Source organism: Camelus ferus, chromosome 7 (genome assembly GCF_009834535.1).
Source record: "Camelus ferus isolate YT-003-E chromosome 7, BCGSAC_Cfer_1.0, whole genome shotgun sequence".
Lineage (NCBI taxonomy): Eukaryota > Metazoa > Chordata > Mammalia > Artiodactyla > Camelidae > Camelus > Camelus ferus.
Genome location: NC_045702.1, coordinates 51,258,092 through 51,501,884, shown reverse-complemented (window position 1 = coordinate 51,501,884; position 243,793 = coordinate 51,258,092). Strand labels below are relative to the sequence as shown.

At 37.8% G+C, this 243,793-nt stretch overlaps 5 protein-coding genes and 1 long non-coding RNA gene across 11 annotated transcripts; 4 read left to right on the top strand and 2 right to left on the bottom strand.

The window, feature by feature from the left end:
* Positions 1–21,757: 21,757 nt before the first annotated feature.
* Positions 21,758–59,540, top strand: LRRC72 (leucine rich repeat containing 72). The gene is given in 10 exon segments (XM_006191633.2): positions 21,758–23,246; positions 23,249–23,296; positions 28,748–28,821; positions 32,110–32,179; positions 47,762–47,843; positions 48,924–49,034; positions 55,678–55,767; positions 56,763–56,915; positions 58,346–58,373; positions 59,312–59,540. Coding segments are annotated over 10 exon segments (864 nt in total). The 5' UTR covers positions 21,758–23,204; the 3' UTR covers positions 59,478–59,540.
* Positions 59,541–66,467: 6,927 nt separating this feature from the next.
* On the bottom strand, positions 66,468–99,681 carry ANKMY2 (ankyrin repeat and MYND domain containing 2). Its single transcript, XM_006191634.3, has 10 exons — positions 99,401–99,681; positions 92,501–92,565; positions 87,417–87,555; positions 85,630–85,728; positions 79,437–79,597; positions 74,797–75,011; positions 73,884–74,019; positions 70,951–71,079; positions 69,091–69,220; positions 66,468–67,641 (listed from the first exon to the last, which is right to left on the bottom strand). Exons 1-10 carry the CDS (start codon positions 99,465–99,467, stop codon positions 67,457–67,459), a joined length of 1,326 nt encoding a protein of 441 aa, XP_006191696.2. The 5' UTR covers positions 99,468–99,681; the 3' UTR covers positions 66,468–67,456.
* Positions 99,682–100,021: 340 nt separating this feature from the next.
* BZW2 (basic leucine zipper and W2 domains 2) lies at positions 100,022–151,144 on the top strand. 3 transcript variants are annotated; one of them, XM_032483898.1, is made up of 12 exons: positions 100,022–100,177; positions 116,592–116,656; positions 123,707–123,883; positions 127,697–127,800; positions 131,712–131,777; positions 135,078–135,213; positions 137,117–137,226; positions 140,035–140,205; positions 141,972–142,118; positions 143,222–143,360; positions 149,751–149,873; positions 150,684–151,144. In XM_032483898.1, exons 2-12 carry the CDS (start codon positions 116,599–116,601, stop codon positions 150,710–150,712), a joined length of 1,260 nt encoding a protein of 419 aa, XP_032339789.1. In that variant the 5' UTR covers positions 100,022–100,177; positions 116,592–116,598; the 3' UTR covers positions 150,713–151,144. The 3 variants fall into 3 exon arrangements, with proteins under 3 accessions (XP_032339789.1, XP_032339788.1, XP_006191697.1); XM_032483897.1 differs by having other exon boundaries at positions 100,056–100,193; XM_006191635.3 differs by lacking the exon at positions 100,022–100,177 and adding an exon at positions 113,543–113,614.
* LOC116664945 lies at positions 129,152–131,183 on the top strand. The gene is made up of 2 exons (XR_004321500.1): positions 129,152–130,577; positions 130,689–131,183. It is a non-coding gene; the product is annotated as an uncharacterized LOC116664945 (long non-coding RNA).
* Positions 151,145–185,763: 34,619 nt separating the features above from the next.
* Positions 185,764–217,447, top strand: TSPAN13 (tetraspanin 13). Its single transcript, XM_032483896.1, has 6 exons — positions 185,764–185,973; positions 206,221–206,388; positions 207,222–207,302; positions 207,951–208,076; positions 209,324–209,437; positions 216,332–217,447. Exons 1-6 carry the CDS (start codon positions 185,911–185,913, stop codon positions 216,404–216,406), a joined length of 627 nt encoding a protein of 208 aa, XP_032339787.1. The 5' UTR covers positions 185,764–185,910; the 3' UTR covers positions 216,407–217,447.
* Positions 217,448–223,151: 5,704 nt separating this feature from the next.
* AGR2 (anterior gradient 2, protein disulphide isomerase family member) lies at positions 223,152–234,509 on the bottom strand. Of its 4 annotated transcripts, none has more exons than XM_014565114.2 (9): positions 234,414–234,465; positions 232,121–232,179; positions 231,570–231,715; positions 231,244–231,307; positions 231,073–231,125; positions 229,629–229,702; positions 227,367–227,430; positions 225,020–225,103; positions 223,157–223,454 (listed from the first exon to the last, which is right to left on the bottom strand). In XM_014565114.2, exons 3-9 carry the CDS (start codon positions 231,706–231,708, stop codon positions 223,405–223,407), a joined length of 528 nt encoding a protein of 175 aa, XP_014420600.1. In that variant the 5' UTR covers positions 231,709–231,715; positions 232,121–232,179; positions 234,414–234,465; the 3' UTR covers positions 223,157–223,404. The 4 variants fall into 4 exon arrangements, with proteins under 4 accessions (XP_006191699.1, XP_014420600.1, XP_014420599.1 ...); XM_014565113.2 differs by having other exon boundaries at positions 234,432–234,464; XM_006191637.2 differs by lacking the exon at positions 232,121–232,179 and having other exon boundaries at positions 223,152–223,454; positions 234,432–234,509.
* Positions 234,510–243,793: the final 9,284 nt, after the last annotated feature.

Here is a 243,793-nt window from a genome sequence, read left to right as displayed (position 1 = left end):
GTGTCTCTACTCTTCTGGTAAGAACAAAATCCATTTGCAGGTACAAGCTAAGATACATGAATTGTGGTGATTTCAGTAATTTTGCATAAAAATGAAATAGTCATATTTGCATTTAAGACTGACATTGTACAACACAAAGGTGAGTGATAAAATTCATACTAAAATTTTTAAATTTTAGTTTTCCTTTACTTAGAACAACATGAAGTAAATAAACACCACGACAGGTTGAGAGAGAGACTGCAGAGAAAAGGAGAGAGCTCTATAATTTAGTGTCTTTAATGGAAAATTTCCTACTTTCTGAACAAGTGGCCCCATATTTTCATTTTGCACTGGGCTCCACAATTTATGTAGCTCCTGTGTAAGCTCCAGTGTATGTATCCCCCAGCAGCCTCTACAATCTGATTTAGTCATTGTCCTTTTTAAGTTCCTTCCAAGTCTGATTCTCTGTCCCTCATAACTCAAGGATCTAAGAGCTACCGGGTCTCCTTTAACAAATCTCTTCTCTGTTTAATCTAGCAGTCAAGCACAGAGACTGGTAATAATAATAATAACAACAACAACTAAAATTTATACATTCCTACTCTATGCCTAGTACATAGTCTCATAATAGTGAAATAAATACTATCAGCTTTATTATCCAGATGAGAAAATCTAGGTTTAAAACTCAAATAAATTGTCTGAGTTCACCAGCTAATACATCCAGGGCAAGGATTCAGACCCGAGTGTCTGATTCCAATCCTGTGTGGAGCCACATTTATTGCTGTTTGTCCTTTTAAACTTTGTTGATCCCTATGGCAAGAATTTGACTAAGTTCTAAATAGGCACTGTGCCACCTAAACAAATAGCCATTGTTAGAATTCGAGACAGTAAATGTTTGAATCATCTTGTTGCTGAAAACGTAATTCTTAGGAAAGAGCCAATAAACGGCCTTTTCTGAGAACCACGCTGGTGGTGATGAGGAACGTTCAATGGCTTTTATGTCTCTGGGATGCATTGTTTCTGGATTTTATGTTCCTGGATTTTGTGAGAGTGTACCAGTCTAGGATTACACTGATTAGGGAAGGCAGACAAAATAATGAACTTGGATGGTTTTAAATGCAAACACTCACCTCTTTTTCTGTTTATCAGAGGGGTTAAAATAGCTTTCTCAGCAGGTTGCCTTCATGTTGCTTGTGCTGTTGTTGCTCTTACTGAAGTTCACACAAACATCCTGGCAGGATACAAAATTTTGCAATTACAACAGATTCTTGGAAGGTTCTGCACAAGTAAATGAGGGACAAAAATGGTTGAGAGTGACGGAATTTAGGAGCTCGGACAATGCAAAGTTTACCATTCTGCCATGATTCCTGCAGTCTGAAAATTAAATCAGTCTAATTTAGGACACATGTCATTTCAGGTTTTAGATGGTTCCAATTTTTGCTGATACAATAGAAGAGACATGGCGCTTTAAAAAAAAAGTATGCAACTTACTATAAAAAAAAAACATGTAATGTAGGCTAAACTGTGCAAGTTAAGACACTACAAACCACAAAGGTGAGGATCATAGGACAAATATTTCTTTACCAGCTCTGGGTGGGATGGTGTCTTTATGATTTATTCTAAAATAACAAAACAATCTGAAACAATGAAGTGTTTCTCTGTGCCTCATGAATATATATGAATTCAGTTCATGATAGAACAAGTCATTGGCTGCCTCTGCCAAACAGCCAAAAGGGAATGATTGATTGTTTTATGCAGAACCTTGCACAGTCTAAAGGCACTAGAAATCTGTGGTTGACAAAATGGAAACACTGCCAAAAATGAATGTAACTCTTAAATAGTATAACAATATTTATACAGATGACCAGAAGTACTTGAGAATTAATAATCACAAAGTTCCCAAATTCACTACAGAAATGCTTACATAAACTGTTTCTGTTACTTCTTTAAATAAAACTCTTACTGACTTTAAAGCACATATACTAGAAAGTAGATTTAATTAGATTTAGTCGCTCACTTCATACATACTGGAGGGTTACTGTTTTCATGAGAAAAAAAAATTTTTTTACCGTAAGTGAATATGAGCAAGTGATTTAGTCACAGTCAAATAAGGAAAATGTCCCTTCCTGAAATATAAATTGTATAATTTTTATTTACTTAGAATCTTAAATTATATCTTCCTATAATTAAGTGATCATTACCACAAACTCATTTTTCAAATTTATGGCCACTTGAAATTATTTGGGGGAAGGAGGAAGGGATTGCTTATATTTGTTTCTATCCATAAATATGTGTCTTAATTTAGATTTCCCCAAATGTAGATCCCAAGACATGGAATTAGATTTATTTGAAGGGCAATCACAGGAAGCAGGAGTGAAGGAGCAGGGGAAAAAAGGAGAGGCCAGCACAGATGTGCATTACTGAGACTGCTGCTATAGGCAACGGGGACTTGCTCCTGCAGGGCCCTGTGAGAAGCAGAACACCCAGGCTCCACTGGAAGGACAGGTGCTGCCTCCCCATCCCCAGCCACCAGCCTCCATTGGTTGAGGGTTACTCCTGGGCACATTACCTCCCTCTCACTGCTGGGCTGCATGTGCACAGGCCGAGGGTGCTCCCTTGGCTTCTGAGAAAGCTCTGAGACAGAAAGGTGGAAACTCAGCTGCATAGAAGTTCTGGTAAAATACAAGATGCTCAGTTAGATGAGAATTTCAGAAAAAAAGTGAATATTTTTAAAATTATAAATATTTACATGAGGTAGACTTACACTAAAAGATTATTCCTTTTAATCTGAAATTCAAATATAACTATATTGGGTTTTTTTTCTTTTCTAAATCTGGCAACCCCACCATTAGCAAAGTGCTTGTGGTAGGATGCTGTTGGCATGAGTCTGAACTTACCCAGAGCTGTCTACCTCTGCTGCAGCTAAAATCAGAGGTGGGCTGAGGCCAGGTGAAGCAGGGTACCAAGTGTCTGTGACATGTGGATATTCTTTATCTTAGATAAGGAATAAATCTACCTAACTCACCAAACACAATACCACATACACTCACCCTGTATGTCTTGATTTTTCTAATCAATAATTTTGCTACAAATAGGTCTCCACTTAACCTCCTCATGAATAATCTTTTACTTGATTCTGTACAGCACCAGTTTGCTTAACCAAAATTATACTTACCTCTTGAATCTTAGGCTTGCTCGTGCCACTTTCTTGTCACATCGTGAGCATAGATGCTTCATGTGCTACCAGTAAATGTTAGTGTAGGCCTTCTGAGAAGCAGATGGCAAGACAGGACCAGCTATTCAAGAGATTTATGAGGGGTGGCAACACCTGTGAAGGAAATATGAGGAGGGATGGGGGACAGGGGTGCTGGTAAGGCCATGGTGCAAGTCTGACTGCAGCGAGTGAGAGAGGCAAGGGAAAAGGATGGGCAGAAGTGTCTTAGACTGCAGTGCAGTTATAAAAGATCTGGGCAGGGCCATCGCCAGTCTTCCTTCACAGGAGTCCTGTGTCCTGCAGGAGCAGGGCTGCATTAGTGACCCTGCCACACGCAGTCACTGACCAGTAATAGCTTCTGGGAAGTATGAGCTTGGTGTGGAGAGCGATGGACATCAGAGCACAGGGTCTACTGGCCTTGCCAGCTGGGCTCCCGGCTATCATGAGACTCACTTTCATGGGAAGTTGCTACATCGTTTCACAGGGAGAGATACAGAGCACACCTGCTGAACATGTACTCATTGACTGACTAAGTACATTGTTTAGAGATAGTCTTGAAAAATACTTACTAGCATTCATATTCATGAAACTGAAGTAACTGTGGTATCTGATTTGTAGAGATATTTTAGGGCAGTGAAATTTTGTAGCATTTGTTCTAATCACGGTTACTTAGACATCAGCTTATTTCATCAGCTCCTTAGAGTTGTCCTGTAGTAAGTTGGCGAAATATAGTAATAGTAGCTACTTGTTAAGGCTATTCTGAGGATTGTATGAATATAATTCAAATAGAAGTCTTAGCATAATGCTGCCACATGGTAAAAGTTCAATTAATATTAGCTGTTGGTGGATGATTATTAAAAAACCAATGTGCCATGGGAAAAAACTGACATGAATCTATGTAAAATTATCTTGCTTTTAATATTATTCCTAGGTCCACATTCCTAAGGAAGAACACAGTATATCCCTTCCAACTGCCAAAGAAATTGAGAAGATACGGGAGGTGATGGATATGTTAACTAACTTTGAGAATCATTTCATAGTCTATACATATATCAAATCATCACATTGTATGCCTTAATAGTACACAATGTTATATGTCAACTTATCTTGATAAAGCCGGAAAAAAAATTTTTTAAAGAAATTGAGAGGAATAGGTTACAAGAATTGACTGTTCTACTTGTTTTAAGTGATAGATGCCTGCAACTGTGGATGCACAACTCTAACCCTACCAGCTCTATTTGTTATGTCATCTATCACTGCCTAATAAATCACCACTAAAACTTGGTGGCTTCAAACAATACATAAGCATTTATTACATCACAAGTTTTGGTTGGTCAAGAACTCAGGTAGGGGTCTTACGGACATTTCTCACTTGGATTCTCTTGTCTGGTTGTAGTCAGTTATTGGCTGGTCTTGCAATCATCTGAAAGCTTGACTAGCTTTGGAGGAACCATTGCCAACATGGCTTTCATTAAACTGGCAAGATGGTGCTGGCTCTTGGTTGGAGGCCTTAGATCCTTTCCACAGGGCTGTGTGAGTGTCCTCACAAGGTGGTACTGGCTTCCTCCAGAAACAAAGGTGGAAGCTGCGATGCTTACATGACCTAGCTTCAGAATTTACACACTATCCCTTCCACACAATTGCTCACACAGGGCTAGCATACAAGGGTATGCATACTGGAGACAAGCATTACTGGGAACCATCTTGGAACTAATATGTTATATTAAAATCTCCTGCAGAATATATGTATCCAGGAAAAATTACCTTTAATGAAAGCTTCTAGTACTGGAGGATACAGACAAGAATTATCTTTCACCAGAGCTGAACTAAGTCTTGTTTTTTCATTTGTAGACACAGGTAAATGCAACCTGACCACCATGTAGGAAAGGCCTAAAGCAAGGATATAAGTGGGCAGCTTTCAAGCAGAATTCACCCCCAAAGCCATATTTGACTTGGCCTAATCAGTGCATATAATGAATATACAATTACATACCTTTAGATGAGCATTTGTTCTCCACTTTGCCACCACTGCCTGCATTCTTACATCATACAAGTTGTATATTATCTGCTCAACCCTTGAAAGGCCCCAGCAATTCCTAACTTAAAGAAATTGAAATCCTAAGCATAGAGAAAAGAGGGCTGGGTGGGGAAAGAGGAATAGACAAAGAGTTTCTGAAGCAAGCTCACTCAGCTGTCCTTCTCCCTGCAGAGGATCTTATAGGAACAAGTAAATGTCTTGGCAGGATCATGAAAGATTTAACATAGGCAAGAGAACAGTGCCCTTGAGAGTGAAGTCTGTTCAATACTAAAGTAAGGAAATGGAAACTCCTTCTCCGGAGGTCTTTAGAAATAGGAAAGATTCTAATCTGCCTGGAAGAATTTAGGTGTGGTTTTTCTTGGGGGTAAATGGGTTGGTTTATATAACTCACAAAGTTTCTTCCATGATTTTTTGACCCCCTTCTGTGACTTTAAAAAGTCATTCCCGCTCCCTCCACCCTCCCCACACACAGAGGCCCCTTAGGTGCAGGGTAAGTCATGACTGTCGTAAAGCTTAGCAATTCCATCTTCTGGGAAAGAGGAGACCACCCAGGCGAGCAGTGATAGGCTGCCACCTAACTCTGCATATCTGGCTTGCTATGAATTGTTTGTCATTTCACTCTTCTGTTTGTAGTATTATTTTCAAAGTCTGGTCATTAGCACTATTACTTTTTTTTTTTAAGTTTCTATTATTTTGTTTCTTTTGCCCAGAAAGTATTCCCCATGCAAAAATATTCTGATTTTAGTATATCCAATAATATATGCATATCTTTAAAGCACAACACTTTTAACTAAAGAACAAAGTAGTCTATAATTTATGCTTTATCCAAGCCTCAACATTTTCAATGTGTGTGTTCTCATGTGAAGAAATCCAATGCTTCCAACATATTCTTTGAATGTTATGTTTTCTTTTCTAAACAAACAATGTGATGATCAATTTCAACCTTATGCCCAGGCTTCTATACAAGTGTGTTTTTCATTAAAGTTCATAACTTTTCCGAATGTGTTTCTCAAACAAATCAAGATTCTTTTGTCCCTATATAGCTAAATAGTCTTGATTTAATTTGAGAGAAATTTCACATATCAGAGGTCAACAGAAATTGTAGATGTCTAAGTGCCACAGTTAAAAATTTAATTGCAGTAATTGAAAGATATAATATACATCACTTTTTATATTCAAAATTTAGAAACTCCTTTTTTCTCTGTGTAGTGATACAACTTTCTTTCCTTTTTTAAAATTTTTTGTTTGTTTTTTTGTTGTTTTGAGCGAGGTAATTAGGTATTTATTTATTTTGATGGAGGTATGGTGACTGAACCCAGGACCTTGTGCATTCTAGGTGCACACTCTACCACTCTGCTATACCCTCCCCCAATATAACTTCTAAACTGTTCACTGAGTGAGCTTTTTTTTCTTAACTTTATTGAGATATAATCAACAAATACAATTGTAAGATATTTAAAATGTACATGGTGTTGATTTGATATATGTATTCATTTTGAAAGGATTCTCCCCATCAAGTTAATTAACACATCTATCACCTCATATATTGACCTTTTTTGGTGAGAACATTTAAGTTCTACTGTCTTAACAAATTTTAATTATGTAATACAGTGTTATCAACTATAGTCACCATATTATACATCGTATTCTTGGACTTTATTCATCTTAGTGATGAAAGTTTGTACCCATTTTAGCAGCCTCTCCCTATTTTCCCATCTCCTATTCCAGTGTGACTACTTTTCTACTTTCTGTTTCTATAAACCTGACTTTTTTTTAGATGTCACATATATGTGGTACCGTGCAATATTTGTCTTCCTCTGTCTGCCTTATTTCACTTAACATAATGCCCTCAAATCAGTCTAAGATGTCACAAATGGCATGAGTTCCTTCTTTCCCATAGCTGAATAATATTCTATGTTTTATATATATATTTAAACATATATAATTTATATATCTATATCTATATATAAAGTGAATATGGTAATGCAGATATTCCTTTGATATCCTGTTTTTGTTTCCTTTGGCTATATACCTAGAAGTGAGATTGCTGGATCATATGGTACCTCTATTTTCAATTTTTTGAGGAAAATCCACACTTTCCCACAGTGGCTGCATCAATTTACATTCCCCAACAGTGCACAAGGGTTCCCTTTCCTCCACATCCTCACCAACACTTGCTATCTCTTGTCTTTTTGATGATAGCCATTCTAACAGATGTGAGATGAAATCTCATTGTGGTTGGATTTGCATTTTCCTGATGATTAGTGATACTGAGCATCCTATCATATACCTGTTGGTACACAATGCCATCTATAAAGTACTCCTGCCTTAAAAAAAAAATTGCACTGGAATCTAAGTCAAGCCCCTGAATAGCTCTGTCTCCTAGTTATAGGACAATACAGGTGATAGAAGCACCAGAAGCACCAGAAGCTCAAGATAAATAGTACCATGAGGAAGCAAGCAAACAAATGCAGAAAAACAGGACATTATACAGAACCAATGAACTGATTTGTTCAACAACTAAATGATATTAAAGTGAAGGAGGGTAGTAAGCAGAAGTAGATTAAAGAGACTTAAGAAACACATTAACCAAATACTAATTGTGGACCTTACTTAGGTCCTGATTGAAACAAATTAATTGTAAAAAGACATTTTTAAGACTGTTGAGGAAATTTGAATATGGAATGAATAGTAGGTGATATTAAGCAATTACTAAAATTAATAATGTTACTTTAATAACATTGTGGTTATGTTTACATTTTAAAAAAGTCCTGTATCTTAGTTATGTGCCAAAGGTGAAATGCTATGATATTTGGGATTGTTTTAAAGTACTCTAAAAAATTATGGAGAGATAGATAAAACAGAATTAACAAGATATTTTCTCTACACATATGTATGCTTGAATTTTTTTTATTAAAAGAGGTTGCAAAAGAATAGAGAAATACATCAGGGGTGGTAGTGATAAAGGAAGGCAGGTAAGGGAGAAAGAAAAAAAGTTATCCAGGGTTCATTGGCTTTAAAATATATGTTATAGTTTCAAAAATTGAGTCAATACATAGGAATATGTTAAAAAACGTTTTGAGGTCATATTGTGTACAGGGGTAGGGGGTGGGATTGTGGTAGCCCTTTAACACCACATTAATTATCTATTTTGTAATAAATGTGAGCCCAGTAAGGAATTTTGCACTGAACAGTAAGTAACCTTGCTTTGAAAAAAAATGAGTTACCTTTAAAGTTTTTTGCAGTTAACCAATACGAGGTCACTTGAGCATAAATTTTTTAAAAAGCTTTTTTTATTCCACAAATACACAGTAATCTCATAATAGTGAAACATTGTTTTTAAACTATTTCCCACCTCCTAAGATTCTGAGATATTCTGTATTCCCTCCCTCCCATCCACCCCCCCATCATTAAGTTGAGAATTTCCATTTAATGTGTGTGTGTGTGTGTGTTGGGGGCAGGAGGGATAGCAGACAGAAGGCAGAGAAGGAATAGGTCCCAGGGCATCAAAGAGTAAGAAATAGAGGCAGATTGAATGTGTGAGCCACCACCAACCTCTGCTACCTGAAACCTTGCCATTTTCCCTACTACAAGATACAGAAATGAAGCATCAAGGAAATCATGTCCAGACAGATTACTGGCAGAGTCTGCCTTCAGCTGGAACAGAAGGAGATGGTCCAAGCAAGAAGATCAAGGAGAGGAAATAATGAAACTCTCAACTGGTGTTTGCATACTTCAAGTTCAGGGAGCATGCAGCCAATCTGTCAGCTTCCTTAGGCAAGCAGGAGCTTTCCCCAAACATGGAAGTCTCAGGTGGCTCCTTCTGTGGGAATGCTAAACAGAGCTTCTCGGGTAAGTCACTGCAGAGTCCTGGAGAGATTTGGCAGCAGCTTCAGGCTTCACAAGGGTCTCGTGGAGGCAGCAGAGAAATGAGATCACACAGTTTAGGAAAAGCTTCCTGACAGAGGCAAAGATTTGAGATTTGAGAACAGGTTAAAGTTGTAAGAGAGGGTGGTATTGATGAAGGGAATAAATGAACAGGGGCTAGCGCAAACATGCCCAGTGTGTTGATCTGGTGATGGGAGTCACCCTGACAGGCTGGGGATGTAAAAAATGCAGAAAGCAAGAAAAAATGAGAAAGAAAAAGAGAGAGAATGTAGATGGAAAAAGGATATTAGGAGGAGAAAGGAAAAGCAAGCAAGCCTGAAAGTAAACACTGAACCAGCCTACAGAGTTGTCTCTATACATCTATAAGGTGTAATACATTTACCCAACACACCATGGAGGAATAATATTGAGGTAGAACATCATGGTGAACTCAGGTTAACTTCTCCCTAATAAGTGCCATTTTTATGAGATATTCAGCTGTTTGAGTTTTTCTTCTCAAATAGACAGTATTCTTTGTCTAAGTAATGTGTAAAATAGCCCTCATCTACTATTTAAGAAGAATACATATATAAACAATTTGCTAGAAGTTTGTTTTTATTACTCACTCAAGTATTGGTTTCTGTTTCAAAGTATGCCAGGTGCCATCTCCTGTTCCTTCCCCGTGCAGGCTCACCATGCACTCTGAAGGCGGCTGCCCCTGCAGAGGAGCTGGGTCTCCCCAGCTGCCTTGTACCAGAGTGTGTGCTCTTTCATCATGTCCTCTCACCTTTGCTCTTTCCTGATTCCATCCCAGTGTCTCCCGGTCTTTGATTCATTAGGCTTTGCCTCTCTATTACTGGACTCAACAATGTGATTCTATTTACCTGGCTTTGAGTTTTAAATATTTGCTAGCCTAGGAGTAGCTTTTCATGCTCTGGCTACAGCAGAAGAGAGAAGGAGAAGCTGGCACAAAAAATAGAGTTCTGTCAGTCTTCAAGTGTGTCTAAGCCCAACTTTGATGGATGCCAAGAATAACGTTTATAGCAAGGGAGTCCTGGCTGGGAGGCCCTGCAAAACCAGGCCGCATTCTCCTCTGTGTCCTCCTGCTGTTGCTTGCTTTGGTTTCCTGCCTTCACCTGACCCAGCACTAATGTCTAAGTGATTCTCAACTGCAACTGCATGTTACAGTCAATGAGGGGACTTTAGCAAATGCTGATGCCAAAGTCCTGGCCTCTGTGATTCCATTACGATCAGCTTGGGGCACTGCCTGGGCTCTGGGATCTTGCAGATCTCCTCAAGTAATTGTATCATGCAGCCAGTGTTTAAAAACACTGCCCTAGAAACACACCCCAGAGTTCTGGTTGTTTAAGTGATACTCCAACCTGATCAATCCCTACTTATTTAAATTAGGGTGGAAAGGGGATTGGACATATAACTGAAATGTCATTTACTAATAAAGTAATAATGCTGAAAATGATAGATCCAGTCTAAGTTTATTAATATAATTTGGAACACTATAGCATTACCTTAGCCCACTAAAGTAAATTAACCTGTCATCTAGACTGAATGCAAGGAAGATAATCATGTTGCACTTGGTGAAATGTGGAGTATAGAGACACTAAAAGCACAAATATGTGGTATTCGTAATAGAAGGTCGAAGTCAGATCCAATTCAAGAGGGTTACAGAAGGTATGATGAGAAGGTGCCGAGCACTGAATTTAGAAAAGGAACCAGAGCTACAGCTACGGAACATGGGGATTAATGATTAGAAAAAGGAAAATAGAAAAGGCAACAAGAGACTGATTCCATTTAATTCCAGTGGAAGGAATATTGTACAAAGCCTGGTCAGTATTTGCCTACTTGTGCTGTGCAAGTGTAATTTGACACTCGATTGCTCACAGGTCCTTATAAAAAATTATTTACTTTGTTTTCCTTTAAACATATTGTATTGGTCAGTAGAGGCTGAGCAATGCTGCAGTAACAAACAATGCCTCTTCCACAAAATGTCAGAGGATCAATTCTGCAGAATGTCTCAGTCGTGCTTCATGTCCATTGGGAGGAGGCAGTAGTCATTCAGGAGCCCAGACTGACGAAGCAGACACCCTTCAAATGTTGACATCCTCATGTCAGAGCAAAAGAAATGTCCTGGAGGATCTTGCACTGGCATGTAAAGGCTTCTGTTCAGAAATGACCCAAATTATTTCTATTTGCAACTCACTAGCAATAACTAGTCACCTGGCCCCCTGAATCAGAAGGGATCAGAGAAGTGATGGGAAGTGGAGAGGACCAGAAAATACAACAAGTGGCTCAAATTGTACCCCATCTTCATATAGAAAGAGGCAACTTTTTCTTGTTTTTCATGGAAACACCTGTGGACAAAGATATGTTGTACAACCGGGTTGTACTCACTAAAATGTAATTTTAATAAGGGTAAGAAAATTTGTCTTTTTTTTCTGATGTGTCCCTAGGGCCTAAGACAGTTCCTGTAATATAAGAGAGTTTAAACAAATATTTTGGGGTAAATAAAACTCTGGTGAGAAATAAAAATAGGCAGAAAGAGAGCTAAGAGTAATGTTATCATTTATCAGAATGTTTATGACTAACTTGCTATTATTTCAAAAATCACCAAGTAAAAAATTTCCATAGTCAAATGATTCACCAACTGTATTAAAATGATGATGTCACTGTTTTATGAAATTGCTTCAGAAGCCTTACCTAGTTAAGATCAAGTACAAATCTCATCATAGACTCTGCCCAATATCACATATTTAACCACAAATAATCAAGTTAGTCTTAATTTAAAAGGGGGTGGGGGCAAAGAAGATGGCCTTGCTCACTGAGATATTGATCTCAATAAATAGAATAACTCCTGCACCTGCATGGGAAGTCTTAATCATTTATATTGATCTGCATTTTCCATAAATTAATTTAAATTTAGATCAACCCAGTAAAAATCCAGCTGGACTTTTTTCCCTCCATAAAATTATTTCCATTTTTAATTTCATTAAGTCCCTAACTTCCAAAAATCACCAAAATTTCACCAAAACGTCTTTGACATTTGCTAAACAGATTGGTATATGAAAATGCTTAAGACCACTGAAACTCTCTGGTAAATTTGCTAAGAAATAAAACCATATGAGGATATCCATTATGTCATCTTGGGAGCAGCCCTGGGGCCCTGTCCTCTCTCACACTTGGGGCCACCCTCAGAGTTTAGCAATGGAGACTCCAAGCATGGGGACTTTCCCCCTACACCAAGCTCTGGGATTCTCCCAGCCATGCTCTGGACCTTGTGACCAGTTAGAGAGAGCTGCCCAGAGGAGCAAGACAGAGACTTCCCTCTGATCCTGGGCCCAGGGTCTGGGCTTCATGGGGACAGGATCCAACCGTTTTGCGGTTGGAGTCAAGCAGGGAAGTCCAGTGTTACTCGTATGATGACAAGTAACATTGTATGGTGACTGGTATGAAAGCAGAAGCAGCCATCCTGACACAAAGGGTTGAAGTCTCCTGGCCTTACTCAGATGGCTCTGCATTCTGGATGTTGGTCTTTACTCACAGTCAGAAAGAAAATGTGGCCTCTCAAATGTAATGACACAGGTTCAAAGGCAGCAGACTAGCAGATCAACTCTGGCTGCTTACCTTCTCAGGCCAAGAGCTGAATCTCATTCCTGTGTTCACCCCCAGAGTCAGCTGCCTTCCTAGAACATGATGGAAGTCCTTGAACTTCTGAAGGGAGTTAAATAGGAGCCAGGTCAGGATGTTCTGAGTAGACCATTTACGACTGAGGGCTGGTTAACCCCCAACAGAACTCCAAACGGGACTTCTGAGTCTTATACACCCCTTTGAGATTTTCCTTCTAGTGAGGGACCTTCCATGGACCTGAACTCTGTCCAGCATTTACCTGGGTTGGGCTGGTAGGCACAGGGTTCCTTTTAACCCTGAAAAGATGAGGGACCCAGGTGAGCATACCTGGCCTAGGTACGCCTGGCATCACCCGGGAGTTGGTCTGGGCAGCCGACCTCCTTCCATGGAGCCTCTGGCCTGTGGGAGGTAGCCATCCCCTGGGTAGCATGGATCTCCTGCATGTTCCTCTCTCTCAGCTGGCCCGTTTGACCTTCCCTTTCTGCACTGTGTTGACTTACTTATCTCCATCCCTTGAGATTCCTCTTCTCATATCCCAAATTCTGTTCTCATATTCCAAATTCATATCCCAAGTCTGCTCTCCCAGACTGACACTGTGGACAACTAATCTGGACTCTTTCCAGTTCTGCTTGGGGCATTTGTAAGTTTATTGAAACACTCTTCTTTATAATCTGTAGATGGTCCTGACTCAGTTTTTAGAGCAAACATTGTGTGATAAACTAAACATCTTTCCTCATCGGTAAATGTGACTCTATTGCATCATTCTTTTACAGCTGTTTAATCTCCATAGGAGAGATGATTCATAAATCCTTTCCCCTCTCTGTGTATTTCCTAGTTTTCTCCTGTTAAAGATAATACCACAGTCATGTATTTTTTCCCCAGATCACACACAAGGGCATGGGAGCCAGACAGCATAGGGATGGGTCCTGCCTGTCTCTCTTACCAGCTGTGTGACCCTGGACCAGTTCCTTAACTCTCTGTTCCTCAGACTTCTCATCTGTAAAATGAGCCTGCTGTGAAAATCTTGCGGTTAATACAGCAACAGAAAAGATTTCTTGCCACCGGAAGTTGCCTTCTGGCAAGAACAATGAAATTATGGTAGGGAATGATCAGACGTACCATGACATTAACTCTTTAAAAGCAGCTGTTCTATTTTAAATTAATTTCTGTCTAAACAGGATCAGGTTCTTATTTTTATATTTCCAGTTGATAAGTATCACCACATAGCTTTAAAAGAAGTTAAAATTTGGAATTGCTATTCTGTTTTTGTAACTTGAGATACCGCCGACAGGATGGGGAAATAGTTATGTATGATTTCTTAATTTAAGAAAACCACACTCATTAGCTGTACGTACCACAGCAGCAGTGTGCCTGCGCCATCACAGCTTTCTATTCTGACAACACTTTTCCCTGTGAGTGGAAAAATCTCATAGCTTTCTTTTTGTTTACATTATACATAGCTATTTACCATATCAGCTTACTTCTTTAAATAGACTGCTCTAAAAATTGCATCTGAACAAAGTTTTAACTCTTGTTGGAACAGACTACCTCCAGGTAAGCAGACAGTCTCAGTGGAGTGACAGAGGCCACAGGTGTTAGAGCCAGAGCTGGGTGAAGAACGTGTCCAAGCGTGGAGTGGGCCCACACTGAGGACTCAGAGCCTCAGCTCATTGTTGGAAAAGCCTCATTGGGTCACAGCTGGGTGCAGGGTCAGAGTTCAAGCCAGATGAGAAGCATGTCCTTGTGGAAGGAGGCAGCCCAGTGGATGGTGCAGGAGTCCCAGCAGGTGGAGGAGAGCATCCATGTGGGAGTATGGCAGCCAGGTGTGAACTGTCAGCCTCTGAACTGAGAGAGGGGACAGTCCACCAGACAGGGCAACCTGAACATCCACTTGGATCTCGTTTGTCTACCAGTGTTAGCAACACCACTTCCCTGGCCAGTGTTTAGGAGGGCACGTGATGCCATTCTGGCCAAGGACACATGAAGGGTAGTATTCAGGGAAAGAAAGTTTCCAGGCAAGGTTTTCACTCTGGCAAGGTGACAATGGAAAGTAGCCCGTCTTCTTCCTCTCAAGGTGAAACCTGCAATGCCACTGCTGTCTGTGATGGAGGAGGGCAACCTGAAAAGAAAGCCGACTAGAGGAGTGTAGAATGTAAAACCAGCAGGGATCCAGAGGTCTGGCCCTGGCTGTACAGAGCCCACCACTGCTCTCCCTTTGGATTTCTTGTTAGGGAGGCAAGACACTTCTTTACTGTTTAAATAAGTAGAGCCTAGTGTCCTGAAATTATAATGAAAAACATCGTAACTGATAACCATGCCTTTCCTCCAAAGTTCGCTCTCATCACTGCCAGTGAGTCTGCTAATGGCTCTGTGAATTATGAATCAGAGGGACTTACACTCTGAATTATTGAAAGCAACAACCAGGATCACTTATAGGTAAACAATATATGATCCAGGGCTTAAAAGCTGCCCTGGGAAAAAGCCACAGACAGACTTCATGATTTTCCAGTAGGTCTCTCTTATATGGAACTCCAGACAAGAGCCTCAGGGTCATACCACCAGTTAAATGAAGCATCTTAACTGTTCTTAATTAATACAAAGTGTGAACTTGTTGTGTTACCATAGCTACCTACAGTTTAGATGTGATTCATATCTAAGTAACAAAATTAAGTTAATAAAAATAGTTTATTCAAATAAGCATAGTATATAAAAAATGAGGAAAGAGGGAACACAATAGCTACAGGGTAAGAAGTTAAACTATGGAAGCTAGAATTTTTTTAGCAAAAAAACTGTCAAGTTTACCAGTCCGATATTGTTCTTGGTAAATTTTCTTGTCAAGGCACTTCTGACAGGAAATTCCTGAGCTTTTAGAGAAAACAACCAAAAAATACGAAGAGATCATGTCAAAGAACAGGATAATTTTGATAGTAGAAATCATATTCAGCACAGGACACACCAAGATAAACAGTTATGGGAGGGCACTTGTAATACTTTGAGTCATTAATTTGTAAATGACAAAGATCGGAAATAAGGGATTTTCTTCACCCAAAAGACATCCTAGTTACTAAAGCTATGATACAAAATATAACAAAAGTCAACAAAAAGGAAATTGAAAAGGAATGTGTGTAATCACCCCAAAGACAGGGTGCATGACATTTTTCACCAGCGAACATTACAATAGGTAGATGGATCAACTAACTATACAATCTGACTTAGAAAATATGGAAAAGATTATTTAAAATAATCTCATAAAAAAGGCTTAATTGACTTCCTTTTGTTGAATGGTATTCACACCTTAGTGACAGTGTTTGAAAAGTTTATTGGTAGAAGTAGGAATGCAGTAAAATATTTTTAGACCACCTACAGTTAGCATACATTAAATTACACAACACATTCCTTTTAGTAAATGCTCTTTTTATAACGTTCATTCCAGTGACTGATAGAAACTGCAAACAGGATTATGATATTTAATTAATTTACAAAATGCAGCTGTACTTCAGACTCTTGGCAGCTGTCCAATAATTTTAATGTAAATTTTTAGAGAAAAAAACAGAAATTATTTCAAATTTTCTTACTAGTTCTAAATTTAGGGGAGTGGGGCAGGGAGCTCAATAGACACAAGCTCTGGGCAAGTGTTAACAGTAAATATTAGAGTCAGTGTGGGCAGGATGCAGACCCAAGAAATGACATGCATACATGACGATGCCATGCTGTTATGAGGTATACCCTCAAGGTATTATTACCGCCTCGACTTGGTCACACTCTTCATTTGAAATACAGAAATCTAATGCAAACCAGCTTAAACCAAGAGGGAAGTATGTTGACTTGTATAAACAAACTGCAATGGAAGCAGATGAGGAGCTAGCTAGAACCGAGGAATCAGATGCCATCAGACTTGATTTTCTCTTGCTCCATACGTTAGTTTTATTTTCTTCTACTGTAGACCCACTGTCTACGTAGAAGAAAACATGGAAGATGGTAGTTTCTAGGCTCAGACACTAACAGCTCAATGACAAATAACGAGAAGTTTCTAGGGAAGGATTCTGATTGGCCTGGCTTGTGATTGACCATGATTGTGGCTAGGGTTGTGAACTATGGATAAGCTTAGACTCTCCACCTTCAGCCCAAAAACTGCAGCCAGGGAGGTGGGTCATGCAGATCCTATTCTAACTCACTGACTCTTTATGTCAATAAAGTAGAAAAAGGAATACTCAATAATACTGGATAGATATACTTACCCAGTGGCTTCTCAGAAAGTTAGTTTCGACTGTGGGAGGGAACAACCAGGGGCTGTGGAAGGCAGGCTTTGTAGTAATAAGAGGGTGTGGTGCCTTGGTTCCCACACAAGGATGTGATTGGATTGTTTGACTCATTCTGTGGGCTGGCAGGGAACTGAAACCTGCTACCTAGGGATAAGTGGCAATTATACTTGGTCTGAGAAGGAGGGTTGCTTGACTAGGGAACCTTATCGGTGGGAGCAGAGCGGGAAGGGGAATGTCAGTTAGGACATTTGAGTCCTCTCAGTTTCAGATATTGAGGCAGCACGTGATACTAACTCTACGTCTTGTACTGCACGGCTTCACCACAAGAAACAGACTCCTTTCCCCTCAGTTCCAACTTGAAACATCTAGGAGGAGTTACTCTGCTTAGTCTGTCTTATATCATGTGCCTGCCCTTGATGCTGGGTGTTTAGAGAGCTATGATTACCAGCCTCACTGGGCCGCAGGACTGGGAATGAACCCAGTGCCCCCAACAAAGGACATCTCTTTTCAAAAGATGAAGGTGGTCAAATGGCAGCATAATTCCTAATCACAGGATGTCCCTTCCCTTTGCTTCCCTCCCTCCTTCCTCTCTTACCTGTTTCTCTGTTTCTTTTCCCTCTTATTCTCTCCCTCCTCTGTCCCCTCTCCTCCTCTCTGTAGCTTCTCTTCTCTTCTCTTTTTCTTCCCTTTCTCCTCCTCCTCCTGTTTGTTCTGTTCTCTCTCACTCACTTGACTTATCCTCTCACCTGTTTTCAGTAGTCCATGCCTGCAAGAGCTACCCACAGCCATCACCTATAGGAGTGGTGGGACTCTGAGAGTATAAAGGAAAATTCCAGCAATTTCAGATGCTTGAGTTAGAAAGCGTCTCAGAGAAACCTATACACTGATAGAGGTGAAACTGAGCCCCAAGATAACATCTCAAATTTAACAAAATAATAATGCTTTACACTGCCTCATTGTGTTTTTTGTTAATATGTAGCACATCTGAAAACATTTTCTTGTAATAAGATGAGAAAATAGTTATTGACTTGGTAACAGTATTCATTCTGGAAGATAATGTTTTTTTTTAAAAGTCAACACTCAGAATGGAAATTTTGTCAACTTTTTACTACATATGGTGACAGAAACAAGAATTCTGGGAAAAACTGAGTTTGATCAAAGAAATGTATCTTTTTGGTCTTCTGATGATTTTAAATTTAAATTCAATTTAATTTTAAATTTAAATGGACCCACCTGGAGTTCTTGACCTTTCATTGTTTTCACACTCTATACCTAGAACCCTGATGGACATGTGCTTGCCTAAGCCCAAGGGACAGTCAAAGGGCAGCTACTTGTGGGAGTGGACAGAGCTTAGACGGGGGTTCTTGTGAGAAGATGTGAAATCACACTAAAGCAAACTCAGGTTTGGAATTAAAGATCACATTATTCCCTTAAGCTGAGGTGCTATCTAGAGGTTTCTAGCTTTTCCAGTCTAGCATGTTTCCAGACCTGAACCACTTCCTATTCCTACACAGGGAGGTATTTAGGGGACTGTGTGAATTTTGAGAGAAAACATGGCATGTAAGAAAGAAGTGAAAATGGCTGCTTTCCTGAGAAAGTTTAAGAAATACTACATGTGGGTCATATTCCTTCATAACCCTGACAACAAAGCATGCCATGGGGTTGAGGAGACTGATTCTTCCCCTGTTAGCTCAGGATCCACCCCTATTCTGATAACTCGAAAAATGAGAGCATGAGGTGATAGTATCCTGGGCATGGACCCTGGAGACCAGTGAAGGGGTACTTTTGCAGATAGAAAAAAAAAGTTTATTGAAACTGTCTGAAGGGCAACAGACATAAGCCAGGGAGAGAGAGCAAAGGAAGACAGCTCTGTAGGATGCTACAAGATGACTTGAGGCAACCCATTGATGACTTTAAGAAATCTGGAAACTCTTTACAGACCTAGCTCTAAAGCTTCAGTCACTTGCATTTGCATATTAAAAATTAAGCAATTAATATGAAACAACTATGCACAGAAAAAATACAAATGACCAGTAAGTGTTTGAAAAGATATAACTTCACTAAATAAGTACAAATAAAAACATCGAGATAATTTTTTCCTCTAGTTAGATTGGTAAGATTCAACAAGATTCATATCATTCTACAGAGAAAGGGACACTTTTTTCCTATTGAAGTACAGTCAGTTACAATATGTCAGTTTCTGGTGTACAGCACAATGTCCCAGTCATGCAGATACATACATATATTCATTTTCATATTCTTTTCCATTAAAGTTTATTACAAGATCTTGAACATAGTTCCCTGTACTATACAGAAGAAAAAATTTTTAAATCTGTTTTTTTATATAGTGGCTAACATTTGTAAATCTCAAACTTCCAAATTTATCCCTTCTGATCCTCTTTCCCCTGGTAACCATAAGATTATTTACTGTATCTGCAAGTCTGTTTCTGTTTTGTAGATGAATTCACAGTGTCATTTTTAAATTTTTTTTTTTAGATTCCACTTATGAGTGATATGATATGGTATTTTTCTTTCTCTTTCTTGCTTCACTTAGAGTGATGATCTCTAGGTCCATCCATGTTGCTGCAAATGGTATTATTTTTTATTCTTGTTTATGGCTGAGTAGTATTCTGTTGTATAAATGTATCACAACTTCTTTATCCAGTCATCTGTCAATGGGCATTTAGGTTGCTTCCATGTCTTAGCTATAGTATATAGTGCTGCTATGAACATTGGGGAGCATGTATCTTTTTGCATTAGAATTCACTTCAGATATATATGCAGAAGTATGATTGCTGGATCATATGCTAAGTCTATTTTTAGTTTTTTAAGGAATCTCCATAATGTTTTCCATAATGGCTGCACCAAACTACATTCCCACCAGCAGTGTAGGAGGATTCCGAAAGGGACACTCTTATGTGTGATTCATTAATTCCATCAAGGAATTTCAGCTAATAGAACACTAACCCAAGAGCACAAAGATTTTTTTTTTACAGCATTGTTTATCATAGCAAAAAACTGGACAACATAAATGTCCATCAATAGAGTAATGAGTAAATAAACCATAAAATACATTACAGTGGAACATGATGCAAAAATACAATTCAGTAGCTGAATGTAAAAGATGGAAGTTTCATGAGATGGTAAGGAGAAACATAAAAGCTGAAAAACACATTAGATGGATACATTGCATTAAAAACAAACAAACACCCCGCTGCCAGCCACAGTTTCATAGAAGCTGGCAGAAACTATGAGACTTTTGGATCATAGACTAAGGACAATTTATTACTCATAATAATGGCATAGCCAGAGTTTCAGCATTTGCACCAATTAACCCCAATTCCTAGTCTATGTGATATAGCCACATACAGTGGCTTGTGCTATAGAAGAGGAACCCTGAGCTTAGGGAACCCAAATTTTTTTTATATTGGGCAGTAAGCCTGCATGACCTTATCTTTGTTATAAGGGAGTGAGACATTATCTTTATTATGCTGCACAGAGACAAAATAAAGCCCCCACCCTTTGCTCTGGAGATAGACACTACCTCTCTCTTCCAAGGCTGTTCATTATACAAATATCCTTTACAGTGCTTTACGGAGTGGCTCTGAACAAAGGCAGTCAGTGCCTGTTCTCGTAAGATGTGCAGTAACATAAAAGACTCAGAGAAAATTCTGTTAATTCCCAACACCATATTGTAATTTCCATTTTGGAAAATTTGAAAACAAACAAAATTTGGAAACAGACAAGTAAAAACACTCTGGCTGTCAATTAAAATAGTATGTTATTTTACCTAAAGGTATAACAATGAAAATGTTAGTGCTCTGGTCATCATACAGTATAAAACATGTAAGAGTATGATTTGATTGCAGCTGATATTATGCTCACTTGACCCAGTAGAAATTGGTGATAATGATTATTATTTTTAATAAACATTTTTTACTCACTTAGAAAAATAACATCCAGACTGGAATTGTTCAAGACAAAATTAGGAAAAGAATTTTTCTAATTATGTAGCTTTAATGATAGCCATTACATGCATACTTTTTTTCTCACATTTTTCACTAGAAAATTGTTCTTGAAAAACTATTACATGTCAACATCTCAACAAAAATCTTTTACTCTCTGAACAATACCTACCACCTGTCTAGCAGAGTGTAATCAAATAATAGATTTTTAAAGCCAAACGTCCAGCTTCTTCATTTTACCGTTGAAGAAACTGAGGCGCAGAGACAATAAGTGACTTGAAGGTGGCTAACAACTAGTTAATGTCAGAGCTGAGACTAAATCCCACATGCCGTGACTTGGAGCACAAGGCTCTTCTCATCATAATCCACATACACGATAGGATAGAGCTTTCAAACTGGAGTATGCATAACCCTGCAGGCAATGGCGGCATGCCAGGGAGGGAAAGCCACAGGATAAACACAGGGTGTCATGATTCGGTGTAAATATTACTCAAAGATTTGAGAGTAGTTAGGGGGTATGCAGTTTATTTTTATATTAAAACAAGATTGATTATAAAGGAGAATGTAAATTTTACATGAATTTTTAAAATTTCATACTGGGTTCCTCAGGCTGGAATCCCACCATGTGAGGGTAAAAATTCTTTCTGCTCTCTCTGCTGAGGATACAATTTTTTGTTGACCACCAATGTGAGGACATCTAGGAAGAAGTTTTTATCCAAAAATTGCCTTCACTAACCTCCATCTTTCATATTCCACTTTAAACTTGCATTATTTTAGTCCTTGTGATCAATTAAATTGTAAATTTTTCTTGAAGAAGGAACGCATGAAGATCTTATTATAAATGAATTTCGGAGTTCCTTTTCTAGGAATAGAGCTGTTCTTCTTAAAATTTATTTTCCTCTTCAGTGTAAGGTAAAAAGATTTTTAAAATTTATCAAGAGTAAAAATCTTTAAATGTGATTTTAGTAGAAATTAACTGGTTAGTAGTTTACTTCTGTAAAATGCTCTCTAAAGGTATTTTGCATATGGTTCTAAAACTCACATTTGTGTGATGTACAAATTGACTAAGTAGTATGCATTTCCATTTTTCCATGTAGCATATCTGAAATACTGTAATGCATATTAACAGCAAAAATGGGAGACAAGAGGCTAGTCAATTATTTTATACCTTTCTCGGTGTGCCGTTCCTCTCATATGATTCTTATCTTTGGGATAAAAACCATTTAAATAATAGTTCTCAAATGATTACTCTCTCCACAATAACTAGGAGGACTTTTACCTACCAACTCCAACATGCTCAAATACTTTTTAGAAGTACCAAAATAGTGTGTTTGAGTTCTTCACTGAGACATTTTTTTAATACTCTGTTCTGATACCAGCATTTTTTTTTTAAATGGAAGTAGCTTGACCCATTTCAAAAAATTACATTTAATGCCTAGATTTCAAGTTCAAATTTGGAGCCAAGAAATCAACTCATTCAATGGAATCAACATTTATTGAATGCAGTGTGTTAGGTCCTCGCAGAAGACAGTGATGGCACAGACAGAATCCTGCCTCCAAAGTTTCCCAAGCTAGAAGAGAACCAAACCCATATAAATAAGATCATAAGATAGTCTATCATCTTCAAGATTGGAAGAGACTGGCTGAATAGTGGCTCAACTTAGCAAAATAAATCTTAATGTAATACTTTTTTTTTTAGAAAATCGAAATTAATGCAAAACACACATGATGAACAAAATGTCAAAATTTCAAATAAAGACAGGATCAGCAATATTGATTTTTTTTTCTTTTGCCTTAAGCTCCCCTAGGACTCTTCAAGGCACTGCTTCTCCCCTACCCGCCACATGCAGCCAGTGGTCGCCAGACACATCTCTTCAGAAATCTAAATTTTCTCATATTCAGATCTCAAATCAATAAAATTATTATTACTGCGTGACTGCATTTGGGTCCCTCTGACCCACTCATGGTCTCTGGCATAGCTCATCACCCTCTCTCCGGCATCCACCGTCGGCAGCAGCCCACGCAGGGGAAAGACTGGTGTATTGGCGGTACCACTCCGCGGGTCTTGCAGGGCACAAGCGCAAACGTCACAGAAGTCAGGGTTTGGTTTCAAATCTTCCCTGCTTTGGATTGGCTTTTAGTTGGCAAGGTTGTGGTAACTGTTGGTAACAGTCAGAACAATGAGCTAGGGGCCAGATAGGTTCATCATAGGTGCTGCTGGATGCCCCGGCGTCCTGATGACCTTGGACCCCAACCATCTGCCCCATGTCTCCCGATGCACATGAGCCTGGCGAGAGCGGCAGAATCTGCCTTGGAAATCAGCCGTACGGTAAGCGTATCCCCCTTCACCAGACGGCTGAGTCCTTGAGGGCCCTGCCAGATGCTCCAGTCCACCGGAGTCTACCCAGAGGTCCGAGATAGAGGCATCGAGCAATGGCGAACCCCAGGCAAACCCTCCCGTGGGGCTAGAGGTCTGTAATTTCCTGCACAGGGTTTGAAGACTGCCCTCTGTCCACACTAATAGATTTATGTTGACCTCTTCCCACTAAATAGCTCCTGTATATGTAATTATGATAGTTTAGCAATTGGTAATAAGGCCATGTATTTGGAATCTTGACATATATAATGTAATACATATACATAGCCCTGAAATATTGTTCCCCTAAAGTGCAAATCGACACATTGAGGAAGAAAAGTTCTTTGAGGGGACAATACAAGCAGAATTGAGGACAATTAAGGTAATGGCTAATAGAATACCTGAGTGGCAAAAAGTGTCAGAATTGTGTTGTGCCACTTAGGACCTAGCAAAGCGTTGTGCGGTTCTCACACTCCTCTAGAAAGGCTTGGGGCTATGATGATTAATCAAGGCCGAGAGTTCTGGAATAAACTGAAAGCTGCTCACACTAAGTCCTAACTAACTGGTGCATGTGTACTGCATGTAGGTGTAGGAATTTACCTGTCATTATAGTATGTAAATCGTCAAGGTGGGGGTATTTTCTTCTATAGATTTTGATACAGATTTCATTCTTCTAGGATTTAAGAATCCCACAATTTTCAAACTTTTTTTTCTCTTCTGTTTTATCTAGATCCTAAGTCATCGGCAGTGGAAAAAGCTTTTATTCTTTCTATGTTAGAACTGCCCACACTAATTCATTCATTCTTCCTTCCTTCCTTCCTGGGGGAGGTAATTAGGTTTATTTATTTGTTTATTCTTAGAGGAGGTACTGGGGATTGAACCCAGAACCTCATGCATGCTGGGCATGCACACTACCACTTGCGCTATACCCTACCCACCCCACCCCCAACTCTAATTCTATGTTGGATTTTTATTTTCTTATTTTGTCAACCCGTTAATTTGAAATCTAACTTTCCCCCCTCATCAGGTTACTGAAATTGCTCCCCAAATTGAATACCTTTTCTGAGTGATATCCTCTACCACCCTATGCAACACTACAGATTCAAATTGTACCTTCTTGAAATCTGCTCTCCTAGTTCCCACTGTCTTTTTGTTTCTTCTCCTCACTTTATAGCAATCCCTCCTTACCCAGAATGTTTCCCTCCGCTTCTTTCTAAATGTAGACACTTGACAATGACCTTACCTGGGCCCCGCTCTCTCTTTGCTGACTTTCAGGCTGTTTAGTCATCCTCACCCTGCCAGCTGATGAGATCCACTCTCCCACTTGCAGCTTTCTGGTGGACACATTGACCTGTATGTTCCAGCCGTGTCAACTTGAGCATTTCTCAGCTGCAGTCACCTTCCCTCCCAGTCACGTTTCTCATCATCATGTCATCACGTTCTCATCATCGCAGGTTGCTTCCCTTGCCCTTATTCCCTGCCTCCAGTTACTCGCAAGTTCCCATCAATTATCTCTCTGTCCTATGTCATATCTGCTCACTGCTCATTCTCACTTGCTACTTACTGTCCTGGGGGAGGCTCATCAGCTCTTGACTTAATTTTCCAGAGGCAGCCTTGCTTCCTGTCTGCAGTTCTGTGTGCACCCCAGGCCATCATACGTGGTGCTGCTAGAGTCATCTTCCTGAGGCCTACCTTTTCACATCTTTTCTCTGCATAGAAAATCCTGTAATATTTCTCTGTTGTCCCAGAAATGAGTTCAGTGCTGAATTGCCCAATAGTTATTAAGCCCATTCTTTTAAAGTCCAGCAGAGCAAGAGCACCCAAGGAGAAGAAAGAAAAGTGATTTTCAAATAACTGATATTGGATATTGCTTAAAAGCATTGATGTAGTTGTCATGGGAAAAAAATCAGAACTTTGCTGGACTTTCTTAGACTGATTTTACCATGCAGTTAATAAATGTATTTCTTATCTATTTCCATGTATATCATATGAAATTTAATTAAATTTTAATTACAGATTACATAAAATATGTGATTTTAAGTTAGTTCTTAGGACCTATAAAAGTTTTTTCGAGTACTAAGGGTATACTTCTGAGCCTAAATTTCAAAATTAGCACAAATAGTATAACCCCAATCCACCTTTCTTAATTTATTCCTTACAATTGCCTCCTGGGTGCCTTTTACTGCAGCCAAAGGCTGTACAGACCTACTGCCTCACACTTTCTTCCCCTACTTTTTCTCTTTTGTATACTTACTCCCCTCTGACTAAAACACCCATCCATCAATATCTATGTCTAATTTCTCCTCACCTTTTCAGGCCCAGCCCAACTGTCAGTCCTGTCCTAAAATCTTCCCAGTTCCCAGGGCTGACAATATTTTCTTCTTCCTCTGAATTCACCAGAGCTCGTTTTCCTGTTCTCATCACCCTTAACACTTGCAGCCTTCTTTTGCAGCATTGTGTGTCCTTCCTTCTCTTGCTAAAAGTTTGCTCATAGAGAGTAAGCAGCTTACCTGATGTATTCCTGCAGTTACTAGCCAGTCACAGACCTAGCCAGTCACAGCCTGAACTAAGACTAAGTAGTTTGTGGTTCAATAAATGACTGAAAGATCTGTTTTGGACCTACTTTAAAACTACTATATATAAAGCAGATAAACAACAAGGTCCTACCGTATAGCACAGGAACTATATTCAGTATCTTGTAATAAACTAGAGAAGAATATAAAAAGGAATATATATATATATATATGCATAACTGAATCACTTTGCTGTACACTAGAAACACAACGTTGTGAATTAACTGTACAACCACGTTCACAGCAGCATTATTCACAAAAGCCAAAAAATGGAAGCAACCTGAGTGGCCATTGATGTTTAAAGGGAAAACCAAAATGTGGTATACACATACAGTGGAATATTATTTAGCCTTAAAAAGGAAGGAAATCCAGACACACACTACAACACAGATGATTCTTGAAGACATTATGCTAAGTGAAATAAGCCAGTCACAAAAGGACAAATACCGTATGATTCCATTTATATGTAGAACTTAGAGTAGTTAGTATAGAGACAGATAATAGAAGGGTGGTTGTCAGGAGCTGGGGAGAGGGGGAAATGAGGAGTTAGTGTTTAATGGGTACAGAGTTTCATTTGAGGAAGATCAAAAACTTTTGAAAATGGATGGTGGTGATGACTGCACAACAATGTGAATGTACTTAATGCCACAGAACTGTACAGTTAAAACAGTACATCCTATATTATGTATATTTTACTACAATAAAAACAATAGTTCAGAGAAAGAATTCTTGTGCTTCTTTAGATGAAAGGAATATGCTGCTGGTGAAGTTGTGTGTTGATTGGGAACTGGAACTGCTCCACCACAGATTCACTGAAACTTGAAACTTCTTGGCAAGTTTTTGTGTTCTTTAGCACTTTGACACTTTCTTGTTGCCAGATCTGTATGAAATTTTTGGTTGGAAGAAAACACCATGATAAAAAGCTGTGTAAATAAATAATTACATCAGTGATTTATGTATTACAATAATAGTTTCAATTTCCCTTTTAACTTCTTCTTTTTCAAAATTTGCTTTAAATCCCCTAAAAATATTTATTCAATCATGGCTAAAATTTTCAAAATGTGTCCTTTCTGTTTACCTAATTAATCTGTGCTTATCTTAAATATTCATACATTATTAAAAATGGATTACTTAGAAAGTGACAGTCCCTCATGATCTCAAGTGATAACTTTTATTAAGAATTTGGAGTGTGTGCATTTTGTGTGCGTATAGATGTCACCGGTGACAAAAACATCGTTATACTTATGCATATTATGCTGCCAATGACATTTTTACTTAGAAATGTGTTTTGGATCTCTTTGTAGGTCTAGATAATCATCTCTATATTTTTAAGCTACTGCACAGTGTTCTATTGTGAAGTTACATCTTCATTTAACCCATATTCCAATTAATGGGCTTATTTCGCCACTACAGACAATGTATGTATGAAATAAGCAATGATAGTCTCATTTTGCATGTGTGTGTATGTACTGGTGTATTTCTGAGTGCTAGGTGTGGAATTGTAGGATCAGTTAAAAGCAAGTTTGTAATTTTAATAGATAGCTGCAAATTTTTAATTCTACTTTGGCTGGACTTTAGCATTCCTAACACTTTGGCAAAGTTGAGATTGACTGTGTATAGTAGAAGCGGATAGTTTAGATGTTAAAATATTTAGATGTGAATACCTAAGACTGATCGAATGGGTTTTTCCAAGCCCTGATTCATCTTGCTTATCAGGGTCACAGAAGACCCTGATGGAAATGCCTACACTTGAGTCAATAAATTCTGCAAGATTCAGCTTGTAAAATAGGATAACGAAGTTTGGGATATAAATTAGCAGCTGCTCTCCATCCTTGGGATATCTGTCTTCCTCACTTCTTTAGATATTTGTTCATCCCATTAAATCTAACTCTTCTTAAAGTCCTCCTCTAAATAACAAAATCATTGTCAAAACTTCATAAATCACTGACATTCCAACCTCACCACCCACAACAAATCCCAGCTGAAATTTGGTGATTGTTTTGACTCTGATAAGTACAGTGTTTGTCAGAATCCAGAAGCGCAGTGATTATACTTCCCACTTTTGTTGTGTCTTGTTAGCTTTACTCCTCCATTGACAAATTATAGATGAGCTTTAATTTTTACGTAACATCTTAGGCCAGGTGGCCTATAAATGCTAGTTTGTGATTTAGTAAAGGACCTTAAGAAGAAAAAGCAAAGCACCTAAAAAGCTGTTGTTGGATATATATTTTCAAAACAAATCCCTTGGGGATAAAAATTGCTTCTTCTCCACCCCAAATTCCCATGGTGCAAGTATGTTAGTAACTCTTGAAAAACAAAGACGCTATTCCTTTGCAGAGAAAAAGAAAGATGTTTATTCACTCATCCATTCATTTGTCTGACAACATTTATTGAGAACTTACAGGGAGGGTGCCACCCCCTGTATGATAATGTATATTATGTTCTACCCCCTACACCTCCAACCGTGAATGTCTTCTGTGAATATGAAAACCTACCAAATATCAATTCCTCGTGTTGGAAGGAATGTTTACAAATATTTAAAGGCTAAATTACTCTTCCTTATAGAGAATCAAAAACTTGTTTTTGGTGTACATGTACACATACATATTTTTTTCTCTTGATTAAAAATTATTTTGCACATCTGTGCCCAGGATGAAGGGTAATGAAATTCAACCACGAAAATGATTAAGTAATGTATAATTGCAGTGTTGGAATTTATCAATGTAGAGTAGTTACCTCCATATTCACCTTTCTTTTGATCTCCTTGTAGACGTTATTGTTATTGACTGCAAATGTCTCAGTATTTTTGCTCAATGGAATGTGGCTTGACAGATTAATTATATGTTATCAGGCAGTTGAAGATCAGCTAAAGATATGTGGCCACAAGAGGGATGCTGATGTCTTTGAGCTGTTTCTTTCTCAAAAGTAAGTGTACTTTATGTAAGAAATGGAAGAACATCATTCAGTAATATTCCATAGATTCAGATGTTCCTTACACTTTTTCCCCTCCTCTGTGGATAGGCAAGTAGCACATACTGTAATTACTTTAGATGCTTGTTAGTGTCCACGGTCTCTATTGGAGAAACAAGATATTGAACTGGACAAAAACAAAAGACTATGGAGTCTGGTTGAGTTTGAATCCCAGCTCTGTCTCTTCCATCTGGGTGATCTTGGGCATGTCATAAACCTCCCTTTTAGGGTTGTCAGGTTTAGCCAATAAAAATACACAGCATCCAGTTACATGTGAATTTCAGAGAAACAAATGAATATAACTTTTTTTTTAGTATAAGTATGTCCCACTACACATTGGGACATTTGCTGTTTCTCTGAAATTCATATATAACTGGATATCTTGTATTTTATCTGCCTATTGCCTGCATATAATAATACGACCTGCTTCACAGGGTTGTGGTAAAGATTAGGTGAGTTAGAAGAAGGTAGAGAAGGACCTGGTACACAGTAAACACTCAGTTAGCATTAGTACAATTAATATTATTACTATTATTAAAGAATAATGACTCATAATACCACTGTAGTATAAAATAACCCCCATTACACTGTAACTCCTACTGACAACCTTTATCCTAATTTTACTGGTAAGTAGGAAAATCTCTCCTTACATATCAACTTCCTCTGATCCCACTCCAGCTCCCCAGGGTGGCAGACAGTAGAGTGGGTTCTGCAGAGCTGTGCCTGAGGTAGAGCCCCGGTGGAAGAGGAACAGGAAGTTACGGATGGGACTGGACACTGACAGCCCAGGCTTTACTAGCCAAAAAGCAACACCTGGGCAGCCACCGTTAGCATTTTCATGACAGCGACCCTATTCCTACTCTTCTCTTTCCTTCTTCGTACTTCTTAATCATTTAAAATTACATGTATTGTTTTTAAATAGACTTAACATATTTCTACTCATGTGTAATATTTGGAACTCAGCTACTCTTTAGAGAAAATGTTCTACTTTATCGATGTAGTTAATCACTTTATCTCTGGTGATCTGAGGAAATCCTTTATTAACAAACGTATTTCTTTTGTTACGTATTAATATTTCTAGTTTACTAGTACAGAGAATAATACGTATCTTTGTAATAGCCCTGAATCTCTTGCTATAAATAGCTGACCAATTTAAGCTTCTTAAAAATACATATTTTAGAATGGAACAAGTATGGTAGGTATTCTGACAAACTTAAGGTCATGCTTTGAAACTTTCTATAGATCAGTTAGTTTTACAATAGGTATTTTATGTTGTCAAAAGATTGCCTCTCTAAGCCTTCCATGATTTTAACAACTGTACACTATTGATCACTGGGATAAGTAGATAACAGTAATAAAAGCTTGAAAACACTAGAAAAAAATTAGAAATATTGATCTTCTGACAGTGGATAATTAGCGGTCTTCTCAACTAAAGGACAATACATTTTATATCCTAAGAATACTGTTATCATTTAATCCATCTAGGTGTAAAAAATGTTTCACAGTTCAGATACCAGTAAATTGGGTAGAGTGGATTATTTGCCTAAGTCTCCGTTGCCCTTGGAAAATGAAAAGCATCTTACTAATGTTTTCCTTGAGAAATCATGGAGCAAATATACTATAACAACAATGTTGACATGTCAGCAGGAGTCACTGCCATCATTAGTAGTACAATTTCCTATCATTGTCTTCCACTGGCCTTAAAATGTAACAGCCCATTATTGATTTAGAACAAGTGCATATACAGAATCAACCCTTCTGACTTTATAAATTCCCTTTAAAAGTGAGTCACTTTATTAAATTAACTAGTAGCTGAAAATTCAGCATCAGTACTATTAAAATACAAGAAAATTACAAGTACAAGTACAAGAAAACTAATGACAGTCATTTGACACTTGATATTTTAAAACATTAACCTATTAAAGTAACTTTCCTGGGAATCCTTGGAGAAATACTCTAAGTGCGGCTTGAACTTCTCTGCTACCATATAATGATTGCTTTATTTTTTCATGGGAAGAGATGAAGCTAACATACTCTCATTATTGCCCAATGCAACAGTTTGTGTGTCAGGGTCCAATGCTTCTTCCCAGAAATAAGCGACACATCAACAGTGAATGGAGAGACTGCATTGTGTATGTGTAAATCTATTACAAGTTGCTTTGAAGGAGCCTGGAATATTTTGTTGTGCTAAGAAAGTACTCAAGATTAATGGTGCATGTCAAATGGACAAGATGATCTGCCTGAAAGTCTTTTGTTTGGGATAATTTGAGAATTAAAAAAAAAAAAAAGAGTAAGGAAAGATTGAGAAAAAACTCTACAAATCTGAGGAGGATGGAGAAGAGAGGGAATGAGAGGAAGAAAGGGAAGGGGCAGATCTTCTTTGCAGAATACCAGCTAATAAGTGTAAAAAGAGTGAAAGCAGTAGAAAAATTACCACTCTCTAAGCCCAGATCTACTGATTCAGGTGATGAGTGTGCTCTATGTTTGATATACACAGACATATATGTGACATATATGTATGTATATCCCACTGGGCTCACAGTTTCTGCCCTGAGAAATAAAGACTCCATCTCACAGCAGTCAAAGGGTCATCTCTCTGCTGAGTCTGTGTGCTCTTTGCTGCAATTCCCCCTCCACACCTCGTGCCTGTTCCCTTGCTGAGTGCATTGCATCAGCAAGACTGAGGACCACTTGGACAGCTAGAGTCCTGCACAGTTCAAGAAGGTTGGCTAATATTTTGACCCGATACTTAGTAAACAATAAAAAGAACAAAACGCTTTACCCAGTCTCTGTCTCTGGATGAAATTGCCATGTCTTAAATCTAGTTTGGGCAAGATCTGGACAACCCCCAAGTAAGTTCCCTGCAGACATTATTTCTCACGTTCATCTGTAAGTCTGACATCTTCTGCATTCACCTTTTTCCTCTGCCCTCTCTTCAGTAAAATCTTTTTCTAATTGAGGTTCCAATAAATTCAGTCATTATGACGTACACATTGCTACTAATGTGATAAATCTCTCTCCTTTTAGTATCTGCTTTAACTGGCTGTCGAAATCTTAGCTCAAGTGAGTGAAGTTTTGAAGATGGAATTTAGGAAGTTAGCACGTTAAGTGTGCCAACAGTTTTGAAAGAACAGAGGAAGCTCTTTTCAGTTCCTCGAAATTCATGCTGTGTAAGCCACTTCACCTGTGAACGAATGAATGAATGAATTGTTGCTAATGTTCACTTTTTGTTTTCCTTTCCAGGGAACTGACAGAGGTCACTGATCTTTCTAGGTTTAAAAAATTAAAATACTTATGGCTGCATCATAACAAGGTAGTATGGCTTTATACTTAAAATTCTATCTTAATTTCGTGCTTTTAATAGAGCTAATCATTAACAGTTTTAATATTTTATACTCCTAGTCTTACTTTAGGTAAGAAACTTGATATACATGTTGAATAGCATGATTTGTGAGTCATTATCAGACTGGAACTCAGTGGAGGCTGTTCCTTCCCAGGCTCCTGGAAGGAAATGTGGGCAGTCTCGTGACTTTTCTTACCACTCTTATGTAATTCAAAAGCTTACAGTCCATGTTGAGTCATAGTTATCGTCTCACCAGAAATCAGAATGGGGAGGTGAAAACATTAATCAACTTTCCAACTTCATTCCTAAATGGGACATCCCTCTGCCTCCCCTCCCTTACACAGACAGCCAGGGCTGCCTGCAGATGGCCACCTTTCTTCTTTACTGGTGAGGAAAGTGTGGTTGGTTGTTTTTCCTTCCCTCTCACCTCCACCTCAGCCTTCTCCAGGGTTGGTATGGAGTGGGGAGCTGTGGAGGCAGAGGAGAGGCAGAGGAAAGGCAAAGGAAAAACAAAGTTCTTATTGATTTACACCCTCTGGTACTAACATGTCCAAAGTTGCTTTTTTTCTCTTAATGAGAAATTAAGAAGTCCTCTGCTAAGTTTCTCCAACTCTAGTTCCTCTGATGGCCACTCCTGACCTCCCTCCACCTTGTATTCCAGTGGTGCTTAAAACTGAGTGTTTCCTGGACTTGGCAAACTGCCCGTCTGGGCAGGATCCCTTATGAAGTGCCCTAGATCAACATTCTTCCAGTGGTCCTGCATGCTCCTCCCAGGACTCACACACCTTTGTTCTGCTGTCAGATGGGTTGATTCTTCATGATTCTTCAGGAAGTGCCAGGCATTAAGCCACCATGTCCCCAACTGCAGGGAACACTCCTCAAGGTCACTGAGTGTTGCCCTTTAAGCTTCTCTTAGAGGCTAGGGTTTAGTTGACACTAAACCCTCCCACTGCCTCCTCCATTGTGGGAGCCTGAGTGGAGCTCCAAGCACTCTCCACGCCAAAGAGCAGCACTGAACTAAAATTCAAACTGAAACAATCACTATGGTTAGCTCGTCAGTCATTTCCAGCTTTCTAAAATTTGACTTTCCAACAGCTTGTATTTTGTTCATTATAAGTCTATGATCCAAACTTGGCATTTTGAATTTAAACTTTCAAAACACCAGCTGATTAAAAACAATAATAAGAGTTTTCAGTAGTAGTTTGCTTGTCAAGCAATAGTCCAACTCACAGCACTGTATCCTTAAGCAGCCACGTTTATGAAAGTATTTCCATACTATATTGCATTTTTAGTCTTCTTTTAAACCAGCTAAGTGGAAAACAGAAAATGAAGGTGTTTCTAGTATTAAGTGCAAGCATACGTTTCATAAGCTTGAAATAATTTCTAGGAGAATAAACACAAATGTCTTCGAGGCCTGGGCAGCTAACAACTGAAATGGAAAGTGCACACACTCCTTAAGGGCATGCTAGTTCAAAACTCTTTTAAACTTTTTGCCAAAAATTATCCTGGTCAGTGTATGACCTCTGGTTAGGAAAAGATGGAACTCATCAAGAATGGTACAGTGACTAATCTTTGTTTTTCACGTGTGTTCCTGGTGCTGTTTAATGTTCAGTTTTGAAGGAAAGAACATGTACAAATGTTGGCAATATGTCTAAAGGGAGAAGTATAATTAGGGATTTGTAATTGTTTTGGCTTTCGTGTAGTGGACACTGTCCCGCTTCCAATCAGTCATTGAAATTTCACATAGCTTAGGGATTGCATTCTCTGTCAACTATTTTTTGTTTTGTTTTTTGTTTTTGTTTTGTTTTATGTTTTTGTTTTTGTTTTGGGTTGATGGGGAAGGGATGCAACAGGGGGCTAATTTCTCTTCTTGTGTTTGGTTATTTATGTTCCACAAACTATATTCTTTTCAAAATCACGGTCACTTTGTCTGTTCATATATTCAATCAATAACTTTGTTGAGGTGTATGTACTGATGATTATTTGTTGTCCACTCATTGCCCATTCTCTTCTTTTGCCTGTACAGCAGAATCTGGGTTTAGTTTTCGTACATACTTCTCCATTTTACTCAGGTAGATGGCCCCATTCCCATTTTCAAGGGGTGGATTCTGAATTGTGTAAACCAATCAGGATAGTCCCATCCTCCTTGTGAGTGATCAGTGAATGCGCACATAATCCAACTGTGATAATAGAGACATTGGAGACATCTACTGGGAAACTTCTGTGATGGGTGTTCTTATTTCCAAAAGAGAGTGCTAGAAGAGAGATCCCTTGTTCCCTCTGGATGTTTTCTTGCCTGGCTAGTAAGCCAGGAATCATCCTACCAACTTGCGGACATAAACAACATTTCAAGAAAAGCAGAGTTCAGAGAATCATTGAGATACTAAGACTGAAGCTCTCACAACCTCTGGACTCCTTGATGTGTGAGATAATAAATGTTCTAATTTATGTGGCAGTTTGAGTTGAGCTCAGAAGTTACTTGAAACCAAAAGCATCCTATCTTAATATGGTTTATTCTGTACTTGCATTAGGCTACTGATAGAATACAACAATAAATGTGATGATATTTACTCTAGTGTTAAAAAAAAAGGAAGGGCAGAGGGAGTGGCTGTGCTCCTGGTGAGGGCATGGTAGTTGCAAACTGCCTGGCATGGAGTGAGAGAGAGCAATGGTTTAGGGAGACAATGAATGGACATAGTTTGGTGTGTTTGGAGTCTAGCATGCTACAAGCATGCACACTTCTCCCTGTTATTATCTAGAGGATGGTAAACTAGAGGATGATAAAACTGGAGCTTCTGGTCTGACTCTGGACGAGCAAATTAAATAAATACAAGTTGTTTCTAAGGACCTGCGATGCCCTGGCTTTCCTAGGTTTGCTCGGGCAACCCTGCCTCCTTCATCATTCTCTCTGAGGGCTTGTTTTCTCCTCATATTGCATAGATATTCACTAGTTCTGTGTCGCCTCTCTTTCTGGGTCATCTTTTTCTAATCTCTGCTGATGTAAATAGTGGGAGGCAGCTGCTCTTTGGTGCATATTAACTGAAGCTTTCTAAAGACTCCTTGCCTTGTCTCATCTTCTAGCAAGCCTATCTCGGGGAATTTTAGGTCACAGTTCATCTTTTCCAGCTTTCCTGAGTGTGGGGTCTGCAAAGTCGTGTGATCTAAGTGATTTGCATTTTACACTAAAATTTCAAATGGTATGTATGTATTTGATCTATTGGTGTTTTGACTCATTACCTCAAAAATTTTCTTTTACAATTATTTAAAAATGAGCTCATAATGTTGGTGCCACAATGTTAGTAGCCTTTTATTTCTGGAAGAACTAGCAGTACTTTGGTATATTTCATTTGTCTCAGATTAGAGTGTTTGATGAAAAGCCTGTATATAATGCCTCACCAAGCAACTGTCCAAAATGGAATCTGAGTTTCTGGCATGTAGAAAAAACTGAGTAGTTACAGATTTTACAAATTAAATAAAAATACCTCCTCTGGCAAAATCATTGTTTATAAAACTTTGTGATCTAAAAATTAATTGAAATGCTTATTTATGTAACATTTTCCACACCAAAAGAAGCAAGATCACTTTAAGAAAGATTGTGGGCTCATTTTTCTATGCTATTAAGATATGTTACTGTTTCCCTTCTCCCAAAATTCAGTACATATTGAGATTCGGGTAAATAGCACAAATTTATATATTTTAGGAAGGACTTTTGTTATACAAAATTAGCAAATCACTATTTGAATTTTGAAATAATTATTTTTAATGTGCTGTTTTAAATATTTGTAAAGAACTCTTTGAATGGCAGTACCTTTTTTAGGTAGCTTTACAATATGCTTTGTGTCATGGAATCTTAGTTGGTCAATCATGTTTGGAGATTATATATATATATGTATGTATACCTATATACACATAATACATACACACACACTTTTTTATATATATAAACTTTTTTTATTGAGTTATAGTCATTTTACAATGTTGTGTCAAATTCCAATGTAGAGCACAATTTTTCAGTTACACATGAACATACATACGTTCATTGTCACATTCTCTTTCGCTGTGAGCAGCTATAAGATCCTGTATATATTTCCCTGTGCTACACAGTACAATCTTGTTTATCTATTCTACATTTTTAAATCCCAGTCCCTTCCCACCCACCGTCCCCCAGGCAACCACAAGTTTGTATTCTATGTCTATGAGTCTGTTTCTGTTTTGTATTTCTTTTTTTTTTTTTTTTTTTAGATTCTGCATATGAGCGATCTCGTATGGTATTTTTCTTTCTCTTTCTGGCTTACTTCACTTAGAATGACATTCTCCAGGAGCATCCATGTTGCTGCAAATGGCGTTATGTTGTTGGTTTTTATGGCTGAATAGTATTCCATTGTATAAATATACCAAATCTTCTTTATCCAGTCAGCTATTGATGGACATTTAGGCTGTTTCCATGTCTTGGCTATTTTAAATAGTGCTGCTATGAACATTGGGGTGCAGGTGTCATTCTGAAGTAGGGTTCCTTCTGGATATATGCCCAGGAGTGGGATTCCTGGGTCATATGGTAAGTCTATTCCCAGTCTTTTGAGGAATCTGCATACTGTTTTCCACAGTGGCTGCACCAAACTGCATTCCCACCAGCAGTGTAGGAGGGTACCCTTTTCTCCACAGCCACTCGAGCATTTGTCATTTGTGGACTTTTGAATGATGGCCATTCTGACTGGTGTGAGGTGATACCTCATCATAGTTTTGATTTGTATTTCTCTGATAATTAGTGATATTGAGCATTTTTTCATGTGCCTATTGATCATTTGTATTTCTTCCTTGGAGAATTGCTTGTTTACGTCTTCTTCCCATTTTTGGATTGTGTTGTTTGTTTTTTTTCTTATTAAGTCGTATGAGTTGCTTATATATTCTGGAGATCAAGCCTTTGTGAGTTTCATTTGCAAAAATTTTCTCCCATTCCATAGGTTGTCTTTTTGTTTTACTTATGGTTTCCTTTGCTGTGCAGAAACTTGTAATTTTCATTAGGTCCCATTTGTTTATTCTTGCTTTTATTTCTATTGCTTGGGTAGACTGTTCTAGGAGAACATTTTTGAGATGTATGTCAGATAATGTTTTGCCTTTATTTTCTTCTAGGAGGTTTATTGTATCTTGTCTTATGTTTAAGTCTTTGATCCATTTTGAGTTTATTTTTGTGTATGGTGTAAGGGAGTGTTCTAGCTTCATTGCTTTACATGCTGCTGTCCAGTTTTCCCTACACCATTTGCTGAAGAGACTGTCTTTATTCCATTGTATATTCTTGCCTCCTTTGTCGAAGATTAGTTGACCAAAAGTTTGTAGGTTCATTTCTGGGCTCTCTATTCTGTTCCATTGGTCCATATGTCTGTTTTTGTACCAATGCCATGCTGTCTTGATGACTGTAGCTCTATAGTATTGTCTGAAGTCTGAGAGAGTTATTCCTCCAGCCTCTGTCTTTTTCTTCAGTAATGCTTTGGCAATTCTAGGTCTTTTGTGGATCCATATAAATTTTATTATGATTTGTTCTGGTTCTGTGAAATATGTCCTGGGTAATTTGATAGGGATTGCATGAAATCTGTAGATTGCTTTGGGCAGTATGACCATTTTAACAATATTGATTCTTCCAATCCAGGAGCATGGGATATCTTTCCATTTTTTTAAGTCTTCTTTAATTTCCTTCATCAGTGTTTTATAGTTTTCCATGTATAAGTCTTTCACCTCCTTGGTTAGATTTACTCTGAGGTATTTTATTACTTTGGGTGCTATTTTAAAGGAGATTGTTTCTTTACTTTTTTTTTTCTGTTGATTCATCATTAGTGTGAAGAAATACAACTGATTTTTGAATGTTAATCTTGTAACCTGCTACTTTGCTGAATTCTTCGATTATTTCTAGTAGTTTTTGTGTGGACCTTTTAGGGTTTTCTATATATAGTATCATGTCATCTGCATATAGTGACACTTTTACCTCTTCTTTTCCAATTTGGATCCTTTTTATTTCTCTCTCTTGCCTGATTGCTGTGGCTAGGACTTCCAAGACTATGTTGAGTAAGAGTGGTGATAGTGGGCAGCCTTGTTTTGTCCCAAATTTTAGTGGGAAGCTTTTGAGTTTTTCACTGTTGAGTACTATGCTGGCTGTAGGCACACACACTCTTTTAAACATACCATGCTTTCTCCAGAAAACGATTTAGAGCAGCACAAACTCTGTGGTAGGGCATAAGAGCTATTAAAATATAAAATGAACTAGCACGCATTCCATATAATTTGGGTCTTTATGTGTTTCTCTCACCTCAGGGTAATAATTAATCCCTTGTGTCAACTTTGTTGAAAGAATTATACTTTGTCAAATACTTAAAACCTCCTCAAAAAAGTAAATCAACATAAATAACCTAAATAAGACTTTGCTGCATGGTTGTGAAATTCACAGATATGTGCACTGTATATCTAGTTATGATTTAAGATGATTTAACCAAGAAATGTAATTTATTTTTGGGAAAAAGCGTATATGAAAACCTCAAGAAGATGGAATAAAGAGGGGAAAATATAAGAATGAAAGCCTGTTTATACTGTATAACAGTTATTTCTGAATATTTTTAAAGTGTATATTTTATTTCCAAGTGTTGTACATATTTTAATCTAAGATACAAATGAATGCATTGTTTTCATTTATTGAACAGGAACACCATAAAAACGAACTTAGGAATCCTGGGAATATATTGAAATTTTTCCTTCTTTTTTTCTCCTATGTAATTCAGTGTATATTATTAAAATTCTCCCCAACTAATACTTAGAGTTTTATGTAAATGTAGAGAATATTGTGATTTCAACATTCAAACATGAAATAATATGCTCTTTTAAATAACACATAATTATATAATTTTTCAGTACTTCAAATGTCATTTAGTTCCTAGGGTCTTTTCCCCCAGGTACTTGGTACTATTGACTTTTTGAACTAAGTAATTCTTGATCGTGGGGCTGTCCTGTGCATTTTGGGATGTTTCACAGCATCCACGGCCTCTACCCACTACATGCCAGGAGATATTTCCCCAGAATTAACAATGAAAAATATTTCTAGACATTGTCAAATGCTCCCGGGGGAACAACTCCACCTCCACTCCCTCACACACACATACACAACTGAGAATTACTCAAGACAGTAAACAAAGTGATCTATGGAAACCTCAGTCAAAACATATCACTCCTCTGAACAAAACTTCCAACGGCCCCGTTATTTTCAGCTGAGCTCTTAGAGTCACCTACAAGGCCCTGCACAAGTAGCCCTCCTGGTTACCTCTCTGGCATTATTACCCACCTTCTCTCCATAATTCACTCTGATCCAGCAGCAACAGGCACCACGTTGTCTCTGGACCTAAGCACTGTCCAGTCCCCAGTGCTCTTCCTACTAGATACCCTAGTGGCCCACTCCCTCCCCTTCATCAAGAATTTGTTCAGATATTACCTCCTTTGGAAGCCTACCCTGACCAGCCCATTTAAAATACAACACATCTCCCTGCTGGCCACTTACAGTCTCCATGCTTTATTTTTTCCCATAGCACTTGTCAGCTGATACCATAATATGTAACTTACTTATTGTATGTATTGTTTGTTTTCTCTTTCCCCATTAGAATAAAAAAGGGATTTTTGTCTATTTTATTCACAGCTGTACCCCCTGAATTTAGCACAATGCTGGCACATAGCAGCTGCTCAACAAGTATTTGTTGAATGGAAAAATGAGTAAATTTAAATCCTGATACTTTCTCACACATATAATGTTTCCATTTTGTCAGTGAATCACAAATGACATGTAAGTGATTATAAACTATAAGTTTGAGGAGAGCACATTAATAATATTTTGCTTAGTTTGATACTTTTTTGTTCATTCAAAAATGTCACCTTCTGTTTATTTAACATCATAGCCAGGTCTGCCAAGTTGAACCTTTCTTTGCAGAGGTGCTAGTTAAGGCAATCAGAAGTTCACTTAGCAGGAGTGTGCTTTGGCTGAGTTAAGCAGGAAAATAATATATTGAAATGATACTGTGTAAATATCAGGTAGCTTAAGAGTCAAGTCTGGAAAATTCTCAGGATCAAAGAAGCCATGGTCAAAACCACATCACAGACTGGTTTCCACATACACTGTTGACTTGCCAATCAGCAGCAGAAGCCCAGCCTGTGCTGCTGCTTTCCTTGCCACCAGTACCAGCCCCTGGACACTTCCACCGTCACCACTGCCACCACTGCCACTGCTGTAGAAAACGAATGTTGCTGTCTGCCCCTCTGCCACCACCAGAACTGACACTAAACTGTCTCCACTTCTTTGCAGTACTAGTTCTTGATTTGAAGTTAAGAGTGGATGCATCTGATAAGCTTAGCCTAGTCTTGTGTCCACACCCTACCTTCCAGAAAGTCTGAAAAAGCAAATATCTTGCCCAGTGGGGAGTAGGTTCTGTTTCCCACCCAGGATCATTAGATGAAGAATTCCTTTAATTGCAGGGAAGAGGACTTAATGCTGGGTGGCTAAAAAGTAATGACTAGTGTGTCCTATATTTCATTAGATAATGTTTAGAAAGATGAAAGTCCAAAGAATAGCACCAATATCTTCATAAATAATTCCTGGCAGAGTCTGGAACAGAATAGCTGTTTTATAAGTGGATGTTGAACTGAGAGGTCAGGTATAGTTATAATCCTGTCACTAATCAGCTGATAATATTTAGCAAATCACATAATCTGTCTAGAGTTCTGTTTCTTCTTATGTAATGTATGGGGTATTTATTCTTCATAAGTACTTCAAAGGTTGTCATGATGAAGAAATGAGATGGCCTATGTGAAGTACTGATCAAAGAAACTCACCCACAGTAAGCACAGAATGAATATCAAGGGCCTACTCTTTTTCAAAAATAATTTTCAGCAGAGCTGTGTGTATGCCTGCTATAGTGGTTCAAAGAATTAGCTAATTCTGTAAGTTAGCAGCACTTCCCCACACTCTGCCCTCATTTGTCAGACCCCAGATGCAACAACTTCCAGTTCTTTTAAATACTCTTTTGTTGTTTATTAGCATATCTCAAAGTCACATGCTGGTATTGCTGCTGCTTCTTGACTTTTCTCTGTTAGACAATTGCTGTCGAGTTTCCACTAGGATGAGGACTTAATTCTCTGTCTTTCCCGCCCCTATTTCCAAGCTTCCCATACACATGCATACTTTCCATTTCCTGTTCCCCTGATATGGCTCTATCGTAATTTTTGTTAAACCAGCATTCACTGGTTCTGTTATTACGACAATTCATGCTCTTCAGAACTAAACCATTTATTAAGCTCTACTTGTTTTCCCTTTGTTGTATTTCCTCTACTTCCCTGGATTTTATACTTGTTTGATTTTTTTAAGTAACTTTTTGTTAATGGGCTGAAGCGTTTACTTACTGAAATCCATATGTTGAAGCCCTAGCCCCCAGTACCTCAGAATGGGACTGTATTTAGAGACAGGGCCTTCACAGGGACAATGAAGTTAAAATGGGGTCATTAGGGTGGGCCTTAATCCAGTATGACTGGTGTCCTCATAAGAAGAGGAGATGAGGATGGGAGAGAGAGACCACAGAAAGAAAATCACGTTAAGACACCAGAAGACGGTTATATGCTCGCCAGGGAGAGAGGCCTCAAAATGGAACCAGTCTTGTCAACACCTTGGTCTTGGACTTCTAGCCTCCAGAGACGTGAGGAAATAAGTTTCTATTGTTTAAGCCACCCAGTCTGTGGTATTTGTTATGCAGCCCTAGCAAACTGTCATTTATTCAACCCAAACTCTCTTGTCAGTTGACCAAATCTGTTCAATGTATTCATTCAGTTACCTTCATTTTCTTGCAAAAGTCTGCCCAGAACCTTCTGACTTGTGCCACTCTTCCTGTGTGCCAGCGTGCACAACTGTAACCACCCTTCATCACCATTCTGGGGATTGCCTTGGCCTCTCTCGTTTCTTGTATTGTGTGTCTTTCATTTTTCTCAGGTATGTTCCCCAGTGGCTTCCTGAGAAGGGATTCCATGTGGTAATATTATTTTTTAAGACTCTGCATACCTGCAGTTGTCTTTATTCAGTGCTCGTATTTGTACCACTTGCGTTGGCTCGTTTGGCTGATAGAATTCTAGGTTGGACATAAGGCGTCACTCCACTGTCCTCCAGTTTTCAGTGCAGCTACTGAGGAGTGTGGAGGCATTCTCAGTACTGGTTCCTGATTCTTGAGTGTGGCTTGTGTGTGTGTGCGTGCACATGTTTTCTGTCTGGAGGACAGTGTTCTGACATTTTACAGTGATATGCCTTGGTGTGGGTCTGTTTTCCTTTGGGCCGAGCTTGGGAAATTTTCAATCTAGAAACTCATATCCTGCAGTTTGGGGAATTTTTCTTGAAGTATGTTGCTGATTTCTTTTTCTTCCGTATTCATTATTCTCTCTTTCTGGAACCCCTATGCAAATGTTGAACTACTGAACTGCTCCTCTAATTTTCTCTTATTTTCTCTCTTATTTCCTATTCTTTTGTCATTTTGTTCTACTTTCTGGAAGATTTCTTCAACATTCTCTTCCAAATCTCCTATTATATTTGAAATCTACTTTTATGTTTTAATTAACAAGGGCTTTGTTTTCCCCCTTTAAATGTTATTATTACATGACCTTTATGTATAATAAGATTATACTATAAAGACCTGGCTACCAGCTTTCTGAGAGCCAAGCTAGGGAAAGAGGGCTGGGAACTCTCAGCATTCCATGTATATACATTCCCTTAATTTTCCAGTTTTTAGTGAGAACCTCTATCTTTACCTCTGTCTAGTGTCTGCTTGTCCAGGAACTCTGTCTTTTATCCCAGCCAGGTGGTAGGAGAGGTCCGGTTGCCACGTGGTTTTACTGGGAACATTCCTGAGAAATAGAATTGCGTCTTAGAAAGCTTTCAATAGTGCTCATTTAATCCCTTCCTCTTTACCCTCACTTCAAGTCGTTGAGCCTTTTTAGAATGTTGTGGTATAAATATAAGATTGTTTTCTGGCTTAGAATTTGGCTTTCTTATTTCTGTTAATTCTATTACCACTTAGACCATATGCTTTCCAGCTTTCAAAACTATTTTGCTATTGTCTAATTTTCTGTTCTCCCTGTCCTTATAAATACATGTCTTTTTAAATAATTCTTTTATTGTCATTTTAGTTAAATTTTTGAATGGGAAAAGTTAGATATGTGTATACAATCTAAACCTTTAACCAGAAGTCATTTTCCTTACCTGCACCATCTCATGTATATAATTCTGAAATTCTCTTCCAAGTCTAGAGTTCTGTGGTCTTGTTTCACAATAATAGAAATGTTTTGAAGTCATTCTTTACATTGTTGGCATTATTTGGGTTTAGTGAGCATAGTTCCTAAAACTGATTTTGCAAACTGGTATCTTAGGAAGTTATTATGCAACATAATTTGAGGGACACTGAGAAGTCTTCTCAGACCACAATATGTATTCAAACTGACCTGAAAGTCAACAGTTAAGAGAATCATTGATCACAGTCCTCTAATGTAAAAGAAATACTCTTGGAATGACTATCATAAGCCTTATCAACCATATAACAGTTCACCTTTATGAACCTGTAGAAATGGGACTCTAGAGCATGTTGAAAGGGCATGAAGTGGCATGTTCAGGGTTAAAAGGACTCAGGCTGAGTTTGGGAATGAGCCTGACTGATAGCTCAGCTTCCTACCCTGAATGGAGTTAAGTGCAGTGGTTCCCAGCAAGGACTACTGGAGCTGGACCAGACCTCAATTCCACTATATACTAGCTGTGTAACCTTGAACAAGTTACTCAACCTCTCTGTGTCTCTGTTTCATTGCTTAAAATAGGGTAATTATACATATCTATATGTATATACATTCCAGAAGATGTTAGTACTTTGCCATATATGTATATATTTGGAGATTATTATAGTTCTATTTTTTTCATTTCATGCCAAATATTTTTGGGTGCATTTTAAACATGCTTTTTAGTTATCGCTGGAATACTAGAAAAAATTAATTTATGGAATATTTTCCATTAGTCAATATTTTCTATTGCTCAAACTACCAATATTTTCCATTACTTGAAAATACATTCAAGTTAATGTTTTCTGGATTGTTTATATAGAAGTTCCTCCAAGTTAATGAACCACATTATGATGAACTATATGCCAACTTTTGATCTGAGAGTCAGGCAGACTTGGGTTTGAATCTTTGCTCCGTTACCTTGAGAAAGTTGTTTAACTTCTCTGAGCCTCAGTTTCCTCTTAGGTATATAAGGGATAAAAGAAATAACATGGGCTATTGTAAGGATCATGTTAGATAATGTTGCTGAAAACATCTAGTTTAGTGCCTGGCTCATAAATAAGCACTTGATAACTATGACTCTCTCCTTGACTCTGAATCAGCAGTTCTCAACTAGGAGTGACTTTGCAACCCCTCCTCACACACACAAGGGGACTATTTGGCACTGTCTGGAGACATTTTTTTATTTTCACAACCAGGGTATATGTGCCACTGGCATCTAATGGATAGGGACTAGGGATGCTGCCAAACATACTACAATCCATAGGGAAGCTCCCCCAATCCCAGCAAAGAATTATCTGGTCTAAAATGTCAATAGTTGTAGAGGTTAAGAAATCCTGCTCCAAAAGAATGCCTCCATAAATTTTTCCCCACTTGTACCTCAGTGGTTACCTGTAACAGCTTTACCTTAAATGTAAGTGTTCTCAGCTCTATAAGAAATAATAGTGGTTAAATAGTAAATAATAATAGCTATCGTTTATTGAGCACTTGCTACGTGCCAAGCATGAGCTAAGATACATGATTTGTGACATGTCACATTCAATATAAATCCTATGGCAGTTCTTAGACTCAATAGCGCAAATTTTCTAAATGAATAATTATAATAACATTTTACTTTAACAATGACTTGAGTGTCAGAACAATCAGCACATCTTCCAATTCCCATTCCTAGATCTTGGCTTTATCAACTTGCTCCATTGCAGCATTAAGTCCTGTGAATTCTACCTTGGAACTCTCTCTCAGTTTCCTCTACTTCTCTCTTGTCCAACTGGTATTCTACTCTGGGACCCGTATATTCTTCTGAATTAGCATAACACCCTTTTTGTTCATCTCCTGCCATTATACTTACCATCTCTTCTAAACCATACTCTCCCCTGCCATTTTCTTTCTAAAATAAAACTGGGCAATAACATTCCTCTGCACAAAATCCCTAAGGTCTTCATTATCTGGCTTTATCTCTTTCCACTCCATTCCCCCCATTCATTTCATCCCAATAAACAGTGCAGTCTTAAAAATTCCAATAATCATGGTCCAAAGATCTTAATGCTCTTGGAAAAATTGAATTTGTTAATGCATAATGTAAGAGAAATTAAAATCTCAACTAATTAGTAATATTCTGTTAATGTGTGGTCAGGCAGGCAACTGGATAAAAAGAGAGAGAAGAAAAAGTGCTGGTTTGCACTGGTGTTCTCTTTCTATGCTGATGTTAGCTGTGGCTATCATTAGATCAGGGAGTGGTGAGAGGAAGGACGGAAGGCCATGAGTTGCTGTCAGGAAGCCAGCGGGAAGAGCAGAAAGGGATAGTAAGCCAACTGGGACCCAATCCTCACTGCGTTGAATGGCCTCTTCTACCTGGGGAAACACGGGTCTTCTCATGACTTAACAAAAGCTGGGGTGAATTACTGTTGGTTCTCCTGCACAAGTGCCGAATAATTTGGTACAGATGAGTTTGTGAGACAATGAGACGAGTGGCACATGTGCCTTTTACAGCTTCATAATTTGTGACTGTTTCAAATACAAGAAAAAAATTAAAGAAATTTATTAAAGAAACCTATTTTCAAACTTTGGATACAAATCTAACATAGCTTTTCTGAGATATGAAATGGCATGATTAAAGTTTCCAATAAATCCTCACTAAATCAGATGGGTTGGCATCTGTCTACCTTAATCAATCCATCAAAGGTCGGAACAGTTCTGTTTAACTGATGACAGTAGTTCCTGTGATGAGCTTTAATAAACATGTAAAATTAATTTACAATCATAAGTATATATTTCGGTATATATAAACTAGTAAGCACTTGATCAATAACTATTTCTTGAGATTCTTCTCCCTGCTACATCCTGTATTAAACTGTAAAGTTAGCATTGTTGCATTTAACTTAAGTGCTGCTTTTAAAATGTGCTTGCCCCACCCTATGACTCTACCATGTCTCAGCCTCATAACTCAAACAAATCTGTCAAATTTTATCAAGGCTATTAAGTCAATATCTTTAAAAAATAAATGGGATTCTCCTTGCAGGGTAACAGAAACATTTTTGAATTTAGTTTAGAGCTAAATGCTCCTATCATGTACATTTGAGGAATTTTCAAGAGTGCTTTTGACTATTTCCGATTCATATACATTGAATTTCTAATCTAATCTTAAAAATGAGATGCAATATCAGCATATTGTTAGGGAAAACGAGAGGTGGGAAGGAAAAGGTACTGAAGAAATATGGTTTCTTCCCTTAAGGAAGACACAAAACTAGTGATCAAGTGATTAACAGCACAAGTCAAAGGATGTGCTGGGGTGAGGTCAAGAAGATGAAGGTTCATGGGGATGGGGGCTGTCAGATAAGACCTTACTTAAAAATGACGAGCTGTAAGGTGACAGGGTTGTGCTGTGCCTTGTCCTCTCCTTGGGGATGGTGGCTGGTTGAGCTGGGTCTGACCTGTGTGTGTGCATATTACAGAGTCCTCAGCTAAACTGAGATCTGTTGACCTGAGGGACAGTGAGCCTGGGAAGAGGAGGTAGTTCACATAATGGGGCATAAAGAAAGAGAATTCAGAATCAGACCATCTTTCAGGAGATCTGACTCAAACTGCTGGAGCAGTTAGAGAAACAAAGAGTGGGTGGTAACTGAGCAAGAGGACAGCAGTGAGATGCAAAGAGATCAAAGAATAGTCTCAACAAATCTCTGGAGCAGTGGAAACTTCCTGTGACAGCCTGCCTGCTCGGGCATGGTCTGATAGGTCTTGTTGGCCTAGGGCAGATCCTTAAGAATAATCAGAAATGTACCAGAAAGAAAAGTCATGCAGGCAAAGAGAAATCATGACTCATACACAGATGCAGAAATGGCTCAGCATTTTCTGAGGAGAGAGCCCTTGGCACATACTAGCCACTTACTAATGTGTGATGGTGAATTAGTGGCTATCTGGAGCCAGATCCAATGAGGCTACACAGAGTGGAACTGTGAGAAACACTGTTAGAGCAAAAGAGCTAGGCCAGATCACAGAGGCTTTGCAAGCCACACAGGAGAGTTTGGTGGGGATGTGGTAAGAGAGGTTCATATTAAGTTGGCTAAAAACACTCTTTTTTATCAGACGTGTCCTCAAAGACAACCCAAATGTAAACTCACAAATAACAACAGCAAATGTTGAATTTCTGTGGTTCTTATTTAATTATTTATGTATAAGTAATTATATATCATTATTGCAGAAAGTATATTATTCTTTAACTCTCATTTTCAGCTCCATGGAATAACATTTCTAACTAGAAACTACTGTCTGACAGAGCTATATCTAAACAACAATGCAATATTTGATATAGAAGGTATGTCTTAAATTTTCTCTTTTGATTTAATTGATTTTTAATTAAATAATAACTTTCAACTATGGCATTGCTAATCACATGCAAAAATCTGTTTTAACATTTTTGTTGAAAATATATGATGCAATCTATTACTTTTAATGTTCTTACGTACATTTCATTTAAGATACACTGCTTGATTATGGTTTTAATTCAGTGTTGTTATGTGTCTTATTAAAGATGTGAAAGAATCTTTTTCTCAACACAGAAGTTTTGCCATTCTATTGCACAGTTGGACTCAAACTAGATATTGTGGAAGCAAATTATAACAATATTTGGGAGTGTTAATAAAAAATAACAGCTTTATAAATAGTCTAATATGTTTTTGCTGGCTATAATTTTTCCCAGACAAATTTCTGTTTCACTCTGCATCACTAAACTGACAATTTTAAGCCAGGTATAAAAGTACATGCATGATATACCATGATCATGAAATAAAAGGGGAATAGTACAAAACATTTTCCTTTAACATCACACATTGTAGGATTGAAATGTCACAAATTTTGAGGTACACTATGATTTCTTGCACCAGGAAGAAAGAAAAACCTTGCCAATTAAACCATGACATTGCTATTGCAAACACATAACCTACTTTCACTTACGTTAAAAATGTGGGAAATATGCAGTTTAGAATCAATAAAATGATAGGACTATTTGGCTTCCTACTGCGTAAAGAAAATATTTCGTTGAGCAATTTGGGGAGGGATATTGTCTTGAATAATTATTTCCTTGATTGGCATTATAAGCTAAGCAACATTGGGAAAACAAAACAAAGAAGGATAAGGAAAATGTCCCCTTCAAAATCAAACACACAAAATCATTTGCTACAGGGAAAAATAACAGTGGAAAGAAATTGACTCTGTACTCCCAAATCACAATAGATAATTTGAATTCTTATGCTTTGTTGTATCCTTAATGATAATTCATCAAATTATTAATAACAACTCCTCCTTTCACAAGAAGTAATGCGTTCTTTGTTTTTGTTTAGTTAGCATGTTTAATTAGCATTACAAATGTTTAAAATCTTATAAATGTTTTTTGCAGGCCTTCATTATTTGCCTTCATTGCATATACTCCTGCTACACCACAATGAGTTAACAAGCATTGATGCAACAGTGAAGGAATTAAAGGGAATGCTAAACCTGAAGACCCTAAGTATTAATTTGCACTTTTATATGGCTATAAGTTAAAGCAGTGATAACACAGTTATCACAATTCTTTTTATTTTCTGAATTTAAGTTAGATCAATGTTTATAGCTAAACTGCTTAGATAATTCTGAAAACAAGACTAGATCTTATTCTTTTTAAAGATACATTTTGAAAGAACAACAGGTAGAAAAGCATTTTTGTGAAATGATGTGGCATGCCAAATGAAAATGATGTAAGGGACAGAAGAGTCGTTACATGTTTAAATCTGTGTTTTTGGTTTTATCTCAAAAGGAAGTTTTAGCACATGCTGTATGATTCCATTTATGTGAAATGTCCGGAATAGGTAGTCTATCAAGATAGCAAAATTGAGAGGTAACAGTTTTTAAATAGATTAATGTTTGCCCAGGGCTGAGGAGATGAGGGGCTGGGGAGTGACAGCTAAAGAATAAGGGGTGTGGGGCTTCTTTTCGAAGTGATGAAAATATTCTAAAATTGACAGTGGTGATGTTTGCACAATTCTATGAATATACTAAAAACCAGGGATTATATACTTAAAATTGGTGAATCATGTGAATTATATTATTAAAGCTGACACCCACCCCCTACCCACAAAAGAGCAAGTTCAAATGCAAGCTTTTCATTGGGTGAACAGCAGACTTCATTCATATATGTACTGGATTACACCCAGCAGGGAGCTGGCCTTAGTATTGGAAGAAAGTGTGAAACGGGTTGGAAAAAATAAATAATACACAGCTTCTACTCTCAATAAGCTTATAGTGTTGAAGGGTAAATAAACCCATACACAATTGCAATTCAGGACAAATGGTTCTAGGTGAACCAATGGAAAAGACACTCAGATCAGTGAGTGAATTTTCAAAGTTGAGTTTGGAGATTTCTTTGTACGATGTCATAAAATAGATATTTTTTTTTCCTATTCATCTTCTATTCATTTCTCAGAATTGCCTGAGACAGTGATTTGAGTATGTGTAAACTGGTGTTGATGGTGGAGGTTCTGATCAGATAAATACACAGTTACTGAAGTTTTTATACATTTTCAGTGTTAATGAGTTAGATATACTGTATGCATAATTCATATGCTTATAGGTAGATCCTTTAAATCCAACTATTAAAATTACTCCAAGTTCATGGGAATTCAGTGCTCATTTTTGAGACTGATAAGGTTTGTGAAGAACTCAGGATTGGCCTGCATATTTGAATTATCTGGCGCTTCTGTGCTGAACAAATGCTTCTATGATGAAAAGTCTGGTTATGCTAGATGCTGAACTCTCCCTTACCTCCATTTTTCTGCAAAATGAACTAATAGTTACCTTTCAGAATTGCTTGAAATATTAAGCTAACTTTATAAAACATGTTTTTGAAAAGCATTTCTTCACATTACTGTAACTTTGAAGCAGCAACAACAGCAAAAAAGTTTTATTATAGATTGTGTAAATTAGGTAATAAATTGGAATGCACGTAGTCCAGAAATTCTGCTGCGTGGTAAATAGATTTTTTAAAAACTTAACATTCTAAATAATAATCATTATAATAACAGTGTGTTTGAATGTCTTTTCTATAGAGAAAATGCTTTCTTATATTCTCATTTAAATCTTCCTAGTAATCCAATGATGTGATTAGAATTACTGTTTCTTTAATGGTAGAAATGCAAGGCTCAGGGCTTTAGCCAGACTGACTATTAAGGAATGTTGAAACAAACTCATGCCTTGTTTCTTCTGTTTATCATTTATTGGTTCATTCATTCAATAAATATTTATCTTTTATTTATTAATTCAATAAATATTTATCATGCATGTACTAAGTGACACTCTACTACGTGGCGACACGACAGTAAACAAGAAAGCCCCACCTGGACCTTTATGGAGCTTACAGTTTTGTAACTCTCAGCCTAAATATTTATGAGACAGCTGAAGGGGCTTGATGCAAAGCTAATTGGACAGTTTGCTAAACGTAAGAACTGAATAATTTAAGCAAGCTTATTTTAAGTGCAAGATTTGGAGGTTAGTGATCAAAGTTGTCCCATCAGAGTCAACAGGATTATGCCCTAAACAAAGGTGCTCGGACAGGGGCAAGTGAAGTCTGAAATCCGGCCCATGCCCACCTTGTTGGGCGCATGTGTGGGCACAGAATGGTGTCAGCCCTGAAATGGGGTGTGGGAGCGCCTTTTCCAGTTCTCTGGAAGGCTAGTAGGCCAGCCTGGTAGTATAAGGTCCATATCATTGCCTGTCACCACAGACTAAGGGACCTCTACTTAAAATCATACAAAGTGATGTAATTCAAGTTACATAATTGTTTCAACTGAGAATCTTATAGTGGAATCATTATTTAATGGAGAAAATGCTGTGTCCATCTCCCCCTAAAAATCATTTTATGAAAAATATGCATGTTTTGAAACTTCCCCCCACTTTAGTTTAAAGATACTAGTTTTAAAAGTTTGCATTTACTAGCTACTAATTATATTTGTGCAGTAATGTCCTCGGATTAAGTTTCTGTGAGCCTCATTTGCAGTCACAGATTAGACTCAGCTCATTAACTAAAATAAGAAATTCATGTTTTTCCAAGTGTTAAACATTTTGTCTTTTCAAGTCGTTAAACTGTAAGTGCTAAAATATTATTATTATTATTCCACTTCGATTGCAGGTTCTTCAGAGGGTGAGAAAATAGCCTGGGTGCGGGATAAACCCCTAATCCGTTTCAGCATTGCACCCTCCACTGGCATTTATGAGAACTGCCAAGAGATTGCCCAGGAGACACAAGGCTGGGAGCTTCAGGGAGGCCTAAAACCAGCTACAGAGTGTGAGGTCCTGGAAACTGGAATTCCTGACTTTCAGGCTGATTCAGGAGGGACACACCTTTTCCCTCCAGGCAGTCTACCTTTCCACACCCTCCCTTTCCAGCTCCATTTGTCTCTTTCCTTCCCCCCTCCTCTTTCTAGATCGGGATCTCCTTGTGTCAAAGACCCACTTCGTGGCTGATGATTTTCACTAACCTTCAGTCTCCCTGTCTCCTTCCCAGCAGAGGGAAAAAATACCACCACTACCAACAAGGAAATATTTAACCCATTCTCTTGTTCCTAAATTTTTAGTCTCCTCATTTCTCTCAGATTTTCTCTATGTTTCATTAAGCTCCACTGCTGGGAAGAATAGTTGGACTCCTACATTCCATAATTGTTAAGACTTCTTTCTTAGCAGAGCTTTAAGGATTCACAGGAAGGGCCCCTTGGGCCCCTTTCAAGAGAGGATCCCCATTTTTTTTTACAGATTCTTCTCTTAAACACCTTCTGCCCTTGCTCATTTGGCCACAGTCCACTGCTGACGGCAAATAGCCAGGGAGTGGAGCGGGATGCTGGGAGGTCTCAGTGGTGTCTTTGAGCCTCTTGACCTGAATTACCTCTCAAGGTGGGACCACTCCTTCCAAACAACACAGTAGAACAGGCCGCTCAATAAAAAGAGCCCACTGGGTCTTTCATTGCTGTTTGTCCTGAAATAGCATCCCTCACTCTCTTAACTCCTACTTTAGTGTAAGTTTGCCTTTTAAAAATCAGGGATGATTTACATATTCAGTACAAACTAAGATGATGATTACAATGGAGATGCTGGCCTTACCAAGTAGCCTTGAGCCAGAACTTCTGGTTGTTGACAGTTGAACTTTCTTCCAAGGCTGTTCTGCATGGGCACAGGTGGGACCGCTTTTAGCTTCTTTTTGAACATTTATCTTATCCATTAAAATGGATATGTTGGTACATTATTAATTACATCGACTTTATTCAAAGGTGGCCTTAAAAATATCCAGGTTTATTTAAATAGTGATTTTTAATTTTGCTTTGAACGTTAAAGAACATTAACTGGAGCCAATTATTTAGATGACTGTATTTGTTTTTTCTCTTCTGTTTCAACAATAAGTAGCTTCACACACACAACTCATGTAACTGAAGATTGTGCAGTAAGGTAGTGGAGACATTTTGATATATTATTGAGTATATATAAATTGCTTAGATGCAGAATCCCAAATTAAGATAAGCAAGACAGTGCTGGCGCCACCGAGGTGTGCTCTGTAAATTGCCTGGAGGGAAAGGGGGATTAAATAGTATTAACCTATTGAAAGTGAAAGTGTAAGCTATTTCACTTCATAGTTTCTAAAGGAAGGCACCCATACATCATAGAAGGCTTTCAGAACTTTCAGATGCAGGGAACTGATTTCATATCCTAGAAACTTTATTTATGGCAATTTTAGTAGCATCCATCCAAAACTCATAAATCCAAAATATTAAATGTTTAGTAGTGTGGAAGGGCAAAAAGAGAGTTAAAAATAAGATTGCTTCCTTCTAAAATTTAACAGCGAGGAAAAAAAGCGACGAATTATGAAAACGAAATGCCTTTAAAATCATTTAATTCTATTTTTTTTAAGTTAATTTAATCAGAGACTGGGCTTGATAACCCGGTGTTCTGACTCGCTGTCACTCAGGTTTTACTTTACGATAAGCACAAGTTTTTAGCATTGACACCTTTTTAATAAGTAATATAATAGTAGTAAACCCAAATTTGGTGTTTTGTTTAGCTGAAGCTAGACATTTTAAAATTTGCATAAAGAAGTTATTTAACTAAGCACTTAGGAGGAAAAGTCAATAAAAGAAATTAAATAGTCTTTGTTCTCGGAGAGAAAAGAGAAGATGAAAGGGGATCCCAAAAGTAAACGTCACTGAAGGAGGTTGCTGCATTTCCCATTAACATCATTTGTGGGCAGACTCCACTCCCAGCTGCTATAATGTACGATAGGGTTATGAGCTGTCAGATGTGATCCTCTAAGACAGTAACCACAGAGCAGACTTCTGCACTAAAACATGACTGAATTTTTCTACCTCCTAAATTCAGTAAAAACAATTGTGTTTTATTCCTATATTTTTCAAGGGTGTCCCTTTTCCTTCTCTTTCTGGCTCAAACTACAATGCATGATCCCTGTGGATCTTTTTAAATCTGTCCTTTTTACGGGCTTAATATACATCCGTTCTATTCCCTGTCCTGTAGTTATAATAATTATTTGTTACCACTTTAAATTCCTTCTCTTATAAGATTAAAATTCAAACCAGTTTTGTCACTTAAGAAATCTTGAAAAATATCCATTTCATTCTTCCTCTCATTTTCCCCAATACGGGCATATAGCCTTTCTTTTAAATTTCCTTGTTGCTCCTGGCTCTATATTTCCTTTTATGTCTTTCCTCTTAATAACCTTAATAACCTTTGTTTATTATGCACCAGGTGTCTTCCATTGCCTGCCTAAAGTTCCTCTAAAGCTTATGTTTTCCACAGGGAATATATATATATATATATATATATATATATATATTGCGATTTTATTAGCCAGAGAAGTTGGTGTTTATACAACAAATATCAAAATATTTTATTACCTGCAGAGAAAACATTCAGATGATTAACTTCTTCAGTTTTTATCTAAATAGTCTGTTGTCTTTCAAGCATGCCCCCCCATCTTCTTTATGTTGCGAATTCTTTATACATATTAATCAGTTTTTTTCTGGGTTTCTAATGCCTAATACTTTCCTGCTTTTATCAAACATCTTGTATTTTATAAATAGTCAAATGGTACAGTACTGCTAAATTTAAATGTACATTAAATGAGCCTCATTTTGTTGAAACAGAGATGTTATTGTACATACTTGAGCTCTTTCTGCTACTGCCATCTAGTGGTTCTCCTCACTAGATGGATTTTCCAGGAGTATTTTCTAGAAATTCCATGAAGGCAGAATCCAATATCTAAAGGTATCCAATGGGAAATCATAAAAGTTTTATTTTACATTGCATTGAAATAACCCTGTTTAATAGTATCTAAGGAAGGATAGGGAAAACATTTTGCCTTTTCTGTGAAAATAAACACAACTTGTAGTTGAAGATTTTTCAAAACGTATATGTCGATGCCTAAGGGACGTGATGTCAGAAGTGCCAGGAGCACTTACACAACCACATGCCTCCCACCTCTAGCCACTGTGTTAGCGAGCACGGTTCATTCCGTACCCCAGGACCTGCACATGAGGACATCCTGTGCCTGGCCAGAGGTAGACAAGACGCAAGCCCCGCATCTGCTCACCTCTGCTCCTGCTGAGATCTGAAAGCTGCTACTGGCATTTGCATTTGAACTATGCACAATGGTGTGAGGCCGAGGAAGAAAGCTGTATTAGAACAGTATACTGCATCTCTGTCGATCTCCACGCGGGCACTCCTGTGACCTTTGGGACCAGAAGAAGAGAACCAAATGAACTTTAATAAACAGCAGCATCAGGAACCCTCTAGCGCCGATAGCGAGCTCTTCCTTTCCTGATTAATTTATGGACATTTTAAAGCTGCTTATCTGTGGCACATTGGCATCAACGACATGACCTCAGCACATAGCACGGTTCCTAGTAGACATTAAGCACTCTGAAAATATCTGTTGAATGAATGAACATAACAGATAGGAAAAGCCAGGCTTCCTCTTAATAAGTAAGTTTGGTGAGGCCGTTGGTTTGGTCCGTGAAGCCGACCTTTACGTGTTCTTATGTTTTATGTTGATCCTGCAGTTTCCCATATTTTATCAAGTGATAAATGAAACTAATTTTGAAATCTGACATCTTTCTTTGTAGGTCTCTACCAAAACCCTTTGTGCCAATATAACGTGTACCGTTTATACATAATCTACCACCTTCCAGGAGTGGAGTTTCTTGACCGAAAACGTAAGGACATCTCCTTGCAAAGAACTATTCAAGAGGCAGTCTTATAACTAACTCAGTCGCTTAAAAATGCTGAATAACTCTGAAAATAATTCTCTTTGTAAATGAGTTTTTTAGTTATTTATTTTTGAAATTTTTGCTGTGTGAAATTTGTTCATAATTTAGGAATTCATGTCATTGACCACTTTATAAGAAAGGCCATCTAACTGAACATAAGGGAAGGTCTCCTTCTGGCTCTGGTTTTGACAGTAATGTGTTGTTTCTTATTTCAAAGATAAGAGAACTGAACTAAAACTCCTAAGGCCTATTTAGGTTCTAAAAGTCATATTCTTTATATATATATATATATATATATATATATATATATATATATACACATACACACACGCACACATACATACACACACACACAATTTTTATATATATATATATAAAGTTAAGTTATATATATGTACTAAAACACATAATCAATAACTTCTTTGTGAATGCATCTTTAGACATTGTAGATAAACTAGTATGTAAACTAGTATATAAGCCACAAAAAAATCAACCTCAGTGCATTACATTTTATATTTTTGAGGTCTATTTTACCCAGAAGTGCTTTATTACCTATCTGTTTAGCTTTCTACGATTTGAACGTTCTTAATAATTTACAACTGAGTAACTTTTTAATGAGGGTATGTTAAAATCTTATATTTATTCCTCTTCTTCCTCACAGCCTTGAAGAAAAGTAGGGAAATAGCATAGTTGCAATTTCAATCATCTATGGTGAAGTGTCAGAGTTTCTGGGATGCATTAGGACTGGTTTGTGGCTTGTGATGTGAAGGACATATATTGAGCACTTACGAGATTATGGTAATAACTTGGTAGACTTTTTAGAAACTAATTTTGACACATACTACAACATAGTTCAGATAAATCCACTTTTGAAAATAATTATATGTTGAATCACTCTGTATCTATTTATATGCAATAACATTACTTTTTGCATTTATCAGAAGTTACAGAAAAAGAAAGAAGATCAATGATTACGATTTTTAACCATAAAAAGGCTCATATTGTTCAATCAATAGCATTTGGAGGAAAAGTAGATGCTTCATGGGATCCTAAATCTCCATTTAAGCAAAAACCAGCCCAGAAAGTACCTTCAGGTATTTTGGGGGGAAAAAAGAAAAAGCTGAAATTAAAACTTCTCAAACTTTTGGGTAATTTGGTTATAATAATAACTTCAATTTACAATAAACTAAGTACTTATATAGTAAAATAAACATTTTCTTATTTTATTAGCCTAATTAAATATGCAACTTCCATCTTCACTTGTATATATTTAATTAAATAAGGTAATGTGATAACAATGAGATTATACATTGAAGTCCTTTACCCCAGTATCTAGCACAGCATAAAGGCCTCAGTGAATAATCTACAATTGTTATTATTACCACTGACACTGGACAATTTCACCAATTAATGCTGTAATTGTTTTTGATAATATAGAAGAATATTAAGAAGAAATAAAAATTGTCTGTGGTTCCTCCACTCAGAAATATACACTATTTGATTGTACTGTCATGCATAGTGATCATATGCAGGTATAAGTTGAATATCTTCAAATTAGAAGAAATATGTAAATGTATATATATGCACATGGGGGCTAGAAACATGTGCAGAGCTCTTAATAGTGATACTTCTGATAAGAGGAATTGGAAAGGCCAAAGGGAGATTGCACTTTTTCCTATTTTCTTGTTTATATTCATCATGAGCAAAGTACGAGCTTTTAGTAATTGAAGATGTAGGAAAAGAGTCTGGAGGGGTCAGAGAAGACATGGAAGACTTGGGTTAGTCCTGTGAAGGGAGCAATGCCACCAGCCCTCTCCTCAGGCGGAGGCTGTGTGCTCTCTGCCGCCTGTGGGTTGGCAAGAGCTCAGACTGTGAGCTTTGGTGGCCCAACAGGTGTTCGCACGTTCCACCACCAGCCTGGCACTGGGCCTTCTGGAGAGGAATGAACTAAGCAGTAATAGTCTCTAGAAGATACCGTAAGAAATCCAAGCTTTGAGGACTAGCCTTTGAGCTCCAAAGCTGGGGAAGAGGTAGATTCTTGTGATCTAGAAGTTGTTTATTCTATTTCTTTGAAGTTAATGCCAAGAATCCAAGTGGTTTAAACTGCCTTAAATATTTTTCCCTCATTTGGTCTATTAGTGCGTTTATAGATGCATGTGCCTATCTGAAAAATAAAAAGGACCTGTTTCTGCACATAAGACTCAGTATCTGAATTATAAAAATTCCAACTTGTATTCCATTGGTAACTAAATTGAGCACTTTGTTCTCAGAGTTTTGAGATGTGTATGATATTAGAGAATTTGCCTCAAAAACCTGAGACAAACTTAAGGTACAATATTTAAGAGAAAATTTCAGTTCGGGGTTAGGTATCAAGGTAATTTTGATGGATTAGACTGTTATCTGAATGATGGCTCAGAAACCAGAGAGCTGTGCTCTAGACCTTTTCCTTTACAGCATTACTCTATTGTTTTAAAATGCTGAAAAAATTTTTGGAACATACTAATTTAGAAATGTATTTTTTTAGACTTTGCATTTGCGAATAATGTAGACAGGTAAGTGATTTTTTAACTTTACTTTTATTATCAGATTATTTCATAATTGTGTTGATTCCCTAAATTATTTTCTTTTCCCAAAACATTTCAATAAGTTAAAAAAATGACTAACTCTTCAAAAGATGGGAAAAATTGCTGGGTTTCTGTGATAAATTAGTTCAAGCTGTGTATTCATATTTGACATATTTAGGTTTTTAATATTACTATTATAACCTAAAATAAATGAAGAGGTGGGGTGAGGTAGAGGGAGAAGCTGGACAAAAACATTAAAAAAGAAAAAGGCAAAAATCTTAAAAGTAAGCATAAAAAAACTTAAGAATTATTAGATATTACAAATGAAGGTCTTTACTTCTTTGTTTACTGTTCCCCTATATCTGGTCAGTGAGAGCGATTGTTAACATTTTATATTCACTGGAATTTACATTTTCAAAAGAAATAGTTCATAAAATATGAAAAGCATCCTTAAATTTATGAATATTGATGAATTTAAAAATCATTATTTTAAAATTTTGCACTTAGGGATTTCTTCTTTGGATTCAGTCTTGAAAAATATTATCTCCAAGCACATTTATAAAATATAGTATAATGTAGAGAAAAAAATCTTCCCAATAAAAGGTACATAAGATACTAATATGCATATGATAGCTATAAATACTTAAATTGTTCATTTAACACTGATTTGAAACATGAGTGCATTAACATGTGAGACCTAAGCTATAATAGCCAGTCCCAAACATGTCCACTCTATTTTTAAAATAAACAATATGTACAATAAACATAGTGTTACCTGTCCTGAAAGTCATTTGTCAGTAGGGCCCAAAAGCTATCAGTGGTACTATACTACAACTAACAGGAAAATATAGCATTGATTCATTTAAATTAAACATTCACTTTGGTCTACTTGATGTTTTCTTCTGACATAATTGCCGTTTTTGCAGAACTATTTTTGATGACCCAGAAGATGCTGTTTTTGTAAGGTCCATGAAGCGATCGGCAATGGCCATTACATTTCTGAACTGGGACACGGTTCCAACACGAGAGGAAAAATATCTCGAAGAGAAAAGCACAGAACCTGCTCAAATGCTCACAGTTACACTGAGATAACCCCTGGGGTTTCTAGAAATCACAGTGGTTTTCAGTTAATATTAAACTTTTCTGTTATTAGCATATTATATGTTTATTGTGGTATTTGAAACATTTAAATGTAAACAGAAACACCGATGAAAAAGAATTCCTACATTTTATCTTGTTTCTGTTTAAGTAGAAGATATATATAGAAATGTACACAAATCTAAAGTGTTCATCTCTACAGATTTTCAAAAAAATGAGCATGCTCAGTGTAACTGGCATCTTAGATCAAGAAACAGAACATTATCAGCTCTCTAAAAGCCTATCCTATTACTAGTCCAATTACCTGTTACTACCACCCTTCGAAAGTAATCACTGTCCTGATTTCTAAACCAGGTATTAATTATGTCTGTTTTTGAAAGGCATATAAATGGAATCATAGAAGTTGAATTTTTTTTTCTGGTTTCTTATACTCAGCATTGTAAAATTCGCCCATGTAATTGCTAATAGCAGTAATTGTTCTCATTGCTGTTTAGAATTCCATTGTGTTACTAGACCACAATTTATTTATCCAGTCTACTGTTTTTCACTCTTACCTTTGGAGGCATCTGGAAAAAGGAGGAACTGTTGATACACACATATTGATACACACAACTTGGATAAATCTCAGTGGTGGTTATGCCGAGTGAAAGAAGCCAGTCTCAAGTTTATATACTGTAAGATTTCATTTATACAACTTTCTTGAGGACAGAACTACAGGAAAAGAGGACAGATTAGTGGTTGTCAGGGCTTATGAGTTGGGGCATGGTATGGGACAGCAAGAAAGTAGTTTGTTTTTTTGGGGGGGCTGTTGGATAATGGAACTGTTGTGTACTGATTATGGTAATAGTTACATGAATCTGTACAGATACTAAAATGCAAAGAATCATACACCTATTTATAAGTCAATTTTATTTGTAGGTTTAATTTTTCAAATAAAAACTTAAAAAGTTAAAAAAAACAAAAACAAAAACAAAAACCCTGCCAGTTCTGGGTGTGGGCTTATGGTCTCTGCTTGCCCCAGCCAGAAGCATTCAGCTAGAGAAAAAGGAAGCCAGAAAAGCTTTCAGCAGTTGCCTAGTGCTGAGACAAAAAAACTGGACATGTAAGGTAACTCAGAATGCATTGCTGGTTTTTCTCAAGCTAAGCTGAAGAGCTAGATCAAAAGCTTATAAAAAGCGGGATGACACTTTCCTCTGTCTTATAGCGCCTGCACACCATCACACCATAGACACACTATAGAAGTGGGGCTGAAATCCAAGCAGAAGAGAGGTGAAAACCCTAGAGGGAGCAGTGAACTGTCACTGAGAACCTGAGATCTCCTTTCACCTGTGGGCACCTAGGATTCTGTGCTTAGCTAGAGTCTGAAAAGTCAGGTATGGTCCCTGCTCAAATACTCAGTTACACTGAGATAACCCCTGGGGCGGGGAGGTTGGGAGGGTGGGGAGGTGGTTATCCTGGTTGAAAAACATTATATTAAATGCCAGAAGGTTGCAGCTGAGGGAGAGAGTTTGGCATTGATGTAGGTTAGTGGTTGATAATCAAGGCAAAAGTGATGGCATGTGGCTTCCAAGATTAGGTCATAGAATCAAAATGTTCTCTTGCTCTCTCTCCCTATCACTTAATCTGCAGGAAGCCAGCTGCCTTGTCATGAGGACTTTTAAGCAGTCCTCTGGAGAGGTCCACGTGGTGAGGAATTGAGGCCTCTTTCCAGAAGCAAGTAAGTAACTAAGGCCTCTGCCAACAACCATGTGAATTGCAAGCCAGCCTCCAGACCCAATTAACCATCTTGCAAGCAGATCTTCCAAATCCAGTTTAAGCCTCAGATGACGGCAGCCTGGGCTGAAAGCTTCACGGCACCCTCCTGAGAAACCCTAAGCCAGAGCCACTCCGTTAAGCTGCTTCTATTTCTGGCCCAAAGAAACTGTATGAGATAATGCTTTTTGATGCTTCAAGCTGAGAAGTTTTGGGATAATTTAAAACACAGCAAAAGAAAAGTAATATAATAACCCAGCATAATCCATGGTGCTAGAAGTATTTGTTGTAAGTAAGGATGCCTTGCTAAGTCTCTGGCAAGCTCTGAGAGGAGTCAGTGCATTCTTCATGGGTCATACCATCAGCAGCTCAGAACTAGTGATCAGTCAAATAGCAGTTCTAGGCATGGCACTGCATCCATTCTAGAACTGAGAGGCTGATCACTGATCAGCAAGTAACTGACCAGAGCTACTCATCAGGGAACTGAGTGCTATCAAACTCACCAAGCAATAACGCTGGGTGGGCGTAGCAACAATCCATTTCATAATGGAAATGGTGTATTTTGGCCCAGTTTTAAGATGGCCCATAAACTGTGTAGAAGTATTAACTTTTAATTAGACCACAGTAAATTGAGGATGGGATATCATTTCCAGGTTAACCATTGAAAGAGTAGTAAAAGAAGGTATAGTCTGGTATTTCGTTTTTAATCCCACGCTCACTGAAAATGATGAAAAATTTATTCTTCTTGTGAAAATATGGCTAAAATTTTACTTAATCTCCTTTTTAGAGAACCAATGAAAATATATCTCATCTCTATGAAGAAAAAGATTTGCTATAAATGCACTCCTCAATACTGGGTATTTTTACTCAATCATGAAGGGCTACTAGTGGCCGTGGTTGAAAAACATTATATTAAATGCCATTTGGGGAAAAGCACAAAATAGAAGACATGATCCTTACTTGAGTAACCTAAAACTTTACCAAAATGGAACACACAACTGAGAGGGTGCTTTTAATTAAGTTCTTTGTTTAAACAACAGAGATCCATTCAAGCTGGCGCAAGTGAAAGCATATTTATTTCAGGATCCATCAGGTGATCTTATAACTAGGAAACAGAAAACACTAATGTATAGATTTGCAGAGGGTAGTGGCCACAAGTGGGGGCTCTGGAATCAGGCACACCTAGCTTACCTCTTCCACCTACCAGTTATGTTACTTGGACAAGTTAGTTAACCTTTAGGCTTTAATTTCCTCTTATTTAAAATAATAGTAAGTTACTTCATAAAGTCTCAAGGATTAAGTTAGATCATGTATGTAAGTGTTAGGTAGAGTGGCTCTCTCAAAGTGCTCAATATACATCAGCTACTACAGGTGACCCTTGAACACCTTGGGTTTGAAATACGCAGGTCCACTTACACACAGATGTTTTTCAATAAATGTGTACTATGGTACTACATGCCCCACAGTGGGTTGAATCCCTGGATGTGGAACTGCAAATTGGAGGGCTGACTGTGAGGTCATACTCGGATTTTGAGGAGGGTTGGCGTCCCAGAACTGTGTTGTTCAAAGACAGTTGTGCCCCTTAGAAGTATACCTGTATTATAGGCTGAATGTCTGTGTCCCCTTAGAATTTATGTCTTTAAACCCAATCCCCAGTGTGCTGGTTCTTGGAGGTAAGGCCTTTGGGAGGTAATCAGGTCATGAGGGCGGAGCTTCATGAATGGGATTAGCAGATTTATCAGAGGCCAGAAAGCTAGCTTGCCCTCTTTCTGCCACGTGAGGACACAAGGTGGCCCTCTGTAAACTACTCACCAAGAACTTGGCCACACTTGGCACCCAGATCTCGAACTTTCAGCCTCCAGAACAGTGAGAAATAAATGTTTGCAGTTTAAGTCATCCTAATCTATAGTAATTTGTTTTAGCGACCCAAACTAGGACACCTGCTCTTTTAGTCAGGGTTCTTCAGAGGAACAGAACCAACTGGGTATATGCATAGTTATAAAGAGAGCAATTTATTTCAAGGAATTACTAGTTCATGCCATCATGGGGGCTGGCAAGTCCAAAATTTGTAGAGCAGGCAGGTGCAGACTTGAAATTCAGGTATGATTTGATGTTTGTTTTGAGCCTGAAATCCACAGAGCAAGCATTTGTTTGTTGGAGCTTATTTTTGTCTGTAGTTGTTGGTGTTTCCATGTTGCTGGCTTCTTCAGCCTCAAGTCTAGAATATACAAGGCAAAAAAGAAAACCCAGAGAAAACACGAAGTGTCATTTCATTGCCTGGATCCTAAGGATCCTAGCCAATCTGCTTTCTGTTTTTATTTATGTCTAAGGTTTTTAGTTTTACTTTGTAGGTGTAATAAGAAAAAGGATGTCTACTCTATCTTCCTAGAAGCAGAAGTGTTCAGGTTTTTTTTAAATTTTATTTTTATTTTTTGAAGAGTGATTTTATTTAGGTTTTGGGGGGGGGTAATTAGATTTATTTATTTATTTAATTTTGAAGGAGGCACTGGGGATTGAACCCAGGACCTCATGCATGCTAAGCATGTGCTCTACTACATGAGCTATAACCTCCCCCCTTTTGTTTTTTAAATATAGCTGAATTTGTTCCCTTTTGTGGCTTCTGGATTTAGTATCATATTTAGGAAAGCATCCTTCATGCCAAAGGCACTAAGAATTCTTTGATGGCTTCTTCCAGAATTGATAATTCTTTTTCACATTTAAATCTTATCCATTTGGAATCATCCTGGGATTAAGCAGTTTTATATGACTTTATAAACTGGCTAGTTATACTGCCCTGAATTGGTCAATAAATCAGCTACCTGATTTATTCTACACAAATTAAGATAACCACTTAAAAAGGTGCCTTTATCAATTTATAAAACTAAAACTTTGTCCTTAAAGGACATAGAAACTAGGCTAGAGCCACCTTTTGAGGGGGAAGAAATCTCATTTATCTACTGAAGTAATTATTAGAAGGAAGAAATTTGCTTTTTACTAAATTAAGATCTTTCTTTTCATCTATGTAAATGATGCTTTAATATTATCACCGTCTACATAAACATACATTAATCACTATACAGTATCAAGCAAATATTAGTTTTTCCAAAATAAACATTGGTAAAGAGGTACAAAAATACCTTGTACTGGTAGTTTCTTTTCCAACCAAAATGGTTAACTACAGTGTAATCAAAAACCTGAACTGCCATTGTATTTTTTCTAAAAGCATATAAATGTCAAAGATTTTAATTATATGCCTTCGTTTTCCTTTTAATTTGTATTTATTTAACTTTTGAAATTTGATTCCATGTTCTCTAGTTGTCGCAAGACGTATTAATAAGAATTCTTTGTTTCTGATTTCTAGAAAGCCAAATGAGAAATTTATTTGCTCAAGTAACCAAACCCCACAAACACAGTGTAGACGATCAGAGCCCAATGGATTCGACAGTGTTCCTCCCTCTCTCTCTCCTGTATCTGCTCAGTGGATGCACTCTCTCAGGTACGTCTATGTGTGAGCTCCAGCAGCTCTGGAATAGAATCCCTGTAATTTGTCATTGTCCCCCGGGAGAAACAAACAAAAACCCTCCCTCTTTGGCCTCAGGAGTGTAAACACCTCTGGGAAGTACTCTGACTGGCCTAGCTGTGGTCAAGGAGGTATAAAACAGCAACCATAATACCACGAGACTTGGAAGACATCTAGCTCCCACTCAGGAAGGGGGCTGACTTGCTTCCGAGGCAGGGGAGATGAGATCCTGAGAAGATAAAATCACTGCAAGAATATCTACTTCAAGAATTTCTATTAAGTGTAACATCCAATAATATTAAAACTCAAGTAAACTCACATACATGATGGATGACTAAAATCAGTCATCTTTCTGAGAGCCTAGGGAAGAGCCACCACATCCTATAAAATAATGGCTTGTCTTCAGAGCTCTATTATTATGTCTGCAGAGAAACTACAGTGACTGTAATAAATTAACAGTGTACGACGTAGTAGTCAAAACTGGAGACCTCGCTGAGTTCTAGCTCTGTACTTTCGGATAAGTTAGTTGACCTCTTTAGACTTTAACCTCCTTATCTGTGCTACGGGGATAAAAATAAAGCCTGATTCATGCGGTGTTGTGAATATTGAACAAGATAACTTCAGGGATACAGTAACTTTTGGTCTTCACTATTATTATTTGATTGTTGAATCAAAAAGCAGAATCCAATTTCCTAATAAACCCACTAGCTAATTTAATATCCTATTACATCAGCTCTAAGTACAAGACATATTGGAACAGTAAGACTATAATCTTTTAGGTCCTATTTTTATTTGAGAAATTTTCTTGATGGCATATTGAAAGTAATTCAACATGGTTAAAAAAAAAAACAGATGCCCACTGTTTTGATGATGTTATAATGGAAACATCTATTTTTGGCTATGGGAGTATAATCAGACCCAACCTCATTTCTCTTAAACCCCATTTTATGACTACCCTTCACTGAAATACATCCGTGGAAATTTTGATATTGACATGGCTTATACGTGAAGTCCTCTTTGTCCAATTGGAAAGTTACTATTCATGCCAGTGGTAGCTGCGTCAGAGTTCCAGTTCATATTGGAATTCATTTCAGTGAACGGGAAAATTCCTTCTACATCACCACATCTCTTGATTTTCCTGTTCCCTTCTGTTTTTTCCACAACCCTCCATGCTGTCCAAAGACGGAGACCATGATGACAACACCGAATGATGATAACACACCCCCCCCAAAATAATTAAAAATCACGGAACTAGGTTAAAAAACATACTTGCAGGAGAGGAAGGCCAGGGAGGCCTGTTTTTCTAGTCAAAGATAAATGTTTATCAGTGTGTAGACGAGGTACTTTGATGAGTGAAGGGAAGCTTGTTGTGACTGACAAGTTCAGGTAAAATCTGCTGGATTTCTACTCACTTAACAGTAAACTTCCTCACGTGAAGCCTCCCTAGAGCAGCCCAGTACAGGGTGTGCAGCAGGTGGATGTGTTGGGGCTGGGAGAAAAGTAGCCGAGCGTAAGTTAAGAGGAAAAGCTGGAGGACAGAAGAATGTGATCCGTGAAGTGGGGTGAGAATTCTAGTCATTTTGATTTTCAGTTGTACCTGTTAAAATAATTATTACTATGTTCTCCAGTACGTGCTAAGTTTCCTAAAATTTGTTAAGTTCCCTAATATTTGCAACCCCTTGACAGCAATAAACTATGAAACAAGACACAAGTTGGTTATATTAGTAGGCACAATTTATTTTACAGTCAGCATAAGAAACTGTGCAACACAGCCCTATCTCCAGATATCACACTCCAGCTCTATTCAGACATTGCAGACACTAAAGCCTGGTGCCAGGACAAGTCTATAAATGACAGTTATAAATCAGTGTGTGGACAGGAAGAACCATATGAAAAGCTCATAGGAAGATAAAAGTGGAATATGGCACATGAATTAGTTCTACAGTAATTGTGGACACAGTCTGTTTAGCCTTTGTTTAATCAATAACTTCATGAAACATCTTTTTTAATGCACATGCTGAGATAACCGTGGCTATGCCTTAGTTCTTCCTGGGGGATCTGACATTTCTGAAGGTACAAATGCTGCAGATAAAATGTCACTGCAGGAACTACATAAAGTTCAGGCTGCTCGGGATAAATTCTGTAGAAAACTACAGCTAGCTGAACTATGGCAAAGATTCTTTAACAAGTAGTTTTTCATTTCATTGCACCTTAATACATAGAACTTCACTACTGTAGATGTTATTTATATGCATTTTATTTACATATAAGTTATGATTTTTTTAGCTTCCCATCTCTGTGGCTATAACATTTTTCTTTCCTGAAAATCTCCTCTCTTACATCTGTTCTGCTCGCCTCTTTGTTCCCTAGAGCAGTTATTTCTTCTTTAAAAGGAAATTTATTTTCCATTGAGAACAACTGCTGGGAAGCTTGCCTCAAAAAGGGGATAGAAATGTTTCCCCTATATTTTGAAAAAAAAAAAATTTTTTTTTCCCTAGGAATATCTGTCCAATTATAGAACAGAACTCAGTAGGAAATGAGGGCATAGTAGACAGAGCTTTGCTGGAAAGCATCTATTCTATGAAATGTGGAATCCTGTCACAGCGCCATGCAGGTGTCGAGGCAAGGAAGACACGGTCACACGTGTTTTCCAGCTACCTGCCACGGTGAGGCCTGTCCGCGCTGGCACGTGCTCTGCCTCTTACTCCTCAGATACCTGTGGACTGGCAGGAGCCTCCTGTAAGCCTCCCAGCCCAGCATCGCTCTGAAGAGACTCTTTGCCCCCTTCCACAGAATCTCCAGGATTGCAATCCTCCTGGTAGGCTTCCTCTTCAGCCTCTGGCTGCTCCTCATTAACACAATTCGAATTGACGTCAAGTTTGCTATCTGATAAAAAGAAAAAAAAAGTCATTTTGTTCCTACTATGTGCCAGACACTCTTCTAAGTGCTTTATGTGTATTAATTTATTTAATCCTCATCACAACCACGAGGGAGATTATTATCTCTATTATCATTGTGATCATTATTTTACAAATGGGAAAACTGAGAAGAGAGGGGTTTGGTAACTTGCGCACCGTTCATAGCCTGTAACACAACATAACTGGCATCTGAACTCAGGCCTCTGGCTGCCAAAGCCAGGCCTTGAAATCAGGATTGCTGATTGGCAAAATCTGTGTTTGAATGCAGCTATGCCACAAATGAGCCTGGTGTCCTCTGCTGGGTTCCTGCCCGAACAAGGCTGTCTCCTTATCTGTAAACTGGAGGATAATAAAGTCTGTCCTACATTTGTGGAGAATCAAGGTGTACAATAGTGTGTGGCACATGCTGATGTATAACAACCAGGAGCTCCCATTCTACTGACAATCCTGTCCTCTCACATGGCTTCTTCAGTACGTTACCAGCTGCTATTCACCACCCTCGACCCACAGGATAATAAATGTTTGGTCCAGAAAACAGGAGAAAGCATGGCAGCCAGAAAACCTGACTATTCTCTTAACAATTTATTTATACAATCTTACTTTGCTATGAATTTAGTTTTGTACAAATCATTCATTCCCACTAATGGTGTTTCTCAACCAAGTGGTAAACGGGACATGGTCCCTTGAGGAGTAGTGGGGGAAGTCTTAGTGTCAGAATCATCAAAGGCAACCAACCTTTTCAAACTATCGTTCCCCAGAATGTGTGATACATTCTCTGGGGTAAGGAGTAGGAGTGTGGGCTGTTCTCTTGTCCAATATGCATATCATTGCTGAAGCAACTCACTGTTTCTGATGAAAATGAGTCATATACTTCATGAGGGAGAGGAAAAATAATATAGAACTCACTGCCCTGACACTTGTAGAAATTTAACCCGTGCACTAGATCTGCAAGTTAATTTGTAATCTATAAGCTTACGCTGTAATTTCACCTGCAGTTTTATAATTAAGAAATTTAAGTCTTCCAACCTTAAAATCTCTGGGTAGTCATTAGGGGAAATTTAATTATTTCCTTATTCAAAGATCTTAAAATCCTTTGTGAACAAAATATAAGTAACTACTCATTAAGAGTTGCATTGTTCCAGGGCAGTCTCATGAGGCAGAAAGCAGAATGTGGAATAAACTACAAGCCTCGGAATTTTATGACTTTTGTTTTCCAGTGATATCTAGGCTGATTATACAATATCCCAGGGACTCAAAATAGGGATACATTTGAGTTTAAGTGTGATCCTTATGTTGGTTTACCCCAAGCCCCCTTGATTCCCAGAGAAGACTCATTTCCTGTGCCCCCTGTGTTAATACCATCTATCCTTCCTCTCCCCATCGACCACTTGTATGAGCTCGGTTTTTATACACTTACTGTTTTCCTTTTCACTCTTTTCTTTGGCAGCCTCCAACTGTTGCTTCTCATAAGTGTCCTTGAGATTCTTGCAGATTTTCTTATGTGCAAACCAGTGTGTTTTCTGGCAGGTCTGATCACAATATATTACCTGAAAGCAATTGTAGGTTTCTTTTCAAGATACGTAATTGCATTAATTTTCTAATTATGACATTAAACCAAGTACAGTGCTGTAAAAATGTTAAGTTTTCTATACTTTATTTTAAAACCTTGATGTATAGATATGTGTTGATTTACAGTTGTAAGTTTTAGCTTACACTTTCTAACAATAATGAATATATAATACAGGGTCTACCAAAGACGCGAACTTGTGATTTGAGACTTCTGTGTGCCAGAATTTATACAGTACAAGGACAAAGAGGATACAACTGCTGTCCCAGAGGAAGCCAAGGATGAGAAAGAGCAGGATGGGGGAGGCAGATCCCTGACAATGTGATTTATGTCCCAGTTCAGGATGTTACAGCAATGGGAGCACAGAGGAAGCAGTGACTCACTCTAAATGGAGGGACTCAGTGGACAGAGAAATGGAAAAGAGACATTCCAAGTGGACAGAATACCGTGTACAAAAATGCAGGAACAGGGAAGACGTGTTCAAGGACAGCAGTAAGTTTGTGTAAGTGGAGCTTAGATTTTTGCAGGATTATATACCAAGCACTACATAGATGGTGTTATAGATTGTATCAGTGGCCCCAGTTCTTTCACTCTTCCCTGCATCCATACCATACACTTTCCCATGTGATTTCAAAGTTCTTTTCACTGAAGGGGAAGAAAATTGACTTTAAATATGGCCACGCAACTTGTTTTGGCCAGAGGAATGAGACCGCATGGCAATTTCAAGGCAAGAGACCTCATATGTTTCTACTTGCCTACTTCTATCTCTGCCGTCACCAAGAGAACATGCTTAGCCTGGCCTGCTGTTCCAAGGAGGATGAGAAACACATGGAACAGATGTGCCCTAGCCAACCACAAACATGGGAGAAAGAAAAAAATGGTGGTGGTTTTAAAGTACTGAATTTTGGAGTGTTTTTATTTAAAGCAATAATTAACCAACATAGATGGTCTCACTTAACTCTCACAACTCCAGCCCCATTTCACACGTAAGGAAACTGAGGCTCAGAGAAGTAAGTAATTAAAGGAAATGAAACCAGACAAGTAGGTTACAGCAGAATATGATGGGTTACAGAAGAATATGCTGAAGAATTTCAACCTTAAAAACAACAGAAAATTAACATCATCTATAAAGCGAATGTACAGATACTTGCATATGAGTAATATTTGTGAGAATATATGTGAGAAGAATCCATTCAGATATGCCCTTTATAAAGATAATTCTGGCAGAAATGGATAGGACTCCAAAAGCTTAAAGATTGGTGACAGTCAGAAAGGAGTGTAGTTTTACAAGGAAGAGTTGATAAAGAGATTGTAATTAAAGTCAACATCAGAATATTTAAGATTGCATATCTATGAACTGTTCTACTGTAGGTTTTCTTGTCTGCACCAGCCTCAGTCCCCTATGAATAATCTTTCTCTTATTTTCTCATAATGAATCATTCATTCGTTTCTTTCTTTCTTTGGGGTGGTCAGCAGAGAAGCAGGGCAGCCTGGGAGTTTGATAGAGAAGACACAGAACTAGATTTATCCTGTAGTTCTCTTCCAAAATCACTTCTAAGTATTAGGTGCAATACCTTTTTTATCTAACATATTAGAATTTATTAGAAAACTAATGTCAACCATTATATTTACAGAATATTAAAACTCAATCACCAGTGTGGGTGAAATCTAAACCGGATGTCAGTGAGCTTAAAAGAACTTCATTCTTACCATTTTGCACACTGAGCATCTTTTGCTTGCTCCCTTTTCTCCGCAGGTAGTGCAAAATTCAACATCCACGAAACCCACCTGACCAGTGATGGCTTGGGTAAGTACAGAGAATGCAGTGGGATCAGAACCCTAGAGTGGGGAAAAAGAGCAGGAAAAATAACCTCTGCAATCACCATGGGAAGACCAGAGACAACATTTTGTGAACAGGAGACAAAATTATTAAGGTTAGAGGTTACACAGACTTCATGGCAAAATAACAAATATCTTTTTCTACACAAAGTACACTTGAGGTAAATCATGGATCCAAATACTCAGAGAGAAAAAAACTGGCCCTGTTCTAGGATAAAAGTATTATTCAATAAGCACACAAAGATTTTAGAACTAGGACAAGGAACTCAGAGTAGAATTTTCTTCTGAGAATTAACATCAAGACAATGTGGGGGGAAGGATATAGCTCAAGTGCTAGATCACATGCTTAGCATACACAAAGTCCGGGTTCAATCCCAGGTATCTCCTCTATAAACAAACAAACAAACAAACAAACAAACAAAGCTAATTACCTCCCCCTTAAATAAATTAATTAAAAACTTTTTTAAAGACATATACATATTCTGAGGGTCAATTTATAGGATACATCGTAAATGTTTAACTGTCTTGATTCTTAAAAGTTTAAAGCAATTTAAGTGTTTTTAAAAACTTTGTATATTTAAAGTTATTTACTTGCTATAGGTCTGCAATTCTACTAGTTAAAAGTTATCACCTTTATCATTGAAATGTTCCAAATTCTTTAATTAAAGAGACGCACATGTGATTACATTAGGGTATTAAGAAAAACCGTAAGTGTGAAGATTATTATTATGGTTACTGCAAATCAGAATGTCTTGCTAAAGAGGATTTATAAACATTTTTTATGCAGAAAATAATAAGGGCAAATATTTATCTGCCTGAATGAGACCTATTTAGAGTAAGCAGAAATAATTACAGGGTATCTAGCTATCTTACCTATTTCTAACTTTCTTATTTTTGAGTTTTATTATTACTTATTCCCAACAAAAATTTTTATAATTTTCACAATTTAAATTTTCATGTGTATCTTATCTTTATTAATAAGCCCTTTATTGATGACTCAGGTCACTAGGATAAAACAATCATTATACACCATACACTCTAACTACATTATTCCACGAGGCAGGACTGAGATGGACTGTTGAGCCCTACAGTGACCTGCTTTGACTTTTTAAAAGAATACGCCGGGCTGCTATTTTTAGTTTTTCTGTTTTCTCCCTTGAAGGTGCAATGTCAGCGACACTTGTCAGTGCTGGAAATGCCCCACAACAGCCACTACTGACGGCTTCTCGGATAGACATTCCCTCAACTTTCTTACTAACAGAAACATACTTTTGTTCAGAGCAGCAGAGTTGAGACCAGCAAAAAAATAACTCATTTCCCCCAGAATATTCATTTCTCCAAAATACTCATTTTTCCCTGTGCTGCTAAGGGTGGTCCTGTGGTACCAGTACTGCGTTTCAGGGAGGGCTTGTGCTTTCTAGCTGCAGACTGATTTCCTTTTCTTGTCTGCCTGGGATAGGAAGGTGAGCTTGGAGAAGGAGGATAAGATGCCTTGCAATTGTAATGTCATAAGCATGTATATGATTATACGGCTAAAGAATATTGGGTAGAAAAATGGTAGTGTTTGGGTCCAAAATCCATTTTTGAACCTATGTGCAAGATCTGGTCTGCCTACTTTTGGGCTTCTGAGTATATGAGAATAAATAAATCCTTATCTATTTAATTCATAGTTGGCTGAAGTTCGATGTGAACAGCTGAAACACATTCATAGTTGATAAACCACCTTCAAACTGGCTAACTTTCATCTCCCAAAAGCTTAAATACCAAATAGCCAAGCATATTAAAGAGCAAGTGTAAAGAATCTCTGTGTGAAATCACGGAGGGCTCGCATGAATAAATCATAGCACGAACTTCATGAGTTCATTTTGTCTGCTCAGGTCTTTCTTCTTTCATGGTTCTGAATAGGTGAAGTCCTAATGTATAAAGGAGCACCTGGAACCCATTTCTAGTCCTGATTTTTCAGACCAAGAATGATATAATAGCCTAGAGAAGGAAGAGAAGGAACGAGATTGCCAGTGGGAGGGCGGAAGCCACGGATGGGAATAGTTTCAGGATCAATTTCTTGCCTAATAGACAAAGGCTGATAGATAATTTGACTGAAATGTATAAAAAGCATGACAGGTAGAGAGAAGGTGAACAGAATGGCATTCAAAATCGGGAAGGCAAGGAGTGTCTTATGAAATACTACTTAGATAAACACATGACAAAAGGGCAGTAATTTAAAGAACAGATAATAAAGTTAAAATTTACTTCCCATAACTGGCAAATATAAACAGACTTTTTTTAATGTATGGGAAATTTATAAAATCAGAGGCATTAAGGTAGAATATAAGAAGCTGGGATGTATTTTGAGACTGTTTAGCAGGATACACAATGCACCTTTCCAGGACTCATCCTTTCCATCTCCACTGACTGGGAACCATCAACCCAGACATTCAATTCCTGCTTTCATGTAGTGCAGGACTTTGTACTGGTTTTTCACAACCTACACGTGAATAAGGGTGTGTCCACACAGTGGATGCATACCCACCTTTACCGATTTCATAGAGGTAATTAAAAGCGTCAGTACCCACTATAACTAGCTATATCCCCACATAAGGAAATACTGTTCATTCAACCCATGAGCTAATATAATGTAAATGGATAAACAGACACAAGGTTAACAGGAGAACCTATCTCCATGTTTGTTCCTAAAATTTTTCTAAAATAGTATTTCTTTATTAAATGAATCATGCTAAAGAGAATGCACCTTTATGGTAATTAGGTCTCACAGATAGAATTAACTTAGTTATGAAGAGCCTTACAATTTCAACAGGAGCAATGCTTCGCACCAGCTGCTGGAGGAGAGTAGCTTCACAGTAAGGAAATTTTCTGATACTTTCTCTAATGACCTTTTCTTGATATACTGGAAAGCCATCAGAAGCTCGGCCTCTTAACAAGCTGAAAGACATTTTTTTAAACGTAACTTGAGTTGAATTATTAAGCTTGTCCTCCCAGCTGCACCTATGCAATTTTAGTAATTTCTTCTTTGCTACTTAAGATTTTCATTGTGTCTTGATGCATCGTGATGACAGACTCAGTTCAAACTGCTGTTCCATTTGCACGTTAGTCTAGACCTTATCAGATGTAGGGGCCCAAAGACGTATTTATAAAAGTGACCCCTGACACAAAACACACTAAACACTGTTATCAGACTAGCTGGTTACTCATTACCATGTCAGTTACTTGTACAAAGAAAGAAAACCCTCATTGAATCACACCCTTCTGACTTACTTCTCTTTTCTCAGTAGAACTATAGGATAATTTGACCCCAGATGGTTAGAGAAGACGGGTAACACAAAGCTCCCCCAGGTACAGGAACAGAGACACACTGAGAGCCGTTTTGAATCCAGAGCAGCAACTGTAGCATAGCCGACCTATCCTTAGATTTAGATCTGGGCTACTTTCTAGCTTTATGATCTTACATATGCTACTTCACCTCTCCAAACCTCAGATTCCTCACCTGTAACTGGGGATAACGAAAGCACTGTTGTAAAGAGTACGGAACAGAACAATCAGCCGAAGTATAATAGTGCCCTTTGTTACTTGCAGACAGAATGTGATCTCAGAAATAACAACGGCTGCTAAAATCCTTAATTTTTATGTCCACGGTGAGATTTCATAATGAAGTATTATCCAGTTGAGAGTATTTTATATATGAAATGATAAAGACAGTACCTTTTGATTAGACTCTCCAGTTTATTCTCTCCATCTTTTAAGAAGTTAATGCATTTCTGAAAGATACAGCTGATGTAATGCATTTTCATAGCCAGTACTTCATTCATGTCTCTTTGCTTCATACATTTCTCACAAATCAGATCCATCACCTTGTAGCATTTATTCAGAGCTGCTTCTTCTGCCAGCAGAGGATTTTCATTTATAAGCATCACGATCTAGAAAAAATTCCAGTGAGTTTAGAAACTCCATGAAAGATTTGCCATGTTCAACTTAGGTGGTCAGTTTTGATTACCAAATAAAGTCCTTCTTACAGTCATATATTTACCATGTTAATTCAAATTAGAATGCAAGTTGCCGCTGATCAAGTTGTAAAACTAGTACAGAAGGACTCTGACATCATGGAATCTCTTAAACTCTGTATGTCACAGTCATCACATGGTTTGCCATCCAGTTAAATCAGGCTGTTAGTTGGCCACTCGGAATCATGGTTTTACTGTCTCTGTTAAAAGCACTTTTACTAAAGATAAGTGTGGCATATTGGCACACCCTTTATATACAGAATCAGATCACCGAGCGGTCACTACTCTTAGTCAACATTACTGAGCTTTAGGATTTCATGGCTAGGAAAAACAATTCTCATTCATTCTTCTTAATTATAAGGAAATGAGATTTTTTGCAGACAGAAGTCTAAAAATAAAAGGTGTGTTACTTTCTGATTAACTACATTTCTCTGTGGAAATTTTCTAAGATGCTTCTAATCATGCATAGTAATGTAAGTAGGTCAAAAGGAAAGCAAAATAGCTTTAAAAAAAAGGATCATTAGAGAGTTATCCAAACTGATGCATTATGAGTCCCACACTTCCTATATGTGCACAGATTAAACTCAAATTTGGTGTAATAAGAAGTATTTTTTTAATTGGCTGTGGTAGTCTTGCATAGGACAGCTGTAAAAATCCACAGTGGTATAACAGTAATATAAACATGTGTATAACATGGGCACAGTTGTATTCTCAGAGCAGAAAGCCATTCAGTGTTTGTTAATCTACATGTTACAGCTAAACAGCTGTCCCAGGCAACGTAAACAGCAGGAAACAACAGGTAGCAGATTTCATGAATTTCCTTAAACATGAAGAAAGTTAATTAGTTAACTTAAGTAAAACCCATGCCTAGTCTCCTACCTGGAAACTGAAGAGAGATTAAATATTTTTCTGAAACTAAAAAAAGATTTTTACTTATTTTTGACACTACTAAATTGATACATAATCTAGAATTTTACTTAAAATACAGCACTCAATAGTAAATTATTAGACTTCATGAAATAAGTATAATCAGAATCCTTATTGGTAAATTTGCTGAAAACATCCCCTACCATAATATTAACTTGTGGCAGAGAGAAAAAAAAGACTCATTAATCACCTGTTTATAGTTTGCTGTCAGTTGCAATAATGTGAAGCTGTTTGCTCAATATTTTGTATATGGTATTTATAACCAAAGCATAGGATCTAAACTTACACATGAGAATTCTTTTAAAAAAATCCCCAATAAAACCCAGATTCATGCAGTAGACTTTATTTCATAATATACAGCGGTACATGCAGAGAAAAATGGCATATAATCACAGCTCAACTAACAATCACAGCTCACTGAAGCATTTACACAGCTGCACACAGAAGACTAATATTTGAACTAGTTTCCTTCCTTTAATCTCTGAAGCATTATAAAGTAATGTATTTATTATAAAGGGAATCATTCTTAATTAATGAGGAGGAAATATTCACGTGGGCATAAAAGTCAGATATGTCTCATCTCCCAAAGAACAGCTACTTTAGAATATGTTTATTCAGTGGCATTTTAAATGCTTTTTATTTTTTTAAATCCCATTTTAAAAAATTACTAATTCAGCAATTCTGGGCTTAAAAACCATGTTAATAATCAAAAGACAGGATCACTTGCGCACATCTGCCTCCTGACCACTTAGAGACCCTGTTCAACTCTATTGTCATTTTTCCTGTGACTGTTTTTCTCCATGATAACATCTATAGTCTGGGCATGGGCACAATTCCCCAAGTCCCTGCTGAAAACAAACATCCTTTTGCTATAGCAGCCACTCAACCTCCACGCAAATGTAGCCGTGTTAGGTAGCCTGCAGTGAAAAGGTGCACCGTTGGACTGAATGTTGTCCTGTGCTTGTTTTGAAAGGTCTTTGACTTGACAGACTGGTTGCTTTTTTTTTTTTTTTTTTTAATAATAACACACCCTATGAAGACCCATGCCAGCTTGAAAAGCGGTAAAGTAATGAAAATGGGCCACCACAAAAGCAAGTGGGCAGCTTTTATCAAAGTGTGGATAAAAGAAAGGTTTTTAAGTGAATAGACCATTTCTACCTACAACAAGCAAGGTCTGGATCTGAAGGAAAGTACTATAATCATAGAATAGTTTCTCTTATAAGACCAAGTGCTCTAAAAAATATAATACAGGCTATTTTATTTTATATACCTCTACAATTTATTGTCTGTATAAATATGCCCTTAATCTAATTTACTCAAAATATGTGCCTTTAAAGATAACTGGAGGTACAATGATTCTTAGGAAATTTAACCCTGAGAGACTTGGTTCCCTGTAAAATTCCAAAATTACTCCACAGACTCTATTATCACAATATGTGAGATTTTTGTAATCACAAAGGGCAGAAACAGATATAAGACAGTGAATCAGAAAAATATAGGAGAGTTCTTCAAATCAGTCAAGACTAGAATATCCTATAACGCTCAGGCTAGAGGAGGAATGACAAGGGCCTTGTAAAACCACACATGTTCTCCACACTGAGAAATACTGCATCCCTAGGAACAAGTCCTGTCTTCTCACCCCAGCCTGCCCCACTGCTAACAGAAAGAGTGTCATGGAGAGGGAGTCACCATTACAAGAGTTCTCCCTTTCCCTTCAGTGCTGGGAGGGAAAGAAACACCAACACAGAAGAGGCTAAACATTTTTTACAGGTTACATTCTAAGTCCTGTGTAATCTCCACAAGAGACACAAACATCTGATTCATGGCTGAATTTCTTCTTTGCCCAGTTAGGATCACAAGCGTTACCTCTAGAGGTTCTTTCAGAGTGTTGAGTAAAATATCTGAGTTTTTGAAAAATAAAAACAGAATAGATTCCACTTGTCTGTCATATGGGAAAGGATCCACTAGTTTGTCATCTCTCTTGATGGTCCAGAAAATTAATTTGGGTGAAGGGCTGCATGAAAGGCACTTTGTTGTTGATTTGTTTGTTTCTTGAGCTTTGAAGACTGTATGCAAAGGGATGCATCGATAAAGTAATAGGATCAAATACAATTTAGAACTTATATCTATTTATTTTTCAAGATTTTTTTTAATTTAAGTATAGTCGGTTTACAATATTATGTTAATTTCTGGCATACAGCATAGTGATTCAGTTATATATATATTCCTTTTCATATTCTTTTTCATTATAGGTTATTACAAGGCATTGAACATATTTCCCTGTGCTATATACAGTAGGACCTTGCTGTTCATCTATTTCTTTAAATGAGTGTTAATTTTCAAGAGTTACCTCATGAGAACCATCCACTTACTTTAATAATGTTCAGTATATTCCAAAGATTCTTCTTTTGTAATAGACTTCTAAGGAAATCTATTTCACTACCTTAGAAGTCTAAGGGAAAAGCCTCAATTGTTGACCCATCATACTGTCTTGCTCGCCAAATAACTCTGAATTACTATTAAATCTATGCAATATGAATGAAGACATAGGGCAGACACTGAAGCTTGACAAAGGGCAGCATCACTGTAGCACACATGGAGTTTTCTGGGATGACTCATTGAAAAAATTATATTCATTTGGATTGATTTCTTTTAAAAATCATTTTGTAAATAAACAAAAAAGTTATATATAAAATATGAAGGAAATAGCAGTGGAAATAGTTCAGAATAGCCCTTGAAGTTTTTTTTCCAGCTTAGTCATTTGAACTTCTGGGTTGATCTGTGAAGTTTGAAAATCTGTGTGATTTGACTGTTTATTGGAAGAACTGTATTACTTAAAGGCATCAAATACCCACTTTGCATTAAAAAGTGTGTTCATGACACACTGGAGAACACTTCCAGAGAGGAGGGGTACTGCAGTAGCTGCTGCTCATGCCCACCTGGGTCCCGCTAACCTAGCCCGTGTGCTGGGGCCTCGCTGAGGGGACGGCTGGCTGCTGTGGGCGCAGAGCGGCCTACTTCTGCAGGGAACTGCCTTCCTCCAGAGAGAGCCCACCTCCTTTTCCCTCTGGGAACAGACCTCAGCCAAGGGCTGACTGATGTGAAAGCCTGGCTCCCTTGCCTGTTGGAGCTATTGACAGTCCAGAGCGCCCCAAGACATGAGGTGGAAGCTCGGCTTCGGCTGAACCTGCCTCTCTGCTGAGCTCTTCCTTCCGCCCTAGTCTGTGTTCCTCGCTCTCCCCCGTGCTTCCAGGGAGAGCACTCCTTCGCTGTAGCAAGTGAACAGGAGAGGCCTGCACAAGCTGTACGTCTATAAAACCCAACCCAAGACAGTTATGATCCTACACTCTAAGAGCAGTTTACACTGTGACGCAGGAATTAAAATAAAAGCAAATAGGATTGACACTACAGTACCTTGACAGGATGAAGATTTGTTGTGGTGATAATTTTGTGCAGTGGGCCTGCCAACTTTGGGGGCAGTTTTGGCTCTTTATCCAGTCCCTGGGGTTTAGTGTAATAATCCAGTCTCTCTCGGGGAAAGAAATTGTTGATTATAGTCACACAATCATGTTGACCTTGTAACAGGAAAACAGGAAATGTATTATTTTATTATTTAAAATAAGACATTTTCCAATTTTTAAATTAATTATATTGCTCTGTTTTCTGAAGCAAGCATGCATCAAAATCTTTAATTTTTAGGAAAGAGAGTTGAGGAGGAAGAGGAGAGGAGAGGTAAAATGTTTTGGAGAACATATATGCATGCTTTGTGAAGTCAAGAAATAATCTCCTTTTAAAGACACAGAATCCACAGTACATATGAAGATTATGTGGATAACAAAAAAAGCAGTATTCAACTTTAGTAACTCTAAATATTTAAGTTGCTTGTAATTTAAATGCTTCTTCCATCTCTACACAAATGAGGTTCATTCTTCCTTAATCACATCTGGCTTTCTTTATACAGAATATAAATTTATCCTATATAAAGTTTTTTTTATTATTATCACAATTATTATTCATATTATTAAGTGAATCTCCCCTCCCCTTCAATTTGAGAAAAGCTTGGCCTCTTTGTGAAATGAATTAGAAAAAAAGCTTTTGCTCCCATAAGCTTGGAATCCCTGTTACTGCTTCTCACAGACCCCTGCACCACTTCTGTAAGCCAAAGCCATCTCTAGAGGTAAAGCAATGGTTCTAAGAAAGCAAAACTTCCCCTGGTGAAGCTAGTAGCCCGACTGAGTTCTTGCTGCCTCCCCCTCCACAGTTCCCTCGCCACTACTCTCTGGAGCAAGGAAATGGACACTCTGGGCAAGCATGCTGAGCATGCAGGGCACATTTGGAGGTGCAGGCTCTTCTGATCTCTGAAGACTGTTTCTTCCTCTCTGCCTGATGAGGGCTGAGGTAACAGCGGCCAAGAGTCCTGAGGAGCAATCCCAGACATTGGGGCTCCCAGAGTGTGGTCCGCCTTGGGTGGCCCACGTGGCCCCTGCCCACTTGTGCACGGTCCTGGGAGCATCTCCTTGATCTTGCCGACAACAGGTGACCTGCAGGGGGATCACACTGTGGGCCAGGTGGGCCCTGGTACTTGAGGCTGGCTGAGGGCTCAGCCTGACTGGGAGTTCCCGGAGAACTCAAGAGTGGACCAGCTTCCTGCTGTGTCTCAGCAGAGGATGAGATATCTACTGGTTTGTTGACCCTGAGCCCACAGTTATAGAGAGACTGGCACTTCCCTTCACCGCTCCACAACCCCGTCGGCTTTACCTGACTGCCTAGGGGATGCAGCTCCAAGAGGATCCAATCTGGAAAGACTAGGCAATGCCTCCAACAGAGGGCATGACATCCATAGTACAGGTACTGAGAACATCAACCACAGCCACACCACAACCAAACCATAACCATAGCCACCAAAGAACACTTAAATCAAGCAGATCAGTTACACTACATAAACAGACTTCCATGGACCAAAGATTCCAATTTTAAAAGTTAACAGACAGTCTGAGAGAGGAAATTCTAGTTACTTTAAGAACTAAAATAGTGATGTAGATGAAATAGATGAAATATCTCCAAACAGGGGAAAATTAGGATATAAAAAGCATCGTGGAAGAGATGAGAGAGCTAAAAAACAGATCCAGGAAAAAAAAGAAACGGATGAAGAATTAATAATTAAACAAATGATAGAAGAACACATCCTTGATTTGAAGGGAACTTTTAGTAATGACCACAGTATCATTCTTGGTATTCAGTGCTCTTCTTAAGTGCTGAAGCACCAGTTCTTTATTTTTTCCTAACCAGAAATTTCCATATCTATATATCTTGAGGACAAATCAAACAGTTAACAGGATAATATTAAAAACCTGAAGGGCTCCGTTTAGAAAATGATCATCTCTACCTACATCATCTTCAAGAAAGGAGAAAAATGACAGTCAATCAAGCAAGTCTCCTACTCAAGCCTGATACAAACATGACAGCATCAAAGTTAACAGAGATAACTGTGTGCGGGAACTTAAAACTATATGTGAAGAAACTAGAGAAGATGAAGACAAACTGCACTGCTTTCTTAAAACACATCTAGGTTCAAGAAAAACAGGGATGTTCCACGGAGGGGGGGAAGGTGCTCTAAAATACCCCCTAAACACGTCAAAATTGACATAGGAAGATTTGAAGGTAAAAGGATCAGAGGAAAATACGGACTTGTGACTACATCTTCTCATCAGTCCCCTAACTAGTATACTCAGAAGATGCCTTGTAAGCAGTTGGAAATATTTGTACATAAAAATACTGGCTATCTAACAATGGCACTGTCACAAACTGCACCTTTGTGAGAAGGAAAAAAATATTACTTTACTTTTTTAAAGATTAATCTTTTTTCATTTTAGGTAATGCTAGGTTTTTGTTTTGTTTTTTTTTTAACTGAAAGCAAGTTTACTTAGAGAGATACACATTCCATAAACAGAATGTGGTCATTCTCAGAGGGAGAGCAGCAGTGCTAGGTTATTTTGGTATTTTATTTTAACCAATCTGCCAATAATTTATAGCAGAGTGATACATATATTTAAAGTTTATCTTTATAAATATAAATTTTTACTTAATTTATATTTAAATTAAAAACATGAAACTATTAAATATTCAGTTTTATTTTTTTTTAATTTATGAATTCTAAATACATACAAATAAAACAGTACTATTAATATAGACCATAAATGCTGGGGATGGGGGCCAGGTGAGGACCAGTATATCACTTTGTCCCAGTATTACTTTCACTGGACTTGAGTATTCTAGACTGAATGAGCTCACTGAGTCAGCAAAATTAGTCCTAGGCAGGATTAATGACAACACACACAACTAGACACATCCATATACGTTATTTTACTTTCAAGGATAAACTGAGAATGAAACACGCTTCCAGAATGAGCAATGAAAAGTTAGCAAAGAAAAATAAATCAAATTCTCACTTGCAAAACCAGGATTTAGAAAGCTGGCAGTAAAGTTCTACGCAGTGATACAAGAATCATGAAACTAGCCAATATACAACTCGCACTTCAGAGAAAAAAATATAGCTTTGCTTATGTTGGGTTTCAAACAATATATAACCTACATACCATCTCAGAAGGTCCTGTAACCAAAACCTAAATGAGAACAGAGATCTCAAGATGGAGCAAGGAGAAAAGAGAGGAGAGTGGAGAACAGCCCTCGGCAGCAGCGATAGTTAATCCAAATGGGTGAAGACAGCATGACGGAGAAATTATACTGCTGACGGTGAGGACTGCAGGAAGGAGAAAGAACCCACCATGAATGACACTAATAACATATCGTTACTAAAAGGTCTCAACTCTCTCAGCAAAGTTCACAGCTAGTGGCAGTGGTGGAGGAGGAAAGGAAAGGCTTGTTGCCTGACAAGGGAAACAAGGAATGTGGAGAAACAGTCATAAGGATTTCATCTTATTGGAGTTGATAAATGGGCAAATACAATACCTTAAGGGTGGGGCACAGGGTATAGTTTTGTTCTTGCTTCTAGATAATAACTGAGAAATATGAGTTTATCTGAGAGCTTTGTGACTAGAAGAGTAAGTACTAGTAGAATGGAAAAGCATCCTTGATCTTTCAAGTTAATAAAAGGAGAAAGAAAATGTACTCTAACATGACCAGGCTAATCACATTAAGGAAACACAGACAGACAGACAGACAGACAGACAGACACACACACACACACACACACACACACACACACAGAGCCACCTACTGAGATGAGAGGGAGTTCCATGGTGTACTGGTAGGTGAAGAAAGCAAGCTGCAAGGGATATGTTTGAATGACCACATTTTTAAAAGATGACAAAAATCTTGCATGTGCATGTATATATGTAGACACATTGATCTGCTTGAGGGGAAAAAAAGGGGGAGAATGAGTTAATAAGTTAATAAGACTAACTATAAGGGAAATATAATGTCAACTGAAAGGGTGCCATGTAATTTTCTGCCTATGAAGTTAGTCTAAATAGATTAAAATTGGCATGAAGACATTACCCTTATTTTAGGATGGGATTGTGGACAGTTGTACTTTAGATTTTTATTAACATCATAATAGTAAGAAAAAGAGAAAAAGAAAAGCATTGTGTTTAGTGGTTGAAAGAGTGGACTCCACTTCCAGCCCTGGGGGAAGTTACACCCTCAACATGAACTTTATTTTATTACATTGTGGACATAGTGAAACTTGTTAGAGTTAAACAGAACTTCAGATCATCTAATTCCCTGGCTTCTTTGTACAGATCAGAAAACCAGGGACACAGAGGTGAAGGGATTCACCTATGATCTTGTGATAATTAGGAGTAGACATGAAATAAAATAAGTCTCATGATTCTTAGTTTAATGTTCTTTTCTCCCTACACTGGCACCCTCAAAATTAGCTTAGAGGCGAGTTGATGGCAACAAGGGAGCCCCTAACTATAGGAGATAAATATTTCTCTGATGTTTGCACAAGAAGGCCATACTTTTCGCAAATCTTTCCTGAAACTGAGTTGAAATAAAACAAGAATATTTGCTCTCACGGAGCTGTCACAGTGACTTAGTGACTGTCTGAGTTAATCAACAGTACCCCCGATTAGTTTTAAGTAATCAAATTTAACACCATGTGGTTAACATCCCCCATATCTGACTAATTCCTACTGTATCTCACCTTAAATGTAATTTATCTCTTTCTAAATTCCCTTAGAATGGGAGAAGACCCCTCTCTTTGATGTCTTTCTATGGAACTGTCATTGCTGTTAGCCTCTTAGTGCCATGGATGCATGAACACCCTCTGTCTTGCTCACCACAGTACCTAGAGTGATACTCATTAGTATTTGTTTAATGAATTGTTAGGCCCCACAAAGCCACTCACCACATTCCCAATAAATCAGATACGTCTATCTTTGCTTTTCTATCAATGGGCTCTCCTAACTGCCAACTCAGGGGGGCCAACATACCAAATGCCAAGTACTCATTCCCACTCTCTTCTAAACCCCCTGTATTATACCAAGTAACAGGATTAACACACAAAGAAATACTGGGCACACAGAATAAATGTTTGTGGTTGATTAGGATGATAAAGAAGCAGCTGTATATTGTACTATCATTAATGCTCCTTCTTAATCATTGTTGTAATTATTTTCTATTCATTTTTTAAAATTGAAATATAGTTGATTTACAATGTTCGACGTGTACAGCAAAGTGATTCAGTTTATATATATATATATATAAAATATGTATTCCTTTTCAGATTCTTTTGCATTATAGGTTATTACAAGATATTGAATATAGTTCCCTGTGCCATACAGTAGGTCCTTGTTGTTTATCTACTTTATATATAATAGTGTGTATCTGCTAATCTTAAATTCCAAATTTATCCCTCCCCCTCTTCCCACTTTGGTAACCATAAGTTTGTTTTCTGTGTCTGTGCTTCTATTTCTGTTTTGTAAATAAGTTCACTTGGATCTCCTTTTTTTTAGATTCCACATATATGTGATATCACATGACATTTGTCTTTGTCTGACTTAGTTCATGTAGTATGATAATCTCTAGGTCCTTCTATGTTGCTGCAAATGGCATTATTTCTTTTTTATGGATGAGTAATATTCCATTGCCTATATTGTTATAATTATTATTAACAGAATAACTGATAGCATTTACTGAGAGCTACATGTAAAGCTCTTTAGGGCTATCATTTCATTTAATCTTTTCAATAACCATGTAACCATTTTATAATGAGGAAACTGAAGGTCAGAATCATTAAGTAGCTTGCTATTAAGTGGCACAGCCAGAATTTCAACCCAGAATTGCTGACTCCACAGTTCTTGTTCTTAAACATCAGGTTAAACTATTTCCTTAGAGAAATACTCTCATTCAAGCATTTGACGGCAACAAAAATGGCCTCACCACTCTCCTATCTCAGAGTGGAGATTCAAACTAGCTTCTTCATTTTCTCCAAAGTGTCATTAGGTATTTCATTAAGTTAGACAAAATTGTAAACATTTGCCTTAAAAAAAATAAACAGGACAGCATTTGCACTCTGAGTGCAATTTTTTTCCATGGGGGAGATTTTGGGTATAACCAACTGTAGAACTGCCATAAAACTCACCCACAAAGGCTGCCATCTGAGCTGCTGTTCTTCCCACAGAGTTGACAACATCTGTCTCAGCACCAGCTTCCAACATCACCCACGTAATGTCCTTATTACCTAGAGTTAAAAAGAAACATTTGTTAAAATTAAGGCATCCACAATTCAAATACCCCCTTTTAAGTAATCTGTACACTTCTTTTCATTTAGTTTTAGATGTCCATTTTGTGGATAATTTCATTTTTTCCAAAATACAATTCATAACTACAGTAAAAAGTAAAAGGCCATAGAACCCACATAGAAATTAACCTTAGTTTCTACAAAACACATCAAGTAAAACAAAAATGGTATGGAATTGAGTATCACTTTTTTTTTTTTTTTAACAAGACAGAATATGTTTTTCCTATGTAACACTTAGTAGCAAGTAAGAACAAACCAAAAAAAAAAAAAAGTCAAAAGCAAAGACAAAAAAAGATAAAATGAATAAAAATTCCCACTTAATACCTACCAACTCATCCCATCCCTCACACCTACAGGCCCTGCAGTAACTACTGACAGTTGGGGGTCTATCTTTCTGCACTTTCTCCTACCTAAACATCTGTAGATCTTCTACATGCACTCTTTCACTAAAGGAGTCGTTACAGATCGCTTGCTGTTATAAGCTATACTCAGTGAGTAGCATTTTCCATTAATTTTTGCAAGTTTGAACTATGATTTCCTTAGGAACAGTTCCTGGAAAACACTGTAGGATCAAAGATAATGCATATTTTAAATGCATTTTTCCAGGCTGCCTTCCAGCAAGGTGGGGCTGATTGCCCCATATGCACTCTATGAAACAGTGCAAAAAAATCCCTATGGTAATGCTGGGCACCGTGACTTCTTAACTTTTTTCAATACAATAAGCAAAAAATTATCATTTGCTGTTCTAGTTTGCAATCCTTTGATTATTGGTGAAAGTGTTTTAAGTTTATTAGCCAGTTGTATTTCTTTCGTTCTCTGTTCAATTTTCTGTCCAATTATCTACTGTAGTATTTGTTTTCTAATAGACCTCTTCATATATAATGATATGACCCTTTAAGATATGCAGTAATTATTTTCCTTAGTTTTTATTTGTACTGTGACTCTATTTTCTACATATGCAAATGTTAAGATTTTATGTAATCAAATCAGGCAATGCTGTCCTTTTTGAATTCTATATTTTATGTTACACTTAGACATGCTCTCCTGTTCCAGGATTATAAAAATAGAGATCACTGCTCTTAAAGCTTGATACTACATCTTTGTTTTCTTAAAAAACTGCAACAAGTATAGATAATTCAACTTAATTTTAGGTGATATTTCCCAATTGTCTTTCTTTAGCAAATTATAAGCAACATGAATCACAGTAAGTTTCTAAATGGATCATCATATTTAGTACATAAATGTCAAGTGACACAAATAACTCTATCCAAGCAGCTATTTTCTCAAGGGAACAAAAAAGTTTTCATATTACTTCAAAATATAAAAATATAGAACATCAAAGGAACTAACTTAGAAGAAGAATAGATCCAGCTCCACGACTCTACCCAAAATATATTGTCAATGCAAAGAATCAAGTGATTTAAAAAACCAAGGAAACATCAACAATTATGTAACATATTTCACACACCACAGCTTTTCAAAACTAATTCTCATTAGTTCTTCCTATAAGATGTGATCTTAAAATTACCATAACAAAAATGGATTTCATTTTAAAATATACATATACTTATAACACATTTGCATAGGTGACTAATATTAATATATTAGAATAAGTATTAAAACTTCACCAGAAAGTGCGGCGAACATGAGGGCTGTGTATCCATGTTCATGTTGATGACAATTTACATCAGCTCCATGTCGTAAAAGTAATTTGCACATATCAAGTTTCCCTTTATAAGCAGCATGCATTAGAGGAGTCATTCCATTCTTTAATAAAAAGGAGGAAAAAAGTATTAATTTTACTTATTTACCTTTCCCCATCTATGAACAATTCCTGCAATTAAATTAAAACATAAAATAAACATGAATTACTAAAATCATCATTATAATCTGTATTTTCATACTCACTTCCCCACTTAGATCTTTCATAAACTGCTGAGGAAAAAAGATGGTTTTATTACCTGAGGTTTTCTACAGATTAGCAAACAGATTCAGAGAAGAATTGCCCAACCTCACATGACTAGTATAATGGCCAGGGCAAGGACCAAAACTCAAATTTACCAGGACTCTCACCTCTACTACACATACTTAGCTCCTGGGGAAACAAATGAACAAGCAGACAGAAAAGCATTACAACAAACAAATAAAAACTAAAGAAAAACCTTAAAACCAATAGAATGCTTATCAAGGGGAAAGTTGAATAAAGTATAGTATATCCATAACATGGAATATTATGAAGCTATTAACTGAATTCAGTCATATCTAATTGAATTGAAATTTCCATGAATTATCAGCAGTGAGAAAAATAAGATGTGGGAAATGTATACTAAAATGTTCTCATTTTTCAAACAAAGATTCCCCCAAATAATTTTATATTTTGATCATATATATGATTTGGTCATAGAAAAACAGTAATATTTACATCAGGCTACACTGTTTAGTCACCATACGTTTTGTCCATATTCAATGAAACATCCAACCATATATGCTGACTACCTAAGTTAGAAATTCCCTGCAAGTAAACTTTCTCAGAACCCAAGATAAACTCTCTAAGTACTGGAATTTCAAAGTTGTTTCGGATAAAAACCTTTCTAACGCATATAATCTCTTCTTTAGCAAATCTTAGCATACTAACATAATTTGAATTGTTCACGATGATTCTAGACTATTATTATGAACATAAGGTATCAATATTATCAGAGGGTTGTTGATGTGAGAATTAATTTTAGGGAGGTTGGGACCTTTCAGGTGGTTGTACAAGAGGAGTGGTCAAAGTTTTTGCAGTGTTTTGTACAAGTGTTTCAGTACAAGTAGTCAAAGTTTCTTGAGAGCAGTAATGGGGAAATGATAAGGAGATGAAAACTTTAGCAGTTTTTAAAACTTTACTGATGACCCTAAAAATAATTAAAGTTTCTTTCCTATAATTCTTAAAGAACTTATCAATATCAGTTTATTCAGTTACAACTCTGTATCATTAAATACAGTATTCATTCATTCAGCAAGTGTTTATTGACTAAGATATGTCAGACACAGATCTATGCACTGTGGGTAGCAGAGAACAAATTCCATGCCCCTCCAGTCTAAGTCCCCAGCACTTAAATTTTAGTAGGGTGACAAGGCAGATGGTGATAGTAAGTGCTGTAGAGAAATAACGTCGAGTAACAGGGAGAGGAAATGCCAGAAGGTAAGAGGAGATTATTTTAAAAGTACAAAGAAATGTCCCTCTGAGCAGGTAGCATTTGAACAAAGCCCTGGAAGGAGCAAAGGATGTAAATAACTTGAGGAAGAATGCTCCAGTAAAGGGAGAGCAAGTGTCAAACCCTTTGGGGGAGGGGAGCATTGTGTTCAAGAATCTGTGTGGAGCTCACTTCACAGAATCTCCAGGAATCTCCTAGTCTTGATCCTGGTACTTCGAAGTTTTAAACATTAAGTATGGGAGTGAGTCTAATGTTTTAACATTATGTTGGGTGCCAATACTTGTGGAAGGCTTCTGTAAATTTCATTATTATTTTAATGGAGGTACTGGGGATTGAACCCAGAACCTTGGGCATACTAAGCACACACTCTACCTCTGAGCTATACTCCTACTGTCTACAAACTTATTTTATCGAGTGACAGGACCCATTCTATCCTAATCTGTTAAGAGTTTTTACCCTCAGTAGTTGTTACAATTATCAAATGCATTATAGTATCTATTGAGATGATCATATTTGTTTCTCTTTTATTCTGTAATACAAAGAATTATACTGAAAGATTTCCTAAACTGAATCATCCTATCATTCTTACAGAAACCTTACTTGGTTATGTATTTCTATTCTTTTAATATACTACTAGATTAAGTTGCTAATATTTTATATAGTGTTTCTACATCTGCATTTACAAAGTGCACTGAACCCATAGTTTGCTTCTTCCTCTTTTGGTATCAGCATTATGCTAACTATATCAAATGAGTTGGGCATCTTCCCATCTTTTTATGAACTCATGGTACAAGCTGTGTAAAATGAGAATTAAATGGTCCTCAAAGGTTTTGTAAAGCTTACTCAGGTTTGTAGCTTTAGAAGGTAGCTGGCATTTAAATACATTTACACAAATCTTCCTTAATTATTCCAGTTTTTCTGCTTCTATATGTGATAGATGTGTTCCTTTAAATTTTTCTACAAAAATCACTGCTTTTATATGAGTTTTCAAATGAACTGGCTTAAACAAAAAAGTTATGACAATTTCTTTTATAATTGCAGTTATGCTCTTACTTTCTTGGTATTTACACATATTTTCTTGCTTATACTTTCCAAATTTTGTCTATTTTTTTGGTCTTAAATTGGTGACTTTGTTTTTTCTTTCTTTTTTAACAGCTTTATTGAGATACAATTCACTCATTTAATGTGAACACTTAAATAGTTTGTAGTAATTTGCAGAGTTGTGCAACTAGCACCACGATCAATTCTAGACTTTTTGTCCCACCCAAAAGAGACAGCATACCTATTAGCAGTCATTCTCATCCCCCATCCCATTCCTTGGCCCAGTTGTAAGCAACTACTAATCTACTTTTGGTCTCTATGATGAACTTGCCCATTTTGGACATCTCCTATAAATTGAATCATATAATATTTAGTCTTTTGTGACTGGCTTCTTTCACTTGGCAGAGTATTTTTGAGATTCATCCATGTTGAAGCATGCACCAGGACTCCATTCCTTTTCGTGACTGAATAATATTCTGTTGCATGGATATACCACATTGTGCTTATCCACTTGTCAGTTGTTGGATGTTTGGGTTGTTTCTACCTTTAGCTATTATGAATAATGTGCCTCTAAACATTCATGTTTAAGTTTTAGTGTTGATACATGTTTTTTTTTTTTAGGTATATACCTAGGATTGCTAAATCATATAGTAGCTCTAAGTTTAATCATTTGAGGGACTGCCAACCTGTTTTAAAGAGCAGCTGCACCATTTAACATTCCCATCAGTGATGTATGAGGGTTCCAATTTCTCCACATCCTCACCAATGCTTGTTATCATCTATCTTTTTTATTACAGCCATCCTACTAGGTGTAAAGTGGCATTGGGAGTTTTTTTTAAATTGTGGTTTTGATTTGCATTTCCCTGGCAGCTAATTTTGAGCATTTTTTTCACTTGCATATTAGTCACTTGTATCTCATCCTTGGAGCAATGTCTATTCAGATTCTTTGCCCATTTTTAATAGGATTATTTGTCTTTTTTTACTATTGAGTTGTAGGAGTTCTTAATATGTTCTAGCTACAAGTTCCTTACCAGACATGATTTATAAAACCACTCTGTGGGTTATCTTTTTACTTCCTGGATGGTTTGCCTTGAAGTATCAAAGGTTTTAATTTTAATTTTTTCTTTTGTTACTTGTGCTTGATGGCTTTTTAAAATGTTTATTTCCATTTTATTTTTCTTAGTTCATTTCTTATATCTTCTGAGTATACTTTACTCTTTTTTTCTAATTTCATGAGTTGAAACCTAAGAATATTACAGAAATTGAAAGCACAATATTAACTGCTACAAAATTTCCTGAATATCACTTTGGCCACATAACAGAGCTTTTGATAAACAGTAGCTTTTGATAAATGTTGTGTTTTCAGTTGTAAATAGTAGGCAATTCCTACTTCCATTTTTTTCTTTTACTCAAGAACAATTTAGAATTAAAAAAAAACATTCAGGTTATAGGTTTTATTTTTTGGATTTTTTGGTTTATTTTCAGTGTTATGTTGCATTTGGTGAGCTTGTTTAAAATTAGCTAAAAATTTCCTGTATAAAATAGTATAATACACAGACCAAGTGTTATCAATGTTACACATATAAAGGAGATGTACTGTTTTTTTTCTGTCTTATATACAGTGCCTACACTGTAGGTTATCCAAATTTTCTGTCCCCTAAATATTTTTTCAACTTAATTTGTTGGTTTCTAAAAGGTGCTATTGTGGTCTTACAGATTTCTCCTTTGAATTCTACCTTTTTATTTATGAACCTCAAAGCTTATAAGCTTATTAGTGAAGGCTTAAGGCTGGTATGTTCTTGGTGGATTATTGATTTAATCTATAAGAAAGAGTCTCCATCTTGTTTTTTCTTTGCTTTAAACTTTATATTTGATATTAATTTTGCTACCCATATATAGGTAAAGGGTTAACAACACCTCCTTTTCTGCATGAGAAACTGAAATTCAGCTAACTTTCTAGTACTAGAACTGTCCTGTATAAGGGGTAGCTACTAGCCACACATGGCCAGTGGTAGCCATACTGCACAGCTCAGAAGAGAAATTACCATCATCTCAGAAAGTCATTTTGGATAACAATTGATCTAGAAAGTTGAGTTTACGTTCAGTTATCCTTCCCTAGAAGTAGAATTGCTGTATCAAAGGTATGCCCACTTAAAAATGACAAATATTCTAAAATTCTCTCCAGAATGTGATGCCAATTTACATCTAACCCACTAGCATATAAAAAGTCCTATGTTTCCCACACTTCATAAGAAATGATATAGTTTGGTTTAACTGTCACTTACTTGACTACTAATGAAATTAAATGTGTTTTTACATGTTTATTTGTCTTTTGTAACCTGTCTGCTGACATTTGGTTTAGAGATTAGTATAACTTGAGCACAAATGCTAGAAAGCAATTCTTATTATTAGATTTTATATATTATCAATCCTTGTAGGAAATAAAACATTTGATGAAATATTTAAAATTTTACCTCATCCAGGCAGTTGACATGAACATTCTTGCTGGCTAATAGTGTCCCAGCTTCTTGGACAGTACCTTAAGAAAAAAAGAAAGAAAGAAAATGCAAAGTAAGGTTATTTATCTCTAGAATAGAAAAAAAAAATCTAACATCAAGGAAACAAACTTTAAACTTTAAACTTTATCTGTAAAGCTAAGATGATTTGGGTTAGATTGTTAAGATATAAGGCAGCGATCACATATTATTTATTCCACAAAGTAGTTATCCAGAAGAATAGATTCATAGAGACTGAAGTAGTTCCATCTTGCTTTTACTTCCACTGACCTTAGAGTATATTAAATTGGCCACATTTTCCTTTTGGCAGTAATACAATAACCACAAAGCACAAGACTTTTAATAGTGAAGCAAATCGTAAAGGGCATCTAGTCCAATCCACCATCTAAAGCTTAAACTGCAATCAATGTAAAAACTGGAGTTCAAAAATACAGTCAGTATTTATATACCTTGTCAACACTAGGCCCTGTGAATTGATGGCATGCTTATAATAGAATTCTCAGTTTGGAAATGCTGAGGTAAATACATCTTTAAAGCCTAGAACTATAAAAAAAAGTGCCTTGTGGTTTGTATTCAGGCTCTCATACTGAAATCATCTGATGTAAACCTGCAGGTCAGTCTCTGTAATTGGGCCACAACCATCAGGTTTTCCAGCCTTCTGGAAGGCATACTGACAGAAGCAAGTAGTTGCCGGAGAGAATGTAGCTATTATCATCATTAATAGAGCCAGCCACACACTTTGCCAAATAATTTCTGGTTTCACAGGGAAGGGGACAATGAAATTGCCAAGTTCTTAGGGAGAAAGGATGAGATAAGCCTCTTCTCTTTAAAGGATATCAAATAATAGATGCATCCCCCAACTAGGAGTTACTGCTTTTCTTTAAATTCAGAATTACAGTTCAAGAAGGTGCTAAACTCTGCTCACCTTCCAGAGCTAAGGGTGGAATGCATGAATCGAGTGTAGCTTGCTGCTTTCTACCCAACCTGCTTCTTAGGCATCTGAGTGCCCATCACCAACAGAGTGGGAGAGACAAAAGAATGCCTCCTAGACTAAAGGAGAAATAGCTCAGCTGGGGAAATGTCAAGTGAGTGATCTGCCAGCCCCTGGATTATGACAGCAGCTATTTTGAAAACAGTCCATTTGCCTGATTCCGTACTTCATCTGAGGGCAGATGGTATCACTGGCTGAATGGCTACAGAATGAGAGGGGAAAGCCTTCAAGCATGCAGACAAGTTCTACATGGAAGCACATCCATTCCTGGGGCTTCTCATTAAAGACTCTCAAAATCTTTAGAAAGGAATTACAGCAGAACAAACTCCTGCATCCCAGTTTCCCTTGAGGAAGATGCTTCAGTGGAATCCCTTTATTTACTGAGGAATAACTGAAGTTACTTTCCGCCTGACCAGTAAAGGGAGGAAACCGTAGGGACTGTGATCATGCCAGAGCCTACAACATGTTAGCGGAAGGAGGGGGATTACAATCGTAAACATTTGGCTCATATTAGAGAATAAGCCAATAATTCTACAAAATGCTTAGCCTGATGGCTAACAATATATGTTAAATCTGTCCAGTCAGGGGGCAGTTAAAAAAAAAACAGGTGAGGCATTGACTCACATACTACAAACTACCAGTGAGTCTTCTGAAATGCAGGGACCAGGATAAGAAAATTTTTTTGAAATAGTTTGGGCTTCTAGAGAAAGAAAACAGATTCTGGAAAATAGATGAGCAACATATCCCAAGAGGAAAAGCTTGCAATGATTTCTAATTGGGTGTTCCTAATTTAGTGATATTAGTAGGAAACTACGGAAGGTCTAGAATAGCATGGAAATGTGAAACACAGGCTCACACAGAGGGATTTTTATTTTTTGTCATTCCTTACTGTGCATAGTAGACTTTCAAACAGTATTTTGCAATTAAACTTAAAAGATTAATTGCTTTACTCTAGGAAAGAAATGTGTTAAATCTGATTTAACAAACTCTTAAGATGAGTGAGGGGATGCAGTACTATAAAGGGGATGTGAAGTGAGCCAACATTTATCTTCACTGAAGGCAAAAATTAATAGAACTACAATTGATGAAAATAACATTTAGTGATTTGTCTCCCTTGTGAGAATTTCTCAAGTTGCTCAACCAGAGAAGAAAATAACCAGCTTGCCTCATTAGGGTGGCCCTGATGACTTATGTGAATGGACCAGCATTTTAGCAAAGAAGAGATGATGTTAAGAGTGATATTCTCATTGTTACTGTCCCTTCTTTTATCCACACCATAGCCCCTTTCAGAACCACTATAAAATTGAGTAAGTCCTATAAAACCCTCAGTTTTCTTATCTATGAGGCAGATTATAATAACATCCATCCTATAGGCTTCTTGGGACTAAGGGCTTGTCCTGGTGCCAGGCACAGATTACCACCTCAGTGCATATTAGATGATCCTGTTATTCATGGATTCATAATTGGGACCATTGGTCTCTACTGAAGACAAGGAAATGTAGCCAAAAGAAACAAAATGGGATAAACAAGCAAACATGACCATTCTGTTTCCAGTAATTCATCAGATAGTCATGAAATTTGGGTATCTATGGGTTTCAGTCATTTAGTGGGATTTCCTAACATAGGGTGTTTTAAGGACTTTATATCTAAGTATTTTAAAAACTATCTGACTTATTAGTTGCTGTAATGTTTATGGATAAGTGATACCCTATATAAAATTATCCAAGTGTCTGAATTTTAAAATAATATATGGCTACAGATTTAATCATAAATAGTTATAAATGATTTTAAAAGTGGAGACTTTTAATTACAACATGTATTTTGAAATAGTGAGTCTGTTTAAGTGTAAAGTTTCTAAAATTCTCATATCTATTTTTAGACTTTGTAACAAGATGGCTTTAAATTAGATTATGAATCGCTGCATAAAAATTAGAGTATCTAAGAGACCTGTTGCTTTGTAAATGACAACAATGAAGCCCATAGAAGTTGCAAAACCTGCCCAGTCATATAGTTAATGGTAACTACATTTTTGGAGTTAAATTTTTCCTTGAACTCAATGCTGTAATCGATTATAAGCAGACCTGAATCTTTCTACATGCCAAAGATGTTAGAAAGAACATTATCATCTACAGAGGATATTAGAACAGGACCTTTTAGTAGTCCAAAATTGCAAACAACTTAAATGCCCATCAGTGTAACCAGATAAGCAAATAGCAGTATACCCACACATAAGAAATAAAAGAAGAAAATAAGAAACAAACTACTGGTACAGTATGGATGAACTTCAAAATCATGATGCTGAGTGAAAGAAGTCATGCCCCCCACAAAAGGAATATTTACTGTATAATTTCATTTATATAGAATTCTAGAACAGAGAAATCTAATCAATGGTGACAGAAACCTATCAGTGGGTGCCTGGAGACAGGGGTGGAGGGAGTGACAGATTACAAATGGACATGAAGAACCTTTTGAGGGTGAACTATTTAATATCCGGATTGTAGTGATGGTTTTATGGATGTATACTTAGGTCACAACTGATTTTTTTAAGGTGTACACTTTAAATATGCATCACTTATCAGACTTTAATTTTATTCCAATAAAATTGGTAGAATAAACTTTACTGTCCAAGCCTGTTTCACAGCTCCTTTTACACAAGTAATGAAAAAAAAAAAAAAACAGTAAGTACATTACTTTCCTGTTAAGTCAGCAACAGTGATCTCAGTGATTTCAAGTATTAAATAAGATAAGTAATGAAGGACCTTCTGGTTTATATCCTTAAAGAAGGTTTAGTTTATTTAAAAATAGTGCTTCCTCAGTGTTTAATGAAAAAGATATCAGGACTTAAAAGAAAGGGTAGATCTACAAGTAATATAAGCCAGTTAAAAGTGCTTCAGTGATTACATCTCTCTTCCGAAATGTTGTCAAATGAATGCTGTCATTGACTGTGATTTAAATGGATTTGTGGGAAACAGCTTTTCAGTTTCATCTGGAACGTCTTCTTGGCATTCTAACAAATAAACAATCTGTAGAATATCTAGCATGTGAATCCACTTAGAAGAAGAAATTATTCTAAAAGTGTCCAGTAGCATGTGGTATTCTCTGGACTGTTAAGATCCACTTATAATCTGCTTAACTTCTGGAGAGCAGTGACTGGCAGAAAAGAGACACTCAAAATTTTGCTGAGTTTATTTCAGATTGGCCAAGATGACAGGTCACACTTGGCTGAAAATTTATTGTTAGTTCCAGGTACTAGTACTGACTAATCCAGTCCTTCTCAAAATTGAGAAATGAACCAAAGGGGGAAAAAAATTTAAGAACTCTACCCACCGCCTTAAAAAAATGCTTCTTATGAGTACAAATATAAATTTTGTTTATGAGCTTTCTTCAGGTATAAACCAAAAATTATTTTACATATTAAATGCACACAAAACTACAACATCAATAACATTTGCAGTTTAACTTGACAGATGATAATGTTTTGCTAAAATTAAATTGCCCCTCAAAGTGAGTATGATGTGGTATGGATGCTATGGTGCTGGTTTCATTTTTTTCATTTTTGTTTTGTTTTGTTTAGTTTGTTTTCAAGGCCAACAGTATTTCTAGTAATAATGGCCATATGGTATCTTTGCTGGACCACTCATACCTGTGTTCCACTGGGCAAGTTACTTAACTTCTTAGTTCCTCCATTTCATGTCTATAGGAACTGCCATATTTGCAAAAACAGCCAACAGAAATAATATCTTAAACACTTAACATACACTAGCTCATTTTATTTTCGTATCAATGTTGTGAGGTGGGTACCATTTTTCAGGTAGACAACCTGAAGCTCAGAAACAGTAATTTGCCCAAGGTGACATAACATCACCAGCAAATGACTGAAGTAGGACTCTAAATCAGACCTGCAAGGTTAACCACCATCCTATGCTATCGCTCATAATGCTGGAGCTTAAAAATAATTCCTGGCTCATCAAGATTAAATGCATCAATACATGCAAAGTGTTAAGACTTATGCCAGACTCATAACAACATTCAGTAAAGGATGGCTATGGTTGATATTTTCTCTTATCTCCCACTACTTTTCTTTAAGAGTATGGTGATGTCCCACAGCCCTTCACCTGACAAGAACGTATCACATATTAAGTCTATCTCACGTCTTTTCTCATCAGCTGGACTGATTAAATTGGTGAAACACAGTGTCTATGCAACTTGATACACAATTTGGGCCCAGAAAAATCACAGCACTAACCAGGCTAGATTCCTATTGATTCCTTTATTTAATCTTTAAAAATAAAAACTGGTGGACACCTAAGAATATAACCACAGACTCCTCCACTCCACCTGCCCCTTTCAGAGAAGGGACACACTTTATAAGACTGCTCACTTGTTTACACTTTTGAGAGAAAGTGATAGCTCTGGACAGCTTAAAAACAGAATTTGCATGCATGGTGGATTGTAAGTTGATCCTTTGTCTCCTTTTTTGCCCAGCACGGTACCTGGCACAGAGCTGAGACTCACATGGTTGCTGAGTTGAATCCCAGAGCCACCAAAGGCATGGAGAAATTAACCAGAGACAGGCAGAACAAAGACTGCAGTGCCAAACAGGTCAGTGAAAACCGTGCAGAACAAACAATTTACACCAACTCCAAGTCCCACAGTTCTAGGCAAAGAACTCTTTATCATGACAAATACACTGCTGTGACTGATTTAAAACTGTTGAGTCAGATGAGGTCAGCACCTGTTGAGTTTAAATTCGCTTTTTCTCTCCTTTACGTATAGACTTTTCTTGTCAGTATGAAGGATAACTTTGCCTTACTCTCTGGGGGTCCGGATCTGAGCCTGACTACTCAGAAATAAAGAACACTGGAAACTGGGAAGCCTCTATGTTGCTCTCGGCATTTGGAGGGCAAGCTCATGCTTGAGCTTAAAACAACTGCATTAACAATGCCCGTAATTCCCACGCTCATCTCCATCGCGTGGTGACGGTGCAGAAGCCACGTTGTCACGCTGTTGTCACCTGCCAGGTAACGGGACCTTAGTAGGGAACCCTTCTGGGACGTCCGCTCGGGGACTGAGGGGGAAACATGGCTTCTGGCTCGTCCCTGGGGCCACCCTACGACCTGGAGCGGCGGAAGTGGGACTTCAGTTGGGGAAATGGAAGGGGAAGCGCGGAAGAGCGCGATTCAAAAGATCGAACCCCTGCGAAGTGCGCCTAGCTGTGTGGACGCCTCCGCAAGCTCTCGGCTTTTCTGAGAGTTCTTGGTCAGCCGGGGGCTTCTGAAAGGAAGCCAGGACGGCCCTGAACGCAGAACCCTCAATGCAGCAAAGTACAGACCTAGTTCTGTGCCCTTATAAAGAACCCTTCTCCTTAGGAGCTCTCTCCACCCCCCAAGCGGGGGCGGGGACAGCCAGGAGGGCTCCAGATCTTTCGGCTTCCGGAAGTCGAAACGGCCCTTTAGACACCCGTCTAAGAATTTGAAACTCTCAGGCCACTATCGTCAAGACAGACTGTACTCAAGATCACCTTCGGATGGTTGAAGGATGAACATCCTGAGGCCCACAGCCCGGCTCGCTCAGTATCATCTGAGGTGGTGCCTGGAAATGTGCACCCTTCCAAAAGCTGATTTAGTAGACGAACGTCTGCAGCCTCCGCTCCTGTCCCAACAGAGCCCCTCCCTCCCCACCTCTCCGCCCCCCGCAAACGACCCCAGACCAAAGGGAGAAGCGCTGTTTCCCAGTCAGAGTGCCAACCTCGCAGAATCGCCAGCAAGGGTCAGCCGGGCCTGGGGCGCCGCCCGAGCTCCGCCACGCCCCCCCTTCCCCTCTCGGGCCAGGCTGGCAGCGCCCCCGCCGCAGCCCAGCACCCACACCTTTTGCGATGACTTCCAGAAGCTCCTTTTCTTCCTGGCTCAGCTCGCCTTTCTTTATGTGAACCATAGCTCCCGCCAGCTTGAAGCTATTCTGTTTCTTTGGAAGTATTAAAAAGAAACGATGTGTCCGTATTAGGAACGCCAACCACAATGTTAGGCAACTTGAGACCAGGACACTGAGTAGCCAACCGCGGAAGCTTTCGAATTCTCGCCTCCCTCCCGCGGGCTGGCGAGCAGCAGGCGAGCTCGGGCGAGCCGAGCAGGCGGTCTGTGCAGGCCGAGCGGTAGTCTCCGCCCCCTGCGCATCATTGGCCCGACTGGGAGGAGGAGCTGCAAAAGACGGCAGCGAGACGCTCCCATTGGAGCGGCCTGGGAAGGAACAACCAAGTGGAGAAAATCTGAGTGGGGGGTGGTTAAATGCCTCTTACATGTTTTCCACCGTCTCCTTTCCGGTTCAGATATTTAGGGGCACTGAATTATTATATTTTGGGTCTGGAAGTTCCGTGTTCGGCAGTTCCTGCTTAGGGAGTGCAGAAGTCCCTGGGTCTCGCTATACACCCCCTTTCATTTCCCCAGGAATGGAGCGGCCCAGGCTGGGGGCGGGCCGAGAGGCGGGGCGGCGTGGGAGGCGGAGCTGCGCCGAGCTCCGTGTGTCGATGTCAATGTGTCTGTCCTTCACTCCTCCATTGTCTGCCGCCACCGCTGCCGCCGCTGCCACCGCTGCTGCCGGAATCGCCGCAGTCCCGTCTCGCGCGTCGCCGCTACCTCCTCGGACAGGTGAGAAGCAACTCAGGTAGGGAAGAGGGGAGCCGAGAAGCCTTCGACAACCCGGGCCAGAGCCCTACCGGGCGCTTCCCCCCGACCCGAGCGTGCCCGGGAGGAAGCATGTGCCTGCTGGGGCGGCTTCCTGCCTCTCGGTGGGGAAGACTCCCCTCCACCCCGTTACCCTCACACATAGTGCTTATCAGTGCCCCGGAGTGGAGACCCGCCACTCGCCACATTTGGCCGCCCCGGGAGACCGAGAGCGAGCAGGAGCCGGCCACGCGGTGGGAAGTGGCGGTGCACATCGGCTCATGCGTGGCACCGCCAGATGCAGCTCCCGGGGAAGCCAGGGTTGAGGCTTTGGACGTGAGGTGGAGAGGAGAACTCCCCATTGAGAGCGAGGTGAAGGCATGATGAGAGTTGTCTCGGGAGAAGGTAGTTCTCTTCCCACCCCCCAACCCCGCCAAATCACACACACTACTTGTCATCTCCTCTGGCCTCTGTAGAAGCTGTAGGAGAAAACTGGATCTGATCGCCCTGTGGTGCCTGTTAAGGATGTTTGGAATCAATTTACACTTGCATTAATACTTCGTTTAAGAGAGACCGCGGGCCGGGGTTGGGGGGCCCGGAGAGGTGGCGAGGAAGGGCCTCTTCGTTCTGCTGGAGTTCCCAGTCTCTTTGTAACTCAGATCTTGAGATTTATGGAAATAGGGAGGGGAGGGGGAGGAGCGGAGATTAAATTGATGTTGCTGTCTATATATAGCCTTAGATTAGCCACTTAATCCAACCTTCATTCAACTGTAATATGTAGCCTCAAGCTTCCACCGTAGGAAGCTAGAGGGTAAATACTAGTGGGCACCCTTCTGTGGCTCAGAAACAGGAAACTTGCTTGCTAATATGAAGTCAGTCATTCCTCCAGGGTGCCCATCCGTAACATATTTACTGCATCAATGAGAGCTTCTTTAGACGTTCCTGTTTACCTTTTACTGTTGTTTCTCTATAGACTACCAGTAGACTACTATTGATGTTTCTCCCAAGACCTTCAAAGAGAAATACTTAAATAATTATGTAGATGTTTTTGTTAATCATCCTCCCCCCCTTTCTCCCCCCAGTGCCCTATATGAAGTGAAATGTATTTTCCTCTGGTCTTACACCTTCATTCTTTGGAAGCATTCACCAACACTTTTGAAATCCTGAAAGATGATCATTATTATTTCCTGCCTTTAACAAACAAATTTCCCCAAATCCCAGCTGTTCTTGTCTAAGGCTTTATCTTTGCAGGCTGGGGCAGATTTGAGCCTGAACATCTCACATGAAAATGGTTTGAAATTACTCGTTTCAGTGTATTAACAAAGAAACTTTTGTTTGGTGATGCTTTCATAATGATGTGACTGTTCAAACAAGTAGTAAGGCTTTTGAGTGACCCATCTTTTGTAACACTTAGAATGGTGTTATTGCCACAATTACAACTGATTGAATACATCTTATCATGAAGAAGAAACCCACAAACCTATGAAAATGCTTGTAGAGTAACCTTTCCCTCACTGTGTGACTTAACATCTTACTGTGGATGTTACAGAATTGGGTACTTCATTGCCAGTATTTCCATCTCTTGTGCCAAATTGGGGCCATGGTTACTTGAAGGTCACACCTGTTTGTCTCACCAAGGTTGTCAGTTCCTCGAGGATAGCAGTTTATCTATTTTCTTGGTGCCTTATGGCTCCTGTTTGGTATTTAGTCCTCTGAGAAGAGTGACCAGTAAATCTAGAGCCAATGACTTTTAAAGTAAAAAAAAAAACTAACATCTACATGGAAGTGCAGGTAAATAATATGTTAAGTTTAAACTTCTAGAAACAGATAACGTAATGGGTAGTGTTCATCAGATGGATTACATTAATCATTTTGTACAGTGTTAATATTTAATGTAGGAGTAAGATTAGCTAGTAAGCAGAACTTAGAGTAGATCAGGGAACTTTTTTGGTACTAAAAATACATTAACATCAAAGAAGTTTTTTGATAGTAAAATAGCTTCTACTGATTGAGTATTTAGTCTGTGCCAGATATTCTACCAGATGGTTTGTATAGGATTAGTTTAATCATTGTTATAGTGACCCAGGAATTAGCCAATATTACCTCTATTTCTGAAAATCAGAGGACAAGCAAAAAGAAGTTAATTTGCCCACAGCCGTATAGGAAGTGTCAGGGCCAGAAATGGAACCTAGATCTGTCTCCAAAACCTTTTCTCTTTTCAGTATTCTCTATCTATGTGGGAGGGTGAGTGAGGGGGATATTTTATATTACTTAGCTAATAGGTAATACATTCACGTGGTTCAGCATACCAAAGGTACAGAAGACTCCTACCTCTTTCCCCAGTTTCTTCTTCATGCCTTACCACCAGTGGTGTCAATTTTTCTCATACTCTTCCTAAGAAGTTGTATGTGTTTATGGCTTATAAGTGTATTTCTACTTTTTTTTTTGTAGCAGAAATGGGAGCATACTAACACACTTCCACACTGTGCAATAGCATTTATATGATGCGTTAGTCTCTCCTCTGCTTATTTCTTCACCTTTTTAAAAATAATGATTTCTATGACGTCTGAAGTTCTTATAGGTATCCCCCTCATCTCTTTTTCTGCTGCAAACACCCTAGACCTCTCCTGGCCCGTGGCAATGGATTCATTCCTAAGTAGCCTGCTTCCCTCTCATCACCCCATCCAGCTTGTTCAAGACACCACCAGTTCAATAAACACTGAGCGCCCATCATCCGGATACCTAAGGGTGAGACTTACTTTGTAAAGACGGGACTGATTCACTGAAAACATGTCAATGGCTGTCCACCAGCCACAGAATAGAGACTCTGGTCTGGCCTTGAAGGCTCCAGCTTCTGGTCCCAGTGTTTCCAGGTGTTTCCAGTCAGCCAGCTCCTCCCACACACTCTGCTTTAAGGTCACCACACGGCTGGTTCCCTAACATGCCAGTAATTTCCAACCCTTGGTTCCTGCTTTTCTCTTCCTGGAATGACCTCCCTTCCCTCTTTACTGAATCTTTCTCTCCTTCCCAGATCTGATGAACTGCCCAACTGTCGAGATACTCATGTTACCTCTTCTCTCTAGCTTTCCTGATTCCCCCCTCCCACCCCATCCAGGGAGGAAAATACAGAGTAAACGCATTTATTCATGTCCCTCAGCAAGGATGATAAGAAAAACCCTTCCTCAGGAGTTGCTGGTACAATTGCTAACATCCTCTCATTTTCTCCTATCTTCTTATGTGCTCTGGTCCCCACCCACTACATCCCTCAATTTACAGCTTTGCTTCTTCATCCAGATCCCCATGAAAATATCCTAAAGCAGTTGCCCTTTACATGACATTCTAGTTTAGTTGTGATTAATCGACTTGATCCCCTCTCTTTCTAGATTGTAAATTAATAAGGACTAATTTACCTTTGCTTCTCAAGGTTGTAACTCAGTGTCTCACATCTAATGCAGGCGCAGTACATGCTGAGTTGAGTTCAGTTTGATCTCTAAGTTATTTTAGGTGGATTTGTTTCCCTTCTTGACTAATCCTTCCTGGCAATGGGAGGTGATGTGGCACTAAGCACACACAACCATAACCAAGGGCAGAAGGTCTTTAAATGTTTTCAGTCTCAAGCTGCCTGACATTCTGATGAATACTATCAACCAAAAAAAAAACTGTTCACATGCACATGTTTTGCAAACCATTCCTTGATTCCCCCATTAAAGCCCCCGACCTTCAGCTCGCTGCTTGAAGAGAATGCTCTTTACTTTTTATTGCAGGGGAACAGCTAATTTTTGAGTGTAGTATCTTTGAGGGTAATGTTTTTCCTTGACATTTGACTTTCTTAGGTACATTTCTTTACTGAGCAGATATTTGATGAGATTAAGGAATTTTATTTTTAGTTCTGAAAATAGTATTGTTATATTTTTAAAAGATCCCTTTTAGAGATATATACTGAAATATTTATAGAGGGAATGATATGACATCTAAGATTTGTTTCAGTATAACTTTGTGACATTGGGGATCAGGGCCTGAGTAAGACTATTAATAAGATAAAGTTGACTGTGTTATTAATGATTAAAGCCCGGCAATGAGTACGTTGACTTCATTAGACCGTTCTCTCTGCTTTTGGGTATATTTGAAATTTTCTATAATGAAACTTTTTTTTTAAAAAGTTTGAAAATATTATAGCCCGTAAGAAATTGTTGTTCTGCTTTAAACAACAACAAAAACATAAGAAAGCAGTATGAGTACAAATGCTCTCTCTCTGTACTTGGAGTTTAGCTAATGCAATTATCCATTTAATTGTCAAAAGAGTTACACTGAAATCTACAGAGGACTGTTTTGTGAACAGTCCATTTCCAAAAACTGTTCACATCACATTTTAACTTCTTCACAGAACTAAAAGGTAGGTGGCATATCTCAGTGCTTGTGTCATAGGCTAATGAATATCATACTGGCAGCCAGTCTTCATCTTTTTTGAAAACTGACAAAGTAATTTGCAGACAAGTCTGAACAAATATATTTAATTTAACTGAGAAAATCAAGATACAAATGAAGTGGAGATACTAATTTTCTTCTATGCCTCATAAACAAAGTCAGGAGGCATTTCCAAAAAAGGAGGACTTTGGTACTGTTATGAGCAGTAGCCACAGAGTTAGGATAAGTATCTCCATGCAGGAGACCTGCAAGGTCCTCCTTGTGCCTGCAAGGTCCTCCCCTGGTGTTTGCTTAACTAAACGCGTATTTTGATACCGACTTTCTGGATTCTTGAAACCTTGTAACTTGTATTTCTTGATGTTTGAGTTTCTTTTATTATGTTTTGGACTTATTAATGTTAATGTTTCCAGATGCCACCATGGAATTGTTAAAATATCATTTATGTCATGTCTTCCCAGACTTTGTTGAAAGAGTTTTCAAAGAATATTTAATTAGGCTTCAAAGCCAAGTCTTCACGATATCTAAGGACAGTGTAGCCAATCCAGGTAATGTTGAAGGACACATTAGCATATATCCAACTTCAAATCATATATTTATCTTAGCTCTGTCACTGTGGAATTTCAAACACTAGGCTGGTGCTGCTTATCTCTGAGTATAATAAAACTGTTCCAGTAATTAAAAATAGAAAGCTATTTCTGCATCAGAAGGGAAAAGGTAGCATTCGCCTTCCCAATAAATGCGTTTAAGCTAGAAAATGGGTGTATTTATCTCTGGTTATTTGGTTATCTATTGTGGGACTGTGTTAGAAAGACCCAGCGGACAAAGCAGCCTTGAAAACTACATTCATCAGCCTCTGAGTAAAATCTCTTCCTGGTCTCTTGATTGTGGAGTAAAGCAGTTCCATTAAGTAGCCTCTTCTGGCCTGGTAGGAAATGATTATGGATGGGCCCTGGGAGACAGCCAAGCGCAGCTATAGCCCTGAGAGTACGAGTGGGAAAACCAAGGCTCCAGCCTCTGCAATGAGATGCCTTTCCCAAGGCAATCCCTCTTGCTTTCACTTTCTCCATATATAAAACAGGGATGCTAACCAAACTTACAGGGTGACTTTGAGGATCTTGGAGGATACCCTGTGAACTTTAAAATGTTATATTAGAAACTAATTGTTTTCTTTACAGCCAATTCTACCTGTTATTACAGTCTAGAAATATACGAAAAGCACAATCAGAGGCCTAGTTCATAAATCATTTTAAAGTAAGATTGTATAGACAGCAGTATTTGCCCGCAGCCCCATCTTCCTACATTTTGGAAGAGAATTATTTTTAAAGACAGGCTTCCATAAAAGATACAATTCCAATAATTATATTTCAGGATTAACATTTTTTTTTTATTAATAAGATAGATCTTGGTGTGATTCATTTTCAGTGAGTCACAAAGGATAAGACATGATCTTTGTCCTCAAGAGGCTTACACTGTCCTCCTGGAGACCGGCCAGTCCCTGAAACAATAGGACTAAAGTAACCATCTTAAAGCCCTTCCCTGTCAGCCCCTGCTTTAGACCCCTTTGAGAACTTCCCTTTGCCTGTTCAGGTGGCTGTCTGGCTCTTGCATTCTTTTAGCTCTGTTCAAATTAGAGCTTTGTGTTTGTTGTTACTCCTGTCCCCACCCGCCCTGCTTCCTGCTCCTAGAATGCCCTCCTCCACCCATTTGCGCAGATCACATTTTACTCAAATCCTTCTTAGCTCAGCCCCTCCTCCACACCGCCTTCTCCAGGCCCCAGTCAGAGCAGTATAGTCACCCCTGTAGATTCCAGAATGGGTGGAGCTCAGTGGGAGGACTGGAGAAAGTGAGATATTGAACAGAGCCTGGAAGAACTGGTGAATTTGGGTAGGCGAGCCAGAAAATGGAGAACCTATCAGGGAGAACAACTCCCAAGAAAACAACTCCATAAAATATTGTAACATAAACACAAAATAAATATTGGCTATAATTTTATGGCCAACCCTGCTAGAACCAGAAATTATTTCATTCAAAGGCATATTTTCTTCAATATGTTAACTTTTTAAAATCATAGAAGTGGGAGATTTTATTTTAAAGCACACTTGGATTGTTTTTGCTCTCCAGTAATTTATAAAATGGGACATCACATGTTTTAGACTAGATTAAAAATTATAAACCAGTATCTTTGGAATTAGTGGCAGCAGGAAAGTTAATAATGGACATGAAAAGAAATAGTGGAAGAGAAGATCATATACTTACTAGGATATTTTGCCCTTGAATATAAAGTGATTTGAAATCATCCAGAATAGCTAGGATATAAATAGCAAAAACATCTAAAAAATAAAATGAGTAGGATATTCTTTGTGAAGTGTATTTTGCAAGTAAAATGTGTCTGTATATCTGATCTATGGAACCTGTTTTTATCTATACAGTGCCTTAAAGGAATTTTAGGACTTCTTATTCTCTCAGTTTGACTTTTTTCCCAGTTGGACTGTTCAGATTTTTTTTTTTCCTACTTTTATTGATGAATGGAATAAAGGCATTGTTGAAACAGTTAAACCTGAGAGGTGCAACTCAGGGATTTAGTAATGGGTTTGATGTGAATCATTTTAATGCAAGATTGTGGTTGTCATTAGGACTTTCCACAGCACTTTTCCTTTATATCTATTAGGGAAAAAACATGATGATTTAGAATAATTAAATAATTTCTAAATTTTTTAAAAATAAAAAATCTACCAATAATCAGCAATATACCCAAGAATACTTTTCATTTTTAGCTCACTCTGATCTTTATACTGGGGCCATAGGTCTCTTCAGCAAGTATCTTTTGGGCAGTTAAATGCCAGCTGGAATGATTTGGCATGTGTTGAATGAAGAGTGCCAAAAAATATTCTGATATATATCAACTTTGAAAATAAAAGGTTTAGGTAACTCCCGGAATGAACCATTCTTTCGTCAAATGCACAATGCTTTCATTATTCTTTCTTGATTTTTTTAATTTCATATATATCATTTGGTGGTTTTTGTTTTATTATATTTAATTCTCTTAACTATGGAAATAATCTATTAGCAAAACAATGATAGCTTAAATCCATGAAAATGTAGAAATATGTTTTCTCTTTTCATAGTTCAACTTATTTTTATGTTACATGAGTACTTTTAAAAAAAATCATTGTTAGAAATACTGTTATTTTGAGGACTTCTAAGTAAATCTCAAGAAAGCCACTGAGCACAGGTGAGTAATAATAAGGAGTATTAACTTAGCACCATGGAGGATATTTCGTACACCGCTGTGGGGCGAGCAGTTGTATAATGTTGTACTGTCGTCGTCTTTTTTGCATTTTCACACAAAGGACTTTAATGCTTTTTGTATTAACCTCCACGGCTTCCTGGATTTGTGATCATTTCTAAGAAAAAGAAAGAACGTGGCATATGTTTTTCTCAGTATACGAGGCAATAGGATGGGTTTATTATAAACAGGAAGGAGAACCCCAAGCTGATGGTACAGAGGAAACTGCTGGCCTGAGAAAGGGATGTCAAACACTGGTGTTGAGGAGTGTGAAGCTGGCGTTTACGTTGGGATTGAGCCTCTGTGGGAAACAATTTGACGACTGGCTTCTGGAGCACCAGAAACCATGGAGCCATAAATTTCCTACTGTTTATATGTCCCTAAGAGGCAGGATTTCTGTGAAATCTTCTCACTAAAGACAAATTTTTTTTCCTTAATAGAACTCCATAGAGAACTATTTGGCATTTTGGGGGTAACATGTGCTAATTCAGTTTGTCCAAGAGCTGCACTAGATGCAAAATTAATATTTATGCTTCACTCTATCTAACTCTAAGCCATAAAATCTATGAGGCAGATAATGAAAAAGTGGCCTTCAAGAATCACATAAATAATTACCCTACAACTGTGGCTGGCTCTTTAGAAAAGTACACTGAATGGAGACAGTGGCTGAGCTTCTGACCCTGACTGTTCCGTGTTTGTAAGGTCCCGGCTTTTCTGCTGTATCACTAGGGTTAGAATGGAATGCATGACCTCAGGCAAGTGATGTGACATCTGAGAGCCTTATCAGAGTGTGAGATGAGGGTCTGGGGGTAGTTCCTTGGTTTTCAAAGTGTTGCATGCCTCAGGGATATCAATTATAAGTTAAAATTAAAAAAAAAAACCCACACATTTAATTATTAAAGCAATAAATACAGTTGCAGCTCAAATTTATTACCTGACGTACTGTAATACACTAGAGACCATGAATTCTTGTTAACTCATACGGCTGGATTTTTCTGTGCGGTGCTTGGGTCACACTTCCATCTGCTGGAAAGTGAGTACCATGCATCTTGTCTGACTGGTCCCCACAAATCCCTGTTGACTAGTACTAGATGTGTGTTTGGCAAATTAATAAAAATGAGTGATTCTTTAAATGTTTAAGTCTTTTTAAAAAGTAGACTTGAGAATTTGTAATTCTCTGCTAGTCTTCCTCTCTCTCTCTCGCCCCCTCTCACCTGTGCAATCCACTGCTATAAAAGTGTACCAAGGAATACAGTCTCATATCATCAGTGTGCTGTGTCCCATTAAACTGGGCTGGGCTTGGACATTTCTGTCCAGTTCATGCTCTCCTCGTTGTGAAATAGGCCTGTGTATGGTACGTAACTTTGTGAGTATGTGCAACCCTTCAAATAAAGCTTCATCTGCTGGACAGGCTTGGGCAGGTCCCCTCTTGGGAGGATGAGGGCAGGAGTGGCTTGGGTGAGAGAACTCATAAGTGAGGAAACATTTGGACTCCTGCCCACCATCACCTCGGAACTTCCTGAAGGTCCATTAGCATGTTTTTTTAAGCAATTGCTCCAAAGCAAAATTCTCCCACTGGTTACCAATCTAGGGTGTTATTTTTTTCCAGAAGATTCTGTGTCCTTCTCCTCCTTGATTAAAATGCTGAGAAGAGAGGAACAGACTTCAATCCCCCTTGCCATAATAACTTATCTTCTTCTAAATTCCCATGTGTACTTAATAGTCATGAACACTCCCATCAGTTTTGGATTTGACACACAATTAGCTTTAATCAACTGAACTTGCTCTCTGGCATTTGACACCCCTCCCTGCTGATTTTTTTTAACATAATTATTTTAGAGCAGTTTTAGTTTCACAGCAAAATTAAGAGAAGTGTCCAGAGATTTCCCATACACTCTCTACCCTCATACATAGATAGCCTCTCCCATTGTCATCAGCCCCCACCAGAGCTACTGGGTGATAAATTTTTTTTTTCCTCTAAAATTATATTATTGTTTGTCAAACAGAAACAAGTCATTCAAGGAAACATCTGCCTGGTTGCTGCCCTGATATGTTTAGACCTGTGTGCACAATTGCAATTCTTGAGAGCAAAGCCCATCTCTGACTTTGCTTACCTTTACTTCCTCTTTAGTGCAGGGTTTTCCAACCTTTACGCTATTGGAATTTTGGACCAGCTAACCCTTTGTTGTAGGGGCTCTCTTCCAGCATTGTAGATAGTTCAGCAGCATCCCTGGCCTCTACCTGCTAAATGCCAGTAGCTGCCCCCTCTTCCCTGAATGACATTTAGAAACATCTCCAGACATTGCCAGATGTCCCTTGGGGAACAAAATTAACCCTGGAGTGAGACCTCTGCCGTAGTACAATGTCTGACTCGTAACGAGCACCCCCCAAATACTCGATAAATTAATAAATACATTTGAACCACAGCTAGATACTGAATCCTTGACTATTTCTCTGTTTTAAGAAATGATGATTTCTTCTAAATTCCCAAAATTTAAAACTTGAAATGTTGTAAATATGCAGTTATCGCCATCCTGTTGTCCTGTAGACAAAAATTCTACGAGTCTTAGCTTATCTAGAACAGAGATTTTAAGACATTAAAATGTCCAAAATATTTGAAGGATGAGTCTTCTGAAAGTAAAAGTATGCCACAATGTGTGTAAGTGAATGTGGGTTTCTGTTTTCTGAAGCGTTGGGACATGAGAGTGATGTCAGCAAAATCAGACCCTCTGGGAAGCTGGGTGAGCCTGGTCAGTGTCAGAGAGGGAAGGATCGGGGGAGATGCCATCTGGGGAAAGCCGAAGAGAAGGAAATGTGCTTGCCCTAGGGACTTCTTAGAGATTACACTCAGTAGATGGCTTGAAGTGATAAGTAGAGTGAAAGTAGGAGTTAATTTATGCCTCTTGAAAGTTTTTGAAAATAACTTCATTGAGATGAAATAAGTGACATATAATTAATTGTCTTAATTCATTTCAATGAAGGGGTTGTACATTGATACTTAAAGTGTAATTTCTGGTATATTTCTATTTTTAATTGAAAGGGAAGCAAAAATCAGTATTCAGAAAGATTAAGTATTCAGATAGATTATTCAGAAAGATTAATTATTCAGATAAATTAAGAAGTGAAACAATTTTGTAAATTTTATAATGAAATTTTATCATGATGCCTTTATGTCTTAAGGAAGATTTAGGTGATCAAAGTTAACTCTAAGTGCACTTTTTTTCACAATATACTTCCTTTGGGCTTTGCTCATTCTTTCCTTATAAGGTAGTTGCTTAGCACAATTTAAGTTTCCACCATTAATGACCCTGGCTGGGAACTATAGTTGTAAAAGTTTGAGGAGAGAACTATTATTAAATTTTGTGCTTTTTAAAGAGAGTTTTTTTATTCTTTTATATCATTAATTATAAGAATGAAAGGGATGTGAATGTAACAGTGATATTTTTGTATTAAAGAAATATTTGAATTAGAAACATTTTTCTTTTATAGGTAGGCTATTTGTTATCTTATATTTTTAATGTCTTTTTTTTTTTCAATTATTATAAATACTAAAGCTTACATAGAATTTGCTAGGAGATATAATGAAGCTTGTAGATGCTGGGTGATCTGGATTCCAGAGAGGCTGGTACTGAATCATGATAAGGACACTGAACAAGCTAGTGTTATTCTGAACAACAGAATTGTATAGTGTTATTATAGGTATAAATTTAGCTTATTGCTTAGAGTGTTCATAATTTAAACTTTCAGAGAGCAATTTGATTGTTTTGTTTTTCTTTCGAGAGAATGATGCTACAATGTTATCAACCCAGATGATTCCTGGATATGACTTTTTTGTACGGGATTTTATGATATTTGGTCTTGCAGTTTTAGCTTTAATAGAAAGGAGAATAGCTTATAATTATGGGCAGTTTTTAGTTCTTTTTGTGGTAAATTATTTCACCCATTTGGAATATAGAATAAAAGGTAATTCTTGAAACTTGTCCCTAAACACAGAGTACATCCTTCCTGAGAATGTTGTGGTGAAATGGCTCCATTATATTTTGAGTTTTGTGTGCTGGTGTTATTGTATCTTAATGACGCACTTTATACTTGGGGGTAACATTGTTGCCGTATAATTTTTATCATCTTAGAATTAGAAGTCTTCTTCCCTATGGTGTGTTGGGTCACAAGGAATGCTTTCCAACTGGGTTGCCCAACATGATAGCCACCGGTATGTTGGGTATTTCAATTTTAATTTTAATTAATGAAAATTAAATGAAATTAGGCATTTAGTTCCTCAGTCACACTAGCTACACTCCAAGTGCCCAATAGCCACATATGTCTAGTAGCTAGGTTAGATGGTACAGATACAAACATTTCCACCATCACAGGCAGTTCTGTTAGATACACCTGTCTAGAATGGGTGTTGGCAAACTCCAACTTGGGGGTCCATTCTGACCCACCATTTGTTTTGTAAATAAAGTTTTATTGGAATACAGCCATGGCCACTTATTTACATATTGTCTATGGCTGCTTTCAGGCTATAACAGCAGAAATGAGGAGTTGGAGCAGAAACTGTGTGGCTCACTGAGTCTGAAATACTTTCTTTCTGTCTGCTTGTAGAAAAAGATTATGACCCCAGTTCAGAGTATACATACTCATAATGTTGAGGTTGTTTGGCTAGCATAGTTATTATGTGCATGGCATTAATTAGTAGTATAAAATGCCTTCTATAAGACTACTTATCATCCTGTCAACAGTCATCCCCCAGGAGGAGCAACTAGAAGGTAAGTGCTTCTCTGATAGATCAGACACTTTACAAAATGGAGAGAATTAAAGACCAGTACTAGGCAAGACAGCATGCAGGTGTCAGTCTACTCAAGGTAGGCAGGGCAAGGGGCAGAATTAGCACACAGTGGCTGTGAGACCCTTCTGTGCTGCTGGCCCATCGTCACACTGGGGCCCAGAGTCAGGCTGGCAGTAAGGGATGGAATGTGAAAAGGGCATGAGGGAAGTTAGAAGATTAATAAAGTGAAGTGGGGTGAAATGTACATAACACGTTAGATCTAAAAAGCTTTCAGTTAAACCTTTCCATTCAGACTTAAATATAAATTGATTCAAACACATTTATTTCATTCATAGAACACTTGGTTTCTAATTGATTGGATCATTTTAGTATCTTTATGGTCTTCTTTCATCTCATAAAATAGCCAAGAAGTTTAGTCTCCTAGATGACATGTGAAATACTTAAATCATTTTGTCTTACCATTTTACATACTATTTTATTTTTAATACTGTTTTGAACTAAGGAGCTTTTCCATTTTGGTGGGACAGGAGCTTATTTTGTCTGTGAGTGTTTGGGTTATAGTTTTTTGAATGGAAGCCACAACATCATGATGTTTACTTAGTTGGTTTCAACTTGTAAATTGTAATGCAATGTGGTAAAAGTAAGCCTTTGGCACTGGCCTCATAGGACTTTCTTTGTTACTCTTTCTTCGCTCCTTTCCCAGGTTTAAGCCAGCACAGTTTCTTATTCAAAGTGCCCTTGCTCTTCTTCGGCCAGGGCTCCAGTGAGTGCCTTATAAAGGCTGACCCTCACTGGAGCAGATTATAATGTAGCACCCAGAGCTAAATTTAGAGGGAAGCCAAGCCTCTGCTCTAAATAGTAACAGCTAAACGGTAGAGACTTTTGGTGCACAGAATATCTTCATTTAGTCTTTCAATACCAGTAGGTGAGTCTCTGTGTTTGTTTGTTTGTTTTTATTTTTGGTGTTGTGTACATCAACATCTTTGCATACTTTTTTCATGTTCACCTGTTCTTATGTTATTTTCCACATCAAATATGTTGAGGTTGTGTAAAATAAGCCCACATAACTGGGCTATGAAGAAATAAACTTTTGGGTTTAGGTCTGAAGAAAGTATAAACAGAGCTAAGAATTGTTTTTTTAATTAAGGTATAGTCAGTTTACAATGTGTCAATTTCTGGTGCACAGCATAATGTTTCAGTCATACATATATATACATATATTCGTTTTCATATTCTTTTTCATAATAAGTTACTGTAAGATTGAATATAGTTCCCTGTGCTATACAGTATAAACTTGTTTATCTATTTTATATATAATAGTATCTGCAAATCTTGAACTCCCAATTTATCCCTTCCCACCCCCTTCCCCCCAACGTAAGTTTGTTTCTGTTTTTGTTTTGTTAATAAGTTCATATGTATTTTTTTTTTAAGATTCCACTTATAAGTGATATTTTTAAATAAAATAATTCTCTCATAGGTAAGCTGTGTTTGGGGGTAATTCTCCATTGGCAGGAAAATAGAAACAAAGTGTAAAGGTAGAGTTAATGAGGGAATTCTATGTGTTTATATTCTAGACCCTAAAATAAGTCTTTTAGAGAGGGCTCACACTTTAAAAATATTTTTTAATTCTAAAATGAAAAATCTTTGGCAGAGGGTAACTCCTGCCTTGCGTGTGTGCTTCCCAGAGAAGTTCCAGGCTACTCGGGCTCTAGTTTTGGTTTTGTATCTCCGTACGAGACCCATAATCTTTAACAGGTATTTTTCTTTGCTAACACAAGACAATGCGCATGTGTATTCGTTTAGTTGTGCCCCAATGAAATGTTTGCTGATCTAGAGTGAATCTGTTGAGGATGCCAACGGTGAAAATTCTGAATGAAAGAGTTTTACAGTGGGTATAAATAATGCATTAGAAACTCTATTTCCAACATCTGTCAAATGAAATGAGATTTCATGAAGTTTATTACATTTGTAGCTATTTGAGTATGTAGCTGCTGCCCCATACACACGCTGCAGTCTGTCACCTCTCAGCCTCGGTCTGGGTGTGTCCTGTTGTGTACCTATCACATCGTGCTCTAAATGTTTGGTATTCTTCTGCTGGGCTCTGCTTCTCGAGGGCACAGAATCTGGCTTAGTCATCATTATATCTCAAAGCACAATATAGTTAGTTCACTTTCCTTTGTAGGATTGATAAAAATTCTCTCTACTTAAACCATAAAATAAATTACTTTTTGGCTTTGTTACTTTATTTTTAATGAGCTTCACTTTAAAAATTGTGATTAAAGTTTTCAGTGATAAACAGATTGCTTTCCATATGAAGATAGAGGTTTCTCCTCTCATGGGGTGGGAAGGAAGTTTTTTGGCACTTACACTGAATAATAATTTTTTCATATTCTTAAGGATTTCTCTTAAATTTTGAGATATAATTCAGTAGTTTACTGGACTATTGCAAGTTTTCTTAATTGTTTAATGGGGTAATTAATGGAGAAAATCTAGACGTTTCAAATCAGTTTTAAAAATCTTTGAAAGGTCATAATTTGCTTGACATTATCTTAATTGTTCTGTCTTCATAATTTAGGCAATCTAGACATACTTTCAGATTAGAATATTTATGCTGACAAGGCTATTCTCAATTTGTAAAAGGTCTTGTAGAGCAGATTTTTCACTTTTTTAAAGAGATAATTGATGATATTTTAAAGCATATATGAAATCCAGTAGAAGAATTTAAAATACCCAAACTCTCATCCTCTGATGTAAACAACTGAGAAACCCACTAACAATTTCTTATCTTTCTGAAGTGTTTCTTACCTGGAAAAGCAAATGTTAATATGTACCCCTTTTTAACCGAAAAAATTATGCTTTACACTCCTTCATTCAACTTGCTTTTTTCCGTTAACAGTATGCCTTGAACATTTTTGCTTATCAGTGCAGCAGTTTACTTTGACAATTATTTTTTAAAGGCTTATTCTCTACTCAGTATTGTTCTAGGTGCTAAAGATAAAGTATTGAGTAAAACCTACCAAATCCTTACCCACATGGGGGTTACACTCTTATGGGGGGAATAGACTGTGGCAAACATAATAATAAAATTCAGGTGCTGCTAAGGACTATGGAGAGAAATACAGCTGGATAAGGGGAGAGGGAGAGAGAGAGAGAGAAAAAGAGGGAGGGAGAGAGGTGCAGCCTCATTAGTCAGGATGATCAGGAAAGGCCTCTGAAAAGGAGGCATTTGAGTGAGTGCAGAGAGTAAAGCCACATGAATGGCTTAGGAAAGAGCCTTCCCAGAAGAACTTAGCATTCTTGGAAATAACATGAGGGCAGTGTGGTTGGGGCAGTAAGTGACGGGAAGAGAGGTAGATGTGTGTAGGAAACATAATCAGAGAGGAAGCCAGGGCCAGAAATGTAGTACATTTGTATCTAATTTATTTTGTAAAGCTTCGTAGTTCCATTTGATGGCTTATTATAACTTACTGAACCAGAGATGGTTTTATGGGTGTTCAACTTTCATTTTTTTTTATGCATCCGACAATGTTGCAACTAAATTCTTTTATACACACGCATATATTTGCATACTTGTGTGGGTATCGCTGTAGAATAGGGATTGCTGAACCACAGGTTATGCACATGTAAATGTTTATAGATGTTCACCAAATGCTTCCCAAAAGTATTGCGTGGAGTTTATCCTCTATACCAAAGTTTATGTCTGTGGTTAGTTATTTTTCTTGTGTCTTTTTTCAACACTTGATATTATTAAACTTTAAGCGTTTTGCTAGTTCAGTAGTTAAAATACTTTCATTTTTTAAAGTATATTCAGTATGGGTGAGGCTGAACATATGCTTATTACTATATATGTTTATATGAGTTATTTATTTGAATTGGATAATCTTTTTTTTCTTTGTTTTCAGAAATTTTATGAATAAGCATCAGAAGCCAGTGCTAACAGGCCAGCGGTTCAAAACTCGGAAAAGGGGTAGGTTGTGCCGTGTGTTTGTGTGTGTGTGGCGGGGATGAGGGTGCACGTTTAAAGTTCTAACCATAATATAAGACTAGAGAATGTCAACTTTAACAACACTGTAGCCAAGTTATTTTATTAGCAAAAGCAAGTTTATTCAGGAATAGCCCAGAGGAATTGCAATTCAGGATATGCAAACTATGGGGGAGCGTGGGCAAATCAGAGAAGGAGAAGGGGAAGTCGCTATTATAGGGAAAAGGGGCAGATGAGGGGATCTGTAATAACCCAAGAGTACTTGGAGGAGGCTGGGGGTCCAAAGTAGGTAGGCTTGTCATTGGTTGGGCTGGTACAGTCTCTAATGGGCTGATAGGCTAGGCTCTGATAGGCTAGGGTGGTTGGGTGTAGAGAAGTTTTCTTCTTCCTACTGGGCAGTGAAGCAGGCATTGCCTTTATGTTGGAGACACAAGAGATGTAGGCTCTTCCAGTTTAGAGCAATTGATGATGCATGGCAGAGTGTGAGAGCTCCCCTTACAGGCCTCTCCCGACTGCAATTTTAGCTGAGGTTTCTTAATCCCACAGAAAAGGATTAGAATTATCCTTGTTTCCGCCTAACGTCACTAATTCCTGTCTCTGAGCTCTGGCTGTAAAGTCTGAAGTTCTGCATTCAAGCCTCAAAACTGCCGGTTTCTTAGGTGTTTGATTTTGGACAAGTCATTCAATTGGTCTGAGCTTTGTGTCTTTGTCTACAAAATGAAGAGCATTGTATCTGTTCAGTTTACCTGACTCTCGTGTGAGGCTGTAAAGGCAACTGATAAATTTTACAGTTTTTGACATAGCGTCTGCATTTGGTTTTTGCTTTGTGTTTTTAAGAAAATGTTCATAGCCAAGACGGTAAAACTAAGAGAAGAATAAATTAGGGAAAGAGGTATTGAAGAGTTTTAACCTTTTTAGAATTTAGGAAGTCAAATTAAATTTACCACCATAAATATCTTTAAGACTCAGGATATTTTCAAGTGTCTTTTGTTGTGGGGAGAGTAGTGGTATACCCAGTGTGATGATAGGGGTACAATTTCTATATGTGCAGGTGACTTCTTTTTATGTTATGTTCATCCTACCGTCCTTTCTGTGTAAAGAATTTTAATTTTTTAAAATATTTAATCAGTTTTGCATAACTAAGTAGAAATCCTCTTGGATTTAAGAATAGTTGAGCCAAAACTTGACAGGGATGCTTTTTAAAACAGGAAACAGTGTGAAATTTTTATGTTGACCAACACTGAGGAGAGTGGCTGAACAACATTTAAGGAAGAATCCAGTGTAAAGATAAAGGATGATTAAATGTCTTTCTGAAGGCCTCATTGCTGATTATGAAGCGTAATGCCCTGTAGTGGTCATGGAATGCTCAATTGTTGAAGTGATAAGCCAAGTCATATGCGTTTGGCATCTCCAGCATTGAGGCGGTGCCTGCAACTGACTTTTTCTTGCAATGCCCTTAAGTGGTGAGAATGGTCGTGTAGAAAGAAAAGAACTCTCAATACAATAGATCATTTGTATTAGAAAAGATAGCAAGTGTCACTAGGTAAGCAGTAAGGCTAAATTTAACTATAAATGCTGCCTGCCACAAAGCCTTACATTCCCACTAAAAAATGAAAATTAAAAATGATTTTAAAAACCAAAGCAATGGTTGTTTTGTGCAGTATTTCTGTCTTCTGCTATTCTTTTTAAACAATTTTTTTTGCATCTTTGACATCCTCATAAGCTAAATATAACCTGAACCACCTCCTTATATTTAGTCCTTTTATAAACTGTGCCCGTCACTACAGTTCCCTGCTGAAATCTGGAAGTAGATATCAATACAAGGTGTTCCAACCAGCGTGTATTCTTTGTCTCATTGTTTAAAGCCGTCTGGAAAAAATAAATGACGTGGATGATTGCAAAAGGACTGAATCAGAAACCTAATTAGAGTGAAGGTATTGTTGCTCCTAGTAATGTGATAACATTTAATGTATGACTGACGGTGAGGTGAAGAAAGGTTTGCCCCCGCCTGCCGGCCAAGGGGACGTGTTAATCTCAGACCTGGATCTCCAGCTTAGTCATCTTTATTAGTGTGACGCTGATTCACGGTAGCTGAGCTCAAGAGCCAGGAGCTGGTCCAAGGATGTATTGCACAACCACAGACACGATTCAACGAGTAAACTGGCCCTTGCGGTCAGTCTTTAGTTTGGAACTGGAAAGGTTTCCTCTGATGCTGAACTGGTTTGCCTCTCATTCATTCGGTGGGCAAGATTGTGCCTGCGTCTTATGGCTATGGGAGGACTCAAAGGGAGCTGCCCAGAAATATGTTACATATCATTTGTCAGTTGATCTAGATTTATATAACTCAGGTCTGTAGAGGATTAGAGCAGCACTTGAGCCATTTTGTGCCAAACTGCTGACTGGGGGAAAAAAAATGGAGTCAACCTGGGTTGTTTTGCTTTTCATAGTAGTGAATTGCTTCCTGACAATTTGTTGTGCTTCGGTTTTTCTTTTACTCTTATATTGGGGCTGACTGCAGATATATGGTTGGCAGTTTTGTAGGACTGAGAAAAAAAGCCTGCTGAGGACACTTCAAGGTCATTTAGATAGGCTGTCTTCTGAAGATCTGTCTGCAGTTTGAAACTATTTCCTATCAAAGCTAATGCGCTTCTGTGCCAAGTTAGTATTAAAATCTATTTCTTCTTGCTTAACATCAAAATTGAACATTATGGTAGGACACATAGTACAGAACTTCATTCAGAATCTCTTATCCTTTATGAAATATGCACATCTTATTTATGATATTTTCTCCAAAGAAGTTGTGTTTTCTAATCTGACTTGTTGGTATCTGAAAGGATGAATCCTTCTCCCCTGAGCTATGGTTATGCTTAGCTAAATGGAATATTTAATAATTGGACTGGCCTCTCTGTAAATTTTGTAGAAAAATTGGATTAAAAATAGTGAAAAAAGAAGAGAGGAAAAAAATGACCAAACTGCATTCAGAGTGACCATGTACTCAGGTTTCTTCCTGAGACTTTAGATCTGTATTGGTGATTTCAAATCACTCCTAGATTTATAATTAGTAGTCTTCATAACTAATCAAGTAAATCTTTCAATGTTGAAATATACACGTAAATCTCTGTGCATAGTTAGAAAACCCCTGATAGTTCTTATTCACTTGCTGCGCCTTAGTGACCTTCAGAACGAGATGTAGGTTATGTGAATGATCATTTAATTAACAGGTTGAACAAATGCTGTATTAACCAGTTGCCATACTTCTTAAAGAAAGCAATCTACAGGCATACCTGAGTGTCAGAAATAGGCCTGTTTCTTTATGTCAGTGCAAGAGTGATTATGACTAACTCCAGTGTCATACTTGTGATTCACCAACACAGAATAAATTTGAGACCCTAATTGTGCACTTGCCACTTCAAGGGAGGTTTGACCTGGCAAATGGAAACTCAAGAAAGTAAAGGCATATTTTTGTTAGGATTTTCTTAGTATTTCTGCCACATTGTCCTCAGATAAGATACAAATCATATATACTGTTTGTTGTTTCAGATGAAAAAGAACCTTTGGGTAAAATAGTATCTTATTTTCCCAAACCTCCATTAATGTTCTTGCCATTTTCCTGTACAGGAATTATGTATTCCTCTAGATGGACACTTATCTTAGCAGGTGGGAGCTTTGTTTTTCAGCCTGCAAAAGAATTAGTAAACTTCGCCAACCAACATGACTTTTTCAGATTCCCAAGCTATGCATGGTCATTTTGACCTAATGCGTTATTACTCACTGTTGAAATATCTCTGGCTATGATATGCTATCTTCCTCCTTTTACTCTTCTTCTTTCTTAGCAAATCTTTATGGATTTGCTACTATTTTTTTTTTCTTTTGGAAAACTATAACTGGAGGATGAAGGCCTTTTTACAAACGAAAGTTTTTCAGTTGTCTCTTACATCCAAAACAAAGCCCTCTGTGTGAATTGGTAATTTAGTCTGGATTTTCCCTTATTTACCAACTCATATTTTCCAGTGCCTTGAATTTATAATTTTCAAATCACCAGAGTCTTTTTTTTTTACCACCTGTGTCATCATCCAAGCACGTTGGGGCGCCATTGTGGAATGGCCTCAGTAAATTTTGGAAGCTGGTCACAAGGCTTAATAAACAGCTTGTGGTCTTTTTACTTCTCATGTTTTCATATTAAAGGAAAGGGAATTTTTTCTCAAGGTGGGAGGAGAGTTCCCCTTTGGCTAGACCCTGAGTAGGGAAGGAGACTTCCTCTGTTTGCCAGTGAGTTTGTCCCACGGGGCACAGTTACCCACTCCTCCCTCGCCTGGGAATCTCTTCCTCTAGAGTTCCCATTCTCTTCCTCACCCTCCACACAACAAGACCCGAATTATGTTTTTCCCGCAGTCAACATTTGCATGTTCTTGGCTGCGTAATGTTTTGCTTTTGGCATCAAAAGGACTTTTATCTCTGGTTCGTAGCAAATAGGGTTCAAGTTCATTTCCATCTGTCTTCGTGGTGTCTTCTGCTGCATGACTCTGACTGGTACTGGGGATGCCAGTCTCCTCTGGTTCTGAGGCTGTGACGTTAACCCCTTGCAACCCATCCCTTCTAGGACCACCATGAATAGGCAATCTGTACAAATCAGATAGGTGCTGTCTGGTTTTTAAATATCATTTTTAATTGTATTCAAGTTATGCACGCACATGGTTTAAACAGTCAAACAGTTCTGCAAGACATGTTATAACAAGAGCAAGTCTCTTCCCCAACAGAACTCTTTCTACTCTTTAACTTCTTCTTTCGGCATTTGCATCCGTGTCGCCAAATAACATTCCTATATGGCTATTTCTGGATTTTCCTGCTGGAGGTATTGTACATGCACTTCCTGCCGTGGACGATGAGAATGAGGCTCTCCATTGCCCCACCACCGGCAAACCTCTTACCCTTCTCTGTCCTTTCATTATATCACAGTTTTAGCAAGACCCCTATTTAGGGTTTGTATTGTTATGATTTTGCACATACTGTTCACAGCTGAACTGTTTATTTGATTTTTTTTCCTAAACACCATTTTATCTGTGGATTTAATGTTTGATTTTTTTTTTTTTTTTTTTTGGATTAGTTTTCTGTACCTTAAAACTAGTCTGCCCTAACCTTTCCCTTTGTTAGGTGAATCTCTGAATACAAACACATTAGGAATTCTAACAGTGATATTATATTGAGGACTTCTGACCATATATCGAGTATCATACCATAGCCTTGTATTAAAATACCTTCTCCCAGTAGGTTTGTTCTCTGGGCCAGCTGTACAGCTGTTAACTTGAAATGCTTGAAATGCTCGAAATGCTCCTTCACTGCGATCTGAAGGCTACTGTTGTCTGTCTGTCTCTTAGGTTTTTTTTTTTCCTGTTTTTCCTGGGACCTCATGACTTAGTAAGTTCACAAAATCATGAGTTATTCTCTCATTTTGATGGAGTGTCTGTTTCAATCACTTTTGAAAAGAGTATATGAGAAACTGTAACTTTTGAGGCCTTGAGAGTCTCAAACAATATGTTTATTCTGCTCTTATGTTGAATCAGTCGTTTGACTGAACACTGGAATTCTAGATTGAAAATTGTTTTCCCTCGGAATTCTGAAGTAATATCTTGTAGCTTCTGGTATTTCTGTTGAGCAATTCAGTGTCCTTCTGTTTCCTGAGGGTTTATATGTGATTTGGTTTTTTGCGCCTGAAACTTCAGATGGTTGCTTTATTCCCCGCGCTCTGGGATTTCACAATGTGAAGGCCCCTTGTTGTTCATCCACTTTCAGCCCTTGTGCTGGATCCTCAGACAGTCCTTTGCTGGGAAGCTCACGTCTTTTAATTCTGTAAAATTTTCTTGAAATTTTAAAGTCATTTCCTTCCCTTTTTAAAATTTTCTTTTTATTACACTTTTGTAGGCATCTGACTGGTCTGCCCTTTTTCTTCTCTTTTTGCTCCTATTTTATAGGTCTTTGACTTCTTTCCTAGTTTCTCAGCTTTCTTTTTCGAATCTTCTATGGAGTTTTTAAGTTTTTCTGTCACATTTTTCATTTCTAGGAACTCCTTGTTTCTATAGCATTCTCTCCTGCTGCTCTTTCTTTTTTGCAGTTGCAATACTTACCTCTCTTATACCACTTCTCTAAAGATATTTATGATAGTTGTTTTTTTTTGTTTGTTTTGGGTTCATCGTTTGTCCTTCTCTCCTCACATCCTGATTCATTTTCCTTAACGGGTGAAAAAGGTAAAGAGCTTTGAACTGAATCTTAGATTCTTTCCCCTTAATCTAGTCATTTTTCTTATGCTTCATCTGACCTCTAGTGGGTCATCTTCACTTTTTTTTTCAACAGTATATGATTTTAACTTTATTCATGATCTGGGTATACTGTATTGCATATTTGAAAGTTGCTAAGAAAGATTTTAAAAGCTCTCATCACAAGAAAAAAATTATAAATATGTGTCATGGTAGACGTCGACTACACTTACTGTGGTGACCATTTTGCAATACAGACAAATATTGAATCACATTATGTTGTATACTTAAACTAATATAATGTTATATGTTAATTGTATCTCAAAAAATTTAAAAAGAGATGTCCCTCTTTATTCCTCCCTCCCCATCTTTATTTTGTTCATTTATATATTCTCCCTTCTTTTTGATTCTCCTTGGATCATTTCCTCTTATATCACTGGTGAAACAAAATTTTAAGTTTTGACATTATACTTTATTTTTTTCTCAGATGGTTAGGGTTAGTAGATTACATTGGCCTACCCTGTAAGTGACACAAATGACTAGTCATTGATCTTTTATGTATTAGACAGAGTGAACATATTTTTGTGGCCCTTTTAAACAGATATGAATTGCTTGCATAAATATTTAAACCAGGGGTTTCAGAACATAGAAATCTAGTAGGAAATTTCCCTTCAACTCTTAAATGATCATACTATCGAAGAACAGTGAACAAAGGAAATGTATGTTTGCATTTGGGAATGTGGCGTATAAGTAAAGGAATAATTGTGTAATTTATTTATTTTAGATGAAAAAGAGAAATTCGAACCCACAGTCTTCAGGGATACACTTGTCCAGGGGCTTAATGAAGCTGGTGATGACCTTGAAGCTGTAGCCAAGTTTCTGGACTCAACAGGCTCAAGATTAGATTATCGTCGCTATGCAGACACGCTCTTCGACATCCTGGTGGCCGGCAGTATGCTTGGTAAACCATGTGTTAGAGCATCTTCTCGTCATATATGGACTTTCTGGTTCTGTTGAAATATTTCTTTATGAGATAGAATTTTTATAAGCCTACATTTATTATGAGAGTTGATTAAAAAAAATAGAAATAGGAGTCTCTACAACTTTTACCTAGGTTACAGTTTGGAATGGCATTAATGTGGCTGTGAAATGATTGTTGGTTAAGAGAGGCATAGTATTGAGGACTTTGGTTGACATACAGCACAGTTGGCCACTTGGTTTTAGCTAAAAGCCAACTTTCCCGCATGTCCCTGATCTTTAAATGTTTCTGGAGTGGACACAATAGAAGGTGTAATTTCTGCAGTAAAGTATAACTTTGTGTCTGTCACCTAAATCCTTCCAGTATATTTAATTAAACCCCAATTGTCATAGAACCTTTCTTTTGAACTCCACTTTTTTTTTTTTTTTTTTTTGATGCAGGGAGATGTAACTGTGTCAACCAATTTAGAAAGAACCCCCAGCATTTTGTTAAATGACATTTCATCCATAAATAATAAAATGTCTAAGAAATATTTTTAAATCTAGTTTTTAAAATAAAATCTTTGTAATTGTGAGTATGAACCTAAAAGGATCAAAGGTAGAAGTTTGGAAATTATTAACAATAAGTAAAAAGCAAAATAAAAACTGCTTTGTAACTAAGTTATAGAGCAGGGACATCAGGGAAGAAGGCTTCAGAATATGAATTAAATGGCATGGTATGTTGATCTAAATGTTTATTAGGTGTTCTAACCACCCATCTTTCTTCTCATAGTTATTCTTAGAACTTAAGTTTTCATAACTAGTTCCTGTGGTACCCTTAAATCACTAGAAGTGGTAGATCCTCTAGGCCAGTGATTTTCAACTGCCTGGGGGACATTTGCAAGTGTGTGGAAGAGTTCTGATTGCTACAAGACTTGGGAGTGGAGGCCAGGTATGCCACCTACTTTGCTATGCAAGAAACATTCAGGACAATGAAAAATTGCCCTGCCCAATGCGCTATCAGAGCCTTTCATTGAGAAACAGGGCTTAAGCCAGCCTACTTTAAGATGCTGTTTCTGTTCTTCCATTCTGGGGTGCAGCCACTCTTTGATTTGTCCCTCTGAGCTCTTAATGTCTTCGTTGGTACATGACCTCATTTATTTCCAGGTCCCCTTTTGATCTGTACTGTTGATTTTCACTATGTAGCAAGTTAACTTTGTTGTTACTGTTTATGAAAACCTCACATTATCACTGTAGATAATTCAGGTCCAAGTATAAAAGCTATTTGTAGTGTGTTCAAATCTCAATACCCAGAGATAACCATTTTAATGTTTTGGTTAATTCTTTTCTAGAATAGAAATGTCTTTACCTAAATACATAAACTTTTGAGAATGGGATGATACTATACAAACATGGTACTCTCCGTGCTGTTTTGTATTTACTCAGCAGTAAGTTGGTGCCTTTCAGGCTGGTGAGTGTTACCTTAGATGATTCCCAAAAGAATTAAAACCATAATGAATAGTGAAGTTGAACATTTCTGTGATTATTGGCTTTTTTTTTTTATTTCATTAATTATAGTATACTTTTATTAATGCACTGGTGAGCTCTATGCTAGAATAGTCGTCAGTGAGTTTTGGTTCTTGCCAAACTCCTATGTGACTTTTATTAGTTAATCCAGTGCACCCTCTTCAGTTTTTAGTGCCTCCCTGGCAGCACTGTCGGCCCTGCTGTTATTCTCGAAATGTTTTACTTTCTTGCCTTACGTGAGAGCGTTTGGACTCCCTCCTACCTCTCTAGATGCCACTTGTTACCTGACTCCTAGGTTTCCATTCTTATCCGCCCACATGTATTGTAAGTTATTGGTACACTTTGCATTGATGATCTCAAGTCTTCATTTACCATCCCTATGATGACGATCACCAAATTTATATCTGTAGCCTTGATTTCACTCCTACACGCCACGTACATCCACAACAGGGTTGGGCAGAACGTTTGGTATAACTTATGAGCACAGGCAGTACAACCCCAGATGTCTACCGAGGCCAGACCTATGCTGTTATAAATAAAGTGAGCCAAATGCGTTCTTTTTATATAAACACTGTTTACTTACGGAGTATGTAAGAATTTTCCTCACACCCACAACAATATCTACCTTCTCCCACTGTTCTTGAAACAGCAGCCATCTTGGTTTTCAGTTGTGCCCTTTGAAGAGTAGACAGAAGTACTATTTTACTTTTCTTTTACTTCTAAGGAAAAGAACAGGATCGCCAAAAATTTTAGAAATGACAGTTAATACTTGGGCCCAATATCAAGGAACAAAATTTTAAATGTGAGCTGTAAGTAATATTATTAATGTGTAACAAATGTTTTGTTTTGTGAAAGAATGCAATTTTTAAATCTTACCTCAAGAGAAAAGACTGTAATTTCAAAATCAGACTCTTTAGTTATGTAACTTCTATCAGATAGGAATCATTAGCCCAGAGTTTTTAGCAGATTATCATCTTAATAAAATTTTGTTCTAGGTGGTTGTATTCATAACAAAGGGCTAATTAAATCTTGTGCATAAATTAATTACAAGAGAATAGAGTCCTGAAGAAGTTGATTTTTCTAAAAACTAATTTACTTATAGAACTGTATGCTGGAGTCTGGAAAAAAAGTTGGCTGTGTGTAGCCCACTTCATCCAAAGATCTGAATCAGCCTTAAATCAAGGCAGTTACACACTAAAATAAATAAAGTGGCTGGTACAAGTAAATGGTATACAAATATTTGTTGAGTGTAGGATAGATATTAATCTAACTTGGCTTTCTCAAACCTTCTACCCTAATTATGATGAAGTAAAATCAGAAAACAAAAACTCGTAGTGTTCTGACCCTGCTCTTCTGATGAACCAATGAACTTTGCAGTGGACACCATTGAAACGTACAGGAGGAGCCTTTGAATGAGGAAAGTTGAGTCACAGAAGACAGGCCTTCTTTTGTTCTAATCCACTTATTCCATGCTACTGTATAAGCCACAGGGTAAAAAGATGAGAGAGAACAAAAATACATGCTTTCCTAGCCAATGTACCTGCTGGGTGATCAAATACAAATGGCAGGGAGTCAGAGTGTATGCTGTTCAACCCTGTGTGGGTAACTGGGTTGGTGGAAGAGGGACAGTTTCCACACCTACCGAAGTAGAAACCAACAAGATCTACTGTAAAAGCCAGGTCCGGTCAGCTCCTGTGTTGGTGAACTGCAGTCCAGCAAAATATTATCAAGCCTGGAAAGTGAGCCATGTCCTGATGTGGGAAACATTAGGAACTGCATTGAGGATAATTAAATTAAATTCACTGAATAAATGTTACTGTTTAGCCTCCATGGTTAAGGATGTACTTTGGAAAGAACGAGACTTACAGTGATAGGATCTTGTGAAGGCAAGTGTGTAGAACATCAGTCTCATACACGATGATAGGAGAAAATTGAACAACCAATTTGCATTATATTAGAAATGTAATCAAATCATAGGAAGACGTATGCATCTTTTATAAGTAAATTTGTTTTTAGAAGAGTCAGCTCCTCCAGGAGTCTATTTTCATGCAATTAATTTATGCACAAGATTTAATTAGTCCTTTGGAATAAATACAATCACCTGGAACAAAATTTTATTAAGATAATAATCTTCTAAAAACTCTGTGTGTCTCCACATGCACATCATTCTATGAACGTTTATCTGACGTCTGCTTTTATTGTTTTCCTTGCTGTGCAGGAATCGATCCGTTCTGCAGATGTTCTTCTGATTTTAGTATTGTCCTAATGGTAATTACCTTTCTCTTTTCAGCCCCTGGAGGAACACGCATAGATGATGGTGACAAGACAAAGATGACCAACCACTGTGTGTTTTCAGCAAATGAAGATCATGAAACCATCCGAAACTATGCTCAGGTAGAGCCTGTCCTTGAGAGATTCTTGTGCTGGAAGGGAACTGTTTGAACAGGATTTAAAAATAATATTAGGTTTAGAAATTCTACAGGCCACTTTTTAAATAGGAGTATTAGATAGCTCTTAAACATGAAAAGATACTCAATTGCATTCATAATAAGACAGTGGGCATTGAAACTTAATGAAGGTAGAGTGTTTGTTTGTTTGTTTGTTTTTGCCTCTCACGTGTAAGAGAAGCAGGGAATTGGAGCCTCACATGGTTTCTGGTGGGAGTATAAATTATTCCAACCTTTTAGGGAGAGCAGTTTGGCACAGTCTTTCAAAACTAAAACTTCACATCCCGTTTGACCCAGCAATTCTACTTTGAGGACTTCATCCTACATGCTTACACGTGTGTGAAATGACACCAACAGTGGCAGCTATTATAGTGTTGCCTGTAATGATAGCAAAGAAAGAAAACAATATATGAGTCAATCCATGGAATACTAATTAAATGAAATTTGATAACTCATATTAATAGGCTTGCATGTGGCTGTTCAAAAGAAAGAGTCAAGAAGATACTCGTAGTACATAGAACCTCTAAAGGATTCATATCTAGATTAAATGAAGAACTTTGTAAGTCAACTAGGAAAGGACAAGCAAACTATCAGGAAGAGACTTCCAGGAGTTTCAAAGAAGAGGAAACACAATTCTCTCTCCCCGCCCTCCTCACCCCGAAAAACAGAGGAAGACGTATTCAAACTCATTCGTAACTAGGGAAATTTCAATTAAATTCATGAGATACACTTTTGCATTTGTTAGATTGGTGAAAATTAAGACGTATCTAAGCCCTGGTGAAGGTCAGGAAGTGGTGGTAGTGTAACATGGACGTTACTTAGTAGTCCTAGTAGACATCGCCTTCTCTTTTTTAATTATTATTATTTTTTTAATTGAAGTACAGTCAGTTACAATGTGTCAATTTCTGGTGTACAGCACAATGTCCCAGTAATGCATTTACATACATATATTCGTTTTCATATCACCTTTTTTTTTTAATTGACATACAGTTGGGCTTACAATGTTGTGTTAGTTTCTGGTGTACAGCATAGTGATTCAGTTACTTTTCATATTCTTTTTCATTACAGGCTATTACAAGGCACTGAATGTAGTTCTCTGTGCTATACAGTAGGACCTTGTTGTTGATCTATTTTATTTTTAGTAGTTAGCGTCTGCAAATCCCAAATTCTCAATTTATCCCTCCACCCCCAGGACTCCCCTGGTAACCATAAGTTTGTTTTCTATGTCTGTGAGTCTGTCTCTCTTTTGTAAATAAGTTCATTTGTGTCCTTTTTTAAATTCCACATATAAGTGATATCATATGGTATTTTTCTCTGTCTGACTTATTTCACTTAGTATGACAATCTCCAGGTCCATCCAGGTTGCTGGAAATGGCATTATTTTACCTTCTAAAGCTGCATATATATGTGCTGTGACTAACCAGCTTAGGACTGGTGTGTTCTTATTCTGATTCTTCCACTGACTTCTTGAAAGTCAGTTGTTATTCCCAATTACACCATGAACACAAGTCCTAGGTCAACAAGTCTTCTTGTTTTACACAGTTTCATTATATACATGAAAAAGGCCATATGAATCCCTGGCAGCTCAGTGATTGAATTTCAGATGCTAGCAACTATCTTTACTTTACTAAAATGTGTAAGACATGCTAAGCTGAGTAATTTGGGATAAATGGCCATTAAGAATTTAAACTTCAAAAAATTATTTTAACCTCATGGTATTTTAGTAAAGCTATTTCTTTCCCTTTTTTTATATTTAAGATATGCATAACAGATTAAAAACTAAGGAAATATTTTTAAATGGACCAAAAGGTTAAGCACATGAGATTCAGTGGGCCATGTTCTAACCTGTCCTCTCTGAATCTCTGCTTCTACTCTGTATGTCAACGGCCATAAACATTTTTGGAAGATAAACACTGAAGCAGATATATTCAATTCAAAAGTTATTCTTTTTAAAATTCTAACTCACCTTTTGGTATATTAGATACGTGTGGTTCACTAGCAATCAGAATTTCTAAGTTCTGTTCCTGCTCTGATACTTAGTAGCACTCATTGAGTCTGCCAAATAATGAAGTTAATGCATGCCTTACCTTTGTCAGAGACTTTTTGTTAAGATTAAATTAATGCGGGGGGGTGGGGGAGTATAGCTCAGTGGTAGAGCATGTGCTTAGCATGCACGAAGTCCTGGATTCAATCCCCAGTAACTCCGTTAAAATAAATAAATAAACCTACTAAAAAAGGTTAAATTAATGCAAGAACAAGGTGTATTATTTGCTATTTGAGTCCCATTGGGAAGGAAAGATAAGAAGGCCTGGAAGAAAAGTCAGCACTCTACTCTGCAGTGCCCTTAAACTTTAAAAGATCTATATGGACTTCGCCTCTTTGTTATATCTATAAACAGGATAGTTTCTTTTTACTTACACTTTTGTTTTTCATATGGAAAATATATATTTGAAAGACCTTTTGACACATTGTTCCTGAATTTATCAAAAATTATTGTGTACTGATAGACTGACAGATAAACTTGAGGTAGTCAGGGAGAGAGAAATGAACTAAAACATGGTATTTGAGTGGAAATTAATTTTATAAGCTTTTGGTTCAGTGGAGAGTACTTTTGTAGTATAATGATTTTTTATTTCATATGTAGACATTACCTGTGGGGATCTGGATAATCATTCTTGGATAAGGAGAATTCTTTTTCCTGATAATAATCACATTAAGGAGCATGTGAGTGCGAATATAAGTTAGAAATCAAATTTGTAGGATTTCAGTACAATTTATTCTTTTCCCTTCTTGTGTATCAGTTCCCTGCTTGGGTCATTTTTCTTTCCTCCTAAGGCGCAGCACTATAGTTTTTACTCTTGGACTCCATCTTGATCGCCTGAGCTATAAACACAGAGGAAGTTTTAGGTGAGAGTATATCACGTGGGTATAAGACAAAGGAGTTAGATTCAGACATTGTTTTAAAAATATTGAAATAATATTTGAAAATCCCCATCTAAATAGGAAGACTGTGTTAGTGTCTTCAGGCTGCCATAACAAAATACCACAGACTAGGCGGCTTAAACAACAGGATTTTATTTACAGTTTGGGAGGCTGGGAAATCCAAGATCAAGGTGCCAGTGGATTTGGTTCTTGGTGAGGTCTCTCTCCCTGGCTCTTGTAAGGCCATCAGTCCTATCAGATTAGGGCCCTGCCCTTATGGCCTCATTTAACTACCTCTTCAAGTCCCTACCTGCAAATACAGTCACGTTGGGGGGTTAGGGCTTCAACATACGACTTTCAGGGGAACACAAGCATTCAGTCCATAACAAACATCATTCACTTAAAAAACAAAAAATAAAAACAGTCCAGAATTCCACTGATACAGCTGCAGACTCTGCTTGAGAATTCTAACTGGATTGTGGGGACCAGTAATCTTTCTTGCTCATCTGCTGAAAACATGTTTGTGTTCACCTGGAGTATAATCTCCCCTGAACTCCGATCTCCTCTCCATCAGATCCATTATCTAAGTGATTATGTCTGTAATCCCCTTCATTTCAGTTATTTTCCACCCCTGCCTCACACAATTTTAAAATTACATTCATTTTATTTTCATGAAAGTTGTTTTTGGTTTCTTACCTGTTACATTCTTGAATGAGTTTGTTTTATTCTCCAAGTGCATTTTGATCCTCTTTTTTCCCTGAGGTCATAATTACTCCTTTGAAATGCTTATAGCTCTCATATCACAGTATAAGCATGTTTAACTACACATTTTTATTAGTGTAGACCCATGTTGTGGTTTGCGTGAGTTTCTACGCCTTCCCCTGTTGCCTTTTAAAATTGTTTCCATAATACTGACTGGCTCTCTTTTACATTTAGGTCTTCAATAAACTCATCAGGAGATATAAGTATTTGGAAAAGGCGTTTGAGGATGAAATGAAAAAGGTAAGAATTCAAATGTAATGCTTTATTTGCTTAAAAGTTGAAATGAAGAGGGACAAAAATTTTACTTATACAGTGATAGTCCAGAAGTATCCTGGACATTGTTAAGTTTTTAGTAAATGTTTGTTAAATGAAGGGGTGAGTGTAACTGATCATTAGCTAATAGCTGTAGGAAGGCATACATGATTAGCATAGGATTTTTCCTTCATATTTAATGAAGCACAGCATACTTTGTTCAAAGAAATAGTTTTATAGAATATATAATTAGTTAAAGCTTGTGAAAGAGCATAGCACAGCAGCTAATAGTAAAATTCTTTCATTTTAGAAGATGCAGTTTAGCGAAGGGGATAGAAACACGTCTTTGGAAATAGTGTCTAGGTTTCAATCTCAGTGATTTTTTCCATCAATAAAGTAGCTGCAATAACAGTACATACTTTACGGTTGTTGTAGGAATAAATGAAATAAGCTATGAGGTACTTAACACAGTAACTGGCATCTAATGTAGCCAAGAAAACAATAGCACCTTATTAAAGAAGCCCTCTTTTCAGTAATTACAACGTGTTCCTTCTTCTAATTTGCAACTCCTCTGTGTTTATATATAGCAGTCGCCGCACTAACTTATTACAGATTTCTGTGCTGCTTTGCCACCATTTCTGATTTTAGATATCTGCCTAAATTATAAACCAAAGGAATAAAGGAATCATATACTTTGTTACTTACTTTGTTGATTTGCAGCATCTACTTTGCTGTTTGCCTACTTGCTTCCCTTTGTTCAGAATATATAATGAAGAACATTTTACCAGTAAAATCATTTTTTTTTAAATTTACATTCTCCATGACCCAACTTTCACACTTAAAAGAATCCTTCAGCATGGATACATACAACTGTACGTATAAAGATGTTCATCACAGTATTGAGAAATAACCTAAATGTTTGTGGTGGGAGATGGGTTAATTTATGATCTCTATGCAGTGGGATCCTGTGCAGTCATTCAAAGAATGAGGCATAGCCACATGAATTCATAAGGAAAAATGTCCATAAAAAATTGTCAATTGAAAAAGCAACCATTTGGTAGTAGTTTAACCATAGGCAAGTTACTTCTTTGTGCCTCAGATTTCTTTGTTTTAAAGTGCGGATCAAAACTGTTAAGACTCTCTGCTCCACTCAACAAGTTTGAGCTATTATCAATGTATAATTGAGTAAAAACATATGTATGTACATGTAATTATTTATAATATGTAGACATATATAAGTGCATTTAAAAATCTGGAAGGGCACACATCAAACCGTTAAAAATGTTAATTCCAAGGAAGTAGGATTTAAGAGATTATTCACATTTTTGTATTACTCTGTTACTAGATTTTGTTCTATTAACCTGTATTTCTTTTTTTTTTAATGACATTTAAATGGAAAAAAATGTGATCCCTTATATGTCCGATGCTTAGAAAATAACAAGTACTTGATTAAAATAGAAGGATAGATATGACCCCAAAAGGAATGTTACAGCATTCAAAGAAATTAAACATCTAAACGCTGTGTCTAACATTGCTCATGTTTTACTTTTCTCAGCTCATTTGAACCTTGAAAATTTTCTCAATTGTTTCATTTAATGAATTTATTTCATTTGAGATAAAAATGACTTATTTTTCAGTATACTCATTTTTTAAAGAAAATTCTGCTGTAGTATATGCAGCATCTGATTTTAATGTTGATTAGTATAACTGAGCAATATGGATATTAATTTTAAGAAAAAATAGAACTTTTGCACCATTTCATTATAATTGAGTATTTTTAACGAATATATTAACATGATTAAACAAGTCATTAATATTTTTATATTAGGGGCTATTTTTCATTATTTATTTATTTTTATAATAAGAAGACTGGTATCTATGGTTTTGTCAGTTTTTTTACCCCATTCCAGGGGCTCCCTGGAGCTTTAACCATTTGATGCCTCATTCCCTCGCTACCTCTTTTCTTGTGAAGTTAGAAAGTAATTTTTTTTTAATAACAAAGACTTTAATGGACATAAATTAGGAGTGAAATGGGCCAGCTTGATTCCAGTTCTGCCACCTACTCATCATATAAATATTTGGAGACCCTCATAGCCTCTCTGTAATGCAGTGTTGGGGGTGTTCATTAATATTGCCCTACCCTCCATGCAGCGCTAATGGAATTTCATTGGCCCTCAAGCACTGAATAATCCTATATTGATGCCAGTGACTTTTCATTGGTGCAAAGTAATGAAAAATCAGCAGGGCTCCAATAGTGATATTGGGCCCTGGGGAATCTCAGTAACATGCCTAAGGTCTGTTGAAACAGAGAAGGTAGCCATGGAGTACAGTCAAAGCACAAGGTGGAAGAGGGTTAGGAAGGAGAAGGGCAAGTTCTGCAAGACTGCATACTCTTAGAATTCAAAGTGGGAAGTGGGGTATAATCCCCTTCGCTTTGGCAACCCTTCAACCTTCCTGGGGTTGCTACATTTTCAGTTTTCTGACTGTTGGGAAAAGAGAATGGGGGCATGGGGACCCAGAAGGACCCACACAGCTTCATGATCCTCTTGCTGCCCCTCCAACATTGTTCTTCCCAACTCACAGCAGAGGCCTCTTCTCTGCGTGGATCATTTCTTTATCTCACATCCTCCATTACCTCATCACCAGGACTGGTGGTAAAATGTATGATCCAAGAAATACAAATTTGAACCTCATTATTTTAAAAGGGGCACCAAGAACTTAGAAAACCCCGTGTTCACTCAGCAGTCTTGTTTTAAAGGGTGCTACGTGCTGTGAGCTCAGAGAAATACATGCTGAATGTCAAAACTTATTGAGTCTTTCCTATTTTTCTGTTTGTTGGTTTTGCTATCATAGACCCAAAGAAAATGGGTGGATGTAGACTGAGGGGAGAGTGTATGCAAAGAAGTGAAAAAACTATGAAAGGGTCATAGTCTATTTCAGAAAACGTGCTCATTATGTGATATTTAACCCTTGATCATGTACAAAGTCAAATGTAAATTATTTATGTGACCTATATACACTGTTCTCCAAATGCCTCTTTTCCTCCCCACGAATGTTACCTACAGCTATGTATAAGTGAACTTGGAAGAAAGGAACTCTGCCTGATAAAGTCCCTTTCTGCAGCATCCAGTTTATCATTGAACATATAGATGTGTTTCCAGTGAATAATAAGTATGCTCCATATGACTTAGTTGTCATGTGCGATCCAGCCGTGGAGGGACATTCTGTGTTATTTTCCTGCATGAGTCCTTTGCTTTATAGACATGGTTTCTTTTGTTTGACCCACAGCTTCTCCTCTTCCTTAAAGCCTTTTCCGAAACAGAGCAGACAAAGTTGGCAATGCTGTCGGGGATCCTGCTAGGTAACGGCACCCTTCCTGCTACCATCCTCACCAGTCTCTTCACTGATAGCCTCGTCAAAGAAGGTATTTCCTCTTGTAGTTTCTTACCTGTCCCATGTCAGAAGAGAAAAGCCAAAGAGAGTTAGAAAAATACCAGTACTTCTGAGTGTCCTCTACTGCCCGCCCGACCTCTATGTAGAAGACTGTGTGTGTGTGTGTTCAAACAATAAGAGGATTGTACATGTTTATTGTAGGAAATCAGAAGAGAAAATATGCATACCTGTACAAAGACAAATAAAGAATAATAATAAACCAGAGTTTTTCGGGTAAGCCTCGGTGCCTAAGTCAAATACCCTGAAATTGACCTGATCCAAACCATTTCTCTCCATCCACATAGATGATTGCTGGCGTATTTTGTTGGGACAGTGCTTCATTGTGCAGGACTCTTTTGTGCTTTGTGGGACATTTAACCTTTTTGCCCTCAGACACAAAATGCCAGCCTAAAACACCCGCCTCCAACTTCATAGAATAGCCAAAAATGCCCCTTCATATTCCCAAACACCTTCCCCCTCAAACTATTGTTTATTTCCCTTGTTGGGGTCATTCTTCTGCACTGTTTGCTCTCAAGATCTTGTGCTCAGATGTTCAGTTTGATCACATTTTAAAGATATTCCTTATGTGTGTTTTAAAAATCCAGACAACTGCATTAATTTCATTGTAATTTTAAGGCATTAAGAGTTTGATAGGCATACATGCAAGTTACTGGGTTATAGAACTAAAACAAAAGTGGGCTTTTTTCTTGGAGGAGGATAATGATATTCAAGTTATTATACAACACAAAACAAAGAGTTATTTTTTCCTTAAAAATAAATTTAAAGAGCTTTTGTGAAAACATCTGTTTCTTCTTAGAACTTGGTTTTACTCCTACAGCAGTGAAGTCCCAGCTTCATTCATGCCTGCAATGAAATGAGTTATAGCTGAGAAAAGAATAATAAATTGAGAGTCAATATTATTTAGAGATTCTCTCTAGTTTTCAGCTTCAGATGCCTCAGGTTTAATGCCGTTTCAGACTCCCTAATTGTTACTCATGTATTGTTAATATTGTAACACTTTGAAGTATCTTCCTGAAGAGAATTCATGAATAGAGACTGCTTCCACCAACAATAGTGAAGCCTTCAATTCAGAAAAATCAGTTTAATATTTCAGCTACTCCTTAACTCTTCATTAAATAATTTAGAAGTTTGGAGTGTTCTCAGAAAAGTTGTCTACTAGGTGTCTGATTATTTATATTTAGAAGTAAATCCTATGATAAATACAGAAATGTAACTGAGTGGATTCCTGATTAATAGAGCTATTTTTAAAATCTCTTTAATATATATCCAGAAAAGATTTCAGCTTGAAACAGCACTGACATTTTTATAGCTTAACTCATGAATATTTTAGAAAGCTTTTTACAAAGAGTAAAACTGTAAAGTAAATGATGCGTGTTCGGATATAGCTTTATTTATTTATGCCTGTCACGACTGATGTTCTTTCGCTGGTCTCATTTATCAGCAAATTAGTTGACATGTTGACATTTCAGTTTTATGTCTCATGATTTATTTGTTGTACCTCAGAGTCACTGTTTTAAACCTGAGATACTGGTGAACTGTAGGGTGAAATAAAGGCAAAACACTAGAAAATAGTTGGCTTTGAATCTGTTTTTGACCAAGGTAAAAATATATTAATAAATAATTTTAATTGGTTGGAATTAGGGAGTCAAACTTTGAAAAGTATTTTAACTTTTTTCTTTTCATGAAAATGTTCTCTTGTTGAGTAATGAATAGTATGGTGCCTAGAGAGAGCTTTCCATTTTTCCTCTGTACCAGATCAAGTCTTTGAGTAATTTAGTCATTTGAGGATACCTCATGGGAAATACTGCCTTGTACACCATCACAAGTGGTTTTTCTTAGGTTTACTCTCTCTCTCTCTCTCTCTTTTTTCACAGGCATTGCAGCCTCATTTGCTGTCAAGCTTTTTAAAGCTTGGATGGCAGAAAAAGATGCCAACTCTGTTACCTCCTCTTTGAGAAAAGCCAACTTAGACAAGAGGCTGCTTGTAAGTGTTGTCTAGACAAAGGGTTGTGTATTTCATGCTTCTCCTGTGTGATGTAGTAACACACAACTGGAATGCCTGGGTCTCCGTCTAATTGAAACCTGGTTCCTTTTATTTCTGTGTTATTGGCAGGTAGAAACTAATTCCATTGTAATCTTTGTTGCATAAATAAATGCAATGCTAAAATTATGGAGTCATAGGTGATACAGAGACTTTCAAATTTGAAAGTTTGTTTACATAGTGTTAACATTTCTCAGAATTCACTTTCTTTTGCAATTAATAACTATAGAAATTTAAAGCTTTAATATGAAATTTAAAGTTATATCAATCTCATCCGATTAGACATTTGTGATTATCTTGGGTTCGTAGCTGAATCACACTTAATCTGAAATACAGGTTAGTTAACAGAATAAAAGTTTAAACGAGATTTATTGTTTATACCAAGATTCCTTAGACATACTTAGATATTTAAGAAAGCAAACAAGTTAATTGTAGGTAATTTGAAGCTCCCATTATCATGATTGCTTGATTATATTTTTACTTCTTATCTTTGTATTTTTCAAAGAAAATCAAGAAAAAAATATTTTGTCCTTGCAACTTCTATCTACTCTCTATAATTTCTTTCTACTGAAAGCAACACCTGTATGGATGACAGAGATTTCTCCAAGTAAAATTGTTTTTACAATTTGAGGACAAAGTCTAAAGTTAAGACACCCCGACCATCTTCTCTTTACCTCATCTTTTATCTGTTTTCTCTTCCATTGTCTGCCCACAGGATAATTCTAAGTCATAAACATTTGCATTTTCAATAACTTAAAATTCCTTTATCTCTTGAAAGTTTACCTTAAAACAGACCTATTTGCATCTTGGAAGTCTTTAGACTATGATAAAGAAGAAAAATTAAGTCTAGATTCTTACTAATTTCTGCCACTGATAATAATTTTCATCCAGGGTGTACTTATTAAGGGCTTGCTTAGTGGCATGCCCAGTCGTCGAAACTGTTCAGACAGGACAGAAAAGTTACCTGCCTTCATGAAACCTACTCTCTAGCAACTTAGAGTATACAGAAGTCACCAAAGACTAGTGAAAAGGTTGCCGATGAGGTGATGGAGGTTTGTAACTGGGTAGAATTTTTCTAACAAATGCAAACTATGTTCCAAGTTAGTAAATGTCATGATATGATTTATACTGATTTCATCTCAGTTAAATCTGAATAATTTTCAATATATTATATATCATTCATAAGTACTGTGGATATTGTTCATAAATAAACCACCACTAACGTATTCAGTGACATATTACTCTGAACATAACTTTTGATCAGACTTTGCAGTCACAGTTTTCCTAAATTGAATATCGAATGAATGATAGAGTAATTACTGACTTTGGGGTCCCATACCTGTGTCCTTAAACATTTCTGGCTATCCAGTGTGGGTCTAGCTGCTTCACTTCATTGAGACTTGGTTTATTTTTCTATAAAAATTTCTACTTTACACAGTTATGAGCAAAATGCCCACCACATCTTCACTATTAGAAGAAACTTGAAATTAAATTAGTTCCCTGCCCCCCCAAATTTGGAAGACCTCTTGAGTGATAGAACAAATATCAGTGACAGAATTTCATTCAGCTCTGAAATGTTTACTTTAATGTGAATGTGCGTTGGATAGCTGCTCCCGCCAGCTCTGCTGTGACATTTTGAAACTCATGACTCAACAAGGCAAATTATAGGATGATGATATAGAGAATATTGAAATTTGAGCCATGACATAGAAGCCATCTGGCTATTTCCCTATTCTTGGTGGCAGACTTGTCACAGATCTTTTTTCTGAGATTTTAATTGGAACCACATAGCCATTTTGTGTGTGTGTGTGTGTGTGTGTATATGTATGTATGTATGTATGTGTGTGTATGTGTGTGTGTGTGTGTGTGTGTGTGTATGCCAATCTAACCATCACAAAAGTTTGGGTCTATTTTGTAGACTCTGCAGCAGTCTGAAAAATGCTGAGAGCTTTGAAAATTGCCTTACTTTCTTAGTTGGGTATTGGAGTCATACAGGATTAGAGCATGACTAAGTGTCACTGAGACTCTGCCAAGCTGTGTAAGGTAAAATGGAAATGAGGTAAAAATATGAGAGCAGCCATGGTGTGTTGCTCTTTTTAAAGATTTCCAACAGAATTATGTAATAAATTGAAGAGTTTAGATTCAATCTTGCAGTGAACTTAATTTAGAGCCACCATCATGAACAGATGTAACAAAAATTCTCTAGCTCTGAAGCTAGTCTTTTTGGATAACAGCAGCATTTTCTCAGAATGTGAATATAGAGGTCCTTGAGATGATAATAGTCAATGTTGTTTTTCTAATATTTTCTCAGATCATCTCAGTATTATTAAAACTGGCTTTTGTCTGTTAACTCAATTAAGAAAATATGTGATTGATGATTTCGGTTTTATCTTGTCAGTTTGAAACAATCCGAATATTATTCAGAGTTATCTTATTTGTGTTTAATTTAGCTGTGTATTTATACATGCTACACTGTGATAAAAGTAAAAGAAAAAGGTAAATATGAGTGAAACTAGTTTAAGTAAGTTGCTTAGCATTTTTTATTCTCTTTCTTTGTAAAATTGCCTATTTTGAAAGGTGCTTAGCAAATGCTCGAGAAACCCAAGATTTATTCTTTTGAAAATCAATCCTTATCCTTTTCTTCCAAATAGGTGTTCTAAGTACTATTTTTATAGTGAAAATCTTGTTCTTTATGCTTGCTGAAATTTGAGTAGCTTGTTGTATAAAAGTCTCTCTTCTTTTCTCTCTCAGGAACTCTTTCCAGTTAATAGACAGAGCGTGGATCATTTCGCTAAATATTTCACTGACGCAGGTCTGAAGGAGCTTTCTGACTTCCTCCGAGTCCAGCAGTCCCTGGGCACCAGGAAGGAACTGCAGAAGGAGCTCCAGGAGCGTCTTTCTCAGGAATGCCCCATCAAGGAGGTGGGGACCACAGGCTCATCCCTGTGAAACACACCAGCAAGGAGAAGAGCATAGACTGTGCTGCGCAGGCTTTACCTCCGTTAAGGAGACCTCCCTTTGTTTATTGCTGTGAACTTGGTGCCCTTGTTCATATCGTTTAAATTAGCTCGAAGTCTTGATTCATCATCCTCCAGGATGTTCCAGAAATTAATGGTTATATCCACACAAGTGACTTCTACACGGTTGCTAGGACTGTCTGTCGAAATATTTCATCTGTCAAATACTATCCACTATCAGTATACCACATTTTATGGTGGTTTTTCCACTTTATTGCAGATTATATAATATGGTTAAGTATTGGGTTAAAATATATAGGTTTTGGGTTTTTTGTTTGTTTTGTTTTTAAGACAAAAAAAGGGTTGATTTTGCAGTTGGGCCAGTGGCTTGTTGGATCCCACTCATAATAGCTGTATGTCCCCATAAAGTAAATAGTACATTTTGGTATAGCTATAGATCATATGCCTATGACTGTATCTTTTTTTAAAGTCGTGCCTGAAGAAAACTTCCTATTTGAACTTTAAAAACTTTTACATGATAATTAAAAATTGCATTAAGGTCCTTTCCTTTTGCTGCTTGCTCTCACCGCCCCCTCTCCACCCTGCATGCTCTCAGCCTTGTGATTTCAGGCTGGCCAGTTCCACACTGATGCTGTCCAGCAGGTGGAGGTGTTGGTCCTAAGTCTCATGGCATTAAAGTCAGCCGTATATTCAATAACCTTTCTCCAAGCAAAGAACTTGAACATGATTTTTCCCTGGGGGGAAAAAAAAGCAAACCGAAATAACACTGTGATATTTTTAGGCCCAGAGATGTCACCTTTCTTTGCAGCCTTCCCCAGCCAGCCGGGAGACTGGGACTTCTCAGTTCCTTCTGTTCTCAAGGGCTGCTTAACCCACTGCTGACTCCTCTGCAGCCCAGGCTAGCAGGAAAGAAAGCAATGTACGTCACTAAAAAAAGGAAGGGAGAACAACTGTGAGCTGATACAAAGTAGTATCCTTGAGATAAATTATGGTTTTTAATCACTTCTGAGGCCCTAATCTCTATTTGTGATTTTTATTTCAAAAGGAGAAAGATTTTTCCAAACAAATTTGATATAAAATACATTTTAGGACAATTTTATTCCATACCATCAGACTTTAGGATAAATTTGCCTATTTAAAAATAATTCTGAGGGGAAAACAGCCTGCTGAGTGTTGCTGCGTTGATACGTATCCTTTGAAAAAATTGTCTTTGCGCTGGACAGTTTATTTTCATGGGGCATGAGGATCATAGGAAGTGATAATTGAAGAATGAATTGTAGACTGTGCCTTGTACAGCCCAAGACATTTTTCATCCAGAGATTTAAAGCTGAGGGTCAGAGATAAAAAAAAATTCACAGTTCTGTCGCTTTCCCTAAACTGGCTTAAATAATTCCACCCCTTCTGGTCTCAAAGGGGTGCCTGCCTGTAAAAAAAAAAACCCTAAGAAGTCAAGATTCCCTCTGATTTCCTATTATCTAGTAGCTCCAGGCCAGAGCTAAGCCTATTAATTTTTGGACTAAAAATAAATCTGCTTGGAGAACAAGTCATTGTAGTTTTTCTCCCTCTTGCAGCCTCAGTATACACCAGGAAGGAAGGAACTGAGCAGAGTATTTGTCTGCCCCAAACCTTTCACTGACCAGGCACAGTGAGAGAGGGGGGAGCCCCCCATCTGCCTGTTATTCTCTGACCCCCTTTTCTGTGAAATGTTAGGTGGTGCTCTACGTGAAGGAAGAGATGAAGAGGAATGATCTTCCGGAAACAGCAGTGATTGGACTTCTGTGGACCTGTATAATGAATGCCGTGGAATGGAACAAGAAGGAAGAACTCGTTGCAGAGCAAGCCCTCAAGCACCTGAAGGTACGGGGTCCCAGTGGGGAGCAGTCCTGACAGGATGCCCTATGGGTTCCAACCGCAGTTCACCCAGACCCAGACCCAGCATATGTCTCCTAATGTTTTTCTTTTAAAATTTGCCACTACCTAAAATGTTTCTAATGTAAGAGCTTAGGAAATCTCTAAGGGTAAGTTCTTACCAAAAACAATGTCAGAAAAGCCACAGAATATTCAGCGTTGAAAGTTAAAGAGAAACACGATGTGATCATATTGATTTTCCTTCTGTTCCCCATGACAGAAGTTCTTGATGAATATTCTTAGTCCTTAATGAAGTAAACCACAAATGGGTATTAGAATTTGAACAGTATCTAAGTGGTGGAAGAAATGAACTGATTGTGTAAATTGTAAATTCATGTGTAGGGATGCATATGTTTTTGCTTTTATTGCCTTCTCCCTATAAAACCACATTTGGCCATTGGAGGACTTAGAGCCTGCCTTCAGGGCTTACACTTGAACTGGGATATCTAAGACTAGCTAATGTAAACCAGGTAGGGTGTGAATTAAAGATAAGTCTCAGTGTTGAGAACAGAGCAGTAAGTAAACTCTGCAGGTGGAGTTGGTGAGGAAAGGCTCAGAGGAGGAGATGAGTGTTGAGCTGAGTAGGTCTGAGAGAAAACAATAGTTGTACACCAGCATCTGGAAGCCATGGTCATCTAGGACAAAGGATAAAATATGAACAAAACCATAAAGATGACATATGAGGGAGTCTGGGTTGTCCAGGGAAGGAGACCCCCCACTCTTCCAATGGCAGAACCACACTGCCCAGCAGCCCTAAGAACTTTGCTCCTTGTCTCATTTTCATAATATGCATTAGTAGACATAGTAGCATGTCAGTTATCATTAACATAGTCAGAATTTCATATTTTGTCTCTTTTAGTGAGTACTGTCAGAGAAATCTGATAAGGTGGTGGGATTAAAAAATTCGCTTTGATTGGACACCATAATATAATCAGATAATCCTAAAAGTGAATGTTTTCTAAGCAAATCTCCAGATTACTGTTGTGATTCAAGTGGGGTCAGTCCTGTGCCTCGCATGAAAGTTAACGCTTCACTCCCCACGTCTGTTCTAGCAATACGCTCCACTCCTGGCTGTGTTCAGCTCCCAAGGCCAATCAGAGCTGATCCTTCTCCAGAAGGTGCAAGAATACTGTTATGACAACATCCATTTCATGAAAGCCTTTCAGAAGATCGTGGTTCTTTTTTACAAAGGTATCTCTCCATGTTCTGCCACTGTGTTTCTGTGTTTTGTTGAAGCTCTTTGAGGGCTGGAGTCAGGGGTGAGGGAGAGGGACGCATGGGTTCATGCTAACCTTCGCATGTTTTAGTGAGGTGGCCATACTACGTAGAGAGAGGAGGTGCCAACGGGGCCTCGAGACCCAGCTTGATTAGGCCCCTGTGAACCTCTCATTGGTGAAGCCTGTAATTTTGGTGGGGAAGAAGGGTAGAAAAGACTATAGTTACAAAAAGTAAGATCTGTTTTTGAATTGGAAGGATTAGATCTAACAACAGTGGTTACCAAATGTTTACATTTAGTTTGTTCAGTCCTTTTCAGCTACCATAAAACTGATTTTAAAATTACTGAAATAGTGGGGAGGGTATAGCTCAGAGGCAGAGCACATGCTTAGCATGCATGAGGTCCTGGGTTCAATCCCCAGTACCTCCATTAAAAGAAAAGAAAAGAAAAGAAAAAAGATTACTGAAATAATCAGCTTTTTACATTGTGTTTTAGTTGTTTGGTCCAGCCATTCTCCTGTTTTCCAAGGAAATGGCTATTTTTAGATTCACATTTACTGTCTTTTCATTGTATTTATAAGGATTAGGTTTCCATGACAACTGGCACTGCCAGCTTATTAAAAATGAATGCCGTTAGGATTTTCACTGATCTCCATCTCTGTACATAACAGTGTATATAAAATGATCCCAGACTATTCATTGGTCCAGATTTATATAGTTTTATGAGGGAAGAAAAGGAGGCCTTAAGAAATGATATATAATGTTTATTAGACGTTACTGAAATCTTAAATGGCGTAACACAGAAAAAAAACTAAAGTATAAATTAATACCAGCCGTATTTCTTTCCTTTTTGATATGTTCTTACATTTATCTATTTTGAATGACAATTTGAGCATTTAGAATGTAAAATGTCATCATTCTACATTCATTGATTGATAGCTATTTTACAAATGTTTAATAGCCCTTCACAAAGAGTTTTAATTGGCCATCTAGACTCTTCAACTGCGTACATCTTGCCTGCAATCTTTGGGTAATATGTTACGTTCTCAGCACTAAGATTCGGTACAATTCTTATACCGATAGGAGAATGTGATGACTGACAAGTCCCATTTGAAGTTCAGTAATAGGTGTTTTTCACTGGCTGGATCTGAATTAGGCCCTGTTGGCTGTGGTCATGAGATAGCAATGTCCTAAAACTAAGGCTTACATTGATACCCAAGGTGACCCATCAGAACAAAACCTACAGGTCCAATTGCCAACCGACTTGTGGTACCCAGCAGCCAAGAAGGAGAAGCAGGGCCTACCCCACCAGTGGCTGTTCTGGCCACACAGGTCACAGCTGGCTCCATTTGAAACCAGCAGAGAGGCCTGTGGGATGGGTTTCATATTTGCTTCATGAGTGGTCAATATTTTCTACTACAGAAAAGCAAACTTTATAAACTAGCAGCCTGAGCACACAATTTCTTTTCTTGTTGTTTAATAGCTATCCCAAACTACCAGGGTCTCTTTCCAAATCTGTTTTTTTTTTTTTTTAACCTGGGACATAGTTGTTTGAGCCTTGTCTGCAGCAACACTTTATTTCACTGTAATACTTCATTCAAAATTAAATAAACTACTTTTTATCAATCATGGCATTTAGGCGGCATATAAGCAACTATTAAAATCCTTCAGATTTCTCATTTTAATCATTAATGTCGACATCCTTCCCCATTATACTTTTTGTAACAACTACTAATAGCTAGCAAAACTGGCTGCTTTGAGTTATTTCCTATTCTTCAGCCCTAAGTGCTAAGGAACCTGAAATTACAAAATCACCAAGAAATGTGCACCATGAAGTAAAAAAAAAAAGACACATTAGCCCTTCCTTAAGCCATTGATTAATAACTAGGTGGTCAGTTTTAAAATAGATTATTTAAGTTGGTAAGTTCTGTGGCAAGTTTGAGCAGGCCCAAGGGAACACAAGAAAGTAAGTGTCAACATCAGTTTTATTCTGGCTTAGTTATTTTGGGAAATGAAATCAGGAAACGTTTACAAATGGAAATCTAAACTATGGCACTGAAAAGTTAAAACTAAATGTCATTTTCTAGGTAATTTCATAATTTTCAACAAAATTACACACACACAAACACACACACACACAATCTGTTTTTCTGTATAGAATAATTGCATTTTTTTCTCTTGAGAATGCGAAATCCCCAGGGAATGGTGATTCCACAACCACAATGAGAGAGTTACTGTGTTTACCTTCTTATCTTCTTTGAATAGCAGCTTTTACTTGGAGCTTTTTTCATCCGACAAACCCTGGTGCACCAGGAGACATATATTTCATTTGTTTTCATAGGGATTTTTAGATGCTCTTATTCTGTATTTCGTACGCCTGGGAAGACTTGAGGAACTGCATGTGTTAAAGCACTGCTTTCCCAGTGCTAGTGTGCCTGTGAATCATCTGGAGAGCTTGTTAAAACACAGGTTCCCCACGGATTCTCATTCAGTGGGTCCAGCATTGGGCCCACAAGTTTGCATTATAATGCATTTCCAGGTGATGCTGTGACTTGCTTCCAGACTGCTTGTCTAAAGGATACTGAATGCCAGAAGTGACAAATCCCATGAACTATAGTGATAATAATATAGTTAAGATTATACTCGGCATTAATTCCATGTACACATACACATTTTACAAATATCAAATAGTGTCTTGTTTGCGTCTTCTGTCTAGTGATGTGGATCCCTTTTATTTGTTGTAAGGAACATCTTGCTTTAAAGCAGGTTTTAAAAGATGTAATGAAATTATTTCTCCTTTTCCATTTTAATGTCTCTATCTCTATTACATACACCCACTTTTCCTATATTCCCAGAACTTAAGGATACCAGAAACGGAGGATGTGATGTCCCATGGCCCCTTTGAAAACCTAATTACTTAAATGAATGCCATTATTAAAAGATTTTTAGTAAGATTTTTTAACACTTTGTAACTTTAAAAAAAGTGGAATAAAAATGAATAAACTTTAAATAATGCTTTTCAGCAGTGAAAGAAAAAAGTGGTTATTGATCATTTAGTGAAGATTTATTTTCTGTATTAAAATCTAGATTTGTATGTTTCTAAGGCAATAAGGAAAAACTGTAAATCCCTCACTACTTTTCAAATATCACATTGTTCACTTTCTAAAACAGTTTTTCTTCCTTTCTTCCTAAAGTTAAGTACCATATGCTCAGCATGTAGGTCTGAAAAATATAAAACTACCTGTCCGTATTTCTATCACGGCTTTTATTGTTTGCACATATTTCTTAGGTTAAATTCTCTTCCTCATGCACATTTTTCTAAGGTTCTTATTCTCATTCTAAAAAAAGTTTAGTGGCCTTCTCACTGTATAGCCCCAACATTCTAAAGGTAAATTATTTTTGACTTATGTCCCTGTGTGACACCTCTAATAAAAGTACTGAATTTCTTAAGTTCCAAGTGACATAATTTTCAATTTAAATATTTAAATAACTAACATTACCCAAAGCTTTGCAATTCTCAAACCATTTTTCCAATATGGTTTCTTTGACCCTTATAAAAACTCAAATTTTAAATGCTAGCCCTACAATTGAGACATATTTGCTTTTTTCTCATTAAGTTAATCAGTCTGTGCATTATACATTTATTGAATGCTGCATGCATTCTAGATGGTGAGTCTTAAGGTTAAATGCTGGGAATGAGATGATGAACTATTAAGTAGCCCCTGACTTCCTGAATTTCAGAGCGTAGAATTAAATCAAGAATTGTAAGCATATCATCACCATGTCATTGGCTAAAATAAGGTTTGTACAGATAGATGGGGATGAGAGGTGGAGCAATGACAGAGGAAGTTGAAGCTGATTTGGAGAAGGAAAAGGGAAGGCTCTCAAGGGACACAAGTATTTGACAAGATATGACGAAGTTGGCCGAATAGAAGGGAGAGAAATGTATTGGAATCTGAGGGCGCTCTGTGCAATTATATAATGCCTTCCTTTCCTACTATGCTGTTACCAGTACTCCCTCCACATTCCTAGTGAGCATTTCTGGGAGCTCCCACTAAACATTTTGTCATCTTTGTCTCCCAGTTTTAATGAACTCCTCTTCCTACTTTTCCTTAATGGGAAACAAAAGTTCTTTCTCTTCTTCATTTGTCAAGAAGTTCCTTTTTAGATGAGGCTTTTCACAAGACGAAAGTTGAGTTTCTTAAAATTTTTGGTGTTCATGTGTTGCCTCCAAGTTGCCGTCTATAGTTACCTCTGTCTTCTCTATGTTATTTATTCCCCTAGTACTAGAAATTTGGTATGTATTACTCAGTTAGGTTCTTCTGAGAACTCAGCTCTGCAGTTTGTCTCATTTTCAGTGGACTTCAGCGGACTGTCGATCCGATAAGTTTTACCCATCATGTAGGGCCCTTTGCACAAGCACTGTCACTGACCAAAGATTCTGATAGCTGCATGGCCTCTGTTGGCCTCTGTGGGGCAATAAAACACAGGAATGAGACCTCAACCTTCAGAAAAATAACCTGAGACAAACAGTATCACTAAACTACACTGGGCATCGCCTTTCCAGCCTATACCTTGTATCGTAACGTGATTCACTAAGGTGAGGAGAAAACCTAGAACTTCCCTTTACTTGTTCAATTTTATTTTGTTTTATAACATTAACAATAATAGTTACATAGTACATGCATATAGTTTATAAACCAAAAAAATGTATGTCTGTTGGATGTACATACTCAAAATTGTCTTGCTGATAGAGGAGCATAGTCAAAAAACAGTTAGGAAATGACAGGTCTAAATCACAGGCATCTTAAAGGTGTCCTAAAAAACAAACTATATAAAAGAGACTTTTAAAATCCACGTTTGCGCTAATTAGTGTTCCTGAAAATTTTCTGCAAAGCAGTCTTACACAGTAACAAGGCACTTCCTTGGGCTGTGAACCATCTGCTCCTCATCTCTATGAAAACTGGGCTTTGCTGGCAAGAAGGTGGGGAAGTTCTTTCATCACTGTGAGTGGAGAGTGTGGAGCTGGAAACAGAAGAAACGAAAAGACTAGAAGCTGAGAGTAATTTTTTAGGGCTTCTGATTATAATTTTTATGTCTACTTCTTACAAATGAATAAATCCAGACTTCCTTTTTCCTTTGGAAAATGTAGTGTATTTAATGATAAAAATAAACAAATTAAACAAGTTTTATATTTTCTAAAACCAATCATGTGCATTTTTAGTCAGTTCAATCTCTTCAGCTGAAGTCAAGAGCCAATTATTAGTTTAAAAAAAACAAGCTTTTTTGTTATGAAAATATCCGTGATGTTTTGAATGAAAACAGTATCAAATCATTTCTCTTGTTTTCATAAGTTTTAAAGTTATATTTTTAACTGCAAAAACATGAGCAGAATGATTTATCAGCATTTACAATGGATTGGGCTGGCATTGGGGACAATAATAAATCATTTTTATCTTTTTTTCCATCTCATTTTCCACTCCGAAATCCCCAAAGGCAACCCATTAGAACCCTGGCCAAGTCTGTAGGCTGTTGTTTTCATATTCCTCTTCCTGTTCTTCACATTAAATATTCTAAATTAATGGTAACTTGAGGGTATAAAGGCATATTTATGGAATTTAGAATTTTAGATAATAGTAGAAAACACTTGTTAAAAAAAGTCTATAAGAAGTCTATCTAACACATCTCTGTTTTTCTCTTGATGGTGTACAAGGAAAACATTACTCCTTGCGATTTAGATATTATGCTATGGGAAAATAAATTAATGACTTAGGAATAGAGTAAGTGTAGAACTTTGGATTGTGTGTCTATTGGTTCCATGATATACCCAGGAAGCTCCTCTTTAATTAACTGTTAATATTGGTTTTGCATCCTCTCTACATTTTTTTTATTTGCCCTTTTTTTTCTCCTACAGTAAACCCCCTTAAAAGACCGGTCATTTGAGGTTGCTGCTTAATCAAGATGTGTTTGAAGTTGGCAGGACACAGAGTGTTCTGAAATGCTGGAATTGCTGATTCATTGGCAAAATTACAGTATAACTCAGTTTCCTACCAGCAAATTAGCACTGTAAGAGATGTCCCAGTCCCAGTACTGACTTGCGTCCAGGCTTGCATTATATCATGCCTGATGAGATATATAGATCACCGTCATCACTGTTGACTCCCTTAACTCCCAAAATACTCAGGGCACTGGGCCATATGGAAATGAACTTGGTTCCTGTCTTCTGATGAGTTTCAACATGAGTTTCTTTTGTAACGGAGCTTTAATGTTTGAAGTGATTACTTTCTATTAAACTATAAGACATGAAGTTGCTTTAAACCACGATCTCTATGTAGTAACTTCGAAATCTTTGATCTGACGTTGCAGCTGACGTGCTGAGTGAGGAAGTGATACTGAAATGGTATAAAGAAGCACATGTTGCCAAAGGCAAAAGTGTTTTTCTTGACCAGATGAAGAAATTTGTCGAGTGGTTACAAAACGCAGAAGAAGGTATGATTCCGTTTGCTAAATTGGTGGCCATTTAGCAAATACCTTCTCATTAAAATTCAAGATAGCTCCCTCTTCCACAGAATTTTCTTGGCTTTCCTAAAACTGAAGTTCCTAGGGTGTCTTCCCTATCAAACATTTTGCCCACGTCTTAGCCTTCCTTTCTGAATCGAGGCAGTGAATATTTCTGCATGGTAAACAAAACAGACAAAACAAAACCTCTTAAATTATCCATCCTTATGGGGGACAAGGAGGAAGAAATAATTGGCAGATGTGAAAGGGGGAAGAAATACATTTAGTTTAATCATACTTCTAGAATTATATAGGTTTTTATAGCACCTTTATCAGTTGACTGGTGGTTAAAGTGGGAAAACAGTAATGGATGAGACTTAATCCAACTAAGCATGAAAAGTTTATTTTAGATGATGCAGAAAAATAAAAGTAGTTACAGTCTCCAGTAATATTCATGAGCAAGTTGCATTTTTAGAAAGGCGCGTTTCATTTAAAAGCGAAGAGGAGTGGGAGGGTATAGCTCTGTGGTAGAGTGTGTGCTTAGCATGCACAAGGTCCTGGGTTCAATCCCCAGTGCTTCCATTAAAATGAATGAAGGAATGAATGAGCCTAATTACTGTTACAAAAAAATAGGCAGAAAAAAGCAAAAGTTTGCTGTCTGCCCTCCTGTGCCTCTCTTGCAAAAGTGTCTTTTTGGGGTCGGGGTAGGAGGTGGGGGAAATAGATTAAAAACTCTATCATGACCTTATTTAAAGGAATCTCAGAAGACACAACCTGGCTTTTCTGTTTTTTCTCTCCTAGAGTCTGAATCGGAAGGTGAAGAGAATTAGATGGCGCAAGAAACACAACACCTAGGTCACCACACAACACTCTTACTGGGAATGCTGAACCATTTGAGGAGAGAAACTTGGCTTCTGTTTTCACAAAGGAGAGAAAAAAATAGGATAGGTTTCCCTTGTGCCGAGGGGAAGATGGTTTTTGTTTTTGTTTTGTTTTTAAATGGAGCCCTGAGGCAGTCAGCTATTATACTTGGGACTCTACCTCTCACTCACTATGCGCTAACTTAAAGCCATTCAACAGGGAGTCACGTAGGTTTCTGAAATTAAATACTCCCGACTCCTCTTTTTTAGCTGTATTTTTCAGGTACTGTGTGGTGAACGCCCCACTGGTGTCTATTACAGGGCCACTTTGGTAGTTGTGTATCTGCTCGTGTATGTGATTTGACAAACCAGTTTTTTAAAATAAATGGCTTTTTAAAAATCTGGGCTTACATTTTCAGAGCTGTTCTTTGCTTACTGTCCATGACTTGTACAGATGACTTTCCCCTGTTTGACTTGTCATGCCCATCCAAAATGCTGAATGGTTCTGGTCTGTGAAAGCAACTCGGTTCTTCTAATCGTAAGTAATGCCTTTCACTTCATAGTGAAAATAGAAGTCAACTCCAAAACTATGCATATTAGCACTAATACCATGGGATGATATTACCAGTAATAGTTATTTTCCATGTGTGAGAATGTCATTTTCATTATCCAGGAAATAAGAAGGACAGAATAACTGTAGCCAATAATGATTGGAAGTCATAGCACAAGGGGCTTTTCAGCCCCTTGGAAGTGACTCGCATACCCCTGGGTGCACATTTATATTTTTTTCCTAAAACTGTTCTACTGAGAAATGTTCCTCTTTCATTTGATTGATTTTCCTTTCCAGTCTTCCTGGCACAATTGCCCTTCTCCTATTTTATTAAAAAAAAAAAAAAAAAAGTTATTAACTCATCTATCCCAAAAAGGTACACTGCCCTGGAGATGAAAACCACATGGTGCTAAACAAAGACAATTCTAGAATGTGTTGCCTTCTGGGATAGTCCCTTGAGAGAAAAGCAGGAAACTGAAGGGGAGTTATGAAGTTGAATGGTAAGTCATATCATAGAGTACATACTTAATGTGCTTATCGGAATTGAAAAAAATGAATAATTTTCATAGAAAACAAACTTGGCCAACTAATTTCACAAGGGCTGACTGCCAGTTAGGGTCCATGGCAGACATGCTCCATACGTTAAGTTAAATCTGCATGTTTAGAGAAAGACTATATATTTAAAGGTAAAATATTGAAAATTACATTCAATGTGTAATAACATTTCTGTGTCAACTTTCATGTATTTTATATTTAATTTTATGTCATTGTGTCAGAGGATTTCCCCTTCATTTCAGGGGATCGTGAGTATAACATGTGAAGGGCACTGTGCTAAAGGGTATTTGACTTCACCCCAGTATTTCCAGGGTGACCATACTGAGACCTAGGAAAGCAGACTTATCCAAGGTCATAGAGTTAGTGACCCAGATGGAACTAAAAATCCCATTCCTGAGTCCCACACCTGGGCTCTTTTTTCCCCCTGTATTCTGCTGTCAAATTGTTTATAATGAGAATGTAAGTTTCCACAGTTCAAGCAAGTTTTTTTTTAGCTCACACTTCTGTTGAATACACATCCGGAAAATCAATTTTCTAGTCTATAAAGTGTAGGAATTAGGGAATACTAACACCTAAAGTTTTCTAGCACATAATATTTTTCCCAAACAGAACTTAAGATAGTGATTTTAGGTTACACAGCGTGAAGGGATGGGTGCTGCTTAACAGCAAGAACTTAATAAGGATTTCTCAAACCAAAGCCCTTTTTCTAAAAAAGTGGCTCTTTATAAAAAGAAAACCTGTCCTAATTATTAAAGTAATTACATTAGTTATCTATTGCTGCATAACAGGTTATCCCCCAATTTAGCAGCTTTAAACCACAAACATTGATTGTCAACAGTGTCTGTGGTCAGGATCCAGGTGCAGTTTAGCCAAGTAGATTCCAGCTCAGTCTCTCCTGAGCTTGCAGTCAAGCCACTGGCTGAGAGCATAGTCATCGGAAAGCTGTAGGGTCTGCTTCCAGGCTGACAGTGATTGTATGATCAGGCCACTCAGGAAAGCTGTTGTTGCTGTTGTTTTTCCAGTAACCTTTTAAAATTGTCTAAAAATTAAACAAAAAAATTTTTTAAATTAATAATGTAAATAGAAGGCACAGACCCAGGTACTGACTCTCTGGGATTTTTGAGACTACCTTCATCATGTTCATCATTCTGGGGCTTAGTAAAGTGCAAGACAACTGATGGACATTTTTCTAGGTGATGTTGTATGTGGTTTAGCACAGACAGCATCATATAACAGTTTCAGCTTTTTGGTTGGAAGTCGGGATTCTGCAGTGCCTTTTATTTATTTTTTCATGTGGGCAAGAAAATATGGCTGGTGTGATAGACAAACTTAGTCGTGTTTTCATCTGACCTCTTTACTGGCCTATTTATATAAACATATTGTCACCAGTTACACAGAGAGAGGCTCATCCAGCTCCCCCCCACTGCAAAAAAAGATGGCTGTTCTCTTGCTGTCTATACAACCCCTGCCTCACCCATACCCCACCCACAAGACTGAGCTTCCCCCTTAGTCGTAGAATCTAATCAGTAAGTGCCTATGTACCTGTCCCTTAGCCCCAGGTAGTTCTGATCTTTAGATCAGAACTCTCTCTCCTGTGATAGTTTATCAAAGGGCTGGCCCCTCTGCTGGTTTCCCTGGTAACCAGTGAGCCATCCTGATGAAAATTCCCTCCTGTCCTGCCAACCGCCGCACACAGTCAGGTGTCACTTCTGGTCTTTGCTTCACACAGGTAAGATCCCTTATCCATTACACCACTGATGTCTCTGTCACAGACTCCAGGCTCTTGAGGCTGGGCAAGTACAGGGCTTGCAAGCCTGTGGGGTACAGCCCACAGTGGTGGGTGGTGGGCCTCCATTCTCTGTTGGCTGTTAGCCAGACTTGAGTTCTTTACCACAGGATTCTCTTCTTAGGCTACCTGACTGTCTTCATGACATACCAGCTGGCTTCCCCAGGAATGAGTGATCTGGGAGAAAGGAGCCTTGGAAGGAAGCCATCTTTAATAACCTAATATTCAAAGTGACCTACCATACCATCCCTTCTGCCACATTCTGTTGGTCACACAGACCAACCCTGGTACCATGTAGAAGGGGACAGCGTGAGATGTGAATACCAGGGGGTGAGGATAATTGAGGGCCATCTTGGAGGCCGGCTACCCCAGTAGTACAGGTCTACATAGCAAAATCGCTTCTGTTCAGATTAAAACTCTGTGTTAGACATACAGTTTTTAATCTGGATAGATTCAAACTAATGTTAAAATGATGAAAGCACCAAAGGACAATGTAGGAACTATCTTTATAACTGGCATGGGAAAAGCATAACATAAAAGCAAATAATAAAAGTCTGATTATAAAAGTTAACATTTTCCCCATATTGAAAGATACCTGCATGCGTAACAAACACTAAATGTATGTGGGATCAGCAGAACCTCAAAAGGCTGGGAGAAAATATCTTCGAAAAAAAACAGCATTAACAACAGAAATAAGGAACATGTATAAATCAATAAGAAAAAACAATTGCAAATGAGTGAAGAATCAATTGAAACGGACAGTTAACGTGGAAAGATGTTCAACTTTACTGTTAATTGGAGATCTGTAAAACAACAAAATGTTTGATTCACTGGTTTGGAAAAAATTACTAAAACCAATAGTAACCAGTGGTGCTGTAGAAAAAAATGGGTTGTTTCCTTTTGCACATGGCCTTTAGAGGTAAAATCTGGCAATAAATACTGATGTTTAAAAATATTAATATTCTTTGACTCAGCACTTCCATTCTAGAAACCATTCCACAGGTGGACCACAGACATAAGTGCAATGATCAGTCTGTCAGTGATATGAAACTGGCCTGGACTAAGACAGTCTTAAATCGTTACTGTCTAAAGTGTTTATGAGAAGAGGACTAGTTGAATTATGATAGATCCACATAGCACATGAGGTAGACTCAAAGCTGTCATAATATATCATTAGAGGAAAAATATGAGTTAAAAAGAATGTTTTATTTTTTCCCATTAACAAAACTATGTGTGTATATAATATCCCTTTATAATTACATAGAAAACAAATAATGCTCTCTGATGATTATCATTCCTGCCTTAAGTCTTAGGCAGGGCCAGAAGGAGGAAAGGGGAGGGAGAATTTTTTCTTTTCACTCTGAATACTTGGATTTCTTTTGAAAAAGCATGCAATGTCTTTATAATTTAAAAAAATTAATACATGTTTATTTTGGAAAATACAAAAAAAGTTTTGGAAGAAACTAAACGTTACATAGCATTTTACCACAGAAATGGGAACTTATAATGTTTTTATATTTTTACAAATATGATTTTGCTTAATTATTTTCAAAACATTGTCCTTTCTGTATCAGTTTTTTATCCTGCTCTTTATTAAGTAGTATTTGGTATCATATCACCATATTAATAACTATTCTTCAAAAACATGACTTTAAAATGTGTATAATTGTTCTTGGTGTAGATGGGGCATCATTTAATTATTACTCTTTATGTTCAATGCAACATATTTTATAAATTTTTGCTTTTAAAAATAACCATTTAAAATATTCTTATATAAGTCTTTGTTCATCTTATGGTTATTCAGAAAAAAAAGAAATGGAATTTGGATCAAGGGATTTAAATATTTTTAACACAATGTGACCTTACTTTCTGAATTTGCATTTATATATTTGAAGGCATTTAATGCCCAGGCAGTATCATTTCAGTAAGAAACTTGTCTGTTAAGCTAAAAATATGAGAGTTTAAACTTGTGGAATTCAACAGATCTGATTTGTAGAAGTGGGGGAAATTAAAATATTTCATTTCCAAGCCAAGAAAACCGACAGTCTGGAAACACATCAGGTCCTGCTTGGCCATGGAATCCTGTGGTTTGAGCCAATGTGGTGTCACCAACTCAGTTGATTCTGACTTCATCATCTCCCCACTAATGGCAATTACTTCTTTACTCTATTCTTTGGGAAAATGGTAGGCTTCAAGGTCCCTCCTGCCGGATGCTGCCAAGGCCCTCTACTTGTGGAACGATGGGAGGAAAAGATTTCTTCCATGAAAAAACAAATTTTTAGAGTTAATCTTTGCATACTTAGTCTCTACACCTTGTGTTGTGTGTGTGTTTCAACTATGTATTGATATATAACAAAGAAAAATGCTTAGTCTATGGATTGAATGGAAACTAAGCCCATCCGTTTACCAGCAATCAAATAAAGAAACTGAACAGTAGCAAAGTCCCAGGAGATGCCTCATCCCAACCTCTACCTCTGCCTCCTTACAGGTAAATCATCATCCTTAGTTCTGACAGCATAGGTTCATTTTATTTGTGTTTGAAGTGACTACATACAGTAATATTTTGTTCATGCCTTCTTTTATTCAACTTTACCTTGTTTTGTCATTTTTCTGTGTTTCTTTTCTGGTATATGATTAAGTGGACACAGTCAATCTTCAATCAATAATACCCATCACTTTCAATAAGAACATAAGAAACATGAGAACATTAATTTTTTGTGGCTAAAGTATTTTATTAAATTAAGTATGTAAATTGCCAATGGTTTCATAAGAAATTTTAAAGTAAAGTTATAAAACATTCTCAATAAAAAAGTACAGAGTTAACAGCAAAATTACATTTTCTTTATAGTACAAATAAAAACATTTTGTTGGTGATACACTGTCTGAAAATTGTATAATATATTCTCCAATGAACAGCTGCAATATTATATTTTAATGAGAAGTCTCATGGTTAATTCAATCATTTGTCAATAATGGGTTCATCATTTGGACCATAAAAGTCAATTGCTCAGCTTTAAGGAAAATAATAAAATTTGCCATCAGATAACGTGACGTTATAAAAGGCTTTTCGGGATGTAGATGTATTCTCACCTTATTTCATTAATTCTTCACACTTTTAAGTCACTTTAACATTACTTTAGCATCACTTTCAAGCACCCTGGTTTAATTTCAGAAAACCTGAAGCTATGGCTTATGAGGTACTTACTTAATGACAGCTGGTTTGATGTGAGCAACTCCTCCCTGGCTGTGGTTTCCTTTCCCTGTAATCTCTTACCACCATTCTGCTTAAATTCTTCAGTTTTCTGCTGTAAAACTGTCATCAAGTGTTCTACAGCCTCATCCACATGCAGCCCATGGAGGTCTAAAACATTCTGGAGAACATTATTTTTTAATGAGCCAATATGTTGCACTATTTTCTTTTGGCACAGAGAATGGCTCCCAGGCGCCTATCTGCTTATCAGAGATGGTTTTGAATGCATTTGTTTCTGCATAGTAGTCATTACGAAAGAAAATCATCCCTGCCTTCTCTGGAGGAGTAGTTCCATTTTATATGGGTAAGATACTTTTTAAGTTAAATCACAGATTACTGTGGCTTCCATTGTATTTTTGCTTTTACCGCTGTATAAGCAGAGGAGTAGAGAGATGAAATTGGAATTGGTTCTCTTGAACTTGGAAACACCATTCGGAATTAATTAGCTGTTTAACTAATTAGTAAGTCACTTGACTCTTGGTATGTACTTTGCTTAATTGTAAAATAAGGGCCTGGACCAGATCAGTCTTTAAATTGGGACTTCACCATTCACAGTGTCCAAAGTTATAAGCAAGACTGTTTCCATCAGATTCTCAGGTGTGTGACCTAAGAAAGGTAAAATATAATTAGGCTAGCTGGCTGGTTCCCAAATCTCAGCCTGCGTCAGGATCGCCCGAGGGCTTAAAATTGATTGCTGACCTCACCTCCCCGCCACCACCCAAGTTTCTGACTCAGTCGGTCTGGGGCAGGTTCTGAGGACTTGGTGAGAACTGATCCTCCTTGTGTCAGGATCAGACTGAGAACCACTGGGCCAGGTGGTTATCAGGGATCTAGTCCTGTGCTGACTTCTGCCGTCCATCCTGTCTTCAGTAAAGGAAGTGAGTTGTATTTTGCTCACCTCTGTATCTTTGATTGCCATTTAGCACAGTGCATGCTTGGCAGGAAGTTGGTGTTCAGGAAACGTTTGAATGAATAAATGAGTGTGCATTAAGAATTCCTTTTTAAAGGGTTGATCGTAAATTCATCCTAATGTGTTCCTATACCTTCTTTAAAAAGTTCAGCATTGGAACCACAGGCTAACTGCTGCTTAGTAAGGATTTGGATTAATGCACTAGGCAGAAATGCATCATTATTGACTGTGTCATTTTCAGAAGCAGCCAATACAATGTGGGCCCATAATTTATAAAATGATCTGACACTTTCCCTTGTTTGTTTCCAAAAGAAGCAAAAATACTTCTTGTGAAGACTGTCTAGCCAGGCTCTGTTACAGTACATTGTGGGTGTTGACCACACCATGTTGACCGTCTGTGAGCCCCTCAGCCTCCCCCCTCCATCCTAGAGCAGATCTAAGAGAGGAAAACTATTACTGGGCTACATCACTAGTTTTCTAACTTCAGTGCGCATCAGAATCACCTCAAAGGCTTGATCACTACAGATTGGTGACAACAGCTTCAGAGTTTCTGACTCAGTGCACCTTGCGTAAGACCTGGGATTTTGCATCGCTGACAAGTTCCCAGGTCATGCTGCTCTTGCCGGAACAGTGACCACACCCTGAGAACCACTGGGATAGCTGGTTTCTAAACCGTTAGTAGTAGGCATGTTGATGCAACCTAGCCTCATAGAATGGGACTTTAACTTAGATTAACTTAAAAGCTATTGAATTTCCATCATCTCTTTCCTAATTTTCTCAACCTCCTGTCTCCTCTGAAATCCTAAAATATCCTAAAGAGGTATGGGAGAGTTTGAAACATTTAAGTTCATGCAGTCTTTACTTCTTGCAATAGGAAAAAAAAAACAAACAAAACTTTTTCAGTAAGTCCTGGAAACTTTCTTAGCATTCTCTTTCCCCTTAAACAGGAAAACCCGACAATTTTCGAAGTGTAGACCCCAACCAGTTGCATCAGCATCACCTGGGAGCGAGCAAGAAATGGAAATTGTCAGGATCCACTCCAGACCTGCTATATCAGAAACTCTGGGGGCTGACCCAGCCATCCATTTTAACAAGCCTTTCTGGTGATCCCGATGCATGCTTAGGTTTAAGAACACTGATCTAAATTAAACTTCAGGTGTCAGACCATCTTGGAACACATCCCTAAAAGACATAAGGGTAGGAGGACAATTAGAACAAAGGCAGGACTGGCCTTCGGCACAAGATAAGGGGTTACTGAGGTGGTAGATTTCACTACATTTTGTGAAGGCTTGATCAGAGACTGGAAGATATCTCTGGGGGCAAGATGACCTGGCTTGCGTCAGTGGGGTGGATTTTTTTCTCCCTTCCTGATGTAAGAGAATAGGAGATGTCAATGCCTTATAGCTGTATGACTCAGAGCAAGCTACGGAAGTTGCTGGTAGCTAAAATAAACTCATTCCCAAGTGCATGGGAACACCTTCTGAAAAATAATGGTTCTTCTGAAAACTGAGGTTTTTTTCTTTTTCTTTTTTTTTTTTTTTTTTTTTTTTTGAGCAATGAAATGAAAATGTATTGGGGTTATTTTTCTTATTTTTTCCAGTATGCTTACAATCAACAAGGAAAACAGCAGGTTTCATAGTAACAAGCAGCAGCTTTTTTAAATACAGTGGAATCTGAAAGGTGAGTATTCTCAACATAACTCAAAGTAGACTTCTGGATAATAGAGAGGAGCAAAGGACCAACAGAGCTGGGAAAGATCAATTTTATGTGTACATCATATGGGGGTCTAGAGAGGAGGATTACATTTAGGCTAACTGGCCTGTAAACAAAAAAATTTAAATTTTGATGCCATATGAATGCTGATGATAAAATACAAATGAACTATCTGATCCTTTATCTCTTTTTTTTTTCTGACCTAACTTTAAAGCTTTTCCATGGATTTTAGAAAAGCTGTTTACCTTGCCAATACAGCCTTTAATCTTCTGTTCACATCAAAACACTTTTTACATCCTAGCATGTGAATAACAAAGGGCTTCTGAAATACCGTGAACAGTGACAATGGTCCATGAACTATTTACAAGTACATTTCCTGATATTTAAGTCTTTCTAACATATTATCCAGATATTTGAGTTTTTCTAGCATATTATCATTACTGCTTTCTAGTTTCATCTCATTGTGGTCAGAGAACATGCACAGTATGATTTCAAACCTTTTAGATTTATTGAGACTTGTTTTACAACCCAGCATTTGATCGGTTTTGGTGAAGGTACCATGTGATCTTGAAAATAATGTGTCATCTACAGGTGTTGCATGGAATGTTCTGTAATCATCAATGAGGTGATTGTGGTTTGATGGTGTTCAAAGGTTCTGTCTTTAATGATTTCTTTGCCCAGTAGCTGCATCAATTGCTGAGAAAGGGGTATTAAAATCAACTCTGGTTATAAACTGTCCATTTCTCTCTTTAATGTGACTTACTTTGCATCATGTATCTGGAAGCTCTGTTAATTAGATGTACCCACATTTATGATACTTATGTCTTTCTCATGAATTGGCCAGTGTTTCACTATATGTCTCTCTTTACCTCTAGAAATAACCTTTGTCTTGAAGTCCGCTTTATCTGCACCCTTTTAAGGCACACAGTTTGTATGGCATGTCTTTTTTCATTCATGTACTTTCAACCTGTGTCTGTATATTTCAAGTATGGTTCTTGTACACAACACATAACTGAGTCTTGCGTTTTAAAAAAATCCATCCTGATAATCTCTGCCTTTTAAATTATGTTTGGTTCATTATTGATACAGTTGGATTTAAGTCTACAATTTTAGAATTTTTTTCCCTATTTGTCCCCTCTGTTTTTTAGTCCTCTTTCTATGCTTTCCTGCCTACTTTTAGAGTTAATTGAATATTTTTTTAGAATTCCATTTCAATTTTCTATTGCCTTCTAGCTATACCACTTTATCTTTTTAGTCATTGCTCTAGGGACTACAATGACAATGTTAAGTTTTCAGTTTAGTTAGTAGTCATATTGTCATACTTCATATAAAATATAAGTACCTTGCAACTGTATAAGTCTATCTGCCCTCCCCTCATCCTGTGTGTAACAGTTGTCATATGTATTGTATCCATAAACATCATACACTACAGAACGCAATACTATTACTTTTTGTTTTAAACAGTTCTATCTATTTTTTTAATTAAAAACTTGTCCTGTATCTAACCATCTGTTTGCCTTTCTGGTGCTCCTCTTCTGTGCTAAATATCTGAATTTTCATCTGGTACCATTTCTCTTAATTATTGAACGAAAACCAAACCCCTGTTTTTAGAATTTCTAAAGCTATAGACCTGCTAACAAATTATCTTAGTTTAATGTTATTTGAAAATGTCTTTATTTCACTTCCACTATTAAAGAATATTTTCACTGGGCGTAGTGTTTTTATCTTTCAGTGCTAAAAGATCTTCTTCCACTGTGTTCCAGCCTCCATTTTTTCTGATAAGAGATACATGTGTGGTTGGGGAGTTGTTGTGGGGGAATTCAAATCATTGTTCTGGAGCTTCCCCCAAGGTAAAATATATACATATATTCTATACTTTTTTAAAAAGAGAGAGTGGGACACACTCGCCAGGTGCTCTTCCATTGCTCCTGCTCCCACCAGTATCTGTCTGATTTTTTATCATTCTCCAGTGCCTTCACATAGTTGTTTTTCCTGATTTGTTTAGAGTTTATATTTATTATCTTTGGGGAGTTTGGCCTTACAGAAATTACTCGGCCATTACTGGAAGCAAGACCTTGAGTAATGAATTCTTTTAGGAATCTTATTGACCAGCCCATCATTCCAGCTTGCAACTATGGTCACACAGTACTCAAATTTATATGTTTATTAGATGTAAGCTTTTTTTCAACTCTGCTACACTTGTTTTTTTAAAAACCCTGGGAAAAGTTTGTAGCTTCCACATCTGGAGAGCTAATTTAAGGAGCAATTTATTATGTTACTGTTAATGGCTTAACGTGAAGTTCACTTTACCCCAAAAGTCAAGAGAGATCTAGGCAATAACAAAGGAGAGCAAGTGCTGTGAACGTGGCATCTGGCCCTACCATGCTCAAGCAATAACTCACGTCCTACACCAGCCCAGGGCCTGGGTGGAGAGATGTACGAAAGCCAGTTAACTCATGTTCAGCTTGATTGCTCACAGCTCCCAAGGGAAGGCTCTGGTTCCAGAAATCCTCCTTCACCTTTGATTACCATCTCTGTCAGGTAGTAGTTACTTTGGCAGAAGTAAGAGAAATCTAATGTTTTATAAAAAATCGTTGTAGGTTCTGTAGGACAAAAATCTCCATTAAAACTTAATCTGGAAGGCAGCTAAGCTCACCACTGTAAAAATATATAGTAATGATAATCAGGGACAGGGAATTTATGCTGCCATGGGAAGAGAGAATTCCTTTAGGTCATAATTTGTATCACAAAATTAATGTCCCAGTGAGTGAGCATTAATATCACACCACAGGAGAGGGGGTCAGTTATCAGTCCTCTGCTTGTTTTGTATCATTATAGGCACTTAGAAAATCTGCTATATCTTATATTCTAGTTGATAGAAAAAAACCCCACAAAATTACAAACATCGGCATATTTCCTGGTAGTTTTAATATCATCTCTACTGGCAGCTTTTGCAAAGCACTTAAAAATAATGATGATAAACCATTTTAGAAACTGATTGTGGTTTTCATTACATTTCAGAACGTATTCATTGAGTCAGTGTTTTTCATTGCAGTATGATAACAAGATATAAGGATGCCAAAATCTGAACTGGTCAAAATTCTACCAGGGAAATGGGACCAGTAGGATACATAGATGTATACAGACACATGTATGTACACACATGGGGATACATCCACTATTTTACATGGAAGCTCTGTGGAATAACAGAATTATATTATTTAATTCCATTTTAAACTATTGCAAATATTATGAATTCAGTTTCTCTTTAGATCGAAATAAAATCCCCCAAACTATCAAAGAAGATCTCTGAAATGGTTATAACATTTTCATCCTCATAATAGTTTTGGAGGACTATGTTTATGTTCAAAGTCTGCAGTAACACGGTTTGGGGGACAAGTGCATCAGATGGGGATTCAAAAAACCATGGTCTCAAAAAATTTTTTAATTAAAAAATGTGACCATGGTTTCTCTGTTCTTCATTCTTATCTTCTCTTGGTGGATTTCTACTTGCAAAATCAGAAGGTTAGACATGATGACCTCTAAGAGCACATACCATCCTAGTATCTGTGATTCCATAATTCCATACATAGGAGCTGAGACTTGGAGATGCCCCATAACTGCCCTCTGACCTCTTTGAACCCTATCGATTTACTCTCAGGATACCCTAACAGAATGGTTGTAATAGAAAAATTCAATATTTGCTAATGCCACAAATCACAATTTTTTTACATGTTCAATCAAATTTATAAAAGCCACTGATAAATTCCTCCACCACCCTGTGGTTAAAAATAATCATTCAAGTCAAATGTTAATTCCTAAAGTTGCTTTAGTTAGTTGAAGCCCAAAGGCTTGTTTAGTTATTTTCCATATTCAATGACCAACAAAATTCCAAGCAAGTAAATGAACTCCACAGAGGTTTTTATGATTTGTGTATTGTTTTAAATGTGGGGAATTATTCTTGTTCTTGAAGTCATGCTGAATATAAAGAATGACTCTAATAGTGAAAGATTTGCTAGTAACTAAATGAATACAGTAGCTGCCTCTAAGGACTGGACTGCAGAATATGTTAGAAATGTGTGCATTCAAGAAAATTACATAGAACTCATAAAAGAGTGTTCTGCTTCTGGGGAAAAAGAAAAGTAGCAGCTTGCCAAGTAGTGGTATCAAGGTAACTCAGGCAGATCATTATAGCCGGACAGCCCAACTCCCATATGAAAGGTATGTGCTATTGTCAATATCAGAGTCCACTGCTAGCATCTCATTTTTGTCCTGGGGACCATTCTTCCTTCCTTCTGACATATTCTCACAATGGAAAAATAAAAAGGAAAGGGAACTCAAGGTACAGAGAATTGAAGGGACAGGAAAAGGAACAACTGAAGCTGATTTAATGACATGCCTGTTCCACTGACCCACTTACTATTTCTCCATCTCAGTGAGGAGTTGGCCTTAGAACAGGATACGCTTTCAAAAAAAAGTAATAGCCCATTTTCCAAGTGTGGAGTGGCTTAGATAACTCATTGTACCTTTCTGTTTTTAAAAACTCAGGTAATAAACTTGATTTGTCCAACATAATAGCCAACTAAAGAATGTGGCCTCTTTGTGTCCATTTGGGAAGACAGCTATGCCTTCTATCGCACCGCTGAAACTGCACGTATTTCAGTATCTGTTTTGGATGAATTGGGTTTTCTTTTCTTTACTTTATAAACCCTAAAAAGAATTTTAAAAGTAAGACATACAGTGCTAAAGACCTAAGTTTTGAAACTTGATTGGAATGTTTAGAGGTGATGCTGGCCCCCAGAATTGCAGAACCCAGAGCGAACAAAGTATAACTTTATGCCTTACTTTTTTCAAAAAGAAAAAAAAAATTGATTTCTTACAGGCCATCTTTCAGCAAGATTTTAGCAGAAAATGCTGGAGGACATGGACATAGACACACGCACACCCGCTCTGAGGTTATTATCTTGGAAGGTAAATGAGGGATAAGATGAAAAAGCAATGACAGCATCCAGCCCAGGAGAATGAAAGGAGACAATAATATTCTTAATTCTACGTGGAAGCAGAAGCAAGCCACAGACAGCCTGGGCTCTGGACCAAAGAGGAGAGAGGATAATCAGAAAAAGCCTCAGAAATCAATATTTAATAAAAGAGAATCAAAACATTTCAGTCAGGAGACAGTTTTCATATCAGTTTGGTCTGACAGTTTCAGACCTAGAACAGTAAAGGTTCAAGATGAGTTCATTCTACTCAAATTTACAGAAACTCAAATTAGCTTAAGTGGCGATGAAGAGAGCTAAAACTTACTGATCAGAGTCACTAACTGGGCTGAAGTATCAGTGTTTTCTGGACTCTTCCTCCAGATACTCTTATTTAAAATTAATTTGTTAGTGTTTCTATTATCAGGAATAGCCTTTCAATCTATATCTGAGATCGTCAGACATAGGAGAAACACAATTCACCTATGGTTTCAACCACCTTTTAGGTCAGTAATGGAGGTGAAGGTTTGAGCAGTGCTGGCCTCAAAAACACACCAAAAAGCATTACCATAGGCCAGAGGTGCAGACCCCACAAAGGAAATGAGTGAAAGCTGCTTACAGACCATTGTTGGATTAATTTCCTCTTGGCACTGTAACAAATCGCCATACATGTAGCAACGAAAAAGCAAACAAATTTATTATCTTACTGTCTGGAGGTCAGAGTCTAAAACGGGTCAGCAGAGCTGTGTTCCTTGCATAGGCCCTAGGGAAGAATCTGGATCCTTGCCTTTTTCAGCTTCTAGACACAGCCCACATTTCTTGGCCAGCCTCCTGATCACTACTATGACTTCACTGATCTTGCTGGAGTCAACACAGCCAATTAAAAAAAAAAAAGTTTTGTCATTTAAATTAAGAGAATCTCCTAGCCTTCTTTTTGGAAGACTTCATTTTCCAAGTAAACACTTTGTTGATTTTAAAACCAGTTAATTTTTATTTTTAAAAGTAGTTATTAAAAAAAAAACCATAAAACTCTTTATTCCTCAGTAACAGCACCTTAAGAGTCTTCTGGCTCGTCCATCAATTCTCTCAATAGTATGCAACAGAATCTTAAACATGGATCTCCAGTTACCCCAGCATCTCTCTCCTTTTTTTATACATTTGAAATTTTTCATAACTAAAGTGAAAGAATTTGAACTATTCTTACAGCTATTTTAAAGTATCCACTTGAAATTATATTTTAGAATCTGAGGCACTTCACTTCTGCCATTGCCAAATGAAATATTAAAAGTTCTGTGATAATAGAAATGGACTTCAAATCCATACAAACTTTTGAAATGTCAAGTATTTCAAAATAGTATCAAAGCTTTTATTTACAACATGGATTTTAGAGTAGGAACACTTCAGCTAACCTACATGGAACAGTGTACACCATCAGCTGAAAATGGAGGGAAGGCTCAAAATATAGGAAATCTCAAAAATCTTAGTAAAGTTTTTAACTTAATGATCTCAGAAGTATTAATGCTTCAAAATAAAAAAAATGAAAATGTAATTATTTACAGTTATCACACTCTTACGCAGTTTTGAGAAACTTTAAATAATAAATTTTTTATTGTGGTAAAAAAAAAACTTGTAACATAAAATTTACCATTTTAACGATTTCTGAGTGTACAGTTAGTTAGTATTAAGTTCACATAGTTGTGTAACTAATTGCCAGAACTTTTTCATCTTGGAAAACTGAAACTCTATACCCATTAAACAAGTACTCATGTTCCCCTTCCTCAGCCTCTGACAGTCACCCTTCTACTTCCCAGTTCTATGAATTTGACCACTCTAGATACTTCACATTAATGAAGTCATTCAGTATTTGCCTTTTTGTGACTGGCTTATTTCACTTAGCATGATGTCCTTGAGGCTCCTTCACATTATAGCATGTATCAAATTTTCCTTTCTTTTTAAGGTTGAATAATATTCCATTATAAGTATATACTACATTTTGCTTATCAATTATTTATGGACATTTTAGTTACTTCCACCTCCTGGCTATTGTCAATAATGCTGCTATGAACGTGGGTGTATAAATATATTTTCAAGACCCTGCTTTCAGTTCTTTTGGATATATATCCAGAAGTGAAATTGCTGGATTGTATAGTCATTCTATTTTTAATCTTTCGAGGAATAGCCATACAATTTTCCATAGCAGCTGCGTCATTTTGCATTCCCATCAACAGTGCACAAGGGTTCTACTTTCTCCATAACCTTGCCCACACTCATTCTTTTCTGGTTTTTTGACAGTAGTCATACTAATGGGCATAAGGTGATATGGTTTTGATTTTGCATCTTTCTAATGATCAGCAATGTTGAGCATCTTTACATATGCTTATTGGCCAATAATAATAATAATACATTTTTAATTTAAGTTTTTTGTTTTAGTCATTGTCTACCATCTTCAGAGAGACTTAAACAAAAAAACATAAGCATTAATTCTTCAAATATTTCAAAACTAATTGCAGATAATTTAGTCTTCCAAATGATGCTCATTTTATGAATTTGTACCATCTAGACTGCTGAAGATTTTAAAACTTAAAACTGAACTAAGACTTTTGGGATACTGTGTGTGTAAAAACAGAGATCAGGTTGGCTGACGCTGTAGCTGGTCAGAGCCCCCACTGTGCCTCTGGGCGTCACGCGTCCAAACAGCCACACCTGAAAATACTTAAACTGTAATTGTATCCACCTGGGATACAACACCAGTAGCTCCTTCCTGAGCAGCTTGTCCGTGAGGGGCAGTGTCGCCCTCCGTAGCTGTTCACTGCAGGAGATGTTCAGGTGACAGACACTTCCTGGACACCCTCAAGCTATCAGAGCAGAGCGGTGAGTACTCATGTCACTCATCACTCATTTTGCTCATTGTTATGGAGGACCATGGACAACACCCTTAAACTCCTCTTGCTTCAGGAGTCCCTAAGGTAATGGCCAGTGCTGGAGGCCACCAGAATGGGGAGTCCAACACCCTCAGAGCCTGTCTGGTCAACTAGGGGCTGCCAATGTCCTGTTGCATTAGATAACTGAGCCTTATTTCTTTCAGTGTGATTATTACTTAGCTCTTAAAATTTGGTATCAATCTACTTGTTCTCCTGTAAGCTGGTAAAACTTTTTGAGTTTTAAATTTCTCTGGACTTTTAAGTGAGTATTCAGAATACTTCCAGCATCTTTCTGGCTTTTGATCTCTTCAGAGATTGCGTTAACTAGCAACTTTTTCTAAAGGCTAACATATTCAAACCCAAAGAAGGAAAGTCATAATCCTATTTTAAATGTACCCCGAGTGTCAGTGGGTCCAAAGCTGTAAAATGTTACCTTGCTAGTTCCTTTTAAATCACTTGATACCCTGTGTGGTACATAAATAATTGAACAGTAACTTTAAATTAAGGCTCTGAAGTGCCAGCTGCTTTATGCAAAATTAAATGCTTTTTAATAGCTAATTAAGAAAACACTTTTAAACAAAGTACCATACCAGGAAACTGAGCAAATTGCCAATTTGATTTGGTTAAGTGTTCTCAGCTGACACTTAGGATTCAGTTCCTTTTCATAAATGAAAGTTCCTTTTTGTTCACAGAGCTCAGAATTTTATTTCAATGCTGCCAATACTTCAAACACAGACTGTATAATATATTAGTAATATTTTACATTAATGTAAAAAAAATACCCTATGAATACTTAGGAGCTATGTAATGTATTTCATATCTTTATCTAAGTTTTATAGCTGGTAAAGGTAACTAAGCATTATGTACTGAATTGTGCTCCGTCATTCATATGCTTGTTTCCAACCCCCAATATCTTAGAATGTGACCTTATCTGAAAATAGGCCCATTGCAGATGTAATTAGTTAAGATGAGGTCATTCTGGAGTGGGATAGGCTCCTAATCCAGTATAACTGGTGTCCTTATTAGAAGGGGAGTACTGGACACAGACACTTACAGAGGGAAAACATCATATAAAGATGAGAGCAGAGATAAGAGTGGTGCCAAGGCTGCCAAAGGTTGCCGGCAAACTGCCAGAAGCTGAGAGAGTGGTGTGGAACTGCACAGCTCACAGCAGAAACCAGCCCTCCTGACATAGTGACTTCAGACTGCCAGCCTCCATAACCATGAGACAATACATTTCTATTGCGTAAGCCACCCTTCTTGTGATCCTTCGTCATGGAAGCCATAGCCTAATGTTACGACTGAATGTTTGTGTCCCTCAGAATTCGTACGTTGCAGTCCCGGTCTCCAGTGTGATGGTATTTGGAGGTAGGTCCTTTGAGAGGTAATTAGGTTTAGATGAGATTGTGCTGGTGAGATCCTGGGATAGGATTAGCGTTCTTATAAATTGAGACTTCAGAGCGCCTTGCTCTCTCTTTCCGTCCCTCCCTCTCTCCCTCCCTCCCTCTCCCTATGAAGACACAGCAAGAAGGTAGCCATCAGCAGGCCAGTTCTTCCTTCACTAGAACCCAGTGATGTGGTTCCCTGATCTTGGACTTCCCAGCCTCTGATCTGTGAGAACTAAATGTCTTGTTTAAGCCACCAGCCCAGGTGTTTTATTATAGCAGCCTGAGTGGACTAGGAACCAACCAATACGCTAAGTAACCCACGAGAAACTCCAGGTTGACTACGAAGCACAAACAGCTCTGCTGGGTGTCTGACATCGAATTTACGTAAAAATTTCTCTTAAAAATTTGAAGCTAATTATAATTAAGTGGCAAATGTGTGAACATCCTAAAACTGATCGGAAATTGCTTTTAGAGACACTTTTAGTGAGTAAAACAAATACTTTTAAATATGAGGGTAACTGAGCTCTAAATCTCTTCAATATTGGGAATCTTAGCACTCAGAGTTAATTTAAGTATTCGACAGATTAAAATCCATAGTAATCAAATAAATACACAGGCTTTGGTGAGTGTGATTAGGCAAATATAACTGTCAGTTCAGTAGCTACACATAATTCCCTAAGGCTAAATAATCAATTTTTTTTAATCTTCAAAACAACTCCATAGGGTAAAGCTGTTATTAATCTGACTTTCCAGCTCATCAACCAGCTTAGCAAAGCTAAGTTACTCAACACACTTTTCTTTCTTTCTTTATTAGTTGAAGTAAAGTCAGTTTACAACGTCGTGTACTCAACCAAATTTTTACAGATAGCAAGTCATGTGTGACTTCTAGGTGTGGGTACTTAAATGTTATATACCACCCTTAAAGAAAATGCATAAATTTCAAAATACAAACTTCAATAAGTTTATTTTACAAGTCTATCATTATTTTCATAAAAAGCTGAGAAATGGGAAATTATCCTTAGAATTTTCTATCTCTGAACATTAAGGCTCGCTCTTTGAAGTGTGTAATTGTATTAAAGAACAGCCAACCCCTGAACAATGTGGATTTGAACTGCATAGGCCCACTTACACATGAATTCTTTTCAATAAATATAGTACTTGTATTTTCATTTTACAGCTCTTTAAATTAACTGAGTGTGGAGGAAAGCTTGTGTTGGATTAGAGCTTATAATATGTGGAATTAAAAGGAGTAGGACTTGAGTCCTGATTCCAATAAAAAATATTTTCGCTTCCTACCCTTGGGTGAATTATTTATCAATTTCTTTGTTTTTGACTGCACAGAAGGTCAGTGCCCCTAACCCCTGCATTATTCAAGGGTCAACCGTCTATTTAAATACACTATCTCAGTGAGATTTTATTTTTCTTAAATAGACAACTAAAGAAAAATTTCTAACTTGGTGGGATTCTTACTTCTTTTGTATTCTTAAACAGACTCTCACTTAGGATCTGTTTCTTAATTTTTCCATCTAGTATTCTGAGAATTCTATAGAATGGAATTAAAATGTGTTTTGCAAGTGTAAGTTGCTCTTTATTATGAGTGAAACACTAAAGTATCAGTGCCATCTTAATATAAGCGTCTCAAATCTTACGTTCTGTTTAAGATCACTAGTCTTGCCCTACCAAATGCATTGAAACAAACTCTCTGCTTTTATTTATTCAAGGTTTTACCACAATTATTACTTTTCCACAAATGTTTCTCAAGCCTTCCTTTATTAATATTATTACAATCTCTATTACAAAATTTCTCTCATATGCAAGATTATGCAAAGTACTTAGCTTTTCGCAAAATTTTAGTCACAGTTAGAAGAGATAATGTATATAATATTCTTATCACGTTGTCAGGCACATAGGAAGCCCTCACTATAAATTAGTTATTAAGAATAATGATAACAAGATGAGATTCTTTTACTAATGACTACACAGATTTATGTTGTAATAATGGGTTACTATCATGCACATACTGATAATAGTTAACTTCAAATGATTTTAAAAGAATGAGAAATAAATCTTTTGCTTATGCTCAATAAATTAAAAAGCAAAATAATGAATGGTTTCTTCCTTTTCTTTATACATGTATACCTTAATACTTCCACCTATTTATCAGTAGGGATACTCAAGAAAGTTAAGCCAAGAGACCCACCTTGCCAAGGGGACCTTGGAGGAACAGTGGTGCCTGCATGGCTGTTGCACTTGGTGCCTACAGGTGCTGTATGACCTGAGTCTCATTCTCTAGGACTCCCCTGGGACCAGAAAATGGTCTCCAAACTGGAAATGCATAATAAAGAAATGCATAAATTGGATGTAGCCTAAAAACAAAAAAGAAAAAAGGTCAATGAAGACAAGGAAGCAGGGTGAGTGAGGGGACGGGAGTGGAAAATGAGCCTGTAGAAGTGGACTGGACCTAATAGGTCAAATTAGACACATTGGATTTTTATCCTTAGAGCAAAAGAAAGATCCTCCCCCTCCCCCTGCTTTATAGAGATATAACTGATGTATAACATTGTGTAAGTTTAAGGTTTATAAAGTATTAATTTGATAATTAATGTTTTACAAAATGATTACAGACATCACAATAGGTAATGTCTCCATTCTGTCACATAATTGCCATTTTTTTTCGTATTGTGAGAACATTTAAGATCTACTCTCTTAGCAACTTTCAGTATGCAATATGGTTATTATTAGCTATGATCACCATGCTGTACATTAGTTCTCTAGGACTTGTTAAGCTTATAACTAGAATTTTGAGACTTTAATCAACATCTCTTCATTTTTCCCACCCAGACCCTGGTAACCACCATTCTATGAAAGATCTTGAAAGCATTTCAGCAAGTGTGTGCATTAAACAAATGTATGTGGAGCATGAATTGTAGGAGAGCAAGAGTGGAAGAAGGGAAGCTGGCTCAGAGACCATCCTCGTAATCCAGGTACAATATGAATGAATGTGTGTGTTGGGGGAGGGGGAGTTTGGGGCATTACAAAGGCAGTAGAGGCACAGACAAGTGGACAGATTTCCTAAAGGTAAAACCAGCAGGACCTGAAGGCTGAATGTGAGGATGTTGTGAGGTACATGGAGGTGTCAGGAGGTTTTTTCACGTAAGTCAGTGGTGACAATGTTTATTTGCAGTGATGGATGTTACCTAGGAGAAGAGAATGAATATTGAAGAAAAATGAATTTGGATTTGAGAAGGTAGATGTAAAAATCAAGAGCTGTTTGAAGTAAAACAACACGTGAAGTTTCTAGTATCTGAGTCGGATGAGAACTGTCGTCGTGTTGATAGTATTTAATACAACAGGAGACTAGCAGATCCTCTAAGGCAGAGGTGCTCACTTCTGGATTTCTATCACCTGCAGGGGTGTGTGTGTGTGTGTTTAATATGGTCCAAGACCCACTCTGAAGCCATCAGATCGAAATATGTGGTAGTGATGCCTAGAAACCAGGATTTTTTTTAAATGTCCTCAGATAATTCTAAGAAGCAACCAAAATTAAGAATTACTGGCTAAGATAAGGGAAAAACTAAATTGTTGCTTTTTGCCCTATCTTCAAATTTTTTATTTCACTTGTGAATCCTTGTGCTGACATTGTTACTGTACCAAACTTGGGTCTGCTTGCCTGCCATACAGCAAAGTCAATTTACTGACACCAGGTTGTGATGAAGGATAGTACAGTGTTTATTTGTAAGATGCTAAGTAAGGAGCATGGGTGACACATGTTCCAAATGCCCAACCTCCCTGATGGCCTTCAGGGAAGGGGTTTTAAAGGCAGCATTTGGAATGAGGGCTGCAGGGTACATGACTTTCTTCTGATTGATTGGTGGTGAGTAACAGGGTAGTGTTTCAGGAATCTTAATCATCAACCTTCTGATTCCAGTCTGAGGTTTATATGCTTGTTTTCGGCATGTAGTAACTATTCTCCACCTGGGTGGGGATCTTAATTCCTGCAGAACAAGTCAAAGATGTGTGTCAGTCTGTCACGTATATTCCTTAAGGAGGATCTAGGACTCTGTTTTATCCCTGAACTATTATCATTACTTTTCTTGTTCAAGTGCTTTTCCTCTCTTTCTGCACTTCCTCACTTCCCTAATTAGTAACTGCTTGAGTCTGCTCTTTAGAATTCAGGGAAGGCCTAAGAGACTAAAGCTCTTTTCTACAAATAAGAAATGGGGGACATGGTGGGATTTTTGTACCTGGGAGGTCCCCACAGGGTCCTGCTTAGTTTCAGCCCTCCCTTTTCTTTGATACTGCTCAATCTTGAGGGGAACAGGGGTAGGACAAGAAAGAGAGTAAAGTTTTGGATAGTTCATCATAAACTCGGCAGAGGAACTCAGTTTCAGGAGGACTTATTTCAACATCACTTAATTGATGATTGACTTCCCTTCCTTTTATCTATATGACCCTGTACCTCAGTCCTTGCTCTTCCCTATTGCCTAGATTAAATCTCCTGGGGTTGACCAAGAACAACAAAATTTCACAATGAAAAAAATCTAAGGGGAGGCACCATCAATGGAACAAGTCAAAGGTGTAAGGATTTTCTGAATAATTAATAGAGATCTCTAAGAGGTACAGAATGAATGACCCTGGGTGACATTACCAAACAAAAAGAGTCATGTGGAAGAGAACAATGTTATTGCAGTACTGTGTAACACTCATTTCAAGTGCAAAGCTGTCAGATGCCGGGTAGCTTTCACTCATCCTAAAGAAAAGGTAGATGTCCACAGACTCTGACAGGGCTTCACCTCATCGCCCTGGTTCTTTAGTCACTGTCAACACAACCAAAACCATCATTTCCCAACCGGGGAAGTTGTGGCCTGGCCTTTCAGAGGCCTCCTTTTTAGAGTTAAGTATAAATAAAACATGATGGAAAGTCTTTAAACAGTGAATTCACATTTCAAAGATCAGGGATAACAGACCTCTGAAGTGTCTCCACTGCAGAGCTGTCATCAGGCCAATAGTTCGTTTTATCACAATTTACACTATGATATAGTAGCCATGTTTTAAAGATAACATTTGGCTAAGTTTACCTTCTTCCTACTGAAGTTTTTGTTCGCGAATGTTAAATTAACCCCTTGTATAAAGTATGGGCAATTGGTAGGTGTCACTTGTAAAAGTAATATGTGTTCCTAAATATTGCTGTATAAAACAGAGACTGCTGGGGCAGGGGACGGGGCCGGAGAAGGGGGATGATATCTGAGGCATTTGAAAGAAGAAAAAGTAAGAGGAAAATATTCTAAAGTCAATGGCAAAAGCTAAAGAGAGAAAAGAAGGTATCAGAGCTGAGTGACTGAGTGATTATTTTGTTTAATGGGTGTGTTGGTTAATTTTATGTGTCAACTTGACTGGGCTAAGGGTTGCTCAGATAGCTGGTAAAACACTATTTCTGGGTGTGTCTGTGAGGATGTAAAGAAGATCCCCCTTACCAGTGTGGGGGGGGGTGTCATCCAATTGCTTGAGATGACACATCTCATGTGCTACTTGAGAAATTTAACGTGTACTTTTAGTAAGGGAGAAGGTAGCTGGAGCAAATGGATACTGGGTAGGTACCCAACCCACAATGTGTAGAATAGACCAAGACACATCTATCACATAAAATTGTACAATGTAGCCTCTGCCAGGGTACCCATGAGGTAATTCTACTGGGTGCTAGAGAAGACTCGGGGTGCACCTGCTTTGGACATCTTCTCATACCGTTATCTCACAATAATGATTTGTTACTGTGTGACACATCTCTAAAGAGGAAGAGATGAACAGTGTTGGCTGCATGTCGTTACCTGGGAGACTTGACAGTCTCTTGCAGTAATTACTTCAGAAAATGAACTGTAAAGAGTGACTGGGATGTTTAAGAACAGGTGCAAGTGTGCCGTGCCCGCTCCCTCTTCCCGTGACATGACAACCTTAGAAGCCTTGTATTAAGATAGTCACGTCACTAGATGGTGGAGCTCCCGCTGTCCTGAGTCAGGTGGCAATACAGAGCAGAAGGCTCTGCTATATCTGATGAAACAGAATAAACAAGAAATAAACTTTAGTTATGTAAATCTGTGAGATTTCAGGGTTTACATCACCACATGATAACCTGGCTTATCCTGATTAAATTATTATGTCACATTACTGTATTATATCTGGCATTATTTGAGGACTATTGTAAGTTTAAGTGCTTTTATCTCATATTTATACGGTAGTGTTTATATTGGTGGGGATTGGCTACTGCCTTCTTGAAACATTTTCTCTTTATGGTCCAATCTTATTCTCTTTTAGAGTTATAAATTAATATATAAAACATGCCTCTTCTTACCCAGCCCTGCCACTGGCCTATAGGTTAACAACTTTTATGGGTAAAACTTTTAAACTTTAAAGTATGAGTCTCATGGTTAAGAATTAAAGTAATTACTATAAAAGAGTCCACTTAAAAGCAGTTTCTTAAGCTCACAAATGAGCTACATTGAAAATACTGCTTTGTTGCCACTAAGTTGAGAACATGTAATAATGTTTTACTTTCACATACTGCTTTAATGTTTCCAGATTTTTTTCACATGTTTAATCTCTGTTCCACCTCGCTCTGATTTACCAAGTTATTGGAAAAATGTATCATTGCAGGTTCTAGATGACTAGACTGAGGGTCAGACTTACCCAAGGCCTAATCCATGGCTAAACAAGATTTATATTCTCCCAAATGAGTGACATTTATATCATGCCATGTGTCAAAACTATAAACCTAATAGTCATATTTCTTAGGATTTTCTAAAAAGATGAGGCAATAGCCTTACTTTTAACAGCATAAACTAATATACTGCATTTTGTCTTAAGATAAATGGTTAAAGCTGGATATTTACCTAATACTTGACAAGAAATACAAGAATGATTTAAAACTCTCTTGTGTGCTATTTGGCGAGTTCTTTTTCACAAACTTCAAATCTAAAACTATGTGTCTCTGGAAAAATAGCATGTTTCCATTCTCTGAAAAGGGAATGTTTTAGTATAAAGAAGTCAATTATAAGAAGCATTCATTTTCCAACTGAAAACCTAAGTTTACAATGAGCATCCTTTAGGACCTGCAAGGCAGGGAGTGTGCTGTACTAGATACTGTGTCTGGGGCCCCCTAGTCCATCCTCAGTTTCACTTGAGTCACTAGAAGGACTCTGAAAAGCTGTTCTATTTGTGGTTACAAGTTATTACAGTGAAAAAACACAATAAAATCAGCAAAGGGAAAAGGTGCCTGGAGAGCGGTCTAGGAGTAGTCAGGTACAAGTTTCTAGGTGTTCCCTCCCAGTGGAGTCACACAGGGACACCCTTAATTTTCCCAGCAGTGATGTGTGACAATGTTGCAAACCATGGAAGCCCCCCTTAGCCTTGATGTGCAGGGTTTTTACTGGGGTTCAGTCAGGTAGGCAGGCAGCCCAGTGTGACTGACCACAACTCAGACTCCAGTGCCCCCCGACCCCTGACACAGCAAAACAGCCTATTCACCACAAAAACAGCATGGCCTAAGGCCTCAGGCATACACAAACAGCTCATCAACCAGGAACCCGTCAAGGGCAGTCCTGAAGATTGGTATTTCTTTACAATGTGTAGGGTTTGAGCAACTCAGGTCTGCTCAAAAAACATGAACCCTTTTGTGCCTAGAGATAGGCTGGGACCTGGAATTAGGACAAAGCTATTCTGCTGTATGACTAATAGCAAATCCCTTGTAATCCCTAAGCCTCAACTTTCTGATCTTTAAAATGGACTTAACAAAAAACCATAATGATCTCATTGGAGTATAATAAAAAAAAAATAAGCAAAGGAATGTATATAAATGAGGCTCAAAGGTTATAATTTATTCAGGTGATTATGGAAATTTGGGGCTGTGAGCCTGGTAATAAATATTTGATAGTGTGAATACATTTATTTATTCATTCAATAAACATTCATTGAATACTGAGAATTTGCTAGAGACTAGGAGAAAACAAAATGTTAAACTGTACTAACATGCTTCTTGCTCTCACAGAATTTATTATATATTAATGATGGATACAGAGTTAAGTGAAAAGACCAGGGCAAAGTTGTGATAAAGATGATGATGGGGTTGGTAGAAGGTAGCTTAAACGCATTGCCAGGTTAGTGGCACTCACCAAGTATTACATCAATTTGATTTATTCTGGACAAGGGACTGTGAGCACGAGGTGCTTGGACCCCTTATGACTCAGGGCTTTAAAAGCAAGAGCGTGCTCTGCAGACTCTCACCCTGATGTCATAAGGTAAAGCTGCTTGGGTCCTGGGTCATCACATGGAAGACAGCTGTTTTGACTTTCAATTTTGCACATGTGAGGAATAAATAAACTTTTGTTAGAATTTTGACACTTCAGGGTCCAAGTTTTACTTGCAGCCTCGTCTACCATATCTAATGCAGCATGTAGCTCAGATCTAGGAATTAGGAAGGCCCCAGAGTGCAAAGAATACCGGGGAATTAAAACAGTTTAGTGCTATTGAATTAAAGAATGCTCAAAAGGCCAGTGAGAAGAATTAGAATGAAAGGTAGGTATGGTCCAGGGTTTCAAAAGCCTTGTAAACCATATTCAGGAATTTGACAAATGGCAAAGAGCCGTGGAAAGTTTTAAGCTAGAGTAACGAGCAGGTCAAATTTATGTTTTAGAGTGATTCCTCTTGTTGAGAGGTAGAGAATACCCTGAAGCAGGCCAACAATCTAAGGTTAAGGAGGCAAGTTATAGAGGCTACGGCTCAAGGCAAAGGAAAGTTATCCTCAAGTGATGGGGAAACTGGAGGTGAGGGGCAGGGAGGGACAAGATTTAAATAGGCCTTTATGAAGGCTTTGAGTGGAGAGTTTCAGCAATTTATCTATATAGGCCAATGTTTCTGTAAAATACGCAAACGTAAGATGTTTTAACCCTCATCATCTGACTCTCTCTACTCTGACTTCCCCTCTGTCACAAGTCTCCCTCCTGTCGGGCGGCTTTGTAGAGGCTGCCCACCTATCTGAACTCAGTTAGGGGAAGCTGAGCTAGGGATACATTTAGTTTGGGTTTAGTGTGATACTGTTATGTAGCCTGCAGTCACTTCCATGTATAGTTATTCCACATATATTCCACATACAGTTTAGCTGGTCCCATGTAGGAATGGCTTCCAAGAAAACTCAGTTCGAAGGAGAAATAATTTCCAACCTAGAATTCAGCAAACTAGGCAACCCTCAATAAAATGAGATAAAAGAATGAAGATATTCTCTGACCAGTGTATAACATCTCAGAAAATGTACCATGCTCCTTATTTTAGGAAAGTGCTAGACAATATGTTTGTATGTATTTCCAGTATATTTGAAATTCTATAAACAGGATATGACTTAACTCAGACACACTTTTATTTCCAAAAATTGTCTCTTTGCTCTAAATTGTACTTGGTAGATTGCCAAAAATATCACGAAGATACAGTTGGCACTTGATGGCAGTAACAGCTAATATACAAAACCTCCTGAGTTGAAATGACAAAGGTTACCCTTATGAGCTGCATTCCATAATAAACAGTTATCATTATCATTTTAAAGAAAAGTTTGGGCAAGAAACTAACTCTGAAAAATACACAGATGGTTTTACTATTTTTTTCCTATAATAACATTGTCAGATTACTGGTACTTGACACTGTATTTCTCTTCTCTCTCAGCTCTTCCACAGTTTAAACACAACGTGATCATCCAGGAACACTGTCAGCACCCTAGGAGTTCCCCCACTCCCAGGTTTTCCAGCCACTATTTCCATACACACCTCCCCAAATGTGTGACTGTCCTGGCCTTTATGGTTATCAATCCCTTGATTTTATTTATAGTTTTACTCTTTAATATTCATCTCTAAATACCGTCATTACATTTATGTTTCTGAGTTTTATATAAATGGAATCATACAATCTATACTCTTGTATGTGGGTTCCTTTTACTCACTACCATGTTTCTAAGACACATTCCTATCGTTGAGGTAGCTCTATTTTGTTCATTTTCCATTTGGGGTAGGTTTCCACTGTGTGAGTGTATCATGACTTAGTTATCCATTTCTAGTGTTCATGGATATCTGAGTTGTTTCCAGCTTCGATGATTTCCAGTGCACCAGAAGCTGCACTAGACTGTATCACTCTCACTTTTAGAACTCACCAGCTATTTATAGATAAAGGCAGGAAGATACATTTTTATAAAATTTAAAAACATTTAGTCACCCTTATGAATGCTAGGTTCCCTTCCACTTTCTCACCACAATGACAGCTTATTTAAATAAACTCTGCTGAGCACTTTAATTGTACCTTTCCCTGTTTATGCTGATGAATTTGTATTAACTAAGGCAGTATTATTAGCTTTCAAATAAAAAAATATATTTACTGAAATAGCCATTGGACTAAATAAGTACAAAACATATTGATCTATGGTACCTAAAATGAAACAGATTCAGGCCTCAGAAATGAAATAGGGTAGATTTCTAGAAAGTCGTTTTAGGTGTGATGGAACACACACACCTAGCCCTTTAAATTGTAATCTCGTTGATATTTTGTTAATACAGTGAATAAAGAAAAATTGGAAGGGAGGATGTGAAGAAAAAAAAGAGGCAATGAGTAAGTGGATTATCCTGTCACTAAAACTGATTGTTCTCCCTCATTCAAGTCAGCTGATCAGTGGTCAGGCTGGATTTGTCCGGCCATCAAGCTGGATTTGCCCATTAGGCTCTGGGATTATATGTAATTTTGTAATAGCTGAATCTGCCACCAAAACTAGTCACTTCCAGAAATTTAGAATTGAGATTTTAATGCCCTATCTTATGACAAGCTAGTCATATATATGCATGTGTTTTAAGTCCTCTTGGCGTCATATGGAGGGGAAAATAAAGCAGCAGGTAAAAACAAGAAAGAACTTCAAGTTTAATTAATGGTTGGAAGAAAAACGTTTTCTGAGAATGAATTATGATTTGAGGTCCTTTGGCATGAACTGTGAAGCATCCCGCATAGCAAAAGGGAGTCTGGATATTACTGTAGGAAGGATGAATGTGTTGCATTTAATTGCCCAAAGTTTGGTGAAAACATCAAAAAGGATACTGCAGAGAAAAAAAGCAAGAGATAATCTTGGAAGAAGAAAGACAACAATTGATCAGCTCCTTTGTCTCATTCTTGGCCAAGAAACTCCCTTCTAAGGCTTCATTCAATCCAAAAAACTGCCAATCATTACAAAAGAAAGTTTCTACTGTTCTTTTCTCTCTTACCTCCAGAGACAGAAGAATATCAGAGGAATAGTGGACAAAAAACATTTGTAATAAAAAAATCTGTCATTGGAAATAATTTAACTGGATCAATTCTAGTAAAATCACTGACAGACATTTTAAAATTTGGCGCTTAATTTATTTAATAATATTTTATCCACTAAGGAAATACCCTGGGGTTTAGATATAGCAAGATGTACTGTAGTTGAAACAATGCATTAAAGTTGCTGTATTACTGATATTGTGTGTGACTATAAATTGTGCATGAGCAATTTTATGTTTACTAATTTCATGTTTATATTTCTGAGAAGTCTAGAAAGCCTTTTGGTAGGATAGTTAAACGTTCTGTACAATAGCTTAGGAGTAATTTTGCTTAGGATTTATTGAACACAATCAAGTCTTGGTGTTGAATTATTTAAAAAAGAAATACTGACTTTAAACTGAAATGATGAAAAAAAAACCAGAATTAAAAAAATTAAGATAATGTCAAGCTAAACCTAAGCCATGAAGAAAGAGTTTTTAAATAAGGATTGTTAAAACCTGAAACGGATTACCCAGATGAAGTCAGAGAATTTACTTTCCTGGTAAGATGATGAAGAACTGAAAAATTGTAAGATGGTTTGAAATGTGACTAGAGAAATGTTTTTAGGACGTAAGGGGAAAATGCAGTCAATTATTTTTCGAGAAAACCCACCTCTCAGATCTGCTGCCGGGAGCATAGTTGAAGCCAGCCCCAACGCTATACTCTGAAATCCATCACCACATTTGTGCCGGTGTTTCCTGCCAATGATTGCGGCTGGGATACTGAAGGCAGGCTCATTACAGGGGGATGTGCTGGATGTGACATTTGACTTTGGCTTGAAGACTCCCTGCTGGCCTTGCCAAATCTCCTAAAAACTGCACTGCAGTCCAGAATTCACTTCCTTCCCTTCCTCCCTTCTTCCCTTCCTTCCTTCTCTCCTTCATAGAGGTCAGCCCCGAATTGTGTTCTTTTAGCTCTCCTAGCCTCCTATAGCTCCTTCCCTATTTTCCCTCTCAGATGTTTCTCCCAGTGAATCTCTTGCACATCTAAGCCAGTCTTGGTGTTTGCTTCTCAGAGGATCTGGACTAATGTATGGGAATTCTGTTTGCCCGGGCTCAAAAATAAAACAAAAAACATTAAAACAAAGGAGAAGGAGAAACAAGTGTAGCTACCTCATAAATTGTTAGAAACCCATCTCATATTAAAGATTTATTTAAGGACTAAGAAATTTATATGTAAAACTGATTAGATTTAGTTTGTCTTTGTTATTTATATTTAAAAAACTGTTAAAAACATTTTGCAAGGGGACTATTTTTAAAATTTTATTTTTATTAAAGTGTAGTTGGTTTACAGTGTTAGTTTCAGGTGTACAGCAAAGTGATTCAGTTATACATATATATTTTCAGATTTTTTTCCATTAATATGTTATCATAAGAAATTTAATATAGTATCCTGTGCCATACAGTAGGTCCTTGCTGTTTATCTATTTTATATATAGTAATGTGTATCTGTTAATCCCAAACTCCTAATTTAACCCTCCCCAACCCTTTCCCCTTTGGTGACCATAGTTAATTTCCTATGTCTGTGAGTCTATTTTTAGGAGACACAATTATAAAAAAATAAATTTCAATTATCCATTCTACTGATTTTGGACAAAGACAAATGTATTTTATGAAAATAAAACTTCCTTATCCACTTAACAAAATACACAGGCTCTTAGCTTAGTATCTAATATAATTCTCTGAGAAGAACTATAGTCCAGTGTCATATTGTTTCTCATTTTTTCATACAAAAAGAGAAATATGGAGGCATAATAAGGAAAAAGAACATTACCTATGGCAGATTTTGTTTTCCAAAGACAGGCTACAGTATCCTCCAACCCATGTGCTCTTCTGCAGGGTGGCTTTGCAACCCTCCCATGAAGAGGTGGGTCTGTATTCCCCTCACTTTCAAACTTGTCAGGCTTGGGTTCTTTTGATCAGTAGAGAATGGTGGAGGTTCCCATTCTTAGATCTGTGAGTTCATGGTGCTTACTACCTTTGGAAAATTTCTGACCACTATTAATTCTTTACTTATTTCTTCTGCCACATTTTCTTTCTCTTCTCCTTCTGAAACTCCAGACAACACATACAACTGGATTTTGCCTCACAGATGTCAAATGCTCTGATCCACTTTTCATCTTTGTGTTTTAGTTTGCAGAACTTCCATTGACTTATCTTCGGGTTTCACTTATTTATTCTGTTGTGTCTAGTCTTTTGAAATCACATTTCCAAAAATCTCTGATTGTATCTTTCATTTTATTTTCATTTTTTTCCCAATAATCTTGATCTTTCTGCTGTAGTTCTCCATTTGCTTCCATACGTGGGTACCTAAATCAGTCTGCACTGTAGTTGAGCTGGGTCAACATTAGTTACAGGTTTAGTTAGATTCAGTTCAACATTGGCTTCAAACATTTTTGAGGGCACAGTCAGAATTCTCCTTCTATAGGAACTAGGCCTCACAGAAGTCTTTGTACTTTATAACCCAGCATTCTGAGTCTTGGGAGGTCTCTATGCCTTACAACCTGGCTGTTAATTTTTTTTTTCTTAGGGAGAGCATTCTTTGCTCTTCAGTCATGTCCTCAACTTCCAGTCTTGTCCTTGTGAGTTCTCTCTTTCCTGACGTTTTATCCCAGCCTTGGAGGCCTCTTGCAGGATCTCATAGAGAGATTTTTCTCTTTTGATACTTCTTTAGCCTTTGGCAGCTACTGCTTTGGATTGGGTAAATATCCAGGTTGCTTTGTAGGCATCTTTCCCATCTTTCTCGTCCTAACCTCAGCTCTTAGCCACTGTCATACTTGAGGAAGTCTGTGTACTTTGAGATAGTTGGGATGGGAGTATTCTTGTCTGACTGTAGCCTTTAGAGCTTAAAATCTTTGTTCTAAGTGATGGCCCATGGGCTAAAGCTGGCAAGTAGTTGTACACTCACTCTGTAGCTAGGAATCCTTGGATTATAAACTGTCACATTAGTCCATACATGTGCATTAAAAGATGGTTAAATGATCAGCTAATGTCTCCTTATCCCTTTCTATGGCAATCTTCTTTCTAATCCATAAGAGAGAAAAGTTCTATGGGCTTTTTCTTCCTAAGAATGTCTTACTACTTCCTGAATTTTAGTTTTTTTAGATGCCTTTGCTTCCTCAGTTCCATGACAATTTTTCTTAAAAATTGAAGTTAAATTGGTATAAAACATTATATGTTTCTGGTGTGCAACATTGTAATTCCAAGTCCATGTACGCTACAAAGTGATCACCACCAAAAGTCTAGTTACCACCTGTCATCATATGGTTGATCCTATTCTCCCACTTTGCCCACTTTGCCCCCTCTTCTCCTCTGGTAACAACCAATCTGTTCTCTGTGTCTATGAGTTTGTTTTTGTTTCGTTTTCTGATAGGTTTTATTTATTTATTTTTTAACCTTTGTTGTTTGTTTTCCATATTTTAAATTTTTTTATTTTTGGATTTACAATGTTGTATTAGTTTCTGGTGTACAGCACAGTGATTCAGTTTTATATATATATATTCTTTTTCATTACAGGTTACTACAAGCCACTGAATACAGGTCCCCATGCTATACAGTAGGACGTTGTTGTTTATCTGTTCTGCACACAGTAGTTTGTATCAGCCAGTCCCGAACTCCCAACTGATAGGTTTCTTTAAACAAACTATGATTTTGTAGCTTTTCTAGCTCATTCTTTTTAGGGTGGGAGCAAATGGTCTTTTGCAAATTCCTACATCCAAATTCTAAGGATAAATCCCACTATGTTCACTTGTTTTCTTTTCCAGTTTGCAATAATTCCTGTTTTCTCTGTTAAAGTCCATAACTCCTTTTAGACAACCCTCCTACAGCTGCAGCTCCTGCCTGATTTCTGTAACTACTCCCTTAAATCGCCCCTTGCCAGCTCCTGCTGGCTCTGAGTTGCCTCAGCATCCTTTGTTGGCTTCCTTTAACCTTGTCCACATTTTTTGAAGGCAGTCTGTTTAGTATACTCTTCTCAGTCATCTGAATGAGTCATCTCCTACTTGCTGGGCCCCTGACTGATGGATGACATTTCTCTGAAAAAAAAAGTAAGAGATTCAGCCCACTGGGAGGTAGTAGAGAGTATTGTGAAGAAGGAGAAGAGAGAGTTGCTGCTGTAGTTTGGGTAATGTTGAAGTGGTGGCCGTGTTGGTGACATCCACAGATGGGAAAGCTAGGTCTCCCGCCAATACTCTTTCTTTAGTAAGCCTCTGGCTTCTAACCTGGAAAGCTGAGCACTAAAGTATTATTTGGGTTTCAGTGTAATTTTCTGAATTAATTTTTGGAATTAATTTTGGGTATATACCAAAGATTAATGCAGAATGTAAAGGCTAAAGAATCAATGCAGCCTTCTTGGTATGGTGGGGCCTGGGGAGGTAAGGAGAGGTTAGAAGAGGGAGCAGACAATTCCAAGACGACTATTTTAATCAGATGCAATGTTTTATTTAATATATACAGTATTTACCATTTGCTATCACATACTTTACTCAGCACAAACCCTGAGTTTTCATATAAATATCTGAAAATTTCTCTATAAGAACATTTTTTGGTAGAAGGAACCATAAAATAATCAAATCTTTGTTGGCTTAGCTTATTGCCAGGAACACAGTAGGTATTTAAAAACTATTAGATATATTAATAGTAGCTGACATTTACTGACTAGCCAGGCATTGTGCAAAAAATGCTTCACATTCTGTTAATATCCCAAATTATAGAGGAGGAATCTGAGGATACATTATGCATTTCTACAGTAAACACTCAAAGTGATAATGAATTGACTGAGGTAGAGACTGTCACTTAAAATTTTTCAGAGTTCTTATTGGTGCCAAACAAAAACCAAAAAACAAAACAAAAAACTAACCCAGTTTATTGATATTCAGGATTGGAAGACAAAAAACAAACAACAAACCAAAAAACCAAAACAAACCAAAAAAACCCACCCTCTCGATTTTCTTGGCATGCGTGTATTCATAAAGTTTATCAGCATTTCTGCAAATCCCTGTGGGATAAATCTGACTGGACCAGAGTTACAATCACAGGCCATACATCTTGCCTATTTTCTAAGAGAAGCAGAGATTTCATTCTCTCTTTATTCTTTCACTTATTTCCTCCCTTTGATTTTTCCCCACTCCACTCTCTCTTTTCAGTCTTTCACATTCATTCATTCATTGCTTCATTTATTCTTTCCTTCCTTTATTTATTCAAGCAAGGCCAGGTGCTTAATTTAAAAATATTATTCAAAATGGTGCCACGTCACCCGCTGGGGCGAACCGAGAGGTGCTGTCATCTTTCTCCCTGCCAGCGTGGATCTCCGTCGATCCCCGCCCTCTTCTCCTCACCTGCTCCCCAGGCAGCTAGGTCGCAGTCACACACTCTGGCCTCGGGCACCCTCCCCCACGGCCTCTGCCCCTTCCCCCTCTCGCCGGGGCCGCCCCACCCCGCCCCTCCCGGATCCCGGAGAGCAGAGCGCATTTATTTGCATATTTCTACCTTTGTTCCCTCCCGGCAGCCAATCAGCGCGCGGGGAGAGGCGGAGGGACTGGGCGGGGCTCCGGCTTCGGCTCCAGCTGCTGCGGCCGCAGGTTTCAGAGCGGGTCGGCGCCGGCGGGGGCGAGCCGCACACTGCAGCCCTAGCCCCGGGCTTCCCCGTGCGCGTCCCCGCTGCTGCCTCGCCTTGGCCAAGCCCCAAAGGCAAGGACAAAGGCTGTTCGGGAGGCTCCGCTGGAGCCAGATTTTACCTGCAGTTGCCGGGAACCACAGGCTCCAAGATGGTTTGCGGGGGCTTCGCGTGTTCCAAGAACTGCCTGTGCGCGCTCAACCTACTCTACACGGTGAGTATCCCGAAACGGTTCCTCCTTGCCTGGGGGCTTTGCACCTGCTCCGGTGCTCCTTGGTTTCCTTGTCTGGCCAACGACTCTCATTTCATTCCGCACCCTCTTCCCGTCTTCCCACGCTCCGCGCGGCCCGGGCCTTGCCGTCAGTCCCCGCCGGGGACCGAAGCCGGCGATTGTCGCAGTCTCTTCCTCTCATTGTGAAGCCGCCGTCTTTCTGGCTCGCTGGCCGCGTCTCTGCCTCATTGCTCTACCCCGCCCCCTCACCCACCGCCTTGTTTTCCAGTCATTTGACCAGACCTCCCCACTTTCCTATCCTTATCCCTTTTGCAACTCTTTCTTGGTTTCCAAACCCATCTGGGGCGGATTTGGAGGAGGGAGGGCCGCCTGGGATTTGAAGACAGTTGTGCAAAAATAGCGTGATCTGAAACTGACAAGGCGGCATATGGATGGCGTGCGTCTTGTTTAGATCTACGTGCGCACTCGTGATTTTAATTGAGGCCACCGGGTAGGTTCACAGGATATCCGCAGCTTCCGAAGTTTGTTTCGTGCTTACAAAAAGGAATGTCTTTTTTTCGGAGCGGGGGTGAGGGCGGAGTTTTGCTTATACCTGATGCTTTTCCCATGTGTCTCACCTCTTATCAATAGCTTAACTCCATTTTAAGCGAAATCCTCCAGTAAATAAGCAAGCCTCCACCCAATTGTTTCGTTCCCTGACAACTAGCTTGGGCTATGTAGTTTTAACCCTGCAGTCTATCTTTGTGATTTTCGAGGGGCCATTCTGGTTGAACTGGAGGATGAGGGAGCAGGTTGCCATTTATCGATCGCCTACCACGTCCCAGGTTTTCCACACATGATTTCGTTCTTCTTTCTGACAGCCATCAGAGGCAAAGGGCATTGTCTAAATTTCATACATAAGATAACAGACCAAAAAGGGTTTTAATAAGTTTACATAGCTGGTAGTTGGCGAATCAGGAGTGGAACCCAGGCTGTGGAATCCAGATATTTTCACAGGCTTCTTGACTAGGCGGAAGAAACTTCCTCTTTTGTCATCTTCCCTTCATCATAGTCTTGCTCCCTTCTATAAATACACCTGGCGTTTTGCAGCACCCACCCTGAAAACAAACCCAGCTCCTCAGCATTAGCAGAGAGCTAGGCCATTTGTGCCAGCTTAGGTTACATCCTTGGAATGGAGAGGCTGCCTTGTAGTCACCAGCAGGAGAGAGAGGCCGGGTCATTTTACCGCTGCTTTTCCTTTGTATGTGAACATGGTTGCAGAGCTTTGAAAGCAAGACAGAAACTGGAGTAAAGTGTGCTCTTCTGGCTAGTGAGCAGGAATCTAATCAACATGTCACTAATGGTAGACTTGGGAAAAATTCTAGAACACATGGTGATTCAACTCCTTATAATTGGCAAGCCATGTCAAGTTTCAGATCGAAATCCACCTTTGTCTCACCTGAAGCATACCTATCATGTTGATTATTAAGTAAATGCTGACCAATTCTCCAGGTATTTTCTTTTATTGGCGTTAGTGGCCTGCTTAGAACTTCACATTCTCCATTTTATACTCAGTTCTGCTCTCCCCTCCCCCATGGTTTAGTCACCTGTTCACCAGACACTTAACCTTGTAGTATCTGTTTACACACAGTAGAATGTCATTTTTGCATACTTACTTGACTCAGGGGTCTGTATAGATTAGTGTGCTATATATATGTGTGTGTGTGTGTATATATATTTTAAGGCAAGTTATTTTTAAATCTAGTTCTTTTGCTTTAAAGATATGTCATTTCTAGTTGTATTTACTGTATATCAGAAAAGCAAGGAGAAAGGTAATTCTAAAGGAACATATTAAGACTCATATCTATTCTAAATTCTTGACCTTCACGATATATTCTATTAATTTTAATAGCTATGCAGTAGAACTTAATTGGAAATTCACAGGACCATACAAATGGTTATCCCTTTTTAAAGATTAGCCGTTTTAGAAAAAGGAAATTTCTGTAAATGAATTAGTATCTACTGTTTATACCTTGTGAGCAATTAAATGAGTTCAGCAATTTATCTTGGAAATAAATGAAAGGTAAAAGTTGAACCAGGTTTTAAATAGATGCTAAAAATGTGCCACTGCTATTGTTTAGATTCTGTATCTTCTCTAGTCTCTCCTTAACATTTTAAGATGGGAAATGTGAAGTAGTTGGGGGCAGGATTGAGGCTGAAGATTCTGGAGACCTTTCTTTTTAAGACATAAATAGAAGGACCCTTTTAAGGTTCCAATCACACTGGGTCCCTGCCTCTAAAATATGCTCAAAGTTGTAGGATAGGATCTGAGATCATTTCTAAAAGTGTTAGTAAAACAGGATTGTGTATTCGAGTGGCAGGTGTAAAGGCCATGACCTGCTTTAAGAGTCATCACTCTTGCATTAAAGCATTTTCCTGAGGAACTTAGAACTCTAGCAGCCTAACTGTCCACATGCTTAAGTGGCCTACTAGTGACCTTGAGATGAGAACAGAATTTGTGATCAGTCCAGAAAGCATGTCATTAAAATAGGTTGGCTGGAACATCCCCCAAACTTGTTACGGACTTTTGATCTCTAGCCAAAGCCTAATTTTTGTCATCGTTTATGGTTTGGTTGCTTTAATTAATAGAATCCCTAGGAGTGAACAACTTTAAGTTAGTATAATGAATATGAACAGTTTATAGATACAGGAGGAAAGGGAGAAGCTATGATCTCTTTATGTACCTTCATGGTGTTCTATGAAAGAGAATGACTTGCTTTAGAACTTCCTGTATGTAAAGACAATGAAGATTTCTTCACTCAAATATTGATTGTCTACAATGTGCAAGGCACTATTCTCAGTCTGGGAATACAGCAGTGAACCAAACTTGGCTTTAAAATCAATATGCCTTTATGAAGTCTCTTGTTCATTCACCATCTTCTCTACATATGATCTCAAGAACATTATTCAGTCAATAAACATTTGCCTACTGTGTGTACTCTGCTGAGGACAGTGGGAAATAATAGGCAGATGCCTACTATGTGAAGACAGGCTCTAGTTGGGGTTTATGGAGTAGGAAAATTAATGCTATCTAAGGGAAGGACTGATTTTAGATCATAAAATTTAGGACTAGGGGAGATCTTTGTGGGGTAGAGAAGTTGAGTGGTTAGGGTATGATTGAATAGGGGAAATGTAGAAATAGCTCGGGTCTTTTTGATACTATTCAGGATGTAAATACAAGTGGGAAAATGGTCTATTTTATTTTTAATAATTTACTTTAAAATAATTTTGATGGAAAATATTTTGACAAAAAGTACAAAATAACTTCAAAAATTATTCCTAGTGATCTGTGGGGAATTTTAGGAAGTATGAAATAAGTGCTCTATTAAATATGTAACATTTTGAGGATTTATAATATATCTCCTCATGCTGCTTCTTAAGCAGAGAAGAAAAGACTTCTAGGAATTGCACTGCTATTTATATGTATGTGTGTGTATATATTATATATATGTGAATAATTTTAATTAAGAATGTAAGGAACAGAAAGTAACTTGTGGTTTTCAAATGAGAAGGGGCATTTTAGAAGTTTCAGTTTTGTTTTCGTATTCTATATTTATTCTTCTAAAATCTTTCTCTGTTTATGTTGGATTTTTTTGCCATATTTTTTCTATACCTTTGGTTGCTTTGGGAAAAATCTCTATGCAGTTGAACATTATATTGATTTACGTTGATTCTAAGGCATGTTTATTTGCATTTTAATTATCTCTGAAATTGAAATTGTCTTGAAGTAGGTAAAACATGTCAGATTTTATGTATATATATAAACATTTTCCATTATATATAAGTAAAAATCTATACAATCTATGGAGAGAAAAAGAGCTGGATTCAGAAGGAAAACCTAAGTGTGAATACCATCTTCACAACTTGCTTGGAATTTAACCTTCGGCAAAAGTCTCCATCTGAACTTCAGGGTTTTTTTTCACTTATAAACTGGAGATGATATTTTTCATTCTTCCCTCATGGTGTCATTAGGATAAAATGAGAGAAAGTGAGTAAATGTTTTGGATGCACTATAGAAAAAAAGTAAGTTGTTACAGCTTTGTGGAAAGTCGAATCATTTTAAAATTCCTGAATTACAAACCGATATGGTACAATGAGAAGATTTTCGAGCCGTTGGGCTGGTATTAACTCAAGCAGGCCCTACGGAGGCAGGAGTTCATACCCTCAAAATACTAATATTAATCTTTCAGCTGTAAGTAAAAATGACTGAGGTGTGGTGAGTATAAATTTGGAATGATTTGCCTGTGCATTTTTTGAGTCCTATTCTGGTCATTAGAGTGCAGGAAAACTATAATTTTGTTCAGTCTCCACCCCAAAATAAATGAAAAAGAATAATACTTCAGCCAAAGAAAAATAAACTTACTGCATTTGCTTCCAAATGATTGCATTTGCCATTTTTCAAAATTCTGATCATCATTTTTTCAAGTTATTCTTGTTTATATTTTAATGTGTGGTTAGGTTTATTATTACTTCTCTCTGCCCTTGTTCAAACTACTGAATGAATTTAAAGTATTTAAGTGGTTGCTAAATATTTACTTGCATTTTGAATTTGAAATGATTCACTATTGACAGAACCTGGAATTTTCACATGATGCTGTTGAGTTGATATTTATAGTCAGTCATTGTGCCAAATATGTTTGTGAAATTTCCCAACTTTTGATTTTAAAACAGAGTAACAAAAATGTGCCATTTATGTCATTGCTCATTTGAAATAAGGTTTTGACTTTCACAAAGTTCAATGACATAATTCAGAGGCATTTACAAAGAAAGAGAACTTATTTGGGGGATAATTGTATTTCAGCGTATATTTGAAAAGTGAGAATTGAACGTCTCAGAGGTTTAATTTACATACAGTGTTACGTGGTTACAAGTGGGCCATCATCACTCCAAACATTTGAATTACTGGAGAAGACAGACTAGGTTCAGTTCCTCTTACTCCTTATCACATTTCACCTGAATTGATCCTCCAAATTATCATATTTAATTAACTGTAAAATGAATAATCCAGACCCACTTGTAGTGATGGATGAAGACTCTTAGAGAATAACCCCAGATTCCTTAGCATGCCATTCAAGGTCTTTCACCATCCGCTTCTCCCATCTGCATCCCTTTGTAGATTTCAGCCACAGAGGATTCCCCATTTTGCCCTTTGCTGCCTGTCTTTGCTGATCCTCTGCTCTTGACCCATAATACCTTGCTCTGTCTTTGTAAAGTTACTCAAATAAAGCCTCCTTCTTCTTTAGTCAAAAGGAATTGTTTCCTTAAAATTTGACTTGGGAATCTTAATACTTGAGTGCCATTCCAGACTAATTCAATCAGGATTCAGGCAGAGGGAGGTGGCATTTTTTTTTAAACCCCTTTTAAAAAGCTTCCTAGCTAATTCTTAATTACAGTGAGGGCTGAGAGCCAGTGTTGTAAGGTTTTATTTAATTCTATCTTTGCCGTTGACCATACCAACGCTCTACATTATAGATACCTTTGTGTTTGCTTTTATTCCCAGCTAGACCATTTACCTTTTGTTGACAGAAATCATAGCTTTCTTTTTGTTTTGTCCTTTAGTTTGTAGCTTTTTTTTTTTTTTTTTTTTTTTTTTTTAGCACAGAGCTTATACTATGTAAATACCTCTTGAATTGGATTTGCAGAATTGGCTGACCCCTTTTTACCAGAGGTAAAACATACCTGATGAAGACTTACATAAATATGATAATTTGATCAAAATTAAATCTAGAAGACAGCCAGATATTTTAAAACATGAAAGTTAACATTGGGTTAAATAATAATAAGTAGGAATTACATTTATCTGTCTCGTGTAGAATCTAATATGTTTCTTGAAATACTCTTTTTTCTTTCGTTGTTGGCCAGCCTTTCCTTATGTCTGAGGTTTTTCTGTAACTTTTCCCATGAACAAATCAACTTCCTGTAAAATATAATCACAGTTGGCTAGAGTTCTTTATATCATCAATCTAATATATTATTATTAGTCTAATATAAATGTATTACAAGATGAACCCAAATAATTTCTTTTGTTCATTCCAATAATATTAACTGAGCATCAGCAGCAGAGAGCAAAAACAAGTCAAAACATCCTGCCTTCATGGATCTTAAATTTGGGGGAGAAGATAGATGATAAGGAAATAAATTACACATCATGTTAGAAGGTAAAAATAAAAAGTGCTATGGGGAAAAATGGAGTAGGGAGGATGAAGAGTGGTGGGGCAGTGGACTGGGATGGTGTTACAGATGTTATATGTGGTGTCAGGATTATATTTGGCATTACGTATGTGTTATACATGGTGGTCAGGGTTAGCCTGCTTGGGAAGGCAGCACTGGAACAAAGACTTAATGAAGATGAAGGACAGACATCTGGAAAAAGTGTTTCAGGTCAAGGGAATGGCCTTTGGAAAGATCCTGAAGGAGTATTCCTGGTTTATGCAAGGAATGGAAAAGAATCCAGGGTGACTGGAACAGAGCGAGTAAGGAGTGGAGTGAGTCACAGAAGTTCAAGGAGCCAGTTGAAGGGCCTTGAGAGCAGTGTAAGGACTTGAGCTTCTGCACCAAGTGAAATGGGGAGGCGTTGGTGGCTTTGGGCTTGATTTTCATTTAAATGTTTTTCTGGCTGCAGAATTGAGAACAGATTCTAGATGGCAAAAATAGTAGGAGGGAGATCTCATATAAGGCTATTGCAGTAATTTAGGCAAGAGATGATAGAGATTTGGACCAATATGATAGCAATGGAAGTAAGAGAAATTGTCAGATTTGGGGTATATTTTGAAGATGAGGACAACATAGTTTCCTGATGGATTAGCATAGGGTGTGAGAGAGACCAGTCACAGATTACTGGTGATTATGGCCTATGCAGCTGGCTGGCTGGATCTGTCCTTAACAGAAATGGAGAATACGCTGGGTGAAACAGGCTTCAAAAGGAAAATAAGGGGTTCAGTATTAGATGTGATGCCAAACAGATACACAAGTGGAGCTGTCAAGTAGCAGGTAGACGAATAGCAGTTAAGTTCAGGGGAGAGGAATAGCTGGAGGTTTAAATTCAGGGAGTCATCAATGTAGAGAATGATATTCAGAGTTTAGAGTTGCTACTGGATAAGATCAACAAGTTAGTGAGGAGTGATGGAGAAGGTGGTCTGTGGATTAAACCAAGGACACTCGTGTGATAACAGTTCCAGGGGACAAGGAGAAGCCAATAAAGGAGACTGAGAAGGAATGGCTGGTCAGATAGGAGGAAAACCTGGTAGAGACTGGTATCCTCGAAGCCAAAGTGCACATCATTTTAAGGAGACAGAACTGAACATCTGTGACAAATGCTGCTGAGTGAGATGAGGAGTAAGACATGGTTCTTGAATTGACCAATGAAGAAGTCATTGAAGAAAAGCAATTACCCTTTTATTTTTTTCATATGATAGACTGTATGTCCCTCAACAATAAAGACCATGTCCCAATCACTCCTGCTTTCCTGAGTGCCCAGCACAGCCTTGGCACATGGTTGGCATTTAGTTGACTGAATGAAGGAATCAGTGCAGGGTTATCTTGCCCATAACTCTTGTCTCCTAGAACTGCTCTGAAGAAGGAAGGAGTAGGGTGGGGTTGAAACTTTGTTGGCAGCTATGAGTGCCACCTCAAACTGGTTATCCCTGGAAAATCGGCAAGTCAGGACTGTTGATTCTCTTTATATAGTTTCTTCCAGAGAATATTATATACTATGTATTTTGTGCTTTGTAAGTATGAAGCAATCTGCTTGGCACCAAGGAGAACAGAGAGAAGAAAAATAAGTGACAAAGGCACTTCAGCCGTCCTGGTGTCATTTGAAGAATGAAAATGAAACAAAGAGCTGAGGTCTTGGCTTCAACACTAATAAATGTCTGGTTATTTAGCAATATCTAGATTATTTATAGAATTTTCAGATTTCTATCCAGATATTTGGCATTGGAGAAACACATGCCTTCATCATGGCTGAATCATTCCTCATTTTTCCACATTAGGCAGAAGTTCAGAGGGAGAGTTCAGTGTTCAAGTGTGATTCCTTCACCACATGTTGAAGCATGGAGAGGGGAGGTGGTCTGGGGCCTTTGTTCTTCTGTGTCTGTGGGTGCTGTGGTACATTTTGGTGGTGCAGTCCTTCTAACTCTCATTCCTGGTACAAGTTTCTGACCTTCCACTACATCGTGACTTCTCTCTGGCTTTAATGCTGACAAAACATTTTTAAATAATTTAACTACAGAATCACATCCAGTTTTTTCAAATGTTTTACATTTCTCTTTCATCCTCAGAGCAATTCACTTACCCTGGTAGAATTTGGATGCTCAAAAAAAAAAAAAAATGTAGCTGTTTTAGAAATGATTCAAGTCTCTCTATGCATCTTGTTCCTGAAATGTGGATATTTGAGGAAAGAATGAAGATCTCTCTTTTGTAGGTTATATAGAGGAGGAATAACCTGGGACATCCTTAGGCTAGATTTCTTCCCCCCAAATATTGATTAGGTTAAGGGAAGCATGTGCCTATCCCTCAAGCATAATGAGCAAGATCAGGAGCTCCTGGGTTCAGCATTGTATTTTGAGTCCCTCTTGTGTACCAGGCACGCAGCCAGGTGCTAGGGCTATCAGGTCAACAGGTGCTTTGATTGTATGGTGCTTCAAGTATAGAGGGCTCATTAGAAGAATTCAAAGTATGGCTGGAGGTGGTGAATAGTGGCTAATGAATTACCTCCAGAGGTAATCCAGGCCCTTCACATCCTTGGATTTGTCAGCCTGGGATTTGGCTTTATTCTGAGATTAGAAGCAAAAGATAGCCAGTATGGGTATGACCTGATTTTATCGGCCTTAAATAAAAGACCATCGGAGACCACCATATTAGGAATAGAGTCCAGATGCAGGTAACTAAAAGCCAGCTACTGCTGCTTAAAATAGTAAGCTCTATCATTTTCATGTGGCAAGATGTCTAGAGGTAGGGAGTCTGGAGCAGGTGCACAGTTTAGTCATGATATCAAGGTCCCAGTCTTTTTTCCTACCCCACCATCCTTGGTATGTGACTTTCTTCCTCGTCACCCGGTTACATCTGCAGCTCTAGGTGTCATGATTTGTTCCATGCTGGGAGGGGGATGATGCTGTAAAATCTTTTCTGTGTAAAGCTCTGTATGTGTGTATTTTATAGAAGAGTTTTATTGAGGTGTTAATGACATACAGTAAGTTGCACATATTTAAAGTATAAATTTGATAAAGTTTTGACCCATATATACACCTGTGAACCCATCATCACATTCAAGAACTTGAGTGTATCATCACCCTGTAATTTCCTTATCCTCCTTTGTAATCCCTCCCTCCTGCTGCACAACCTCTGCTCCCAACCACTGACCTGCTCAGCAGTGAAGTTGAGGCTAGAATTCAATTTTGTAAGCCTGGGGAGGGTGTTGCAGGAGGAAGATGGCCTGGGACATTTCTCTGACTTGTTGATTCTCTTCTTATTTTGTCCTTAGAGTAAAAAGTTTCGGGGAGGTCTTTTTGGCTAAAAGGGAGGACTCAGATTTCTTAGAAGCCCATTGACGAAAGTGAAGGATTTAGTTAGTCTAGGTGGGAACGATGGTCACAGTAGGGAATGTAGACAGAGTCACTACAAGTTTGTATTAAAGTATTAAAAAATTAATGATAAACACTTGCAAGATGAAGCTTGTATTACCCTGAGTTCTTTATATAAGTTAACGATGAGCTTAAAAGAATGTATGGGCGAGATAGCGCAAACTCTTACAGGGATATAATTGGGAGATCCAATAGTTGGATCATCAAGTACAAGCCGGATCAAGGGGTTCAGAAGAGATGAGGCTCTCTTGCCCCTTCTGTTCACTTCACAGCCCAGTTTGCCACTGCTTTGGCTCTTTTTGAGGTTAGATCTTTCCATGTGCAAGATAGCCACTGGCAGAATCAGTTTTCATTGTCCTTATAGCTTGCTCTACTAGAGGAACCTTTTTTTTTTCTTTCAATATTCTTGTGTTATCATGTGGAACGTGCTGATTGATCCTGTTGGTCTGTGGACCCAACCCAGGGACCGATCACTATGGACAGGAGTATGAGTGACTATGATTGCTGCTGGTAGTGGTCGGAGTGGGCAATGAGACATGGTGATGAAGAGTTTTACCAGAAATGTATGTGCTGGGTTGTAAAAGCACCTTATGTCCCTCACAGAGATCATCCTTCCTCTAAGCGGGAACTGGTCTGATTCTTCTGTTCCTAATTCTAGACTGTTCTAGAAATCCCTTCATCATTGGAAAGGCTTGCTGTAGTGATTTAATACTTCAACACCCACTTAAGCTATTATAAACAACATTATGCACAACATATTTTTGGTCTTTCTTCTGTAGTGGCACTGTGTGTATTGATCCAAAAAGTGTGTAAGTACCTGTTTATTAGTTTCAAACAATTTTATTTTCTAGAGTGATCTTGAGACAAAGACTCTTCATCCTGAGTAGACTTTCCTGCTCCCTTATTATCGATGCCCTGTGTGCTGGTGTATGAATGTGGGGGTAGGAGACATATATTCTAAGTTGGGTCGAAGAAAAATAAAAAGCACAAAATGAATAAGCAGGGATTTGGTAGTTAACTAATAGAAAAGTTGTATGAGGACCTTATTGTTCTTTTATACATGACTGTGCAACCACGTCTCACAGGGAGTAGTTAAGGAGATGCCATTCAAACGCATATCAATCTGGCAACAAAGCAAGAACTACAACTTCTGCATTGTAATACTGTCTTTAGTACTGTATCTCAACGTTAGAAGTTACTTAACTATGCTGTTAGACGCTATGATACAGTCCTACACAGATTAAAAATGCACCAAACAGAAAGTTTGCCGCAGTTCTGCCTCTGTCATTGGGCATGTCATTTTGCTGCTCGGATTTATCACCTGTAAAATAAAGGGACTAGGTTAAGATCTCTGGCCACATAGATTTATGCCACTAGTGCCCTCCTCCATCAGACTCTTCCCACGTGTGCACTGGTAGTTTTGCCACCACCTGCTTTTCTTTAGGATTTGCTTGGGGAAGCAGTGCCAGTTGTAGACACTTGTAAAACCTTGCTTTGACATGCCTTTAGCTTTTCCAGTCTCTCTTTTAAAAGCTTTTTTTGTGTGATTCACTTCCCTTTGGTTTAAAGAGAAATCAGGAAAGGTTGGTTCTCCCTGCTCATAAAAAGCATTGCTATCAAACAGTTAACAGATCCATAATTTGTTTTTATCAGCATTTTGCCTCCCACAGGAAGGAAACTATTTGTCATAGGTCTAAATTTACTTTCTGTCACATTTGGTCTCATAAGGAAACTTGTTTTTATTAAACAGAAGATTTTTGCAGCTCCTTTGTCTACCAAGTTCTGGTGACAAACAGTCTTTTTAATTATACAGTTAGAATTAATTTTATTGGAATCCATAATTTTTATATCACTAGTTTGGAAGGCTTCACATAATTCCATTCTCTTCCAAATTACAAACCAGCCATAACCTACAATTACCACTACTCAAATAAATTGCTTCATTATTATCTTTAAAGGCTCCTTCTTAGTAAAAGTTAAACACTGACAATCAAATCTCTTTGGAGGTATGTCGTAAACCTTTAGGTGTGGTTTCCAATTTAGAAAGTTAATTATGAGTACTTGGGGGCTTTCTGTTACAATGTGTTAGAAACACCAGTCACATACAAGAAAGCATTTATGTTGTTTTCAGTTTTTTGATGGAAAAAACCCAAACATATTTTTGGGGGTTGATCAGAAAATTGAGTTGCTGAAATAAGTTGATGTTTGGACAATTTATTTCACTGTTGTAATAGTAAATGCAAATTTTGTTTTGGCTTGGATAGTTAAATCTGTGTTCTTTTCCACCTTATAAATGAGAGTGTATATTTATGTGTGTATGTGCATTTAGGATTTGGGTACGAGAAAGGAATGATGGGGATGTCTTGATTCACATGTGAGTCTACCCAGGTGTGATAGACTTAGCATCTTGCTTTCTGTTACAGACAAGTGGAGATTCAAGAAATGATTGCCTACTGCCTTCAGGTCTGTACCACCTTCATGTGAAAGCCTTCCGTTTTCCTAAATGGAAACAAATTATAGCAGAGAATGTGGATGGTACCCGGAGATGCACAGATGGGAATTAATGTGACATATTTGAAAGACAAATGAGACTATCTTGATATAAGTAGCTGTGTTTGGGGAATAGTGGGAACAAAAGATTGGCTGAGGAAATCTGGACCAGTTCACAGAGGAAAGCAAAGCAGAAGAATTTAGTATTGGGGCTCTAGTAAGAAGGGGGCTGTTAAAATTTTAAGCCTAGTTTTAACTAGGAATGTTTCATATATGTAGAAAATAATATGGTATACTCTTGTGAGCCTAACAGCTCAACTTCACAAATGCCATTGTTTTGCCATGTCTCTCTCTTTTTAAGAGGTTAAAAGTTACAATACAGCTAAAGGCCTACTCTCTAGCCGCTTTCCCAACCCCCACCCCAAAGTAGTCACTATCCTGAAATCAACATTTGTCATTTCCATGCATGTTTATATATTTATAGGCACACATACGCGACAATTTGATCAATTAACCACAGAGAAGATATAGTGTTGTTTTTGTGTTTGAAAATTTATGTCAGTGATTTGTTTTGTCAATGTTTAATCATCTTGTTTCATTTTTATGCTTGGGATTTACAGATTTAATAGAAATAGATCAGAATCACTCGTATTCTACTGTATTATCACACCAGAGTCTGTGAATTCCCTCGTCATGGTGCTTGAGGTTTTCAGTTTTTTACTATTACAAACAAGGCTGCAGCAAAATCCTGATATATGTGTGTCTGGTTGGGGCATGGGTATTTTTCTTGGATATTAACCTAGAAGCAGAATTTCCAGTTTATTAAGAGACAGGTATCTTTACAGAACAATTTGGCAGCACCTAAAAAAGTGAAGGTGGCCACAAGTATTTACGCTTCTGGTTGAATGTGAGTTCTAGATTCTCTGTATCCTGGGGTCATCAGGGTGGTTTTTGCCACTCTAGTGAATGTGAGATCCACTCTGAGGTTCACCCCATTGTTCTAATTTTTGTTTTCCTAGTATATCATGAGATTTAACATCTTTCATGTGTTGATTGGCCTTTTGGATTCTTCGTCAGTGAACCATCTCTCATTACCTTTGACCAGTTTTCAATGTGCTTTTTGTCCTTTTAAATCGATTTGTGGGTGTCTTGTAATACATATCTGTATGCTCGAAACATCTTCTCCTAGTCCTGGGCATATTCTACATTTGTCTGGTTTTCCTCTGTCATACAGAATTTTAAGATTTTAATGTGGAGTATAGTGTGGTGGGTGAGAACATGCACTCTGTAGCCAGGCAGCCTGGATTCATGTCTCATTCTATCCTTTCCTTGCAGTGTAACCTTGGGCAAATTTCTTAACGTCTCTGTGCACAGCTTCCTCATCTGGAAAATGGAGGCAGTAATACTATCTACCACTTACGGTTTTTGTGAAGATCAAATTAGTTCATATATGTAAAGACTATGAATACTTATTTGCACATAGTAAATACCATCTTAGTATTATTACATGTGCTCTTTGGGGGTCTTGTTTAAGAAATTTATCTTTAACTACAAAGTCAAAACATTTCTCTGTATTTTTTCACTTAAAGTTTAAGTTTTGCTTTTTATAATTAAGCTTTAAATCTATGGTGTGAGGTGGGGGTTACGGCTATTATTTTTAAACATCAGGAGGTAGTTTTGAAAGAGCTATTAATTAAAGACTACTCTTTCCTCACTGACTTAGAATTCTATATCTCTCAGGCCCTCACTGCTGGATTGTTTAGTTACTGGGTTTTAATTACCAAACCATTACAAGAAATTCTGATATTTGTTTAGATTATTTTTAACTTCTTTATGTTTTTTAGCTTTGTTTAGACATTTAATTTTACTAATTAAAAAAAAATAAAACACATTCAAAAGATGTAGAGTCAGGCTTAGGTTTTGCAGAGCACTGGGAAAGCAATAACAAAGATAGAATATGGGACAGTTAAGTGTAACCACTGACAATAGTTGATTTGCCACTGGGAGCATTTGTTATGCGTGGTGTTGGTGACTGTGGAGCTGAGCTGAGAAAAAGTGCAGCAGACACAGGCCTTTCCCATTAATCTTCTTAAAAATGTTTCCAGTTCTTTAATGACATTTATTCTTCCATGTAACTTAATGGATCATTGTATAAATTTTCACCCAAAACCCTCGTGAGACTTTAACTAGAAATACATTGAATTTGTAGGCTAAATTGAAGGTGAACTGATGCTTTATTATAATGAATGTTCCCACCATAAATAAGATGTATCTCTTATTTTAATTTAGGTCTTTTTCATGTTCTTCAATTCATTTCACAATTTTATCCATGGAAGTCTTTTAGTAATTTTGTTAGATGTATGAATACATACCTTATATTTTGGGAGCTTACAAATTGCTTTTAAAGAAATACATTAAAATTTTTTTGAGTGCATCAACATGCTATTGGTTTTTGTATATTGATCCTATTTCTAACAACTTTTCTGGTTCTTATTAATTTTAATAATATTTGCAATCTTTTGAATTTTATATGTAGTTACTCCCATTGATTTGAATAACAATAGCTGTGTTTTCCCCTTCTCTTTGTTCCATATTCACTCCTAGGCAGTTGTCTGAGACCTCCACTACAGTGCTCAGTACAAGCAGTGAAAGCTGGCACCCTTATCTTATTCCTAAATTGAGAGTGAAATGTTTCTCAGGTTTTATCATTGAGTATGATTTTTGCTTTGGGTTTTTGATAGCTATTCTTTCCAGTTAAGGAAATATGGGGGGGATTTACTCTTGTTCTTTTTCTTAAAAAATAATTTTGCTGTAGACCTGAAATTTTTTCTTTTTTAATGAAACTTTATTTATCCTTCCTATTATATGTTTCATTCTTTCTACTTTCTTTGGATTTTCTCTGGTTGGATCTTTTTCAAGTCTCCATTTTTAAATAGGGTTTTGTTTTTTCCATATTTTTTCCCCCTAAACTATCTTTTTAGTCAGTTTAAACATATTAATTCTCCTCTCATTTAGTTAGTTCTATTCAGGTTCTTGGGAGCTCCAATCCTTTTCCTGTGTCTGTTCCATCTCTGTCATTGTAGATTTTTTCTTATGTATTTTGTGATTTTTGATTGACAACACAGGTTTGGTTTTGTTTTATTTTGTTTTCCCTTTGGGAATGGTGTGAGGGAAGGCTGGGATTCAGAAGTGTGCCTCTTGAGTCATTTTGGATTGGCTTCCTTGAGTTTTCTTCCCTAAATGCCATCACTACTTGTGATCAACTTTTATTTAAATTGCTTTGTTTGGAGATTCCTGCATGCCTGGGTAGTACATTTAGACTCCAAACATGGGCATGGTAGGCTTGGAGTGTCTCTTTCTTGCAGATTTTGAAGAGACTCAGAAGTCTTTGCTGTCTTCCTGGGTGTGGTGGTATAGTTTTTCTATGACTGTTTACACTGAAAATACAGCTTTCTGGAGGTCTAGATATGCGACGGTCTTGGTTCCACTTCCAAATTCTGCCTGGTTTAAAACCCAAGTCCCTCCCCTTAGGGAACTGATCTAGAAATCCCTTCCCCATTTCTCATGGCCCCACAGTGTCAGTTGAATCTTTGCAGTTCTGACTTGCGGTTTTCCCCTCTTCTGTGGTCAGTGGGAATTTCCCACAGTTCCTCTGTGCTCAGCTATATATTTAAATCAAATGTTACAGTCTTTTTCAGTATTTTAAAGTATGTGTAGCAGGAAGGATTCTATGGTAACTCAGTTGCCCATGTTCCTGGAAGCCTCTATGGTAGGCTGGATAATACTCCTCTCCCCGCAAAAGTGCACTTCTTAATCCTTAGAACCTGTGAATATGTTACCTTACAGAGTGAAAGGGAGTTTGAAGATGTGATTAAATTAAGCACCTTGAGACGGGGTGATTATTCTGAATTACCTGGGGGAGCCCTACATTATCGCAAAGGTCCATAGAGGAACAATGTAGGTGGGTTATACTCAGAGAAAGTGATGTACTTAGGAAAGCAGGTTGCGGTCTGAGAAATCTGAAGATGCGACACTGCTGGTGTTGAAGATGGAGGAAGGAGTTGTACAGGCCGAGCAGTGCAAGTGGCTTCTAAAAGCTAGAAAAGGAAAAGAAATGAATTCTCCCCTACAGCTCCCAGAAGGAAATGAGGCCTTGCCGACACTGTGATTTTAGCCTAGTAAGACCCCATGTTGGACTTCTGACCTCCAGAATTGCCAGAGAATGAATTTGTGTTCTTTTAAGCCACTAAGCTTGTGGTGATTGGTTAAAGCAACAAGAGGAAACTGATAGATCCTTTAAAATGTTTTTGAAGGAGAGGCACGTAGTATTAGTGATGGAGATGGGCTAAAACTCTATTAGAGACACAGCAGAGCGAACTTGGTGAGGAATACTCTCAACAGTTACATAGGAGGGTGTAGCCTTTCTCCCCCACTACCTAAAAAAAAAAAAAAAAAAAAAATCAGGGCAGAGATCCTTGTAAATGATCTAGATAATGTTTTCAATAACAGCTTAATGCCTAGTCTAAGACCTAGAACTTCTTAAAGAAGTGACAAAGTGCCCCACCCCCTTTTAGTTATAGACATTATTTTTCAAAGGGGAAAAGGTTCTCATTGTTAATGAGAGCCTGTAAGTTGAGTAGCTGAGAGAGCAGACGACAATTTTCTCATTTTGCTGAAATGCTGTTATTGTAAACAAAGGATTTGGTTTGCTGGGAGGATACTGATAGGGACACCTGAGTACTTCATGCCAGCTACATGGTAGGCGTTGCGTTGGTGGTAAAATATCAGACCGCTTTCCTTAACAGATGTTCTGGGCTTGTTCGACTCCAAACGTGTGAATTGTTTTGTGTGTGCTGTGTAGTCTGCTGTGACAAGTGACCACAAACATGGTGGCTTTAGCAAAAATTTCCTCTGACAGTTCAGGAGACTAGAAGTCCAAAATCAAGTTGTTGGCAGGGTTGTACTCCCTCCAGAGGCTCTACCGGGGAGTTTCTAACTTGCCTGTTCTAGCTTCTGGTGGCTGCCAGCATTCCTTGGCTTGTGGTCACATCAGCCTCTGCCTCTGCCTTTGCATTGCTGTCTCCCCTTTGTGGCTGTCTCCCTCTGCTTCTCTTACATAAGGACACTTGTGATGACATTGTTCTCTACTCTGACTCAGCCTGTGAAAATCTCTGACATAGCAGTGATTTGTCCCACTGTAATTTTCCATTCATCCTAAAGTGAGTTCTAGAACAAGGGGGCCACATCCATTCCACTGCGTGTTCTTGTCCAATCTGTCAGCTAAGAATGGTTTGACATTTTTAAATGGTTGGGGAAAAAAAATCAAAGGAAGAATATTTTGTTCCACATGAAAATTGTATGAATTTAAATTTCAGTACCTGTCAGTGAAGTGTTATTGGAACACAGCCCTGCTCAGTTCATTTCCTTATTATCTATTGCTGCTTTTGGGTTACAGTTGAATTGTTGTGTTAGAGACCATGCGATCCACAAAGCTAGGTGTCAGCTACCTGGCCTTTTATAGAGAAGTTTGCCCACCTCTATTTTAATAGAGATACCTTGTCTCTGGCTTTTGGTGTATAGTGGACACCAACCATTTGTTGATGAATATTTAACTTGTGGTAAGAATTTCACTAATATCTTTAAGGGCTTGATTAGAATCCCCAAAAGATTCTTTAAAACTATGGGTTAGAAGAGTTCTATATATCATATTATTTCTGCTTCTGATCTTTTTGGCTCTAAGTCTCAAATAAAGAAATACAGAGTGAATATCCTGCCCCTGAATTTAATTAAATTAGGAAATAGACATTATCCCCAGGATTTGAAATTAGCATGTGTTGGTTAATTTTATGTCAACTTGGCTGGGCTGTGATGCCCAGATAGTTGTTCAAACACCAGACTAGCTGTTGCTGTGAAGGTACTTTTTAGATGTGATTGAAATTTATACTCAATTGACTTAATAAAATAAATTATCCTCCGTATTGTGGGCCTCACCCATACTATGAACCATGAAAGCATTAAGCACAAAGACTGAGGTTTCCTAAGGAAGAATTCCTACTTAAGACTGCATCAGGAATCCTGCCGGAATTCCCAACCTGCCATCCTACCCTACAAATGATGGACTTCTTACCCCCCACAATTACATGAGCCAATTCCTTAAACTCTCTGCCACTTGCTCTCCTTCTCCCTCTCCACATCCCTCTCCACCAATATATATCTTATGGGTTCTTATTCTCTAGAGAACTCTGACTGATACAGCAGGTTACTCTGATGTATTTTTACAATGTGGCCCATCTTCAGAGTTTGTTACCACAGTGCAGTGAGGATGCTAAGCATAACCTCTCACCTCACTGAGCCGAGCCCCCTCCTGGCATCATCTCCCTCTCCTCCCTTCACACCCCCTTCAGGCTTCTGCCTTTACACCTCGTGAAAGGAAATGTGTTATATTTGGATACAATGGAGTCAGAAATAAGCTCACTTGTGATGGCGCAGAGGACTTTTTCTCTATCTGAGATGGTTTAAAGTCGTGAGAAGTCTGTGAGTGAGATGACAAAAACGAGACAGGAGCAAATGGACTTGCTGAGAAGGAACACTTGAGAAAATGAGACGGACTTGGCAAATTTCTGGGTGGCAAAGTTTGTAAGTTTTCCCTCTTCTTTTCCCTCTGAAAACAAAAGCTTTCCGTGTGTACGAACTCAATGGAGAACACCAAGTCCATGTAACTCCGTAACTTGGTTCTATCATGGTACAGATAGTTTCTTCCATTCTCAAGTTTTCCTTCTTTATAATAAAATGGATAAAAATACAAATATCTGCTATATTTGTCAATATTTAGCAGTTTTACTTGCATAGTACCCATGTGTGAAGTTTTGTACACTGAGATATTTAAAACTTGTGTCTAGTAAACTATTTTATAACTATGTGTATAAAAATTACATGTTTGAGTAAAGATCCATTTGAATGAGTGGTGATTTATTTTATATTTCAAAGCAAAGTTTAGTAGGCCTTGAAATGGTGCTAGAAAGTATATTTTATAGTCTTTGATTCCTCCTAACAAAGTATAATGCTGTCAACTTGCTCCTGGAAATGGCTGAATGTCAACTGACTTGAAGATACTGTCACTTTCCTGTTCCACAGCCCTCACTCCTCCCCCTCCCACATGCCTGTTTAAGTTCTATCTTCTATCAGTTAATTGTATGGCATGCTTATTTAAGTGTTATTTTAAAGACATAACTGTAACTTTGAGTTTTACAGATACTGATTGAGACATGTGTCCTGCGTCTTTATGTGGGTTTGTTTTATAAGAATATAAATTAAATGATTGGAGTGTAATAAAATTTCTTCTTGTTCAGAATGTCATTTTACTCTAAGTGGCTAAAATCTCTTAGACTCTTTTCATCCTCAGAGTTGTAATAGTCTCTCTCTAATTTGAATTCTGACAGAATAAATGGTATCTAAAGCAGTTCACTTCAGCAACAGTTCTTTGAGAAATTTTTGCCTGTTCCCAAGGGCTGGGTATTGTGGTAGGTTCTGGGGGTACAGAGAGGTGAAAAGATGGGATCTCTAAGTTGCTCACAGACTCCTAGGAGAGGCAGACTTGGAAACAGGATGTTACTGCGATGAACCATATTCATAGAACAGAACCTGCCCAGAGAAGGGAGAGATGAATTGTTTGATGAGAAGTAGGAAGGCACTACAGGGAAGGTTACAGTCCTGGACTTTGAAGGAAAGGTAAGTGATTTCCATGTGAAGAAACCAGTATGTTTGACAGAGATGTGTTGGTGTTGTGGAAGTTTTACATATGCAATTATTTCAAAAGCTTGAGTAGAAATCATTTAGGTTTAGTAAACCAGATGACCTCTGAGGCTCCATAATAATCTTACAGATTATTGTTCATTTTTTTTAAAGCATGACTGAGGACTAATATAACTCGTTAAAACAATACTATCTAATGAGATCATGTGTGTACTCTAGTGTTGACTATATTAGCAAACATTTGTAAGATACTAAGTAGGTGCCTGAAAAATGTTCTTGATACTAACATATAAGTTGACACTTTCCCCTTTTTTCTTCTCCCTGCTCCCCTCACCCCTATTACTGCCCTTTGTGGTTGTTTTTGCAGTTGGTTAGTCTGTTGTTAATTGGAATTGCTGCGTGGGGCATTGGCTTCGGGCTGATTTCCAGTCTCCGGGTGGTTGGCGTGGTCATCGCAGTGGGCATCTTCTTGTTCCTGATCGCGCTAGTGGGGCTGATCGGAGCCGTAAAGCACCATCAGGTGTTGCTGTTTTTTGTATCCTTTTTTAAAAGTGGGATTTGTTACCCCAATTGGATTTGTTCTTATTGTATTGATTACTTTTTTGATAACTACAACTGATTTAAAATTGTCATTTAGGAAATTAATTGCCAGATAGTAACTCCTAACAAGTATTATGTGTATTTATTTAACCAACATTAGGAACATTTCTTATGGTGAAGTTATTTTATGTTTACAGATTCTCTTTCCTTTTCATGTCTTGAAGAATGTATTCTGCAAGTTCAGTGTAGGTAGTCCTATGTATGTGGTGCAAATTCAGAGGTACATTGAACTAGTTCAGGGACCTCTAGGCCCTTTCCAAGTCATTAATACTTGATTGAGAATTTCATAATGATTCTTTTAGACTTTAATTTAGGAAAGCTCCCATACATTTATCCATACTTATTTCTTATTTTATATATGTAAAACTATTATTTTAAATGAAATGAAATTCTAGGAGATCAATTTTTAATAATTATTATTGTTAGTATTTTTCTACATAAATTTATTTTTTTAGACTTAAAGACTTCCATACATTTATCTATACTCACTTTCTATTTTATGTATGCAAGAATTTTTATTGTAATCTAAATGACACGGTAATAGGTCAGATTTTAAATAATAATTATTACTGTTGGTATTTTTCTATATAAATTTATATCTACAGTGTGTTATCAAAATAAAAATTACGTGTATTCTTTTTGAACTTTCTCTAAGTGCCATTTGTTCTATTTTCTGGTTCAATTCCTTATAGCACATTGTGAAGTTGTCAGTACCACTGTTTTATGTTATTTTAAGTTTCCAAAAATAGCCTTGACTTGAATTCTCAGTACATGATTATTCTCTTGCTTGTATTTATTGTTCAGTTTTCTGTATCATGTGCTTGTTTAGCCCTGAACCAGGACCAACAGGTAAGCAAAGATTTTTGTCTTTCCACATAGTAAGCATAGGAGAAAAGGGGGAGGGATGATTGGAATATAAAATCATTTCTTCTGGCGCAGAATGCCGTTTCACTCTACATAGCTGAAGTTTCTTGTTCCTAATTGCTTTAGGGGGGCTGACTAGAGCCCTAAAACACTATCAGATGTGGGTATTTTTTGCATCCTTTAAGAAGGAATTTGCCCTCACTAGATAAAAAATGGTATTGCTGAAAGATGTTCATCCAGTCTTTTCCTACCTTTATGCAATGGAACGTTTGCTCCAGAATGTTTGCGGTTTCATTCCAGCAATTATTCTTCTCAGACTCTAATTTGTGGAAAAATATGGGTCTCTGGTTTGGGGCGATGGAAAATTTGTCTTGTTACACTCTGAGAATTCGGCCTTTGAACCAAGGGCTTCTTTTTAATCTCATGTAAAAATGGAGAAGTTTTGTTCTTGGGATAGAAATAGTGCCTTCTTTTCATTGCAGATTGAGGTGTAACCTCCTTTGAAAAGTTCTGATGGTCTTATAAAGAGTGTTTATTTTAGGTACACTCAGTGTTAAAAGTTGCAGGCTCTAGCTTTATTCATTTTGTGCAGAGATGACACATTTTAAGGTATGCATTAAATGCGTTTTCTAGGGTCAGCTTCTGGAAGTTGGCTGGAACAATACGGCAAGTGCTCGAAATGACATCCAGAGAAATTTAAACTGCTGTGGGTTCCGAAGTTTTAACCCAAATGGCACCTGTCCAGGCTGTAAGTCCAATGTACGAAATGTTTTGGGGGGATGTATTGCATACAGATGAAGAATGGTTAACATTGAAGAAATGGGCTTTCTGATGCTGAGTTGTACTTTTAGTGTTTTATTTATACCAGCATTATATTCTGTATACACTAGTGTATCATTTGCCTGTTCTCAAATATCCACTCCTGAGCAGACTGAATACCCCAGGGCCCTGCCAGACACAGATGCTTTTGGTTCTTTGCTCCTCATTCCTTCCCATTCAGTTCCTCCTGAACAAGTTGTGAAAGAGAAATAACAGCAGATGAGCCTTACAGATTGCAAGGAGGTGTGTAAATATACTGGATTTGAGGCCTGTCAGGGTGGAAGGAGTAGGATGGTCTCAACCAGCTGAGCATCCCCAGGGTGGAGGACACCTGAAACTGCCCTCTTTCCTCCTCCCCTTCTTCCCCATCACAATTTCATGCCCCTTCTCTCTGGGGGATAAGCTAATGATGGACCAATTAGAGCCATCCTGTTGTTCCAGGCCACATCCCGACCTTCCAGTTCCAACCCAGTCCTGTCGGACTTGGAGCTCGGCTCTCCTGGGAAGTTTACATGTGCTTATATTTTGGGGAAACTCCTGTTCCCCCTTCTCTGAGCTGGATATCCCTTCAATGAGGCCTCTTTTGTGGGACTGTTAGTTTTCTATTGCTGTATAGAACATTATCACTCATTTAGTGATTGAAACAACACCCATTTATTATCCCAGTTCCCCTAAGTCAGGAGTCTGGGTTTGGCTTAGCTGGGTCCTCTGCTCATGATCTCACCAGAATGAAGTCAAGTTGTCGGCCAGGGCTACAGACTCATCAGAGGTTTGGAGTTTTCCACCAAGCTGTTGTTGGCAGAATTCAGCTTCCGGTGGTTGTAGGACTCAAGTCCCATTTTCCTCCTGGGTGTCTCTCAGCTCCTAACTGTACAGCCATCTTGTGACATGGTGGCATCAAAGTTAGTGTGAGAATTTCTCCATTCTGTTAAAACGGTGCCTTATGTAATGCAAAATACACATCATATTCGCAAATCCCATCCATATTCAACAGGTTGATTATTCAGGCATGTGCACTGGGGGTGGGAATCCTGGGAGCTATGTTGGAATTTTAGGCACTACTAAGGAACTGAGGCTCCCAATTGGATATGCTATTCCAGTTTTTATGTGGGTTCCTTTTTTTTTTTGATCTGATCATTTTAAGTGTATTTTGAAATAAAAGTTCTTTTTTTTAAAAATTGATACAGAGCTGTATTAAAAGCAGCCACTCGTGCTTACCGTGTGCTCCGATAATAGGAAAATATGCCGGAGAGGTTTTGAGATTTGTCGGCGGCATTGGCCTCTTCTTCAGTTTTACAGAGGTATGTGCAAATAACTCAGTATCTTCCCTTCTGTGTCGTAGGGATTCCTGTTTCATAGGGCAGGAGTGCATGGCGTTTCACCATAGCATGACACTGAACTTTGGGAATGTATCAGTGGATGTTTTCATTGAGTACTAATACTGTAATAGGAGGAGCCCTGACTTGAAATCAGAAGACCTAACAGATCTTGCATTACCTTTTACAGGGTGAAATGCTTGATCGCTAAATTACGTACAGTCTAGTGAACAGATGAAATGAGATTAGACTGAGTTATCTCTAGGGACCCTTCTGTTCCTAGAGTTGTGTGATAAATTATAATTTTAAATACAATTTTGGTAGATAAGCAGCAGGGATTTACTGTATCACACAGGGAACTATATTCGATATCTTGAAATAAACTATAATGGAAGAGAATTGAAAAAGAATTGGAAAAGAAATACAGATATAAACATAAACATGTGTAACCAAATCTGTTTGCTGTACACCTGAAACTCACACAACATTGTAAATGAACTATACTTCAACAAAAATAAATAATAAGTAAATAAATGAATAAAATTTCTGGAATAGGTAGAACATTCACATTGTTTAATATATATGTTAACATATAATACACACACACATTTATATAAAGATATGCTTTGAAAAATTGCCTTCCAACACCATCCCCCATTCCTCCTTTGTTCTTAGCCTTCTAAAACCTATAGGTAACCACTGTTAATTAATTTTTTATCTATATGATATGTATTTATACTATGTTAATATATTTATTATATAGTTAATACATTATATATAATATATATCTAAGCAAAATCACAAACATATTATTTGATAATTTCTGAGGAATGCTAATTCCTTCCTCATTGTCTTTATTAAACCCTCAACAATTGTGGACATTTTTTTGATGCATCTGAATTGATAGTATGTATTAGTATTAAAATTTTTTTCTTTAACTGATAAATTCTACTTACAGTGCTTTATTTCATGGAGATAATCTTATAATTATATAAAATAAATACATGAGAATGTGTATTGTTGATAACAGCAAACCTTTGGGCCAGCACCTTGTTCTTCAATAATGAGCTGGTTAAATAAGAGTGTATTAGACAAGAACAAATAGTTTTAAAAAAAATGCACTGTCTATTAATTATGTGACCTTGGGGAAGTTACTTAATCTTTCTGTGTTTCTGTTTCCTCACCTTTAAAAACAAGTGTAAAAATGGGAAGCCCCTATTTCGTAGAGTTGTTATGATACTTAAGAGAGAACATGTAAAACTAGTAATTTTTTAGAGTAGTACCTGACATATGCCAGGGTGCTGTATGTAAGTGTTAGTTGTCATGTTGCAGGTATTAGTAAATTATTAATGTATAAGCCACCACATTATGCCCCATTAAAAAAAAGATGGTGGAACGTCCATTATTGTCAGGTTAGTTGCCCATGTCACCCTCCTGTTTTAAACAGGTAATCGACTAGCATGTACAGAATAATGCTAATAAGTAAAATTGTGCATATAACTGTAGAAATATATGGTAGGCTATCATAAGAGTGAGCATTTATCTTTAAAAGAAAATCAGAGCGGAAGGATTTAGCTCAATGGTAGAGCGCATGTTTAGTATGCACAAGGTCCTTGGTTCAATCCCCAGTACTGCCGGTTAAAAAAGAAAATCAGAAAAATCTTCAGTGTTTTGTATGTTTGAAATTTCACGTGTTCATTTAATTTCTTGGACCTTTAATTTCTCCTTCAGTATGTCCCTTTAGTAAATAATTTCATGGTCAACTTCCTTGTGTAAAAATTTTTACCTGTGTTTTCTAGTTTTTCCTTAGAGTACATGTCTATAAGTAAAATAAGACACGTTCAGTATATGGACATCTTTTTAAAGTTTGGTAGATAGTGCCAAATTGGGTTTTGGAGGAGAGTCTACCAAATTTTGATTCAACCACTAATTCTAGTTATTTTTATTTAAAAAAAATTTGCCAGTTTGGTAAGTAATAACATTATTATAATTCTGTTTGCTCTTTTGGAAATGTGTCTAGTGAATCTGAAAATATCTTCATATGTTTCTGGACTATTGGCATGTCTTCTTTTGTGAATTGCCCACCTAACTTTGGGCTGGACCATGGCCCTTTGGGTCCCCTGTAACTCAATCTATGCAAAAAAGGGAATTTGGTACAAGAAGAGCAAAGGGCCTCAGGCCTAGAAGTTGTGTTGGAAGGGGGCACAAGCTGGGGCTCACAGGGGTAGTGCTAGAAACCCAGGGGCACAAGAACGTTGCCTGCTCCCGTTTTATTTCCTTCTTTCCCTCCATCGCCTCCTTCCTCTCATCCCTCGCTCTACTTGGCTTCTTTGTTCTGCTTTCAGTCTCTTTGGCATTTGCTTAACTTTTTAATGACTTTGAAATAAAATTTACAGAAGGTTTTACTTTTTATGTAGGTAAGTTTGTTGTTTTTTTCCTCTGCGGTTTGTCCAGTTGATTTTTATGTTTGGAAGGGCTTTTATCATTTTGATTATATATGTTAAAAAAATGACAAAAGAAGACAATGTAGGTAATACAGTCTTCAACACTTCATGAAGTAGGTAATCTCCTTTCAGAGAGCTGCAAAACAGGGTGGAAGGCAAGAAGCTTTTATAGGATAAAGCATGAGGGAGAGAAAAATAGGAAATATCTGATTGGCTGGGGCCCACATAGTCAGTCTTGTCTGGGGTGCAAAGGTGCAGAGTTGGCTTGGCCATTTGGGATGGGCTGACCGAATATACTGAGTACACTGCACTTCTGCTCAAGGGGAACATTTATAGGGACACAGAAGTGAATCTAAGTTTCATTTTGCTGACATACAGTTTTGGATAAGAGCAGCTTCATCTTGGGCCTAGAAATTTATTTCTCTCTATATAATTAAATATAAAAATATATAAAATGTAGTATGTCTGTATTTCAGTTTTATTGAGGTATAATTGACCAAGGCAATTGTAAGATATTTAAAATGTACATCATGATGATTTGATATACATGTACATTGTGGAAGGATTCTTCTATCAAGTTATTAACACATTCATCATCTCACATATTTACCCTCTCCCTTTTTTTGTGTGAGAACATCAAGTTCTACTCTCTTAGTAAATTTCAATCGTACAATACAGTGTTATCAACTATAGTCACCATGTTATTCATTAAATCTTCTCATTTTGATTGTGTGAGTAACATGTATTGAATTTGTGTATATGATGTATACATTATGTCTATATGTATAAAATGTATTATTAGTATAGATAGCACATTATATAGACATATAAATGTGTGCATGTTATAGATTTTGTTCTAATTCAGTTTCCTTTTTTCCCTTCAAGAATGAAAATCCATGCTTGGCTGTTACTATGAAAATGGACATAACGACCAAGCTTAGTATTCACTTCTTAAAAGAAGTTTTCCCTGACATCCCTTCCTACTCTAAGCATTTTTTTCTTTTCACTTTTTCTCAGGAAAGAGCTGTTTTACTTCTGGGTTAGTCATGGCGTTGATTGAAGAAAATTCATACACAGCTTGAAAATAGTTCTGTACATTTTTTCCTTCTTTTAAAAGAAAACATGGACTTTTGTCATGAAAACTTAAAAACAGAAGTGGGGAAAAACCAGAATGAGCCATCTCTTCATACTCCATTAGACAGATCAATTGTTATCAGAATTTTGCCACATGGTTTCTCTTTTCTATCCAGGATTTTTTTTTTTTTTTTGAGAATTTCGGTTTTTTGAGCAGCTGCATTTTTTTTCCTCATCAGATCACACTGCCTTCAGCGATGCGTGTTTTTCGAAAAGGAACTGATTTTTAGAACAGTTTTAAGTTGACATAGCAAAATGGAGAAGGCCCAGAGGCGTCCGATACTTCCCTTGCCCCCCCAACCCCTGCACATACACAGCCTCCCTCATTATCACCATTACTTGCCAGAGTGGTACATTTGTTACAATTGATGAACCCACGTTGGCACATCATAACCACCTGAAGTCCATAGTCTACGTGAGGGTTCATTTTTGGTGTGGTACCATCTGTGGGTTCAGACGAATGTATCTGTGATTATGCGCTCATATAGAGTATGTCCACTGACCTAAAAATCCTCTGTGATCTGCCTATTCTCATCCCTCCCAGCCCCAGTTGTTTTTTCGAATATCAATTATTTAAGAATATAAACCCGTGGGTCTTAGATTTCTAAAGTGTCCCTTCATGGACTCCTGTTCTGTATTCTATATACCATGTCCTTTTGAAACCTAGTCAGAGATTTTAATAATAACTTATCCAACGTGACATTTTTTGGGGTAGTGAGTATCTTACAGGCTCTCTCACGCTTCAAATCTTTATTCAGTATTTCACAGAATCAGTGATTCTCTGAGTTTGAAGGAATGAGACTAACTAGCTGATGATTTCCAGTCTTAGGTGAAATAGAAGGATTTCAACTGTGTGTAATACAGGAAAATAAATTTAAACCATCAAAGAAACATTGATTAGAATCTGAAAAAAAAAAGTTGTGACAATTGGTACATGTGCTTTGTGAAAACTTTAGAAAATACAGAGAATTGTGAAGCGGAAAGATTAAATGTATCTACCAAGTAAAATTACCTCCTCAGAAATAATCAACATTTGCATTTTGGCATGTTACCGTTTGTCTCTCTCTGTTTAATAACTGTAAAAGTAAACAAAGGACAGACTTACTGCACTCTCTGCACGGACATTTCGTAGAGCTATACTTTGGTGACCTACTGCCTCCTGGGTGTACGTTCTTGACTCATCCAGCAGAGCTCGTGATCAGGTCTAGTCAAGTTACCCTAGAAAAGCTTAAAATCTCTAGCACCTTTGTGACCTGAAAACCTAAGTAGTTATCTGACTTTGATCTTTTTGCGTTTTGGGTGTGGCTTCCTTTCCGCACCCTCCCTGGGAGGCAGGGAGGTGATAGTGTTGTTCAGCAGTGGCTTGCCCGAAAAGATTGTCCCCTTCTGTCACAGCCGAATTGGAAGAATTGAATTTGGGTAAAATGCGGCTCCAGATTATGAGTACTTAATAGGTTGCTTTGTTTCCCTTACGAACTGTGACTTACACTGTTGGTGTGTATCCAGGGGCGATAATCGAAATATTTAACCACCTCAAAAATTCTAACAGGAAGCTCCCTGTGTGCCAGCATGTCTGAGGCAGGGTCAGGGAAATGACGCTCTGGCAGGCTGGGGGTGTCGGAGAAGTAGCTGCTTGGCAACAGGTGTGTGAGTATTTCAGCATGTAACAGTCAGCATGCCTGAAAGGGTAGGTGGCACGTTTGTCTGGGAATGACCTGGGACGCATCAGATTTTCACAGCACACCACAAGTGTGATAAAGAGCTTGGACTCCAGATTTGAACCCCGGTTCTAACACTCATGACCCGTGTGACTGTTAACCTGTTACTTAACCTTGTGCTGCCTCAGTTCCTTCACTGGTGAAAGGAGGATGATAACTGTTCCTATCATGCAGGGCTTTTGGTTGAATTGTATGAATTGAAAAAGCGTGAAGAACAGGGCCAGTCACAAAGTACTCTAGGCGTGTTTGTTTAGTAAATTCCTTTTACCCCCATCATACCAACTCCAAACCAGACTTTCCACTTCCTTATATTAGACTTATCTTTCTTGATTCAACACACAGACCATAACTCCATCAGCCCTTATGTATTGTCCGTATAAACATTGCCAGTCATGAATTTTACAGTAACCGAGGAATTATTACTGTGGGAAATGGAAAAAATTTTGGATTTACCATCATTCTCTAGGAATAGTTTAAAGGGCTAATGAGTAGTTATGAAGTCAAATGAACAAAATATTTACAGATCTAAAGTGGGAAATATAATCTGAAACTTATTTTGCTCCATTAAAATTTTGTGTTGTTTTCACTCTAAGAATTTTTTGCTTATTTTAAATAAATCAACATCGAGGGAGCAGAAACAGAATGAATGCATTTCTTAATTTAAAAAATAAGTTATGTTGGCTAACTCTTTAGTGAATGTGGTGTAGGAATTGGCACAGTAACCACTTACTCCTTTTGGAAAAGTGTATGTCCCCCAGCCCTGGAGAGGTAGGACTTAGAACCTTTTTATGATCTGTGTTGTAAAATGTGTTTATTGTAGAATTTTTATTATTGCCTACTTTTTGCTGAACCCAGTTTATTTCTGAATGAACAGAATTTCTGTGATATTTTCAGCTGTGAAGACAATTCAGTGTTTGTGTTAGCTTCGTATTGCTGCTCTAACAAGTGATAACAAATGTGGTAGCTTCAAGCCATACACGTTTTCATCTTAACACTTCTGGGGGTCAGAAGTTTAAAATGGAGGCTCCTTCTGTTGGCTGGAGGGGAAAATGTGCTTCCTTGCCTTTTTCAGCTTCTAGAGGCTGCTGCATTCCGTGGTTCTGCTTTGACTTGACTTTCTCCATCTTCAAAGCCAGCAGCATGGCATCTCCTATCTCTGACTCTGCTTCCCAGTGCTTCTGTCATCACATGGCCTTTTGTCTACATCTCTGATTTTGTCCTTACTGCTTCCCTCTTGCAAGGATCCCTGTGATTACATCACAGAGTCCACCCAGCTAATCTCCCTGTCTCAAGGTCTTTAACTCAGTCATGTCCCAAAGTCCCTGTTACCATGTGAGGTCCCATATTTGCAGGTTCTGGGGATTATGATGTAGACTTCCTTGGAGGGCTGTTACTCAGTCTACCACAACGTTCATATTGATTTTTGTTAGGGCCTCTAATTTGGGTTACTTACTTACATTTTAAAAAGAAAAAGAAATCTCTTCCTCTTGGAACAAATAACACAGGGTCCTTCAGAGTTTCCAGATAAATGGAAGACACATACACAGCTGTTACTCTTTCTTCTTTTCTTTCTTCCATTCCAGATCCTGGGTGTGTGGCTGACCTACAGATACAGGAACCAGAAAGATCCTCGTGCTAATCCCAGTGCATTCCTTTGATGAGAGAACAAGGAAAATCTTTCCTATTCTGATCTTGTACACTTCCTCCAACTTTAAGTTAAGCTAATTTGCCTGTTTAAGGAACCAGTGTCTGAAAAATTACATTATTGACAGTGGAATTAGATTTTTTACATTTATGTTTCTCTAGATGGTTTTCTTTTTCCATTGCTGAAAAAAATCTGAAACTTGTGGTCTCCTCTGAACCTCAGTGGTACTTGTAATCTACTGTATTCACAGTGTCTGGCACTGTCCACTGTGGCCTTTCTTAGCATTTTTACCTGCAGAAGAACTTTGTATGGCACTACTGTGTTAATCATATTGTGAATTTAAATATACATCTCACTGGAACAATTAAGTATATGTGGCACTGTGCTGTGTAGATAGTTCCTCCTGGGAAAAAAAAGGAATTGAAGTTTTTTGAAGCCAGAAAGTATGAGATTCAATTACATTAAGTTCAGTAAGGGAATGTAAATTCCCATTTTTTTGTCTTCTTAGGAAAGATGTATTGTGGTGAAAATTGTTCACATAAAAGTAATAATTTAGTTCTAGTATGCTTTCTGATTACTCTAATGTATTCTAGAAATAGATATAGGAAAGTGTGGTTTCATTTTTTATTTTTACAGGTAAGTACAAAAGAGAAATGGTCTCATGAATGTTCTGATGTGTAACATTTGCCTTCAGCCTTCAAAGTGGAATGAGTTTGAGAAATTCAGAGACTGTATCTGAATAATCTTGGTATTCTTTTTGTAATAATTTAAAGTCCAAAAGACTGCATTTTTAAACAAGTTACTATTAATGCATTGGCCCACATAGCAAAAAGATATTTGATTACCTTATAAATTGTTAGATACCTTTTCCATGAAATTTCTCAGTATTGTAATAGCAGCTAGTCAAATCTGAGCATATTTGAGTGTGATCTCCCATAATTTGAAATTGAAATAGTATCATGGTTCTGTATATTAAAAAATTAAAGTATGGCGAACCTTCTTTGTGTATGTATGTTTGAATTGAAAGAAAGTAATGAAAGAATTGGTAAATAAATTAAGTGTAGTAGAATTCTTTTCTTTTTGCATGGGGTTCTCTTTGACCGACCTAGAGTTGAGTATTGCTCCAGTATAATCTGGCCATAGAATTAACTTTCAGCACTAATGTCTACTAGTAGTCATTCCAAAATCTTTTCTTGAAATGTTTCAGCGTCTAATATTTTCTCCATAGTGAAAATTGTTTTTTATAAGAAAAGTCACTCATATTTATTTGGGAAAAATATGTAAGTTTGTTCCTGTTACTGAAAATGACTAATTTCTTGTTTTATATTTTATGTAGTAGATGGTATTTTATTGGTAATTGTTTTGTTGGCTTTTAGACCAAGAAAGAAGATAAATGGTTGATCTACAGAATTTTAAAGCATTCTGTGGGTGTGTCACTTGTGTGCCTCTGAAAGACTGGCTCATCTTTCAAGAAAACTGAATTCCCCTTGTACAGTTGCCAGGCTGTTGTAGGGGAGGAAAAATAATTTTTCCTCTGTTCTTCTGAGTTCTTGGCTGAGACCCCAAGTGATAAATGACAGATAACGAGAGAAACAACAGAAGTTTATTAACATGTATACCTGATGTATACATGGGAAATACCCAGAAAAACCAGTTAACCCCTGAGATGGCTCAAGCCACCATCTTTTAATACCATCTTCAGCTGAAGGCAAAAGAAAGGTCTGAGTCAGGTGGGGTGGGGGATGGATGGGAGGGTCAGGAGGCCGGTTTATGGGAGGTTATCAGGAAAAGCACAGTAAACAAGGCTAAGTTTTGTTACACAGCAATTTTAAGCCAGTGCCATAAATAAGAGATTCTTGTGATTTGTAATCTTCCCCCTGTTCCTGATACAGAGAAGGAGACACCCTTACACGTGGTGATTTAAATGTAAATTTACATTGCGGAAGAGTAAACTACTTTGATTTCTAAACTTCTCTTGAGTCCCTTTCTCTAAAATAATCAGCTCAAAATAATCTTGGGGCAGAAGAGGCATATCCTGGAGTGGTGTATTCTGCTATCCTTCAAAGTCATTTCGAGCTCTGGGCAATCCCCAAAATGTTACCACTTGTACCATAAGATGAGATTGTAAGCGACACCATGAAGGAAGTGAGATTTTTGGACTTTGTCTTCCTTTAAGGCATTTTGTATTTTCCCTGTTCGCTTTGTTACATTTTGAAGTTACCATGAGGTTCTGGAATTTCCTAATAGACTACTTTCCTTGGTACAAATGATTATACTTGGAAAGGGCTGCTCCAGAGAGAACCAACCCATAACCTTGGTCTGTGCTCTAATTGCAATGACCTGATTTAGAGCAACCCAGTTATAAACCAGGCCTGGGAAGCATGAATTGGGAGGGCTCCTGAACTCTGAATATGTCTGTCCTGGATCCTGAATGGCTGTGAGGGCGACTGCGGTGGTCAGGCTGATCGCAGGGTGATAGGAGGGCCACTGCCTGTGTGCACAGAAATGTTGCCACAAACACATCATGTGGCCTCAGGGGACGGTGAGTTTCAAATCGGAGTGTTCTGAATTACAACAAATGGCTTTAAGGCAAACTCAAGACCCTAGAGCTCCTTTTTTCCCTAAACCTAGCATTTATTAAAAACAAATTCTACTTTAAAAAAGTCTCTTATTCTCTGTTTATGTATTTCATTTAGAAAAATGTTTCTTAGAACATTTGCCCAGTCAGCCTGGATGTTGAAGGTAAAATTTTATAGAATATAATGCTAATACAGAGGGAAAAAAAGGTCAGGCCAGGAATTCTAGAAGTCTGAGCTCCTGTGGCTTAAATTCATCTCAGATAACTGTGTGATCGAAGCGACAGTGAGTGAGTTTGGTGTGAAAACCAGTTATGCGTGTTCAACCTAAGTAATATGTTTCTGAATGGAACCTTTCATGGGGAAAAGAGTGGCTTTGAGTTCTTGGCCTCCTTAAGCCAAATACCTCCTCCCACAATTTTTCTAAATATTTGTTTAACCCCCTTTAAGTGTGTTCATCCTTTTGGAAATGCACTCATTAAATGTATGAAACTATTTCGCTGTTGAGCTGGTTCTGAAAAAGTTAGAATCACATTTCTACATAGTATTTTCTAGGGGAAAAACACCTTCAGATTTTTTTTTTTTTTTTGCATCGTGATTGTACAAATAGGATCATTCACATGTCAGCTGTTTTATTAGAGATGATGGTTAAGTTAAAGACTCAGTTGTCCAGGTTTCTGGATAAGTGAAGGGATTTGTGTACAGTTCTGTTCTGTACTTAGAACGTTTGAGGCTAGCAGTTAATTTTTACACTGGTCTCTCTTTGCCAGATGCAATGACAAGGTGGGTTTTCAAGGAATGTTTTCTAAACAGTTTTAAAGGAGCAGCCAGCAGTCCCCTTCACCCTATACCTCCACCGGACCCCAGAAAGAGGAAGAGAGAGAGAGAGAAAAGAAAAGAGCTTTTCATATCAAAGTTTTCCTGGAATGTCACGATCACAACTGGGCAATTGTTGTTGTTGAAATGACCCTTGAGACAGTGGGAAAGGAGAAAAGTTGACCCTCCTACCATGTGGCAGGCTGTTTCTCCTCTTCTCTCCTTAGGAAAAATCAGCTCTTGGAGTTCATTTTCAAAGGACGGCTTCAGAGTGTTGCCTGTGAGTTGAAATTATGTCAAAGCCTGGACTTTGACATCACTTGGAGGGTGAAACCTTTACTTTCAGGATCTGCTTTCTACAGGTCAGTGAGGTCACAATTTGACAAGTGGCCTTTTAATAAGTTAGGCTGACTTCATCTGGACTTTGAAGTCCACCTCGCTGGTGGGGGGTCACTGGAAAGTTCTGTTCTTGTCTTTGAGCTTTTCTGTTCTCCTCCCAGCTCCCATTCTCACCAGTGATTGTTAGGTATAAGGACCTCAGTAGCCACTTAGGAATACTGAATGCAAACCAAAGAAAACCAAAGCAGAGGTAGTCGGTCACAGGTGATCGTTGGAAGAAGACTGCAGTTCTGAAACAGGTAACAAAGGTTTAGGCAGGTACGTAAATGACTTTGACAGATGGTTTTTGTTACTCACTTTTTTTTTTTTAAAGTTAGTCCTTTTTTCCCCCCTAAGCTATAGGGCCTCAGATAAAACTAATGAAAAAAATTAATGTGGTAAAATATACATAGCATGAAATATATCATTTTAACCATCTTAAGTGTGTAATTTAGTGCCATTAACTACATTTACATTGTTGTACAACTGTCACTGTCATCCATTTCTAGAACACTTGCATCTTCCCAAACTGAAACTCTGTTAAACAGTAACTCCCTATTCCTCCCTCCCCTCAGCTGCTGGCAACCACTATCCTACTTTCTGTCTCTATGAACCTGACCACATAATTCATGTTCGTGAAACCATACAGTATTTGTCGTTTTGTGACTGGTTGATCTCACTTAGCATAATGTCCTCAAGGTTCATCCATGTTACAGCTGTTGTCAGAATTTCCTTCCTTTAAAGGCTGCCTAATATTTCACTGTGTATGTATACCACCTTTTGTTGACGCATTCATCCATTGATGGATGTTTGGTTTGCTTCTGCCTCCCAGCTATTGTGAATAATGCTGCTCTGAGTGTGAGTGTACAAGTATCTTTTTGGGTATATACTTGGAATTACCAGATTGTCTGGTAATTCTGTATTTATTTTTTGAGGAACAGTCATCTTTTTTTCATAGTAGCTACATCATTTTACATTCCCACTAGGTTACCAACATAGTCAACTGTTTGAAATGATACTCTAGTCTTAAAGTATCCTTCCATTTCTCTCTTAAGATTCACTAACATTTATTTAAACACAAAGGAAAGATTGTGAGATGACAATAAAGGGTTTGATAGAAAGAACATGCATTGTTAACATTTCCACGAGCTTAAACCAACAGTTTTTATGTTTGCAAATTATCTTTCTAACCTGTGTACGTGCACATTTCCTACAGCTGCAGTTACGGCATAGAAATTCTTAAATTCGTTTTCACTTATGCTTTTTATTTCTCTATTATGTTTATGGATGACAACATAATGCACTTGCTGTTAATCATTAGACTTGGAGGTTATCCCTTTTTTTTTTTTTTTTGGTATGTTTAAATAATGTTGCTATTGGCATCTTCACAGAACTGTTCCTCTTGAATGATTTCCTTAGGACAAATTCTCAGAAGTAGAGGAAACTGGGTCAAAATCAATCAACTTTTTCTTTTTTTAATGACTATTGCTCTGTGTTTAATGCTTTTCTAAGGAAGAGTTGTTTTCCTTGCAACCTTGACATTTGAATTTTCAAAGATTTATTTATTTATTTTTAATGATATGGGTTGTTAAAAGAACATTTTATCATTCAACGGATTTTAAGGACTTAATCTTACTTCACACATCAGCCCAATTTAAAAAAACACATGTATTATTTTGCTGTACGATAGAGGAAACCTGAATAGCTTAGAAATTGTCATTCAAAATATTTGGCCACTCTCCCTTCTGAGACAGACCACGTTCTGTCTATGGAATGTGTACCTCTCTAAATAAACTTGCTTTCACTTAAAAAATTTTGTTTTCAAGTGGAAACTCTTTCTTTCCTCCAGTTAACCATCAGAGCGCTTACTAAATGGGATGTTTTACCTTTTAAAGCACATGTAGGCTACCTACTTAGGAGAGGGGCGCCCAGTCCCTCTGGTGATATTTTTGTTGAGGATTTGTATACTATTAAATCAGCAATGTATGCTTAGAACCTCTTTGTGCAGAGCTCTTTGACAACCGTGTGAGAGAAAAATATTTTTAAAAGCGTTGACTGGAAAAGTTCATAATGCCAAAGGATCTATTCAGAAAAGGATCTCTCCAGACAAACAAAAGTTAATTAAGACGAGGAATAGATAATATGCATAGCATTGCATGGATCACCACAGCCATTCAGGGACTAAAGAAGGCAGTGAGAGTTGGGTAATAAAGGAATTGTATGTAACAATGAATGTGAGATTAAATATGTAGGGAAGAAGTTAATATACAGTTCTAACTTTTGTCAGGCAGAATAAAGAGTTAAAAGTAGGTAAAGTCTCTCCCTATCTGATGCCACTCCCTCGCTAAACTTTTCCAAAGATAAGCAGCGACCTCTGATGTCTACCCCTCAAGACGTGGTATCGTTGCCCTTTCCTCTTCCCACAGCCAGTCACATTTTGGTGAATAAGATGAGAACAAATCATCTGGATTTATTTCAGGCCAGTACTCTCAAACCTTAAGGAACACATATATTCTGAGGTTGATTCTTAGGGTTTCTTTGGGGTGTGTTCAAGGATGCAGACATTCTTTGAATGCCCTTCTCACAAGATCAGTCAACTGAAGGAGAAAACTACCCATCAGAGGCTTTCTCTGAGAGCAAAATCTAACTAAAATTGAATTGCTAAATTCAAGTGTATACATCGGCATTCCTGGCTGGGGTGAAGAGGAGTTGTCTTCAGTTCGGCACTGATTCTCTTGCGATGCCTTTCTCGATATTCTTTCCCACTAAAACATATCATTTGGTGCCTCTGTTGTTCAAGCTCATATCTACTTCAAGTCACCCAGTGAGGAACTATAGTGAGATGAGATGATAACTTTGACTGTTTTGGGTCTTCATTATTTGAACTCGTTTTGTCCCTTTTCTGAACATTTTGTGTCCAAAAGTCCTATTTGGTGAATGAACTGAATAGCTTTTGTGTGAAAGACCAAGTTGGGGGAGAAAAAAGGTAACAGTTTGAACACCCCTAAAAGGATTTATTTTTTAAAAAATCATGGCTCACTATGGTAGTATCCAATATTGTTTTCATACATGTATACTTAAAACCAAGTTTAAAAATAAAAGCTCTCGTAACATGACACCATAATCTAACCAGTAGGTTCACCAGGACTTCTGCTTTCTCCACAGTCTTCTAATATCTCTTCTGGTTCCAAGTCTCAAAGCCTAACACAGAGGGAAGCGTTTGTAGGTTTTATTTTTTTCTCTACAATTCAGTCTTCAGCAAGATGAGAGCTTTCTTCATGTTGTCAAGCACTAATGCGGGAAAAAGTCACAAGAGTCATCAGAAATTATATAAGTAGATGTATATACTCCCAAACTCAAGCATTCTATTCCTTGTTTAATGGGGCACTGTTTCATCTTAGGGTGACTAGCTGGTCATCTTATTATTGTAAATTTTTTTTCTAAAAGTATGTGAAATAGCTTTTATTATAATACACTTGTCTTCCAGTTTTTTTTTTTTTTTTGTATTGAAGTAATAGTTGATTTACAATGTTGTGTTAATTTCTGGTGTATGGCAAAGTGATTCAATTATATATATATTTGTTATACATATTCCTTTTCATATTCTTTTTCATTATAGGCTATTACAGGTATTGAATATAATTTCCTGTGCTATATAGTAGGACCCTGTGGCTTATTTATTTTATATATAGTAGTTAGTATCTACAAATTGCCTTTTTCTGCAAGGCCCTGTGATGTTACTGATACAGCATACCTGCCTTAAATGAGGAGCCCAAAGTCTTATTACGATATATGCTACTATCTCAGAAATGGCCAGTACACTTGGAATATGTTTCCCCTGGTCCTCCCAGCACCTGTTGGAGGCATCGCTAATGGACCAGGGTAATCTTTCCTGCTGCCCAGATACAGCCTCACTATCCTTCCCAACACAATGTTCTAGGTCAGAGCCACCCAATACAAATTTTTGTGGTGATGAAAAATTTTCAGTGCCTATTCAGTGAGTACTTAAAATGTGTTTAGTGTGTCTAAGGATCTGACTTTTTAAATTTTTAATTAATTTAAATTTAATCTTAAGCACATGGCTGGCATATTTGGCAGTGCAGGTCTACATAGCCACTAGTCATTGAGTGAAATGGTCCTTAGGACAAAATCCAGTTTTCTTCCCAGAGGATTAATTAGATGTCACAGCTAGGTACAGTTTCCCATTGAGGTATTTCATCTGCCTTGAATCGCTCTCTTTTTTTTTTCCCCTATTTTATGGCAATCCCAGGGGAAGTGAGTATCTTGGCAACTATTTGGAACCATCTTTCCTACTGATCTTTTTTTTTTTTTCCTTTAGTTTAATTAATTAATTATTTATTTATTTAAATGGAGACACTGGGGATTGAACCCAGGACCTTGTGCACACTAAGTGTGCACTCTACCACTGAGCTATGCCCTAGTCTCTTTCCTACTGGTCTTTAAAGTTGAATCTGAGTTCACCTTTAACAAGCTGGACTAAATTATTTTGCTTTTGTCATTTGGAAAAAAACATTTACCAAAGCGTGCAGATTGCTACTGTTACTGTCAAATAGCACAATGACTGCTGCACTCACTTCTGTGATTGAAGGAGTTGTGAAGCACGCCTAAGAGAAACCTGAAAAGCAGGTAGTCTGGATCCTCCTAGAGGAAAATATACCTCATCTAAATAATTCATCTTTAATTGAGATTTTTGAAAAATTAGATTAAAAAAAATGTGATTTGCCAGAGGATACAAGGCTCGTTAGGAGACTGAGTCTCTGGTGTCTCTGAGCCCAGCTTTTTCTCCCCAGCCCATATGGACTCTAGTACAGATATTCAGAGGGGGTAGCACTTACAGAGAGCTGTATCCGAAGGTTCGTAAGCATAGAGACGATTTGAATATCTTCCAGTGATGTCAGCTCTAACTGTCAGGGATGGATCTACAAAGAAAAAGCCAAAGGGGATGAAGTACAGTGTTTCAAAGTAACCTCTATTGCATGATGAAACCTACATAGTCATCCTCATCCCATGAAAGGAACAGTGTGTCCCATTGGATGGGGTCCTACTCCATCCAGTCTGCCATCCAGCCCCTGCAGTCAGTACCCAAAGCCAGGCTGGGAGTATTCAACAGTTGCGCAGTGTTTTTGTGGGAAAGGTTACGAACCCTGCAGTCCTGTCTATAGCAACCTGGAAATAGGGTAATATCCATTGTTGGGGTGGTGTTTTGGTTTTTTGGTGGAAACATTGGAATTCTTTACTAAAGAATTATTTTAAACTTTTGAAAGGATTACATTGTAATTGAAATTTGTTACCAAGAGCAACCTAGATAACTAGAAACTCTCATCAAATGCTAGTTTTCAAAACCAGCCTTGTCTTTTTTTTTAATGAATAAAAGAAAGCAAGCCCTTAAGAGCAGCAAAAGGTAAAATAAGTGTGTAGTGCCCTCTCTGTTTTTACTTTTGTTAACTAGCTGCATTTTTAAAATACAGATTTAGGAGTCTTCCCTTATACATATATTCTTCTAGGTTTAAATCTTTTTTTTCTTTTTCATGTTTTATATTTAACTTGAAGTTATCAATTAAAGAAGAAAAAAGGTATAAATAAGATGCATGCAAAAGGGAGGTACTAGGATACACAGAGGTCTAGAACTTTGCCTTAAGAAGTGATTGAAAATGTCCTGAAAATTAGATGAAGAGGACACATGGGACCCAGCCGCAAGAATGCGAAGTCTGTTACCAGACTTGAGTGGATAGTGACTGTCATTTCAGAATGTGAGGACTAGGCTTAGCAAACATAAATGCATGAAACAGACATTATGTTTGTTCGAGGAAGACTTAAGACCTACTCCACTCTTCCTTGGTGCAGAGGATACAAATACAGGGTCTAATCTTCCTGATACATTAACATAAGAAAAGCTTTTTAAGCTCTCAACCCTGGCTGCACACTGAGATCCAATGCAGAGCTTCCCCAAAAAGGCCCACCTGTGTCCCGCCTCCTGCAATTCTGATTTCATTGGTTTCAGGTGTGGCCTGTGCAGCTTGATTTTTAACAAGCTTCCAGGCAATTCGAACCTGCTGGCCGGGTGGAGAACTACTGAGCAGGAAGAGCAAGCTGCCTGGGACTTGGTTCTTATGACCGAAGGACTCAAACAGGGGTTAAAATGCCCTTCGACAGGAATACTGCGAAAAGAGTGCCTGGATGACCGACAAGGACCCTTTCAGTGTAAGTTTTCTAAATTTTCTAAATCCTAACAACATCAAATCTATAAAATGAGCCCCAGTTCAGCCTTCTTCCTTTTCTTCCTTCACTTTTTCATATGTTAATGTGAACTTGGATGAATTACATAGATGAAGCACTTGAGCAGAGTGAGCTTGGCTCGGTAATGGATTTAATGATGTCTGGTCCTTTTATCAGTATCACTTTCATCAAAGCCAAACTCAACTCATTTGTTCAATCATTTAAAATATATGTTGTGAGTCTACCACAGGGTCATGCTGAAAATATGATGGTGAACAGCAATAGGTCTAGTCCCTGCCCCATGGGAGGGGGGAAATATTTATTAAACGATTACCCAATAAATGCAAAATTGTAACCGAGGAAAGAGTGACCATTGAGAGGAACACCGTGCCACAAGAGCACCTAGTGGGAGTTTAAGCAGGTCAGTGAACGACAGTGATTAACTAGGTGACGTGGGGCTACAGAAGGTGAAGCAGGAAAAGCTTTCCAGCAGAGGGAACGGCATATGAAAAGTACCGGCTGACTAGGGGAACATGGCTGCTTTGATTTCTTTCAGCCCATATTCACAACTTGCCCAAGAATAATTCCAAAAAATGTCAGAAAGACCCAACACACAAATCAAAAGTTGGCCTGATTAGAAATATTTACAGGCCTGACACAATTCAGGAGAATGATTCACCCACTTAAACAGTTAGCAGGGTGCTTCTTTCTCAGGTGTCCTTGTGGCAGAAGAGGAAAAGTTAAAATTAGCAGATAAGAAAAAATGGCATGTATGGAAACAGAAGCCTGCATTTTCTAATGAAAATGTGAAAGTGAAAGTCATGTGAAACCCCTTGCTAGAATCTGACAGTGGCCTTGGCCATGGTGGAGCAGCAGGGGAGGGCTGGAGCGGGGATGGAGGAAGAGATGTGGAGGCACTTCTATGATTTTCTTAGTGTATTTTACCTCATTGTCACTTTTACTTACCAACAAACATAATTCTGGGGACATACTGGCCATCAGGAGAAAGGTGTTTGTCGGTTGTTTCATACTAAGGTTTAAAAAAAAAAAAGCAGTTTTTAGTCTATTTATTCTTCAGTTGTTTTCAAATTTGTTAAAAGAAAAATGTGTCCATTTCTGGGCTAGGCACCTTAAGACACTATAAGACATCTCTAACACAGAGAGTTTATAATGTAGATGGGGAGGCAAGTGACATGCTTGAAATAATAAACAAGATAGAGCAGATGGTGACACAGAACATGAGGTAAAGAGCTGATGTAGGTGACAACAATGAGCAAAAAAGTTCAAGAAGGGAGAATTTGGAAGGCATTACAGTGTCTGGGGACGACATCTTGGATGAAGTAGGAGGAAACAGATTAACGAAAAAAATGGAAGTCGTTTTTGGAGAAACTGCAGAAACAAATAGGATTATCTTGAGCATTCACTTATTCATTTATCAGTTTTTAAATTTAGAGTTGTCTTTATTTAGAAATTTACAGGGGGGAGGGTACAGCTTAAGTGGTAGAGTGCATGCTTAGCATGCACAAGGTCCTGGGTTCAATCCCCAATACCTCCATCAAAAAATTAAATAAATAAATAAACCTAATTACCTCCCCTTGCAGAAAAAAGAAATATACAGTAGTTATCTTTAATGAGTGCACTGTATAGTGGGAGATACCAGTAGGAAAGTGAATATTGAGAATCTGGTGGGTGAAATATTATGATGGAGGGTATACAGGTGCATCGAGTGCCCAGAGCAGGTTATTTAACCCAGGATGCAGGTTCCACTAGGACTTTCTGAAGTGGGTAAAGAGGAATATTTAAAAAATGAATAGGACTCAGTTGCATAGAAAATGAGATCACTCCAGGCAAGAGGGGGGACAGATGATACAAAGGTAGAGGAAAGGCATAGCACTTTCTAGAACCAAGTGTTTGGATGGGACTAAAGTATAGGGATGCATGAGGCGGTGGTGAGGGAAGATGCTAGAAAGGTACTTCAGGGGTCAGCTCGTGCGTGGTCTTGCATATGATGCCACAGTGCGTACATTTATTCATATATAGATAAGAGCCGTGGGAGGGGTGTTATAAGTACCATGATACCAGTTTGGTTTTTAGAGCAGTTACCTTGCCAATCATGTGGGATTAGATAGGATTTATTTTGAAGGCAATAATACTCTCCTGCGGTCAAGATTTTTTCTGTTGCTGTAATAATTGGAAGGTTTTTGTCATTTGCAAATTCCTCCCTGTTCCCCTTTCCCCAGTAGCTTTAGTCCATGTCCCTTCTCTCCCTGGAAGAGACAGCGCTCCAGCTGTGCAATCCATTCCAAATTCCACTTCATATGTCTGAGTCCAGAAAGCTGTAGCCTCATGCTTTCCCACCTGACTTCATCCCCAGCCCCTCTGATGGTCAAGCTTGCTGCCTTTACAAGTTCTTCTACTCCGTACACAAACAGGACTTTCTTTCCAAAAGCAAACAGTCAATAAACCACCCCTAAAACTGCTCTACCCAACCATATGTCCCCTGAGCTTCTCCCTCTCTCGCTTTCTCTCATCCTCTTCGCAGGTTGACAGGTTGGTTTCTTCAAGGAGCATCTACGCCAGCAGTCCTTCCTCACTCACCTCCCGTCCCAGGCTCCTCTTCCTCCTTTTACTCCTTCATATTAGTGACTTGGTGATTCTCTACCTGACCTTGTTCTGTTTTACATTTTATATTCTCTCTGCACAATTTCATCTATATCTGCCTTTAATCAACACCTGCACGCTGGTAATTCTCATATCTTCCCCACACGTGCAACAACGTCCAGCCTATGTAGACAGCCATGCCCCAGGTACCTCATCATTAAACTCAACATGTCCCACGCTGAATTTATCAGCTTGGTCCACACTTTTCAAAAAGCTCTTCTTTCTTTCTTCCCTATTTCATTAAGAGCACTCTTCTAGATTTGACTCTCGTGCTCACCTCTGTCAGTCAAGAAGCCCTGTGGTTCTAACTTCTAATATTCTTGCTAATGGTCACTTCCCTGTAAATTGAGGAACACTATTTTTGTGTAAGATTTTTTTTTTCACTTTGCCTAGCTTATTGCCGTATTACTAAGTGGAATCAAATCTTTTCTGTCTAATCTATGAGATGAGACATTTGGAACAGATCCCAGGCAATGTGGTATGATGAAGAGGTATAGGAAAAATGAATCATCTGTTTCAAATACTAAGCCACAGAGAAATGGCGGTGATGATGAAAAGTAAACTCACAACCAGATTGAGGAGGACAAACTGCTCTGCCAATTTCTGGATGTCTTTATTTTCAGCAAACACTTTCTTTAAAGCTATAATAGAAAGAAAAAAATCATTAAGCAATCATTGCTCTCTGTTACATTTTATATTGAACTGTATTTTTAATACAGTATTCAACTCTGCCCTTTCAACAAATGATTAGTGAAGTACTGTCTAGGCCATTGACTGACTTTGCTTCTGTCATTCAATCCATCACTCATTCATTCATCCATTAATTTTTTTTTAGTTAATTTTTTTCAATCCATATTTATTGAGTGGCTGCTATGTGGTAGGCACTGTACACATGAGGAGAGCAATGAAAAAAAGTAATGTGCTTTCTTTATAGAGGTCAAATGCTTATGTAGGAGACAGACTGTAAACAAGGCAGTAAAGTAAGTATCTAATAATTTTAGGTGGAGATATGTGCTTTGAAGAAAAATAAAGCAAGAGGTTTAAGGGTTACAGAGGGTCAGGGTAGACCTCTGAGGAGGTGACACTGAAGTGAGAGAGTGATGCTTTCTGAGATGTTGGGTACCTCACACAAGGCAGAGGGGGCTGCAGGAGCAACAGCCCTGAGGCGGGAATGGGCTCAGATGTTTGGGGAAAAACACAAAGGCCAGGGTAGTTGGAGTGAAGGGAAAACAAGGGGAGGGTCGTGAGCAAGGAAATGTAGCCAGGGGTGAGATCATGTCCAGCCTTGTGGGCCGTGGTCAGGAGCATGGGTTGAATTTTAAATTCTCAAGTGATGAGAAGCCACTCGAGCACATGAGTGTTAGGATCTGATTTATGCTTCACAGCCTCACTCTGGCTCCTGCATGGAGAACTGACTGTAGGGCGACCAGACAGGTGCCCGTTACAGGATTCTAGGCAAGATGTGATCTTAGTTTGGACCAGGGCAGTAGCAATGAGGAAACAGGAAGTGGCTAGATTTGGGCAGGACCTACTGTCATATAAGGATCCCAGTGCAGAATGACAGTAGAAAGCCCCTTGTTCAAAAATTGTTATGACTCTTAAGACGGCAACAACAGAGCTTTACGCCAAGCATAGGAAGCTCCTGAGCACTGGGCCCTGTGTGAGTGTAGCAGGGCTTGCCCGTGAGGCTGGTGCTGGCTTTTGGATAGATTGTGAAGGTAAAGCACTGGTGTTGGCTGATGTATTAGATGCAGGCTGTAAGAGAAAGCAGGAAGTTGAGAATGAATTCTAGAGCTTGTTTTTGCTGCTGTTGTTGTTTCTAATGTGAACCAGTGGTTAACACAAAATGTGGACATATTTGAAGTGACTTTAAAATATGTTTTTGTTCATAAAATATTCTTTTTTTATTCAATTGTGTGAGGTGCTAAGGATATATAGAGATGAGTGATCTGGACCCTGGCCCTAAAGCTAAAAGCCTATAAAGGAAATTATATTTAGAAGTGTAAATTACCTTGACTGTGTGGGCATTCATCCAAGTGATGAATAATCATCAAGGGTTTGTTGCTTTAGGAGACAAAGAGAGATGGGATAATCTTTAATAAGTAGGATTTTATGGAGAGCTAAAGATCACTAGATGGTGCTCTTGAGAGCTTTGAGAGAATGCTGCAAAACTTGTCTTTACCTTGTCTTGGATTTGAACAAAGCTTCTTCATATGTCTGAGTCCAGATGAGTTGATCACCCCAACCTAGAACAAAATGAACCAGTACATTTAAAGCTGTTATATTTTCAGACCCAAAGCTGTTGAAAAGCAGGGGTAAATCTAGGATCAGTACAGATTTGATACTGAAGAAGAGGAAAAACCTCCAGGGAAAGCAGAAACAGTTATAAACTTCGATAAATCTAGAACAAACGCATTAAAGAAAATATGTTCAGCACACAACTCTCAGCACCAAGAGTTAAATCTCCCAATTAAGAATTACTGGAAGTGACAAGAAGCTGACTCCTACCTCTGGAGAGGGTCTGGGGCAGTTTGAGTCCAGAGTTTTTTGTGTCCTTCTTAGCCCCTGGTTTGATGGTGGTGTCTTTGGCCAGAGTGTAGGAGAGGGCCACAAGCAGCAAGAAAGCTGACACTGAGATCTTCTCCATGACGGATCTGATATGGAAGACAAACAAATAAGCAAAAAGTCAGTAAAATAAAAGGGAACTAGCAGTCTTCCAAACCTTCACTGTTGAATCACAACCATGGGACACAACAGGAATTGAGGCTTAGATGAGACTGAACACATGAAGTTAGAGTGAAAAACTACCTTCCACAGAATTTTCCTAAGAATAATACTATGATATCTCGCTCTCTTTCTCTCTCTATGTATAGATGTAGATATAGCTCCATACAGATATAAATATACTGATGAAGATTCTTCACAGAAATTATGATATGGAAATAGATACAGATATCTATATATTTTAAGAAAATAAGTAGATAGGTATATATATTCTTATAGCTAAGGAAATATGCTTTCAAATTTTATATTTTAAAAATTTTAGTACTAGAAGTCACCTTGAGGGCTATCTCCTCTTTTCCCACCTCCTCAATGCCTAATTTTGTAGATGGAGAATCTGAAATTCAGAGAAATGAAGATGAATCAGATGGGCATAGAACCAAAGCTTTTGGATCTTTCCATTTTACAGTGCTTCCCCTCTGGAAAAAAATCACCCTAAACATACATACTTATTTAACATTTTGTTAAGATGGGGACGTTACGATTGAAGAATAAGACCTGAGTATTATGACTCCTAATTTCGTTTAGAAACTGCCAACTTTATCTTTTAACAAAGACTTGCACCCACGCAACTCTCTCCCTGGTGTAACCTTTACTCAAACTCTATATATTGGTTGTAAGTTGATTAAAATATATCAGTACAAATTTCTTCCAGTGAAATAATTCTTTGACTCTCTACATGGGCCTGTATAGGTAGGTAGTTGTGGGCATGCACTTTAGTGCACAAAAATATTCTATGTGACTCATAACACAGAGAAACCAACCCCATAGATGTCTCTGTTAATTTTGTTCTCCTTTCCAGTATTTCAAAGTTAATTCTCAGGGAATATTATACTACTGTTAAGCAGGTTTATGAACAGGAAAGTGAATAGCAAGATAAGATCCATGAGTGGGTGAGGGAGTGAGCCACCTAGCAAAGTGAGCTGCACAAGCAAATCACTATGGTTATCCACGCAAAGCTGGAGACCTGGGATGCTAGTAAAGCCAAAGACTGAAATTGCTTAAAAAGAAACACCTGGTTCTCATACTGTGTGTGCAAGTCTACGCTTGTGAAGTAGGTTTCAAATTAAATCAAATGAACTCCACAAAGGAAGCAAGATGGACTATCAATGCTTAGTGTTTTTAAGGGGTAAAATTTCTCACGTTCTGATTGCTTGAGTGCAAACCTTTGCTAAGCGTTAGCCAGTTTAAAAAAAGAAAGGCACTGCCAAGTTACCAAATCCAGATAGTGCCTTATATTAAACTGACCAGTTATTATCCATGTCATAGTACATAGCTACACAATGTCTCACTCAAAAAAGACATAAGCAAAAAAGAAATATACTTTCTTCATTTTCTGTACCCAGAAAGATACAGAAATGCCAATAACAATTTTTGTATTCAGTGTTTTGCAGAAACACTTCAAGTGCACTACAAGTCAACAATTCCCAGCCCTCTTAGTACAAAGATTTCTTTTTTAAGGTAAACAACAAAACCAAGAATCTTTATGTGAGAATAATTATATTTTTGGAATATTAGTTGATTCAGAATGCAAATAACAGCTTTAAATTCATCAACAAACATTTGATTTTGCATTTAATTTATAGCAACAGCATCTAATGTACATTAGAAAAAGTAACAGTAAACTGGTGGTGAAGTATTTATGTAGTCCATTGGCAATTCTCATTGTGCAAGCGGCTATCAGGACCTTTTGCTGTAACTCCGCAGCTTACAGATTGGAACTATTGATCTGTTATACGTGTTTTATGGCAGGATGACTCAAGGGAGCCGAACAGAACTCCTGCTGTACAAACATCCTGCTCTGAGCTGTCTTTCTGAGATTCACTCTACTGAGTTTTCATAATACACACAGACTGTGCTCTGCAAACTTCCTGCACAAACCACCTCAAGCCAGAAAGCTAACCGTGGAAGACAGTGATAATTTGGAGACATACACACACATGCTAAGAAACCAGGACTTTTACTGGTCACTGTATCCCTGTCTTCTTATCTTTAACAAGGAATGACTTGCAGGAGGTTTTGGTGTCCCCATTCATAAATGCTTCAGGAAAGCAACTAGATCTCTCACAGCCTATCTCGTGAATTTAAAGATTGAAAAAGCAACAGGGAATGTCTTCATATCAGACAGAGAAAGAAAACTGTTTTCTGATTTGCAATCATATTCTGAACTGCAGTTCCAAAAAGCCAATCTGAGCTGAGATTTCACAGTCCTGCGGGTCTTTGCTTTAGTGAGTGAGAGAGAAGCAGAGCATTATGAGATGGTGATCGGGGCACAGTCACTGAGACAGAAGACCCTGGGCTCTGTGCCAGGCTTGAAAACTCCTAGAGTTCACTTACTCTTAAACTTCTTATTTCCTAAAGGAGAAAGCAAGCTCAGGAACATAGCTCTGCCAAAGAGAGGCTCCAGGAAGCCTTTGGTGGAAATTCCATTTATTCCTTCTCCAAATCCCATTTCGCTGCCCTTGGAACTGCACTCCTTTGCCTGTTGATTGCCTGCAACTTTACACAGTAACCAGAGGCCAAAGCGCATGCTAACAAGTGCCCTTCTAACGCGGCTGTCAGGAGCCTTACCTGGATGTCCCCACCCACCTGTCTTTGTGAGCCAGGCGGCCTCAACGCAGTCCAAGCTTCCTAGTGCGCTGGCTCAGCCCAAGCCTCTATTTATGCACCTGAGCACACCTCAGCCCCACCCACTAATCCCGTATTCATGTGTTGCAAACTCTGAAAGGATCTTTTCTTTTTCCAACTCTTCCCTGAGCTAAAGCATTCCTTGCTTTGAAAAATAACGTTGTAAAGGGCATGCCTTCCATTATGCCTGCTTGTAACTCTGTGGAGTTATACTGTTAAGAGATTTGGAAAAGATGGGCAGAGTGCCAACTCCAGGTAAGCTTTAAACGAAGACGTTTGATTTGTCTGCAGGCTGATTTGTCTTTATGTGATTGGTTGGAGTTTGTGGTTTGTAGAATTTTTTTTCTCTCTCTCTTGGGCAGATTGCCTCTAGTTGAAAACCCACAAGAGATGATTCACAATTCTAACGCCTAGTCATATAACCTGCTATCCTCCATTATAGTAGAAATTATTTTACACAATATACTTCCTCTTCCTGGCAAACAAAATGTACATTTACTATAGATGTGGAAAAAAACACAAATCAAGCATTCACATAATATTTTTAAACTAGGAAGTTATTGAAAAAAGATACCCTAATACTATGAATTTTTATTAAATGCCTTGTAGCAACTATCCTCCGAAGAACGCAGAGGTATTTCATGGATATTCTCTCATTTAATGACAAGCTTTCCTCCTAGGCGTGCAGGAAGCCATCTACACCGTCTTTCAGACCTAGAAACTAAGATCTGTGACTACTTTTTCTCATTCAAGATTGTGCAGTTGTTCACTCAACATTTTCAGAGCGAACTCAAATTTTCTGTATAAAACTTTAATCCTGTGTTTTCGTGAAACTACATACAATCCTTCAAAGTTCAGAATGGAGAAATCTTTAATAACGGAAAATTAACTAATGGGATTCAGGCTCTATAAAAATTATTTTTGGAATGAGTTAAGATTATAATATTTCAAAACATTTTCAAGTATGTACATTTTTTGATAGACCGTTAATTTCTGCGGGCAAAATAGGAAGTGATTCCCAAAATGCTGTCTTTTCAATTCTAAATAAATTTATAGAAGTCATTTCTTTAGGAGTTTGATTAAAAACAGTGATTTGAACTCAACTTTTAAAAGTAGAGAGCCTTTTATGTAGATTCAGTTTATTTAACCTTTAGATTAGTCAATTCAACCCCCTCACTCTGTAAGTAAAAAAAAAAAATGAAGATGTTAAAAAATTAATGACTTTCGGAAGGTCCCACAACTTGTTTAGGGCATTGCTGAGACCAAAGCTCTGGTGTCATCTAAGTCCATCACGTGCTAAGAGCGGAAAGTGGGCAGGATTTGGGATCGTAAGATTCCCGTCTGAGTCCTGCATCCTTGTGATCCTCTCTGGAGGATCTCAGAGACATGATTTAACATCTCTGAAACTTCAGTGTCCTTATCTGTAAAATGGGGATAATACTACCAAACATGACTGTTTTGAGTATTAAATGAGATTTTAATGAGTTAAGACATGGGAAAGTACTTGGTATATTAGTTTGCCAGGTCTGCTGTATAACAAAGCACTATAGATGGGGTGGCTTAAATAGCAGAAATTTATTTTCTCAGGGTTCTGGAGGCTGGAAGTCTGAGATCAAGGGATCAGCACGTTTGACTTCATCTGAGGTGTGCTTCCTTGGCTTCTGGATGTCATCTTCTTTCTATGTCTTCACATGGTCATCCCTCTGCACCTATCTGTGTTCTAATTTCCTTTTTTTTAATGTTTTACTCTATTTTATTATTTTTTCTGTATATATATATTTTTATTGAAGTATAGTCAGATTACAATATTGTGTCAATTTCAGGTGTACAGCATAATGCTTCAGTCATACATATTACTTATTATTTCATATTATTTTTTCATATTTTTCACCATAAGTTACTACAAGATATTGAATACAGTTCCTTGTACTATACAGTATGAACTTGTTGTTTATCTATTTTATATATAGTAGTTAGTATCTGCAAATCTCAAACTCCCAGTTTATCCCTTCCCATTCCCTTCCCCTCTGGTAACCATAAGTTTGTTTTCTATGTCTGTGAGTCTGTTTCTCATTAGTTAATAAGTTTGTCTTTTTTTCCTTAGATTCCACATATAAGTGATGTCATGTGGTATTTTTCTTTCTTCTTCTGGCTTATTTCACTTAGAACGACAATCTCCAAGTTCATCCATGTTGTTGAAAATGGCATTATTTTATTATTTTTTATGGCTGAGTAGTATTCTATTGTATAAATATACCACAGCTTCTTTATCCAGACATGTGTCGATGGACATTTAGGTTGTTTCCATGTCTTGGCTATTGTAAATAGTGCTGCTATGAACACTGGGGTGCATGTATCTTTTTAAATTAAGGTTCCCTCTGGATATATGCCCAGGAGTGGGATTGCTGGATCATATGGTAAGTCTATTCTTAATCTTTTGAGGACTCTCCATACTGTTTTCCATAACAACTGCACCAAGCTACATTCCCAACCAACAGTGTAGGAGGGTTCCCTTTTCTCCGCATGCTCTCCAGCTTTTCTCTCTCCTTTATTTCCATCATTTCTTTCTCCTTCTACTCTAAAGGACAGTCTTGCCAGATAGAGTATCCTAGGTTGCAGCTTTTTCTCATTCAGGACTTTGAATATATCTTGCCACTGCCTTCTGGCCACCAATGCTTGTGTAGAGAAATAAGCTGAAAGGTTTATGGGGGTTCCCTTGTAACTCTTTGTTTTTCTATTGCTGCTTTTGGAATCATTTCTTTATCTTTAACTTTGGCCATCTTAATTGTAATATGTCTTGTTGTAGGTCTGTTTGGGTTCTTCTTGTTTGGGACCCTCTGTGCTTCCTGTACTTGGATATCTGTTTCCTTCTTTCGGTTTGGAAAGTTTTCAGTCATTATTTCTTCAAATACCTTTTCAATCCCCTTTTCTCTTTCTTCCCCATCTGGGACCCTTATTATGTGTAGGCTGGCATGCTTTATATTATCCCATAGGTCCCTTATATTGATTTCATTGGTTTTTACTTGCTTTTCTGCTTACTGTTCTGATTGGGTTACTTCTGTTATTGTGTCTTCTTAGTCACTTGTTTGTTCCTCTGCATTATCTAGGCTGCTTTTGACTGCTCGACTCTTAACTCAGCAAATGAGTTTTCTGTTTTTAATTGGCTCCTCTTTAGTTTCTATTTCTGTTTCATAGTATTTTCTGTCTCTTTTCATAGTCTCTCTCATTTCCTTCATGCTTTTATCACCCCCTTTTTGAAGTCATGATCAAGGAGGCTGTCAAGATCTAGCTCATTGTTTGTTCTTTCAGGGGACTTCTCTAGTTCTTTTAATTGGGAATGGTTCCTCTGCGTCTTCATTTTACTTATATTTCTCTGGCTGTATGACTTCAGGAGTATCAGTGATCTACTGTGGTCTTAAAGGGCTGTTTCATTTTTTGTTTGTTTTTATTTAAAGTGGGAGCATTCCTGTGTAGACTGTGTGTGTCTAATAGTTTTGTTGTGGGGCTGTTCTCAGTACGGATGGCTGCCATGTCTTTCTTCTGGTGTGATGGCTGTTATCCCTTTGATGGGGTGTGGTTGGTGTTGTGATCAGAGTCTGTCCTGATTGTTGTTGTTGAGCAGGGCCTCCTTTTTTGTTCTGTGGTTGTTACAGCCTTGACAGGGGCCGGGTCTGCTGCCCTGTTGCTGGAATAGAGGCTTCTAGACCCGTTTCTGAGCTGTGGTGTGTGGTAGGCAGGCTTGGAGCAGTTCAGCTGGGAGGAAGAGTTGGCAGGAGACATCCACTGGGAGGTCCCCTCTGTGGTGTTGTCTGTCACTTGTTATGCAGGCTTACAGAGTACTCTTTGTTGACACTGCCTTTGTCCCTTCCTTAGCTGTGGGAATGTTGGCCACCTGCTCTAATGTCCCCCAGGTTCTGGGCCCCAGGAACCACCAGTGCAGATCCGCCAATGTCTGGCTCTAGGACCTGCTGTAGTGAGTGAGCAGTCACACACCTGAATCTGTGGTGCCCCACAGGGTTGGTGCAGACCCCAGCCCCACCTCTGCATACAGCACCGTACTCCCTGGCCTGTTGTAAATACCCACCCTCCCTCCTGCCATGCGCCAGAACTCTGCTCACTGCCTGTTTGTACCAGAGGCGCGGGTCCACAGAGGGTCCAGAGAGAGCAAATCCGCCCTCTCTGCCTGGGGCTGTAAACTAATCTCCATCCCACCTGTGATGCTGCAGGGCCCCTGGGTATGGATTCAGCCTTCAGCCCCACCTCCACACAGTAGTGATGGCTATGACTAAGTGCCACTGCTCCTCTGGCGAGAACACACCGACAATGGAGGCAAGAGGAGAAAGCTGCTGTGATGAAGCTGCATTGCGCCCCGCCCCCACCATGCACACCAGCAGTGGTGCTTTTGTATGGGGGTCCCAGTCTGTTCTGTTCTGCATACACCCCCAGCCAGAGCACACACTGCCCTCCAGTGCCCTGAGGCTGCCTCTGTGCAGTGGGCCCCAGCCTTCTGCCTGGGCTCCTCTCTGATCTCCAGCAGCCAGTCCCAGCTTGTCCCTGACGGCTTGTGTCTGGGGCTGGGGATCACAGGGACCCTCTGTGCCAGTTTCCCTTAGTTCTATCTGCCAAGTTGCTGCCACTGTCTCCATGGAGCCTTGGAAGCTCCGCTTCTGTCCCTGCTGACCTCCTGCAGGAGAGTGGGGGTCCTAGCCTCAGGTCGTCTTTCTTCCTATGCCGCTCCCTCCCTGCAGGACTGGTCCTGCACCAATTTTTTTCTTTTTTCCTTTTTTCTCTTTTTCTTTTACCAGATTTTGTGAGAATCCCCCTGTTTTTCGAAGCGAGCGACACTCTGCTAGAGTTCAGTAGGTGTTCTGTGTGATTCAACAGGTTGTAGATGTAATTCGTGGTGTATTTATGGGAGAGGGCGAGCTGCGAATCTCTCTACTCCACCATCTTGGCACCTCCCTCCTAGTGTCCTCTTACTAGAAGGTGAGTCATTTTGGATTAGTGCCCATCTTAATGACAAATCTAAACATAATTATCTCTTTAAAGAGTATCTCTAAGTACAGTTGTATCTTGAGGTCCTGGGGGTTATGATTTCAGTATGTGAGTTTTGGAGGGACACAACTCAGCCCATGACACTTGGAAATTAAAATATCTCTGGTTGATTATAATTAATTGTAATTATATAATTATCCTACTTCACTCCTGTGCCTAATCTCATATCAATAGAAACTCTATATTTGTCATAGTAGCTAAGGGATGGCAGGGAGGGTGTAATTATTAGAACATATCCAGCATACACATGCTGCTGTGGCATACATAGTCTGTCTTGGTGTGAAGCAATTACGGTTTTGTAGGTGGTACAAATTTTTCTTACATGTTATTAAACTTCATTACATTAAACAGCGATGTCATGTGATCAGTCTTTGGGATTTGTCTGATATTGTAAAAAAAAATCTATTGATATTAGGTAGGGTTTTTTTATTTGCTTTTTTTTTTCTGATAGGATTTGATGATGTGATATATAAAATAATGTTTACTAAGTGAAACTGAGCTTAGTACCAATGACCTGAACAATAATATAATTAATTATTATACCTCTGTGTTTTATACATTTATGTTACACTTTTAGAAGCTTTTATCAAAGCAGATTTTAAAGTAGGTTATTTCCTATTTTTAAGTAAAATTTGGAGACCTATGATAATAATAACTAGCAATTATTGAGTATCCAGTATGTGCTGGGTACTTGGCTCTATTATTTCATTTACTTGCTCATTCATTCATTTCTTCACCAAATATTTACTGAACCTATTTATGTAGCAAATATTATGCCTGACATTAAAGATATGAAGATGAAAAAGACATGGCCAGTTACTGAGGTGGCCAGATGCATACATAGACAATTGCAATTCAGGGTGAATCCATGCCATGGGGAAGCAAGGTTACTGATGATCTGATTGAAGAATGAAGATTGAACTACAGGAAAAATTAACCATCCACATGAGAATAGCATGAGATAAGGGACATGTAGCTGGCATGTTACCATTTTTCAGAGGAGATACAGATTGCTATCCACAAGAATGCTCAGATTGATAGTAGAAAGGAAGATTTCCAGGTGGAGATAGTGATAAAGGATTTACAAAATATGTTTCTTGGATATTTAATGGGACTAGCCTCGCTGCAGTGAGATCCATCTGGGCAACTCGTAAACAATAGGTTTGAAAGGTGTTTGGGGCTATTTGCCTGGGGCCTTGAATGCCATTCTAAGGAGGTTAAACTTCATCCTCCAAAGGAAGTGTCCTGTGATGGTGAAGGGGGCAAGCTGTAGATTCACATTGGTTCCAGTTCAAATTCAGTTTCATGATTGCTACATATTCTACTAACCCCTGCAACCTACCTAACTGCTCTCTACTTAGTTGTCTCACTTGTGAAGTGAGGGAGTAAGACTTCCTTTATAGGATCTGTGGAAGATGGTATAAAATAATTGAGGTAAACTACTTAGAATGGGACATAGCACATAGTAAGCACCCCAAATATTGGTTGTTACTACAGAATATGTCACTTGCTTCTCTATTAAAATCATTTAGGTCTCAGTCTATTAACTAATACAAAGTGTATTAGTTCCATGAGAGCAGAACCTTTGATTCCTTTTTTCTTATAGCCTCATATAAGGCTAAGTGGAGAGAGGATCTAGAATCCCCCATAATTGCTGGTAATAAATCCAGTATTCCTTTCAGTTACCAAGTTGCCCTCTGGTGCCAGGAAGTAAAGAGATAAACCTGTAAGCAAAAGCTAACCTCACAAAACTGAATGGTGATGAGCCTTATGCAGAGGAAAATGAGATCAGCTTCTTGTACTCAAGGACTTTGTCTCTAAAGGAGCCTTTCTGAAAATGTATATCTAACTGCAAACCAAGTTGCTAAGTAAATAAGCTCTCCCCAAACTTTAGCTTAGAGAAACAGACCGATAGCATTGGTGTTCTGTCATACAGAAAGAGCCGATCGCCATTTGAGTTTATCTTAATATCTGATGGGGGCTTTTGCACACAAAAATAATTGTTTCCCATTTCTTGGGGTTTAGCTGATATTCACTGAATTAAGGGTAAAATGTTAACACCTAAATCTAGAAGTTTAAGTTTAAAAATATACAAATTTTGTAATTTGTATAAAGTATACAAAAATAATTTGCTTTTGAATACATTAAATTGATATAATACTGAAGATCCTTTTTAACTCCTTTTGTCTTTTTTTGTGTGGTAAGAACAGATCATATGAGAGCTACTCTCTTAAACTGTTAAATGTACAATACAGTATTGTGGACTATAAGCATAATGTTGGTCAGATCTCTAGAATTTATTTCTTGGTGTTTAATTCAAATAAATATCAATAGATTAGATTTACCTAAATTAAGTAGATTACATTTCAATAGATTAAATTCAATGAATTAAATAGCCCCATTTACAGACTTTCTTTAATGAAATTTCCCTAAGTATTTTTAACTACATTTGTGAGGGGAGCGTATAGCTCAGTGGTATAGTACATGCCTAGCATTCATGAGGTCCTGAGTTCAATCCCCAGTACCTCCATCAAAATAACTAACTAGCTAAATAAACCTAATTACTACCCCCTAAAAAAAAGAAACTACTGTTGCAAATTTAATAATTCTTTAAACTATTAAAATGTCCAACAGCACAGATTTGCAAACATAATTAGCAAAATTTTTCTAAGCACTTTAGTAATTCTTGTAAATATCATAAATTAAAATTATTGATTAGTAACTCACTATATTAATCATATAAATATTGCTCACAGCCAGATATATTATCATGTTCAATTAAAAATCCTAATTCTAGTCACATTCTTAATTAGCATCACAGACTAATTAATATTCAGATTCTCAAAAATATGTTTCTCTTTTATCTTACAAACACTCACGTAACAAATACGTAGAGGTTACTCCAGTATTTTCAAAACATTCCTCAATTTCACCTAGGAGTCTTAATACTACGGATTTGAGCAGTTTCATCTGTTTTCTTCTCACTTCTGTTTCTTCTAGAGACTGGTAAAGTGGAAGCAGAGTCACCCTAGGGTGGACTAAGTTCCTGAGTGTAAAATCAGGGACTCTGTTATGGATCAAAGGCTGGGAACCAGTCATTGATATGTTATATTTAATGGTGTAAAATTAGATGTGTATCTCAAAGAAAAGTGTGGAGAGGAAGGCTCAGTCCCAAACCTCGGTACTTTTCATCCATTTAGGAGAATGAGGAAAAGAAGTGCTTGTAAAGCACAAGAAGAATCAAAGAGATAAGCATGAGGACATCCAGGGCAGTGTCATTTCCTCAGTCCAGAGTTAGCAGCAACTGCAAAGCACAAAGGAACAACCAGCAGCACGTGCTGGTGAGAGGGTTTAGGACTGCAGACGAGTACCCGTAGGTTTAAAAGCACTGGAATGGTTTTCAAAGCTGCCTGAACTTGTAGTCAGACATTTGCAGAATACATCTGATGGGGTGAAAATCTATTGCCTTAAATCAATCCATGAATGGCACTTGGGTTGAAATACCGAAAAGCCAAATTTTCTGGTGCAGTAACATATTATCCTCTTGGGTCAGGAGTAAAATGACTCTCTTATCATTTGCCCAGAAAACTCTCAGTTTAAGCCTGTTGCTGAGCATAATAGTTGAAAATATCCCCTTTCACTCTCAAAAGTATTGAGATTTGGACGATAAATTATATGATCTAGATGATAAAATCTACCAAGTTCTCTGCAGGAAAAAGTTTGCTCACACACACACACACACACACACACACACACACACACACACACTCCTACAATTATTTCAGAAGTCTCATTTATATACTGTCCTTTGTGGGATCCATAGACCCAGGTTAAAAAATTCTTGCTCCAGTTTTCAGGTCCCTATGCGCAGCCATTCTCAAGGAGCCCCCAGCTTTAGAATGCAGCATTTAGCTCTCTGCCCCTGTTTTATAGCACAACCTCATATTTCTTCCTGGCTATCAGAAACTTTATACCTTGTTCTAAGTTGGAAGGAATCCTAGTCTCCCAGCCATTCAAGTCTTTTGTATTCCCTGTATAAAGGCCCACAGTCGGAGATCCTTCTAGGTCATAGTGGAGGTGGTCCTTGTAGGAAAGGAAGAATAAAAAGTAATTTGTAATCTATGAACATCCAAAGTGGATAAGTGATTTCCCCATGAATTCTATTTTTTAGAAGATGGGTATTTATAAAGGAAACATTAACATCGTTCTTTGGAGTTAGAGGTGAATAATCTCATGAGTCCTTAGATTTCCCATTGAAGTGGTTTGCT

Coding starts and splice junctions, on each gene's coding strand:
- BZW2 (XM_032483897.1), top strand. CDS start 100,057: ATGTCAATGTGTCTGTCCTTCACTCCTCCATTGTCTGCCGCCACCGCT. Junction 100,194..116,591: donor ACAGGTGAGAAGCAACTCAG/GTAGGGAAGAGG, acceptor CTTTGTTTTCAG/AAATTTTATGAATAAGCATC. Junction 135,214..137,116: donor TGATAGCCTCGTCAAAGAAG/GTATTTCCTCTT, acceptor CTTTTTTCACAG/GCATTGCAGCCTCATTTGCT.
- TSPAN13 (XM_032483896.1), top strand. CDS start 185,911: ATGGTTTGCGGGGGCTTCGCGTGTTCCAAGAACTGCCTGTGCGCGCTC. Junction 208,077..209,323: donor GTCCAGGCTGTAAGTCCAAT/GTACGAAATGTT, acceptor AAATTGATACAG/AGCTGTATTAAAAGCAGCCA. Junction 209,438..216,331: donor TCTTCTTCAGTTTTACAGAG/GTATGTGCAAAT, acceptor CTTCCATTCCAG/ATCCTGGGTGTGTGGCTGAC.
- AGR2 (XM_006191637.2), bottom strand. CDS start 231,708: ATGGAGAAGATCTCAGTGTCAGCTTTCTTGCTGCTTGTGGCCCTCTCC. Junction 231,126..231,243: donor TTGTTCAAATCCAAGACAAG/GTAAAGACAAGT, acceptor TGTCTCCTAAAG/CAACAAACCCTTGATGATTA. Junction 225,104..227,366: donor CCCCAGAATTATGTTTGTTG/GTAAGTAAAAGT, acceptor TTTTCTTTGTAG/ATCCATCCCTGACAGTTAGA.
- ANKMY2 (XM_006191634.3), bottom strand. CDS start 99,467: ATGGTTCACATAAAGAAAGGCGAGCTGAGCCAGGAAGAAAAGGAGCTT. Junction 87,556..92,500: donor ATGTCAACTGCCTGGATGAG/GTAAAATTTTAA, acceptor TTTTTATTAAAG/AATGGAATGACTCCTCTAAT. Junction 75,012..79,436: donor CAAATCTTCATCCTGTCAAG/GTACTGTAGTGT, acceptor AATTTTTTCTAG/ATCGTGATGCTTATAAATGA.